General features: G+C 43.5%; 4 protein-coding genes, 1 non-coding gene and 2 pseudogenes across 17 annotated transcripts; 4 read left to right on the forward strand and 3 right to left on the reverse strand.

The window, feature by feature from the left end:
- Positions 1-19,468: 19,468 nt before the first annotated feature.
- Positions 19,469-20,360, forward strand: LOC112620117 (annotated as a pseudogene). Its single transcript, XR_003118476.1, has one exon. The product of XR_003118476.1 is annotated as a 60S ribosomal protein L7a pseudogene (transcript).
- A 12,692-nt stretch (positions 20,361-33,052) lies between these two features.
- On the reverse strand, positions 33,053-97,780 carry SH3BGR (SH3 domain binding glutamate rich protein). 6 transcript variants are annotated; one of them, XM_025378239.1, is made up of 8 exons: positions 91,064-91,369; positions 79,839-80,024; positions 69,831-69,911; positions 49,048-49,122; positions 47,691-47,783; positions 38,450-38,479; positions 36,087-36,222; positions 33,053-33,468 (listed from the first exon to the last, which is right to left on the reverse strand). In XM_025378239.1, exons 1-7 carry the CDS (start codon positions 91,295-91,297, stop codon positions 36,121-36,123), a joined length of 801 nt encoding a protein of 266 aa, XP_025234024.1. In that variant the 5' UTR covers positions 91,298-91,369; the 3' UTR covers positions 33,053-33,468; positions 36,087-36,120. The 6 variants fall into 6 exon arrangements, with proteins under 6 accessions (XP_025234024.1, XP_025234027.1, XP_025234028.1 ...); XM_025378242.1 differs by lacking the exons at positions 49,048-49,122; positions 91,064-91,369 and adding an exon at positions 97,759-97,780; XM_025378243.1 differs by lacking the exons at positions 49,048-49,122; positions 91,064-91,369 and adding an exon at positions 97,722-97,780.
- On the reverse strand, positions 59,607-60,622 carry LOC112620527 (annotated as a pseudogene).
- Positions 97,781-97,881: 101 nt separating the features above from the next.
- Positions 97,882-141,963, forward strand: LCA5L (LCA5L, lebercilin like). 2 transcript variants are annotated; one of them, XM_025378238.1, is made up of 12 exons: positions 97,882-97,926; positions 99,438-99,503; positions 104,146-104,287; positions 108,406-108,558; positions 116,709-116,788; positions 117,445-117,776; positions 123,814-124,328; positions 126,861-126,998; positions 135,938-136,022; positions 137,367-137,470; positions 137,643-137,760; positions 141,079-141,963. In XM_025378238.1, the coding sequence occupies exons 6-12, from the start codon at positions 117,455-117,457 to the stop codon at positions 141,807-141,809; spliced, it is 2,013 nt and encodes a 670-aa protein (XP_025234023.1). In that variant the 5' UTR covers positions 97,882-97,926; positions 99,438-99,503; positions 104,146-104,287; positions 108,406-108,558; positions 116,709-116,788; positions 117,445-117,454; the 3' UTR covers positions 141,810-141,963. The 2 variants fall into 2 exon arrangements, with proteins under 2 accessions (XP_025234023.1, XP_025234022.1); XM_025378237.1 differs by lacking the exons at positions 99,438-99,503; positions 104,146-104,287 and having other exon boundaries at positions 97,918-98,201.
- An 8,384-nt stretch (positions 141,964-150,347) lies between these two features.
- WRB (tryptophan rich basic protein) lies at positions 150,348-167,667 on the reverse strand. Of its 5 annotated transcripts, none has more exons than XM_025378245.1 (5): positions 167,453-167,667; positions 157,398-157,563; positions 156,108-156,175; positions 154,658-154,772; positions 150,348-151,276 (listed from the first exon to the last, which is right to left on the reverse strand). In XM_025378245.1, exons 1-5 carry the CDS (start codon positions 167,552-167,554, stop codon positions 151,203-151,205), a joined length of 525 nt encoding a protein of 174 aa, XP_025234030.1. In that variant the 5' UTR covers positions 167,555-167,667; the 3' UTR covers positions 150,348-151,202. The 5 variants fall into 5 exon arrangements, with proteins under 5 accessions (XP_025234030.1, XP_025234033.1, XP_025234034.1 ...); XM_025378248.1 differs by having other exon boundaries at positions 167,382-167,481; XM_025378249.1 differs by having other exon boundaries at positions 167,281-167,481.
- A 23,825-nt stretch (positions 167,668-191,492) lies between these two features.
- On the forward strand, positions 191,493-199,121 carry HMGN1 (high mobility group nucleosome binding domain 1). 2 transcript variants are annotated; one of them, XM_025380578.1, is made up of 6 exons: positions 191,493-191,678; positions 192,521-192,553; positions 192,648-192,677; positions 192,760-192,807; positions 195,874-196,002; positions 198,276-199,121. In XM_025380578.1, the coding sequence occupies exons 1-6, from the start codon at positions 191,616-191,618 to the stop codon at positions 198,321-198,323; spliced, it is 351 nt and encodes a 116-aa protein (XP_025236363.1). In that variant the 5' UTR covers positions 191,493-191,615; the 3' UTR covers positions 198,324-199,121. The 2 variants fall into 2 exon arrangements, with proteins under 2 accessions (XP_025236363.1, XP_025236364.1); XM_025380579.1 differs by lacking the exon at positions 191,493-191,678 and adding an exon at positions 192,111-192,200.
- LOC112621993 lies at positions 195,692-195,796 on the forward strand. Its single transcript, XR_003118902.1, has one exon. It is a non-coding gene; the product is annotated as a small nucleolar RNA U13 (small nucleolar RNA).
- Positions 199,122-233,907: the final 34,786 nt, after the last annotated feature.

The raw sequence follows: 233,907 nt of genomic DNA on the forward strand, positions 1-233,907 counted from the left end.
TTTTTTTTTGAGATGGAGTCTTGCTCTGTTGCCCAGGCTGGAGTGCAATGGCACTATCTCAGCTCACTGCAACATCCACCTCCCCGGTTCAAGTGATTCTCCTGCCTCAGCCTCCCCAGTAGCTGGGATTACAGGCACGCACCACCATGCCTGGCTAATTTTGTATTCTTAGCAGAGACGGGGCTTCACCATGTTGGCCGGGCTGGTCTCAAACTCCTGACCTCAGGTGATCTGCCCGCCTCGGCCTCCCAAAGTGCTGGGATTACAGGCGTTAGCCACCGCGCCCAGCCAGAAATGCCTCTTATTAAATATATGATTGCTCAAATCATATAGAGGCCTGACTTTAGTGGAAGCCTGAAATGAGATCCATTTTTGTGACTGAGATCCTAGCTGAATAACTTATAAGACAATCCACCAATCCAATTTCTGGACTGTGAAGCTCCTTGGGTAAGTTTCAGACCAGGGAATGTTGGGACTCAGAAAATGATACTCAAAACGAAGACTTTGGAAGCAAAAGTTTTCCTCTGACCTTCTCCTGCCCTCGTGTTATCCATCTCATTTTTCCCTGAGGCTAGGCATAAAAACCAGAACCTGTTTTCCCCAAAGCCAACAATAAACCAAAAAATATTGCTCTAACTTTTCCTCCACTTTTCTATGTAAAAACTAGCCATAAAGAAATTATCAAGGCTGGGCATGGTGACTCATGCCTATAATCCCAACACTTTAGGAGGCTGAGGCAGACAGATTACTTGAACTTAGGAGTTTGAAACCAGACTGGGCAATATGGTGAAACCCCATCTCATTTTGGGGTTTAAAATAAAAAACCCCAAAATATTTTATTTTTAAAAAATTTTTTAAAGAAATGACCAGATCTACCTTGTTTGATCGTATGTCATAAGGCTGCTGTTCCAGAGAGGGTCCTTCCCATACTCAGAAGGAAAAGATGTTGCTCAGAGAAGCCAAGAAGAATCTAGACAGACAGGCCTTGCTGGATATCCCCTCTCAGCCTATCAGCATTAGGTCTTACCCCTTTTGTCCAATCATATCTCTACACAGCTGTCCATACTTTGTTGAACCTAAGCACAAAAATGGACAGTTTCCTTCTTGGTTCTTCATTCTGAAGTCTCCTGTGTCACATAAAACTATGATCAAATGCATGTGTGTGCCTTTTCTATCAGTCAGCCTCTTGTCATGATTTTCAGGGAAACTTCAGAGGGTGAAGGGGAAGTTATTTCTCTTGGCCTCGACAATCCACAAAGGAAGCACTTCTATATGAAAATAATCACAATCTTTTAGCAAACTATATCCACCCTCTCTAAACATTTTTCTTTGGATCAATGTGTGATTAAAGGAGGAACCAAGTGGCTCAACGAACTGCCATAGTGAGGAGTGTGCATTTAATCTGGGGATTCCTGAAGCTCCTTTTCCTGCTCAATGTTTCCATCTCCTTTGTATTATTATTTTCCTCACATACACATGCACAAATATCTGTTCACAGCAGGTGCATATTTGCACACACTGCAAAGTCTATCTTTTCATCTTTACACCCTGGCAGTTTTAGAGTAAAAGTTGTTACTGCTTTTGTCCTTAAGCAGTGTATGTTCTTTCAATTAAAAAAATACGATCTTGGCCAGGCACAGTGGCTCACACCTGTAATCCCAGCACTTTGGGAGGCCAAGGTGGGCAAATCAGCTGAGGGCAGGAGTTTGAGACAGCCTGGCCAACATGATGAAACCCTGTCTCTACCAAAAAATAAAAATAAAAATTAGCCAGATGTGGTGGCAGGTGCCTGTAGTACCAGCTACTGGGGAGGTTGAGGTGGGAGAATCACTTGAACCCAAGAAGCAGAGGTTGCAGTGAACTGAGATGGCACCACTGCACTATAGCCTGGACAACAGAGCAAGACTCTGTCTCCAAAAAAAAAAAAAAAAAGATAAGAAAAGAAAAAGAAAAAATACAATCTTATGGAGAGAAAAAAAAAAGCTGTACAGAATAAGAATCACTATACTTGTCATTAAAGATTTTAAATCAAGGGTTTAAGCCCTAATATGGTTTGGCTGTGTCCCCACCCAAATCTCAACTTGAATTTTATCTCCCAGAATTCCCACACATTGTGGGAGGGACCCAGAGGGAGGTAGTTGAATCGTTGGGGCTGGTCTTTCACATGCTATTTTCATGTTCATGAGTAAGTCTCACGAGATCTGATAAGTTTATCAGGGGTTTCTGCTTTTGCTTCTTCCTCATTTTTCTTTTGCCACCACCATGTAAGAAGTGCCTTTCGTCTCCCACCATTATTCTGAGGCCTCCCCAGCCATGTGGAACTTTAAGTCCAATTAAACCTCTTTTTGTTCCCAGTTTCAGGTATGTCTTTATTAGCAGTGTTAAAATGAACTAATGCAGTAAATTGGTACCAGGAGTGGGGCGTTGCTGAACAGATACTTGAAATTGTGGAAGCAACTTTGGAACTGGGTAACAGTCAGAGATTGAAACAGTTTGGAGGGCTCAGAAGAAGACAGGAACATTTGGGAAAGTTTGGAACATCCTAGAGACTTGTTGAATGGCTTTGCCCCAAATGCTGATAGTGATATGGACAATAAGGTGGTCTCCAGGCTGTGGTGGTCTTAGATGGAGATGAGGAACTTGTTGGGAACTGGAGTAAAGGTGACTCTTATGTTTTAGCAAACAGACTGGCATGATTTTGCCCCTGCCCTAGAGATTTGTGGAACTTTAAACTTGAGAAAGATGATTGAGGGTATCTGGTGGAAGAAATTTCTAAGCAGCAAAGCATTCAAGAGGTGATTTGGGTACTGTTAAAGGCATTCAGTTTTATAAGGGAAGCAGAGCATAAAAGTTTAGAAAATTTGCAGTCTGATGATGCAATCGAAAAGAAAAATCCATTTTTTGAGGAAAAATTCAAGCTGGCTTCAGAAATTTGCATAAACAGCAAAGAGTCTAATGTTAATCCCCAAGACCATGGGGAAAATGTCTCCAGGCCATGTCAGAGACCTTCATGACAGCCCCTCCCATCACAGGCCCAGAGGCCCAGGGGGAAAAAGCAGTTTTGTGGGCTGGGCCCAGGGTCCCCGTGCTGTGTGCAGCCTAGGGATTTGGTGCCCTGTGTCCCAGCTGCTCCCGCTGTGGCTGAAAGGGGCCAATGTACAGCTCAGGCTGTGGCTTCAGAGGGTGAAAGCCCCAAGCCTTGGTAGCTTCCACATGGTGTTGAGCCTGCAGGTGCACAGAAGTCAAGAATTGAGGTTTGGGAACCTCCACCTAGATTTCAGAAGATGCATGGAAACACCTGGATGCTCAGGCAAATTTTGCTGTGGGTGCAGGGCCCTCATGGAGAACGTCTGCTAGAGCAGTGCAGAAGAGAAATGTGAGATCAGAGACCCCAGACAGAGTCCCTACTGGGGCACTGCCTAGTGGAGCTGTGATAAGAGGGCCACTGTCCTCCAGACCCTAGAATGGTAGATCCACTGGGAGCTTGCAGCATTCACCTGGAAAAGCCACAGACACCCAATGCCAGCCCATGAAAGCAACCAGGAGTGAGGCTATACCCTGCAAAGCCACAGGGGCAGAGCTGCCCAAGACCATAGGAACACACCTTTTGCATCAGTGTGACCTGGATGTGAGACCTGGAGTCAAAGGAGGTCATTTTGGAGTTTTAAAATTTGACTGCCCAGCTGGATTTCAGACTTGCATGGGCCCTATAACCCTGTTGTTTTGCTCAATTTCTCCCATTTGGAATTGCTGTATTTACCCAACGCCTGTATCCCCATCATATCTAGGAAGTAACTAGCTTGCTTTTGAATTTACAAGCTCATAGGCAGAAGGGACTTGTCTTGCCTCAGATGAAACTTTGGACTACAAACTTTCGGGTTAATGCTGAAATGAGTTAAGACTTTGGGGGACTGTTGGGAAGGCATGATTGGTTTTGAAATGTGAGAACATGAGATTTGAAGGGGCTATGGTCTTCCCGAATGATATGGTTTGGCTGTGTCCCCACCCAAATCTCACCTTCAATTGTATCTCCCAGAATTCCCACGTGTTGTGGGAGTGACCAAGGGGGAGGTAATTGAATCATGGGGGCTGGACTTTCTTGTGCTATTCTTGTGAAAGTGAATAAGTCTCACGAAATCTGATGAGTTTATCAGGGGTTTCCATTTTTGCTTCTTCCTCATTTTTCTCTTGCCACCGCCATGTAAGAAGTGTCTTTCACCTCCCACCATGATTCTGAGCCCTTATGGCCTCTACAGTCATGTGGAACTGTAAGTCCAATTAAACCTCTTTTGGTTCCCAGTTTGGGAACAAAGATCTTGTCCCCAAGATGCTTGCTGTTTCTTCTGCCCAGAAAAGCTGCATTTCTTTCTGTTCAACTAATTTTATATGCAAGGTACATAGTAGCCATCTCCATCCTTCCTACTGTATAGTCAAAGGAAGTTGAGACCCGAGGTTCAAAACTCAAGCCTCGCCGGGCACAGTGGCTCAAGCCTGTAATCCCAGCACTTTGGGAGGCTGAGACGGGTGAATCACAAAGTCAGGAGATGGAGACCATCCTGGCTAACATGGTGAAACCCCGTCTCTACTAAAAAATACAAAAAACTAGCCGGGCGAGGTGGTGGGCGCCTGTAGTCCCAGCTACTCGAGAGGCTGAGGCAGGAGAATGGCATAAACCTGGGAGGTGGAGCTTGCAGTCAGCTGAGATCCGGCAACTGCACTCTAGCCTGGGCGACAGAGCGAGACTCCGTCTCAAAAAAAAAAAAAAAAAAAAAAAAAAAAAAAAAAACCTCAAGCCTTAAGTTTGTTTCTTCACCTTTACAAGTTGTTTTTTCTGTCATTTAAAATAAACCGCTCCTTTGGGAAAGAAGTTCTCCATTCAAAAAAAGAAGACAGGCATGGAGCTGAAATCAACTCATGCAAAATAAAGTCACTTTAAAGCAAAAGAAGAAGCTCTTTTGGAATTAACAGCTACAGCTTCCAATATCTGAAGAAAGTAACACTCAGCATTGAATGCATCTATAAAAATCCCCCTGAAATGTGTAACACAGCCTGCATGCAGGGAGCACTTGGAGCAAGGTCTTCACTCCCATCGTCTCTGTGATCTTGTTGCAGTAGGTAGTCGGGCAGACATGAACAGGGCAGGAGAGGGCCCTACCACACCAGGAATGCCAGGCAACCATGAGTTTATGGCCAGGCTGTTGTTAAGCACTAAAATAATGATTGGTCACGGCTGGCTCTAGGGAAAGGCAGTCTCCCAATAGAAAGAAAAAACCTGAAACTGGTGATCAGCAGCTTCTGGAGAAGATCTCAGGAGTTGGATGAGTGGGCTCAAGCATGCACACTAGGAGGCAAAATGGCGGAGTTAAGTGGTACATGATCTTCCTCTAGGAACACTTGGCTGGTAAGGGAAGAATGCCTCAAGTGAGCATGCATACAACTCCAGTAAACACTGCACATGCAGCCCCTCCCAAATGCTGGCAGGTCACAGCACAGGCGGATAGCCCACCCCAAGGGAAGAACCAGGAAACAGGAGAAGCAAGACCCCAGAAGCAAGCCAGTGTGTGAAACCCCAAGTCAAAAGTCAAACAGTGCTCTTGTCTCTCCCACTTGGCCCTCTTCCAAGGATACCTCACTTCCTTTCATTATTCCCCTGAAAATTTTTCATAAACTTTCACTCCTACTCTAAGACTTGCCTTGGTCTCTTCCCTCTGCCTTATGCCCTTCTGTCAAATTCTTTCTTCTCAGGAAGTAAGAATTGAGTTTGCTGCAGACCCGTAGGATTCACTGCTGCTAACAATCTCTAATAATTATGAAGTCGATATTATCATATCCATTTTACAGATGAGAAAACTGAGGCATTACCGAAGTTGTATGATTTGCCATCACTTGTCAAAGATCACCATGCTAAGAAGTAACAGAGCCAGAAATCAAAATTGAAGCTTGTCAGACCCTAAAATCCATGCTCATAATTGCTACACTATAATGTTTGCCAGTGCTTTGGCATGACCAGTGTAGGAGACCACAATCTGTCCCCCCAAAATATGCCTTTTGGGCATAAGGATTATTTTGAGAAACTGCTGACACAGAAGAAGCTCTGAGAACACAGAGGCAGTTACCCTTTTGTAAAGGAAATTTATTTCTGTAAAGGAGCCCTCCATTTATGAGGGTTTCTCCCTCTCTGTACCAGAAAGATAAGGATGACTCAAATCTGCATAACAAACCTTACCCTTTTTGACTGCTTTTCCTGGTTACCTCCCCACACCTGCCAACAACACCCTTCTTTCTTTGTGACAGCTGAAGACGGTATTAAATATTTAAGCCTGAATTCAAAGCCTCCTCTCTAAGACTGACTCATCTCTCTGGGTATCTATCACATACACCTGAGGCATGCATGTTAATAAACTTCCGTTTGTCTTTCTCTTTTTAATCTGTCTTGTTACAGGAGTCCATCCCAACTAATAACTGCGAAGACCAGAGGGAAACTAAAACTTTCCTCCTCTACACCACAGAAACTCGGAAATAGGCTTTAACCAAATTGTTTGTGCTTAAAGTATATGAAGGAATCAGAAAGATCAGAATCAAAACAAAAAAACAATAGCGTTTGTCATACAATGGTCTCCTTATACACGAGGGATATGTTCCAAAATACCCAGTGGATACTTGAAACCTTGGATAGTACTGAACCCTGTATATTCTGTTTTCTCCTATCCATACATACCTATGATAAAGCTTAATTTATAAGTTAGGCACAAGAGATTAGCAACAATTACTCATAATAAAATAAAGCAATTATAACAATATACCGCAATAAAAGTTATGTGAATGCAGTCTCTCTCTCTCTCTCTCTCTCTCTCAAAATATCTTTTTTTTTTTTAAGAGAGACAGAGTCTTGCTCTGTTGCCCAGGCTGGAGTGCAGTCCTGCGATCATAGTTCACTGAAGCTTTGACTTCCTGAGCTCCAGTGATCATCCCGCCTCGGTTTTCTGAGTAGCTGGGAGTACAAGAATGCATCATCACAACCAGCTAATTTTTTTAAATTTCTTTTTTGTAGAGAAGTCTCACTATGTTGCCCTGCTGGTCTCAAACTCCTGTACTCAAGCAATCCTCCCACCTCAGCCTCCCAACGTGCTGGGATTGCAGGCATGAGCCATTGTGCCCACCCTCAAAATATCTTACTGCGCTACACTCACCCATTTTCAAATCTCCATTTATTGCAGGTAACAGAAACCGTGGAAAGTGAAACCACAAATAAGGGGGGACTACTCTAATGAAGAGTGAGATAAGAATAATGAAAAGTGAGAGTGAAGCTGCCTTTGCAAAATGATGACTGAGACAGTGAACGAGATCTAACTTAACCGACTCCATCTTGCTTCTAACCTCCAAGCTGTCCTTGTTCATTCCCGGGCATAGGCTGAACTAACTTTGGGAGAAACTTAGTTTACAGTTTACAGTTTAAACAAAGATGGTAACAGCCCTTTCCCAAAGCGGACCTCCTTCTTGCCTGGGGACTAGATCCCCTTTGTAGGACCAACATTAGCCACAAAATTAGAAATTACAGTTTAGGAGTCATGCAGCTGGAGGCTCCAAGATTCTGACCCTCCCTAAACTGCTCTAAGATCAGCGCTTGAGAGATTTTGCAGACCCTGCACTTGATGGATCAACTGGCTCCACCCAGATCAATAAACTGGCTCACCTCATCCTGTGGCTACCACTCAGGAACTGACTCAGTGCAAGAAGACAGCTCCGACTCTCTATGACTTCATCCCTTACCAATCAGCATTCCCGGTTCACTGGCTTCCCCCCACCCACCAAGTTATCCTTAAAAATTCTGCTGCCCGAATGATCGGGGAGACTGATTTGAGTAATAATAAAGCTCTGGTCTCCCGCGCAGCGGCTCTGCGTGAATTATCCTTTCTCTATTGCAATTCCCCTGTCTTGATGAATCAGCTGTCTAGGCAGCGGGCAAGGTGAACCCCTTGGGTGGTTACAAATTAAGAATGTGATTGGCCTGATGCCTGTACGTTTCTGTTTTGAAAATAACTTTTAGACAAGAGGTCAATAGCCAACTATTTAATAATTTGGTGTCATGGGACCAAGCAGTGAGAATGGACGGTGGCCAGGGCATTGGCACAGGGTCCAGAGGCCCTCTGTAGAGATGGGTGCCAACCCTTTCATTGCTGGAGCATAAGATGTTGGAGAGGACAGAGCTCCAGGGGAGGAAACAGGGCAGCCTGCTGTTTACCTACAGACACAAAAGCATTTCAATATTGTGGGAATCACTGTGGACAAACCACAGCATCCCAGCTGTGCGTCGACCCCATTTCCAGTCCACCCTGCCATATCTATGGTGTTGGGCACCACACAGCACTCTGTTCGCAACTCTCTTCTACAGGCCTCCCCACCTGGAGGAGATGAATTGATAGGAAATTGTAAAGAATGCTAAGCCCCTCAAAAGTTCCTTTTCAACAAGAGTCCCACCGCTCAAGAAAAGGCCTCCAGAAAAGTCCATAGATTTTGTGGAAGTGTTGCTTATTGTGAGTCAACAACACATAAAAAGCTAGATAATTCGTCTCAATTTCCACAGGTGACAATTCATTAGTGGTTTACCAGCAAAAGGTTGATAACATGGAAAATTGAGGTGAATCTTTAAAAATTCAGCTGATAATGCTCTTTTTTTTTTTTTTTTTTTTTTTTTTTGAGACGTAGTCTCGCTCTGTTGCCCAGCCTGAAGTGCAGTGAGGTGATCTTGGCTCACTGCAACCTCTGTCTCTTGGATTCAAGCGATTCTCCCGCCTCAGCCTCCTGAGTAGCTGGGATTACAGGCGTCCACCACCATGCCCAGCTGAACGCTCTTACTTTTAATAGCAAACGATACGACAGAATGGACAGTGTCCCAGAGTTAAAGACTTGACTCCTGAACTTCCTTGTAGCAGGACCTGACCTACCTCCATGGCCAGAAAGGCTCTGCTGAGCCCACAGAGGCTCTCAAGAGAATTTAAGGACTCTCCCACATGTTAAACCAACTTATCTGCTTGAACAGGCAGCCAAAAATACTACTAAGAAATAAACTTGGCCTTTGGAGTCCAACAGAGGGTTTGAATCCTAGCTCTATAACTTATTAGCTGTGTGCTCCTAGGCAGGCTACTCAACTTTTCCAAGCCTCTAACTCTCCAGTTAGAAATAAAATTCGGGGCTGGGCACGGTAACTCATGCCTGTAATTCCAGCACTTTGAGATGCTAAGGCAGGAAGATTGCTTGACTCCAGGAGTTTGAGAACAGCCTGGTCTCAAACACAGTAAGACCCCCATCTCTGTAAAAATAAAAACATTAGCCAGGCATGGTGGTGCACACCTGTAGTCCCAGTTACTTGGGAGGCTGAGGTGGGAGGATTGCTTGAGCCCAGGAGGCTGATGCTGCTGTGAACCATGATCACGCCACTGCACTTCAGCCTGCCCAACACAGTGAGACGCTATCCCAAAGAAAAAACAGAGAGAAAGAAAGTTCTGTAAAAATAACACGTTTTATGGTTGTTGAAAAAACTAAATATGACAATATATGAAAAATCCTTTAAAAAGTAGCTGGCAATTAGTAAACATTTACTAAATATTCCTTCCCTTTCCTTACCAAGAAATTCATTTAGCACTTGGCTTAATGCAGTGCGCTCTGGATCACAAAAATGAAAGGGACATGGATTCTATTTTCAGAAACCTATCATCTCAATTTCTACTTGGCATTTACTGAGGAGAAATAAAAACATTCATACTCAGAAAGACTTATCCACAAATGTCTGTGGCAGCTTTATTCAGAATACCCCAAAACTGCCAATGACTCAAATGTCTAGTGTGAGTAAACAAACTGGCAATGCCACACTCAGCAAGAAGGAACAAACTTATGTATATAAAAAATACAAATAAAAAATTAAAATTTAAATTTAAAAATTAAATAAATTCATTACATTAATTAAAAATAAATAAAATTAAAATAACAAAAAATTTAAAATGTAAACTTTTTTTTAAAACTTAAAAATAAATAAATAACATAAAAATAAATTTAAAAGAAGGAACAAACTACTGATATTAATGACAATACAGGTGAGTCTCAAACACATGTGGAGGGAGAGAACCCAGGCACAAAAAGAGGAAATAGCTGTTGTACTCATTTCTATGCAGTTCTAGGAAAGGAAAATCTAATCCATAATGTCAGAAAACAGCCGCGGTTGCCTGGGCTCATGTGGAAGGGAGGGATTAGCTGCACAGGAGAAGAGAGCTTTACAGCATGAGAGGAATGATCTGTGTCTTGACAGGGGCGTTGGTTACACACACTTCTCAGAACTCATCAAACCGTACACTCAAAAGGGGTGCATATCGCTGGATGAATTAAACCTCAATAAAATTTATTTCCTAAAAATCCTACAATCTAGCACAGGGCTTTCAACCTGAGCTCTGAATTTAGTCCCCTGGGGGTTCAAGGTCTCTGTAACTACAGTCAGAGCAGCTCTCTTTCCCTCTGATTTTTTAGGCTAGGGACCCATTGGAACAGAATCCTATGGCTTTAAAAAATTAAAAACTAGACCGGGTGCGGTGGTTCATGCCTGTAATCCCAGCACTTTGGGAGGCTGAGGCGGGCAGGTCACCTGAGGTCAGGAGTTCGAAACCAGCCTGGCCAACATGGTGAAACGCCATCTCTACTAAAAATAAAAAATTAGCCGGACGTGGTGTCACACGCCTGTAGTCCCAGCTACTTGGGAGACTGAGGCAAGAGAACTGCTTGAACCCGGGAGGTGGAGGTTGCAGTGAGCCAAGATCAGGCCACTGCACTCCAGCCTGGGCGACAGAGTGAGACTCTGTCTCATTAAAAAAAAAAAAAAAAAAAAAAAATTAAAAACTACTGGACTGAAGAAGAGCGCTGACTTACATGAAAATGATTTGTATCACGAGAAAGGTTAGTTAAAATGCTCTGAGAGGTCAAGTATGGAGTAGTAAATACTTTCGGATGGAAATAGTGAGTAAAGCTTAATGACAGACATGACCTCAAGCTGGGTCTTAACCTACAGGTAAGATTCAGGCATGTGGACATAGTTGGACGAATAAGCAAAGACTTGGATAGCATGGATAAGAACATGCTACGTGTACATGAAGTTCTGATGATTGTATAGAAAAATAATGGCAAAATACATTACAATGATATTAATGGCTATTTCTGGGCACAGAGATTATAAATGATTTTATGTTTATTTTTTACTTGTCTATATCTTCTTTTAAAAAATGTGAACGTAGGTTGCTTTTGTAACAAAAAAAAAGTTTTTAAGACAGTGCCAAGGCACAATGGCTGAAAGGCTGAAAGATTGGATATTGGTATCAAGAGGAAAATCGTTTTGGAATCAAGATGAGTTAAATCTTTGACTTCTTTTTTCTTTTTCTTTTTTTTTTTTTTTGGAGACAGAGTCTTGCTCTGTCACCCAGGCTAGAGTGCAGTGGCGCGATCTCAGCTCACTGCAGCCTCTGCCTCCCGGGTTCAAGTGATTCCCCTGCCTCAACCCCCCAAGTAGCTAGGATTACAGGCACGCGCCACCACAACCAGCTAACTGTTGTATTTTAGTAGAGATGAGTACCTGCAGGACATCCACGTGGAGACATCCTATAGGTGCTTTGAATTCTGGGTGTAGTCAGTACATTTTGGGGTACTTTCTCAGCCTGTGCCCTGAAAACTACCCCCAGCACTCGCACACAAATGGGTCTTCTAAGCCTTGTTTGGTCTTTATGATCATATCTCCAGAACCCTCTACGTCTTGCAAAACTAAAACTCTATACACATTAAACGATAATGACCACTTGCAACAACCATTCCACTCGCTGTCTCCATTTGATGACTCATACAACATACTGTATGATTCCACTTACCATATAGCACTCATCCTGTTGTAACTGGCTTATTTCATTGAGCATGTTCTCAAGGTTCATTCATATTGTAGCATGTGACAGCATTTCCTTTCTTTTGAATGCTTGAATAAGAGTCCGTTGTATGGGCATTCCACATTGTGTTCATCCATTCATCCGTAGACGGACATCTGCGTTGGTTTCACCTTTTGGCTATTGTGAATAACGTTGCTAAGAACATGGGCATACAAAAACCTCTTCAGGACCCTGCTTTCCATTCTTTTGGGCATATACCCAGAAGTGGAATTGCTGGATCCTATGATAATTCTATTTTTATTTTTTTGAGGAATCTCCTCACCACTCCCCATAGCAGCTGCACCATTTAACATTCTCAGTAACAGTTCTCCACTTCCTCACCAACATTTGTTATGTCCTGGGATTTTTATAGTAGCCATTCTAAATGATGTGCAGAGGTTAGCATCCTTTTTGAAAGGTGGCTTGAGGGAGGCCCCAACCTTTGCAACCAATAACCTAGCTAACACAGGACTCGAGAATCATCCGGACTTATAGAAAACCATAAACATGAAAGAAATTGCCAAAGAAGAAAGAATCATTGAGAAGAATAAAGAGTTATGGACTGGTCCTGCAGAGATTTTCCTATTTCAATGGTGAAAAGTGAACGGAAAGGCAGAGATGGAGGGAGAGGTAGGAAAGGAAAGAATCACAGAAACCAAGCATGTCAGTGTCCCGGGACGTCCTAACAAAGCACCACAGATGGATGGCTGAAGACAAAAGAAATTTACTCTCTGACAGTTTTAGAGGCCAGAAGACTGAAACCAAAGGAGTCAGCAGGGCCACGCCCCCTCCGAGGCTCTGCTGAGAATCCTCCTTGCCTCTTCCTGGCTTCTGCTGGCGGCTGCCAATCCTTCCCGCCCCGTGTTTTGCAGCCTCATTCCTCTGATCTCAGACTGTATCGTCACAGGACGTTCTTCACATGGCGTTTCCTCTCATTAGAAGGTCACCAGTCATTGGTGAGGGCCAACCCCACTCCAATGTCAGCTCATCTTTTTTTTTTTTTCTTTTTGAGATGCAGTCTCGTTCAGTCGTGCAGGGTGGGATGCAATGGCGCAACCTTGGCTCACTGCAACCTCCGACTCCCGGGTTCCAGCGATTCTCCTGCCTCAGCCTCCTGAGTAGCTGGGATTACAGGTGTGTACCACCAGACCCGGTTAATTTTTGTATTTTTAGTAGAAAATACGAACTTTCACCATGTTGGTCAGGCTGGTCTCAAACTCCTGACATCGTGATCTGCCCACCTCGGCCTTCCAAAGTGCTGGGATTACAGGCGTGAGCCACAATGCCCAGCCGTGTCAGCTCATCTTAACTTGATTATGTCTGCAAAGACTGAGCATGGGCCACAGTCCACGGAGACACGAAGGAGAATGTGTGGCACCTGCAGTCCTTTAAAATCGTTCATTAGATCTCCCATGTCTAAGTTTTCACACAGAACCACAGTAACACCAAACTATTCACCAGTTTGGCCAAATCCTTCATGAAGGAGGGTTTCTGTGAAAACTCTTTCCTAATTACAGGCATTAAATCTTCATGCTATAAAAACAGATGGTTTCAGCCAGGCATGGTGGCTCACACCTATACTCCTAGCACTTCAGGAGGCGAGCAGATTACTAGAGCTCAGGAGTTCGAGACCACCCTGAGTAACATAGTGAGACCTCATCTCATTTATTTTTAAAATTTTTAAAAAGGGCTTGACACAGTGGCTCACATCTGTAATTCCAGCACTTTGGGAGGCTGAGGTGGGCAGATCACATGAGGCCAGGAGTTTGAGACCAGCCTGGCCAGCATGGTGAAACCCTGTCTCTACTAAAAATACAAAAATTAGCTGGGCGTGGTGGCACATGCCTGTAATCCCAACTACTCAGGAGGCTGAGGCAGGAGAATCGCTTGAATCTGGGAGGCTGAGGTTGCAGTGAGCCAAAATCACACCACTGCACTCCAACCTGGGCAACAGAGCAAGACCCTGTCTCAAAAAAAAAATTAATTAAATTGAATTTTTTAAAACAAGATTATTTCAACGGACTATCGCTTTATCTCCACAAAGCAATTCTGTGTGGATGGCAAGTTTCCTAGTGACAGTGGTAAAGAATGTTATCAGTACACTAAACACCAGCAGTTTCCAGATCCTACATAGACTGAATCAGAGAACGCTCTGCAGATGAACCGTGAAGAAAGAAAAAAGGAAAAGAAAACAACAGCAAATAAGAGACTACTCAATCGGCAAACGCATGCACACGTCACTGGCATCCCATCACAGTCTCTCCTTTCCGCTAGGGTCATACAAATCCGGACGCCAGATGCTCATTTTCTCCCCATGAGATACCATCCTTGGAGAAAGACAGTGAGTGGCCAACTCTCTGGCCCTGTTGTCCCTGCCTCCCAGAGACACAGAGCCTCCTGGAAGCTGCAGCTGGCCCCTCTAAGCCTTCAGTCTCTCCACCTCCTCCAGGGAGTCAGCACTCCTGAAGCTCAGTGGACACTCAACACACCTCTTCCATTCTCATCAGGTGGTAGGGGCTGCTCTCCTGGCCACAGGGAAGCCAGTTTCTCTTGTGAACTTTCAATCACTTTGAAAGCACTTCTGAGCCTCTTTTCTGAGTCGGCCACACTTGGGGTCCTCTCTATGAAAAACAACAAAGTGAATATGAAGGGTAGTTTTGTCCCCGCTTCTTTTAAGGACTTGGGCTCCAAGGGGTTGGCCTGAGACTCAAGACTGGAGGTTCCATTGGTGACAACCCTAAGTGAGGTCTGAGTGCTCAGAAGCCTGGAGAGCCTACCTGGCACTGTCCCCTTCCCCTACCAAGAGAGGGCTTTCAGTCCAGCCACACTTCCTCCTGCCATAAAAGCACCAGTGGACACCATGAGGCCATCAGCCAGTGCTGAGCTGGAGAGCGACTCTTGCCTGGGGGCCTCTGGGCTGCAGACACTCACCTCAGGGAGGCTGGTTCTGCCTCAGGGCACTGGCAGGAGAAATGCCACCACCATTCAATGCCCAGGATCCTCACAGCCCTCACCTGCAGAGGGGTTTCTATTGCATCCACTTCACCCAAAGACCCCTCTAGCTTGCTGGCACTCTGCTCTTGCCCTCTGGTGAACACCATAGCCTGTAAAGTCTGTGCCAAGAGCCCCCGGTTTTTGTTAGTCAGGGACAGTGGGAGCACTGTGTCCCTCTCTCCACCACTATCAACCTTCCAAGGGGCCACTTCACTCAGTTTCACAGAACTGAAAGTGCTGGTACGTTTCTGACTTTCCTGGGACACCTTGGCTCAGCCAGAGAGGATAGGGGCACTGGTTTTGTGTCACTTGATCTTGAAGGCATCATTCTCTTTGCAGGACATGGGCTCATTACCTCCATTGCCAACCTCCTGGTGTCTCTCCTCTGCTCTCAAGCTTCCATCTGCTGCCCGGAGGATGCATGGCTGCCGCCTCCACCTGAGAGGGGCCCGGGGACAGAGGCCAGGCACGCAGGCGGCCAGGCTCCAGCTCCTCACCTCAGCTCTCAGACTTATGTCCACCTCTTCCCAACTAAACCCAGGTCCTCCAGCACCCACATTCTTGGCTGTTGCTCAACCCTCATTTCCAGGCTGTTTGCACAGAAGGCTGAATTCTCCAGTCTGGGGTCAGCACAGTTTTCATGCTGCTATTCCGCCTCACTTTCCTCATTGCTGCAGCTGCTACTACTGCTGCTTTCTTTGTCTTCCTTCTTTGTCTTCTTGAAGCTCCTTGTTAAAACTTACTCATTAACTTAATAAGTCCAGGCACAATGGCTGACTAGTGTCAGGAGAAACCACCCAAATCGTTGTTTGCTGCTGCACAGATGTGCGGGTGCCTTCTTTACCACCTCCCACTTGGGCCCAGGGTGGACTCCATGCCCATAGACACCCACACAGGGCTGACTTCCGCCTGCTTTTGTCATCGGTGCCTGATTTATGGACAAGGAAGTCCTTGGAAAAGCACTGTTGCCAGCTGGGCTGAGGGACCTGTGACCTTTCAGGTTGCAGGCACTTCACCTCTGTTTGTGGTCACCAGAAGGGAATGCCATGTGCACTGGAGCTTCAGAGGCAGCAGGGTCCGAACATTTCGGAGTCAGGAACACACTAGACTCTCCCAACTTTGCACCAGGAAGGAGCTGTGAGTTTTGGGGTTCTTTGGGGAAACTGGTTTGTGTTTGCTGATCTCTGTACTGGTGCCCTGGGCAAGAGCCAGAAGGGTGGAGTTCGCTGTGCTTTGTAAGGTAAACGAATCCAAGGTCATCGGTTTCTTTGTCTTCTTCTGATCCCCCCCCAGATCTTGTTTCCAGAGCTCCATTCTCCCACCCATGCTTCCAGTGAGAGCCTGCAGCCCCAGGGCGGTGGAGGACGTGCTTGGCAGACTCTGTGGTTGCAGAGCTGTGCTCTTATCAGACCGACTCATGTTTAAGTCATTGCTATCCGTACCTATATCCGGCATCTGTGATTCTGATTTCACTGGGATGGAAACCAAACAAAATACAGTCTTGTTCATTTACTTCGTTGAACTTTTCTTAGTCCGAATCCCAGTTTCAAACTTTTTGAGTTTGGTTTGAGTTTCATGGGCACCCTCGCCCTGTGGGTTTGGGGAAGAAACTTGGCTTTCTGCGTGTCTGTGCGGGCTGCCCCTCACGTCAGGCTGCTGTCCTCTCATGACACAGCTGTCTCTTTGGTCAGGGAAGTCACCATTTTCTCTATTTCTGGGAAGCTGGCCCCATGGCCACCAGGGGCTAGGATCAGCCGAGGCTGGGCCTCTCTTGTTCCCTGACATGGTATCGGGCTCTGTGAATTCCAAATGGCACCATCAGCATGTTTCCATGAGCTGGCTCTTGGGCAGTGACAGGACTATAGTTATAAGATTCATCACCAAACTTTGTGTCCTCACAGAAACCCTGGGGTTGAGCTGGTTTGATACGTCGCATCCTTGGGTCATCAAAGGGAATGTACTGAATGAAGCTGTTGTGGGCCGTGGCAGATTGGAGGTGTGGAGGGAGCCCTGGGGTAAGACGGCGTTTGCAGTGCCCAGTTCCAAGGGGACCACAAGGAAGCCGACCACCAGTCCGGCCTTCTCAGTTGGAGGCTGCTGCTGACCGTGAATGCCACATTCGAGTGAGCACTGTGTCTTCCGACACAGGGGTTTGGGGTGTGCTGGGGGGTGACCTGTATGATGGTGGAGGTACCTACTGGAGGCTCCAATCCAAAGTTGGACACGCAGAGCTCATGCCTGGGGACATATGGATCCACTGCTGGCTGTCCTGATTGTCACCACTTTCTACTCCCTGTGGGATTGGTGGTGCAAGCCATCAGATGGGGGCTTGAGGGGTCTCCCAAACTTAGGCTGGGGAAAAGAGGCCAAGGAGCCACCCTGAGAAGGGTGTGAATTTCAAATTTGGTGCATAATTGGGAGAATATTGTGGCATTTTAGGTAAATGTCTGTCATTTAATGGAACGGAAATTTCTGTGCAACTCAGGCTCCGGGTCGGAGGGTTACAGGGGGTGGGAGAGGGGCGAGTTCTAGGCAATAATTGGGATTTCTCTTTGTTTTGAGAATTCGACACATTCTCCTTGAATGAACAGTAACAGATTTTGAAATAATTTCTCCCTATCACCATCAGACACCTGCCACCTGAATTTCCCTGGCTGGTTGCAGCTTTCAAGGCAGATGTTCAGCCACTTGGCAGGACCCAACATTCTCAACTCTTCTTCCCAAGTTACCTTCTTATTTATCCATTTATTTGAGACCGAGTCTCTCTCTGTTGCCCAGGCTGGAGTGTAGTGGCATGATTTCAGCTCAAACCCCTGCCTTCTGAGTTCAAGCGAGCCTCCTGCCTCAGTCTCCCAAGTAGCTGGGATTACAGGCTCCGACCACCACACCCGACTAATTTTTGTATTTTTAGTAGAGATGGGGTTTCACCATGTTGGCCAGGCTGGTCTCGAACTCCTGACCTCAAGTGATCCACCCCCTCAGCCTCCCAAAATGTTGGGATTACAGGAGTGAGCCACTGCACCCGGCCCCAAGTTGTCTTCTTCATCACATCCTCTGTCCTTCCTCTGACTTCCTGCAGACCCTGCCTCATGTGGACAGGCGGACTGTTGGCTTGGGTCATTCCTCCAGGTCTTCTCGGACCCTCGGACCCAGCAGGCTGCTGACTTCCCACGCTCCTCTTCTCCAGTTGGCTTGGTCATTAACAGTCTGGAGTTGGTTGATTATGAAGCCCTGCCTCAGAGGTTCTAGAAGCAGAAGTGCTCTGGGGATCCCCATGGCCTCTCACTGTGGTGCAGCAACTTTCAGAGTCACTCCCACGTCCTTTCCTGGCAGATGTCTCATGATGTGCAAAGGCCGTGGGGCCATCCTCATACCTATTCAGCAGGCCACAGACCACTCGCATCCTTCTCTTTGCTGGCTGGCACCCCTCAGGGTTATCCCTGCATGGTGCTGGGAGGTCTCTCAACAGTTTGTACCCATGAGCGATGAGGAGGTCTTCGGCACTGTACATGGTGCCCAGCCTCACTGAAGCTCCACCACTGGAATACTGGCAGAGGCAGGACCCAGCTCCCCTGGGCTGCTGGTGTTAGCAAATGCATGGACTTCAGCATCCCTCAAGGCAGCAGGCTGGGGGAGCTTTGAAAAAGACTCTAGTTCATGGGGCCTACCCAGAATCTGACTGAAGAGCCATAAACTGACCGAAGAGCCCTTGAGCCTTAAGTGAACGTTGGCGGAAGCCTGGCAGTCCTCCTCGTGGGCCTGTGGCAGTAGCGGCCATGGGACTGAGGCTCCTCTACCTGTTGAAAGGGGAGGGAAGAATGGGAGAGACTGTGTCTAATGATTTGAGTGCCAGCTTGGCTACAGTACAATAGAATACCAGGCAGACTTCTAGTGCAATTGGCATACTGAAGAATTCATCAGAGTTTTTTAATAGCAGAACTGATCAAGCAGAAGAAGGAATTAGTGAGCTTGAAGACAGGCTATTTGCAAATACACAGTCAGGTTTTTTTCCAAGATGGCAGATCAGAGGCAGTATTAGTGTGTCTCTCATATTTGGAAGGAAAGAATAGTGTGTAGAGATTCACAATGAATTTTTTTTTCCAAGAACCAAAGCAGGAACTTAACAAGAAAACCGAAAGAATCCACAGACCCTTTGAAAGAAGTGGCAGGCGGCAGCCTACTCCATGAGACAAGTGAAAAACTGTTTAAGTCCCCAGAGTGTGAGGAGGGGAGAGTCTGCCTCCAGAGCACACATACCCACCAGGGAATCTGAAAATCCAGGCCATGGGAGAAGGTCTTAACTCTATCCAGAGCTGGAACAGATTCAGGGAGTGACATGAAATATAAAAGTGGGAGCAGCAGCAGGAAGTGCCTTGCAGACATTCCCAGTCTCCAGCATGAACTGGGGGAAGCCATTCCTGATTATGTCTCACAGGGGCCCTCAGAGAAATCAGCCAACGAACTCAGGGAGGAGTCACAACTTAAAAGAAGCTTTCAACTGAATTAAGAAGTTTTCGTCTCTCTCCTCCCGCCGCCCAAGATGCCGAAAGGAAAGAAGGCCAAGGGAAAGAAGGTGGCTCCGGCCCCTGCTGTCGTGAAAAAGCAGGAGGCCAAGAAAGTGGTGAATCCCCTGTTTGAGAAAAGACCTAAGAATTTTGGCATTGGACAGGACATCCAGCCCGAAAGAGACCTCACCCGCTTTGTGAAATGGCCTCGCTATATCAGGTTGCAGCGGCAGAGAGCCATCCTCTATAAGCGGCTGAAAGTGCCTCCTGCTATTAACCAGTTCACCCAGGCCCTGGACCGCCAAACAGCTACTCAGCTGCTTAAGCTGGCCCACAAGTACAGACCAGAAACAAAGCAAGAGAAGAAGCAGAGGCTGTTGGCCCGGGCCGAGAAGAAAGCTGCTGGCAAAGGGGATGTCCCCACTAAGAGACCACCTGTCCTTTGAGCAGGAGTTAACACCGTCACCACCTTGGTGGAGAACAAGAAGGCTCAGCTGGTGGTGATTGCACATGACGTGGATCCCATCAAGCTGGTTGTCTTCTTGCCTGCCCTGTGTCGTAAAATGGGGGTCCCTTACTGCATTATCAAGGGGAAGGCCAGACTGGGCCGTCTAGTCCACAGGAAGACCTGCACCACTGTCGCCTTCACACAGGTGAACTCGGAAGACAAAGGCGCTTTGGCTAAGCTGGTGGAAGCTATCAGGACCAATTACAATGACAGATACGATGAGATCCGCCGTCACTGGGGCGGCAATGTCCTGGGTCCCAAGTCTGTGGCTCGTATCGCCAAGCTCGAAAAGGCAAAGGCTAAAGAACTTGCCACTAAGCTGGGTTAAACGTACACTGTTGAGTTTTCTGTACATAAAAATAATTAAAATACAAATTTTCCTTCAAAAAAAAAAAAAAAGAAGTTTTCAACTGAATTTTATAATATAATCTCAAGTGGGGACAAACTCCCTTGACCAGAACCTAGGGAGGGGTGAATGGGAAGTGCTCTACGGACACTACCCTCAGGAGCTGCCCACAGCCTTGTGGGCAGATGGGGAACAGCATGACCCGAAAGCCAAGATTGCTATCTGCACAGGGAAGCTGATGGCCTGGGGCAGTTCTAAGTTCTGTGCACAGACTGCCTGGATCTAAATCCAGCACTGTCAGCAGAGTACTGCAGGAGTGAGATCAGCCTTCCCAACTGCATGGGAGCTGCGAGAGACTTACTGCTACCTACTTTTCCCCACTCCCTTTGCAAACTCTCCTGTGCAGCAGAGGTAGTTATACTCCCCTCCGGAACATTACCCAAGCTGCATGAAAAGAATTTCCCCAACCCTCGCAGGAGCTGCCACTAGCCCTGCTCAAGGAGAGTCAGAGTGCAGACCTGCCTAACCCTGCCCCCACCTGGTTGTACCCCTCCACCCACCCTAGTAGCTTTACACAAAGGACATAAATTCTGGGGAGCTTTATAGCCCCACCCATTGCCTGAGAAACCGGAATACTTCCCCGGGGCAACTTAGGGCAAGCTCAAACCCCACTGTTCCTACCACAGCTAGTGCTCCTTTGCAATCACCACCTCCTGGACAGAGGCCAACCGACACAGTCCATTGTAGCACTGCTAAGTAGAATAACACTGTGCCCAAGAAGGAGAAAACAGTCATGTGACCTCAGCTATCACCACTGCATACAACACCCTGGCTAACCAGAAGTCCTGAGTCTATCCACATGACAAGTTCACTACAATTATAACCAGCATTCAAGAAAGCCAACACACTAAGCCTATCTACAACCAAGGAATCTCACAGAGCCCATGTTACTCCCCCACCACCTCCATCAGAGCTGGTGCTGGGATCTACAGATGGGAGACTTGAAGACAGGTCACATTACTGGATCCCTGGTAGACATTTCCTAACACCAGCCTGGAATCTGGAAGCCCCACTGGGTGTCTAGACCCAGGAGAGCAATGACAATCACTAGAGTATGGCTCTCAGGAATTCCCATTCTTAGGGAAGGGGAGGAATACAACATCAAGAGGAAGAACACCCAGTGGGACGAAAGAATCTAAACAGCAGGTCTTAAGTCCCAGATCTATCCAATAATGGGAAGTTTCTTACAGCAGAGATACCATTGCATTACTAGGGACAGTAGGAAAAGTCTGCCCCAGTAGGCAGGCAGCCTGTCTGTACATGAAGGGGCTTGGAAAAGGGGTTCTTGTTCTTCTCTGGTACACCATTGCAGACACAGCTGCGACCTCTCTCATGGGTATACAGCATGGATGCACCTATGGTCAGCCTTCTGGTACAATTCAGGGTGACTGCTCCCACAGGAGGAGCACTCCTCAGATTTAGGCTTGCACGGGAGGCAGCCCTCTCTACTTGGAACATCAACATTCCTACAGATGAAAAGAAGTGCTTGTCTGATCTGAAGAGCCAGAACACTGGGATAGGAATGAAACTGGGAGGTAAATAGTTTTCCTGCTGGCCTGGCAGGGGAGCTGAGGTAGCTCCCACGCTTTACCCTGATAAAACCTTAGCACATCTAATTGAGAGCTCCCCCAGACACCTTCATCAAGGCTGGAACCTGCGCCCACCATTGGGTATTACAGCTACCTACCTGTTTTAGCTACAACTGGTGCCTACCCAAGGATACCTGCCCTACTAGCCTGAAGCCTAAATCACCAGCTCAGTAAATAAAATGCTGGGGGAAAATCAAATAAATTTTAAAAATGTTCACAGTGGAAGAATGAGATAAGCTTCAAGAGATCCTTGCCATTCCAACCATGCAGGAGATACACACCAAGTACATAAATACTACAACCAACATCTGGGAAAGCCAGCACAAAAAGACTCTCCATAACTAAAGAACTCATACAGAGTCTTCCCCCCTAAAATCACCAAGAATCAAATTAGGCTATAATAAACTACAAACATTAAAGTCAGATCCTTAAGGGAAAAAAAATAAAGAAAAAAATACAGTCAAATAAAAAATAAATTCAAGAACAATTTGAAAAAATAGTCTACCCAAATGAGAAGGAATCAGAGAATTAATTCTGATAATATGACAGAACAAGTTTCAATAACACCCCAAAAGATCGCACCCCAGAAGGTCACACTAACTCCCCAGCAATGGATTCAAGCCAATCTAAAACATTTGAAATCGCAGACACAGAATTCAGAAGACTGATGATTAAGCTACCCAAGGAGATACCAGAGAAAGGTGAAAAACAAAATAAAGACTTCTTAAAAATTCAGGATATAAATGAAAAATTTTCCAGAGAGATGGGTATCATAAAGAAAAACCAATTAGAACGCCTGGAAATTAAAGACACACTTAGGGAAATACAAATTGCAGTGAAAAGTTTTAAGAATAGACTAGAACAAGTAGAAGAAAGAATTTCAGAGCTTGAAGACACGGCTTTTGAATTAACCCAATTAGAATCAAAATAAATGAACAAAATCTCCAAGAAATATAGGGTTATGTAAAATGGCCATACCTAAGTATAATTGGTGATTCTGAGGGAGAAGAAAAGTCTAAAAGTTTTGGAAACTTATTTGAGGGAATAATTAAGGAAAATTTCCCTGGCCTTGCTAGAGATCTAGATATCCAAATAGAAAAAGCTCAAAGAATTCCTGGTAAATTCATTGCAAAAAGATCATCACCAAGGCACATGATCATCAGGCTATCTAAAGTCAGTATAAAGGAATGAATTCTAAGAGCTGTGAGATAAAAGCATCAGGTAACCTATAAAGAAAAACCTGTCAGACTAACAGCAGATATCTCAGCAGAAACCTTTCAAGCCAGAAGGGACTCAGGTCCTATCTTCCGCCTCCTTAAACGAAGTAATTTTCTGCCAATAATTTTGTATCCCGCAAAACTAAGCTCCATAAATGAAGGACAGATAGTCTTCTTCAGACAAATAATGAGGGCATCTGCCACTACCAAACCAGCACTACAAGAAATGTTAAAAGGAGTTCTAAATCTTGAAACAAAAGCTTGATACACACCAAAACAGAACCTTCTTAAAGCATAAATCTCACATGACCTACAAAATAATAACACAGTGAAATAAAACTAAGTATCTAGGTAACAACTAATATGATGAATAGAACAGGATCTCACATCTCAATATTAACATTGAATGTAAATGGCCTAACTGCTCCATTTAAAAGATACAGAATAGAAGAATGGATTAAAAAAATGTAAACACCAATCAAATATCTGCTGTCTTCAAGAGACTCACCTAACACGTAAGGACTCACATAACTCAAAGTAAAGGGGTGGAAAAAGATATTCCACACAAATGGAAACAAGAAGCAGACAGGAGTACCTTTTCTTATACCAGACAAAATAGACTTTAAAGCAATAACAGGAAGAAGAAGAAGAAAGAAGAAGAAGGAGGAGGAGGAGGAGGAGACGGAGAAGAAGGAGAAATTATAAAAGGATTAATCCAACAAGAAGATATTACAATCCTAATTTTACATGTACCTAACACTAAAGCTCCCAGATTTATAAAACAGTTACTACTAGGCCTGAAAAATAAGATAGACAGCTACATAATAACATTGGGGGACTTCAATACTCCACTGACAGCACTAGACAGATTATCAAGACAGAAAGTCAACAAAGAAACAATGGACTTAAACTATACCTTAGAATAAATTAAGCTAACAGGTATTCACAAAGCATTCTTCCCAAAAACTGCAGAATATACATTTTCTCCTCAGCACACAGAACATTCTCCAACACAGACCATATGATAGGCCATAAAACTGTCTCAATAAAATTAAGAAAATCCAAATCATATCAAGTATCTTCTCAGACCACAGTAGAATAAAACTGGACATCAACTCCAAAAGGAATACTCAAAACTGTACAAATATGTGGAAATTAAATAATCTGCTCTTGAATACTTTGCAGGTTAGCAATGAAATCAAGATGGAAATGTAAAAATTCTTTGAAATGAATGATAATAGTGACACAATTGATCAAAACTTCTGGGATACAGCAAAAGCAGTGCTATGAGGAAAGTTCATAGCATTAAATGCCTACATCAAAAAAGTCTGAAAGAGCACCAGCTGACAATCTAATGTCACACCTCTAGGAACTAGATAAACAAGAACAAACTAAACTTAAACCCACCAGAAGAAAATAAATAACAAAGATTAGAGTAGAACTAAATGAAATTAAAACAAAAAAATACAAACAAATAAAACAAAAAGCTGGTTCTTTGAAACGATAAAATTGATAGACCATTAGCAAGATCAACCTAGAAAAGAAAAGAGAAGGTCCAAATAAGCTCAATTAGAAATGAAACTGGGATATTAAAACTGATGCCACAGAAATACAAAAGATCACTTAAGGTTACTATGAAAAACCTTTACAAGCATAAACTAGAAAATCTAGAGGAAATTGATAAATTCCTGGAAACAAATAACCCTCCTAGGTTAGATCAGGAAGAAACAGAAATCCTGAACAGACCAATAACAAGCAGCGAGATTAAATCAGTAATTTTTAAAAACTGCCAACAACAACAAAGTCCAGGACCAGAAGGATTCACAGCTGAATTCTACCAGATATTCAAAGAAGAATTGGTACCAATCCTCCTGAAACTATTCCAAAAGATAGAAAAAAGGGAATCCTCCCTAAATCACTCGATGAACCCAGTATCACCCTAATGCCAAAATCAGGAAAGGATGTAACAAATAAAGAAAACTACAGACCAATATCCCTGATGAACATAGATACAAAAATCCTCAACAAAATACTAGCCAACAAAATCCAACAGTACAACAGAAACTTAATACATCATGATCAACTAGGTTTCAGCCGAGGGATGCAGGGATGGTTTAACATACCTAAGTCAATAAATGTGATACACCACATAAACAGAATTAAAAACAGAAACCACATGACCATCTCTACAAAGGAAGAAAAAGCATTTAATAAAATCCAGTATCCCTTTCTGACTAAAAAAAAAAAAACCCTCAATAAAATAGGAACAGAGGGACTTACCTCAAAGTAATACAAGCCATATATGACAAACCCACAGCCAACATTATACTGAATGAGGAAAAGCTGAAAGCATTTTCTCTGAGTACTAGAATAAGACAAGGATGCCCATTTTCATCACTTCTATTTAACACAGTACTGGAAGTCTTAGAGCAATCAGACAAGAGAAAGAAATAAAGGGCATCCAAATAGGAAAGAGGAAGTCAAATTGTCACTGTTCACTGATGATATGATCATATACCTCGAAAACCCTAAAGACACATCCAAAAGCTCCTAGATCTGATCAACAAATTCAGTTACAAAGTCTCAGGTTACAAAATTAATGTACATAAATCAGTAGCACTGCTAAACACCAATGACCAAGCTGATAATCAAATCAAGAACTCAATCCCCTTTACAACAGCTGCAAAAAAAAAAAAAGTCCTAGGAATATACTTAACCATGGAGATGAAACATCTCTACAAGGAAAACTGCAAAACACTGCTGAAAGCAAGCACAGATAACACAAACAAATGAAAATACACCCCATGCTCACTGATGGGAAAAAAATCAATATTGTGAAAATGACCATATTGCCCAAAGCAATCCATAGATTCAACGCAATTCCCAACAAAACATCATCATCATTCTTCAGAGAACTAGAAAAAGGCAATCCTAAAATGTATACGGAACCAAAAGGAGACCACATAGCCAAAGCAATATTAAGCAAAAAGAACACAGCTGGAGGCATCACGTTACCTGACTTTAAATTATTCTACAAGGCTATAGTTAACAAAACACACGGTACTGGTATAAAAATAGGCACATAGATCAATAGAATAGAATAGGAAACCCAGAAATAAAGCCAAATACTTACAGCCAACTGATCTTTGACAAAACATACAAAAACATAAATCGGGGAAAGGATATGCTATTCAATAAATGGTGCTGGTATGCCAATGCAGAAGAACGAAACTGGATCCTCGTCTTTCACATGATACAAAAATCAACTCCAGGTGGATTAATGACTTAAATCTAAGACCTGACACCATGAAAATTCTAGAAGAAAAATTCTTGGCTTAAGCCAAGAATTCATGACTGAGATCACAAAAGTAAATGTAACAAAAATAAAAATAAATAAATGGGACTTAACTAAACTAAAAAGCTTCTACACCAGAAAAGAAATAATCCACAGAGTAAACAGACAACCCACAGAGTGGGAGAAAATATTTGCAAACTAAGCATCTGACAAAGGACTAGTATCTAGAATCTATAAGGAACTCAAACAAATCAGCAAGAAAAAAATAATCCCATCAAAAAGTGGGAAAGGACATGAATAGACATTTCTCAAAAGAAGACAAACAGCCAACAAACATACAAAAAAAAAGCTCAACATCATGAATGCAGGGAAATGCGAGTTAAAACCACAACGAGATACTACATTACTCCTGCCAGAATGGCCATAATTAAAAAGTCAAAAAACAATAGATGTTGGTATAGATACGGTGAAAAGGGAACACTTTTACACCGCTGGTAGGAATGTAAAATAGTGCAACCATTATGGAAAACTGAATGGAAATCTTAAAAGAATCTCCAGACTACATACCTAGAACTGCCATTTGACCCAGCAATCCCACTACTGGGTATCTACCCAAAGGAAAAGAAGTCATTGTATGAAATGGATACATGCCCATGCATGTTTAGAGCAGCAGAATTCACAACTGCAAAGATATAGAACTAACCTAAGTGCCCATCAACCAACAAATGGATAAAGAAAATGTGCCATATATACAACCATGAATACTACTTATCCATAAAAAGGAACGAAATAATGTCATTTGCAGCAAACTTGGATGGAGCTGGAGGCCATTATTCTAAGTGAAGTAATTCAGGCATCAAAAACCAAATATCATGTGTCCTCACTTATAAGTGAGAGGTAAGCTGTGGGGACACAAAGGCATAACAATGATACAATGAAATTTAAGGGATTGGGGGGATGTTTGGGAGGCGGTTGAGGGATAAAAGCCTACATATTGGGTACAGTATACACTGCTTGGGTGACAGGTGCATTAGAATCTCAGAAATCACCACTAACCAACTTATCTATGTAACCAAAAACTACCTGTACCCCAAAAATTATTGAAACAAAAAGTGCATCAAAAATAAGAAAATACACAGAGAAGAAAAAAGAATAAAAAACAATGAAGCAATCTTATAGGATCTAGAAAGTAGCCTGAAGGGGTAAATCTAAGAGTTATTAGCCTTCAAGAGGAGGCAGAGAAAAAGGTAGGGATAGAAAGTTTTTTCAAAGGGAAGATAACAGAGTTTGCCATACCTAGAGAAAGATACCAATATCCAAGTAGAAGACAGTCATAGAACACCAAACATTTAACCCAAAGAAGACCACCTCAAGGTATTTATAGTCAAATTCCCACAGGTCAAGGATAAAGAAAAGATCCTAAAAGCAGCAAGATAAAAGAAACAAATAATATACAATGGACCTCCAACAGACTTTTCAGTGGAAACCTTACAGGCCAGGAGAAAGTGGCATGGCATATTTAAAGTGCTGAAGGGAAAATCCTTACCCTAGAATAGTATACCCAGTGGAAATATCCTCAAACATGAAGGAGAAATAAAGACTTTCCCAAAGAAACAAAATGCATGCTTGTACCAAAATATCTCATATAACCCATAAACATATACACCTATGTACCCCCAAAAATTTTAATTTAAAATTAAAATTAACTTTTTAAAAAGCAGGGACTACAGAGAAACCTGACCTGCTACAAAACAAACTAAACTTCATGTCATGGGATTAAGATGCACTCATTAATAATATCATCCTCAACTAAGAGGCAGAAGGAGTTGTTCTCGCAGCTAAAAATACCACGTGGGGCTGGTTGCAACTCTGGCACATCACTGCGCGGCAGTTGATAGCTCAGAATTAAATGAGTTCTTGGTGTGTCCTTCAGCATTAGCGGACAAGATATACCCAAGGACAACCAGGCTGGAAAAGGCAGGTGGCAGTTTTAGCTTTTTCTCTCTGCAACCTGAAACTTCGGATCTGAGGCCAGTGACCAATTTCTAGAACCCTGTGGGTTGACAGTGACCCAGTTCCCTCTGTAACTGGCGCTGGTGGTGGCAGCCACACCTAGCCGCCCAAAGAACTGGAAGATGAAGGTAATGGAATTGACTTCTGATGGTGCAACTAAGAAAACAAAACAGGTGGATCATAAGTGAGAAGTGCAAGGCACCTTGCTCCAGGGCCCGAACGGCATGGAATCTGAAGACAGAATGCGGGGACCAAAGCCGGGCACAGGAGGTGCTCCAGGGCCAAGGTGCACACTGTCCATGGCCAGCCAGGCACCGTAGGGCAACCATACGGTGGTCCAGGATCGAGAGGAAAGGGCTTGTTGAGAAGGCTGTTCGTGGCTTTGGAGTGGGACAAAGGTACATCTCAGCTCCGGCTCAGCCATTGCCAAAGTACTGAATTGAACGTCCCCGTGCCTCAGTTTCCTCCTTGCCAGATAAAGATGGTATCCACCTCATCGGGTTACTGTAGCAACACACGAAGCCTTTAACACAGAACCCGGCTCATAGCAGGCACTCCGTCAGTGTTAGTGAATAAAAATAATAGGAAAGCCCTCACCCTGATTGTAATCCTAGGCTGTGAGCTTGATTCATGGAAGTCTGCCTGAGAGGAGGTTTCTCTCACCTCCCCTGACAAGATCCGGGTGCTAAATCTACAGAATGCTGGACTGGAACCAGGACCCCCACCAGTTAAGCCCCCACCCCATGCCCCCTCTATGCTACTCACACCTGCCCACCTGAGTCCCTCCCCAACTGGAATCTTCCACACTTGAGTACATTTCCGCATCTTTGAACAATCTCCTGACTTCTGGTTTGGAAAACAGCCAGATGCACTGATACATTTTAAGGATTTCCCAACTCTGTTTTTCTATTTCCAAGAAAGTCCTTCGAAAACAAAGCAGTGAAAAAGCCAAGTAACCTAGACAACTGTGAAAGGAATGCCTTTGTTAGGATCGTGAATATGTTTCCAAATATTTGGACATATGTTCTATTCGGACTAAAAGTCTTGTGACAGAAAAGGATAATCAGCCCCTTCAATAATCAGGGTTCTGTTTTTACTTCTTTGATAAAATTAACCCCCCCAGAGGTTAAAAGAAGATCCTGTATCTTTATCAAAATTGTCAATATGCAATCAGTTGTTGACTAAATTTAGGCTCCTTTTGTATAATGCAAGGATGTGCATTCGAACAATAAATGCACATTTCGCCCAAAATAAAGTTACCTTGGATATAAGATTTATAAATGATACACTAATTAATTTACCAATTAATTATAAGTAGGGTTTTTGTCTGTTTTCCTCCATCTGGTTGACAAATACCTCTTCCCACCTTCTGATGTCAACTAGCAGTACCCTGACTCGGGCTCACAGCCAGGGGACCTCGGGGGCAGCGACGCCATAGCAAGAAGCTTGTCTTTCATCGCCACCTAATGGCCATTTTCTGTTATTACAAAGTACCAAACCACTTCACACCTACTTGCTGTGCTTGCACAGGTGTAACAGTTAAGTGAGGTGGGTGGGGGGTTTGTTTTGTTTTGTTGTTTCTTTTTGAGAAAGGGTCTTGCTCTGTCACTCAGGCTGGAGTGCAGTGGCATGATCAATGGGCTGGGCTGGAGTGCTGGGCTCAAGCAATCCTCCCACTTTGGCCTCCCGAGTAGCTGGAACTACAGGCACATGCCACCATGCCTGGCTAATTTTTGTATTTTTTGTAGAGATGGGGTCTTGCTATGTTGCCCAGGTTGGTCTTGAACTCCTGGGCTCAAGCAATCCACCCACCTCGACCTTCCAAAGTGCTGCAATTACAGGCATGAGTCACCGCACCCGGCCCAGGTAAACACGTTTTTAAAGAAAACATTTCTAGGTTGGGCACGGTAGCTCACGCCTGTGATCCCAGTACTTTGGGAGGCTGCGGTGGACAGATCGCCTGAGGTCAGGATTTCAAGACCAGCCTGGCCAACACGGTGAAACCCCGTCTCTATTAAAAATACAAAAATTGGCCGGGAATGGTGGCAGGCGCCTGCAGTTCTAGCTACTCAGGAGGCCGAGGCAGGAGAATGGCGTGAACTCGGGAGGCGGAGCTTGCAATGAGCCGAGATTGCACCATTGGATTCCAACCTGGGTGACAGAGCGGGACTCCGTCTCAAATAAATAAATAAATAATAAAAATTAGTCAAGCAAGGTAGTGCATGCCTATAGTCCCAGATACTCCGGTGGCTGAGGCAGGAAAATCACTTGAACCTGGGAGACGGAGGTTGCAGTGAGAGCACCACTGCACTCCACCCAGGCGACAGAGACACTGTCTCAAAAACAAACAAACAAAAATTGTAAGTATTTCCAAAGAATCTTTGCAGGAAATACAGTTCATTCTCTTCCTATACCTTTCACATTTCATTGAGAAAACTAAGAACTCAAAAACAACCACAAACCAAAGGAAGATTTCCATCCAAAGAAACGAGAGGGAGCTCACAAGGGGAAAGTGAGGAAGGGAGAGTGTATTGTTCAGTGACTGGAAAAAATACTCAAATTTTTGTGTAGTTGCCTAATTTAAAAAAAAAGAAAAAAAGAAACAATTCCTTTGCATGTTCAGATCTCCTTTATACTATTAAACCAAGCCTTTGAACTTCAATTCACTTCAGATCAACATGCAATTATTCCATTTCTCTGGTCTCTTTTGGTTTTTTTCCAAAATGATTTTTCCTTATTCACTTGGGGTTTCCTTTTGAGTTACTCTTTTTTACAGATTCACAATACTGCTTCGTTTCTAGAAGCTTCCTATATTGAAAAGCATTCAGATTTTTTCATATTTTGATACCACACAGTCCATATTTGGAATTCTCACTGTGCCACTGGATTGCTAACCATGGAAGGTTGAAGGGACAGCTGAAGCCAAAACTAGAAGAGGACTGATACCATCCATAGGGTACTATTGATCTAAGTGATTTTTGCATTTCAGTGATACTTTAAAGAAAATCAAACAGGAGCAAATACAAATACCCTTCTAAAATGTTAATGTTTTTGACTACAGGAAAACAATATAAGAAAAAAAAAATTCAATTTAAATAAGTGGTCTGGGTTTTTATCTTTGCTTATTGTCAGCATAGGTATTTATTTTCATTTTTTAAATATGAGAAATAGCAAGGTGGGCAGATCTCTTGAGGACAGGAGTTCCAGACCAGCCTGGTGAATATGGTGAAACCCTGTCTCTACTAAAAATACAAAAATTAGCTGGGCGTGGTAGCATGTGCCTGTAATTACAGCTACTCAGGAGGCTGAGGCAGGAGAATTGCTTGAACCTGTGAGGCGGAGGTTGCAGTGAGCCGAGATCCTGCCACTGTACTCCAGACTGGGCAGCAAAACAGACTCCATTTCAAAAAAAAAAAAAAGAGAGAGAGGAGGAAAATTGGCACCTAGCTAAATCTATCTCCCTCCTACTCTGCCATGAAAGACAGAAAAGTCAGCCCTGAGCAAGAAGGTGGTTAAGGTCTACTTGTATAGGGGGTTGTTGTAAAAATTATGCAAACTTTTCAGATAGGATAATTTAATGCAATGAAATTAAAAATAGAAATAAATTTTCAATTATATGAATTTCCATTTTACTGTGGTCTTTTACCTTAAGCAAAGGGAGAAATGTTTTTAACGCAGACTACTTCAATGATTGGAAACAAAATAACCTAATTCTATTCAAAATGCCTTTTGTTACTAGGGTAACAAGAAAAGAGCCGTTTCCCAGAGTTCATGAAAGCCATGAGACTTCTGCAACTGCAGAATACACTCTGAAATAACACCAACAGACTCTGCTACAAAATTAGGAGGCAGACTCCAAAGGGGAAAGTTTATGGCCACTCCAAGTTGAATTGCCGTAATTAACATGAAATAGGAAAAGAGTACAGCAAGGAGAGGAGCCCCTCTGACAATACGGAGCAGTGTTTGCTGCAAAAACCCAAGGAATCGCATATAGGCAGGGAGGTAGCAGGGTGAATATCAACAAAATCTTACAAGGAAGAAAAAATATCTACAGTAAACTAAGGCAGGGCAGGTGAGTGGAAATGCTATCAAACTTACCTGGTGTACAAGTCTTTGGAGCTGGATCAGCTGTAGGTGAACACACACTCCTGGCCATCAGGAAGCAAAATTACAGGACCCGGCTCCACAGCCATGGCTACAAATCAATCAACAGCAGGAGACACAGAAGCAGCCACTCCCTTCAGCTCAGAAATGTGTAAAGGGTACTGGGTTGCAAATTTCTGTCCTTACCATTATCCCTCCTTACCATCATCCCCACACAAGTGGATGATAGAGTTACAGTTAGATAACGCTTCAAAGATGATGTGCACAGCGTGTAATAAAAAAATACGACATAATGAGACAATCAGTGCAATTTGAAAACACGGACCAAATAATCACTGCAATAAAAGACATCGATCCCAACGCAGACAGAAAAGTGCTGCTGAAGATTTAGACTTGGCAACACACAGACAGAGTTCAGGCATATGCAAGCAGGGACTATAAATAATGAAATGATGCTCCCTGGGACAAGATATTTTTCTATTAATCTTTATTTATATGATGGTTCTCTGGAAAGCATTTCATTTTCAAACCTATTTCTGAGATAAGTAGCATAAGGCGCATCTGAAGAAATACTATCGCTGTATCACAGAGAACTTCCACGCCTTGAAATTTTTTTCAGAGTATTATTAATAAGATGGTCTAGCTATGCAGAGCAAAAAAGAAAAAAAATCTTCAAAAGCTAAGACTGTTAGGCACATGAAGGTATGCATAAACTGTCTTCACATTTAATTTCGTATGATTCGGGAGATACATCCATGTACATCTAACCAGGACAGGCAGCACAAGTCCTCAGTGAACCCCGGGTGTGCCAGCTTCAAGCCAAAGTATTCCGTTGAGTTTGGTTTGTGGAGAGACATTTGAAATGTTGCTTCATAGCTTCCATTTTCTAAAAGAAAAGGCAAATATTAGGGAAAGACTGTTAGAGAAAGACACAGAATGTTTACCACAATCTTCATCACTTAACACACAATAAAGGAAAGTGTTGTCTTTTATTCTATAAACCACTAGTCATCATTTGCTCCCCACTGAAAGGAAATTCCTCTCACAGAAAACCAAGCTAGATTTATATCCTTTCTCTGCACAGACACATATCAAACACCATAAGGAAGTCAACATCTCCAATTTTAATTTCCCACTGTGTTTTCACGGAAAATAGGTTGAACTGACAGGTTGGTCCTAGAGGGGGAGCTCTAAATGGTTCATGGCTACACCAGAGGAAGGTATTAAGTGGCCACCTTTTGGGAGGTAGAAACCAGTCTCATATTGGACATTATTTGCCCTGGGACTCAAACATCAATTTAGATTCTAGGTCAGATGTGATGGCTCACGCCTGTAATTCCAACACTTTGGGAGGCCAAGGTGGGCAGATCACTTGAGCCTAAGAGTTCGAGACCAGCCTGGGCAACATGGCGAAATCCCATCTCTACAAAAAATACAAAAATTAGCCAGGCACAGTGGTGCGTGCCTGTAATCCTAGCTACTCAAGAGGCTGAGGTGGGAGGATCACCTGAGACCAGGGAGGTCAAAGCTGCAGTGAGCCATGATCTTACCACTGCACTCCAGCCTGAGTGACAGAGTGTGACCCTGTCCAAAAAAAAAACCGATTGACTCCAACTCCAACTATGGGAAATGAGAATTCTTTCATAGATCCATTCATTGCCTTGTTCTGTCTAAAATAGTCTTTTCAAATAAAATGCATGGATAATCTATGAGTTATGGATGGGTTTGTTTTTGGAAGCCAAATAGTTTGCAGAATACCTGACTGCATCATCATGTCGCATTTTAAAGGTTATTGACTCCCTTCGGGAGTCCGTGGCTGGGATTTAGGGTGCTGCCTGGTTTACTCCTTCACTGTCAGGCATTTTGACCTCACAACAGACTATTAGGGACTGGATTCCAAACTAGAACCCATCAGAGAAACAGGCAGAATGTGCTAGCCACAACTGTAACTTGCCTTTTTTCCTTTCTTTTTTGGAAATGGCCTATAAAGAAGCCATCTGTCTACATTAAAGATTCTCTCTCGGCTGTGCCATTTCACATCCAATATTTCTTTATAATTATCACATTAAAACTGCACAATTTTTAAAGAACTTTCCAAGTTGAGTGAACAGACATGGATTTAAACAGGACCAACGAGTCTGTTACTGTGAGTTTTGCTTTGTTTTGTTTTGTTTCTGGTATGATAATAAATATCATATTTTCATTTTCTACCATTCTTCAGGTAGAATATCTTAAGCTTGCCAGTTTTCTTTTTTTAAAAATGAGTCCCAACCCACTCCTTGGAAATGGAATTGTAACCAAGTGGCAAGCAGAGGGCCTTAAAGTAGAAGTCTGTGGGTCCAAAGCATGAGAGAAACTCCCTGGAGAGACACCAAATCGTGGGCTAGATTCACTTTCTCATTCAAGCAAATGAATGACAAAACCTTTATGGTCCAATAACAAACTGTGATGGCCACTCTCACTAGCTCCAAGATGCTCTACAAATAGATTAAGTGTTTTTTATATTAGCTTTTTATTTATAAGTCTATTAAGCAGGGACATCCCTACTATTCAAATTGAACCCCCAGATTAACTAGACACAGAGCACTGATTGGTGTGTTTACAAACCTTGAGCTAGACACAGTGCTGATTGGTGCATTTACAATCCTCTAGCTGGACATAAAAGTTCTCCAAGTCCTCCCCAGATTAACTAGACATAGAGCACTGATGGGTGTGTTCACAAACCTTGAGCTAGACATAGGGTGCTGAACGGTGTATTTACAATCCTTTAGCTAGACATAAAGGTTCTCCAAGTCCCCCACCCGACTCAGGAGCCCAGCTGACTTCACCTAGTGGATCCCACACCAGGGGCCAAAGGCGGAGCTGCCTGCCAGTCCCACGCTGTGCACTGCAGTCCTCAGCCCTTGGGCAGCTGATGGGACCCGGCGCCACGGAGTGGGGGGCGGCGCTCGTCCCGGAGGCTTGGGCTGCGCAGGAACCCACGGCGGAGGCGGGAGCGGGGGCGGGCGCGGGGGCAGCTCGGGCATGGCTGGCTGCAGGTCCCGAGCCCTGCCCCGTGGGGAGGAAGCTAAGGACCCGCGAGAATTCCAGCACAGTGCCGGCTGGCACGGGTGCTAAATCCCCCACTGCCCGGGGCAGCGGTACAGGCTGGCCACTCCGAGTGCGGCAGCCCGCCAAGCCCACACCCACCAGGAACTCGCGCTGGTCCGCGAGCGCCGCGCGCAGCCCGGGTTCCCACCCGCCCTTGCCTCTCCCTCCACACCTCCAGGCAAGCAAAAGGGAGCCGGCTCTGGCCTCAGCCAGCCCAGAGAGGGGCTCCCACAGTGCAGTGGCAGGCTGAAGGGCTCCTAAAGCGCTGCCAGAGTGGACTCCGAGGCCGAGGCAGCGCCGAGAGTGAGGGCTGCTAGCACGTTGTCACCTCTCACTATTACTAAGCAAAATGTGCTGCAGATAGCATACAATACGGTAACTAGCAGCTTTTCCACCCCAGAATCCTGTAGCTACCTGGAGAGGTGGAAGAAATGAAGCATGAAAAGGCCTAGGAATCTTCCTCTTCTCCAGGCTCCTCTTCTCCTTCTGCAGCTTCCTCCTCCTCCTCCTCGGCTTCCCCTTCCGCACCCTCCGTAGTTGTTAACTCCATCTTATTTTCACAAAAATTACGTTAGTATTAAGGAGCGTAAGGGCCAAGGATACAGTGAGAAAAAGACTGTAAAAGGCTGGACTAGAGGTCAGAGCCTCCCACACCCCACCACACAACACACAAATACACATACCACACATGCCACACAAACACATGCCACACACATACCCCATACACATACCACCCAAACACACACCACAGAAACACACATGACACAGCACACNACCCCATACACATACCACCCAAACACACACCACAGAAACACACATGACACAGCACACACACCCCCACACACACCACCCACACATCCACACACACCACATACATACCACACACGCACACACCAGACCACACACACCACACACATCACATACCACACACAAATACACGTATATGTCACACATACACCACACATACATCCCCTCCACACCACACATATACACCAAACCACACACCAAACACACCACACACCATATATACACCACACACAAATACACATATATCACACATACACCACACCACACATACATACACACACAAAAAAAAACTCCTTCTAAACACAGACTCCTCAATTTGGAATGGTGCTTTAGAATGATACGCTAATTCTAACAGGTTTTATAATCTCTCCTAAGCGTACAGTCTCCACTCATATTAACAAACCATTCTCAGCAAATAACCTTTACGAATTCAGAAGGTGTATATATATAGTTAGAAGAATAAAATACAAAAAGAATCAGCAAATCGAATTTTGTCAGAAAGGATAAGCTGTTAAATTATATTTAACAGCTGTTGGTTATATTTTCTTGTAACAAGCTAATTTCTTCAAGCAAAATTTATCAGCAACCTACATATATAATCTGGAATTTCTTCCAAATTAACAGCATGTTTTTTATCTTATTTTTAAAAATCTATTTTGAAGCTGGCCTAGCAAGAGAGAAACAAAAGAAATAATTATTGGAAAGATATAAATAATGAGAAATCATGGCGTAGAATATACTAGAAACAATCTTTGGGTCTAAGAAGAGGGGTTGGTTTGATATATTAACATTTAAAATAATGAAGCAGATCTATACTTAATACCTCCCCAAATACAGGCACATTCCATGAAAAAAAGGAGACTACAAGAGTATTCATCAAAAATTGATGGTGTGTGTGTGTGTGTGTGTGTGTGTGTGTGTGTGTGTGTGTAGCTAGAGTGGTTATGTGTGGGTAATGAGGGTTAAAAGCTATGTTCATTTTCCTCTTCTATCTGCATTTTTTAAATTTTCTATAAAGATCATGAATTTTGTCATTTCAAAAGTTAACAAAAGTTACTTTGGGGGCATTTCTTTTGACATTTGGGACTCTCTTTAATGTTGATGACCTTGTGCTGAAATATCTAGACAATACATGTAACTTAGTAAATTATTCTCCCTACCCTTGTGTTCACAATTTTAAATTAATTCTCTAGCATTTTAAAGTGATTAATCCAGGCCCAGTGCGGTGACTCACGCCTGTAATTCCAGCACTTTGGGAGGCCGAGGCAGGTGGATCACTTGGGGTCAGGAGTTCAAGACCAGCCTGGCCAACATGGTGAAACCCCATCTCTACTAAAATTACAAAAATTAGCCAGGTGTGGTGGCGCGTGCCTGTAATTCCACCTACTCAGAAGGCTGAGACAGGTGAATCACTTGAACCCAGGAGGCGGAGGTAGGAGTGAGCTGAGATCACACCACTGCACTCCAGCCTGGACGACAGAGTGAGACCCTGTCTCAAAAAAACAAAAACAAACAAAACACAACAACAAGAAAATAAAGTGATTAATGCAAAGATGTTCAAAAACATCAACATAAGTAGGAATCCCTCCCTCAATGAAAACACCACTAACCACCATGCAGGATTCCTAAACCCAGTGCATTCAACAGCGTGGAAAAGGACGAGGAGCAGGCATCTCCAGCCAGTGCCCTGGCCTGGCCTGACGTCAGTGAGAAACCACAGAAGATACCTTCACCCAAGGGGGCTCAGAACAGGGTCAAGAGCCGAGCCCTGTTTCTCTCTCCACCTTCCTCAGACAAACTGATCTCCAACTTACTTTCCTTCTCAGCAGGTTAAAGGAGGATTTTCTGGGTGTGTGGGTTGCATCACTCTCTTATGTCATTAAGAACGTGCCTAAAGCTGCAATCCTCCCACCTAAAAGATGTTTTTATTAAGCAGATTAAGCACAGCTGTTGAAGATGGTCAACTGTACCTCTTCTGTGGCTGTCTCTCCTTCTTCTTCCTTATATCCATAAATCAAAATTAAAGAAAAAAACATAATTCAAGTAAGCTTAAAGTCAAATCTGAAAATCAAGCAAACTATAATAAAAAACAAGCTAATCAAAATGAACAACATATTAGTTTATCCATAAAATAAGTAAATAGCAAAGATATGATAGCTGGGTGATCCCTACTTCTTTCATACCTTATATTTCAAGCTCTTAAAATAATTGTGAGATTAAAGACAGTTTCCCATCACTTGAACTCTTGAGAAAATGTAATTAATTATTAATGCTGCTAGTAATACATTTAATTCTATTTCTAAAGCATACCAAAGATTTATAGCGCTATCTAGCGAAATTCAGACCATATGCAAGTAATTTAAAAATTTGAACAAAAATGTCTTTTCTGACTTTATGCCCTTATAACTATGTCTTTCAGTTTTGAACAAATTAATAAAAGTAGGTCAAAAACTTTTCCTCTATGAGAACAAAATGATAACATTTCTGAATCACATAGTATTTTAAATACTGATTTCTGGGTAAAGAAAGAAACTTGCAAGGTAAGAGTGGGTGGGGTCACCCAAGGCTCCAATAGTCTCTATTGTGCAAAGCAACAGCCCACTGGAATTTCTGTTTCCCCCAGACCAAAGCAAGAGAACCAGGTTACGGTTCCTAAAAATGCCTCTAAGAAGAAAACAAAAGCTTTTCCATCCCTTCCCAGAATGGTCCCATAAACCTCCCTGGAGCCAGAGTGCCACAATTGCTTTAATTAAAGAGAGAGATAAGGTTCTTAAGAGCAGTCCCTAAAAATTCCTAATGCCTTTCAACTCAGGCAGTGAGCTCAGGGAATCATCGACAGGGGGCACTGAAAGAGATCTTGCAGTCACATACATTCTCTACCCAGCACCATGTTTATACAGATGAGGACACTGAGGCCGCACAGGGAAGTCATTTGCCAAAGTCAAAGGTCACAGGACAAGAAGTCAACACAATCAGGACTCACTGCAAGTCTACTGATTCCTAATGAAGTGTCCTTCTTACACTACCAGGCAGCTTCTCAAGATTAATAATGGAAAAATCAAAATCACAGAAGGTGGCAGAGTGCAATAGCTCATGCCTGTAATCCCAGCTCTTCGGAAGGCCGAGATGGGAGGATAACTTGAAGCCAGGAGTTCAAGACCAGCCTGGGCAACATAGCAAGACCCTCCTCACCCCATCTCTATAAAACATGTTAAAAATTAGCCAGGCATCCAGAGGCAGAGGCGGGAGGATCACTTGAGCCCAGGAGTTTGAGGCTGCTGTGAGCTATGATTGTGCCACTGCACTCCAGCCTGGGTGACAAAATAAGACCCTGTTCATAAAATAAAATTTTTAAAATCACAGAAGGTAGGCCAGGCACAGTGGCTCGTGCCTGTAATCCCAGCACTTTGGGAAGCCGAGGCAGGCGGATCACCTGAGATCTGGAGTTTGAGACCAGCCTGACCAACATGGAGAAACCCCATCTCTACTAAAAATACAAAATTAGCTGGGCATGGTGGCGCATGCCTATAATCTCAGCTACTCGCGAGGCTGAGGCAGGAGAATCGCCTGAACCCAGGAGGCAGAGGTTGGGGTGAGTCAAGATTGCACCACTGCACTCTAGCCTGAGCAACAAGAGCAAAACTCTGTCTAAAATAAATACATAAATATCACAGAAGGCAAGTTATAGAGGATCTAACACACTCCCACATCTCCTGGCCCAACCTCATGTTTTTAGCCATATCCAGAATAATACCTTCATAGTTCTGAGACGGGCACTGAACCTGAAAGCCTGACAGTGCCACCCAGGTCTGAGTCAGTCCAAGAGGACTTTTTCAGCACTGGGAATCTTCAAACTAACCTTTACGTTAAACGCCACTGGTGACACCCCAAGTTTTGGTGCTCAAATAATGTGCAGAAGAGTCTGGCAGTTGCTGCAAAATCCAGGTGTTGCTTTCACAGTGGTGTGTTGATTGTGCCTCTTTAATCCTGCCTAATCCTGCCCATGTCTCGCCCCTCCTCTGCCATGACTGCCATCTTTGCTCAGTGGGTTGCTGAAGGAAGATCCTAAAGAGTGATTATCACCTCCTCTTTTCTTTCTCATCTCCAATCTGTGCTCCAGACTGCAGCCAGAGAGATCGTTCCAAAAAGCACCCAACCTTACTGTGCTACCCTCATCTTTAGAAACTTCCATCTCCTCAAGATACTCTACCCTCCTGATATGGTTTGGCTGTGTCTCCACCTAAATCTCACCTTGAATTGCAATAATCCCCACGTGTCAAGGGTGGGGCCAGGTAGAGGTAACTGAATCATGGCGGCGGTTCCCCCATACTGTTCTTGTGGTAGTAAGTCTCACAAGACCTGATGGTTTTGTAAATGGGAGTTCCCCTGCACAAGCCCTCTTGTTTGCCACCACGTAAGACATGGCTTTGTTTCTCCTTAGCCTTCTGCCATGATTGTGAGGCCTCCCCAGCCATGTGGAACTGTGAGTCCATTAAACCTCTTTCCTTTATAAATTACCCAGTCTTGGGTATTTCTTTATTAGCAGCGTGAGAACAGACTAATACACCTCCTTAGAAGAGTGAAAAGGCTGTTTGGCTCTGCGTACCCCTCTGGCCTCATCCCTTACCACTCTACTTCAGCCATCCTGAGTCACATGCAATTTTCTCACATTGGCCACACCTTCCAGGATATGCTCAAAACATTTCCAAGGAGACTTTCCTAACCCACAAGGTTAAGGACTTTCTCACTTGTTCCCATAATCATCATTTACTTACCTGTCTCCCTCACTAGTCTACGTGTTTGGGGGCATACCCTGTGTCTTATTCATTTTTGGATCTCTGGGAACTGTCTGGCCCCTCCAGGCCACTGTCTGGAACCAACAGGCAAGCTCAATAAATATGTTAGGGATTGGATAGAGGAACACATGAAATCTATTAGTAACTCTTTAGATCTCAAAGAACTTTAATTTTCTTCTTCACATAGGATCAGAATAAAATTCATTATATGTACCATAGAATTATTGATTATGTAGAGTTTTACATTCTTCTGAATCCAATTATTTTTATTAATTATATTCAGCTGAAACAAATGAATTAACCAGATACACACTATTAAAAATAAGGTCAACCCGAGTTAATGGGTGCAGCACACCAACATGGCACATGTATACAGATGTAACAGGCCTGCACGTTGTACACATGTACCATAGAACTTAAAGTATAATAAAAAATATATAAATAAAATAAAGTCAACCATAGAGCTGGCCTGGACGGCAGTAAGAAGTCTTACAGGAATGTAAGTCTCAACTTTTATAGTTAGCTAGCAACCACCATGGAGGAACCTAGCACTCTTTTTTTTTTTTTTGAGATGAAGTTTTGCTCTCATTGACCAGAATGGAGTACAGTGGCACCATCTCAGCTCACTGCAACCTCTGCCTCCTGGGTTCAAGCGACTCTCCTGCCTCAGCCTCCCGAGTAGCTGGGATTACAAGTACCCGCCACCAAGCCTGGCTAATTTTTTGTATTTTTAGTAGAGACAGGGTTTCACCGTGTTGGCCACGCTGGTTTCAAACTCCTGACCTTCAGCTGATTCACCCGCTTCGGCCTCCAAAAGTGGTGAGAATACAGGTGTGAGACACCAGATCTGGCCCCTAGCATTCTTTATCAATATTTGAATTGACCTTAATATCTTAAAAGATATGTTAAGCAGGGAAAGTGACTGCTCAGAGAATGCATAAAAATACTTAGCCTCAAAAGGATAAGTAAGCTTGGAAGAACTTTGGATATTATCATCACAAGCTCCCCCAGAACATAAGCTCTGTGGGAGCGGTGACTCTGTCATTTTCATTGCTCCCTCCACAGTCCCTGGAATCCTGCCTGGCATGTGGCAGCACTCAATCTGTCCATAAAGTGTTGAATGGCTGCATTTATGTAATGCTACTCCAGCTCAGCTTCAAATCCCCCATAGAATGAGGTGGGATATATTAGTTTTAAAAATAATGGCTGGGTGTGGTGGCATATGCCTGTGAACCCAACACTTTAGGAGGCCAAGGAGGGAGGATCACTTGAGGCCAGGAGTTTGACACCAGCCTGGTCAACAAAGCAAGACCCCATCTCTACAAAAAATGTAAAAATTAGCTGGGTGGGGTGGCCTGTGCCTATAGTCCCAGCTACTCGGGAGGCTGACGTGGAAGAATCACTCGAGCCCAGTATGATTATGCCACTGCACTCCAGCCTGGGTGACAGAATGAGACTTTGTCTCTAAAAAAATAAATAAATAAAAATAATAATAAGCTTCCAACCTTGGTTTACAGAATTATAAAATACTGGAATTAGGCAGATCCTTAAAAGTCATCTTTGTAAAACTGAATTGACTTTCATGGTTGGCAAGTAATTATATGCACAAAAGCATTTTTTAAGATAATTATAATCACCCAGTCAATTAAGCCAGGCTCTCACATAATCATCATTTGAGGAAGCACACACCTTAAAGTAATTTCACCTTGTTTTTCAGAGAAAGCCAGAAGAGAGAAACCTCACAACTGGGAAGTCTTAGAACCTTCCACAGCAGCTATTTTTGTTGGAAACTTGGCCAGAAAAGCAGACTGCAGAGGTGGCGAGTGGCCAGAACTAAGGACAGGTGTCAGTGGTGGTGAGTGCCAGGCAACGTTCAGTGGGAACAGGTGGCAGGCGTGGGAGATAGTGAAGGGCTAGCCCAGCATGTCCTGCAAGGGAAGCCAGCCTCAGAGCGGCTGGAAATGAGAGGACAGAGGGAGAGTCCTCTCAAGCTTCAGGCACCCCAGGAACCCAGCCTGAGACCCGTGACTCCTCCCACAAACCTACATCAATGTTTGTCCCTTCAAACTTTGCTCAAGACTGCTATTGGAGGATGCCAAGAGGGGTGGTTACAGACCATAATCATATTGTCTGTCAAGCAAGGGCCTCATGACTTTCAGATCGGATGACGGGACTGACAAAGCACACCATTTTAAATAATTGTACGTTGATCAAAAAAAGAAACTAAACCTGCACAAGGTACAATGTTTCCAGCATTTTCTAAAGCTCTCGTGATGTCCCAGTCTGCAATTTGTTTCTTACAGAATGCCCAGAAGGTGAGCTGACCTTCTGTTTTCCTCCTTTACTCCTGAGGCGATGGTTCCTTAGCCCCTCACCCTCCCTGGGTCATCAGGCCAGGCCCTATGAGGTGCCCTATTTCTTCAAGTTACACTAAGATCTTCCTAGGCATGAAGTCATGGTCTTTTCAGTGTTCACCCTTCTGACCTCCCAAGTCCTCCTGCCTCAATCCATTATCAAGGAGAGAATTTACATCTTGGCATCTTGTGTTTAAGAACCCTGGAGGTTGAGGAGGTGGTCAGGGGAAGTCCACATTATTAAAGAAGATAATAGTTTTTGTTTACATTTCTGTTGTTTTTTTAAATCAATGTCAAACATTAGGTAAATATTCCTCTCCATTAAATGGAATTGTATGAGTGCCTACAAGTGTGTGTCGAGTGTGCATGTTTCATAGCAGAGATCAGATGAGCCTGTCCCTGACTCTGCCACTTGCCTCGTTTATCACTCAGCTGAACATTGCCAGGTTCCGGAGAAAGGTTTTTTGCTTGTTCTGTGTTTTTACTGCACACATTACAATTGTTTTCAACACATAAATGAAGACAGGTTTTTTAAAAAAAAAAAAAAAAGGTAAAAACTTGATATGGTTTGTCATCTAGTTAACAGAAATGCACCAATGCATCGCATTTCTGGTTTCATTATTGTATTAAGGCTAGATGAGATGTCACCATTTGGGGAAGTTGGGTGAAGGGCACACAAGACTCTATTATTTTTGAAACTTCCTGTGAGTCTATAGTTTTATCAGAATAAAATGTTTAAAACTATTTCTATTCCTTCTCCTAATAAGCATGGCTGAAAGCCAGGATATGAATTGTGACTTGCTCTTTCTGCTCCACAAAGCTGAGGGGGTGGAGGGGTCAGAGTAAGAGTTATTTTCTCTTTCCACACACCACCTATTTGTTCTGGCTTTCCACCCCCAAGGAAGAAAGTACAGGCCCTGGTTTTCACAACCCTAGGCTAATGGGGTGATAAAGCTAGGCGGTACCTGAAGACAAAACAAAACAAAAAAAGAGCTTGGAATTGGCAAGATGGAGGTGGCCAGACTGAGGAGGAAAAAAGGATTTTCCAGGAGGGGTACTGCCCAGGCCCTGCTCACACACAGAAACAGAGCCGGGGACCACTGGCACATTTAAGTAACACAAGGCACTCTGCACAGGCAGCAGCGTCCGTGGTCAGAAGGCCAGCCACTGTGAAAAGCTAGTCTGTGTCCAGCCAGAGCAGAGGGTCTGGCCCGTGCCAAGGGACAGACAGCAGAAACACCACCATAGACAAATATCCAGCACCCAATCCCTGCCCAGTCACCATTAACGACCCCGGATGGCTGTGAGACCCTCAGGAGGACAAAAACACCCCACCCAGCTGGAAGCTCCTGCCAGCCATGAGGTGGGCACACGGAGCTGATAGAGGACTGTAAGGAAATAAAGGAAGCTGATATTCCTTGCCCGGGAGTCTTAGGAACCAAGCGTGGGCCCACGAATATTCTAAACTTTATATCCACTGCAGCGTGTTGGTTAAGGAGGGAAGCCCAGGGAAGCACCTCTGTTTTATCCACAGTGAGCCAAGAGGAGCAAAAAGAAATCGCCTCAAGATGGTTTCAACAGAGCTAGGCATTTTAAAGCCTTGGATTTACCGGAGGTGTCATACCTACATGAAACTACTAGGATGTGTCTCATACTTTCAATGTTCAAAACACACACAGCTCTCCCTTGTCTTTCCGATTCCCTATCAGCCTGTCTATGACTGGGGTGCCCTGGGAGGAGAGATGCCCTTACAAAAAGACCGTGATGTCCTCCCATCTCAGCTTTTTTTTTTTTTTTTCCTTTTTGAGACAGGGTCTGACTCTATTGCCCAGACTGGAGTACAGTGGCACGATCTCAGCTCACTACAACTGCTGCCTCCCGGGTTCAAGTGATCCTCCCATCACAGCTTCCCAAATAGCTAAGATTACAGGCATGCGCCATCACACCAGGCTAATTTTTGTATTTTTAGTAGAGACGGGGTTTTACCATGTTGGCCAGGCTGGTCTCAGACTCTTGACCTCAAGTGATCTGCCCGCCTCTGCCTTCCAAAGTGCAGGGATTATAGGCGTGAGCCACGTGCCTGGCCCCATCGCAGCTTTTAACAACAAACCAAAGACCGTCAAAACAAGCCAGCAAGTTCTTGAAGCACAACATGCAAAGCATTCTAAATATCTAAGCGGTGTTTGTCTCCTTCTTAAATTTTAAAGTTCAGCCTATTTTCATATATACTCATAAGGGTTAATCATGTTTTTACAACATTTCTCATCTGTTTACTGACAATCACAGAGGGTTTTTCTAATTTAATTGAATTAAAGTAAATCAAAGAGCATGTGTTGGTTTTCAAACCGGAAAAAGTCAGAACCTGTCTTTCTGTAGGATAAATAGTATTAAAGAGTTGAAAAGTGAATTTGATAATATGATGTTAGCAATATATTCATCTAAAATAAAAATATCTTTCACTTGCGGTCATTTCTTCACCATGGCCCACACAAAAATAACAAAAAAAAGGTTTTTTTAATTCCTATCAGGATTCACAAGGTTATAACTGACTTTGTCAAAGGCTCACAATTTTAACAAGTAGTAGCAAAGAGAACGTAAAAGCTGGGTGATTCATCACTTCATAGAACTAACCCAGCCCAGCGGCTGAGAAGCTGAAGCAATGCCCACCCTGGCTGCAGGGGGCAGGATCTGATTATAAACATGCTACCTCCCTGCTGGTCTCACGGGAGAAAGGGGCTAGGGTGTAATGCTTTTCATCCTTGTCTCTATGTCTTAAAAGAAGCAAACTCAACTTCAAAGTATTCATCAATATGACTGTAAGGGTGCATTAGGCAACTCATGAAAAGTTCAAATCGTGAAACAGATTTTTTTTTTAATTACAAGATAATGAAATTGTCACTATATTTAATTTTTAAAGTATTGTTTCTGAATTACATAGGCTGACATGAAACACCATCTAACTTCTAGGTCAAGATTGAAGATTTTGTCTTTCTTTAAAACAAAAACTTCAGAGTTGTAATATCAACTTTTGAAATAGCAGTCTACTTCAAATATAAGTCTAAATATCGGGAATTTCCTTCCCTAGCCCCTCCGAATTTAAATTCTTTAAGGTAAAGACAAATCGATGCCCAGCCCCACACCCCTTTTTCCATAGTGTGGGTGTGGGTTTCAGCCCCTTTCTAGCCACATTTTATCTGGTGAATGAGGGTCCAGCTCTCATAAAAGCTCCCACACCTCTCCCAGAATAAATAAATTAGCAAACCATCAGGGTTTGAAAATAGTCTTTGCTACAACTGACCCAGTGGAGAAGGCCTCTGAGATTCTCCTCCAAAGAGGCCCAGACCAATGCCTGCACCCCATTCCCAGCCCCACCAGGCCCCTTCCTTGGCACCTGGCTTCCCAGCATGTTTTCAGAACTCCTTGAAGAAGTAGCCCATCCCATCCCCCATTATCTCAGCTTGGCACTCACAGAAGCACAGTGTTCCCCAACATTGCCCACTCCTTATCCTGCTGCTCCTGCATGGGAACCCCTTTAGAATTAATCATGTGACTTCACCAGGATCTGCTATTTCCCTGATTGAACTTAACTGAGTATCAGTTTCCCTCCCCAAGGAGTCCTTTTGATCCTCAAGTTCCTGTTGTCTTACCCCAGATATACTGAACCCCCTTAGCTCTGTTTCCCCACTGGGCAGGGCTCCTGGGTGGGTGTAAGCTAGGAGTCTGTCATTAATGATGACTAAGCAGAAAGGGCCCTTGTTTATAAAGAGCATGCACCTAACCCAGCCATAACAACACCACAACAAATTCTACAAGCCTTGTCTAACCAGCTCCCTCCAGGCCCAGGTTCAGGCTCCTTCGTCTTCCCTTTAGCCCTCTCTGCACCAGGACCCCAGTGCTTAACACATCAGTAGAAATTACCTGCTTCCTCCCCAGCTAAACTCGCAGCTACTCACTCTCTTTCTGATTGCTTGTGCCCAGAGTCAAGTTGTACAAGCCCTATAAAAGTCTCTATTGAACAGCAGAGAATCCAGTCAAACTGATGTGAAAAAGTGAACACTCACATTCTTCTCCTGGGCTTCAGGGAGGTTGCCCGCATCTTCATTGCCCTCTTTTTGTGCCTCAGTTTCTCCACCTTCTTCAGCCTTCTCTGATCCCTGGTCATAAAGGAAACCCAGGATATGAGCTCCAAAAAACAAACAACAACAACAACAACAAAAACCAGGCCACATATGCTGTGGCTTTCTTATTTAGACACACAGTATATAAATGAAGCAAACATAGACTGCCCACTCATTAGGTCACTTAGCAACCAGAGCATAGGATCTCCAAACCCCAAAATGCCGACTGGGATGAGTCAAAGATACAACCTATGTGCGTTGCAGGGTAACAAACTGCCTAAGTGAGGAGTTTCAATTCACCCACTTCAGGCTGATGAGGAGAGATTCAAAGAATTCTATCTTCACACAGTGTTTTCTATTGCTTGTATGGAGGGAGGCTTATAATTTTATAGATTAAAAATTAAGAAGATAGATAAGGTAGAAAGATAAAGTAGACAGGTAAACATACATAGATGGATAAATGGATGGATGCATGGACAGATGGATGGGTGGATGGATGGATGGATGGATGGATGGATGGGTAATGTACAGAGACAGATAGATAAACAGACAGACGGAGGAATGGATGTATGGACAAACATGGGTAGGTAGGCAGGCAGGCATACAGACACAGATAGATAGATAGATAGATAGATAGATAGATAGATAGATAGATAGATAGATATAAAAATAGATAGATAGATATAAAAATAGATAGATAGATAGATAGATAGATAGATAGATAAATAGATAAATAGATAGATGGATGGATGGATGATAATAAGGTTAGGCTTTGTGTCCCCACTCAAATCTCATCTTGAATTATAATCCCCATAATGGTAATAATCCCCACATGTCAAGAGAGAGACCAGATGGAAGTAATTGAATCATGGGGCGGTTTCCCCCATACTGTCCTCATGATCGTGAGTAAGTTCTCACGAGATCTGATGGTTCCATAAGGGGTTCTTCCCTCTTTGTTCAGCACTTCTCCTTCCTGCTGCCTTGTGAAGAAGGTGCCTTGCTTCCCCTTCACCTTCTGCCATGATGGTAAGTTTCCTGAGGCTTCCCCAGCCATGCTGATCTGTGAGTCAATTAAACCTCTTTCCTTTATAAACTACCCAGTCTTGGGCAGTTCTTTATGGCAGTATGAAAACAGACTAATATGGATGGATAGATACAGACAATAGATGATTGATTAGATAGATGGATAGATAATAGACTGATGGGTGGATGGATAGAGAGAGAGAGAGAGATATTAGGACGAAGTAGACATTCTGAGGAAGCTAGCATGGGGACGATGGCTCGAGACACCAGCGCTTACCTCTGTGGTGCTCGGTGCCTCTCCCACTACATCGCCATTGGGAAGGGACGATGCTTCCTCGGGTGATTTTGTCACCTGCATTATGTAAAGTGAGAGTGTTTGAGAATTTTCTTAAGGACAACAGCTTGCATTTCAATGTCTTAACTATTCAAACTATATTTGTCTTCATCCTTAATCTTATCTTCACTAAGTAGGTAGGGCAGTCATTACCACCCACACTTCAGAGACAGGAAAATAAAGGCAGAAAATGTCACACTGTGGGTTAGGGGAAGGACTAAGTCTACACCTCATCCCTGATGCTCTTTCAACTTACAAAATGGGTTCCAGCCTTTTAAAATATCAGGTTGTTTTTATTACAGAGGCACTGCAAGTTCGTGGGTGCAAATTAAGCCACACACACACCCTCCAATCCCACCCTCCTGTGATAATCAGTATTAAAAATGTGATAGGGTACCTCTGCATCCTAATACATAAGGCTATTTTAGGGGGGAATTGATTGTCATTTTTCTTTTATTTTTGTGATTTTGAAACAGAAATGGGAACACAGTTTGCATGACTTCATTTTTAGCTCAATGTACCATGGACATTTGTCCAACTTAATTCATATGATCGATCCTATTGAATCATTATTTTTAACATCTGCTTCATATTAAATATATAATAATTTATTCATACATTCTCCAGTCAGTGGGTGTTCTGAATGTTTGTATGTTTCTTCCACTACAAATAACACTATACTAAACTGAATAAAATGGTGAGGTTATTCTTACTAGTTTTCAAAAAGGTGGCAGCAATTCATATCCCCACAGTGATACATAAATGTCTCCTTCTCCTTTATCCTCATAACCAGCGAAGATGATTGTTATTTCTAATGTTTACCAATATGTTGAGGAGAAAATAGAATTTCATTTTTTGTTTCATTTATACATTTATCATTATTGGAAATAAGGGCATATTTTTAATAAATTTTTAGCTATTTCTATTTCCTCTTCAAATAATTATCTTTATATGTTTTGCCCATTTTATTTGATTTTTTTCTTTCTGTAGACATTGCAGTGAATGCATTGCTCATTTTTACTTCAGTTGTTTGTTCTTTACTATCAATTTTTAGAGTATCTTTCTATATTAAAAATTTTAACCCTTTGTCATGTTACAAATGTTTTTCTCCAGTCTATAGTTTTTACAGATTTTGTTGTATTTTTTTTTAGTTTTTAGTCTTTTTATGGGCAAATTTATCTAACTTTTATTCTCTAAAATATCCTTCTATTACTTTATATTGTTATTAATATCTAGAGCTTTAATCCATCTGGAATTTAATTTAGTATATGATGTAAAGTCAATGTCTACATTTGTTTTCTGCCAGATAGATGGGAAATTTTGCCTATATTATATATAAACCATCATTTCCCATTAAATCCAGATTATATATTTGTCATTTATTATAATATATACATAAATTTATGTTTCTACACTATCCTACATATAAATACTGATACAATGAAAATAAAAATTAAAATATTTTATATAAACGTATATAAATAAAAATATATTTCTCAGATATACATATAAATATATACTGCTTTTATCATTGTAGCTTATAGGACATATTTTAATATTTGGAAAGTCAAGTTGTTACACAAAGTCTGTTTCAAAATTTTCTTGGCTCCTCTCAGACAATTATTATTCCAAAGACATTTTAAGATAATGTTTCTTTAGTTCCAAAAATTAAAAAATAGGATTTTGCTTGAAATAGCACTAAACATTAATTAATTTGGAAAATGTTCATTCCTTGTTGTTAAGTCATTCTATTCAGGGACATTGAAGGTTTATTTCTTCAGTATTTGTTAGTGTCCTTCAGAATAAAATTAAATTATGTTCTTCATAGAGGACCTGTATGTCTCTTGATAAATGTGTTCCTAAACATTTTACAGATTTTTATCACTACCATGAATGGGATATTTTTCCTTCTTACATTTTAACTTACTACTTATAATTATTAATGTAAACAAAACCTACAAATTTTTGTATATTCTTCTTTCATCAAGAAACTTAATAAACCATCTTACCAATTCTAATGCATTTCACTAGAGTTTTAAAGATTTTTAGGCATGTGATTATATCATATGCAAATAAAGATAATTTTTTTTTTTCTTTGAGACGGAGTCCCGCTCTGTCGCCCAGGCTGGAGTGCAGTGGCCGGACCTCAGCTCACTGCAAGCTCCGCCTCCCGGGTTTACGCCATTCTCCTGCCTCAGCCTCCCAAGTAGCTGGGACTACAGGTGCCCGCCACCTCGCCTGGCTAGTTTTTTGTATTTTTTAGTAGAGACGGGGTTTCACCATGTTAGCCAGGATGGTCTCGATCTCCTGACCTCGTGATCCGCCCGTCTCGGCCTCCCAAAGTGCTGGGATTACAGGCTTGAGCCACCGCGCCTGGCCAAGATAATTTTTAAATTTTATCTATGTCTTGTATACATAAGACTTATTACATTATTACAATAACTACAGCTCCTAAAACAATGTTTAGTAATATGGTGATAATAGGTATGCCTATCTTGCTTCTCATTTTAATAGAAATGCTTCAGTATTGCATGGTTCATTATATTTATAATTACCTCTGATAAATGTATTTTATATTTTAAGTTGTTTCCTTCTACTTATATTTTAATCGATTCTTAACTAGAAATATCTGATAAATTATATCAAATATCTTCTTGGCACTTATAGGTGCAATCATATGGTTTTTCTCCATTAATCACTTCATGTAATGAATTATGGCAACTGAATACATTCTGTTTGATGATGAATTATCTTTAATTCACTTCTGAATATATTTTGCTAGTATTTTATTTAGACTTTTGAGAAGGGGCATGGTGGCTTACATCTGTAATCCCAACACTTTGGAGGCCTAGGTGGGAGGATCACTTGAGGCCAAGAGTTCAAGACCAACCAGGGCAACATAGCAAGATCCTTTCTCTACAAAAAAAAAATTTATTAGCAAGGCATGGTGATGTATGCCCATAGTACCAGCTACTTGGGAGGCTAAGACAAGAGGATTGCTTGAGCCCAGGAGTCTGAGGTTGCAGTGAGCCATGATTATGCCACTGCACTCCCAACTGGGTGACAGAGCAAGATCCTTACTCAAAAAAAAAAACAAAAAAAAACAACCAGAGACTTTTACCCTCTGATTCACAACTGAGATTGATCTTAGTACAACTGAAAGTATCCTAAGTAATAGGATAGCTGCTACTAGAAACATAGAGTTTGCTGTTTGGGTCCAACAAAGTAAATGCCTGCTGAAACAAACACAATAGACAATGTTTTTCAGGAAAATGTAAAAATACAGAATCTCCACAACACAAGACTCACTATGTTCAAGATACCATCCAAAATACTTAACATACAAGGAACCAGGAAAATGTTACTCATTCTCAGGAGAAAAAACAACCAGTGAAGACCAACACAGAAAAGATGTGGATGCTGGAATTTGCAGACAAGGTTTTTAAAGCAGCTATTAAAACTATGCTTAAAGATGTAAAGGCAAACATGCTTGTAATGAATGAAACAACTGACATTCTCAATAGAAAAATAGAAATTATAAAAATCAAACAAGTGTAACATTTCAGAATTGAAAAATACAATATATGAAATAAAGAATTTACTAGACTGGATGTAGAATGAAAATGACAAAGACAAAAATAAGCGAACTTAAATCAGTAGAAATTATCCAATATGAAGATCAAAGAAAAACAAGACTGAAAAATATTTTAAGCTTTAGGGAAATGTGGAATAACAACAAAAGATTTAACATATATGTAGAGTGCCAGAAGGGGAAATGAAAACAAATGGAGCAGACATAATATTTGAAAATATAATGGTTGAAAATTTTCTATATTTGGTAAATGATACAGATTCAAGACTCTCAGAAAACCCCAATAATAATAAGTACACCAAAGAAATCATAGGTAGGCATATCATAATCAAATGGCTGAAGACCAAAGATAAAATGAAAATCTTAAAAGCACCCAGAGAAAAATGATACACTACCTACAGGAAACAAGATTTCAAATTATTTTCATGTCTCATCAGAAACTATGGAGATCAGAAGACAGAAGGGAAAAAAACAGATCCAAGGTGTTGAAAGGAAAAAAAAAAAAAACCTGTCAACTAAGAATTTTATATCCAGTGAAATATCATTCAAGAATGAAAGCAAAGTAAAGACACTTCGGACAAAAGAAAACTAAAGAACTTATTGCCAGCAGACCTGCACTACGAAACAATGCTAAATGACTAAAGGAAGTTCTTTGGGCTGAAAGAAAATGGCACCAGATGGAAACTTCACTCTTCAAAAGGCATCAGAAATTTAAAAGTCTGGGTAAGCACAAAAGATTATCCCCTACTAAAAAAAAAAAAAAGAAAAAGAAGGAGACTGTTCAATGGGAACATTACATAGTAGAGTTAATGGTATATGGAAACGTGATACACAGGATAGTATAGCATAAAGTATGGGAAACAGTCAATGGATGCATATGATGGCAATATTTCTGCATATTACCTGAAAGTGTTATAACATTAAGTCTAAGTAGACTGTGAGATATTAAGAATATATATAAGCCGGGCGCGGTGGCTCAAGCCTGTAATCCCAGCACTTTGGGAGGCCGAGACGGGCGGATCACGAGGTCAGGAGATCGAGACCATCCTGGCTAACACGGTGAAACCCCGTCTCTACTAAAAAATACAAAAAACTAGCCAGGCGAGGTGGCGGGCGCCTGTAGTCCCAGCTACTTGGGAGGCTGAGGCAGGAGAATGGCGTAAACCCGGGAGGTGGAGCTTGCAGTGAGCAGAGATCCGGCCACTGCACTCCAGCCTGGGCGACAGAGTGAGACTCCGTCTCAAAAAAAAAAAAAAAAAAAAGAATATATATTAAACACCTAGAAAACCCTAAAGACTTCTCCAAAAAGCTCTTAGAACTAATAAAAGAATTCAGCAAAGTTCCCAGATATGAAATTAATGTACACAAATCAGTAGCTCTCCTATACACCAACAGTGACCAAGTGAGAATCAAATCAAGATCTCAACTACTTTTACAATAGCTGCAAAAAAATAAAATACTTAGGAATATACCTAACCAAGGAGGTGAAAGACCTCTACAAGGAAAATTACAAAACTGCTGAAAGAAATCATCGATGACACAAACAAATGGAAATACATCCCATGCTCACAAATGGGTAGAATCAATATTATGAAAATGACCATACTGCCAAATGCAAGCTATAAATTCAATGCAGTTCCCATCAAAATACCACCATCATTCTTCACAGACCTAGAAAAAACAATCCTAAAGTTCACATGGAACCATAAAAGAGCCCACATAGCCAAAGCAAGACTAAGCAAAAAGAACAAATGTGGAGGCATCATGTTACCTGATTTCAAACTACAGTATAAGGCCACAGTCACCAAAACAGCATGGTACTGGTATAAAAATAGGCACACAGACCAATGAAACAGAATAGAGAACCCAGAAATAAACCCAAATACTTACAGCCAATTATTTTTGACAAAGCAAACAAAAACATAAAGTGAGGAAAGGACACCCTATTCAACAAATGGTGCTGGGATAACTGGCAGGCCACATGTAGGAGAAATGAAACTGGATCCTCATCTCTCACCTTATACAAATATCAACTCAAGATGAATCATAGACTTAAATCTAAGACCTGAAACTATAAAAATTCTAGAAGATAACATCAGAAAAACCCTTGTAAACATTGACTTGGGCAAGGATTTCATGACCAAGAACCCAAAAGCAAATGCAATAAAAACAAAGATAAATAGCTGGGACTTAATTAAACTAAAGAGCTTTTGCACAGCAAAAGGAACAGTCAGCATAGTAAACAGACAACCCACAGAATGGGAGAAAATATTAACAATCTATACATCTGACAAAGGACCAATATCCAGTATCTACAATGAACTCAAACAAATTACCAAGAAAAAAAAATCCCATCAATAAGTGGGCTAAGGACATGAATAGACAATTCTCAAAAGAAGATGTACAAATGGCCAACAAGCATATGCAAAAATGCTCAACATCACTAATGATCAGGGAACACCTCCACCCTTATTTAGACCTGCAGGTGCTGCCCCATGACCCCAACCAAAGCCCATGCAAACCAAAACCACAATGTGATACCACCTTACTCCTGCAAGAATGGCCATAATCAAAAATCCAAAAATAATAGATGTTGGTGTAGATGCAGTGAACAGGGAACACTTCTACACTGCTGGTGGGAATGTAAACTAGTACAGCCACTTTGGAAAACAGTATGGCTATTTCTTAAAGAACTAAAAGTAGAACTACCATTTGATCCAGAAATGTCACTACTGGGTACCTACCCAGAGGAAAAGAAGTCATTATACAAAAAAGATATTTGCGCACACATTTATAGCAGCACAATGAGCAATTGCCAAAATATGGAAGCAACCCAAATGCCCACCAATGAGTGGATAAAGAAACTGTGGTATACAAACATACATATATATACATATATATATATATATATATATATATATATATATATATATATATGAGATACACACACACACACACACACAAACAATGGAAACTACTCAGCCATAAAAAGGAATGAATTAATGGCATTCGCAGCAACCTGGATGGAATTGAAGACTATTATTCTAAGTGAAGTAACTCAGAAATGGAAAATCAAACATTGTATGTTCTCACTCATAAGTGGGAGTTAACTATGAGGACACAAAGGCATAAGAATGACATAATGGACTTGGGGGACTCAGAGGCAAAGGGTGGGAAGGGGGTGAGGAATAAAAGACTACAAATAGGGTACAGTGTACACTGCTTGGGTGACAGATGCACCAAAATCTCACAAATTAGTGGGACTAAAGAACTTACTTGTGTAACCAAATACCACCTGTCCCCCAAAAACCTATGGAAATAAAAATTTTTTTTAATATTTACATATTTATAGTGACTAGAGCAACCACTACCAAATAATGCCAAGAGGCACAGTTAAAAATACAATAGATAAGTTAAAAAGGAAGTCTAAAATATATTCATATACCCAAAAGAAAGCAAAAAAGTATAAAACAGAGGAATGAAAATGGGAGACCAGCTCCAGTCTGTGCCTCCAAGATGACAAATAAAAGAAGGAACAAAGGTCATACCAAAAAGGGCCACGGCCACGTGTAGCCTATTTGCTGCATGAACTATACCTGATGTGTGCCCAAGAAAAAGGCCATTAAGAAATTGTCATTTGAAACATAGTAGAGGCCACAGCAGTCAGGGGCACTTCTAGGCAAGCTTCTTCAACGCCTGTGTGCTTCCCAAGCTGGATATGAAACTACATTACTTTGTGAGTTGTGCAGTTTATAATATTAAAACAAAGTAGTGAGGAATCAGTCTCGTGAAGCTTGCAAGGACCGAACACCTCCACCCCTATTTAGACCTGCGGGTGCTGCCCCATGACCCTGACCAAAGCCCATGTAAGGAGCTGAGGCCTTAAAGACTGAAGAAAAACTATTCTCTGGAGAAAAATAAAGTGGAAATTGTAATTTTAAATAATAAAAATTGAAACGGGGCTGGACGTGGTGGCTCATGCCTGTAATCCCAACATTTTGGGAGGACGAGGTGGGTGGATCACTTGAGGTCAGGAGTTCGAGACCAGTCTGGCCAACACGGTGAAACCTCGTCTCTACTAAAAATACAAAAACAGCCTCATGTGGTGGCACCCGCCTGTAGTCCCAACTATTTGGGAGGCTGAGACAGGAGAATCGCTTGAACTTGGGAGACGGAGGTTGCAGTGAGCAAAGATTGCTCCGTCTCTAAAAATAAAAATAAAAAATAAAATAAATATGAAGACCAATAGAAAAAACAATGAAATAGTAAATATAAACACAATTATGTGAATGATTAATTGTTAATGAACTAAATACTCCAATTTATAACAGAGATTATCAAGATGAATTAAAATGCTCAAGACCAGCTGGGTACAGTGGCTCATGCCTATAATTCCAGCACTCTCGGAGGCCAAAGAGGGAGGATCACTACAGCCCAGGAGTTTGAGACCAGCCTGGGCAACCAGTGGGACCCTCTCTCTATAAAAAACTTAAAAATCAGCTGAGGGCCGGGCGCGGTGGCTCAAGCCTGTAATCCCGGCACTTTGGGAGGCCGAGACGGGCGGATCACAAAGTCAGGAGATCGAGACCATCCTGGCTAACACGGCGAAACCCCGTCTCTACTAAAAAACACAAAAAATTAGCCGGGCGAGGTGGCGGCGCCTGTGGTCCCAGCTACTCGGGAGGCTGAGGCAGGAGAATAGCGTGAACCCGGGAGGCGGAGCTTGCAGTGAGCTGAGATCTGGCCACTGCACTCCAGCTTGGGCGACAGAGCGAGACTCCGTCTCAAAAAAAAAATAAATAAAAAAAATAAAAAAAAATTAAAAAAAATAAAAATCAGCTGAGGATAGCAGTGCATGCCTATAGTCCCAGCTACTCAGATGGCTGAGGCAGGGGGATCACTTGAGCCTGGGAGGGAAGTCGAGCTGCAGTGAGCTATGATCATGCACCGCACTCCAGACAGTGTGAGACTGTCTCAAAAAAAAAAAAAAAAAAATGCACAAAACCCAATCAGATCCTGTTTCCAAAAGACATTATAGAAGCAAAGACATAGGAAGTTGAAAGGAAATTGATGGAAAAAATATCCCAGGCAAACCATAAGCAAAAGAAATCTAGAGTAGTTTTATTGTCATATAATACAGATATAAAGACAAAGGGTATTATCAGAAATTGTAAAAGACAGCTGATAATTACAAAAGAGTCAATCCATCAGGAAGCTATAACAATCATAAATACGAATGTGCCTAATAACATAAGAGTTTTAAAATACAAGAAGAATAAATTGACAGGATTAAAGGGAGGAACAGAAAATGCACAATCATAGTCAGAGATATTTTCAACTGTAGAACAGCTGTGCAAAAATCCAAACTGATAGTCTCTTTTCTTCTAGGAAATTTTAGCCTTTTCAAATTTATTAGAACAACTGATATAGTTAGTTCAATTGCTTCTGCTATATTAATTCATGACAGCCTGTCTTCTCTCTTATGCTTTTTTCCTTTCCTTACTCTTGCTGGCTAAAGTTTCTCTTCATTCTGTTTTCCTCAGCTCTGCCCCCCAGCCTCGTTAATATAAATGTTCTGAAATGCTTCTCTATTTCACTACTGTTTAGTTTCCTATTCATGATAGTCATCATTAAACATAATTCTCTATTAACATTCACAATTACACAATACATGGGTTCCCATCAAGATGGTTCACCTGCAACTGAGACGCGCCCTTTGGAACACTTAGACTTATTTCCCTTCTTTTCGCCATATCCCTCATCCATGAACACTATCCTTGTAATGGATATTTTCACATATCTCCTTTCTCACATAGCCCCATCCACAGTGATGAACTCACTAGTGATACCAGAACTCCTAGATTTTTCCAGGATAGTTTACAATTCTTGATTTCACTATTAGTCAATGTTTTCCTTTACAGAAGTGGCTCTCGACATTGATAAAACATTAAGTTCACCTGGGAGTTCCCTGCCTGAAGCTTCTGTCTTAATTGATCTCAAATGTATCCCTGCCATACTATTTTTAATGGCAAAAACTGCAATTACTTTTGCACCACCCTAATAGCTTTAACGGCTCCCCAGAGACTTCTAATGGGCAGCCAGGTGGAGGCTGACTGCCAATATCTAAACCTCTCTCTGTCCCTCTGGAGTAAGAACAGCTCCCTCGGACCTCCTGTGCCTCCCCACCCAACTCAGTGCTCACTGCCCTGCCCTGTTGACCGCTGTGTTGACTGCTGTGTTGACCACTGCCAGGTTTAAGGGCAGGATGGAAGTGGGCTCTGCCTTTCAAGCTTCAAGCCCATGCCCAGGCCCTTCCTGTAACTGGAACACACCACTGGGGCTGTGCAGGGCCCACAGAGCCACTCCCATCTCTGACAGGCATTTGGACCTTGATTTCCTTCTTCAAACCAAACGTTTTTGCTTTCTAACCTTTCAGGGATTCTCCCATAGTTTCTGATCCTCAGGCAGCACGCTTTCTGGTTTTCCTGCAGTCATAAGATAAGGGGGTGGGGAAGCTCTGCAGCAGCATCTCCAACTGGAAGACCCTGTGGCATCTCCTGAATGATTAGCTCTCTTCTATCTGGTCTGTCTTTGTTTCTGGAACTCCTTTCGTGCACATATCGGGTCTCCAGCATCTGACTTGCAGACTTCTGCCTTTCACTCACAATTTCTATTTCTTTGTGTTTTATTTTATGTTTGATGCCTTCTTCCCTCTGGTCTTCTTGAATGGAGGCCTGAACAGTGCTCTCTGTTGCTCATCTTGTAGTTTTTGTTTGTTTGTTTGAGGGTTTTGGGTTGGGGGGAACAGAGAACAAGTTTATTGGTGAATGCTCATGGCAACCATCATCCAAGAGAGACAAGATGGGGAGGGTGCTGTGACCAGAAAGCCTTCGGGGCTAGATACGCAGTGTCACACAGGGCAAAGGACAGGGCTCAGGGGATGCTGGGAATGTGCCCAGCCACTCAGCATCACACAGACGAGCTCTTCAGGGTTGACAACCATTGCTGTCCTCATGCCCAGCCGCCAGCATCTCTACTTCTTCCTCTGTCATCTTCCCACCCAGTGTGACAAGGACTTGCCAGATTTCAGCGCCCATGATGGTGCCATTCCTTTCCTTGTCAAACACCCAAAGGCCTTCCACATAATCTTAAGACTAGACACCCTAGTCCTTGTTCCTGGCCACAGTCTGAAGCATGAGCAGGAAGTGCCCAAAGTCTAGCACCTTCACGTTCATCTCATCACTCCTGAGGTTCCCCCAGGAACTGGAACACCTCGGCATGGGTGGGGCTCTGGCCCAAGACCCTTGTCATGTCCCCACACTGGCTGTAAGGACCTTGCCATCACCTGTTCAGTCAAACAGCTGGAAGGCATTCTTGAACTCTGCGGTCTGGTTCTCTATGAAGTTACATATCAGACTACTCAGCTCTGCTCAGCTACAGGCCAGAATGTGTCACCTTCCATGAAGAATGACTGCTCAGAGGCCTGTTGTAAAGGATTATATGGTAGAAACTTTGGGGTACAGGTTCTGATGGTATTGCTTAAAGAACTGAGGCCATACCAGTGGGCTTAGTCAAAATTTCCAGAACTTTAGTTGAGAAGCAGATGGGTTCATGAGACTACTAGCCCAAGATCCAGCGGAATGAGGATTAATTACATAGGACTAAATGAATTGGTGAGGTATGATACCCTTTCCTGCAGTAAGGATCCATCTTGTAGTTTCAAATTAGAAAATTCCAGAACATCTTTTGAATGAATTTTGTGCTCCAAATTCATATCTTTTATGCTTCTCAACAAATGTTCCCCCAAATCTCCTTCCGCTTCTTCCTTTTGTGCTCCTTCAAGTGAAGTCGTCTGTCATCTGTCCAGTTTGGCCTTCCTCCTTCAGGTCACTGGGAAATGCCACACTTACTTAAATATTTTGCCATTACTCAAAATTGCTTTCAATAGGAACTCACTAGTGATACCGGAAAATGAGTCTCACAACTTTTCATCACAAGTCACTTTTGGCCAAAAGTTACATGATCCAGATATATTATCCCTGCCTTATTCATTAGACTGAAATGTGTTCTACAAGAAAATCCATTTTCCAATAGAAGATGTTACCATGACTCCAATAGAGGGATTTTAAACCTCTTTTGAGCCATGTTGGTCTGGCTGTTGGAATGTTAGAACTTCCTAATGTGGTTCTCATGAGAAGGACAGCCCTCGTTGGGATGTATAAGCTTTGGCACTGAGGAGTTACATGCCAACAGCAATCTGTAAAGGTAACACTTTAACACTGCTATGACAGCCAGGCATGATGGCTCACACCTGTAATCCCAGCACTTCGGGAGGCTGGGGTGGGAGGATTGCTTGAGCCCAGGAGTTCAAGTCCAGTGTGGGCAACATGGTGAAACTCTGTCTTTACAAAAAATACAAAAATTAGCCAGGCATGGTGGTGCATATCTGCGGTCCCAGTTACCAGTGAAGTTGTGGTGGGAGGATCGCTTGGGTCCAAGAGGTCAAGGCTGCAGTGAGCCGTGATCAGGCCACTGCACTCCAGCCTGGGAGACAGAGCAAGACCCTGCCTCAAAAAACAGAAACAAAAAAATATTGTTATGGCTGTGTATATCTCTGTCAATTAAGGGGAAATCTAATTGCCTATATAACTGGATATCTTTCATTGGTATAATAATAATCCCCTGAATAAATTAATATACTAAAAGACATTGATTGCTGGACGTGGTGGTTCACATCTGTAATCCTAGCACTTTGGGAAGCCAAGGCAGGCAGATTCTCCGAGGTCAGGAGTTCAAGACCAGCCTGGCCAACATGCTGAAACCCCATCTCTACTAAAAAAATACAAAAATTGGCTGGGCGTGGTGGTGCACACCTGTAATCCCAGCTACTTTGGAGGCTGAGGCAGGAAAGTGCTTGAACCTGGGAGGCAGAAGTTGCAGTGAGCCAAGATTGTGCCACTGCACTCCAGCCTGGGCAAGAGAGCAAGACTCCATCTCAAAAATAAAAAATAAAAATAAAAAGACATTGATTATACTGTTGTTTTGCCTGGTATCAGACAACAGGGGCTTAAGTTATGAACCATAACTTCAGTTGTTTTAAATGTTAACTTGATCCTTCTTTAATCTGAATCAAGCATGTTTTACAACAGTGTTTCTCAATTGGGAATTCCCGTCACCTACTCATAAAGTTTTATTAATAAATAGATGTTAGGACCTACTCCAGACCTACTACATCTCGTTTCTTGATATTCTTATCACATGCTTGGTATATTCAGAGTATATTATGTCTCTGAATAATTACATCAAGATTTTTGCTATGCCCATTTATTGTTGTAAATTAGATATAATGTTTTTTGTATTCTTTGAAATAGGCCTAATGATTATGTTTGTAAGTAATTTGGGGGGTTGAATTTATAGTTTTGTTTTGCATGTCACAGAAAACAACAAATTTTCTCATCAAATATAGTATTCTTGTTATGACTTTCTAGTCTTTCACTTTTGAAAATTATAAGCAACAAACAAATGACACCCATTTTAAGTTTTTTGTCATCTACAGATATTTTTGTTAGCATGTTTTGCTTTGATACTTCCCTGAAGTTATTTGTAATGAGCTACAAGCAAAAATGCTTCATCTTTCATGAAGAATGACTGCTCGGAGCCCCGTGGTAAAGGGTTATATGTTAAATACATTTGGGTTCACGTTTCTGATGGCATTGTGTAAAGAACTTTGAGACCATATCCAAAGACTTAGTCAAATTTTCCAGAACTTGTGTTGAGAAGCAGATGGGTTCATTAGATGACTAACCCAAGATCCACAAGATCCAGTGGAATAGGAATTAATTACATAGGATTAAATGAATTGGTGAGGGATGATAGTAGTTTTTGTCTAGAATACTGTTGATATTATTTTAATGTCTTATTTTCCTTATATATGAGGAAGCCCTTTTTGCTTTCTCTTAAGTTTTTCATACATGATAATAATGTTGTAGATTACTAAAATGAATCACTTGTAAATGACCTCTTATTCTGCCTGCCTGACCCCTCCGGAGTTCAAAAATTCTTATTGAATCAGAATACATACATAGTTTTTGGCAATATAGTTATTTGCATAACTTCAATAAGAATCTGTCTTCCTTCTTGCCAGGGCATAATTGAAAACATTGGTTATGTAACCTAGGTCCTGCCTGCCATGTCCTATTAAGAATGATGTTCATTTAATCAGATACGACCACATGCTTTTAAAGAACTAAGGTTGACTTTATGGAACCAATGCTTACTTACAAAGCCCTCTTGGGAAAACTGGCCTAGTCCTTGGCCTCGAACAGCCTGCCTAAGACAAGAAAAATATTCTAAAAGCAATGATGCTGCATATGATGATATGTTTTATGAGCATGCATTTTCTACATAACTGTTAAGAGTACCTATTTTTAGCTTGAGTGAGATTAATTTTCCTTGCTGACACCTTTCCACAATCTTGTTTACTACAACATGACACTGTGATAAGTAATGTTTCCATAAATCAGATGTCTGTCTTTTCAAATGATACTGGAAGTACTCTGTCCCTATGCACAGTATAAACAGCTATAAACCCAAGCAATACGGACAGCACCAAAGGCTCTAGCACAAACTGTGCTGCTAATTAGTGGGGTGTCTTTCTACAAGTCACTTAAGCTCCTTGGGCTTCATGTTGCTCCTCTCAGAAGAGAAGCATCTGGACTGGACAGCCTCTTAGGTATCTCTAGGCCAGGTTTCATAATCCCACGGCCATCCCTTTCTTCCACATGAGAGTTTTATATAACATGACAGTACCTGAGCACAAATCAGGGTAGGATCTAAAAACTGAGATTAGATATTAAAATAAAAATGAGATAAGATAAAACACAGCAGAGGCTGAAATAGATTTATGTGTATTAGGATAAATATACCTCAAAATATGTTTTTTAAAAAAATAAAATAAAAAGCAAGTTACAACAAACAAACCTGTCCCATTTACATTCAATTTGAAGAATAGTGCTGAATATCTCTGGAGTGTTTCATTGACTTTGGTACCCCAGTTAATTATCGCCTCGAATTTCAGAGGTGAACACCTACTATGAGTTATGGGCTCTGATGATGTAAATATGAAAGATATGGTCCCAGGTTCTGCATCTTATCTCTAGTAATCTGTATGTTGCTGTCTGAGTCAGAGGCTTTGTGAAATGTCAATCACTCCACATTGACCTTTTCCCATCATTCTCATTGCCAAGAAAAAAGGCCAGACACAGAAGGCCCTTTACAATATCATTCCTACTAACTTTTCTTGCCTCAGCTCTTATCTTTACCCACTTCCATACCCTGGGTTCTATTGAAACCTCTGAATCTATCCAAAGTATGACTTCACTGAACGAAACATACTCTCATAAATTTCACTGCCTTAGTATATACATCCATTTTCCCATAGTGTCTTGACTATCTTTTTCCACTTACTGAGCTCCTACTAAATCTTCCAATACCAAGTGAGATATCAACTCTTTTCAGAGACTTAATCTAAGGCCTGAGATTGGTGGACCATCTCCATATTCACATAGACAGTTATTATCTACTTATAGAATGCTTACATCTAACTATTCCTCTAGACCATAAAGTCCCTTCAATCAACCAGCCCAGTGTCTGGCCCAGTATGTGCTCAAATAAATTCTCTTGAAAGAATAAATTATAAAATAAATACCCCTAAGAGGTAGGTGGTCATATTTCTCTCTTCATTTTATAGCTGGGAAAACATTAAAAATTCAGGGTCAGCAGGTAAAAAGCATGTAAGGTTTTCTAACTGAATCATATGCTCTTTTCCACTGGGTTCCTCTTCATTTCATGCTGAATGAGAGAGATTATGGATGGAAAGAAATACCAGGACTACAAAAGCCTCAATGAGAAGAGAGGTGAACTCTGAGACTTTTCAGGAGAAATGTAAGAGAAGAGGTCTAGGAAGTGGGCTGCCCCTAGACATGAATGGCAAGTCATTATCTCAGAGAGAGAAAAATGGCAATATCTATGTTGATCGACTTCCAAATGTTTATTTTATTTTATTTTTGTTGCTGAAAATATGAGATTGATCCCGGACACTTTGCATACTGGCAAATAAGTTCATCTGCTCTAACTTTTCCACATAATTTTCTAAAGTCTGTTTTTTTTCCCCTGTAAAACTTAAAGTAGCTTTAGACAGAGTAACTTTGGACAAGGCCATTTGCCATTTGTATGTCCTTCTGCCTTGAAACAAGTTTTATTTGAGTTGTGTTCTTCTCCATTTAGAGCAATCCTTCTCAAGTTTTGACTAGGACATTTTGACTAATAAGAGCTTTCAACTAATAAGAGCACAGGCAATACAACATTGCCATATGCTTAGCTCCAAATATTGCTCCAGGCCGGGCGCAGTGGCTCATGCCTGTAATCCCAGCACTTTGGGAGGCCAAGGTGGGAAGATCACCTAAGGTCAGGAGTTCAAGACCAGCCTGGCCAACATGGTGAAACCTTGTCTCTACTAAAAATACAAAAATTAGCCCAGTGTGGTGGTGGGCACCTGTAACCCCAGCTACTCCAGAGGCTGAGGCACGAGAATTGCTTGAACCCGGGAGGCGGAGGTTGCAGTGAGCCAAGATTGTGCCACTGCATTCCAGCCCGGGCAACAGAGCGAGACTCTGTCTCAAAAAAAAACAAAAAAATTGCTCCAGCTCTTCCTTATGAAAATTTTAAAGACACAGAAAAGTTTTTAAAGATGAACTACACAGATTGAACACTTGCTAACATTTTTCATGTGTCTTGTGAAACTGCACCCTTAAATATTCTAGTATTGTCTTCTAAAAGCAAGGGCCATTCTCTTACATGACTCCAGTATTTTTATCACATCTAAGGAAACTAACAAGAACTCCCTGATGTCATGTAATATCCAATTTCTTTCCAAATTTCCCGAGTTGCCTGCAGTAAATATTTTACAATTACTTTCTTTAGACTTGAATCTCTTAAAAAGTATTAATTGCATCTGATTCTCATATTTCTTCAGTCTATTTTAGTCTAGAACAATTCCACTTCTTTTTATTTATTTATCTTTCATGACACTGAATGTTTTAGGAGTCTGGGTCAGTTATCTTGAAGACCGTTCCAAATTTTTGTTTTGTCTGATTCTTTCTTTGTGATATTATTTAACTTGTTCCTCTTCCTCTGTGTTTTTTATAAACTAGAACTTGGAGCTGGAGACTGGTTGGGATGCAGGTGAAAGGCTTTAGCAAGAACACTTGACTGGTGAGACTATGGACTTCATGTCTGCAACAGGCAGCATATGACATCAGTGAGTCCCATTAGTAGTGACAGTGGTTTGGCTACTTTGTTACGGTTGTGACCAATAGATCTCTTTATTATAAAGATCAGTTTCCCCCTTGAATTTAGCAAATAATGTTTGGCGGGGCCAATACTTTAGCACAAGAAATTTATCTGATTCCCCCAAGAAATAAATTCACCTAATGCCTTTTACCCAGTTTTATTATCCATTCATTAGCTATGCTGTAATCAATTATTACATTGGCTTTGGCAAATGGGTTATTTTTCTAATTCTATCATTTATTTGATATTTGATCTACAAAAAAAAAGTTTACTCTCAACAACCAGGGATGAATTATAGATTCTTGTTTAAAAGGCAGCAAAAAAAAGTTTAGATCTTCTCTTTTAATTATTAATTTTAGAGTAAAATATTGGGGTGATAGTTACCTCCATATGTGACAAATGAGTTTTTTTAATTTTAACAGATTTAAGGGTAGATAGATTTTCTATAAATGTAGCCCTAAACACAAGGGAGTGAAGAGGATATTGGGTTAATAATCAGAAAATGTTGAAATCAAATTCTAGTTCTACAGATGATGAGCCTTGTGACCTGGAGCAATCTACTTGAACTTTTCAGCCTCTTTATTCACTTATCCATATATTTTCTTTGACATCTATTAAATGCTATTATATGAGTTACTTTTTTTAACGGCTGGAATTCCATTGGGAGCCTCACAGTATCTGTTAAGTCGCTAGCCCTCTAGGAGTTTGTTCCTTTTTGTTTGTTTTTGAGAACAGGGTCTCACTATGTTGCCCAGGCAGGTCACAAACACCTGGGCTCAAAATATCCTCCTGCCTCTGCCTTCCTAAGTACTAGGATTACAGGCATGAACCACAATGCCTGGCCTAAGAGGTTGTTCTTGTTGCTTCTGCTACTACTATTGTTGTTTAAAAATATTAATAAAATGCCCATGGTGTATTTGAAAAAAGCAAATTTCATAAAATATAACAATTAGGCATTGAAAATATACCACAAAAAGATGTCTTGCTTGTCGAAAGAGAGATACCAAATTCATGAATGCGGGGCAGAATCAGGAATGGGGAAAGGAATAAAGTGGCCTTACAATTTCCCTGCACTATTTGAGTTTCTTAACTAAAGCAAATATGATATCACATTCATTCTGGAGAAGCATATACATGAATATTATGTATTGTCTCCAGTGTAGTGGTTGTTAAATAGAAGTAAGCATAAGGGACTTTTTGCAAATGTAGATCCCTGGGCCTCTCCCCTGGTGATTTAGGGTCAGTAAGTCTAGAGTAAAACTCAGGCATCTGAATTTTTTTAAATTGTCGAGAGATTCTGATGCAAAGCAGCAACTGTAGAAGTATTGGAAATCGATTAAACAAAAGATACACAAATGGTCATCACAGCATTATTCATGATAGCCAAAACGTGGAAACAACCCAAATAACCATCCACTGGTGAACAGATTCATAAAATGTGGTCCATCCATTCATGCCATGGATAGTAGTCTGCCCTAACAAAGAAAGAAGTGCTGACACCTGGTACAACACAGACAAGCCTTGACAACATGATGCCAAATGAAAGAAGTCAGTCACAAAGGACCCTGTAGTGTATGGTTCCATTGGCATTAAATGCTCAGACGAGGCAAGTATATAGAGAACGAAAGCATTTTAGTGTTTTCCTAGGGGAGAAACTTTGCAATATAGCAAGACACTGTCTCTAAAAAATAAATAAATGAATAAAAATTTTTTTAAATGTATGGCACATCAACTTGATGGAATGTTATACAAAATATTTAGATGACATTATGATACCATAATAGCATAAACATGTTTATGACACAATAATAAGTAAAAATTTTAAACATAGGAATAATAAAATCAATTATGATACATCAGTGTGATAGAGTATCAGACAAAAGTTTTAAATGATCATCATGAAGGCTATAGCCACATGAAAAAAAATATTCTAATGCTATAAAAAAAAGAATAAAAAGATATCACAAAGGGAAGAAATAAGGAAAACATGATTCCTGGAATTTGTGGTGAACAGACAGAAAATACGTTTTTCTACTACCCTCTCCCCCTTCTGTTTATTGGGACTCTTGGTGAAGACAGTAACTCTGTCAAGAATTTGACCTACAAAAGGTTAAAGAAAAAGTCATTTCAAAGCTTTGCCACATTATTATTGACCAAGGATAGAAAATTCCCTTTTGTTTAGATAACCCCCTAGTGGGCCTTTGTAAAAACTAGACTCTCCCCTCCTACCACCCACAGGTCTGGGGTCTGGAAGAAGGGGATTGAGAAGCCGTAGGAATATGGGAGATGTCTACTGAAAGAGAACTTGGATTAAGAAGAGAGATTGAGCTTGGATTAAGAAGAGAGATTGAGCTTGGGTAAAGAAGAGAGATGGGGGAACTTTCCAGAACATAGGGAGAAGAGAGGAAGCTAGGGAATCGGCAGCATGCAGGGACTCAAGGAACTCTGCCCCAATTTCCAGTAGTGGGGAGGAGTAGGACACTGTTTAAAACAATGATGTCTGCCATGTTCTCTTTCACTCTGTGGGAAAATTCCCCCAAAATAATTGTCTATGCATAGTTCCTCGTTCTCACTACCAGCCCTACGTAGACCACTCTGTCTAGACCACATGCTTCTGCCTCCACCTTTCCTCAGAAACTACTTCTGTCATAGCCTCTAATGACCTCCATGTCGTCAAAGCCAGTGGTCACCTTTATGGCCTCACCTGATGCAATCTCTCAGCCACATTTTCACAACTTACATCACCCTCTTCTGTAAAGAGCGGAGCTCCTCCTGGGCATCTGTGACACCACATGCTCCTGGTCTCCTTCTGCCTTCCCCACTCTCCATCTTAGCCTCCTCAACTGGTTTCTCATCTTCCAGGTAACTTTAAACTTGAAGCACCACCTCCGCCCCCACTCTGGTCTCCTTCCTGTCAACTCTCTCATTACTTTGTTTCATCCACTTTTCACAACTTCAGCTCCATCTACACACTCACAGATTCCACGTGTGTGTCTCCAACCAGATTTTGCAGAGACACAGATCAGCATACAATTGCCTACCTCACTTCTTCACTCAGCTGTCTCAAACTTAATTTCTCTTGTCAATATGGTCCTCTCTCAGAGCAGATTTTTACACCCACTGGTTAGAAGTCATCATGGAATCCATCCCTATCCACATTCAATCCATCAGCAAGTCTTAGCAAGTCTCATGAATTAAACATGCACGCAAGTCAAATTCACAGTTCCTGCTTTATTAGCATAATTCTCTATTTAATTATACATAATCAAAGATGAGACATCACTGGAAGAAAAAAACCTGATAAAACCTACCTTGTTCTTGAATCGAGATCTTACCTGTTCCATTTTTACAAGACCAAAATGCAGTTTGGTTCATTTAAATAGAAATAATATAAGGGCATATATCATTATGAAATTAACTCATATAAAGCTATATGAGAAATCAATTCAAAACAAAATAATTGTATAAACACAACCTGGGAGCTCAAATGTTTACATATTTAATGAATGCACTTAAGTTTATTCAAAGTAATGATACTGCCTAACTTAGGTATTATAAAATTTACCATAACAAGGTGAAAACATAGCATAAATATGAAAAGCATAATTTTGGAACTTTTTTTAGTAAAAACTGCATTCTCTCTATGCATAGGACTTCATCAGAATAAGAAGTGTATTAAAATTATGTTAATTTAAAAATCATTTATTAAACAGTCTTGGATGCAGATTTCTACCTTCATTTAGTATTACCTGTTTTGAACCCAATAGAGTTTGTTCAAACTTACCTTTGAGTCTGGAGGAGGAGCCAAACCAAGGAAGGAATAAATAATATTCTCTTCTTTTGCAGAGAAGAAAGAGTCAAAATCCTTGAAGCAAAGAAAAAGAAAGTTTAAAACTACTGCACACTTGTGAGCCAGTTTATTTATGGAAACTGATCTTTTTATTTATTAGTTCTTAAGTGGGAAGCTCACACAAAAAGTCATCCCAGTTTGCTTTGTCAAAGATGACTAACCTCCAGAGTTAAGAAATCTAAGCATGAACTTTACATTTGTTTTTATACACTTTCATTGTGCCTGTATACCACAGCAAGAGCGCACACACACACACACACACACACACACACACCCCTACCCATGTCCGGGAATTGCTGACAGGGCCCAAATATACACAGTAAATGGCTTTTCCAAGTTTCACACCACCACCTGGTTTACTTATAATCTGGCCCTAAGCATTTGGTCCCTGATCAGCTGAGACTGAGAAGATACAGGCTGTCTATACTGTGATTAAAGTATCCCTAAGGGCCCAGATGCATCTCAGGCCCTCCCAACATGAACAGGCACAAGACCATCGGGGGCATAGAGGGCGACTGTTTTGGCAAAATGGGAACAACTGGAGTGATCAGAAACTTGGTAGTGGATTGAAATCTGATGCTCAATGAAGCTCCCACCCCATCCAGATCCTACCAGGGCCAGTCCTTCACCAGGCAGGTCCAGCCCTACACCACCTTCCCAGTAACATAGCTGTCAATAGCTTAGAAGAGTTTCAGTCTTTATAATAAAAACATAAACAATATTCCCCCAGGCTACTTTACTACTGCCAATCTTTGTCATCAAGGCCTTGATGCAATTTCAACAGTGTTGCAAAAAGGCTCACAAAGTCACAGGCGTTTGTCTCATTTAACAGGGCAACACACAAAACAACTTAGTTGTTCTTTGCCTACCCTACTCTTAGTGTATGTTAAAAAGCTTAAAACCAGGCCGGGCGCGGTGGCTCAAGCCTGTAATCCCAGCACTTTGGGAGGCCGAGAAGGGCGGATCACGAGGTCAGGAGATCGAGACCATCCTGGCTAACACGGTGAAACCCCGTCTCTATTCAGAAATACAAAAAACTAGCCGGGCGAGGTGGCGGGCGCCTGTAGTCCCAGCTACTCGGGAGGCTGAGGCCGGAGAATGGCGTGAACCCGGGAGGCGGAGCTTGCAGTGAGCTGAGATCCGGCCACTGCACTCCAGCCTGGGCGACAGAGCGAGACTCCGTCTCAAAAAAAAAAAAAAAAAAAAGCTTAAAACCAGCCAGGTGTGGTGGCTCATGCCTCTAATCTCAGCACTTCGGGAGGCCAAGATGGGAGGATCCCTTGAACCCACGAGTTCAAGACTAGCCTGGGCAACATGGTGAGACCCTGTGGGCATGGTGGCACACACCTGTGGTCCCAGCTACTTGGGAGGCTGAGGTGGGAGGATCACTTGAGCCTGGCAGATCAAGGCTGCAGTGGGCTGTGATTGTGCCATTACACTCTAGCCTGGGAAACAGAGCAATGCCCTGTCTCACAAAAAAAAAAAAAAAAAAAAAAAAAGAAGTTTAAAACTAAATACAGGTCACAGCTATTGAGAAAAAAAGTATTATGTATTCCTGCGTGTTACTCTTTTTTTTTTTTTTTTTTTGAGAGAGAGAGAGAAAGTCTCGCTCTGTCTCCCAGGCTGGAGTGCAGTGGCACAATCTCTGCTCACTGCAACCTCCGCCTTCCAGGTTCAAGCAATTCTCCTGCATCAGCCTCCTGACTACCTGGGATTACAGACACGCGCCACCATGCCCAGCTAATTTTTGTATTTTTAGTAGAGACAGGGTTTCACTATGTTGGTCAGGCTGGTCTCAAACTCCTGACCCCAGATGATCCACCCACCTCGGCCTCCTAAAGTGCTGGGACTACAGGTATGAGCCACTTATTCAAAGTGTTACTCTTATTCAAAGCTTTATTGTTTTCCTATCCATTGCCTCAAGTCTCTCAGTGATTAATTTTATTCTTTTATACTGAATACATGTTTGGAAGCTGCCTCAAATCTTGGTTGAAAGGAATATAACAACATGAGTAAGTGCAGGAACTCTGGTATCAGAAATTCTGATTGATTCCCAGAGTACACGCTTACCAATCATTGTTAAAAGATTACATGAGATACTGCGTTAATAGTAGTAGTAGTAGTATTAAGTTGGTGAAATGTAATAAAGTAAATCTATGCTATTTCCCAAAAATGCCATATATAAAGTTCTGAAAGCTTCTTTAGTTAGCCAACTCTAGATTTCAAGGCAAGAAAGATTTTCTTATAGTTGAGTGAATTAGTCTTTTGCTTCAATTTAAGACCAAATACCTTCTTCAGAATTTCAGAAGGCTGAAGAACAATTCATCATTATCTTTCACTTGATGCTACCAAATATATGTAGAAAATAATGAACATAAAACAGGTTTTCAACTCCCAGTTCTGCTGGGGTTATTATGGCAGATTAGAGGCCCTGAAAAGCTGTCTCAAAAAAAAATTTTTTAACCCAATTAAGAAAAAACTAAAAGTATAAATACACTGCTGAGCTGGCAGAAAAGACTCCGGCCAGTGAGAGCGTGAATCCTGAGAGTAAGCACGCACCAAAGCCACCATGCGTGCTGAGAGTTTCTGACACACACACGACACCTTTATCATCACGTTGACACTGAAGAGGAAAAAGGAGGAAGGAGATAAAGCCCAGAGCCTCGTCAAGGTGGGGAGTTTCATAAGCACACACACCAGAACTCCAGAGGGTTCTGCCTTCAAAGCAAATGTGAATGAGAAATAACCCTGCCAGGCAGAACGGAATGGAAGGAAACTTCCCTGATTCAACTTTGCTTCTGGGTGGAGGGGAAAATATTCTCCTCTGAGAATTTATAACCACAAGTAGCATTCACGAGAGGTTGCAGTTCAAATTCCCATGCTATGTGTGATCCTAAAAAATCTTAAAAGGAAATCTGAGTTTAAGATGTGTCTAAGTTTGATGCAGAAATAAACTCCAGGCCTCAAAGAGTATCCACCGCTGTGATTTGAATGTATCCGCCAGAAAGCATGTGTTGGAAACTTAATCCCCAGTGCAACAGTGTTGGGAGGTGGGGCCTACGGGGAGCTGTTGAGGCCATAAGGGGGCCATCCTCATGAACTGATTGAAGACGTTTATAAAAAGGCTTGAAGCTCGGAGTTGTATCTCTCCCTTTCTCTTGCTACTGTGATGCCTTCAGCCATGTTTGACGCAGCCAGAAAGCCCTCATCAAATGCTGTCCCTCGATCTTGGACTTTCCACCTCCAGAGCCATGAGCCAAATAAACTTCTATTGTTTATAAACTACCCAGTCTGTGGTATTCTGTTATAGCAGCACAAACAGACTAAGATAGCCACAAACAAAGTTTTTAAAAATGAGCAGTTTGAAGTCAAAAGTTATAATATAAATAAGGGAATAAAAAGAAAATATGAGTGAGAGCAAGAAGAAATAACAGAAGGTGGAATTAAAAATCAGAATCAGATATGGGAATTATCAGGCAAAGAATACAAAACAGCTATATTTAATATATTTAGTGAAATAAAAGAAAAACTTGAAGACAGAATAAATACCTAGAGCGAACAATCAAGCAAATTTAGAAAGGAACCAAAAAGAACTCCCGAAAATAAAAAGACATAATAGCGGAATTGTAAAACCCAATATGCGGATTAGACAAAAACACCTGAAGAGTAAATTAGCTAACTGGAAGATGCAATCAAATCATCCAGGCTGGGTGTGGTGGCCCATGCCTATAATCCCAGCACTGTAAGAGGCAGAGAAGGGAAGATTGTTTGAGCCCAGGAGTTCAAGACCAGCCTGGGCAACATGGTGAGACTCTGTCTCTATTTAAATAAATAAATAAATAAACAAACAAACAAATAATCTAGAGAGGAAAAAAGAGATGAAAAATGTGGAGGAAATATTACTGTATGAAAACAGTGTGAGAAGTTCTAACAAATGTCTTATAGGAGCTCTTGAAGAAGCAAATAGAGATAATACGGGAAAACCTAAACTCAAGCATATAATTGCTAAACATTTTCTTTTTTTAATGTTTTGAGACAAGGTCTCACTATGCTGCCCAAGCTGGTCTCGAACACCTGGGCTCAAGCAATTCTCCCACCTCAGCCTCCCAAAGTGCTAGGTTTATAGGCATGCACCATCTTGCCTGGCCAGTTACTAACAATTTTCTAGACTTATTGAAAGATAACAACCCTTAGTCTCAGGAAGCCCAGTAAATAATTCTAAACTAGATAAATAAAAATAACTCTAAACCTAGACACATCGTAGAGAAATATTATTAAAAGCAACCAGAAAGAGAGGAAGAAGAGGAGGAAGAGGAAGAAGAAAAGAAGAAAGGATGGACAGAAGAAGAAAGGTAGGAAAAGAAAAAGGAAAAAAGAAAGTTTCCCAATAAAAGAATAGTGATGAGACTGACAGCTGACTTCTCAATAGCAACATAGAGGCCAGGTGAAAGTAAAATAATAATTTCAATGTGTTTAGAAAAAAATAATAATCAGCCCAGAATTCCAGACTCAGTAAAACTATTTTTTCAAGCATGAAGGTGAAAGAAAGACAGTCATCTGGAAAATATTTTTTTTGTTTGTTTGTTTTTGAGACGGAGTCTTGCACTGTCGCCCAGGCTGGAGTGCAGTGGCGCAATCTCGGCTCACTGCAAGCTCCACCTCCTGGGTTCACGCCATTCTCCTACCCCAGCCTCCCAAGTAGCTGGGATTACAGGTGCCCGCCACCCCACCTGGCTAATTTTTTGTATTTTTAGTAGAGACAGGGTTTCACCGTGTTAGCCAGGATGGTCTCGATCTCCTGACCTTGTGATCCGCCCACTTCGGCCTCCCAAAGTGCTGGGATTACAAGTGTGAGCCACCGCGCCCAGTGAAAATATCATTTTTTAAACAAACAAAACCTTAGAGAAGTTACCGCCAAGAGACCTTCACTTAAAGAAACTTATAGGATGTATTCAGGAAGAAGAAAATAATTCCAGATGGAATATCTGAGGTTCAAGAAGATAAAATTAATAGTAAATATGTGGGTAAATCTAAATCTGAACAAACATTGACTGTACAACCAATAAAGAGAAATGCCTAATTTGTGGAGCAGGATGAGAGGCCAACTGAAATACTGAAAAACCAAACACATGTAAACAGAGAGAGTGATTAGGGTTAAAGTGTCTAAAGGCCCTTTTTAATGTTTGGGACAGACCGAGTGCGGTAGTTCACATCTGTAACCTCAGCACTTTGGGAGGCCAAGGTGGGCAGATCATCTGAGTTCAGGAGTTCAAGACCAGCCTGGCCAACATGATGAAACCCCATCTCTGCCAAAAATACAAAAAAATTAGGAGGACACGGTGGTGCGTGCCTGTAATCCCAGCTACTCGGGAGGCTGAGGCAGGAGAATTGCTTGAACCTGGGAGGTGGAGTCTGCAGTGAGCCAAGACTGCACCACTGCACTCCAGCCTGGGTGACAGAGTGAGAATCTGTCTTTCAAAAAAAAAAAAAGTTTGGGACAAAAGTAAGGATACTGATTATCTTTAAGTATGTATGTTAAAATAGCTAAGTTAACCACTAAAGGGATAGATTATTTGAATTGAGTAAAGGGCAAAATAAAATTAGAAAAAAGAGACTTTAGTAAGTAAAATTACATCAAGAAAGGATTTTTAAAAATTGCAAAACTGAGAAAAATTAAAAGCATATAACAAAGTAGAAGAAACTCCAAATATACTCATAATTTCAATGCGTGGGTCAAAAAAGAAAGGTATAAATGTTTTAACATTTATACTTAACGATAAAGAAAATACTGCAGGCCGGGCGTGGTGGCTCACGCCTGTAATCCCTGCACTTTGGGAGGCCAAGGCCAGCGGATCACCTGAGGTCAGGAGTTCAAGACCAACCTGGCCAACATGATGACAGCCTGTCTCTACTAAAAATACAAAAAATTAACCGGGCATGGTGGCGCCTGTAATCCCAGCTACGCGGGAGGCCTGAGACAGAAGAATCACTTGAACTCGGGAGGCAGAGGTTGTAGTGAACTGAGATCAGGCCACTGTACTCCAGCCTGGGCAACAAGAGCAAAACTCCACCTCAAAATATAATAATAAATAAATAAAGTAAAAACAAAACAAAACAAAAAAAAACAAAAGATATCAAAATACATGGAATGAACTGACAGTACTCAGGGAGAAATGTCTAGCCTTAAATATTTACATTAGAGAAGAAAAAAAGGTTAAAAGTGAGCTAAGCATCTAACTGAGGGGAGAAAAAAAAACAAAGTGTATAGAAGCAAAAAATGATAAAGGCAAGAGCAGAAATTTTAAAAATAAGAGAAAATTTAGCTATAAAGATATAAATATAGAGAGATCAGAAAGAATCAATAAGCCAAAAGACCAAAAACAAACAAACAAAAACTATGAGCAACATAAATTTAAAAAAAAAAAAATCACAGAAGACACAATAGAAACGTTAGGAATGAAGAGAGGACATAACTACCTGTTTTAAATAGGTCTTAAGAATACCTTATTTAAAACTTTGGGGGATGTTGATAATGGGGGAGGCTCTGCATGTGTGGGAACAGGGGGTATATAGGAAATTTCTGTACCTGCCTCTTAATTTTGAAAAAAAATGTTATACTAGACTTTAAAACTTAAAAACAAGCTCAAGGCTGCCATGGACCATGAAGGCAACACTGCACTCCAGCCTGGGCAACAGACAAAGACCCTGATTCTAAAAAACAAACAAACAAACAAACTAGCCGTCTTAGAATTTATGGAAACAGAATTATGAAAACCAACTTATGAAAAAGTAGAAATCTAAATAGTCCATTCCTTAAGGAAACTGAAATATTTCCCGCAGAGAAGAGCCCAAGCCTAGCGAGCTTCCCAGATGAATGAGAGGCTCTCTAGAAGAAAATTCTATTTCTTTGGGAATAGGGGATTGCAATGGGAACACATGTGTCATAGTAAACTATGTGCATATTCAGGGAGGTAAAAGAAGACACAGGTTTTTAAATGAAAAATAACGTCTGGACATAGTGACTCACACCAGTAATCCCAACACGTTGGGGGGTCAAGGCAGGAGGACTGCTTGAGCCCAGGAATTCAAGACCAGCCTCAGCAACATAGGGAGATGCCATCTCTACAAAAAATACAAAATTTAGCTAGGTGTGGTGCCACACACCTATAGTCCCAGCTATTCAGGAGGCTGAGACAGGAGGATTGATCAAGTCCAGGAGGTTGAGGCTGCAGAGAGCCATGATCATGCCACTGCATTCCAGCCTGAGTGACAGAGCAAGACCCTTTCTTTCCAATGACTATCACTGGTGCAGAGGGCAAGGGATGTGATCAGGGAGAAGCACACAGAGAGCTTCCACATTTCTGGTAATAGTATCCTGTCCTTCTTAAACTGGATGGTGCATACAGTGGTCATTCATTGTATCATTCCTGTTTAAATTATGTATTTCTTATCATATACAGCATATTTCAAAATAAATTTTAGGAACATAACATAGTTTGTTCAGTAACATCGATATGTTGAGAAGCCCTCTCCCCACCCTAATTAGGTTTGCATCCTGTGTTTCCTTACAGCCCTGAGTGCCCGGAGACACTCGTTCCTCTGCTAAACGGGCACCTCTGTACTGAATGATCCGGGTCCTCTTTGGTTGTGTTCAGTCAGGCCCAGGCTATCTTGGTCCCAGGCAGGCACTCTGGCCCTTACCTGGGCTAAAATGCACAGATGCCAACTTGTCATCAACAGATGCGTCTGCTCTTTCCAGTTCACATTCCTCTGTCAGGCGGGGAGCCTGGCCTCAACTGTGCCTGGCTTCCAGTGTGGTGTCTCCTTTCTCAGTCTAACAGTTGTCTACCCTGGCTCTCAGGATAATATCTTCATTTGCTCTGCGTAGAGTAGCAGAAGTTCAAACTGGCAGAGGCAGGAAGGCACTGAGGACTACCCTTGACACCCAGTCCCCTCACTGCCCACTGAAATCTACTGCTTTTCTCTGGGGTCTCCTTCCACCTGTTGCCATCATCAGGCATGGCATAGGGTTGACCAAGAATCTTCAGAAGCCAAGGAGACCACTTAAATAATAGTTATATACATTTTAATCATGTAGAAAGGACACTATCTAGACTGATGTTATTTTAAGCCTGCATATCCTTCAGAACTTTTGAGTCTCCTTTTAAAATCTTAGCACACAATAAAAATAATGATTTTTACTTACTTTCTGGAAACAAAGCCCTGTTCTTCATGAATGTACTTTTGTAAGTGTGTCCATAGACCACAGAAAAGCAAATTAAGCAAAGCTTCTCGTAAGATAAACTACAAATACCTCTCTGAAGGTAGAAATGAAAAGAATAGGCCAGACGCGGTGGCTCACGCCTGTAATGCCAATACTTTGGGAGGCTGAGGAGGGCGGATCATGAGGTCAGGAGATCGAGATCATCCTGGCTAACGCGGTGAAACCCCGTCTCTACTAAAAATACAAAAAATAAGCCAGGCGTGGTGGCGGGTGCCTGTAGTCCCAGCTACTTGGGAGGCTGAGGCAGGAGAATGGCATGAACCCAGGAGGTGGAGCTTGTAGTGAGCCAGGATCATGCCACTGCACTCCAGCCTGGGTGACAGAGCAAGACTCTGTCTCAGAAAAAAAAAAGAAAAGAAAAGAAAAGAAAAAATTTCTTTCCAACAACTTGATTTATTAAGTACGATCTATAAACTCCGGGAAAAAAAAGAAGTGATCTTAAGGTGAAATGAACTATCAAATGTATAAAACAAAATTGTTGTTATAACCATAATGCCCAGAACAGTTTTCAAACTAATTAAAGTTACACAAATTCATCTTGTATCTATAGTAAGACTTTATTTCTACAAGTCAATTTTATAAAAGTGAAAACTTGCTGGGCACAGTGGCTCACACTGTGTAGTCCCAGCACTTTTGGAGGCCAAGGCAGGAGGATCACTTGAGGCCAGGAGTTCCAGAGCAGCCTGGGCAAAATAGGGAGACCGTCTCTACAAAAAACTTAAAAATTAGCTGGGTGGAGTACTGCACTCCTGCAGTCCCAGCTACTCAGGAGGCTGAGGCGAGAGGATCACTTGAGCCCAGGAGAAAGAGGCTACAGTGAGCTATGATTGCACCACTACACTCCAGCCTGGTCGACAGAGAAAACTTACCATGTTCCTGTGCAGATACACGTGTGTGCACACTGCAACGCTGAACAGAATTCCTAGCTAAATGTATAATATTTTTGAACACGTGACCTCAATTCTTCAAAATAAAAGAAAGAACCTGAAATAATCCCCAAAACTTCTGAATCATCATGATATTGTTTCTGTCCTTTTCTAAATCTTTTTTTTTTTTTTTTTTTTTTTTGAGACGGAGTCTGGCTCTGTCGCCCGGGCTGGAGTGCAGTGGCCGGATCTCAGCTCACCGCAAGCTCCGCCTCCCGGGTTCACGCCATTCTCCGGCCTCAGCCTCCCGAGTAGCTGGGACTACAGATGCCCGCCACCTCGCCCGGCTAGTTTTTTGTATTTCTTAATAGAGACGGGGTTTCACCATGTTAGCCAGGATGGTCTCGATCTCCTGACCTCGTGATCCGCCCGTCTCGGCCTCCCAAAGTGCTGGGATTACAGGCTTGAGCCACCGCGCCCGGCCTTCTAAATCTTAAATATTGATTATTCATAATGGATCTACCATCCAGCTATTGGATGGTAGAAACAGATCATGACCTGACAGTTGTGAACAATTTCAAATGCTGACTCAAAATTAATCTGGTTTAGAAAATTTCTTTTTTTTTTTTTTTGAGACAGAGTCTCGCACTGTCGCCCAGGCTGGAGTGCAGTGGCCGGATCTCAGCTCACTGCAAGCTCCGCCTCCCGGGTTTATGCCATTCTCCTGCCTCAGCCTGAAAATTTCTAATAAACACACACACAGCAGGATTTTTAATAGAAGCACGTACTCACCCCACAGTACTGCTCCTCATTGAAGATCTGGGGAGGCAAAGGAATCCCATTTTGAGGTTTTTTCTCTCCAGGAACATTCTCTCTCATCCACCTCCTATTGTCTTCATCTCCAGCAATATCTAATTCCTTAAAGTCGATTTTATTCGCTTCCAAAAAACCCACTACTTCTTGCTGTTTCTTCCTAATCTGGTCAAGAGTAGAGAAATATTATTAGGCTGTTTATGAAAAATATTTTGTTTACATGTACAAAAATTAAATCCTTCCTCTAGTTACACTATACAACACAAATAACTTTATTAAGTATTCAAACAAGGAAAATAATAGAATCACACCTCTTTGTTATAAAGGGTCAACAAAATGACTATTTAATTTCTGAAATTTTAGTATCATCAATGTTTAAATTATTATATAATCAGGCTGGGTGCGATGGCTCACACCTATAATCCCAGCACTTTGGGAGGCCGAGGCAGGTGGATCGCCTGAGGTCAGAGGTTCAACACCAGCTTGGCCAACATGGTGAAACCTCGTCTCTACTAAAAATACAAAAATTAGCCAAGCATGGTGGCACACGCCTGTAATCCCAGCTACTTGAGAGGCTGAGGCAGGAGAATCACTTGAGCCTGGGAGGTGGAGGTTGCAGTGAGTTGAGATCATGCCACTGCAATCTAGCCTGGGTGACAGAGCAAGATTCCGTCTCAAAAAATATATTAATTAATTAATTATTGTGTAATCAACTGTTAAAACTAAATTTGGGCTTTAGAAGACTCCGTAGGAGTCCTAGGTAATGAACTGCAACCTAGCTTAGTACGTAAACAAACTGAAAACCTAACTAGAAATTAGCCTTTGTAACCAGAGCTGAGTTTCAGTTAATGACAGCAGACAAGCTTTAGCCAATCACAGAAGGTCAACTGTTAAACCACTTTCAAATAAGGCAAACACTGAGTTAGAACCAACCTAGCTATCTGTACCTCACGTCCTTTTTCTGAATGTCATCTCCTTTTCTCTGGCAATAAATATAACCTGCACGTGTAGTGGGGCAGAGCTTTGTGAACCATTTTTTGGCCTGGACTGCTGCCAGATTCTGGAATCACAGAAGCCAATTAAGATCTACAAACGGCCGGGCACAGTGGCTCACACCTATAATGCCAGCACTTTGGGAGGCCGAGGCAGACAGATCACCTGAGGTCAGGAGTTCAAGACCAGCCTGACCAACATGCAAAAACCCCATCTCTACTAAAAACACAAAATTAGCCAGGCGTGGTGGCACATGCCTTGTAATCCCAGTTACTACAGGGAGCCTGAGGCAGGAGAATCCCTTGAATCCAGGAGGCAGAGGTTGCAGTGAGCCAAGATTTTGCTATTGCGCTCCAGCCTGGGCAACAAGAGCAAAACTCTGTCGGAAAAAAAAAAATCTACAAAACTAGATGAGTTGTAATGTTGTCTTTTAACATGACCTAATTGGAGTAGAGACTCTCTCGTATCTTTTTTGCAGTCTTCAAAATACTTTTAATTTTTTGCAAAGCTTTAATGGCCAAAAAGTAAGTAAGAATTAGGAAGACAAGGGATTGGGAAAAGGGAAAGAAGAGAAAAAAGAGGCCAGACAATGTGGCTCATGCCTATAATCCCAGGAATTTGGGAGGCTGAGACAGAAGGATTGCTTGAGCCCAGGAGTTTGAGGTTACAGTGTGCTGATTGTCCCACTGCACTCCAGCTTGGGTGACAAAGCAGGACCCTGTCTCTTAAAAATAAAATAAAAATTTTGTTTAAAAAAGAAGAGAAGGCCGGGTGCGGTGGCTCACACCTGTAACCCCAGCACTTTGGGAGTCCGAGGCGGGCAGATCACGAGGTCAGGAGTTCGAGAACAGCCTGACCAACATGGTGAAATCCTGACTCTACTAAAAATACAAAAATTACCTGGGCGTGGTGGTGTGCACCTGTAACCTCTGCTACTCGGGAGGCTGAGGCAGGAGAATCGCTTGAACCTGGGAGGTAGAGGTTGCAGTAAGCCCTGCACTCCAGCCTGGGGGCCAGAGTGAGACTCTGTCTCAAAAAAAATTTTTTTTTATTTACTTTTTAAAAAATAAAACAAAAGAATAAAATAAAAAATATACTTTACTATGAAATTCAAATATCAAGTATACCCACACTAAAATGCATTTCACTCAGTTATGAAAATAAGAGTATTAGTCACATTGAACTAAAAGTAGCTTTAGAAATATTACAGGAGATTAAAAAGCTCACACAGAGATTACTGGAGGGGAAGGGCACAAGCTAGGGCTAGAAAAAGCTGGAGGATGTTTCTCCCAGCACATAAAAAAGCCACACAGCGAAACAACCCTTTTCTCCCACAGATGCCTCCTTTCCTGCTCACACCTGGCTCCTCTCTGAGAGCAGTGTAGTCACACCTAAGGGAACACGGTTGAATATCCTTTCTCTACCTGTGTAATGTGTAATGACCGTATCTGCCAGTAGCCATTTCGTACCAACGTGGCCATCCCTCAAGCTTAGAACTCCTTCCCCATAAACAATTACAAAAGCAATTACAATTTTCTCTCTTCAAAGAATTCACTCCTGGAAATGTGTGATGTCATCTTTTATAAACACTGGCAAATAAGTTACAGCAGACTCTGTGGACCCCATTTTAATAACCACAGGGAGAAACTGACAGAAAGTGTAATCAGGCCAGGTGCGGTGGCTCATAACTGTAATCCCAGCACTTTGGGAGGCTGAAAGCAGAAGAATCGCTTGAGCCCAGGAGGTCAAGACCAGCCTGGGCAAACAAATTTTTGTCGAGAGACCACATCTCTACAAAAAATTTAAAAATTAGACAGGGGTGGTGCATGCCTGTAATCCCAGCTACTCAAGAGGTGGGAAGATCACTTGAGCCTGGGAGGTGGAGGCTGTAATGCTATGATCACACCACTGCACTCCAGCCTTGTTAATAGAACAAGACCCTGTCAGAAAGATAAAGAAAGAAAGAAAGAAAAAGGCCCAGGCGTGGCGGTGCATGCTTGTAATCCCAGCACTTTGGGAGGCTGAGGTGGATGGATCACGAGGTGAAGAGATTGAGACTATCCTGGCCAACATGGTGAAACCCCATCTCTACTAAAAACACAAAAATTAGCTGGGCATGGTGGCACGTGCCTGTAGTCCAAGCTACTTGGGAGGCTGAGGCAGGAGAATTGCTTGAACCCGGGAGGTGGAGGTTGCAGTGAGCAGATATTGTGCCACTGCACTCCAGCCTGGAGACAGAGACTTCGTCTCAAAAAAAAAAAAAAGAAAAAGAAAAAAAAAGGAGGAAGGAAGGAAGGGAGGAAGGGAGGGAGGGAGGGAAGGAGGAGAAAGAAAGGGTAATCAGATAAATAATCAATCAACAGTTATTTATTGAATTTCTACTTTGCACAATACATTGTGCCAAGTCCTTCATGTGAATAGATTCTTAAACTGCTTGTTTGGGTGAAAAAAAAAAGTACAGAACTAATTGGTGCAATATAGATACAGAATACACTCAGGATAATGAGGCAAAAGTATGGCCATTTATTAAGAGTAAGATTAAAACGTGGCCGGGTGCAGTGGCTCAGGCCTGTAATCCTAGAACTTTGGGAAGCTGAGGTGGGCAGATCATCTGAGGCCAGGAGTTCGAGACCAGCCTGGCCAACATGGTGAAACCCCATCTTTACTAAAAATACAAAAATGAGCCAGGCATGGTGGCGCATGTCTGTAATCCCAGCTACTTGGGAGGCTGAGGCAGGGGGATCACTTGAACCCAGGAGGCAGAGGTTGCAGTGAGCCCAGATCATGCCATTGCACTCCAGCCTGGGTGACAGAGTGAGACTCCGTCTCAAAAAAAAAGAAAAAAAAATGACAGATTTAGGCCAGGCACAGTGGCTCATACCTGTAATCCCAGCATTTTGGGAGGCCGAGGTAGGTGGATCACCCGAGGTCAGGAGTTTGAAACCAGCCTGGCCAACATGGCGAAACCCTGTCTCTATTAAAAATACAAAAATTAGCTGGGTGTGGTGGCACTTATCTGTAATCCCAGCTACTCAGGAGGCTGAGGCAGGAGAATCGCTTGGACCCGGGAGGCAGAGGTTGCAGTGAGCCAATATTGCGCCACTGCACTCCAGCCTGGGTAACAGAGCAAGACCCCGTCTCAAATTTAAAAATAAAAATAATAAATAATAAATAATAAATAAATAAAACTTTAAATATTTTCTTTGACATGAAAATATCTAATATCTCAATTTTTTAAAGGCTTCTCATCTCATATAAAAACAACTCATAAAAATGTTTTACAGAGCACAAGGGCCCCTTGTCATTTTCATGTGCCTTGTTTACAAGAAGGACTACACTTTGAGGGTTTTTTTTTTTAAATTATTATTATTATACTTTAAGTTCTAGGGTACATGTGCATAACGTGCAGGTTTGTTACATATGTATACTTGTGCCATGTTGGTGTGCTGCACCCATCAACTCGTCAACTTTGAGGGTTTCAAACAAATGCTGTAAAAGGTGCATGCCTGTCCCAAATCTAATATCTGGATGCAAACCCTCTTTGAACTAAACTCAACTCCTTTCTTAGAGATATGTGAACCAAAATATCTATTTTATTCACTTTTGCCAAATTTAATGACTCACGTATAGGGTGTTAGGGTGTTTCTTTGGGGATTTTGTTTCTTGTGTTTTGTTTTGTTTTGTTTGAGACAGGGTCTCCCTCTGTTGCCCAGGCTGGAGCACAGTGGCACGATCTTGGCTCACTGCAGCCTCAACTTCCCCAGGGTCAAGTGATTCTCCCATCTCAGCCTCCTGAATAGCTGGGACTACAGACACACACCACCATGTCTGGCTAATTTTTGGTATTTTTTGGTAGAGATGGAGTTTCACCATGTTGCCCAGGCTGGTCTCAAAATCCTGGGCTCAAGTGATCCACCTGCCTCGGCCTCCTAAAGTGCTGGGATTACAGGCAAGACCCAAGACCCACGTTGCCCAGCTGGGTGTTTCATAATATAAGGAAAGGTAAGACAAATCTGGATACTTAAGCCCTAGAACCAAATCACCTCCAAGACCAAATTACATAACTATATAATATATAATAATCTTATATACAGTAAGATTTATATATGTAACTGTATTATAATCTTACATATAAGATTTATATGTGTAACTATATTATAATAATCTTATATATAAGACTTTTTATATAACTATAATATCTAATAATCATATATAAGATTTTATATATAACTATATAAGATTTTTATATAATTTATATGATATAATATAACATACATAATTTATATGATTTATATATAATTTGGTCTTGATGATTTGATTATATATGGTATATATAGTATATCATATGAATTAATATCAAGTAGTTTTTAACTTTTTAAAATTTTATATTTACTATGTTAATTTTTAAAACAAAATTGACATAAAGTCAATATATATATATATATATATATATTTTTTTTTTTTTTTTTTTGTGAGACGGAGTCTCGCTCTGTCGCCCGGGCTGGAGTGCAGTGGCCGGATCTCAGCTCACTGCAAGCTCCGCCTCCCGGGTTTACGCCATTCTCCTGCCTCAGCCTCCCAAGTAACTGGGACTATAGGCGCCCGCCATCTCGCCCGGCTAGTTTTTTTTTGTATTTTTTAGTAGAGACGGGGTTTCACCGTGTTCGCCAGGATGGTCTCGATCTTCTGACCTCGTGATCCACCCGTCTCGGCCTCCCAAAGTGCTGGGATTACAGGCTTGAGCCACCGCGCCCGGCCAAGTCAATATATATTATAAAAGTTTATATAAATAAGGATACAAATCACATATAAACATATAAATGGTAAACACACATTTAATTTAATTAACACTTACCATCCATATAAAAAAGAGAATGGAACTAAAAACATTAGATCAGTAAATTAAAGGCTCTGCTCACCACAATACAACACTGACTGAATCTGTAAGACTCAGGACAACAAAGGTATCGCAGTTTGGGGCAAGCATGGACGAATAAATACAGATAGACAGAAAGGTGTGGAATGATGGAATTTCTCTTAAACTTCTGGCAAATGGACTCCGGTAATTCCCCAGGATCACGCCTATGAGAACCAAAGGAGGCGGCGAGTGCTCCCCACCAAAGTGCCCTCCTTCAACAGCTGTACTGTGGATGCCTGGCCTCCGCGCCTCCGCATGGAAACTGCTCCAAATTCCACAGCTTCACGGCTGAATTTTCAACATTACAAAATCCCATCAGACCTGATGACAGGTTGCTGGACTAAATCATCATTTTAATTAACCACATTCTCTACACATATTTTCCAACCTGTCCATAACTATTCATGCCATTTTATAAAGCACTTATTCCCTTAGATCTTTTCAGAGATCACTTTGCTGTTTCAAAGAGTTGAGATGCCTTCATTTTAGGCAGTTTTACTTTTAATTAACTATTCAGAAGGCAATTCCTTTATTCGGTTGAAACCCCTGTCTGCTTTTTCTCCAAAGCCTTCTAAGATACCCTCTTGCGAGCCTGAATTGGCCTGGGAAGCAGCTGGCCCAGGTCCAAGCCACCTCACCAACATTATTTCCATTCTACCAACCATGCCTCAGGGCATGGGAAAAAAGCTCTATTTTATTCCGCCAAGTTTGGAATAGATGAAAAACATTTCCAAAAGTCTTGACTTATGTTTCTTCTATTAGAAAGGCAAAAAGAGACGGAGACAATGGGAGGGGAAGATGATGTTACGATTAAGCCTCACGAGACAGGCAATTGCATCCAGGTCCACTGCGGGACTGTTGGACACATGGCATTGTGTTAAGTGCTGTTTCTCAGCCCTCTTCCCCAAAAAAAGAGAAAAAGAAGAAGAAAAATGAAATCTGTTTGCCCCCTGTGATCCCCCAAACACCAGTCATTTAAACAGGGCCCAACGCGTTGCTCATCAGGTTATTCGGGGCACTTGAGCTCTGCCTGGGCTGAGAGCCTGCAGAAAAGGGTCTTAGGATCCAGGCCAGAGAAGGGAAGAGGGGAGTGAACACATGAGCTAACCTGGATGGCACTGTCGTCTTGCTGTACCCTTATGTCCTGGCTCTAGCATGGGGCCCCTCTCCTCCAAAGTCCTCCCCGTCACGGGGTCCCTGATCAAGAAGCTCCTCTGGGCCTGCAAAGCGCAGCTCCTCACAGCACCTGCTGAGCTGACTCAGGGACACAGCATCAGCTCTTGGAAGAGTCCTTCCCTTTACGGCCCAGAGGGAGGGCTGTGCACAGCACCGCATCAGTTCCCATCATGGACACACTCCTACTCTTCACCTTTCCCCCTTTGCCCCTTCTCCACCCTCCAGGGTGCCATGGCCCATGCTGGCCCCCCAGGCTGCACTGTCTGTCCTGGGTAGGATCTGGGGGTACTTGGGGTGTGTGTCATTGTTTGAAGCCTTTGGGACCTCAGTGAACACTCAGAGAGCTCCATTTTCCTATCCTGTTACATTTACTTATAAGAAAGTACTGTTCTCTGTCCTAAAGTCACCCAGACACTGTTAGCTACTAGACTGTGTCGGAGTGATCTGACAGCAGCGCCTCTTCATGCTACTCACTTGGCATCTCTCGTTTATTGTCTTGTACAGTTAGGAGACTTTCCAACTGAGATCACTGTACTGTAGTATAAAGCACACTGGATTTGAGTCAGAGACGACCTGTGTTTCCATCCTAGCTTGGAAGGCTGCTTTCTTTTTTTTTTTTTTTTTTTTTTTTTTTTTTTGAGACGGAGTCTCGCTCTGTCGCCCAGGCTGGAGTGCAGTGGCCTCCTCTCAGCTCACTGCAAGCTCCGCCTCCCAGGTTCACGCCATTCTCCGGCCTCAGCCTCCCGAGTAGCTGGGGCTACAGGCGCCCGCCACCTCGCCCGGCTATTTTTTTGTATTTCTTAGTAGAGACGGGGTTTCACCGTGTTAGCCAGGATGGTCTCGATCTCCTGACCTCGTGATCCACCCGTCTCGGCCTCCCAAAGTGCTGGGATTACAGGCTTGAGCCACCGCGCCCGGCCGAAGGCTGCTTTCTGAGCAAGGGCTCTGATCTCCAATTTCTTCATCTGCAAACTGGATGTAACAGTGCGTTCCTCATGGGGTTTTGGTGGGAACGAAGATGATGATGCATGGAAAAGCATTCTGTATCTCAGGCTGAAAACCTACACTGTCAGGCACCATACAGCACACCACCATCCCAGTGCACTGTCACACCGGCCATCCAGATAGGTATTTGGATGGCTATTTTATAACAGTGCTGAGGCTCCAATAAATGAATGAATTTTCCAGGAATGACATTCAGACTGATCTAATTCAAGAGTCATATTTTTCCCACGATATTTACACTGTCAATCAAGACGGAGAAAGGACTGAGAAGCCCAAGAGCCACCATGAGGGTCTGTCCTTAAAGATCAGTTCCGGCCGGGCGCGGTGGCTCAAGCCTGTAATCCCAGCACTTTGGGAGGCCGAGACGGGCGGATCACGAGGTCAGGAGATCGAGACCATCCTGGCTAACATGGTGAAACCCCGTCTCTACTAAAAAATACAAAAAACTAGCCGGGCGCGGTGGCGGGCGCTTGTAGTCCCAGCTACTCGGGAAGGCTGAGGCAGGAGAATGGCGTAAACCCGGGAGGCGGAGCTTGCAGTGAGCTGAGATCCGGCCACTGCACTCCAGCCTGGGCTACAGAGCGAGACTCCGTCTCAAAAAAAAAAAAAAATAAAAATAAAGATCAGTTCCAGGGGCTGTGCATCTTGGAGACAGCAGGGACTGTCCTGTCTCCCTTTGTCCCCCCTGCCACACTGTGGCCTTCTGGAAGAAAGGAGGGTCCTGGGAGAAGTCCCACGCCCTCTCCTGCTCGCCAGGGTCTCTTTACGCAAATCTGTCCAGAACGTGGTCAAATGTGCGACAGCTCTTTAGAGTCAACTATTAAAATTGAGATGTAATACACAGCTGCATGTATTTAATTCCTCAAAAGGAGATTACAATTTGCTTTTCCTTTCTCATTTATTTCATTCAACCAACAGAAGTCAGAATGCCCTTACTGATGAGGTGTCAGGCAAGAATCCATTTTTCAAATGTACAGGCTGAAGAAATAAGTAGGAAAGGCTTGGCAGACTGACTGCCACACAGTAGCATGGGCACAAGAAGCCACTCTGGGGTTTTCCTGCCAAGAAGCTTTTGAGTGAAATTTCTCTACCCATGAAAAATCATTAGCACTGACACCGTGGGGATAATCAATTCTCATTCTTATGGCTAAGGCAGAAATTCTCCCACGAATGTGCTTCTGGAAAATTCTTCTCACACATACTGATCATAGACCCCGATCTACTAAATAATATTAGCTAATAATTACAGTAACTAATAATTATAACTGAAATCCTAATTAATATTAACAGTAACTAATAATAAAAGTAACAATTATAGTAGCAACTAATATTAACTAATAGTAGCTAGTAAGTATAAATAACATTCACTAATCATTAGAACATTTCCTGAGTGCTGATAAACACTTGACACCATGCGGGGCACCGAAGCACGTCATTTCATCAGTCCTCATGACAACACTATGAGGTAGGCACTATTCTTATCCTCATTTTACAGACAAGGAAATTGAGGCTTAACAAGGTGAAATAACTTTCCCAAGGTCACACAGTTACACATGGCACTGAAACACTTGCTTAGGAAACCAAAATTAACTTGGCTTTTCCAAGACCCTGGGATGAACGTTGCGTCTCCAGGTCATCCGAAGCTAACTAAATTATGAGCCCAAACTTCAAGAACACAAGACATCAAATAAACCTAAAAAATCCACTAACTTATGTATTGTCTTCTGAAGAATATGTAGACCAGGTCTACAGACTACATAGAGGACTGGCAGGCAAGAGGTAAAGTTTTCAGCAATGAGCATCAACAACATATTTAAAGCCCACCAAAGCCATTTTCCTCCCAAAAAATATTTTTTATCCAAATAGCCAAAAAATGTACTTCTTCTAGATCAATTGAAAGTTTCAGCAGTCATCAATAGCCACAAAGGATTTTACAGAGTTTCACATTTGGAGTGGGTCCTCATCTTTTTCGGTTAACTTGTTCTAGAGATCACTAAAACAATCGCTGATCAGTTGTGCTTCGCAGAAGGCACAGCCAAGATATTTTCTCTTGTTTTCTTCTCACCCTCTCCGGAAACCTCTTGAACTTTTGGGGCTGGGAGTGGTGGCACTCAGCGGCTGCCTTTGGGGCTGTCACCCCAGCCAATGGCTTACTCTGGGTACCATCTCTGGCAGAGTGGCTGCTGAAATCCGAGCAGAAACCTGAGATCCTCCAGAAACTAGATATAAAAGGAAACAGCCGCCTTGCTCGTCTCTAACTCTTGGGTTTAATAAAACTGTTTTTTCTCTCCACAGCCTAACTGCTGCTAAAATGCTGGCCGAAATATCAGTCCCAGACAGACAGACACTATGTGTTCAACCCTAAAATCAAAGTCTTACCCATTTCCAAAGAGAAAAGTGTCACTTCATCACCCCTATTTCTTATGGCAGGTCTAGCCTGCACAGAATGAAGGCCAGAATTGAAGAGGTGGATGGTCTCAAGAAAATTAGACAAAGCACTGTTACGGAGGTCGGCGTTTAGCTCTTATTTTGGGGCCGTCTGAATGCCTGGAGTGTTTATAACTGTGGCCTGAGAGACGTTTGCTCTGGTCACTGTGACATCACTTTCCTCAAACAATATATTACACATGCTAACTTTACACTTTCAGTATGGTTACATCATTACATGGCATATACAAGTGATTACACCCCGGAGTCATTTTAGCAATCTGGTTCATCATCCGCTCCAAACAGTGTTACACAAAGTGTCGTTTATTTGCAATTTTAAATTAGTTTAAGCCCTGCAGAATGAATGGCAGAAACACACACAAAAAAGTCCCTGATTCTATGATATTCACAAGGCAACACAACACAAATCACATGTTAAAAGCTCTAGCGTCAAGCACGCCTCCTTCCTTGAATCCCTTTTCACACCCAACCATCCAGATTACACCGTTTCCATGCTTTTTCTACACTATGAAATCAAATGCAGAAAGCAAAGGGCGCACATACTTATTGCAGAGCCATAGCTGACTACACGCGAAAAAGAAACTGAAGGCCAACGTTGGCCATACTTCCAACCCTGAGTTATTCAGAAAAGAGTATAGGAAGAAAGAGTCCACCAGACACCTACCGCTATGGACCCAGAAGATGTAGCAACAAACACTTTGATAACCATTTCGACAGTTGGAAAGAGGACTCCCCCCAACACACCCCTGTTAGGGAATGCGCTGCTAGACAAATCCTGACAGTGACACGGGAGAGCAAGTGCCAGGTCGGGGCTGGCGGCAGCCCCAGGCTCCACTGAGCTCCGGCCCTCCCGCTCCAACTTAAGAGGCTCTGTCTCTCCAAGGAGCAGCAGAGGCATCTTGGGCTCCCCCCTCCATTGGCCCAGGAATATTTTGGGATCTGTCAGGAAAATATTTGATTGGCTGATAAAAGCAGCCACTGGACCATTTCCCTATCACTTTAAATGCCTGACAACAGTCCGTAAAAGGCCAGGCTGTGCTGTGCACCAATCGGAGACCTGTGCAGAGATGCCTTGGGGCAAAGGGAGGTGGAGCCCCGTTAAGAGAACAGCAGGAGGCGAAAGAAGTGAGGGAGGAGCTCTTGGGAACTGGAAAAGCCCAGAAAACACCACCTCAGTCTAGGAGGCGGCTGAGTTTACGGGGCTTTTGGCAAACAAATAAACTGGAAGGGTCAGAATAGCCACAGAGGCCTTTAAGTCAAGAGCAACGTCTTTGTTTTCTTTTTTCCTGGCAGATTAAAAAAAAATTTTTTTTATGTAAACTGTCATACAATAGAAATCCCTTTAGGAGTGGCGTGTTTCCAGTGTGCTCTCTTTCCCACCTGTTTCTCCTAAAGAACAGAAACGGACCAGCCATGGGCCATCTAAAGTTTCACTGACATCCAGGGAGGCAGGGAAACAGCTACTGGCTTGTCAATACTCACGACTGCAACAAGCCAATTGTCTCATTATTTTATTTACTTGTCACTGACTTGAAGTTTATTAACTGTTTTAAAGTCCTTGGGGGAAAAAAACTAAATAATCTGTTTATAATAGGCTCTTTGTTTATATAGGTACTTTGTGTTTATACATATATATACATAAACACACACACATATGTATTATATAAACATACACACTATATATTTATTTTTATATGTGTGTGTGTGTGTTTTTTTATACATTTTAATAGGAACTCTGAATTGTGTTAAAAGAGAAGGGCCAGGGGCGGTGTCTCACGCCTGTAATCCCAACACCTTGGGAGGTCAAGGCAGGAAGATTGCTTGAACCCAGAAGTTCAAGACCAGTCTGGGTAACATAGTGAAGTGCAACTTTACCAACAACAACAACAACAAAAAGAAACCCAGCCAGGCGTGTTGGCAGGCGCCTGTATCTGTATTTCCAGCGACTTGGAAGGCTGAGGTGGAAGGATCGCTGAGCCCTGTAGCCAGGAGTTTGAGGCTGCAGTGAGCTACGATCGCACCCACTGCACTCATCTGGGTGACAGAACAAGATCTCATCTCTAAAACAAAACCAAATCAAACAAACAAATTAAAGGAATACAAAATCTAGCAAAGAAGCCCAAATGCTAGCTACGCAAATTCTTCTGGTAGGTTTCAAAATCAAGATCAAGGGCATTAGGGACAAAGGATTAGTTTTTCAAGAAGCACTTGGGGGATATTTAGCTCTCTTAGCTAACTGAGTCTCTTACTGTCTCTCTCTCTGTCTGTTCTCCGGCTCCCTTTTTAAAATCCCCTGCTGCTCATCATGGGTTGGGTGGCACCGACATTCTGAGCAGAGAGGAATCTCCCAGGCTTCTGTACTCCCTCTTCATCTGAGTCCCAGAGCCCCAGAGGTATGTTTCCCCCGGCCTCAGGTAGGTGACTGCAATGAGAAAAGACATTCCAGTCCCCGGAATATCCCAGTTCCCAGAATATAACTTAAATGCCTCTCCATCACAATGAATGATTGAGGTGACCACCAAAATTTAACTTTTGGCTTCAACATGCAAAGTTAGCCGCTCCAAAAATAAAGTCCTTAATGAAGATGATTAATGGTTCCTCAAATTTAAGTCAGTAGAATTATAAATTTTATTTTAAAGCACACCAAGGATTACAGATCAGTTTAATTTTTCTTTTCTGCATTTTCAAAATTTCTACAGCATGTATTATTTTTTCATACAATTATATATTTTCACACCTTAAAGTCTGCCACATAAGCATGCCATATTTCTCCAAATATTCTTGAAGAAAGTGGGGGCATATTTTCTAATGACTTTGTAAGTTAGTAACATAAACTATAGCTAGATTATCATATGCTCTACAGAATACGCATCTCTTGATCATATCAGGTGAAAACTGCCCTCAATAATGACACCTCCTCCATCTGCAAACCCTGGGGAGAAATTAATTTCCTACTGAAATAACAGCTAACAATTTGTAGGTGTTGTCCACGTGCCAGACCTGCTCTAGGTGCTTTGCATAAACCACTCCCTTAACCTGTACAAGAACCCTAAAACTGTGTTCCATTATTATGCCCATTCACCATGAGGACACAGAACTAGAGATGACGGAAACAGGAAATGGCATATCCAAGACTTCAGCCCCACCCATTTCTCTCCACACCGTAAGAGAAGCTCCTGAGATGCTACCCTCAAATTCCTGGCGCTCCCTTTTCACTATGAATTTAAGTTTATTCTTTTCAAAATGACCATAAACATGTACAAATTAAAAATCTGAAAACTCCAGCTGAAAGATTCCTTCTAATTTATTTTTACACTAATGACACAAATGAGCTTCACCATAATTAACAGGAATACCGAACATTCCCAATGCATCTTAAAATAAAGCTCAAGGAACCCCTGACTTACAAAATCCACTTCAGAAAGAAGCTGTATAATTTAGTGAAGATGCAGGCAGCCAACCATTCAACATCTCCAGTGCTTGCTGTTTGCGTCTGTTCACAAAGACCAGGAGATCCACTGAGGAAGGAAAGGAGACTTTATTTTTAGAGGGAAATACAACCTGCAGATTGGGGAATGCAGCTTACAGGAAAAACCAAAAATGCACACGCTGTAGAAGGGAGGAAGGAGCTGGTATCTGTGTCTTACAGAGTCAGCCTTACATACATACTGAGCAAGGTTGCAGAGGATCTACTAATATTTATGAGGAAATGCAGGCATCTGTGCAGTGGGTAAACGTGTATGTATCATACATTCCATGCTCACTTTGGGGTGGAGTACTAGCATTAAAATGAGATGGAATTTGGCTCTTTACATCAACGGGTGAACTATAGGGCACAAAGACATTTTACGTGCAATTTCTGTAAGCTGGCGGAAACTGGCTTGAGGTCTGCAGCTGTTTATCAATAAAGAATGTTTATAAGACCAGTCCTTTGTCCAACTGGAGTGGTAGTAGGACCGCAAGGCATTGGCGGGGGTGTGTAGTGAGGGAGGGAATGTTTCCATCGGCTGGCATTAGACAGTCTATCGGGGTCAGCTGGAAATTTTCCAGCTGAAGTTGTGTTGGCTATGCTTTTTCGAAGCTGGTTTGTACTTACTTAATAGCAGTTAATAATGCAAAAATACATAACTAACCCCTTATCCTTCTGGCTGTGACAGTCTGGGGTTTTTTTTGTTTGCTTGTTTTTTGTTTTTTGTTTTTGAGATGGAGTCTCACACTGTCACCAGGCTTGAGTACAGTGGCTTGATCTCGGCTCACTGCAACCTCCACTTCCCAGATTCAAGTGATTCTCCTGCCTCAGCCTCCCGAGGAGGACATTCTGTTTTTGGTGCATCTCATTTTAGGAACCAGGAGTTCATTTTGTCTGTCTGTTGGAGTAGATTTTAACAAGTCAAATAACATCACTTTTTGTGGTTTTTTTTTGTTTTTTTTTTTGTTTGAGATGGAATCTCGCTCTGTCGCCCAGGCTGGGGTGCAGTGGCCGGATCTCAGCTCACTGCAAGCTCTGCCTCCTGGGTTTACACCATTCTCCTGCCTCAGCCTCCCGAGTAGCTGGGACTACAGGCGCCCGCCACCTTGCCCAGCTAGTTTTTTTGTATTTTTTAGGAGAGACGGGGTTTCACCGTATTAGCCAGGATGGTCTCAATCTCCTGACCTCGTGATCCGCCCATCTCGGCCTCCCAAAGTGCTGGGATTACAGGCTTGAGCCGCCGCGCCCGGCCATAACAGCACTTTTTGATTTGACTAATTTTGATTTAAAGACATGAGGTACTGGCTACAAACTTCATAGGGACCCCCAGATGATCTCATGATAAATGACACCAGACGATATGTTTTGATTTATATAACTTTACAGACAACTTAAAATGACAAATAAAGACAAATGTTTATTATGTAGAATGATGGGAATGATCACCACAATAACTGTAGTGGGTTGAATACTGTTCCCCAAAATTCATGTTCACCCAAACCTCAGCATGTAAACTTATTTGGAAATAGGGTCTTTACAGATGTAATCATTTGGGGGGCCTTGTGAGTAAATCATCCCGGATTTAGGGTAGGCCCTAAGTCCAATGACTGGTTGTCCTTCTAAGAAGAGAAAGACAGGGAGACACAGCAGAAAACCCTGTGAAGATGGAAATAGAAACTGGAGTGGTGCTGCCACAAGTCAAGGAATAGCAGGAGCCCCCAGAAGCTGGAAGAGTCCAAGAATTCTCCCTGAGAGCCTTCAGAGGAAACATGGACTTTCAGATAATTTGGTTTCATACTTGTGACCTTCAGAAATGTGAGACGATAAAGTTCTACTGTTCTAAGCCCCTAAGTTCATGGTAATCTGTTACAGCATCCCTAGGAACCTAATACAGACAAATAAAGGCTATGCTTATTATGTGGCATGATGGAGATGGCCACCAGAATAGCAAAGGCCATGGCTCTTCTCCTTCCATTGTATACACAGAAAAGAACAACCCCCTTCAAAAGCAAAAGCAAAGGCTGGGCACAATGGCTTACGCCTGAAATCCCAACACTTTGGGAGGCCAAGGTGGGCAGATCACTTAAGGTCAGGAGTTCAAGGCCAGCCTGGACAACATCGCAAAACCCCATCTCTACTAAAAATACAAAAAGAATTAGCCAGGTGTTGTGACTCACACCTGTAATCCCAGCTACTCAGGAGGCTGATGCAGGAGAATCGCCTGAACCCAGGAAATGGGAAACAGAGGTTGTGGTGAGCTGAGATGGCAGCACTGCACTCCAGCCTGGGCAACAGAGTGATATGTCTCAAAAAAAAAACAAAGACTATTCAATTGTAACAGAAAGATTCAAGGGCAGATTTGCAGAGTGACCTTATCATGTCTACATACTGGGAAAAGCTGGTAGAAAAGAGGAGGAACCCATTCTAAGGAACCTCTACCTTTCAGTTCCTCCAGTCTTGAGCTCCAGGGTTAGATGTTCCCTCAACGGCAAACCTCTGCTCTTGTTACTGTCATGGGACCACCACCAGCCACCAAGCATCAGCCCATCTTTCCATAATGTCAAGTCTAGGGTGACATTTGTCTAATGTTTGCCTACCTGGAGATGTTGCCCCAATCATCACCACCAGCAGAAACAACCGGCACCCATCTTATATGGGTAATTCCTTACCGAAGGAGTTCTAGAAATGCACGGCACACCAAAACGCAGGGTAGGTCATGCATTTCTAGAGGAAGAAATGGCGATATGGAGAGAAAGCTTGTCCTAACCCACTTCTACCAAAGCAGGATTAAAGTCAATTTGAAAAAAAACACCGTTTCTCCTTTTATATAAAAACCAAATGCAGAAACTATAAAAAGAAATCTAATAAGCTTGACTCTTAAAATGCACTGTAAACAAAATTAAAGGTAACTGACAGAGGAAGTATTTGCAACGTATATCGCAAGCCAAGTTTTCAAGCATCAAAAGTTCTTACAAAACCAATTTTTACAAAGATGAATGCCAAGTTTTAAAATGAACAAAAGACAGGAAAACGCAAATCACACAATAAGGACAAATGGCACGAAAGATACAGGAAAAAGTCTATTCTTCCTACTAACAAGGAAGTGAATACAATCAAAGATGTCAATTTTTGACAATAAAATGGGCCAAAAAAAAATTGTAAGAAAAAGAATTTCCAATGCGGGCCAAGGATTGGAACGTTTGCTGGAAGGCAGTTTCCCTCTACCTTTAGAAAGCCTCAAAGGGAATGTATGTTTTGGCCCTGCAACCTCACATGTAGGAATTTATCCTAAGGAAACAGTCGGGGTGACGTCAAAGATTCATCTGCAAGGATATTCAACACGGCTTTGATACACGAAAAAAAGTAAATAAATAAAAGGAAACAATGTAAGTCTTCCTAAATGATGCCAAAGTCCTATGCTGTCATTAAAAAGCACCTATAACTCCATCATCTAGGTGATTTTGACTTTTGCTTTGGACATTTTGCCTGTACATTTCTAAATTCTCTATGCCAAATAATGCATTGTTTTGTCATCAGATTTTGTTTTACAAAAACAAACCAAAACAAAAAAACCGTCTTTATGACACGGGGTTAATAGGGAAACTGTGCTTCCCAGGCATTGACCAGGCGTCTACACCAGCTGCCTAGCAGCCTACCGGTAGGCGTCTACACCCGCCTACTGACTCAAGCCACCTAAGGCTGGCAGAGCCTTAAGAGGGCGCCAGAGCGCCAGAACGCGTGAAGCACGACAAGCTCCCTCGCTCCCGGTGCGGCCACGGGGGCAGGCAGGGTCCTGGGCGCTGAACAGGGACGGCAGGAGCCTCGTTTACAGACGTCTACACAAGCAACTCACTTCCCCGAACCGAAAAAAAACGCGAGGCCACACTGACCTCTAGGCCAAACACGCCCCTCCCGGCCGCGGCGTCCGCTCCCCGAGTGCGCATGCGCGCGCCCAGCCCCCTCAGGCCTGCGCTTCCCAGCAGGCCTCGCGCACGGGTTTCCATGGCGACGGTCCGCCGCTGCGGCCTTGCAGCAGTCGCAGGAACCGCGCGGAACAGGTAACGGCCCAACTGCCGCCATCGTCCGCCGCAGCCGGTTGCCCTGTTACTGCCCCAACGCTGGTCCCGTCCGGACCCGCCTGCTACGCTCTTTCTAGGCTTCCGGTATCGCCGGTCACTCCGTCCTCGCCCCTGCCTGCCTCGCTGGCGCCCGGCCGTTTCCTCCTCGCAGCGCAGTCTGGCAAGGAACAGCTACTCCGGCTGGGCAGTGGCCGGGCGCCCCGGCGACACACGTACTCTCAGGCCTGCTGGGCAGGGGGGACGCCTGGGCCGAGGTGACCGAGCGCGCCCGGGGCCGCGCCTGGGTCCGGCAAGGGGGCAGAGGCCGATCTCACCGCCGCCCCACCGAGGGACTTTTGGGTTTTTCTATCTGAATCTTCTATCTGACCTCCGATTTTGCCTTTGCTTACTTGCTGTTTTGCTTGGGATTCGTTTTTCTTTAAAACCTGAGCGCTGGCATCTCCCTATGTCGCAGGAATCTAAATCTTTTGAAATGTCTTCTCTGTGTATGTCCCCCACTCGCCCAGTCTCGGGACTCTTTATCCACACCCTTTCCTCAGCGTGTTAACATCCCGTTGCCACACTGAAGCCAACGGTTAAGTTTCTTCAGAGCCCAGTTTTTTTCACGGCTGAATGTGAGCTTGAGCCTTTTTGCTCAATCCCTAGATGAACTCATCCAGTCTCCTGTACTCAGAGCCTATCTGAATGCCAGTGAGCCCCAAGTGTGCATTCCCAGCCCTCGCCCCTCCCCTGAACACCAGACCCCTGCATTCAGCTGCCTGCCACATCCCTACTTGGATGTCTACGGCATCTCAAACGTAGCTTATCCAAAATAGCTCTCAATAATTCCCCAAGCCAAGCCTGTCCTCCCACAATCTTAACCCGTCATAGTTGCTGGGAATTCCATCCTCCAGTTGCCCGAGCCTTGTATCCTGCTTGAGTCCTGTTTTTCTCTTCCTCACCTTCAGTCTGTCAGCACTGCCTTCAAAATGCACCCGAATAGATTCACAATTCTACCATTTCTCTCAACCCCCACTGTCACCACCTTGGTCCAGGCCCCCATCATCTGGTGCCTGGATTACTTTACTTGCTTCCTAATTGGTTTCCCTGAGTCTGCCCCTCCCCCACTTGAGCATGACAGCCTTAATGCTATTTCCCGTTCTCTGTTATTTCGTATGAATAAGTTTTATAAAGGATTATGTAAATTACAATTTCCTTATATAAATTACAATTTCCGTAGTTAAAAGTGCAATAGTTTCAGTATGTATTTTGCACATTGCAACTTTTAAACCGGGTAAACAAGTCTACATAAGCATCATGCTAACAAGCTGACAATGTAAACATGCCCCTTAGCTGTGTTAGGTATAAATATCACAGTGCCCCTGGAACAGAACTATGGCCAGAGCTTTACAAGGGACTGTCCTGAAGAACAAAAGAATCCAGAGCCTTCTTCCCAGTGCAAAGACAGGAATCATGTAGGAGTTTAAGCTCTTCCTTTTTTTATTTTTTAGAGAAGCACCAAAAGAGGCAAACTGAGATGCAGACAAATGATCATCCGTATGCTGATCATTTTGATAGTAAGTACCTGGGTGCTGATATGGCGATCAATGTGACAGGTCCCTGCCCTCAAGGAGCTAAGGTCCTTACATACCTGTACCCTTGCCAATCTCTCTCTTTTTTTCATTTTTTTGAGATATTATCTCACTCTGTCGGCCAGGCTGAAGTGCAGTGGCATCATCTCGGCTCACTTCATCCTCCATCTCCCGGGCTCAAGCAATTCTCCTGCCTCGGCCTCCTGAGTAGCTGGGATTAAAGGTGTGCACCACCACACCCAGCTAATTTTTGTATTTTTAGTAGAGATGGGGTTTCACCATGTTGGCCAAGCTGGTCTCAAACTCCTGACCTCAGGTAATCCGCCCGCCTCAGCCTTCCAAAGTGCTGGGATTACAGGCATGAGCCACCACGCCTGGCCCTACCCTTGCCACTCTCTTAAACCCTATCTTTTCTCTTTTGCCATCAGGTAAAACCCCAATTAACCAAAGTAACAGAGTAGGATTGCCACAGTTAGCTGAGGGTCTATAGGAGATTGCATTTCATAAATGACCACTTTACTCAGATTTGATCTCCCACCACACCCTTGTGCTATCACTTCATAGAGAAACTTGAAGCTGTCACATGGGAATCTCCTCATACTTCAGCTGCCAAAACTGCAAGCCTTACTTATATCTGTTCCTACCTTCCTTCCTCCTCCTAACCAAAGCCACTCCCTCTCTGTGCTTTGGATCCCATCCCTTTCCACTCGCCAAAAACTACACTGTCAGGTATGCATTCCCTCTCCCATATGATCACCTATTCCATCTCAGCTGGCTCTGCCATGGTTTTGAAGCATGTTGAAGTTTCCCATCACAAAAGAGAAAAAAAGAATCTCCTATGACCCCACATTCCCCTTCAGTTTCCAGTTATTGTCCAATCCCTTATCCCTTTCGACAGGCAAACTTTAAAGAACTGCCTTATTCAATACCTCTATTATTTGTCTCTCACTCCTCAGCCAGCCTGGCTTCCCTCTTCATCTCTGCTAAAACAAAAACCGGGAATGAGACATTTCCAGGCCTCGTCTTGCTCAGTCTCTCAGCAGCATTTGAAACTGCTGCCCCCATTTCACTCTACAAACACTGTCTGCCCTTGGCTTCTGTGACCACCCCTGTCTCTCCTGCTTTTCCTGCTGCCATTCTGGCTCACCCTCCTCTCCCAGGCTCCTTAATATTGGAGATCCTCAAAGCTCGGCCTCTGTTCCCATTTTGTTCTCCATTGCACCCCTTCATCTAGCACAGGGCACAGATTCACACGCACAGCTTTAAGTTCCAGCTGTGTGCTCTTGACTCCCACCTTTCTCCAACTTGACCTTTTCTCAGCTAGACTCGTACATTCAGCTAGCTGCGTGACAGTGTTTCTCAATATCATTCAGTCTCCTCCAATTCAACATGCACAAGACCAAACAACCCCACTTCCCAACCCCAACTGGGACCTCTTCCATTGTACCTAGGATTCCTCCTTGACCCTTACCCCACACCCCAACACCCAGTGAATCCTTAAGCCCAGGTGAGGTTTTCTCCTGGGCATCTGTCACATCTCTTCATTGTCATGGATGCCTAAGTCCAAACTACCACCTTCATTCAGCCTGCTGCAGTCCTGTACCAGCTGGTCTCCCCACATCTCTGGCTTTTCTCGATTCTTCACCACCCTGCAGCCAGAGTAACCTCTTCAGAAGGCAGAGCTGATTATGCCATCCCTCCCCACCTCCCTCTTTTGCTTACCGCCAGCTTCCCATTGCCCTTGGATTAATGATCCACATCATAGGCACGCCTTCCCAAGGACCTACAGCTGCTCACCCCCGCCTGCTTCTCAAGACTCATCTGAAACCGCTGGCCTTCCTCACTGGGCTTCAGCCACATAGGCCTCCTCCACCCACCAGGCCTTGGCATTCTTTTCTGTCTGCATTGTTTTTCCTTCCTCCCTCTCATCCTCTCTTGCCTAGCTAGTTCCCACTGACCCTTCCTATCTCAACTCAGACATCACTTCTACAGGGATAACTTCCCCGATCGCTGTCAGGATCAGTTTCATCTTCACAGAGTTGTATCTCCTTCCTTGAAGACACTCGGGACAGTCACTGTTATGATTAGTTCATTACTGACATAAGTCCCACAAAAACAGAAACATTTGCTGTTTGTGTTCATCATTGTATCTCCACACCCCACATAGTGCCTGACACATAGTAAGCACGCAAATGGGTGCTGAAAGAATGAATGAAATGAACATTCTAATGTGTAAGAGATACTAAGTGCCCTGTGTTTTAGAACAATTCTATTAAAATAGAATGAAACTCCTAGTAAAAAATAATCAGGCAAACACTGAAAATTAAAAAGAATGTTGTGGCAGGGTAGCTAAAAACGGGTACTTGGGTAAGATTTGTAGCCCTTTACTCAGTGTGGTACATTGCATTTGCCACCACTTGGTGGAAGTAGAGAGGCATGGGTTCTTACCCTGAAGGTGACTGGGATGTCAGTCTGCTAGTGAATTCAAACATTTGTTCTAAAATATATAAAGTTGTTAAATTACCAAAACCTGCATAGCATAGCTAGTCTGTAACCATCCAGACTTTGAACATGGCACATTTTCATGTTATCAAATAAACTTGAAATTTCTGATATATATAGGTATATTTCATTTATGAAATTTAGTGCTAGATGTCACTGAGAAATCAGCCAATTTCTTGCCTTAGACGTTTGAGGCCTACTAGCTAGTTGTATTGGCAGAACTGGGAACATACCTTTTTTCTTCCAGAGTATACTGCCTCTCAATCAGTGTTTTGTTCGTCTGTTTTTTCGGTTTTGAAACTGGGTCCCACTCTGTCCCTCAGGCTGGAATGTGGTTGTGCGATCACAGCTCACTCCATCACTGCAGCCTTGACTTCCTGGGCTCAGCCTCCTGAGTAGCTGAGACTGTCACACTGGCTAATTCTTTTTTTAGGAATGGGGTCTCACCATGTTGCCCAGGCTGGTCTCAAACTCCTGGGCCCAAGTGATCCACCTGCCTCAGCCTCCCAAAGTGCTGGGATTACAGGTGTGAGCCACCACACCAGGCCAATCAGTGTTAAGAATCATAACCTCCCTTTGTCAATGTTTAGAGTGACTTGCATAATTTCTTTTTTTTTTTTTTTTTTTTGAGATGGAGTCTCGCTCTGTCACCCAGGCTGGAGTGCAATGGCCGGATCTCAGCTCACCGCCTCCCGGGTTTACGCCATTCTCCTGCCTCAGCCTCCCAAGTAGCTGGGACTACAGGCGCCCGCCAACTCGCCTGGCTAGTTTTTTGTATTTTTTAGTAGAGATGGGGTTTTACTGTGTTAGCCAGGATGGTCTCGATCTCCTGACCTCGTGATCCACCCGTCTCGGCCTCCCAAAGTGCTGGGATTACAGGCTTGAGCCACCGCGCCCGGCCCTTGCATAATTTCTGAAGCAAAAAATTGGGACACATAATCTTAAAGTGTTTGAAATAATGTTCTTGAAAACCATAAGATATTGATTATCCTAGCTATATAATACCACATTTATAAGCCTAGGGAAGAGCTTTTCTATTCATTTAATATTTTTGTCAAAGAGTTTAGAGTTCAGGCTTTTCATTCAGTAAGAAGACCTGAACTTGGGTCTGGCTGATGTTTTTTCTATCCAGACAGGCTGTGCTTGTGGCAGGAAGGCCACAGAAATGGTGCTGTCATCTTCACAAGTGCCCATGGTCACTAGTGAATGTCACCTGTCCCACCCTAGTGACATGAACCTTGACTACCTGTTCAAGCACGGATCTGCCAGGTTTCTCCACAGCCACCTGTTTTCCCTTTGCATTCGATTCGTACTTTGGAAAGAGATACTCTGACATGGTAAATCCCATTTTGTTTTGTGTTTTTAAGACAGGGTCTCACTCTTGTCCAGGCTAGAGTGCAGTGCTGGCATGATCACAACTCACTGCAGCCTCAACCTCCCAAGTAGCTGAGACCATGGGTGTGCGCCACCATACCCAGCTAATTTGGCTTTCTTTATAGAGATAGCATCTCCCTATGTTGCCCAGGCTGATGTATCCTCCTTATTGGTATTGATGCTCAAATTCCCCTATCTTTGACTAATGGGAGCTTCTTAAAGCTGGCTCCTGTGCCCTTTTGATACACACCAGCCTTTCTTCTCTTTGCCTGCCTCAGGCTTAGGATCATCCGTTTCTCCAAGGAACCCTGATTCATTATAGCAGAGAATGGTATTTGGTGGAGAATGGTACACAGTGTACTCATTGTTTCTGGGGTGTCATTGATTCTAGGCCCTCTCAGAGAGCAGAGTTAGGGGAAAAATACACACACACACACATAGACATACATATGCATATACACATACACATACATTTATAGATACATGTGCACATAGATCTGTAACTGTATATACCTCCTTGTGTGTGTGTGTGTGTGTGTATTTGAACCTAGTGTTTCGCATTCTAATCCAACATTTCAGGGTTCTTTCCAGCCTTTCTTCTTTCAGACAGTAAGAAATTTGACCCCATGATTCTAAATATATTATGTCCTCAGTTAACTTGTTAGCTCTAATTAATTTCCTAATTTTGCCAGCTACCTGACGCCTCTTTGTCACTCCTTCCCCTTACAACTACTTCACTATGCTTTCTCAGCCTTCAGCCATGCTTCCGCCACTGCCTCTACAGGAAAGCCACCTCCTTTTTGAAAAAAAATTTGCACGGAGTGCTTATGAGAGGGTCTGCTGTTTTCTCCAGCTCATTTTTCCAAAGCAAACAATCCCACCAGCTCTCTCAGGTTGGTCATCTTTTTCCTAGATATAGTCCAAAGCAAGGTAAAGCAAGCTGGTTTCTGGAACCATTAAGATATTTCCCCAAAACATTTGAACTCACCAACTCACCATCTTCTCTGACTTCTTGAAATTTGTAACAGTGCATTTCATTTGCATGTAATAGCCTGCTTTTAGTCTCATTTTAATTTGTGATGTTTTTCAAGGTATCTGTGTTAGTTCTGTATTGCTGCTACAACAAATTACCACAAACTCAGTGGCTTAAATTTATTTTCTTACAGCTCTGGAGGTCAGAAGTCTGAAATGAGTCTTAAGGGGCTAAAGTTAGGATGTCAGCAGGACTGATTCCTTCTAGAGGATCCAAGGGAGGATCCATTCCCTTCCCTTTTCTAACTTCTAGAAAAGCCTGTATTCTGTGGTATATGACCCCTTCTTCCATCTTGAAAGCCAGCAGCATAGCATCTTCTCCCTCTGACTCTGCTTCTCTCATAACAGAGCCTTCTCACTCTGACCCCTCCTGTGTCCTTCTTAGACAGGCCCATGTGATTACATTAGGTCCACATGGATAATCTGGGATAATTCAGGATAATCTTCCCACCTCAAGACCTGAAATTGATCACATCTGCAAAGTCCCTTTTGCCATATATAGTAACACACACAGGTTCTAGGGATTAGGACATGGACATCCTTAGGGGACCATTATTCAGCCTACCACTGTACCAAAGGAAAGTCTTAAATCTTAAAAATGAGAATTTAACTTTTTTATGGAAGGTAATGAGCAACATGTAGACATTGATTGGAAAATGAACATATCTTGGAGAGCTTTACATACCTACACATACAGAGATATGCTTTATTTTTTATATTAGGCATTATCAGTATTATTATTCATCACAGTTATAATAACAATATGTTTTATCTAATTCTTTAATTTTTGCCATTCTGGTAGATGAAAAATGGAATCTAGTTGTTTTAATTTGCATTTCATTATGAGTAAGCTTGAACATCTTTTTATGTAACTCTTGGTTTTCTGTGTTTCTGTAATGTGCTTATTCTGTAATGTGTTCATATCTTTTGCCCATTTTACTAATGGATTATTTTAAGAGGTCTCTGTAAATTAAGGAAATTAGGTCTTTGTCATATGTGTTGAAAATCTTTTTTCCAGTTTGTAAGATGCCTTTGCACTTTATTATTTTTTTAATTATAAGGAAATTTTTAAATTTTTGTGCAGTTATTTTTATCAGTTGTTTCCTTTATGGTTCAGGGCTTTATGTTTTTCCACACTCTGTGTTTTCTTTTAATAATTTTTTAAACATTTATATTTTGAATCCATCTAACCATCATTTTAGTGTAAGAAATGCAATAAGAATGTGCTTTTGTTTTGATTTCCGGGTAGATTCTGGCCTACCTCTCATCATTTACTGAAGTGCACTTTCTCTACCTTTATCTTACACTAGGCTGCCATATGTATTTGTTTGTGTTTCTGTTTCTGAACTCTTTATTCCAGTATATTGTTCTGTCAAAGCATTAGTATCAGGCTATTTTAGTGACTATAGCTTTATATCTCAGTGTCTGATCAAAGTAGTCCCTTCTCATCATTTTTGTTCATATTTCTTTGTATTCTTTCATATTTATTTCTCTATATGAATTTTGTATCATTTGGTCAAATTTCACAAAATTACTCAGCATTTCACTGAGAATGCATTGATCATGTAGATTAAATTAGGGAGAATTTACAGCTTTATAATGTGTCCTTTTGATATAAGAACAAAATATGTCTTTCACTTAAATATTTTATTTCAGTAGTTTTAAAGTTTCCTTCATATTATTCATAATAGATGTTTTAAATATTTGGACTGATATAGTAAGTGGGATATTTTTCATCTATTTCCTAAGTCATTTTATTTTGCATATAGAAAAGATTATTTTTAGGGCCAGGCACACCTATAATTCCAGCACTTTGGGAGGCCAAAATGGGCAGATTTCTTGAGCCCAGGAGTTTGAGACTAGGGCCTGGGCAACATGGCAAAATCCCATCTCTACAAAAAATTGGCCAGGCATAGTGGCATGTGCTTATAATCCCAGTACCTGGGAGACTGAGGTGGGAGGATCACCTGAACCCAGGAGGTTGAGGCTGCAGTGAGCTGTGATCGTGCTACTCCAGTCTGGGCGATGGAATGAGACCCTGTCTCAAAAAAAAGATTAATTTTATAGCCATGTTGTAACCTATAGTGTCAATTTAATTCTCTTGATAGTGTTTTATTAGTACATAATCATTTCATTTCCACATAATAACTTGCCTCTTCTTTTCCAATATTTAGACCTAGTACCTCCAGAACAATATTAATGAACAAAGTGACAGTAGGCATTTCTTATCTTAATTCTTACATCAGTGTAAATTAATGTCACCATTAAAGTTTAAAGCTGTTTTTTTTGTTTGAGATAGGTATTTATCACATTGGGAAAGCTTTCATTTAGAGCTTTTCAGATTGGGTTAGCAGTAATGAGAAGTTTTATCAGGAGTCATGGAATGAAAAGAGGAATTAAAGAAGCACAGAGGCATCCTGAACATTAATTTATGTGATCAATATTTATTGGACACCTAATATTCTCAGGAACTCCTCTAGGCACTGAGGATATAGCAGTAGACAAAGGAGCCAGAATGCATGCCACTGGGAAGCATACAGTTAGTGGGGAAGTATTTTACTTAGCTACAAACAGGCTAAGTAAAATAGGTGTTATAAAATAAATTTTAAAAAGTAAAATAGATAATATGTGCTAAAGAGAAAAAATGAAATGGGGAAGGCAATAGGAAATGAGAGTGGATAAGAAAAGAAGGAAAATTTGCATGTTAAGTAAGTTTTTTTTCCCCAAGAGGCAGGACTGGTTAAGAATATAATTGCCGGCCAGGCTCTGTAGCCCAGATCACGCCTATAATCCCAGCACTTTGGAAGGCCAAGGCAGGTGGATCACTTGAGTCTTGGAGTTCTAGACCAGCCTGGGCAACATAATAAAATCCCATATCTGCAAAAATACAAAAATTAGTTGGGCATGGTGACACATGCCTGTAGTCCCAGCTACTTGGAAAGCTGAGGCAGGAGGATCACCTGAGCCCAGGAGGTTGAGACTGCAGTGAGCTGAGCTGAGATAACACCACTGCACTCCAGCCTGGATGACAGAGACTCCATCTCAAAAAACATGTATATAATTACCTACCCATAGAATAATTTCGGCCAGAAACACAGATGTAATTATTTGAATTAAATTATCCTTATGAATTAATTATAACTTCACTATGGAATTTTTTTCATTATATGCGTGTAACAAAATAAATATTTACTTTTAAGAATTAGGATTTTCTAGTTGTATTATTAACCAAGAATCTGATAATTCATGAAAGTGTGGAACCAGAATACATTTTAGTATATAATACTAAATCAGTCACTATCTGTGCTTCTAAAGTACAATCCAGTGCTTACAAGTAGTTACCAAGAGGGTTGTCTTTTTGTTATTTTTATTGTTGACAGGAAAGAAACACATAATTCAAAAACTTTAATTATTTACGTTCAACTCTGTACTGGAAAGAAAGAGCAGGCAGGTGAGCCACAAGATCTTTTGTTCTGTCAAAAACTTGAAAAGGCACTGCTGTGTATGGCTCCTTCAAATCTTATTTCAACATCACTGTTTAATAATCACATCCAAGAACTTCCCAATCAATTGCCAACAGGTGATTCACTTTCATAGAGAAAAAGCCACCTATGGCTGGGTACAGTGGCTCAAGCCTGTAATCCCAGCACTTTGGGAGGCCAAAGTGGGTAGATCACTTGAGGTCAGGAGTTTGAGACCAACCTGGCCAACATGGTGAAACCCTGTCTGTACCAAAAATACAAAAAAATTAGCCAGGCATGGTGGCAGGCGCCTGTAATCCCAGCTACTCAGGAGGCTGAGGCAGGAGAATTGCTTGAACCTGGGAGGCGGAGGTTGCAGTAAGCTGAGACCACACCAATCTATAACACAAGGGAATATATATATATAAATATATATATATATAAACTGCTTCAAAATCTTATTTTATAAATGTTTATTTGTGAGATTATAACATTTTCCTTTTGTAATATCATTTTAGGTTTTTTAAAATATATTCTTTCTTTAAAAAGAGACCAAAACCTGTCAAAAAATACTACCGTGGAAAGCTCATAAATACTACAGTGTGAAGAACCCTGTGCTTATCTTCAGTTAATCGTCAGACATCTTAGGGAAGTTTGATAAAGAACACCAGGTATGCAGTAATCCCTTTCAAACATTTTAGCGTGTTTTATTTTCCATCTGCCTTGTTGCAAAAGCAGGAGTAAAGACACCTGACTGTTGTATTCAGAATGATTCAGACGTATACCTTGATCTTCAGCATTCTTATTTCTAATTCACTAATTAGATAAGCACAATATAGAAGTTCACTGTTCTTATAAGCAGCCATCCCTTTTACCATAGTGCATTCCAGGAAAATGTAACCTCAACCAGATCAGATTTTTTTCCATTAGAACAGTGTTTATAATTACTCATTGTGTTCCTGAGTCATAACAGCAAAGAAACAACTATAAACTCTATAATGATAGAGACATAATAAAATTATGCTTCATGTGCAGTAAAATAGGCACCATTATACTGTAAACTGTTAAAAATATAAATGCTGCCAAACTAAATCTGAACTATACTGTAAATTTGATACAACAAAAACTAGTATAACTATAGTAGGTATTATATAATTACTAACTTTGCCTATTTTAAGATCCTTCAAGGCAAAAGCTTACCTTCTTCATCACCCCAGTCCTTGGAAGACACTAAATAGATGTTCTTTGACTGAACATATTAATTAATTAAGAACATCAGTGGCCGGACATGGTGGGTCATGTCTGTAATCCTAGCACTTTGAGAGGCTGATGTGGGAAGATTGCTTGAGCCCAGGAGTTCAAGACCAGCCTGGGCAACATAGTTGCCCAGCTACTTGCCAGGCCAAGGTGGAGGACTGCTTGAGCCTGGGAGGTCAAGCCTGCAGTAAGCTGTGATCACCCCACTGCACTTCAGCCTAGGCAACAGAGCAAGACCCTGTCTCAAAAGAAAGAACATTAGGTGGTTGGTTTAAGGCCTGGATTTTTCAAAAATGCACCACATAATCAGAAATTTGTATGTGGAAACTACATTTTGTACTGATAACAGTAGAGAAATGTAGTGTATGTATATTAATATGAAGATTTCTGAAACAGTTTAATCAACTTAAAAGTTACAGGCCTGATACTAGTCATCAGTCAGTTTTTAACAGGTCAGTGAGAAAACTGATATTTAACAGACTGAATATATGATCCCACTTAACCTGCATTCAGGGCACATTCATTGCCCACTATTGTAACAGCCAAGAATCAAACTTGGTTTTACTTTTGTTTACACTGCTGATCGTATCTCTCAGACTCCATTTCCTGAAAAAGAATAGAACTCACACAGTGCCAGGTGAACCCAAACATACCTGTATTCAGGTCATATAGGTAGAAACTTTAGGATGATTGTGGAATCCTGGGAATTCCAGAATGCTAGAAATATCCAGTCTCTTTGGCAGGTATAGTTTATGTACAAGCAATTCTTTTGGAAATTTACCTGCCCTGCCAGGGCAGGAGAATTGCTTGAGCCCAGAAGTTCAAGACGAGCCTGGGCAATGTGGCAAAACTCCATCTCTACAAAAAATACAAAACTTAGCCGGCATGGTAGTGAACACCTGTAGTCCCAGCTACTCCAGAGGCTGAGGTGGGAGGATCACCTGAGCCCAAGAAGTTGAGGCTGCCGTGAGCTGTGATCACACCACTACACTGCACTCTAGCCTGGGCAACAGAGTGAAACCCTGCCTCAAAAAGAAAAAAACAAAAAAAAAACATATCTCTCTCTATGTATTTTATATATATGATGTGTATATATACACATATATATACATGTGTATAAACACATGTATGTATGTGTGTATCTGTATATATATGAAATACTTAGGCATAAATCTAACAAAAGTTGTAAAAAAGTTCTGCACTGAAAACAGCAGAGCACTGCTGAAATTAAAGAAGACCTAATAAATGGGAGGCATACCTTATTCCTGGGTTAGAATTCTCCATTTTGACAAAGTGTCAGTTCTCCCTAAATTTATATGTAGATTCAACACAGTTCCAGTCTCAATCCTATTAGGCTTTTTTTTTTTTTTTTTTTTTTTAAGGAATTGACAAACTAACTCTAAAATTTACAGAGAAATTCAAAGGAACTAAAATAGCCAAAACAACTTTGGAATGAAACAACAGAGATGGCAAACTAATACTACCTGATTTCAAGATTAGTTATAAAGCTACAGTAACCCTGTAATCGCAGCACTTTGGGAGGCCAAGGTGGGCAGATTGCTTGAGCTGAGGAGTTCAGGACTAGCCTGGGCAACATGGTGAAACTCTGCCTCTGCAGAAAAAAAAAAAAAAAAAGCTGGGTGTGGTGGCACGAACCTGTAGTCCAGCTATGCGGGAGGCTGAGTTGGAGGTTGCAGTGAGCCAAGATCATGCCACTGCACTCCAGCCTGGGCAACAGAAGGAGACCCTGTCTCAACAAAAAAAAAAAAAAAAAAAAAAAAAAAAAGCTACAGTAACCAAAACAATGTGATATTGGTATAAAGATAGAGAAACAGGTCACTAGAACAGTATAGAGAGCACAGAAATAGATCAACATATGGATATCTGGGTTTTTACAGAGATGCAAAGGCAATTGAGTGGGAAAAGGAGAGTCTTTCCAACAAATGGTGCTGGAGCAATTGGATGTCCAAATACCAAAAAATGAATTTTGACCCATAATGAGTAACTCAAAATGGATTATAGACTTAAAGTAAAACTTCTAGAAGAAAGCAAGGAGGATATCTTTGTGACCTCAGGTCATGCAAAAATTTCTTAGATATAACACCAAAAGGCCGGGCGCGGTGGCTCAAGCCTGTAATCCCAGCACTTTGGGAGGCCGAGATGGGCGGATCACGAGGTCAGGAGATCGAGACCATCCTGGCTAACATGGTGAAACCCCGTCTCTACTAAAAAAGATACAAAAAACTAGCCGGGCGAGGTGGCGGGCACCTGTAGTCCCAGCTACTCAGGAGGCTGAGGCAGGAGAATGGCGTAAACCCAGGAGGCGGAGCTTGCAGTGAGCTGAGATCCGGCCACTGCACTCTAGCCTGGGCCACAGAGCGAGACTCCATCTCAAAAAAAAAAAAACAAAAAACAAACAACAAACAAAAAAAAAACACCAAAAGGATCATACTTTTTTTTTTTGAAACAGTTTCTCCTTACCCAGGCTGGAGTGCAATGGCGCGATCTCAGCTCACTGCAATGTCCACCTCCCGGGTTCAAGCAATTCTCCTGCCTCAGCCTCCCGAGTAGCTGGGATTACAGGCACCCGCCACCACGTCCAGCTAATTTTCGTATTTTTTAGTAGAGACGGAGTTTCACCATGTTGGCCAGGCTGGTCACGAGCTCCTGACCTCAGGCAATCCGCCCGCCTTCGCCTCCCAAAGTGCTGGGATTACAGGCATGAGCCACCGCACCCAGCCAGGATCATTCTTTTTTTTTTTTTTTTTTTTTTTTGAGACGGAGTCTCGCGCTGTCGCCCAGGCTGGAGTGCAGTGGCGCGATCTCGGCTCACTGCAAGCTCCGCCTCCTGGGTTCACGCCATTCTCCTGCCTCAGCCTCCTGAGTAGCTGGGACTACAAGCGCCCGCCACCGCGCCCGGCTAATTTTTTGTATTTTTAGTAGAGACGGGGTTTCACTGTGGTCTCGAGGTGGCTCACGCCTGTACTCCCAGCACTTTGGGAGGCCGAGGCGGGCGGATCACAAGGTCAGGAGATCGAGACCACAGGATCATTCTTAAAAGAACAAATTGATAATTGGGCTTCACCAAAATTTTTAAAAAACATTTTTAAGAGAATGACAAATCACAGATGAGGAGAAAATGTTTGCAAAGCATGTATCTGATAAAGGACTTATATCCAGAATATTCACAGCAGTTTTACTTTTAATAGCCCAAAACTGGAAATAGCTGAAATGTCTGTGAACAGATGAATAAACAAATTATGGTTTATACATGCAATTGGAAACTACTCAGCAACTTAAAAAAAACAAACGAACTATCGATATGGATGCACGTAGTAACATGGATGAATCTCATAATAATGCTAAGTGAAAGAAGCAAACCAAATAAAAATACATACTGGATTATTCCATTTATATAAAACTCTACCAAATGCAAAATAGTTGATAGTGACAAAAAAACAGTGTTTGCCTGGGTTGGGAGTGAGGCGCAGGGAAGGATGAGAGGAATTACAATGGGATGCTGGGAGGCTTTGGGAGATTATGTGGATGTGTTCACTGTCTTGATTGTGGTGATAGTTTCATGGAGATACACATTTCTAATCTTATCAAATGGTACTCTTATTAATTTTATTTGAAACCTCAGTAAAAGAGGGTTAAAAATAAAGAATTGTAGGCCGGGCACGGTGGCCTGTAATCCCAGCACTTTGGGAGGCCAAGGCGGGCGGATCACGAGGTCAGGAGATCAAGACCATCCTGGCTAACACAGTGAAACCCAGTCTCTACTAAAAATACCAAAAAAAAAAAATCAGGCGTGGTGGCAGGCGCCTGTAGTCCCAGCTACTTGGGAAGCTGAGGCAGGAGAATCGCTTGACCCGGGAGGTGGAGGTTGCAGTGAACCAAGATTGTGCCACTGCACTCCAGCCTGGGCGACAGAGCGAGACTCCATCTCAAAAAAAAATTGTATCCCAAAGGCTTAGGAATCAGTTGTGTTAAATATATATGCTCAGTAAGCCAAATAAATTGACATATTTGATACATTTTTTTAAATCTTCATTTTAAAATGTTAGTGAATCAGGTACAAAATTCATATACATGTTGATATCAGCTGATCTCAGTTTTTCTTATGCCCTCTTTTTGTCAAAGACTATGCCATTAATATTAAGAACAATTGTCTATTTGTTGTAGCAAAAAGCATACTGAGTTTACCTAAAAGCTGATTTTAGTGACACTGACATTAATAAGCAGTGATAAACACTGGGTCAGTCAGTCCATACACTGATCTTACCAAGTTGTAAATACATTCTTTCAAAAGAATATAGCATCTAAATATACTCTACAAAGCATTTATGACAACTTTTAAATTTAGTAAGCTCCCAAAAATTCAGTGTCTTAGGATATGGATTGAAATTATGATTTTTGATTTTCAGATATTTTTGCCTGTTTAATTATAAGACAAATCGGTGAACATAGCAATTAATCTGAAGTTGCTTATAGCTTTTTTTACATGAGACAGATTAGGTTATAGTAGTGATCAGTAGTAGAATTGATCGCAGCCTCATACTGTGTGTTTTAGAAATTTGACAAAAGCAAGTTGACAGTACATCCACTAGAAAATTCATGGCACGCCGGGCGTGCTGGCTCACGCCTGTAATCCCAGGACTTTGGGAGGCCGAGGCAGGCGGAGCACAAGGTCAAGAAATCAAGACCATCCTGGCCAACATGGTGAAACCCTGTCTCTATTAAAAATACAAAAATTAGCTGGGTGTGGTGGTGCGCACCTGTAGTCCCAGCTACTTGGGAGGCTGAGGCTGGAGAATCGCTTGAACCGGGGAAGCAGAGGTTGCAGTGAACCAAGATCAGGCCACTGCACTCCAGCCTGTCGTCAGAGCGAGATTCCATCTCAAAAAATAAAATAAAAGGCCGGGCGCGGTGGCTCAAGCCTGTAATCCCAGCACTTTGGGAGGCCGAGACGGGCGGATCACGAGGTCAGAAGATCGAGACCATCCTGGCGAACACGGTGAAACCCCGTCTCTACTAAAAAATACAAAAAAAAAAACTAGCCGGGCGAGGTGGCGGGCGCCTGTAGTCCCAGTTACTTGGGAGGCTGAGGCAGGAGAAAGGCGTAAACCCGGGAGGCGGAGCTTGCAGTGAGCTGAGATCCGGCCACTGCACTCCAGCCCGGGCGACAGAGCAAGACTCCGTCTCAAAAAAAATAAATAAATAAAATAAAATAAAATAAAATAAAATAAATAAAATTGGTAGCAGTCATTTTCTACTCATCTATTCCACCAAAATAATAATAATAATAATTGTCTTTGTAGTAAGACTACCCTTTACCCATCCTGAGGAAACTAGATCCCTAACGTTAGGCTAGGCAAATTATTGAGCAGGAAAGATTATGGATAATTTTGCTAATAAGGGATCTTCTCACTGAAATATTGAAAGATTTTTGATTTTTCAAGCATTTTTAAGAAGCTACAATTACTCCTAGCTATAAAGATCCTGCAAAATACAGAAGTCCGCTGGAGCCAGTAGGTAATGGAATGACTCAGCATCCACAGAGGCTTATGACTCACACATCCATGTGGGGAGGGCGGTAACCCCTTCCAATCCACCACCTTTCTCACAGCTAAGTCTAGAAAGCCCTCATTAGGGGACATTGTAACCTGGTAGAATTGTTTTAGGAGCGAAGTTGTTTATAGTCTTGTTTATTCTTATGTGACTCTATAGGATTTCCATTTAAGAAAAATTTTTTTTTTACCTGTTACATCAATTTTTATTACACTAAGAGACTAAGATGGCTAGTCTTCTGCTTTATCAACGTGGGATAATCGAAGCTCACTTTAGTCTTCTGTGAGAGGCTTGCATTTTTTAAAGAAAAAAGGATAAGTCAGGAGAGGGACAATTGCAAATGTCATTTTTCAGGGATTTTCATTGGTTTACAGAAATAACAGTGATTGGCGATTAGATTGCTGTTTGAACCACAGGGTATGAGCTGTGGTGTTCAGCATCTGGCATTGTTAGGTTAATTTATAGCTATTGGTGGTGTCAGTCAGAGCCCAGGGAGCAAGCAGCTTAGAAATGATTACTTAACTCAGCTGGGGGGATAGGGGGACATGACTGCTGTCTCATTCCAATGCCTCTTTGGGCCTGATCATTTAAAGGGGGTTGCATTCCTCAGATAAGCTTCTTTTCTTTCTCAACCCTAGGGGATTGGTGGTGTCACTCACATTTTACAGATGGACAAGAGCACTTAAGTGACAGGCAGACCCAAGTTCAAACCCAAACCTGTCTGCCTTCAAATTGTCCATCACCTTCTACTCCGTCACACTCCCTCCCACGACTGTAGCTTGACAATTTGTGAATGTAACATGAAAAACACTCTTGAATTAAGCCTTTATTCAAAATTGCCTGCATAAGACCACTTGTTGAAGGAATGTTCTAAAGGAAGAAGGAGGGAATTTTTATAGAGCTTTAGCAGAAGTCAGCTGAAGTCTAGCTTGAGTCAGAAACAACTGGCCAAAACAAAAAACAAAAAAAAACAAATTATTCTTGCCAATTAGCAACCATTGTTTGAGCCATTTGGATTTATCAAGATAGGTGAGGAAGAAATTAGGGACTGAGGTCATGAGCCAGAGGGCAGGGAGGAACAGCTCCTGGGGACAAGGAGGGGCAAGGCTGTGAGAGCTACACTGGAGCATTTGTAGTCCTTCAGGATCCCCTACACCAACATCTGGGATTCTTCTTTTTTTTTTTTTGAGACAGAGTCGGCCCTGTCACCCAGGCTGGAATGCAGTGGCGCAATCACAGCTCACTGCAACCTCTGCCTCCTGGACTCAAGCAATCCAACCTCAGCCTCCCAAGTAGCTGGGACTACAGGTGTGCACCACCATGCCCCGCTAATTTTTGTATTTGTTTTGTAGAGACAGGGTTTCGCCATGTGGCCCAGGCTGGTCCTGAACTTCTGAGTTCAAGCTATCCACCCACCTCAGCCTCCCAAAGTGCTGGTATTTCAGATGTGAGCCACAATACCAGGCCTGGATTCTTCTTAATCTAGATGTAAAGGTTCACAAAGAAGGATCTGCTTCTGCCCACCACTACACAGCAGAATGTGTCTGAAAAGAGAAATTCTTTGCCTTAGGATTGTGTAATGCTCCCACCAATGTGTTGTTGCAGTCATGATGCTTAATGAAAAAAGCACTGCCCCTGGAGCTGGAAAACACGGACAGTCTCTGAACTTTTAACCTGTCTGAACCTATTCCCTCTAGGTGGCTGAAATGAGGTGATGTGAAGCAGTTTGTACAAAGTAAGAGCACTAGTTAGATATTAAGTATAATGCTAATATTAATTATTACTAAGATCATTTGGACTAAGATTTCTTGTAGTGGGGAGATTGTGGACTGCCTGATATATTTCATCAGAAGAGAAGGCTAGAGTTAAGCAGATGCATCAGAAAGCCGAAACACTTCAGAAAAAACCCTCTCAGTAGAGAAAGTGATATTAGATTCCTGTTGCAAAAGATCTAATGCCAGCTAAATTCTCTTTTGCTTTCTTGATAAAACAGGAGAATTGAGAATTAAATGGAAAGGTAATCCTTTTAAAGACCTCAGAAGATGGATCTGTTTGTTTCAATCTGCTTTTGAGGTAGGCTGCTATAAAAGAGATACTTGTGGTGTTACTGTGCCTTAGTGCAGTAGCATAATAAAGAAATGCAGAACCATCTGCTTTGTAACTAATGTTAATTTTATTAAGGGTATAAATTTGGGGTCTTTCTTGTATTTGACTTTCTATTCCTTCCATTTTAAATTCTCACTTTAGACAACGAAAAGGGCTTATTGAAAGTATTCAAAGTTTGTGTCCATGGCTGAGCATGGTGGCTCATGCCTGTATCCCACCACTTTATGAGACCGAGGTGGGAGGATCACTTGAGCCCAGGAGTTCAAGACCAGCCTGGGCAACATAGTGAGACTCCCATTTCTACCAAAAAATAATAAGTCAGCCAGGCGTGACAGCACACACTTGTAGTCACAGCTACTCCAGAGGCTGAGCTGAGAGGATCGCTTGAGCCCAGGAGGTCAAGGCTGCAGAAAGTCATGGTCACGCCACTGCACTCCAACCTAGGCAACAGAGTGAGACCCTGTCTTTAAAAAGGAAAAAAATATATATATGTGTGTGTGTGTGTGTGTATAGATATATATATATATATATATATATATATATATAAAAGCATAGGTTCATTTTAATGTCAATAAATATGAATTCAAAAATAATTTTATTAGGTTTTACTTTTCTTTTATTAGGTTGTTTGCTATGTCTTTGGCTGATCTAACAAAAACCAATATAGATGAGCAGTTCTCCAGCGTGGCATTAGAAAACAATAGGAGATCTGCAGAATGCAAAGGAAGCCCAGGCACAGGCGATTTTTCACGGAACAGTAACACTTCCGCTAAGAGTGTTGATTATAGCAGGTCTCAGTGCTCCTGTGGAAGTTTAAGTTCTCAGTATGATTATTCAGAAGACTTTCTCTGTGATTGTTCAGAAAAGGCCATTAATAGAAATTATTTAAAGCAGCCTGTGGTTAAAGAAAAGGAGAAGAAAAAGTACAATGTTTCTAAAATCTCCCAATCTAAAGGTAAGGAGTAAAATTTCCCAAGCAAGACCAAATTTCTGATCATAATGATGTTATTTTCCTGCACTAGTGTTTGAAGTGGTTCATACTCAGTTTTATTGTTTTCCCATATTGTAAATGTGTATTATAGGTGAACTTTTCTAGAAGAAATTAGGAAATAGAGAAATTAAGAATAATTATAAAATAACAGAAAGGCTTCAAATGTAAAGCCTAGCCCCTGCATAGCTTACCCTACTGGAGCCTACTAGTGAGGTTAGTTCCGTTTTTAGTTAACAGGTGGCCTTGTTACAGAGTACCACAATACTTGGATTTCACTGGCTTCTTGCCTTTCATCTCAGCTGAAGAATCAGTGTTTGAATCGCCAGTGAAATGTAAATACCTGTCTCAACACCCCAAGAGGATGGTCTCCAAGTCCGGTGAGGCATATTAGCAAAGACCATCTTTTGAAATGGAGATGGTTCAAAAGGCTGTTAATAATGTCATTTCTTTGCAGATTTTACCAATTCTATTAGGTCCCAGCTGTCCAAATTGGAATTCGCTTGTGCTATCTTTGATCTCCTTTCTTCCTCCTTCCCTGCCCAGACTGTAATTCCTTCCTCTCATTTTAGGCAATCTTGAGCTCATAAGTATTCCTCATATAGAAATAGCTGGAGCTCTTGTCCACATTGACAATCAGAGCACTTCAGTCAACAGGTGGACGATAAAGGGCCTGCTGTTTGGGGGGCACATCTGCCACTGTCATGTCCACACTGCATCTTGCGTCCCCAGCCTGCTGTTACCAGCTGTGTCCAGGACCCTCTGTGCCACTTCTGGAACACCCAGAATCTTCAGTTCCCCTGCTATAGGGCAGGGATTCTTTATCTAAGACACATGGCTGTGAACCCCATGAAATTCTATGCATTTTTTTGTGTCTATGTGTGTTCGTAAACTTTTCTAGAAGGGCCTGTGCCTTTCACCAGAGTCTCAAAAGGTTAAATGTTACTTTTCTAGAGAGGTGGGGGTCCTACCTCCACTGGCAAGGCCCGAGGCAGGAAATGAAAAGTCCGCTCCTTCTGTCATGCCTGGACTCCATCAAAAATGAACATCATGGTTAGATCCTACACATACAGAATTCCTTATCCGCATTTGAAATTTACAAATCTCCAAAACCCAACATCTTTCATATCCTTGGCATCAAAGTTGATTTGGCAACAAAAACCTTATTTGAACTAACATGAAGCAGATCTTTACTTAGTTCACTTAGTGTGAAGAATCATTATATTTCACTGCAAAAGTATAGTTTCATTAAAGGGTGGTGTTCCGGGCCCCATGAGAGAAATGTGGAAAATACCATATATGCACTCACCTTTAAAACCCCCCAAATTCTGCAACATACCAGTTCCAAGGGTTTACAATAAGAGATCTTGAATCTATATACTACATTTTATATTGATCGTAAGCTTTTGTGGGATCATGCAAGAGGGCAGTTAGCATTTATAAAACTTTCTACAAGAGAGAAACTGCATTTCAAGTTCTAAGTACCTTATAATTTAGCTTTTTAAAGCTGATTCCTCACTTATTTATTCAACAAATGCTTATTGAGTTCTTTGTGCAAGATGCCTGTTTATAAATTGAGAACAACCTAAATTAATTCAGTTACTTCACAGGAGACCAGAATCCTAAATTCCATTATCCAGAAGAGTAAAAGGCTTGCTCTTACTTGGGTGTCCTTTTGTATATTAATACTCTGAAATTATTTTAAATAAATCTTGCATGCATCTTTAACTCAGATTTTTATGTCCCAGGAAACCCTTGCCCAGCGTATGATGAACGTAAAATACTATTTGCAACCTCAAGCTTTGTCACAGAACAATAAAGTATTTCCTCGTCTTTTTCTTTTATTCCCCAGTTCATGTTTTGCCAGTGTTTGCAGCAGCAAGTAATTTCTTCCACCCTGGTGTCATATAATTCTAACCCAAAGCGAAGAGTCTGAATGTTTTAGCCAGTACAGCCCCTTCTCAAGCAAATGTTCAATTAAAAGTAGCTCTCTGACCCTCAGGGCAGGTAATGCTGAATGAGGAACCACCAACAGAGATTCAGAATTCACCAAAGAACAGTAACATCAGAGATTATTTTCAATTCCCATCTTAGAAAATTGATGAAAGCAAATTTTATGGCAGAAAGACATTTCATGGAGAAAATTACGAATATGAAATGAGGACTTCAATTTAATAGAATTTTTGCTTTGGTCAAACATTGGAAATTTACTTAACTCATTGTAAATAGCAAGCAATATAGTCATATAATTTGCTTTTCAAAGATTATCCTTCTTTTCTAGAAAATGTCTTTTCAGAACTCTTTCAGTTACATATCCTGTTAAAATTGCTTCCTTGACAGATTTTCTTTGTCAATACAATGCCAAAAACATGTCATGGTCATTCAAGATATTAGTATGCAAAAAAAAGTTAATTTACCACATCCAAATGCTTGGAACACCTTTTGCCCTGTTGTCCTTGGTCAGGTATAGGTGGACAACCTAAGGCAGTGTTGAAGAGACACCTTCTCTAGCAGGCTAACCATGGAAACTACCGAGAACAGGAAGGGGAAAGGCTCCTCCTTTGAACCTCTTCTTCACCCTGGTTCGTGGAGAAAATGAGTTCATCTTTTTTAGGGTAAAATATAGTGCGGACCCTCCAGTCCGTATGTCAGAAGCAGAGCTGGAGTGAAGGTGTGGAGGAGCACAGGGATAGAATGGGACAATGAGACCAAAGGGGACAATGACAGGAGAGGGAACTAGGATGAGGCCAGGCGGAAGAGGAGGAGGAAACAGCATGGACTAAGGAGGACAAGAGAGCTTCTACAGTAAGGGTTTGAGGAGGAGGTGAGCCTGGGGAGACAGGCTGGGAAGGAAGACAGGCCTGTTTGTGGGTGAAGTGAGCATGGGGACATTCTTAGAACTGTTCAGAAGAGCATACATCATTATACATAATGTGCAGATGCCGTTTTGGCAACTATGGACTTAAATTTATGTTTGTGGTGAATTAAGTTAACTTGAGTGAATGTTTTAATTCAGTGGTTTAAAACTTAGTTGTCTTAAGAATAGTCATTCAGCTAAATCTGCTTCTATTATTTGTGAAATGGGATTGAAATTATAAATTATACTATTCTTATGTGTGGGTTAGGATAATGAGATATAAAATCGTTAAGGAATACACCCTATTCCAATTTTCCATAGCCTTTATAGTTACACAAGTATGTGTGATGGATACAGCATGAATTTGTTACATACCCCTCAAATGCAAGTGGTATACTTACCTTTCTGAAGCCAACAAACCTGGCTTGTCCTCCCCACCCACTCACTAGGGTAGACAGGAAATTCAATCTCAGACACGTTTGGGGAATGAGGGAATATGAGGGGGCAGGGATGTGGAAAGGGCCTTACACAAATAATATTGGGGGAGGAGCCTCTGCCTTTCATTTTTACCGCTTATGTGTTCCTTGTCCAAGCCACGTGATCTTTAAAAGGCCAGCCCCTCCCCTTTCCATAGCATCCATGCCCTCTGTGCACTTCTTGACTCCTAGGGCCTTGGCCAGAGCTCCTGTGGCCATGGCGTTTAGTCCCTCGGCACCCTCTCATGCCTCTGTCCTCCCATCACTTGAGCATGGCATAAGGGGAATATAAGCCTCCAGTGCCCGTGGATCCCATCATCCATCCTTCTCATCTCAGTGAAATCCCTATCTCCTCCAGGGTCAGAGCACCTAAGAGCTAGAAGACATTACAAGTTGGGGGTCAGGTTCAGTCATGCTGGCCATAGTGTAGAACATGTCAGTCTTTGCCCACCCCTATTTTAAACCAGCCTGATCCATATGGCCTGGGTCTAGAGCTTCCCTAGCCAGTGCCCAGAGTATTAAAGTGTACGGCCTCAACAAAACCACAGACATCTCTTCGCAGGCCTTCTAGTAGATGTCCTAGAGGCTGGCCTGCTCTGCTTCCCATTTAGTGTGCTCAGAAGCCTATTCTAAAATACTCAATATTCAGCCATAGCCCCTACTAAACTGTGGGAAAATAAATACACTTGAAGGCATAATTGCAAAGATAGGCCACCAGTTACTGATGTGATACTGTGTTGTATAATCTATGAGTTCTTTCATAGTTATGATTCAAATGCTTTATCTCCAGAAAGCATGCTTTGGCTCTCTTAGTTCATTGTTTCTATCACAGGTAGAATTGCCTGTTCCCACCCAACACAGACAGTGGGCTCTGTCTCACCACTTCCTAGCTGTGTGCTCATTGACAAGGGACATCCCCAAGCTTCAGTGTGTTTATCTTTAAAATGGGATAATAGTACAGTGATTTACACATGTATTTAATATACTCAAATTCAATTATGTAAGCTTGGTGCTAAGTGTGATGTTTTTTAGAGACTTTTGCTTAAGACAGACCCCTGGGCCGGGCACGGTGGCTCACGCCTGTAATCCTAGCACTTTGGGAGGCCGAGGCGGGCAGATCACGAGGTCAGGAGATCGAGACCATCCTGGCTAACATAGTGAAACCCCGTCTCTACTAAAAATACAAAAAAATTAGCCCTGCGCGGTGGCGGGCGTCTGTAGTCCCAGCTACTCGGGAGGCTGAGGCAGAATGGTGTGAACCTGGGAGGCGGAGCTTGCAGTGAGCCGAGATCGTGCCACTGCACTCCAGCCTGGGCGACAGAGCGAGACTCCGTCTCAAAAAAAAAAAAAAGGTAGACTCCTGAACACATGCCAATTACTTCATTTGGTGCCCAGCCAAAGTAACAGGAAAAATTGACTGTGTTGGATTTATTCAGAGATGGAAAATCAGTATCCGTAAAAATAGATAGACTCTCATATAATTTGATGACCTTTTGAGGGTCATTTTGAATATGTAAGTTCTTTACATTGGGCTCTCATGTTACACTCTAATTACCCTTAACATGTTGTTGAAATGATTACATCAGATAATCTACAGAAAGCATTTAGTTTAATGCCTGACATATGATAAGCACTTAGTCAGCTATTATCATGGGGTTAGTTGGTTGGTTGGTTGGTTTTTGAGACAGAGTCTCACTTTGTCACCCAGGCTGGAATGCAGTAGTGCAATCATAGCTCACAGCAACCTCGAACTCCTGAGCTCAAGGGATCCTCCCACCAAGGCTTCGCGAGGAGCTAGGACTATAGGCATGTGCCACCAAGTTAGGCTACTTTTTAAAATTTTGTAGAGGCCAGGCACAGTGGCTCATGCCTGTAATCCCAGCACTTTGGGAGGCCGAGGAGGGTGGATCACTTGAGGGTCAGGAGTTCGAGATCAGCCTGGCCAACATGGTGAAACTCCATCTCTACGAAAAATACAAAAATTACCTGGGCGTGGTGGCAGATGCCTGTAATCCCAGCTACTCGAGAGGCTGAGGCAGGAGAATTGCTTGAACTCCGGATGCAGAGGTTGCAGTGAGCCAAGGTTGCACCACTTCACTCCAGCCTAGGCAACAGAGGGAGACTCTGTCCCAAAAAAAAATAAAATAAACATAAAAAATTGTGTTTTTTTTAGAGACGGGATCTGACTCTGTTGATCAGGCTGGTCTCAAACTCCTGTCCTCAAGCAGTCCTCCTACTGCAGCCTCCCGAAGTGCAGAGATTACAGACATGAGCCTCTGCACCTGGCCTATTATCACAGTTTTTAGTCTAGCTGTTATAATAGAAATCTAAGTACAGATTTTAGAGTCAAAGAAGACCTGGTTTTCAATCCATTCTGTGTCACTTTGTAGCTATGTAACCTTGGACAAATGATGTAAAATCTCCAGCTATAACATATATTACAACTGACCTTGAATAATTGTATTAAATGAGATATTTATATGTAAACCACCTAGCCTAAAGCATGGATATTGATTAAATATTAGTTTTTTTCCCCTTCTAATTACACTTATGCTTGTGTGTATGTGTGTGGTGTGTGTGCAGGGGGGCGTGGGAGGGCGATTATGCATATGTGCATATTTGCATATCTGTATATATTACTAGTAATAAACTGGATTATCTGCTTACACAGGCCTGAAGGAAATCTCAGTTGAAAAAAAGCACACCTGGAATGCATCACTCTTTAATTCTCAAATCCATATGATTGCCCAAAGAAGAGATGCTATGGCTCATCGAATACTCTCAGCAAGGCTTCATAAAATTAAAGGACTAAAAAATGAATTAGCTGATATGCATCATAAATTGGAAGCCATCCTTACAGAAAACCAATTTTTGAAACAACTTCAGCTTAGGCATTTGAAAGCTATAGGAAAATATGAGAATTCACAAAATAATCTACCTCAAATTATGGCTAAACATCAGAATGAAGTAAAAAATTTAAGGCAACTACTTAGGAAATCCCAGGAAAAGGAAAGGACGGTATCTAGGAAACTTAGAGAAACTGACAGCCAGTTACTGAAGACTAAAGATACCCTGCAGGCACTGCAGAAACTCTCTGAAGACAAAAACCTTGCAGAAAGGGAAGAACTCACTCATAAATTATCTATTATCACAACAAAAATGGAGGCAAATGACAAAAAAATACAGGTCTGTATTTCAGGAGCCCAGACAGTTTAAGATTTCGAAGTGAATAGAGAGAGGGTGTGAATTAATCATGGATGCGCCCCCTCTGTAACAAAGTGTTACTAACTGCTTTGCTTGTCGTGCTACACTAAATAATTATTGTCTAATAGAGGGCAGGGTTTGAAGGAAAAACAGAAGCAGCTCAAACTAGAAATGTTCATCCGTTGCAGTGCGCAAGAGTTCACTCTGTGGCTAGGCTGGTTTATGTGGAAATGACCATTGCACAAGAGTTCACTCTGTGGCTGGGCTGGTTTATCTGGACACGACCATTCTCTAAGAGAGTACAGCTACAGTGCTAAGGGACTTTTTCCCTGTGCTTTAAAGATTGCATTGTGTTACGTGAAACCTCTTTGAAGTCAACCCTCTACCTTAATCTGTTGATTAAAAGGCTACTTCCCTAAAAACCTACTCAGTGCATCCGTTCAGTACCTTTTGCATTCTCCCTCACCATTTTGGCCAGGCATTACCACACAAACATTTGTAGTTATTTTCAAAATAGCAGTTTTTCCCAGATAATGTTCCTGGTAGTAGGGAAGGAAAAGGAATTAAAATAATTAAAGAGATGACTGGATTAATTTTCCTCAATGGTACATGGTTGTCAAAACCCTGGGGATTGGCCGGGCGCGGTGGCTCAAGCCTGTAATCCCAGCACTTTGGGAGGCCGAGACGGGCGGATCACGAGGTCAGGAGATCGAGACCATCCTGGCTAACACGGTGAAACCCCGTCTCTACTAAAAAAAATACAAAAAACTAGCCGGGCGATGTGGCGGGCGCCTGTAGTCCCAGCTACTCGGGAGGCTGAGGCAGGAGAATGGCGTGAACCCGGGAGGCGGAGCTTGCAGTGAGCTGAGATCCGGCCACTGCACTCCAGCCTGGGCGACAGAGCGAGACTCCGTCTCAAAAAAAAAAAAAAAAAAAAAAGCCTGGGGATTACATTATAAGAGATGACTTGGGAGAAGGAATTGATATCATATTAAGAATTCTCCTGCATGTCTTAACATTAGATAGTTTGAGTCTGTTTGGACATAAACAGACTCAAACTATCTAATGTTAATTTAGGGTTAATTAATTTAGGGTTTAATTAATTAATTTAGGGTTTAATTATTTAATATTTGATGCTGAAACACAAGTATTTTCTATGATCTTGAAGTAAGTAAATATCTGGTTCATTTCCTCCACGTTTTTATCTCAATTATTTCTTCTGTTGTTAAAATTCTCTATTTTCCAAAAAATTTTTTTCACATGAAATTGATATGTGATCTACAGAAAATAATGAGCAACGTCATTTTTCACTCTTGTATACCAAAGTGATATTATTTGGCCTTTTAGGTAATATTGTATTCACCTTAGCATATGTCTGTCATGCAAAAGCAAATCTATTTATATATATATATATCTAAATAGTTCATGTTTTTATATCCATACATAAAACCAAAACAAATTCCATAACTATTTTCTTTGATACAAAAAGCACTTATCAAGTATGAGAAATTTCTGTTTGGTTGTAGGCATTTAGTGGAGGAAAACTGTTTTGTGAACCAAAACATGTGACTTCTGTAACATGAATGTTTTAGGGAGTGGTATTTTTAGTGATTCTTTCCCCCTTTTAGCTTTCCATGTCTTCCACTTTTCCTGTCTGGGAAAGTACTGCTGTTATAATGGAGGAGGTCCTACTTTATGTTAAAACAAAAACAAATGGTCCTTTTGGTAAGCCTTCTGTCAAGTCCGGATCTAACAGTTCTCAATAAAACAGTTCTCATTCCCGAGAGCAGATGAATATGTTTTGGATGGCTATTGAGTTAAATCAGTCATTTCATTGCCTTATAGTCCATCAGTGTGGATGGATGTGGTGGTTTGAGTCCCTTTTATAACATTCAGTTTCTGTTGTCTGGGAATGACCATCCATGATGTCTACTGATTTCCAGGATCTGGTCAGAATTGTTAAATCGGGTGGGTCACAGTGGCTCACGCCTGTAATCCCAGCACTCTCGGAGGCCAAGGCGGACAGATCACCTGAGGCCAGGAGTTCAAGACCAGCCTGGCCAACACAGCAAAACCCCTTCTCTACTAAAAATACAAAAATTATCTGGGTGTGGTGGCGTGCACCTGTAAACCCAGCTACCCGGGAGGCTGAGGCAAGAGAATCACTTGAACCCAGGAGGTGGAGGTTGCAATGAGCTGAGATCGCACCACTACATTCCAGCCTGGGCAACAGAGTGAGAGTCCAACTCAAAAACAAAAAAGAATTTTTAAATCAAATTTTAGAGTATGTAAAAAACAGGCTCAAAACGTGTGATATTTGTTCTCTAGAGCTGGGATCTGGGATTTGGGGGCTTTCGGTTATACTTCATTCTAATATATGTCCCCTATATAAGCCAGTCACTAAAATTGTATTGAAAATGTGCACTTTTTATAAATGTAGTTAGTTCCATGATAATTGAAGTTGTTAATATACTAACTTGGTTGCAGAATAGTTAAAATATATACTGTTTTCAGAGCTTGGAAAAACAACTGAGGTTGAACAGCAGAGCCTTTAGTCGGCAGCTGGCTATTGAGACTCGGAAGACTTTAGCAGCTCAAACAGCTACCAAGACTCTGCAGGTGGAAGTAAAACACCTTCAACAAAAACTTAAGGTATTTCTTTTAAAACAAAATGTAAGAATGAAATTCTGTTTCCTGAAACATATGAACTATTTATGCCCATTATATATTTAAGTGATTTTTTATTTTATATCTATATATACAAAAGTCCCCTCTCCCCTTTGCAGGGGGCCTGGGCCCCCATCCACAGTTCTGTTTATCTTTCTTTTTTTTTTTTTTTTTTTTTTTGAGATAGAGTCTTGCTCTGTTGCCCAGGCTGGAGTGCAGTGGCATGATCTCGGCTCACTGCAGCCTCTGCCTCCCAGGTTCAAGTGATTCTCTTATCAACCTCCTGAGTAGCTGGGACTACAGGCATGCGACACCACGCTTGGCTAATTTTTGTTATTTTTAGTAGAGATGGGCTTTTGCTATGTTGGCCAGGCTGGTCTTGAACTCCTGGGCTCAAGTGATCCACCTGCCTTGGCCTCCCATAGTGCTGGGGTTACAGGTGTGAGCCACTGCACCTGGCCTAAATTATGTAACTTCATTAATATCTTTCTCAGATATTTTCCCTACAATTATATGAACAGAGGATCTGCAATTATTAGAATGAGTTACAGCTTGGTGAATGTGTACTGTGATTAGAAAAATATAAAGTCTATTCATTAACAAGGCTTCTTGTTATCTTGTTACCATTCTTATTTCATCACGTTAATATAGCATTTGTTAACATTTTAATGTAACTCAAAATTAATGTTTAAAAACATGTAATATTTAAGATAAATTTTAATGACTCATAAATTTATCTTAGTTTTACTTACAAATGTGTTTGAAAAACTGTCTTTTAAAAATATGTATACTGCTTTAAAAATAAGAATTTTTTAAAATATTTTGTCAGGCTTTTTGCTATCTTTCTGCCTTCAAGATTGGTAAAATGTCCAACAATTTAGATAAGATGCTTAAGAAACACTCAGTTTCAAGCCTCAACTAATAAATCTTAAGTTTGATTCTTTAAGACAAGGATCTTTAACTTTTTTTATTTTTAAGGAAGGCAAAAATGAGCTCCTTTAGGCCTCTTTTACAAGGGCACTAATCCCATTCACTAGGATTCTGCCCTTGTGACCTAATCACCTCCCAAAAGACCCAGGTCATAAAAGTATCACTGTGGGGGCTAGGATATTAACATAAGAAATTTAGCACCATATCAATAATTTCCCTTTTTTTTTTTTTTTTTTTTTGAGACAGGGTCTTGCTGTGTTGCCCAGACTAGAATGCGGTGGCACCATCTTGGCTCACTGCAGCCTCAAACTCCTGGGCTAAAGCGATCTTCCCACCTCAGCCTCCCAAGTAGCTAGGATCACAGGTACATGCCACCATACCCAGCTAATTTTTAAAATTTTTGTAGAGACGAGGTCTCACTGTGTTGTCCAGGCTGGTCTCAAACTCCTGGGCTCAAGCAGTCCTCCTGCCTTGGCCTCCCAAAGTGTTACGATTACAGGTGTGAGCCACTACACCCAGCCTGATCTTTAACTATTTTATGACAAGTAGGCAATTTAGATTCCCCAGGAACCTTGAGATCACTGAGAGACAGGAGAAGAATACTGGGGGGTGAGGAGTTTGGATGGAGCTGGACGAGTTGGATAATTCATCTGATGAATTATGTTGGTATCATTGAGAACTGGGATTTGGAGGATGGAAGAAAGAAAATTATCCCTTTGTAAAGAAGAAAAAAGAGTTCTTTTCCTTTTTTCTATGGAGTTCCAGGAAACTTCAAAAAGAATACACAGAACATAGACATGGCTATTGCAGCTAGCTGAGAAATCTAACAGAAGAGACTTCAAGATCCCCAGGTCACAGCAAACACACACCCATATGGAGACACAATTGGGGAATTTTAAAATAAATTTTGTGCTTCCTCATGCAGACATATGAATATGAATAATATGCAGCCATTAAAAAAACCATTTCTTGCCAGGCGCAGTGGCTCACACCTGTAATCCCAGCACTTTGGGAGGCTGAGGCGGGCAGATCACCTGTGGTTGGGAATTCGAGACCAGCCTGACCAATATGGCGAAACCCCAGCTCTACTAAAAATATAAAAATTAGCTTGGCATGGTGATGTGTGCCTGTAATCCCATTACTCGGGAGGCTGAGGCAGGAGAATTGCTTGAACCTGGGAGGCAGAGGCTGCAGTGAGCCGAGATTGTGCCACTGCACTCCACCCTGGGTGACAGAGTAAGACTCCATCTCAAAAAAATAAAAAATAAAAATAATCATTTTTAACAGAGAAATGCTTAATACTTAAAGAAATGCTTAATGAAAAGATAGAAAATTCTATATACAGTAAGATCCAAATTTATTTTTAAAAAGAAAATTAAATGTACCTCCACACAATGGATATCTATATATCTGTAAATAGCAATGAAGAATCTTGATGCACTACTATGGAATAATCTCTAGGATACATTGGTAAGTGAAGAAAGGGAGGCAGACGAAACTGTAATATCCTTGATATGGTTTGGCTGTGTCCCCACCCAAATCTCACCTTGAATTGTAGCTCCCAGAATTCCCACATGTCATGGGAGGGATGGGTAGGAGGTAATTAGATCATAGGGGCAGGTCTTTCCCGTGCTGTTCTGGTGATAGTGAATCAGTCTCACGAGATCTGATGGTTTTATAAAAAGAAGCTCCCCCACCAGGCGGTGGCTTACACCTGTAATCCCAGCACCGTGGGAGGCCGAGACGGGCGGATCACAAGGTCAGGAGATCGAGACCATCTGGCAAACACAGTGAAACTCTGTCTCTACTAAAAAATACAAAAAATTAGCTGGGCATGGTGGCACGCACCTATAGTCCCAGCTACTTGGGAGGCTGAGGCAGGAGAATGGTGTGAACCCGGGAGGCGGAGCTTGCAGTGAGCAGAGATCGCGCCACCGCACTCCAGCCTGGGCGGCAGAGCGAGACTCTGTCTTAAAAAATATATAAAAAATAAATAAATAAAAAGAAGCTCCCCTGCACAAGTCCTCTGTTGCCCACTGCCATGTAAGAAGTCCCTTTGCTCTTCCTTTGTCTTCAACCATGATTGTGAGGCCTCCCCAGCCATGTGGATCTGTGAGTCCATTAAACCTCTGTCCTTTATAAATTACCTAGTCTCAGTTATGTCTTTATCAGCAGCCTGAAAACGGACTAATACAAACCTACTTAAGATAAAGGAAGCAACAGAAATATATCCACTTATTTGCCAACATTTAAAAAAGAAACCAATAATAGGATAACAGCAGAAAAAAAGAGAATAGAGTAGAAGGGACAGCTCTAGAACCTAGATTTCTTTGTGGAACCATGTAAATCTTTCCGTAAGTATGAAGCAGAATTAAATGTAAAAAAAAATTAAAAAGCAGCTGGGCACGGCAGCTCATGCCTGTAATCCCAGCACTTTGGGAGGCCGAGGTGGGCGGATCACCTGAGGTCAGGAGTTCAAGATCAACCTGGCCAACATGGTGAAACCCCATCTCTACAAAAATACAAAAATAAAAAAATTAGCCAGGTGTGATGGTGCATTCCTGTAATCCCAGCTACTCGGGAAGCTGGGGCAGGAGAAACGCTTGAACCCGGGAGGCGGAGGTTGCAGTGAGCTGAGATCATGCCATTGCACTCCAGCCTGGGTGACAGAGCGAGACTCTCTCAAAAATAAATTAAATTAAATTAAATTAAATTAAATTAAATTAAATTAAAATATAAAATAAATAATAAAATAAAATAAAATATCCCTAAATATCCAAAGTAAAATGCAGATGAACCCAAATGTGTATACAGTTAGCCCTTTGTAACCGCAGGATGCAGAACCTGTGGACAGGGAACGCTGACTATATCCTATTGGTGGCACAAAGCCACAGAAGGAAGTCATTCCAAGTGACTCAAAACACATAATGTCATTGCATATGGCCAGTGAGATACACTGTAAGGACACAAATAACTTTACAAAAAATCTGACACTGTTTAGTAATGATATTGTTGGTAATGATGGTGACGTTGTTGTTTTGAGAATGTTGTGTATATCTTATGGGCTACAGCTCCTGATAGATTATGGTGGTGTCATTGAGAACTGGGATTTGGGGGATGGACAAAAAAAAAGTACAGAAGAGAGAGTCAAATAAAAATCCTATAGTCCTGATTTTGATCTGAAGTGAAAGTATGCAATATTCTCAGAGTAACCAGGAGCAATGAATACCCCCAGCACCCAGGTTATGGTCTGTAAGTTCCATATCCCACTAAAACAAACCAAGGCTCCCTAAAAAATTCTAGGTCTGGTACAGGAAATACATTAGATGGGCCTGGAACGTATTGTCATACAAAAGCAAGGAAGCTATGAAGGACCATTAGGGTAGTATCAAAAGGACTCAGGCCCATCTAGAATAGGTTCCTACTGGCCAAAGATGGGGAAATTTGAGGATCAATGAAGATAACTGCCTGGGTTAAAACTTATCAAATGAACCCACAGTTCATAATGAGACTTAAAAAACTAAACGCCTCAGTGATGAGTCACTTGTGGAGGATGCTAGGGAACAGCATGCTATTTTGAAGACTGGTCAGTAGAGGACAAGAAGCAAACATTTTTACCTTTCCTGTATGAACGACTCCTCAGAGTAACCAAATCATTTGTGAGAGGATAAGATCCTGCTTATAAAAGCATTCCACTCAATAATGAAGAAGGAATGACAAGATTAGAATATCACTATTTTGGAAACTCCTAATGAATTAATGGCTCTAATCAATGATCATCAATGGCTCCTAGTATCACAAAAGAGATACGCGCTTCCTGACAGAGGTACACACCACCACCTACTCATGCCAAAGAACCGAACCTAAACCTGGTTACACACTGGGCTCTACCTACCAATTGAAAAGCAGAGGGGAGAACATGCTCAGGATGGGATGCAGTCAGCAGTGTGAGAATGTGGGAAACTACATTACAGATACCCCCATTTCTACGATTAAGTAGCAAAGCAGAAAAAATAACAGGTGAGAGTGAGAACCTATAGATTAAAAGACAGTAAGAGATATATTAATCAGTCACAGTGTTTTGAACCTTGTTTAGATTCTAATTCAAATCTTTTAAAAATGATAGAAAATGGGGAAAATGTTAAACAAACTGGATATTTGGTTATGTGAAGGAATTATTGATTGGGGGAAGTGGAATGAAGACACTGCAGTTAGGTTTTAAAAGGGATACCCTTGTTTGCTACAGATACTGAAATAAGTTATTAGAGGGCTAGATTTGCTTCAAATAAGCCAGGGCTGGGGAGTGGGGCCAGAGAGAGTGGGAAACAGGATATGAGCTGTTCATTAGTGAAGCCGGGGCATGGGCTCATGGAGGTTGACTGTACTATTCTACTTTTTTAATATATATATATATATTTTTTTTTTAATTTGTATAATAAAGTTTCAAAGGGAAAAATGTTTTTGAGATTACATATTTTGTGCATTTTTAAAAGAGTAGAAATGGCTAGATCAAGAAGGTGGCCCGAACACATGCTTTTTGTCCCTCCCTGCCAAAGCCCCATAGAAATGACAGAAAATGTATTTTTAAAATAACGCTCCAAGCCAGGCATGGTGGCTTACACTATTTTTTGGGAAGTTGAGGCAGAAGGATCTTTTGAGCCCAAGAAGTCAAGACCAGCCAAGGCAACAGAACAAAGCCTGTCTCTACAAAAAAATTTAGAAATTATCTGGGCATGATGGCACACACCTGTAATCCCAGCTACTCCAGAGGCTGAGGCAGGAGGATCTCTTGAGCCCAGGAGTTGGAGGCTTTAGTGATGGCACCACTGCACTCCAGCCTGGGCAACAGAGAGACTCTTGTCTCTAAAAATAAATAAAATAATCCAGAATCTCAGAAAGGATACCAAAACTACCAGATCTAACAAAGAATTTCTGGAAGATAAAAAAGGGGGTTTTCTTTTTTTTTAGATTAAGGAAACCAAACATAGACAATCACAAACTAAAATATGTACAGATACACACACACACACACACACACAGAGAGAGAGAGAGACAGAGACAGAGACAGAGAGAGAGAGAACCGGACAGATGCAATACTGCCTTTTATGACCTAGCCTTGGCAGTCACACAGCATCACTTCTGCAGTGACAAGGTGGTCCTAGGCAGTTCAAGCAGTGAACTCCACCTCTTGGTAGGGTGTCACAAGGTCCTTGAAGAGCATATGGGACTAGAAATCTTGTCGTGGGAATTCTAGGAAAATACAGTCTGCCACATTAACGAAAGTCATTGTTTGAGCTTGGAAGAGTCTGGTCCCAAAGGTCAAAAGTTCTGTTTCTTTATTTTGAAACTCATTTTCAAAGTCATCCCACACCGAGGTCTAGGCCCACTTCTGGAGTATGAGCCGAAGTAAGAAGAGGGATATCAGCCTTCCACAGCTCCCACATGAGGTACTGCCACCCGTCTTATACCCAGGCTACAGTCACACTCCTGCATTAAGACAGTGCTTTCTATCTAAGTTCTGCAAGCCATCAACGCTGACCTTAATATGATTCCACACCATGACCCAACTTCCCCTTTAACTCTTACTTGATACCCTCGCGCTTGCGGGGAGTCTCTGCGCTGAGTATTCCACGAGCATTCCATGAACATTCCCAGCCACGGACTGTCTTCTTGTTTGCCTTGACTGATTGAACCCAACTACACGAGTCTCCCGGGTTGTGTTCCAGCCTGCTGTGTTAGACTTCTGGCCCAGCTCTGTCGTGGTGCCCAACCTGAAGCTCCGCTCCAAGCCTCAAGGAGAACTATCCTCCAGGTTGCTTCCATTTGACCCCCGCCGCCCCTGTGGCGGCCCCTTGTTGTTCTGTTCTTGCTCTGCCTCATTCCTGCTCTCTGTTGCTGACCTCCAAGTGTCCAGACCAAATCAAAAGATAGAACTGAATTTTTCAGGTAACCAAAATTTGTCCCTGTAAATATGAAAATGTTTCTTAACCAGTATGGATGAAAAACCATTCTAAAATGTTTTACACAGTATCCTTCATCTGAAAGCTATTATCCAGAATATACCTGATCAACTTTTCATGGTGATGAACTGTCAGCATTTACTGTTCTTTTGGCTACGTGTTACCACAATAAGAAAAGGGAGATGAACTGTTAACATTTTTGCCTCCAGAAACTTAAATTCTAGAAAAGATTAATATTCTCGTGTTTTATCCCTTTGTGTACCTCTGATAATAAACTAATTTTATGATTCAAATGAGTAGAAAATCTACACTGTACAATTCAGGTACAAAAATATGTCATGTTCTTTATTTTCTGTAACTGAGCCATACTTCCTTATGAGTCCCAGTCCCACAAGTTAGGGATGAGGGTGGCAGTTGGACAAGGAGAAATGGATACAAGCTCATCACAGTCTCTTCTAACTCCAAACAGTCTTATGCTAGGTTGTCTCTTAGACTTGCAGACTTTTTGCTCATCCCTATCTTCTGTCTCAGTGGAGATGGCATCCTGGGCATGAGAGAAAACATATGTGTACTCTTGGTGGAGCGGAAAAGAGGCCTCTGGTCTGTGTTCTGCCCTCTGGCCCCTCTCTACACCTGCTTCTCCTGATGAGTGACTGGTCTTAAATTCCCAGGACCCTTTCTGATGTGTACTGAATGTGGCTGCTAAAACTCCTGGCCTCTTCTCCGTCTGGTCAAATAAATCCTGGTGATCTTCCCTTGCTGACTGTTGATGCAAATGCTCTGAGATGCATCCTCCATCTGATCTCTGGCTAGATTCTCTATCGCAAAGCCTGTGCTATGGGAGCACCTGGACCTGTAACCTTAAGGACTCCAGAGCAGGTGCAGCTCCCTCCACAGGTCCCACTGGTTGCACAGGGAAGGGAAGCACAGTCTCTGGCCTGGAGAGAGTATTTAGCCCTTTCTGACTTACCACTTGGGCAATACCACGTTACTTTAGCTCCATGATGAATGGGGCAGGGAGGTGCTTTTCAAGGGGCTTGCAATTTTCCTGGACCACACTGAGGCCTCTTGCACTGAGACTTTCCCAAACTGCAGAGATGTTACCCCCTGAATATCCCTTGGCCCATAGATTTGACCCTAAGGAGCACAAGGAGACGAGTGCTCTCTCTCTCTCTCTCCCTCCCTCCCTCCCCCCACCCCTCCCCACCCACCTCTGTGTGTGTATGTGCATGTGTGTGCACATGCACGTCTGTCACACTGACATCCCTGGCTTCCTTCCTCCTTACTTCATATATGCCCACCTCTCTTAACCATGGTTGTTACTAAAATTCAATGGTCGTGAGTCCAAAGCCTTTCTTGCCTCCTGGTGTACATATGAGAAGGGGCATTTGATATTTAATAAAAACCTTTTTTTGTTCCTCAACAAGTTAAGGTTTCAAAACATCTGTTTTGCCAAGACTCAAAAAAGTCAATATTGAAATTTAAAATGGAACAATGATACCCTTATTCTAGGCTTTCCCCCCACTGCCCTTGTCTAGATGTAGCCCTGTCTCATAGACCTTTCTACTAGATGGCAGAAATGTTCACCTGTGCCATCCAATACTGTAGTCACTAGTCACACGCAGCTGCTGACCACTTAGTGGAAATACAATAGTATGGCTGACGACCTAAATTTTAATTTAATTTCATTTAAATGAAATCACAACATATAGCTAGTGGCTACTGTAGGGCACAGTACAGAAGAATATTTCATAAACTTCAAGGCCCACAGGACAGAAGGAAAACAGTGGACAAGCTTACCCGCAAGGCTCTTCAAAAATACTGTCCCAATTACAATAATGTGTCACTTTGTTTAAAAAGCTAGTACTTTTTGATGTCAGGGATGGTATAGGATGATATGGCCTATTTCTTTTTCTTCTAAGATCTATAGATTTTATTCAAAGAATATTGAGCTCATTTAAATTGTTTTTAAAAGAAATCAGGGTTGACAAAAGCAAACATTTATAGAAAAATTGGTTTTGTGGTTCTTTTTAGGAAAAGGATCGTGAGCTTGAAATTAAAAACATCTATAGTCATCGAATACTTAAAAATTTACACGACACAGAGGACTATCCAAAAGGTATGTTTTAATTACTTTTGCTCAAAATCTATTTTTAAGTATCTAGTCAGATTGTCCTAATTTATGTAGCCAAAATAATGGATACTTTCAAAAATCACTTCATTAGGCATTAAAATACATTTTGTGATTCTAGAAGAATAATGAGACTGAGATGATGAGATGGCTAGAAAGGAAGAGAAATGCTTTCCTGTTCTCCCACCCTCAGCACAGCCCTTTATGTCCTTTCTTCAGGTGGAGCAAGAGGATAACTTCAGCCTGAAGCAAAATGTCTGCCAAAAAGGGAACTTTCTAAGTGTATCTGTTAGCCAGTGTATGGCTTTTCAAAATGAACTTTATTGGGGTATACTTTACCTCAGTAAAATGCATCCATTTTAAGTGTGTACGCAGCTCAGTGGGTTTTGACAGATGCTTTTACCGATGGAGCCACCACCCTAGTCAAGATATGGAATATTTCCACCTCCCCAGGAAGCTTCCTCGGGTGCCTGCAGTCAGTAGCCCCCTACCTCACCTGGCAACCACTGACTTTCCTTTGGTCACAATAGCTTAGTTTGTCTGTTCTAGAACTTCGCGTAAGTAGACTCCCACAGCATGAACTCTTTTGTATCTGGCTTCTTTTGTTCAGCATAATGTTTTTGAGATTCGTCTCTACTGATGCCACTATCATTAGTGTATACCTCTCATTGGTGAAGAGTCTTCTTTCCTTCAAGACCACATGCACTTCCCCCCAAGATCTCCCAGCAACAGATTCGACTCAGAAGTAGCATAGGAATACTCAGCCCTGTTTTATTAGAAGTAACTACATGTTTACTTCCAGATGCAACAAGCTCAAATTTCCTTGCCTGCCTTTGTTTGCTTCTGGCTTATAATCTAGAATAATAGAGATGATGAATCAACCAAGGGGGTGTTTAAAAGATATAATTTCCTTCACTTTTCAGGGCAAGTGCAGTCTAGACTTAGTGGTCATGTGCTTTAGCACAGACAGTCTAACCACTGATAATCAAGAGCTCTGCTACAGGATGGCTCAGTGGCCTGGCCTCTCACAACTACACGTCTGCCTTGTTGAATCCCATCCACAAAGGACAGCCTTGTCCTCCAACAGCAACACTGTCTTATCCTAACACCTACTTGTTTTGTACTCTAACACTGTGGGGCCCAAAGTAAGACAAAGCAAGGGCCCTGAAGGGAAAAACAGGAAACTTAGCAAATGCTATATATATATAGAATATTTAGAAAATACTTAGTCTACTTTATTATTACATTGCATTAATATTATTTTATATTTAAAATCAATATTGCATCCAAATGTAAAATATGTTTCTTACATATAATCTACCTGTTCTATAGTTTCTTCAACAAAATCAGTCCAAGCAGACAGAAAAAGTTTGCCATTCACAAGTATGAGACACCAGGGAACCCAAAAATCAGATGTTGCACCTTTGACAACTAAGGTACAGCAAACTTGGAATCTTACAGTATCTAATTAAACATGTCTTAACAAAAATAAATTAGGCTATAGTCACTTGTTCTATGTGAAAAGTATTTGTAATCGTTAGACTAAAATGCAATTTAAAGTTATCTAGACCCCCCAAAATGTGTTTTTGCTGCTTTTCTAAATCATAGGGTAAAAAGGCAACAGGAAACATGGATCGTAAAGAAAAATCAACTGAAATAAATCGTGAAATTCCTCACTGTGTCAATAAACTACCAAAGCAAGAGGATTCTAAGACAAAATATGAAGGTAATTTTAACAACTTTTTAAAGTCTGTCTTACTGGATTTTTTTATTGTGAATTACTATATGTGTATATAAAGCACACGTAAAACAGCTGGGCATGGTGGCTCAGGCCTGTAATCCCAGCACTTTGGGAGGCCGAGGTGGGCGGATCACCTGAGGTCAAGAGTTTGAGACCAGCCTGGCCAACATGGTGAAACCCTGTCTCTACTAAAAATGCAAAAATTAACTGGACATGGTGGTGTGCACCTGTAATCCCAACTACTCAGGAGGCTGAGGCAGGAAAATCACTTGGACCCAGGAGGCAGAGGTTGCAGTGAGCTGAGATCATGCCACTGCACTCCAACCTGGGTGACAGAGTGAGACTCCGTCTCAAAAAAAAAAAAAAAAAACACATCATAAAACAGTTTCCAGAATTATAATAAAAGGAACACCTGTGTACCCAGTACCCTGCTTAAAAAACAGTACATGAGTGCTCCCTGGAACACCCATGGGCCCTTCACAATCGTATCCCCTCACCCTGCCCACCAGAAACAACCACCATCTTGGGTTTTAGGCCAGTCATTCCCTTGCTTTCCCTCACAGCTCCCTGTCTATATATAGCTATATTCGTCTGCTTGGGCTGCCATAAGAAAATACCATAGACTGCTGGCTTAAACAACATTTATTTATTTTCTCATGGTTCTGGAGGCTGGGAAGTCCAAGATCAAGGTTCTAGCCCTTTGGCTTCTGGCTGGGGCTCTCTTCCTGGCTTTAGATGCCTCACTTCTCACTATGTCTTCATGTGGCCTTTCCTTAGTGCTTGCACAAGGAGGGTCAGGGAGAGAGCACCAGTGCTCCACTGTTTCTTTTTATAAGGATACTAATTCCATCATGAAGGCCCCAACCTTGTGATCTCATTTAACCTTAATTACTTCCTTAAAGACCCAGTCTCCAAATATAGCCATACTGGGGAGTTAGGGCTTCAACATATGAAATTTGGGAGGGAAGAACACAAACATTCATTTCATAATAGTATCCTTAAATAATATATTCAGCTTTGGAAAACCGAGTAGCAAATTATTCAAATCCAGCTGAGCAAAGGGCAATATTGCCACTTTTGAATAAAGACTTCCAGGAAAAGGACTCCAGCTTCAGCTCCCCTGGATGTACAAGGGCCCAGTCAGTGGGTGAGGTCATGAATCATCCTGGGATCTGGCAGGGCTTTTCTGGGCAGGCCCCAGAGAGCTAGGGCCGAGAGAACGGGCAGCTCAAAATTTCTTATTCTAAGATCACCAAAGCTTACCTCCAGCTCTTGGGAGTAGGTGGAAACAAACTGCTTCTGTGGGGTGCAAGGAGAGTCCTCAGCTGGCCCAGGCTGCAGGGCTTGATAGAGAGTACACCACTTCATCAGCCATGGGCAAGACAGGCCAAGGCCCTGGCTCACCTGGTGTTTGGTACCTGGTGGTCTAATGGAGCGGGGATCCCAGTCTGTCTCCTCATCTCTGGTGTGCAGCTAGCATCCTGGGATTGCCCTTCATCATTTCCTGCAGGTTCCTGTCACTCCCCTTCTCTACTGGATCTTCTCTTTCCTAAGCCAAGTCCTCCTCTTTCATGGTAAATTACATCATGTTTTAAAGAGCACAACCTTCACAAGCTTCTTGTAAATGGGTGGGGGTAAGGTAAATTTGTATACCTCTCATCTGGAAGTGTCATTATTCTGCCCTTACACTTGATTCATAATTGCCTAGATAGGAAACTCTAAGTTGGGGGTCATTTTCCTTTGGAAGTTTGAAGATGTGGCTCATTGTTTCATGTTACATCACCACTCATGGGAGATCTGGGTGCAGTCCCGCAAGGCTGGGCAAGAGCAACTTCTGAGGAAAGAACATGCATGATGAATGAGTCCCAGAGTTTACTCAGGGCTGCAAATCAGACGTGTTCCGTAGGCAGCATGGAGAGCCCTTGTTGAACACATTGGGCATTCAGAAGAGGACCAAGAAGGGCCTCACCTTAGTTGTGAGGCCAAATAATGTTTAAATAACACAGTAGTTTGACAGAACTCACCCATAAAGCCACTCTGTCTGTTGCAGTTTGGTGGAAACTGATCATCAGTTGCAATTGCACTGTGGTCACTGGTGTGTTTAAGTTTTCCGCTTATTTTTCAGTCCATTGTCCTAATTCATATTGTCCTAGAAAGTGTATCCATTCATTTGACAAATACTTTGTGTGCATACACTATGTGTCAGACACTGTTCTAGGCATTAGGGAGACAGCAGGAAGCAAATGCAAAACCCTGCCCTCATGTGCTTATATTCTAGTATGAGAACACCTTTCCCCACCGGTTCACATGGATCCAGCTCATCGTCTATAATAACTGCCTGGAATTCCACAGACTGCACATGCCATACCTTATTTAACCATGATTCCTTCGGCAGATGTTTGGGAGGTTTTAGTGTTACTAAACCATGCTGCAGTGAACATCGTTGCACTTATCTTTGTCTGTTTTTTGTAGGTTTGTTCTAAGAAGAAGTTGTTGGGTCTAAGAGTATATTCACTGAAAATGTTGATTGATACTGCCAAATTGCCATCCAAAAACGCTGTGCCAATAACACACCCACCAGTGGGGACCAAACATTCCCGTTGCCCCATCTTCTCAACAGCTCTAGAAATTATTTGCCGATTGGATGGATGAAAAATGTTCTCATTGGTTTGTTTTGTTTTGTTTTGTTTTGTAACAGCTCTGCTCTGTTGCCCAAGCTGGCATGCAGTGGCACAATCACGGCTCACTGCAGTCTTGTCCTCCTGGGTTGAAGTGATCCTCCCACCTTAGCCTCCTGAGTAGCCAGGACTACCGGCATGCACCACCACGCCCAGCTAATTTTTGTATTTTTTGTAGAGATGGGGTTTCGCTATGTTGCCCAGGCTGGTCTCAGACTCTTGGGCTCAAGCAATCCTCCTGCTTCAGCCTCCCAAAGTGCTGGAATTACAGGTGTGAGCCACTGCACTCAGCCATCACTGTTTTAACTGGCACTACATCCAGTTAGTAATGTTGAACGTCTATTAATAACCTTATTGGCAAATTTTATTTCTTCCTCAATGAATGTCATTTTTCTTTTGGTTTCATAATTCCCATTTGCTTGGGAAATTCTAAGAAACTATAACATAACACATTTGTTAATATCACCCTTCTCTGTAACCTATTGTCTATGCATCTATTTTCTTACCTTTTCTGTCATTTCAATGTGCTTGTGAGGTGGTGCAAATAAGTGTCCTAGACATGCCATCCTGAAATAGAGATCCATTCATTTTAAACAGCACTAAATTGCCTATTTTTCTAATACAGATTTATCAAGGGAAGAGAAACATTTGGAAGTGCAAGTACTGCTGGAGAATACTGGAAGACAAAAAGACAAAAAAGAAGACCAAGAAAAGAAAACCATTTTTGTGAAAGAAGAGCAAGAATTACCACCAAAAATAATTGAAGTTATTCATCCTGAAAGAGAAAGCACTCAAGAAGATGTTCTAGTAAGAGAAAAGTTTAAAAGAAGCATGCAGAGAAATGGCATGGATGACACACCTGACAAATGCACTGCTCCCTACACGAAAGGCCCCCTCAGACAAAGAAGGCATTACTCATTCACAGAAGCAACTGAAAATCTGCATCATGGGCTTCCTGCTTCAGGTGGGCCAGCCAATGCTGGCAACACGAAGTACAGTCATAGTACAAGCAAGCATCTCAGTAACAGAGAGGAAATGGAGCTAGAGCATTCTGACAGTGGGTATGAGCCCTCATTTGGCAAGTCTTCCAGAATAAAAGCGAAGGATACAACTTTCAGAGATAAGAAAAGCAGTCTCATGGAAGAACTCTTTGGATCAGGCTACGTGTTGAAAACTGACCAATCAAGTCCTGGTGTTGCAAAAGGCTCAGAGGAGCCTTTGCAAAGTAAGGAGTCACATCCCCTGCCTCCCAGTCAGGCCTCCGCCAGCAATGCTTTCGGAGACTCTAAAGTAACTGTGGTAAATTCTATTAAGCCATCGTCACCTACAGAAGGAAAAAGAAAAATAATTATTTAAATATAATCAATATCCTAATGCATTCTGGTTTGATATAATGCTACTTATGTGCCTTGCATCTTATTTTTGAAATGTGTGAGAGAGGGAGTGTATGTGTGTGTGTCTTTTAGTACTTAATTGACTTTCAATAATTAAATTTTTGTTTTATTGCTAATCTAGTAAAAAATCTATTTTATATTAGCCAATGATAACACTTCAAATTAACATCTTTACAACTGAAACATCCATTATCTTCTGGGAGACTGGTTTACTATATGGTTTTAGTATTCTGTGGGACTCCATAGCTAGTAACTCTAAGTTAGTCACTCAAAACATATGCATCTCATACACAACAAAATTTATCAGCAATAGAGTTGAATTGTAACTTAAAAACATGGAAGCAGGCCAGATGCAGTGGTTCACGTCTGTAATGCCAGCATTTTGGGAGGCCAAGGCGGGAGGATCACTTGAGTCCAGGAGTTTAAGACCAGCCTGGGCAACATGACACAACCCCGTCTCTACAAAAATTAAAAGAATTAGCCAGGTGTGGTGGTGTGTGCCTGTAGTCCCAGGTACTTGGGAGGCTGAGGTCAAAGAATCACTTGAGCCCAGGTCAAGGCTTCAGTGAGATATGATCGTGCCACTGCACTCCAGCTTGGGCAATCAGAGTAAGGCTGTGTCTCAAAAAATAAAAACAAAATGTAGCAGCAGCTTTGAAAGGGAACAATATGATCAAAAGACTCTTTTTACTAAAACAAAAAAACATTGGCTGGGTGCCGTGGCTCACACCAGTAATCCCAACACTTTGGGAGGCCGAGGTAGGTGGATCACCTGAGGTCAGGAGTTTGAGACCAGCCTGGCCAACATGGTGAAACCCTGTCTCTACTAAAAACACAAAAAATTAGCCGGGTGTGGTAGCACATGCCTGTAATGGCAGCTTCCCAGGCGGCTGAGGCAGAAGAATCACTGGAACCCGAGAGGCAGAGGATGTAGTGAGCCAAAATAACACCCACCACTGCACCCTAGCCTGGGTGACAGAGCAAGACTCTACCTCAAAGAAAAAAAAAAAATACAGATATGTATCTGTATGATGTATCTGTATATATATGTGTGTGTGTGTATATGTGTGTGTGTATATATATATATAGTGATTACCAAGCTTAGTTTTATGGAATTTTTTTTTTTTTTTTTTTTTGAGACAGAGTCTTGCTGTGTCACCCAGGCTGGAGTGTAGTGATAACAATCTTGGCTCACTGCAACCTCCACCCCCCGGGGTTCAAGTGATTCTCGTGTCTCAGCCTCCTGAGTGGCTGGGATTACAGGCGTGCACCACCACACCCAGCTAATTTTTGTATTTTTATGAGAGACCAAAAATGGTTTTGCCAGGTTAGCCAGGCTGGTCTTGAACTCCTGACCTCAGGTGATCCACCTACCTCAGCCTCCCAAAGTGCTGGGAATGACAGGTGTGAGCCACCATGCCCAGCCATGACAATCATTTTTGAGTTTCTCTTATTCAGCTAACCTGGGTATCCAATGTCCTGCCTTTGTGGGTGATGCTTTCCTTGTGTACACCTGAGATCCAGTATCATTTATTGAGATTTGTTGCATACCTCTACGTTGACCATTTTTCTGTTAATCTTGTTCTAAAAACTGTAAGAGTGCCATGGCCCTGCTGGTGTTTATTCAAGATAGCTGCTCAGTCCTAACTAACACATTTACTAAACTTAGGATATTTTAAATTAGGACTATAAAAAGGAGGCTATACTCCCAGCCCCATTTTATTTAGCTTACCTTCATTTAGTTATAAGGGGGAGTTGTTTATAATCTAGACCATACTATTTCCTTTCCAATGACGTTTATGGGTTGGTGTGTAATATTAACTGCAATGGCAGCTACCCAGGAGGTTGAGGCAGGAGAATCACTTGAACCTGGGAGGTGGAGGTTGCAGTGAGCCAGGATCATGCCACGGCACTCCAGCCTGGGTGACAGAGCAAGACCCTGTCTCAAAAGATATAAAAATAAATATATAGCCAGGCGCGGTAGCCCACACCTGTAATCCCAGCACTTTGGGAGCCTGAGGCAGGCAGATCACCTGAGGTCGGGAATTCAAGACCAGCCTGACTAACATGGTGAAACCCTGTCTCTACTAAAAATACAAAAATTAGCCATGCGTGGTGGCCAGCACCTGTAGTCCCAGCTGCATGGGAGGCTGAGGCAGGAGAATTGCTTGAACCTGGGAGGTGAAGGTTGCAGTGAGCCGAGATCGCACCACTGCACTCCAGCCTGGGCAACATTGTGAGACTCCATCTCAAAAAATAATAAGAATAAAAATAGTAGACCAGGCGCGGTGGCTCACGCCTGTAATCCCAGCACTTTGGGAGGCCGAGGCGGGTGGATCATGAGGTCAGATCAAGACCACCCTGGCGAACACGGTGAAACCCGTCTCTACTAAAAAATAACAAAAAGTCAGCTGGGCGTGGTGGCGGGCACCTGTAGTCCCAGCTACTCGGGAGGTTGAGGCAGGAGAATGGTGTGAACCTGGTAGGCAGAGTTTGAAGTGAGCCTAGATCACTACAATTGGCATATGCTTTGATCTTTTATAAAAAGCAAGGTGCAATAAGATACAAAAGAAGAGGACAGAATGGGTAAGGGGAGGGAGGGAGGGAGAGCTCTCACACGCTCCTAAGGGGAAATACGCAAATGCAGTGAGATGACATAGTGGCCTAAATTCTGGAGGAATGTATTAAAAGGACTCCTGGAAATGGTATGCTGAGTAACATGACAATGTCTACTCCAGCTTCATAGCAGATAGAGGATCTTCCAAGGGATCTTTTCGTATGCCCACCCACAATAAAAGCACAAATAATATTATATCATAGAAATATTATGATTTAATATCATAATATTAAATCATAGCTATATTTAGAAGTGTAGAGAACTAATTTAATAAAAACAGAATCTAAGCCTGTTGTTGTCTAGTCATCTTAATTATATGCATAAAAAAGTTAGAGGGTCACAGATTAACATGCTAACTTTTTATCTCTGAGGTATGAGATTAGGGCCAATTTTTAATTTATTTTTAGTGTTTTCTACTTTGGCTTTCTTTTGCATGTTTGCTATAATGAACATAACTCTACGATCATGGAAAAAAAGATGTTTAAAAACAAATCTATTTCCTGAGCTCTGAGAGAGAAGGTACTGCAACACTCTTGCCGGAACAAAAGCTAAAAATGCCGTACTAACGATAGAAAACGTTTCTAAATCGGCTGGTCAGCTGGTAAACACTCAACGAAATTAGGCACCCGAGGAGATAAGTAAGCAAAGCACTAAAGTAAGCTTCTGCCTAAAGGGCATTTGCCGAAATTAGAGAACTGAGCATCACAGACTCCTCCTGAGGACAAAACCCAGGCAGCCCAAGTTAGGGGGTCCCTTTTCCATACAATGCTGGGACCTCCCTGGGGTCTCCAGCTCAGTGAACTAAAAAATTGTAAGTAAAGAACTCAGATTCTTTACAGGTGGCTCAAGCCTGTAATCCCAACACTTTGGGAGGCTGAGGCAGGCAGATCACTTGAGGCCAGGAGTTCGAGACCAACCTGGCCAACATAGTGAAACCCCGTCTCTTACTAAAAATACAAGTATGAGCCAGGCGTGGTGCTGCATGCCTGTAATCCCAGGTACTCAGGAGGCTGAGGCAGGAAAATCGCATAAACCCAGGAGGCGGGGGTTGCTGTGAGCCGAGATCACGCCACTGCATTCCAGCCTGGGCAACAGAGCAAGATTCCATCTCAAATTAATTAAAAGAAAAGCTAGCACGGAAGACATGCAACTCTTCTTTCACTTGAACGTTTAGAAGCCACCATTATTATTGAAATTAGGGGCCAATGTTGCCCTACTTTCAACATTTTTGTGTCTTAAGGAATAGGGAGCCCTGGGGAGCGGGGAGAGACGGGAATGGCCAAGTCAGTGGAGCAGTCAGAACCCACACATTTATACATTAAATCTGCTGCCTCGTACGGGTGTAATTGTTGATGCCCCAAAACAATTACCATAGTAACATCAAAGATCACTGGTCACAGACCACCATAACATATAATAATGAAAAAATATGAAATGTCGTGAGAACCCCCAAAACGTGACACAGAGACACAAAGTGGGCACATGCTGTGGATAAACGGCGCTGACAGACTTGGTCGATGCAGGGTGGCCACAAACCCTCAATTTGTGAAAAAGATAGTGTCTACGGAGCACAGTAAAGTGAAGCACAAAACAACAGCCATGTCCGTGTGCTGAAGAGCATACGAAACCAAACAACGTATTTTTACAGATTCAAATATGTGATACGACCATGACGAATAGGAAATGATAAAATTCAGAGCAATGGTGTTACCTTTGCTCAGTTGGGATCGCAAAGGTTCTTCTAAAACTTGGGTGAAAGATACAAAGATTTGTATTTTCATTCTTTAAAATTTACATATTTTAAATATTTTATACCTCTCAATATTTAATAAAAACTATTTTTTAAAAAGATTCAGGAACAATGGCTGGGCACAGTGGCTCACACCTATAATCACAGCACTCTGGGAAGCTGAGGCAGAAGATCACTTGAGGACAGGAGTTTGAAACCAGCCTGGACAACATAGCAAGACCCCATCTCTAAAAAAATTTTAAAATGAGCCCACAGTTGTGGTACACACCTGTTGTCCCAGCTGCACAGCAGGCTGAGGCAGGAGGATCACTTGAGTCCAGGAGTTCGAGACCAGCCTGGGTAACACAGTCAGACCCCGCTCTCTAAAAAATGAGAAACAGCCAGGCATGGTGACGCATGCCTGTAATCCCAGCTATTCAGGAGGCCAAGGCTGGAGGATCGCTTGAGCCCAGAAGCACGAGGTTGTAGTGAGCTATGATCACGCCACTGCACTCCAGCCTGGGTGACAGAATGAGACCCTGTCTCTTAAAAAAAAAAAATACAGGAAAAGAATTTGGCCAATATAAAGGAATGACTGCCCTACCCTTTAGAGTCCAATATCTTTACCCACAATATTGGCCAAAAGTACACAATATTCATGCAATTTAAGACTGAATTCACTGGTAAGAGTCAGCACTCTGAGTGTCGACAGATTTATACACATTAGATCCCAAAGGCGCATGCAGGAAAGCCAAACCACACAAGAACCCTGGGCCCAGAGACAGAATGAGCTGCCTGGCCTGGGATTCCAGTGGTGTTCAAACCAATCACGTGTGGCTTTGAATCTGTGACATCACCAAAGTGCTCTATACTGCAGGCCTTATAAGACAGCAGCACTTAGAAAATTCTCCTGACAGTTGTTAATTGCTAACATTTCAACTGCAAAGAAAACAGACTCCATACATGGCTCTAGTGGAAAACCATTATGTGATTCTGAGTTAAATACTCCTGGGTACTGACTGAAGGCATGCTGGAGGAGTACAGAAAAGCTCAGGGATAATCCCAGGCCCTAAAGGCGCTTGCAGCATCACTGAAATAACCTTTTATCACACACACGAAAAAGGATCTACAACATTAGAAACAAAACCGCAACAGCAGATACCACCAATCAGTCATACAGCTACTACTTTAAATGCTCACATGATGGATAGGAAAGAAAAATCACTACCATAAGGGGGTCAGAGAAAGCTTTATTAAGTCTAAAGCTCTGGTTCCAGGGGGGCCGTCAGCACATACGTACACACACACACACACACACACACACACTCTCTCTCCCACAAAGCACTGTGTAAGAAAAACTATGGAAGGTCAGAGAGCCCGCCAGGTCAGGGGAAAGTAAACCAGTTTGCCTAGCATTCCAGCCCCTATGGCGGCAACAGGAGCACATAAAACCTGTAAAAAATGATTATGGGCTGGGCTTGGTGGCTAATGTCTGTAATCCCAGCACTTGAGCCCAAGAGTTTGAGACCAGCATGGGGAACATAATGAGACCCTGTCTCTATTTAAAAAAAAAAAAAAGGCCGGGCGCGGTGGCTCAAGCCTGTAATCCCAGCACTTTGGGAGGCCGAGACGGGCGGATCACGAGGTCAGGAGATCGAGACCATCCTGGCTAACACGGTGAAACCCCGTCTCTACTAAAAAAATACAAAAAACTAGCCGGGCGAGGTGGCGGGCGCCTGTAGTCCCAGCTACTCGGGAGGCTGAGGCAGGAGAATGGCGTGAACCCGGGAGGCGGAGCTTGCAGTGAGCTGAGATCCGGCCACCGCACTCCAGCCTGGGTGACAGAGCGAGACTCCGCCTCAAAAAAAAAAAAAAAAAAAGATTATGGATTTATATATTAAAAACTTTCCCTGATTTACCATAAATTTATGACCAAAAAAAATTGTTATGAAGAGAGCTTTAGATTTTTTTTTTTTTTTTTTTTGAGACAGAGTCTCGCTCTGTCACCCAGGCTGGAGTGCAGTGGTGTGATCTTGGCTCACTGCAACCTCCACCTCCTGGGTTCAAGCGATTCTCCTGCCTCAGCCTCCTGAGTAGCTGGGATTACAGGCGTGCGCCACCACGCCTGGCTAATTTTTGTATTTTTAGTAGAGACGGGGTTTCACCATATTGGTCAGGCTGGTCTTGAACTCCTGACCTCGTGATCCGCCCACCTCAGCTTCCCAAAGTGCTGGGATTACAGGTGTGAGGCACCGCGACCAGTGCTTTAGACGTATTTTAAATCAAAGAGATACCTGTTTTCACATAAAATTATAAAATAGATCCAGTATTTTTAAAATAAAAACAAAAACCTGCTGGGCACCGTGGCTCAGGCCTGTAATCCCAACTTTGGGGGGTTATGGCAGGTGAATCACCTGAGGTCAGGAGTTAGAGACCAGCCTGGCCAACATGGTGAAACCCTGTCTCTATTAAACATACAAAAAATAGTCAGGCATCATGGTGCAAGCCTATAGTCCCAGCTACTCAGGAGGCTGAGGCAGAAGAATCACTTGAACCCAGGAGGCGGAGGCTGCAGTGAGCCAAGATCGCACCACTGCATTCTGGCCTGGGCAACAGAGCAAAACCCCATCTCAAAAAATAAATAAAAATAAATTTAAAACAAAATAAAACCTATCATTAGCTTTCAACATTATACACACATATCTAGAAAAAAGCAAAAGCACAGATGCTAACGCCAGCCACCCTAGTGCTATGGAGTCACAGGTTTTTCTTCCTTGCTGCTTTTCTGTACTTCCCAAGTTAGATTTTTTTTTAAAAGCAGTAAATAGGTACTACTTTTATCTTTTTGGGTATTACTTTTATAACTTTAAAACATTTATCTTAAAAGCACATATATTAATATTCATAAATGCATGGAATATCACTGGCAGTGTCGTAAGAAACTGGTAACAGAGGAAAACTTTGGGAAATTGGGTGACAAGAGTCATAAGATGCACATTTACTGCAGCCCTTTCTCTATCTTCTGAATTCAGCACCATGTTCATCATCTGTTGAAATAAATTGTAGGCAGGACACGGAGGCTCATACCTGTAATCCCAGCACTTTGGGAGGCTGAGGCGGGTGGATCACTGGAGGTCAGGAGTTCGAGACCAACCTGGCCAACATGGTGAAATCCTGTGTCTACTAAAAATACAAAATTAACTGAGTGTGGTGGCGCACACCTGTAATCCCAGCTACTCGGGAGGCTGAGGCAGGGAATCACTTGAACCCAGGAGGCAGGGTTAGTGAGCTGAGATCACACCACTGCACTCCAGCCTGGGAGACCAAAAAAAGGTGTATAATTTCTAAAAAGACACAATAAAGTGAAACATAAAGGACATTTACCTCCCCTATTTCATCATCACAAACTAGTCACGTATGGGGAAAGTTAACAGCTGTGAACTAGAAATTTTTACCTCTAGCCTCAGTGAGATTTGTCAAAATTCTTCTAACAACTGAATGAGACTGTCCTTAAGAGATAAGGGTCTCATCAGGGGCACTGTATGCGAACAAGTGATCCCCACAGTTCCCTGGGCACGCTCTACATGGCCGGCGCACTGCTGACTGTTCGCCATCATTTCTGCCTGCAGCTCACTGAAACGCGAGTTAGGCACGTGCCCCCTTGGTGCTACATCTGGTTTGAGGGACTAGTCCCTGCAGCTTCCGTGTGCTGCTCTCATCTCCTCCTCAGTTGGCTTCTCATTCTTTGTGGGAAAAATGTATCCCGTGTGGTGATGGACACTGGAAGCTGGTGTCCAGGTCCTCCTGGAGGCTGCGGCTGTGTTCCCTGCTCTCTGTCCTTTCTTAAAGCTAAGTAGACTTCGTGCTGGGTAAGCCTGCAGTGCATGTGTGTTTGAGTAAGTGGAACCCAAAAGCCGCTCTGGTGGTCTTCAGCATGACAATAAACGAAAGGACCACAGCACTTTGTCTTTTCATAGTCCAATCAGCTAAAAGAACGACAAGCTACTTATTAGATTAGGAAACAAAAGAATACAAATACGAACTTGCAGAAACGAGTGGGAGAATTCAGCTTTACTGTGATAGGGTTACTCACTTAACAGCCGCTTGTCAGTTGCGGGTGGCTCACAGCAAACAAGTAGCTGTAAGGCAGGAAGTTACACAAGCACTTGCAAAGATTTTAATTAGAAAAAAGTGTTTGAAGAAACATTTAGCAGAATTAGATTTTGTGGGCCACACAGGTTATTGGTTCCGATTAATTTAATCAGGCCTTATAAGGTTTGTTTTCTGTGTTCCATTCTAAAGAGCATAAATATTAAATGCTTATAAAATACACTTCATTCAAAATGCCTTAAATACAAAACACAATTTGAGCACAAAACAATGCATTATGGTCTTGTGGATACATTTACAAAACACTGTAATGAAAAATTAACAGCCTCAAGTAAGTAGATAATACTACACAATGCTTCCTCAACAAATGACATTTTAAACCAAGGAAGAAAAAGCACCAGTAATGCCAATTAGTGTTGTTCTTTTAGTTGTATTGAATGTGATTAAAGAAGAACTTTTTGAATTCTTAGTAGTGGTATTAAAATTAAGTTACTTTCTAAACTGGATTAAAAACAGCACTAAGTCTTCAAAGAACTTAAAGTTGTTAGAAAATTTTGACTTTCCAGCTGGCAATATGACCAAAATACACAAGAGGGCAAATCACAAGTGACGGCACGGAGATGTCCCTAAACATTTCACATTTCGTACAGATCTAGGACGGTGTTCACTGTACACACGTGTCATAAACTGGACTTTCTTGACTCAATGACAGGTGTAGAATATCATGATTCTTACAAGAATCTCTCATAAAGTCCAAGAACAAACATATTCAACAACAACAAAAAAATCGAAACTGTGCACATTTGTTTCTTAAAAAACAAAACAGTGTAAATCAGATTTTTAACCTAATAAGAGAAAATCCATTTTTAAAAGTTTCATAGCTGTATCCATCTTCCTATTCAGCTGAATGGATGAAGCACAATAGCCACAACTTTGTTACAGACTAAAATCCAACAGGTAATTCCAACACCACCTGAAAACAAAGAAATTCACCATGAGAGAGCGCCCCAGCAGTGCTGCCCACATCTGTCTCTGCTGTCCTTAACTCACAGCAAAGACAGTATTTCCACTCTTTTTGAGCAGTGCTAGGCTGAGGCGAAGTTTATGTTTCATAGGTTCAAATTTGTCACTTTCTTTCTTTATTTTTTTTTTTTTGAGACACAGTCTCGCTCTCTCCCTCAGGCTGGAGTGCCATGGTGCGATCTCAGCTCACTACACCTCTGCCTCCCGGGCTCAAGTGATTCTCCTGCCTCAGCCACCCGAGTAGCTGGGATTACAGGTGTGCGCCACCACACTCGGTTAATTTTGTGTTTTTAGTAGAGACAGGGTTTCACCATGTGGGTCAGGCTGGTCTCAAACTCCTGACCTCAGATGATCCGCCCGCCTCCCAAAGTGCTGGGATTACAGGCATGAGCCACCGTGCCCAGCCCGAATTTGTCACTTTCTACAGAGTCACAGGGCTGCATTCTTTACTAAGCAGGAATCGCAGTGAACAGTGGACCCTGGGCTGAACTTCCCTTTCCTGCCAGAGAGATGTGCGTTAGTGAGCTGAGATCCGGCCACTGCACTCCAGCCTGGGCGACAGACCTAGACTCCGTCTCAAAAAAAAAAAAAAAAAAGAGAGAGATGTGCGTTACTACTTATGATATTAATAGATTCCAAAACCAAACCTGTAAGATTAACTTTTCCTTTCTCAGAAAGCATTATAAACAAAGCAATGTCTACCTATGCCTTTCTTGCCCCACCAATAATGGAGAGGCACACATATCCCCCTGTCCAGGAGGACAGGCTGCAAGAGTAGCCCATGGCCCTGCTGGAGGCATGGAAGGGTGGCTGGATGCTTCTCTGGCCCGCAGCGCAGAGCTCCTGGCCTAGGCCCAGCTGTGTCAAACAAAGGAGAGGGGAAGGAAAGGGTGGAGAACGGGACAGGAGTGGTAGCTAAATTGGGAGTCTTTGAAACAGACATTCCCAGCCAGGCACAGTGGCTCACGCCTGTAATCCCAGCACTTTGGGAGGATAAGGCGGGTGAATCACCTGAGGTCAGGAGTTCAAGACCAGCGTGGCCAACATGGTGAAACCTTGTCTCTACTAAAACTACAAAAATTAGTCAGGCGTGGTGGTGGGCACCTGTAATCCCAGCTACCGGGGAGGCTGAGGCAGGAGAACCACTTGAAACCTGGGAGGCGGAGGTTGCAGTGAGCCGAGATCACGCCACTGCACTCCAGCCTGGGCAACAGAGTGAGACTCTGTCTTAAAAAAAAAAAAAAAAGAAATAGTCATTCCTTTTGATACAGTATTCACCTCTAGCATAACCACAAATCACAACCAAAGACCAGCAAGGATGTGTGCTGCAGCATTATCTTTAACAGCAAAAAATCAGGACCCAAATAAATATCCTTCCTCAGGAAAATTTGCAGATGACATATCTAAATGAAGAACAGCTACTGCAAATTCCTTAATGAAGAAATGTGCCGGGCAAGGTGACTCACGCCTATAATCCCCGCACTCTGAGAAGCTGAGCAGGGAGGATTGCTTGATGCCAGGAGTTTGGGACCAACCTAAGCAACAAAGCAAGACCCCATCTCTATAAAAAACTTTTTTTTTAATTAGCTGGGCATGGTGGTGTGCAACTGTGACCCTAACTACTCAGGAGACTAAGGTGGGAGGATCACTTGAGCCAAGGAGTTCGAGGCTGTAGTGAGCTAGGAGGGTGCCACTGCCAACCTGGGCGACACAGCAAGACCCTGCCTCAAAAAAAAAAAGAAAAGAAAAGAAAAGAAATTTACTGATATGGTGCTATGGTCTGCATGTTTGTATCCCCCTAAAATTCATCTGTTAATATGTTACCCCCTACAGTGATGGCATTAAGAGTTGGGGCCTTCTGGGAGGTGATTAAGTCACAAAGGCAGAGTCCTTGTGAATGGGATTAGTGCACTTACAAAAGAGGCCTAAGGGAGCTCGTCCTTCCACCATGCAAGGACACAGTGAGAAGACATTATCCATGAACAGGAAAATGGGCCATCATCAGACATCAAATCTGCCGGCACCTCGATCTTGGACTCCCCAGCCTCCGGGACAGTGAAAAATACATTTCTGTTGTTTATGAGCTACCCAGTTTATAGTATTTCACTTAGCCCTAAAAAACTAAGACGTGGGAATAGGCTTACACTATAAAGTAAAAAGGAGGTACAAAATGTTATGTGCCAGGTGACCTTAACTATATCAAAATAAATGGGAAAAAAAAGACAAAGAAAAATATATCACAGCATTAAAAGCTAATAGGAATCTTATTTTTTATTTATTTTATTTTATTTTATTTTGTTTTGAGACAGAGTCTCACTCTGTCACCCAGGTTGGGGTACAGTGGCATGATCTCAGCTCACTGCAACCTCCCCCTCTCGGATTCAAGTGATTCACACACCTCAGCCTCCCAAGTAGCTGGGATTATAGGCACGCACCACCACGCCCAGCTAATTTTTTGTATTTTAGTAGAGACAGGGTTTCACCATGTTGCCCAGGCTGGTCTCAAACCCCTGGCTCAGGCAATCCGCCCACCTTGGCCTCCCAAAGTGCTAGGATTACAGGTGTAAGCCAGTGAACCCAGCTGGGGTTTGTAATTAATCACTATATTTCTAATCATTCTATAGTGACATGTACTACTTTCAATATCCAAAAAAATTATCTTCAAAAATAAAAGAACGTGGTCGGGCACAGTGGTTCATGCCTGTAATCTCAGTACTTTGGGAGGCCAAAGCGTGAGGATCACTTAAGGTCAGGAGTTTGAGACCAGCCTGGCCAACATGGTGAAACCTTGTTTCTACTAAAAAATATGAAAATTAGCTGGGCATGGTGGTGCACACCTGTAATTTCAGCTAGATGGGAGGCTGAGACATAAGAATTGCTTGAACCTGGGAGGCAGAGGTAGCAGCGAGCCAAGATCGCACCACTGTACTCCAGCCTGGGTGACGGAGTAAGACTCTGTCTCAAAAAATAAAAAATAAAAGAATAGCCAAGAGCATCAAGTGCTACAGAGAGGCCAACCACAATGGGGACTGAAAAGAGACAGAACTGTGGACCTACAGCTAGTGTTTCAATGGGGTATCAGACTTGACGCACTGGGCATGGGTCCCGGAAACAGACCTAGGACTGAATTCTAGCTTTGCTCCTTAACATTTTGGTGACACTAGACAAGTGAAGTAACTTTTCTAGACCTCAGTTTCTTCATGGCAAGCCTCACCAAACCTGCTCACTAAATGGACAGTGAGGAGGATGTCAGGCTAACTTAATCTTCTACCACACACCTCTACACAAGCCTATCCATACTCTTCCACTATATCTTCCAGAAAATTCTTACCTGCTACTCTAGTAGGAAAGGCTACCAGGCGGTCTAGAGGGGTTATCCATTTACTCGGCACAACAGCCACAGGGACAGAATAATACTTCCAAATGAGTGAGATCATCAGCGCAGCCTGGAAAGACACCTGTGGTGAGTGGCACAGCCTGCCGGTCACACGACCCACCGCACAGAAGGGAGCACAGGGAAATGCGAAAACAAACCCAGGAAAACTCTCCAGACTGAGCACCTCAAGCCTAGGAACCCAGTCCCCACAGACAACAGATGAGCACACACGGCCACTAATGTCCCCTGGTGAAACCCTGAATTAGAAAGTCTAATTAAAGACGAGCTCAGCAGCATGTCCGGAACACTGCCAACAAGTAGGCGAGCCTTCCTCTGTGAACTGGCATTTCCCTGTTTTAGGATAAATACAATCTACACATAATTTGAATTAGCTGATCAACTAACCAAAGTCTCCCATAACACGGGTGTGCTTTTCTCACTGAGTATCTGCTTTGGGTAGTCAGACTGTACACTAAACACACCTTATTAGTGATGAAAGCCATCCTTGAAAAAACAGGGAATTCTCCCAAGTGCACCAGTGTTAGCAAGGCACACAGAGGTGAGCCCTGTGTAAGTTTCAATGGTGGGGGATGCTTTATTTCCCTCCATCCCCCTGCAGCATTCCTTCGACTGTCATCTGTCCCCTTCCTGGCTTGAATAGGCCACTCAGAAGAGGAGACATGAAAGAGGGTTGCTGGCCTAACTCCTTTATCTGCAGGAAATTTACCTCTTAGCAAATGGCAGTGCCTCAGGATCAATTTCCTTAAATCTACCCACCCCAAACTAAGCTTTTTGCAGGGTGAGCTTGAATGCTTTGCCTTGGTACTAGATCACACAGTACTGCAACTCGGATATTTACGGCAGCTGCTAAAGGTGTCTGGGTAGCACAACTGTACTCTCGGGGCAGAGCAGAGCCCAGCAACAGCTCCAGGAGAGGCTCCGTGGGTTAAGCCCCAGGCAGGAAGGCTAGAAGCCAATTTCAGTGAGAAAAGCTGGTTCTCTACCTGGAGGGTGGAGAGTGCCCATGAAGTATACCAGGTAACAAGTAAGAGCCAAATTACTGAAGATCTCAGAAAAAACCAACGTCTTCTATAAGCTTCTCACTTCATCCCACCTGGCCGTTCAAACCACAAGGGGATGAAGGCGTGGTGGAAGCTCTCCGAGAACTTCCTTCACAGTTCATCTGCCAAAAAGTCCCAAACTGTAACAACTCTCCTCAAGAGAAAGGCTTCCTTTTAGTCTGACTTACAGACCGAGAGTGTTTAGAGCTCCGTGTGGGCAGGGCCACACGACACGATAGCTGAAGGTGGAACAGCCCAAACTCCCAGCCCTGGATCTACAGGCAACGCTCTGGAGTTCAGGGCCACCAACTCCACTGACCCGGCTGGCGCTCTAGCACACTTACCTGCAATACGTAGAAAGCGACACTTATCACCCATTTTATCTTGGCTAATTGAGCTGTCCGAGCTTTCACTGAAAGGAAAAACAGGATAAACAATTATGTCAGTCCTAAAAAATTAACAACATATTCAAATACACAGAAATGTTATTTTCCCGTATAATACACTTTCTGATTATAAATGGAACAATCACTCAACATATTCAACATAATTAGAAAATGTAAAATAGAATTTTTAAGTCACCCACCATCTCATTATGCCATTATTTAAAATAGAATCCTATTCAGATTGAGATTTGAATAGCTTTAATTTTGAAAACTCTTTTTTTTGAAAACTCTTTTTTTTTTTTTTTTGTTTTGAGGCGGAGTCTCGCTCTGTTGCCCAGGCTGGACTGCAGTGGCCAGATCTCAGCTCACTGCAAGCTCCGTCTCCCGGGTTTATGCCATTCTCCCGCCTCAGCCTCCCGAGTAGTCGGGACTACAGGCGCCCACCACCTCGCCTGGCTAGTTTTTTTGTATTTTTCAGCAGAGATTGGGTTTCACTGTGTTAGCCAGGATGGTCTTGATCTCCTGACCTCGTGATCCGCCCGTCTCGGCCTCCCAAAGTGCTGGGATTACAGGCTTGAGCCACTGCACCGGCCTTTGAAAACTCTTAAAATGACTCATGAAATCAAAGATTCTTTGTATAATAGAATTACCACTTACCAACAGGACTAAATTTTCCTCCCTATTTCCCAGTCTGCACAGTACACGAACCCCTGGTGGGAATCCAGCTTGTCCTGGGCCTGGACAGGCCCCCTTTGTCTGTTTTCCTAGCCACAGAGACAGCTCTCTGACTGTGCACACACTGTGCACAGGGTTCCTCAGCACACAGGCTGCCCTGAGAAAGCGCTCTTCATCACAGGAGACTGTACCCGGGAGGTGACACTCGGAAGAGGACACTGCTGGGCATTTTTCTAGAGAGTGGAACAAAAGCCTCTGACAATCCACTGTGAGACTTTTTTTCTGGGCTTCTCTCAGAAAAGTGATGAATTTAAAAATGAAAACCTACAATAAAGAGTTGGCTCTGAGGAAAATCTGAGAGGATTCTTATATGTTTCTGTGATTAGAAAGCAAAGGTTCACCAACAAATAAGAAGAAAGTAATTATTACTGAGTTTCCTCCAGATAACTTAAAAAGTTTCCATCAATATTCAAAACATCCAAGAAGCAAAGTATGTATTCTACTAATCTTTACATACAGACTTCTCTATAAATCAGCTCTCACGAAGCCTTCAGGCTGCAAGGGACGCAGTACCGTGGGTTTTGAGCTTATCCGTCATCTTGTTGATCTTTCTTTCCAGCCTGGCGTATCTGGCAAACTCGTCCATCATATTGACCGTGGAGAGCTCCTGCTTCATGTCCTGGATCTCCGCTCTCATCTGTGACTCCTGCTCCGCGTCCTTCTGTAGCACCCTGGACATCTGGCAGGGCGGACAGCGGGGATCAGCATCTTCCAACACGGGCCACAGGAGGATCCCCCAATCTCCCCCTACTTTCTGTCTATGCCCTGACCACTCTGTGACCCAGCCAATTGTGTGTTTCCCTGCAGGCTTGAACCCAAACTGGGGCCGTGAACGTTCTCAGGACTAATAAAGAGTGAAGGCTGTTGCTGGAGAACACTGGAAGATTCATCCTGCTGAGAAACACCTACAAACTAGCCCCGCCATGACAAAGTCCTCAAACTCCCATATACACTCCAAACCCCAGCCCCCCGGTGGCAGACAGCCCTAGGTAAACGTCCCTTTCTCTCACTGGCTGTCCCAGGACTGCCGCAGCTCTTGTAAGTTCCCTTCGTGAATGCTGTGGACTCATCACCCTGGCGTTTAGTGCTTCTTTCTTTGGAATCCAAACTGGCCCCATCTCCAGGCAGTCTGGAGCAGCCCCTTGAGGGAACTCCCCTGCCACTGCCTTTGAGGCGACTCCAGCATGGGTTTGACCAGGCAGAATCAGTACACCCTGCTCCAACATCCTACTCCTGCCTCTGCCAACTGGCCAAGCTGCCTACTACCTACACAGCCAGCCTCTGCTGCCTTTTTCAGCTCTCTATAACTACCACCAAAAAAAAAAAAAAAAACCTCATATTCAAATTGCTATTCAAACTATATTTTTCCTTTTGCGGAGATGCCCATGAATTGCTCCAATACAAATTTTTGTCTCTTTCACTATAACTGAAATTGCAATTATGAAATGAAAACCAGTTTCATCACCAGAGCTGTTATTCCAGCGACAGGGAACGTGGGTCCTCTCCCCTGCCTGAAGAATTCAGTCCTAGATTAGACGGGGCAGAGCAAGGTGCAGGTGCAGGGCAACAGCGGTGAGGCGGGGCCAGGGCAGTGTCAGTGCCCAAGTTCAGTGCAGAGGGCCTTCCCACAGAATGGCACCCTGGCAAGAGGCATCAGGGCCAGGCATGGTGATACAGGGGTCCCCAAGAAAGGGCAGCCTGACACAGGAGTCAGGGTCTGTAGGGTGAGGGGGACAGACATACAAGACAAGAAGGAAACCTGCCCGTGTCAGAGCCCAGGTGGGGCGAGGCATGCATTCACATGGGTATCAGTTGGTGGTGGACACCAGAGATTAATTACAAAAGGGTGATCACAGAAATAAACATATTGAGGATAACGTAAGCCAGTCTTCTCACTTTCAGCAAAGACACTTAGAAAAATGCCTCAGCCTGGCGTGGTGGCTCGGCCTGCAACCCTAATACTCTGGAGGACGGAGTGGAAGGATCTCTTGTGTACAGGAGTTCAAGGCTGCAGTGAGCTCAGATCATGCCATTGGACTCCAGCCTGAACAACAGAGTGAGACCTTGTCTCAAAAAAAAAAAGAGAGAGAAAAAAGAAAAAAGGCCGGATGCAGTAGCTCATGCCTATAATCCTAGTACTTTGGGAGGCCAAGGCAAGTGAATCGCTTGAGCCCAGGAGTTTGAGACCAGTCTTGGCAACACGGTGAAACTCTGTCTCTACAAAAAAATATGAAAAATTAGCCAGTTTCATAACCTGGTGAAGGAAGGTAGGGAAGGAGGGAGGAAGGGAGGAAGGGAAGAAGGAAGGCAGGCAGGCAGGAAGGTAGGCAGGAAGGCAGGCGTCTCCAAGAGAAGCAGAATGAATCTTGTGGTGTTGGCTTAGAATTGGAGATCTGTGGTTTCCACAGACAGGCAGAGAAATACAGACATAAACAAAGAGGCACCCTCCCCAGGTTGGCCTGGCTGGTCCCTGTGAGCAGAGGGGCCCCGCATGACCTGGGGGCCCGCCTGCGTCGCCCCCTGCAGGCCCCGGTTCCCGGCACCAGCCCCAGTAGTCTACTCTCCAGGGAACGGCCCCGGGCCACGGCACCGGGAGGGGAGGAGTGGCTGGAGCGCAAGGGAGGAGTCGGCAGTGGCCGCCAGGTGGCGCCCGCAGATCTGCCGGGAAGGCCTAGTCCGGGGACTGCGCGGGTGCCCCAAGACCAGATCCCTTACAGGCGCCTCGGCCACCTGCCCCAAGGGATCAGCGAACATCCCCAAATCCCAGTCCCACACCAGCGGATGAGATACAATGAGAACACAGCACTGCCTCTCAGATATCCCTGCCAAGTATCAGACATGCCAGTGGACGTCCATTCTATGAAATCACTGGCCTCTGATACTCACAAATGACAGCCATGAAAGTCAAGGGAAAACCGGGAAACTCCTCCAGACAGAAGGAGGCTAGAGGCTGGGAAATACAACGCATGATTCCGAACTGGGTCCTTTCCCTGTTAAGGACGTTACCGCAACACGTGGGGAACCTGAATGGGGCCTGAGGATCAGATCGTGGTAAAGTACTTGATGCCTGCATTAGATCTCGGCTCACTACAACCTCAACTTCCTGGGCTCAAGCCATACTCCCACCTGAGCCTCCTGAGTATCTGCGACCACAGTCGAGCACCACTGCGCTCGGCTAATTTATTTTTAGTTTTAGTAGACACGCAGTTTCACTATGTTGCCAGTGAGCTCCTGAGTTCAAGCAATCCGTCCGCCTCGGCCTCCCAAAGTGCTGGGGTTAAAGGCGTGAGCCACTGCGCCTGGCCCCCAAGAATCTATTGAATACCAAAGTACCTGGGAATGAGGGGGTTCAGACTGACAACTCCAAATGGTTCAGGAAACAGAATCAGCTCTCGGTATTGACTGTATGCGTAACTTTTCTGCACATTTGTGTTTGTTTCGAAATTTTTAAAACAGACTAATAAAGATGAAATGTTATAGTGTATCTAAAGTGTGCCTGACACACAGTAAGCACACAATAAATGAGATTCCCTCTCCCCCTCCCAGCTCACAGGTCTCCTCTGCCTGCCGCACAGTAGGGACAACTCTCCAGTTAGAGCTGGGAAGCCAAGTCCGGCCAGTCACCTGAGAGGGAGTACACAAAACAATTAACTCAGGAATGGGAGGTGAGTGAAGGCAGAAGAGTGAACTTGAGGAAAACTGAAGGCAGCTTTGTAAGGTTAACAAAAACAACTGGTGCTTGAAAAAAAAATTACATCTATTACATGTATAAGCACAATAAAAATTGTCTGAGCCAGGCGCGGTGGTTAACCCTGTAATCCCAGCACCTTGGGAGACTGAGGCAGGAAGATCGTTTGAGCCCAGGAGTTCGAGACCAGGCGGGGCAACATGGCAAGGCCCAATCTCTACAAAAAAAAATTAAAAATTAGCCAGGCGTGGTGGCGCAGCTGTGGGTGCCTGTGCCCCCAGCTACTTGGGAGGCTGAGGCGGGGAGGGAGGGATCGCTGGAGCCCGAAAGGTTGAGGCTGCTGTGAGTTATGATGGCACCACCACACTACAGCCCGGGCAACAGAGTGAGACCCTGTCTCTAAAATAAAAATGTTTTAAAGCATAAATTTGCAAATATGCATCAATGTTAATCCAAGACCCACATATAAGTGTTAAAATGTTCTAGAATTATGCAGTATAAGATTTAATAAGATATGAATCTAAATGTAATAATGCAAATATTAATTTTTAGAACAAAAGTAAATAACTGATGCCATGACAACGTGCACAGCCCGTGCTCGCGCCTGCCAGCAGTAGAGCAGGCAAACCCAGGAACCACCAACTCAGGTCACCCTGAGTCCCTGAACACAGAGGACAGAGTCCTCCAACTCAGGAAGCTCCAGACCCTGAACAGCCCCAGATGCCACTCTCGGCCAGGACCCGCCGGCCAGGGCCGAGAAACCAGCAGCTCTCCAGGCCGCCAGCTCCAGTCCTTGGCTGCGGCCCCCACGAGAGTCCCACTGGAGGCCCTGCCCGCACATGCGCACTTCACCAGCGCGCTTCTGCGTCATAGGACTCTGGGGCAGGTCCTGTGAAGCGCAGCGTCGTCCCCCTAAACTAATACTTGAGGACCATCTCCAAGCCTGGTCCACGGCAGGGACTCACTAAGCAACGGCTGAGGAAAAGGGTGTGGGGGCGCGAGGGGGGGCGGTGCTCTAAGAAGATGACCACAGAGGCAAACCCTGCAACATTCTCCTCTGGCTTCAGTCCCCTAGAGGGAAAAGGAGGTGCCCACTCTTTACAGCAGAAACTGAAAGATAATTTAGAAAATGTTGAATCTGAAAGGGCAATCGGCCGGTGAGCCCAGAAGGCAACCCGCGCAGCGTCCTTTATCTGCAAAGCTAGGGTTGCAAGGAAGGGCCTCCTGGCGCCTGCGCAGTGCGTGTGGCTCCTGTGGCCCCTCAGCCCACACCCGTCCTGGGGCGCCTGCGCAGTGCGTGCAGCTCGCAGGGACCCTGAGCCAGTGCCGGTCCTGGGACGCCTGCGCAGTGCATGCGGTTTGCATAGACTGAGCCTGCGCCACTCCTGGAGCACCTGCGCAGTGCGTGCGGTTTGCATGGACTCTTGAGCCCGTGCCAGTACTGGGGCACCTGCGCAGTGCGTGCGGCTTGCATGGACTCTGACCCTGCGCCACTCCTGGGACGCCTGCACAGTCGTGTCGTTCGCATAGACCCACAGCCCGCGCCAGTCCTGGGGTACCTACACAGTGCACCTCCCCTGCACCTGCAGAGCTGCAGAGCCGGCGCTCATCAAAGGCGTCTTTGTTGCCCTCCTATAGCTGAATAAAGTCCCGGACCACCTACTGAATGAACTATGCGTCTGTGACCAGCTTGAAGAGGAGGTAGAGATCCCCGGGAAAATTCCAACCACGCCAACGCCAGAGACTTGGTGTCCTTACCAGGCATCCCACCCCCACCACAGCGGGCAGCTGAGATCGCCTCCCAGGACCTTACTAGTCTTAACTGGCCCAAGGACTTCTGATACTTCAGACCTCCTAAGGCCTCACGTGGGGCAGGGAGCTGGGGGCGCGGCGGGGGGAGGGGGGAACCAGTGCAGCCTAGACTGAGTGATGAGATCAGGGCGCTGCCTCCCCAACTTCTGCTTCAGAAACATCCCAAGGGGGGTTATGATTTAAGTACCTGAGCGTGGCCCCATCCCAGAGGGCACTGTTTTCCCAATTCGACTTTCTGCTGCTTGTCATGAGTCTTTCCCACTTGAATCCTCAAATCAGAGGCTGTGATGAAGTAGCCTCTGATGATGGTGAAGGAGCAGCATTTGACCCTACTCAAGACCAGCGCGTTCCTTACAGCTTCTCACAGACCGTCACCACAAACCCAGTGACCAGGCCAAACATCTCTATTACCAATTACAGGGTGGGTGTACTCTGCTGGGATAATAATTATGTTATCCTTCTGAACCTGGCTAACAACAAATGTTACAATCAAAGGGAAATGGGTTTAAGAAAGCTAACTGGGTTGAGGTTAGAGAGGCCATAAGGTTGTTATAGGAGGCAGCACAAGAGTGGACACAGGTCCTGAGTCACAGAGCAAGACCCGGCCTCTAAAAACAATTTTTTTTATTTCAGAGGCAGGGGGGTGGGAGGGAGACGATCAGGAAAATTAATTAATGAGTGCTAGGCTTAATAACTGGGTGACGAAATAATCTCTACAACAAACTCCCATGACACAAGTTTACCTATATAACAAACCTGCACACGTATCCCTGAACTTAAAAGTTAAAAAAAAAAAAAAAAAAAAAATTGTCGGCCAGGTGTGGTGGCTCAGGGCTGTAATCCCAGCACTTTGAGAGGCTGAGGCAGGTGGATCACCTGAGGTCAGGAGTTCAAGATCAGCCTGGTCAACATAGTGAAACCCCCTCTCTGCTAAAAAAAAAAACACAAAAATTAGCTGGGCGTGGTGGCGCATGCATGTAATCCCAGCTACTTGGGAGGCTAAAACAGGAGAATCCCTTGAACCCAGAAGGCAGAGGTTGCAGTGAGCCGAGACAGCGCCATTGCACTCCGGCTTGGGCAACAGAGCGAAACTCTTGTCTCAAAAAAAAAAAAATTGTCTAATAACAACCAAAAGGAACTAACTCAACAACAAAAAACAACTGAATTTTAAAAGGGGGCAAAAGATTTGACTAGACATGTCTCCAAAGATAAACAGACGGCCATAAGCATCTGAAAAGATACTCAACATCACTAATTATTAGGAAAATGCAAATCAAAACTAAATGAGATACCACCTTCTGTCCATTAGGATAATTAGTATTTTTTTTAAAAAAAGGCTGGGTGTGGTGGCTCAGGCCTGTAACACCAGCACTTTGGGAGACCGACCAAGGTGGGTGGATCACCTGAGGTCAGGAGTTCGAGACCGGCCTGGCCAACATGGCAAAACCCCGTCTCTACTAAAAAATTAGCCCGGCATGGTGGCATGCACCTGTAATCCCAGCTACTTGGAAGGCTGAGACAGAAGAATTGCTTGAACCCAGGAGGCGGAGGTGAGCCAAGATTGAGCCACTGCACTCCAGCCTGGGTGACAGAGAGAGACTCCCTCTCAAAAAAATAAAAATAAGCTGGGTACGGTGGCTCAGGCCTGTAATCCCAGCACTTTGGGGGGCCAAAGCGGGTGGATCACTGGAGGTCAGGAGTTCAAGACCAGCCTGGCCAACATGGTGAACCCTCATCTCTACTAAAAATACAAAAATTAGCCAGGCATGGTGGCGGGCACCTATAATCCCAGCTACTTGGGAAGCTGAGGCAGGAGAATCTCTTGAACCCGAGGGGCAGAGGTTGCACTGAGCCGAGATTGCACCATTGCACTCCAGCCTGGGTGACAAGAGCAAGACTCCATCTCAAAAAAATAAATAAAATAAAAATAATAAATAAAAATAAAAATAATAGGCCGGGCGCAGTGGCTCAAGCCTGTAATCCCAGCACTTTGGGAGGCCGAGACGGGTGGATCACGAGGTCAGGAGATCGAGACCATCCTGGTGAACACGGTGAAACCCCGTCTCTACTAAAACTACAAAAAACTAGCCGGGCGAGGTGGCGGGCGCCTGTAGTCCCACCTACTCGGGAGGCTGAGGCAGGAGAATGGCATGAACCCGGGAGGCGGAGCTTGCAGTGAGCTGAGATCCGGCCACTGCACTCCAGCCTGGGCGACAGAGCGAGACTCCGTCTCAAAAATAAAAAAATAAAAATAATAATAATAATAATAAATAAATAAGAAAACAAAATACGTGTTGAAGGATGTGGAGCAACTGGAACCCTTCTGCATTGCTGGTGGGAATGTCGAATGGTGTGGCTGCTATGGAAAACAGCATGGTGGTTTCTCAAAAACATTCAACATAGAATTACCATAGATCCAGGAATTCCACTTCTGGGTATATGTCCAGAAAAACTGAAAGCAGAGACTCAAAGAGGTATCTGTAAACATTTTAGCATTATCTACAATAGTCAAAAGGTAGAAACAACCCAAGTGTCCATAGACAGATGGATGAATAAACAAAATGTGGCCTATACATATAATGGGATACTATTCAGCCTTAAAAGGGAAGGAAATCCCAACTCATGCTACAACATGGATGAACCTTAAGGATATTATGCTGAGTGAAAAGCAGCCAGTCACAAAAGGAAAAATACTGTCTGATTCCACTTATATGACATAGGTCCCAAGAGTAGTCAAATTCACAGAGACAGAAAGTACAATGGAGGTTGCCAGGGAGAGGCAGGAATGGAGAGTTGTTTAACGGGTGCGAGAGTTTCAGTCAGAGGAGATAAAAAGGTTGTGATATGGGGCCGGGCATGGTGGCACATGCCTGTAATACTAGCACTTTGGGAGGCCAAGGAGGGCAGATGACTTGAGGTCAGGAGTTTGAGACTAGCCTGGGCAACATAGTGAGACCCCATCTCTACTAAAAATACAAAAATTAGCCAGGCATGGTGGCAGGTGCCTGTAATCACACCTACTTGGGAGGCTGAGGCAGGCGAATCGCTTGAACCTGGAAGGCCGAGGCTGCAGTGAGCCAAGATCAGGCCACTGCACTCCAGCATAGGCAACAGACTGAGACTCTGTTCCAAAAAAGAAAAAAGAAAAAGTTCTGGGAGCGGGGCCAGGTGCAGTGGTTCACACCGGTAATCCCAGCACTTTGGGAGGCGAAGGTGGGCGGATGGCTTGAGGTCTGGAGTTTGAGACCAGCCTGGCCAACATGGCAAAGCTCTGTCTCTACAAAAAATACAAAAAAATAGCTGGGCATGGTGGTGCATGCCTGTGGTCCCAGCTACTTGGGAGGCTGAGGTGGGAGGATCCCTTGAATCTGAGAGGCAGAGGTTGCAATGAGCTGAGATTGTGCCACTGCACAGAGCCAGACCCTGTCTTTTTTTTTTTTTTTTTTTTTGAGACTGAGTCTGGCTCTGTCGCCCAGGCTGGAGTGCGGTGGCCGGATCTCGGCTCACTGCAAGCTCCGCCTCCCGGGTTCACGCCATTCTCCTGCCTCAGCCTCCCGAGTAGCTGGGACCACAGGCGCCCGCCACTTCGCCCGGCTAGTTTTTTGTATTTTTTAGTAGAGACGGGGTTTCACCGTGTCAGCCAGGATGGTCTCGATCTCCTGACCTCGTGATCCGCCCGTCTCGGCCTCCCAAAGTGCTGGGATTACAGGCTTGAGCCACTAGACCCTGTCTTAAAAAAATAGTAATAAAGTTCTGGGATAACGGTTGCACAAAAATGTGAATGTACTTAATGCCACTGAACTGTACACCTAAAAATGATAAAGATGATAAATTTCATATTATGTAGATTTTACAATTAAAAATAAGAAGATGAGCATGGGCCAGCTCATCAGGAGTCTTTTATGCAATGCTAAGGACCTGAGACATCATCTTAAAAAGACTGGATAGCATCAGGAAAGATTCTGAAGGAGACTCAGGGGTTAAAAGAGAATTCCCTGTATCTCCAGGACAATGCAGACAGTAGGACAACGGAGAGAGTAAGAATAGAGTTTTGCACAAAACAGACACTCAGTGAATACTGGTGGAATAAAATATACTCCACTATTACCAATTTATCTTAGGAGAGAAAAGCAAGAACTGTTTTCCAAGACAATGCTACAACGCATGCGCCCAATCTTTGAGGTCTCCGTCTGTGCCCAACAGCTCCTCATTCCTGCTGTGGGCATACAGAGGGCGCTCATTCCCGGGGACAGTTCCTAAAGTACCCCCACCTCCCATGACCACACCCCACCACGCCCTGTTCAATTTGCCACCAAATCCCTATCCCTATCCCTGCTCCAACAGGCAATCAAATCTCCACCTCCAGTCACTAGGGGGATGACTTAGCGCCACTACTAAATTCTCTGAGCCAGACTCCTCCGGGAGGTAAAGGAGGATGGGATAATACTCGCCTCTCCCAGCAGCCGTGACAGGGAGGTAATGTACTCACTACCTGGCAGAAAGAGTGCTCCCCAAGCTGGTTGCTCCCTTGGATATTGAAGGCATCACGCTGTACTGAGATTCTCTCTGCACCTGTCTCCCACCCTACCCATCCCAAGAATGTGCGCTCCTGGACGCTAGGATCCATCTTTCCGGGACCTGGAACAGCTGACTTCGCCCGCCAGGCCTCTGGGAAAACCCTGGGAGAGGGCTGTTCAAATGCCTCTAGGGACCAGAATTAACGGAAACGGGTGAGGCTGGCAGCGGGGCACCAGGAACTCCCAATGTGAGGTTCGCCGCCGCCACCCACAGCGAGAAGATTCCTGCCCCGTGAAAGCGTGGCCCAGGGTTGCCGGATGTTTCTCCCCGCACCACCCTAGAACCCAGAAAGTCTGATTCTGGGGTAAAGCGTCGCACCTTTTAGACGCTACCAACTATCTCAAAAAAGCTTACAGACCAACCAAGACGCTACTACGGGCTGAATCTGGCCTTCAGTCGCCCAGTTGAGACCCCTGTACCTACTCCCAGACCCGCCAGGGGACTGGGGCGGCATCCCCACCGGCCCTTGCGAGGCCAGGCAGCCACTTACGAAGGATGAGAAGGACGGGAGGAGGATCCTAAGAACATTGCACCCAAACACGAAGCTGAGCACCAGCAACCACGCCCAGTGGTCGGCCGCGGCTGAGCTCATCCCGGATACTCCTGGCTGTGGTGGGTCCGCTACGGCAGCTCCATGGGGACCACGCCAGCAGAGGCGACTGCGCCTGCGCGGGTGAAGCCCAGCGCGCCTGCGCACTGCGTCGCCCTCGCAGGAGGCGGGGCCGTTTTTACCACCCGCTCCAGTTGGAGCGGTTATGTTCCAGGTTCCTCCTGGGCCTTCGGGGATTCCGTAGCCTTCTCGCACCCGCCCCCACTCCTACTGAACCAGTTTTTCTGATGTCCGTGTTTCTTTTTCTCCTTCTTTTTAAAATTGAAAACCTTACAGTACCAAATTCTGGTTTCCAGTGCTAACGACTCCCTGCTTTTGTCATAATTAGTACTTTCTTTAACTTTTAATTCTAGATAAGTTTAAGGTAAACTCTTCCATAAATAAAAAACTACCGTAATTATAGTAGCAGGTAGCTGTCGTGTTCCAAGCAGTTATGTGGAAAATGCCTTACGTTTTCGTTCCAGAGCTAAACACTGTAGTAAGTCTAACCAATTTACACAATTGCATACCTGTAAAAATAAGTTTATTAGACTGCACTGTTCACAATCATTAGTAATAGTTAATAAAGTAACCTGAATCTAGGTGAAGATCAGGTTTTGCCGCAAAAGAATCCCAAATCAAATGTATGCATAGTGGGCAAGGCGCGGTGGCTCACGCCAGTAATTCCAGCACTTTGGGAGGCCGAGGCGGGCGGGTCACGAGGTCAAGAGATCGAAACCAGCCTGACCAACATGGTGAAACCCCGTCTCTATGATACAAAAATTAGCTGGGCGTGGTGGCGCGCGCCTGTAGTCCCAGCTACTCGGAAGGCTGAGGCAGGAGAATCGCTTGAACCCGGGAGGCGGAGGTTGCAGTGAGCCAAGATCTTGCCACTAGCACTCCAGCTCCGGCGACAGAGCGGGACTCCGTCTCAAAAAAAAAAAAGTATGCATAGTGGATAAAACAAGACATGTTCAGCTGTCTCTTCTGCCACGCTGCCATGGCTGGTTTCTGAGGACTAATTCCTAATCAAAATGATGCAAGATTGCGGGTACAGTGGCTCATGCCTGTAATCCCAGCACTTTGGGAGATCCAAGCAAGGTGATCACGGGCCCAGGAGTTTGAAACCGGTCTAGGTAACATAGTGCGACCCCATCTTTACAGTAAAATATAAAAATTAGCCAGGCATTGTGGCACGTGCCTGTGGCCCCAGCTATTAGGGAGGCTGAGATGAGAGGATCGCCTGAGCCCAGGAGGTCGAGGCTGCAGTGAGCTGTGATCACACCACTGTGCTCCAGCCTGGGCGACAGAGTACAACTCTGGTTCATTATTATGAACCAATTAAAATAATTATGCGGCTGGGTGCAGTGACTCAAGCCTGTAATCCCAGCACTTTGGGAGGCCAAGGCAGGTGGATCACCTAAGGTCAGGAGTTTGACACCAGCCTGACCAACATGGCAAAACCCTGTCTCTACTAAAAATACAAAAATTAGCTGGGTGTGGTGGCGGGCGCCTGTAGTCCCAGCTACTCAGGAGGCCAAGGCAGGAGAATCGCTTTAACCTGGGAGGCGGAGGTTGGCTGAGATCATGCCACTGCACTCCAGCCTGGGCGACAAGAGTGAAACTCTGTCTTAAAAAAAAAAAAAAAAAATTATGCAAGAGGCTGTGGTTCTACAAATTTCTTTTTTCTTTTTTTTTTTTTTTTGAGACGGAGTCTCGCTCTGTTGCCCAGGCTGGAGTGCAGTGGCCGGATCTCAGCTCATTGCAAGCTCCGCCTCCTGGGTTTACGCCATTCTCCTGCTTCAGCCTCCACCTTGCCCGGCTAGTTTTTTGTATTTTTTTTAGTAGAGATGGGGTTTCACCGTGTTAGCCAGGATGGTCTCGATCTCCTGACCTCGTGATCAGCCCGTCTCAGCCTCCCAAAGTGCTGGGATTACAGGCTTGAGCCACCGCACCCGGCCAGTTCTACAAATTTCTGTTCAAGAAAACATGTGAAACAAAGCTATTCTGTAGGGGTTGAGTGAATCCTTTCCCTGAAAGGACTTCTTGGTTAGTAAGAGACTTCTGAACTGACCAAAACAAAGAGCAGGAGCCTGGCTCTCCTCCATGGCCTTCCCTTCCACCTGGATGGACCACGCAGCATGGCAGCCCGGCTCCTGGCTCCTCTCTCACTGGAGATTGAGATGGATTTAGAAGGAGAAACTGCCTCTTGAAAAGTGATGACAGGCCAAGCACAGTGGTTCACGCCTGTAATCCCAGCATTTTGGGAGGCCAAGGTGGGTAGATCACCTGAGGTCAAGAGTTCGAAACCAGCCTGACCAACATAGTGAAAACCCACCTCTCCTAAAAATACAAAAATTAGTTGGGCGTGGTGGCACATGGCGCATGCCTGTAATCCCAGCTACTCAAGAGGCTGAGGCAGGAGAATCACTTGAACCCGGGAGGCGGAGGTTGCAGTGAGCCCGCATCACGCCATTGCACTCCAGCCTGGGCAACAGAGAGACTCCATCTCAAAAACAAACAAGAAAAACAAAAGTGATGCCAGCCCCGACCCCACTAGACCCCTTTCATCGGCCCCTAGTCTCTGCCTCTGGCTAAAGAGAGGCTCACCACTACACCCCACTGCCACATATCTTCAGGAAAAGGATTACCTAATTCCTGGACAGTCGAGAATGCCTAACCAAACAACAAAAACCCTGGAGCGTGTCCTCAGCTTTGCAGCAGTGATGGGAGAGGAGCAGCAGCACCCGGGCTTCACAGGCAGCCCAGTTTGAAGAACTCAACCCTCTCCTGTTGCTTCCTGTGAGAAGCACTTCACAAAAGCACCAACAATGGAAGGCTGAGACCTTCTTCCAACACATGGAAAGCACTGTGAGAGCCAGGGTGTTTCAGCATGAGTCAGTCTACATCTAGTACAGGTTAAGATAATAAACAAAGCTCATAACAAGAAGACAACTGTTCATTTCTCAATGTTGCTGTAACATATTACCATGAGCTTGGTGACTTAAGATAACCCAACTTTATGATCTCACAGTTCTGAGAGAAAGATTCCTGAAATGGGTCTTATTGGGCTAAAAATAAAAGCAAAGCTGTATTCCTTCTGGTAGCTCCACGGGAGGATTCATTTCTTTGCTTTTTCCAGCTTCTAGAGGCTGCCTGCGTTCCTGGTCTTGGGTCCCTCCTCCTTGTCAAATCCAGCAGGCACAGTTCTCTGACTCCTGCTTCCATTATCACATCTTCCCTGGCTCTCCTGCTTCCCTCTTTCACTCTAGAAGAATCTTTGTGATTACATTGGATCCATGTGGCTACACCAAAATAATCTATCCATTTAAAATTGTTAATTACATCTGCAAAGTCCATTTGCCACAAAAAGTAACATATTCATATGTGCTGGGGATTAGGTCGTGGCCATGGTGGGGGGACGTTATTCTGCCTACTGTAAATACCATAATCATTTGTGAAAATGAACCAAGATGGCAGCAAGAGAAACTCCACAGAGAAGCCTATTGTTAGTTTATTAATGAACATGGTGTTGGTTGCCAGAGGAAAACCATAAGCTTCCAAGCACCGCTGGAGAAATAACATCAGTTGCTTCCAACTAATCAGTGTTAGATGAATCCAGGCACATGCCCCACCTCAGCCTGACCTGAGAATAGGGTAAATGGGACATATGTCAGAGGCTCAGGAGTCCCTAAAAAATTTTCAAATAGAGTTTCTTTTTAAAATGTCTGAACACCTTTTATTGCACATAAAATCTACCTTAAAGTGGACAAGATGGGAACCAAACATTGAAATCTGTGAGTTGAATAAATCCAGTGAAGAGTGTTGGTTTCAGCCAGAAATCAGTATAAATCATGAAAATAAGTGGATTTTAAATTCCTGGTCAAGGCTGGGCACAGTAGCTCATGCCTGTAATCCCAATAGTTCGAGAAGGTTTTGAACCCAGGAGTTCCAAACCACACTGAGCAACATAGCAAGACTTCGTCTCTACAATCAATCAGTCAATCAATTCCTGGTCAATGTGACATGGGTATTCAACTCTTAAACCCCAACAGAAATGATGACCTAGAAATAGGTGCCGGCTGGGGGTGGTGGCTCACACCTATAATCCCAGCACTTTGGGAGGCCGAGGTGGGTGGATCACCTGAGGTTGGTAGCTCGAGACCAGCCTGGCCGACATGGCAAAACCCCGTCTCTACTAAAAATACAAAAATTAGCCAGGCATGGTAGTGCGCACCTGTAATCCCAGCTACTTGGGAGGCTGAGGCAGGAGAATCGCTTGAACCCAGGAGGTGGAGGTTGCAGGGAGCCAAGGTGGCACCATTGCACTCCAGCCTGGTGACAGAGTAAGACTCCATCTCAAAAAAAGAAAAGAAGAAGAAGACTAATAACTAAAAATAGGTGTTGTTCCACTGTGAGCTGCATAGAGCAGGTGTATGCAAACCTAGCCCCAAAGGCCAAAGGAGCTAAGAAGCTGAAGAAAGAAGTTGACAAAACTAAGTTTCTCAAAAATAAATATTTAATAGAGAAACAAACAGAAGTAGCTCATACCTCAGGCAGCCATAGTAGGTTTCTGAGCCTGCACTTCAGAATGTATTGTGTTGTTTTGTGTGTTGTGTTTTGTTTTGTTTAGGGACTGAATCTCACTCTGTTACTGTGTCACCCAGACTGGAATGCAGTGGCATGATCATAGCTCACTGCAGCCTCCAACTCCTGGGCTCAAGGGATCCTCCTGCCTTAGCCTCCCAAGTAGCTGGGACTACAAGTGCAGGCCATCACGCCCAGCTAAGGGGGGTGTGTGTGTGTGTGCATTAATCAATTTTTACACTGCTCTAAAGAACTACCTGAGACTGGGTAATTTATAACAGAAAGAGGTTTAATTGACTCACAGTTCCACATGGCTGGGGAGGTCTCAGGAAACTTACAATCATGGCAGAAGGCCAAGGAGAAGCAAATATCTTCTTCACGAGGTGGCGAGGTGGGGGCAGGTACCACCACCATCACAAAAGATCTCACAAGATCTCTCTCAGATCTCATGAGAACTCCCTCGCTATCATGAGAACAGCATGGAGGAAACCGCCCTCATGATCCAATCACCTCCCACCAGGTCCCTCCCTCAATAAATGGGGATCACAATTCGAGATGATATTTGGATGGGCACACAGAGCCAAACCTTATCAATATGTGTGTGTAGATGGGGTCTCACTATGTTGCGCAGGCTGGTCTCGAACTCCTGAGCTCAAGCAGTCCTCCTGCCTCATCCCCACAAGTAGCAGGGATTACAGGTGCACCCTATCACACCTGGCTAATTTATTTTTATTTTTACTTTTTGTAGAGTTGGATTCTCACTATGTCATCCAGGCCAGTCTCTAACTTCTGGCCTAAAGCAGTCCTCCCACCTCAGCCTCCCGAAGTGATGGGACTGCAGGTATATGCCACCATGCCTGGCCAGAAGGTATTCTTTATATACAAGCTTTTAGGGCAAAATATGTGCCAACAATGAATGAAGAATTGGTGTCTGTTGGAATATTGCATTTTAGTATACCTGAATTGTTAAGCCTTTGTGTGTGTATATAGCTAATCTGAAGAAAAATAGAATGTAATAGGAACTATCTTGCTATGTTTAGTTTTTGGTTGTTGCTGTTTGCTAGAGACAGGGTCTCAATTTGTCACTCAGGCTGTAGTGCAGTAGCGTGACTGTAGTTTACTGCAGCCTCGAACTCCTAGATTCATGCAATCCTCCCACCTCAGCCTCCCAAGTGGCTAGGACTACAGGTGTGCAGCACCACACCTGGCTAATTTTAATGAGGTTTTTAAAAGTGTTTATAAAAGATAATATTTAAGGTGATGGATATCTAAAAAAACCAGCTTTGATCTTTAACACTATATGAATCTATCAAATGATCAAATGGATCCCCAAAATGTGTACATCTATTATGTATCAATAAAAAAGATTCCAGGCCAGGTGGGGTGGCTCAGGCCTGCAACCCAAGCACTCTGGGAGGCCAAGGCAGGAGGACTGCTTGAGGCCAGAAGCTGGAGACCACCCTGGGCAACACAGCAAGACCCCCATCTCTACAATATAAAAGAATAAAATAAAAAGAGTCCAAGAAATAAGTTAAATTATATATGTGGAAGGGTTCCCTGAAAGAACAAGAATTTACATCTTTAAATAAAGTAAAATGTTAAAAAATGGAAGTGTAGGCTGGGTGCGGTGGCTCATGCCTGTAATCCCAGCACTTTGGGAGGCCAAGGCTGGCGGATCACGAGGTCAGGAGTTCGAGACCAGACTGGCCAACATGGTGAAACCCCGTCTCTACTAAAAATACAAAAATTAGCCGGGCATGGTGGTGGGCGCCTGTAATCCCAGCTGCTTGGGAGGCTGAGACAGAAGAATTGCTTGAAACCAGAAGGCAGAGGTTGAAGTGAGCCAAGATCGCGCCACTGCACTCCAGCCTGGTCAACAAGAGTGAAACTCTGTCTCAAGAAAAAAAAAAAAAAAAAAAGGAAGTTTAAAAACAAGCATTTCTGCAACATTTTAAAATACAAATATTAAATTATCCTAAATGGCAGCACTATTTATATTGCTAGATGGTGGTGTGCAACATTGAATTGTTTGCTTTCAAATGACTAATTGTATCTTCTATGAATTTCACCTCAATTTGAAAAATATTGCTAAAACCAGATAACCTTTATTTATTTTTTATTTTTTGAGATGAAATCTTGCTTTGTTGCCCAGGCTGGAGTGCAGTGGCACAATCTTGGCTCACTGCAACTTTTGCTTCCCAGGTTCAAGTAATTCTCTGGCCTCAACCTCCCAAGTAGCTGGGATTACAGGCATGCACCACCACGCCTGGCTAATTTTTGTATGTTTAGTAGAGACAGGTTTCACTGTGTTGGTCAGGCTGGTCTCAAACTCCTGACCTCAGGTGATCTGCCTGTCTCAGCCTCCCAAAGTGCTGAGATTACAGGGATGAGCCACTGCGCCCAACCCAGATAACCTTAATATTTTATTTATTTTATTTTATTTTATTTTTTTAATGGAATCTCTCTCTGTTGCCCAGGCTGGAATGCAGCGGCCTAATCTCAGCTCACTGTAACCTCCACCTCCCAGGTTCAAGCAATTCCCCTGCTCCAGCCTCCCGAGTAGCTGGGATTACAGGTGTGCACCACTATACCCATTAATTTTCGTATTTTTAGTAGAGATAGGGTTTTGCCATGTTGGCCAGGCTGGTCTCAAACTCCTGACCTCAAGTCATCCACCCACCTCAGCCTCCCAAACTGTTGGGATTACAGGCATGAGCCACCACACCTGGCCCCAGATAACCTTTAAAATGTTTTTATTTTAGTCCTTATTTTACACCAAGCCCTTCTCATAGGTAAAGTTCAATAAGTTAAAAATTAATCTTCTTATTGTTATTAGTACAGCCAACTTTATTTAGATCATAAATTTTCACAGGCTTAGTACTATGCCCAGAAATGTATCTCTAAATAAACTTTCATTTGCATTTTAAATTTGTTTTTATTTTATGTCACGTCACCTCTGTTTTAAAAATAATTAAAATATTAAAAGTTTTTATTAGGCCGGGCGCGGTGGCTCACGCCTGTAATCCCAGCACTTTGGGAGGCCGAGGCAGGCGGATCACGAGGTCAGGAGATCGAGACCATCCTGGCTAACACGGTGAAACCCTGTCTCTACTAAAAATGCAAAAAATTAGCCGGGCGAGGCGGCGGGCGCCTGTAGTCCCAGCTACTCGGGAGGCTGAGGCGGGAGAATGGCGTGAACCTGGGAGGCGGAGCTTGCAGTGAGCCGAGATCGCGCCACTGCACTCCAGCCTGGGCGACTAAGCGAGACTCTGTCTCAAAAAAAAAATAAAAATAAAAAAAATAAAAGTTTTTATTTTAAAATAGTTTCAAACTTGTAGAAAAGTTGTGGCCGGGCACAGTGGCTCCACCCTGTAATCCCAGCACCTTGGAGGGGTAAGCCAGGAGAATCACTTGAGTGCAGGAGTTCGAGATCAGGCTGAGCACCATAGAGACAGAGACCCTGTCTCTAAAAAATATTCTTTTTTCTTAATTAGCCAGGCATGGTGGTGCACGCATGTAGTCCCAGCTACTTGGGAGGCTGAGCTCAAGGCTGCAGTGAGTTGTGATTGCACCACTGCACTCCAGCCTGGGTGACAGACCAAGACTCTGTCCCAAAATGGAAAGAAAGAAAGAAAAGTTGCAAAAAATAAAAATGGTGTCAAGAACATTCAATGTAAGCAGAGCTGGTGGTTCACACCTATAATCCCAGCTCTTGGGAAGCTAAGGTGAGAGGATCGCTAGAGGCCAGGAGTTCAAGACCAGCCTAGGCAACACAGAGAGACCTTGTCTCAAAAAAAAAAAAAAAAAAAAAAAATCCATATCCTTAACTTAGATTAACCTAGTTCACTTTACTTCATTTGCTTCTTCATGTTCTTTCTCTCCCTCTGTTAAGCAGAATACTATACACCAGTGTCAGTCACTGAGAAAGAAACATCATGCACTGATTACCAATCCCAAGGGAGGACCCTAAACACCTCGTTAGTTTCTGCTAAGATTCCTGCATTTGCTAGGAGATTTTGCACAAACTTATCTGCCCGCCTGAGCATAAGTCCAGGGAGATAGAACACTTGCACAAGTCAGGCAAAGCAACTTTATTATACCCGGAAAGGCAGCAAAAGCCAACAGAAGCCTAGGATCCATGGTCAGCTGGTCCCCAAGCCTCAAGAAAGGTGCATAGGACAGAGGAAGTCTCATCTGCACGAGCTCCACTTCACACTGCAGCTGAGGGACTCAGAGAGCACTCCACCGCTCCACTCTGGGTTTTATACTCTGGCCAGGACTTGACTTAACTGATCACAAGTGTTGCAGGACATCCGTTCTCGGAGGAACGCGGAGAGAGCCCGGCTTGTTCCTCCTTATCTCAGGATGTTGCAATCTTGGTACATTCTGCCTGGCGAATTGCAAGCAAAAAGGGGGAGAGCTGGGTTGACCAAGGTTCTTTGGGGACTTGTTCTCTGTCTCTCTCTCCCTCTCTCATTCTTTTCTCTCTCTTTCTCACTCTCTCTGATTCTCTCTGTGTGTGGGTGTGTGTGTGTGTGGGTGTGTGTGACTAAGAATGTGCTCTGACATTTTTTTTTTGGAGACAGGGTCTTGCTCTGTCACCCAGGCTGGAGTACAGTGGCACAATCTTAGCTCACTACAACCTCCGTCTCCCAGGTTCAAGCGATTCTCCTGCCTCAGCCTCCAAGTAGCTGGGGTTACAGGCATGCACCACCACTCCTGCTATTAGAGACGGGGTTACACCATCTTGGTAAGGCTGGTCTCAAACTCCTGACCTCAGGTGATCCACCCACCTCAGCCTCCCAAAGTGCTGGGATTACTTACAGGTATGAGCTACTTCGCTTGGCCTCTTACATAATTTATCAACTTCCATAATGTTAACATTAATACAATACTTTAATCTGCTATTTGTGTTCCAATTTTGTCAATTGACTGCATAATTTCCTTTCTCCCCCAGTATAAGATCTAGGGTTGGCAGGGCATGGTGGCTCATGCCTGTAATCCCAGCACTTTGAGAGTTCAAGGCGGGTGGATCATCTGAGGTCAGGAGTTCAGGACCAGCCTGGCCAACATGGTGAAACCCCATCTCTATGAAAAATACAAAAATGAGCTGGGCACGGTAGTGGACACCTGTAATCCCAGCCACTTGGGAGGCTGAGGCAGGAGACTCGCTTGAACCCAGGAGGCGGAGTTTGCAGTGAGCCAGTATTAAGCCATTGCACTCCAGCCTAGGCAACAAGAGCGAAACTCCGTCTCAAAAAAACAAAAAGAGGCCGGGCACGGTGGCTCAAGCCTGTAATCCCAGCACTTTGGGAGGCCGAGACGGGCGGATCACGAGGTCAGGAGATCGAGACCATCCTGGCTAACACGGTGAAACCCCGTCTCTACTAAAAAATACAAAAAACTAGCCGGGCGAAGTGGTGGGTGCCTGTAGTCCCAGCTACTTGGGAGGCTGAGGCAGGAGAATGGCGTGAACCCGAGAGGAGGAGCTTGCAGTGAGCTGAGATCCGGCCACTGCACTCCAGCCTGGGTGACAGAGCAAGACTCCGTCTCTAACAAAAAAAAAAAAAAAAAAAAAGATCCAGGGTCAGGTATTTTATTTAAATTACATGTCTCCTTGGCCTCCTTTAATCTGAAACATTTCCATATATTTTCTTTGTTTTTTATTATGTTGACTTTTTTTTTTTTTTTGAGACGGAGTCTCGCTGTGTCGCCCAGGCTGGAGTGCAGTGGCGGGATCTCGGCTCACTGCAAGCTCCGCCTCCCGGGTTCACGCCATTCTCCCGCCTCAGCCTCCGAGTAGCTGGGACTACAGGCGCCCGCCACCACGCCCGGCTAGTTTTTTGTATTTTTAGTAGAGACGGGGTTTCACCATGTTAGCCAGGATGGTCTCGATCTCCTGACCTCGTGATCCACCCGCCTCGGCCTCCCAAAGTGCTGGGATTACAGGCTTGAGCCACCGCGCCCGGCCTATGTTGACATTTTTGAAGATACAATTCCCCTGCCTCTAAAAAAAAAAAAAACTTTATGAGCCAGAGCAGTGGATGTGCCTGCAGTCCCAGTACTTGAGAGGCTGCAGTGAGAGAATTACTAAAGCTGAGGAGTTGGTGACCAGCCTGGGCAACATAGTGAGACTCCACCCCTAAAAAAAGAAAAAAGTATTTCAAGAATACATACATAGTGAGACTCCACCCCTCAAAAAAAAAAAAAAAAAAAAGTATTTCAAGAAACCGTTCTGAAAAGTAGTACAGCATTGTTATAGACGGAGTCTCACTCCGTTGCCATGGTGGAGTGCAGTGGTGCGATCTCGGCTCACTGCAACCCCTGCCTCCCAGATTCAAGCGATTCTCCTGCCTCAGACTCTCAAGTGGATGGAACTACAGGTGCACACCACCATGCCCAGATAATTTTTGTATTTTTGTATTTTTAGTAGAGACAGGGTTTCACCATGTTGGCCAAGATGGTCTTGATCTCTTGACCTCGTGATCCACCTGCCTCAGCCTCAAAGTGCTGGGATTACAGGCGGGAGCCACCGTGCCAGGCCAATTATACCATTTTACATTCCTTCTGTCAGTGACTAACAGTGTACAATAGTTCCAGTTCCAGCCGGGTGCGGAACTCGGGTGCGGAACTGAAACCGCGTGTCTACTAAAAAGACAAAAAATTAGCTGGGCGTGGTGGCGGGCGCCTGCAGTCCCAGCTACTTGGGAGGCTGAGGCAGGAGAATGGCATGAATCTGGGAGGCAGCGGTTGCAGTGAGCTGCAATCACACTACTGCACTCCAGCCTGGGCAACAGAGTGAGACTCCGTCTCAAAAAAAAAAAAAAATGTATTTCAAGAAACTGCTAACCTGTTTTGCTAACCTGTTTTGCAAAGTAGTGTAGCATCGTTATGCCTTTTTTTTTTTTTTTTTTTTTTTTGAGACAGAGTCTCACTCTGTCACCAGCGTGGAGTGCAAAGGCATGATCTCGGCTCACTGAAACCTCTGCCTCCCAGGTTCAAGCGATTCTCCTGCCTCAGCCTCCCAAGTAACTAGGACTACAGGACCACCACACCCAGATAATTTTTGTATTTTTAGTAGAGATGGGTTTCACCATGTTGGCCAGGATGGTCTCGATCTCCTGACCTCGTGATCCACCCACCTCAGCCTCAAAGTGCTAGGATTACAGGCAGGAACCACCACACCTGGCCAGTTATACCATTTTATATTCCTTCCAGCAATGACTAACAGTGTACAAGAGTTCCAGTTCCGGCCGGGTGCAGTCGCTCACGCCTGTAATCCCAGCACTTTGGGAGGCCGAGGCAGGCAGATCACCTGAGATCAGGAGTTCAAGAGCAGCCCGGCCAACATGGTGAAACCCCATTTCTACTAAAAATACAAAAATTAGCCGGGCGGGTTGGTGGGCACCTGTAATCTCAGCTACCTGGGGAGACTGAAGTGAGAGAATCACTTGAACCCAGGAGGCAGAGGTTGCAGTGAGCCGAGATCACGCCACTGCACTCCAGCCTGGGAGAACGAGACTCTGTCTCAAAAACAAATGAACAAACAAAAACACAGGAATTCCAGTTCCGCCACATCCTCACCAATACTTGGTAGTGTCAGTGTTTTCAATCTAGCCGTTCTAATAAGGGGTGGTGGTATCTCATTACAGTTTTCTGCTATATTTGCATTTCCCTAATGACTACTAATATTGAACACATTTTCATATGCTTGTCATTCTTACATCTTTGATGAACTATCTGTTCAGATCTTTCTTGCCCCTTTCTTTACTGAGTTGTTCATTATCTATTATAATCTTGAGTTTATTCTGTGTACAAATCCTTTATCTGTAATATGTTTTGCAAACATTTTATCCCAGTCTGTGACTTGTCTTTTCATTCTCTTAAAACTGTCCTTTGAAAAGCGGAAGGTTGTTTTGTTTTGTTGTGTTTTTGAGACGGGGTCTTGCTCTGTCACCCTAGTTACAGTGCAGCAGCTCAATCACAACTCACTGCGACCTCTGCCTCCCAGGCTCAAGCAATCCTTCCACCTCTGCCTCCTAAGTAGCTGGGACTAGAGGTGCATGACACTACACCCAGCTGATTTTTAAATTTTTTGTAGAGACAAAGTCTCATTATGTTTCCCAGGCTAGTCAGAGACAGAAGATTTTAAGCTATGGTAAAAGAAAGTGGATCAGTGGCTACCTGGGGCTTCAGGAGTTATGGCCAGGATTGGCTGCAAATGGACAGGTGGGATCTTTTCCAGGTGATTTAAATGTTCCAAAACTGGATTGTAGTGATGGTTGCACAGCCCTGTACATTTACTAAGAATCCCCAAGGCAGGTGCATCGCTTGAGCCCAGCAGTTCAACACAGTCTAGGTAAGTAAATGGTGAAACCCCGTCTCTACAAAGAAATTTAAAATTATCCAGGCATGATGGCATACACCTGTAGTCCCAACTGGCTCAGGAGGCTAAAGCGAGAGAATTGCTTGAGGCTTCAGTCCAGGAGGTCGAGGCTGCAGTGAGCTATAGTCACACCACTGCACTCCAGCCTGGGCAACAGAGTGAGACCCTGCCTAGAGAAGTGAAGGGAAAGGGGAGGGGAAAGGGGAAAGGGAAGGGGAGGGGAAGGGAGGGGAAGGGAGGGGAAGGGAAGGGGGAGGGAAGGGGGAAGGGAGGGGGAAGGGATGGGAAAGGGGAGGGGAGGGAAGGGAAAAGGGAAGGGAAGGAGGGAGGGGGGAGGGAAAAGGGAAGGGAAGGGGAAAGAGAAGAGGGAAGGGGGAGGGGGAAGGAAAGAGGGAAGGGGGAGGGGAAGGGGGAAGGGAAGGGAAGGGGGAAAATATATTCCATTCTCAGAAAAAAATTAAATAATTCTCACCAGCAGCATATCCAATTGGGTAGAAAAACATTATTTTTTAAAATGAGGCTGGGCGTGGTGGCTCACACCTATAATCCCAGCACTTTGGGAGGCTGAGGTGGGCAGATTACTTGAGGCCAGGAGTTCAAGACCAGCCTGGACAACATGGTGAAACCCTGTCCCTACTAAAAATAAAAATAAACAGCAGGATGTGGTGGCACACGCCTGTAATCCCAGCTACTTAGGAGGCTGAGGCATGAGAATCTCTTGAATACATGAGGTGGAGGTTGCAGTGAGCCAAGATTGTGCCACTGCACTCCAGCCTGGGCCCTGTCTCAGAAAAAAATTAAATTAAATTAAATCTTTTTAAAAATGAGACTGAGTGTGTTGGCTCACACCTGTAATCCCAGCACTTTGGGAAGCCAAGGTGGGAAGATTCCTTGAGGTCAGGAGTTTGAGACTAGCCCAGCCAACATAGTGAGAACCTGCCTCTACAAAATAAATAAAATAAACTGAGGCCAGGTGCAGTGGCTCATGCCTGTAATCCCAGCACTTTGGGAAGCCAAAGCAGGCAGATCATCTGAGGTCAGGAGTTCGAGACCAGCCTGGCCAACATGGTAAAACCCTGTCCCCACTAAAAATACAAAAAGTGTCTGGGCGTGGTGGCAGGCACCTGTAAACCCAGCTACTTGGGAGGGTGAAGTGGGAGAATCACCTAAACCCGGGAGGTGGAGGTTATAGTGAGCAGAGATCATGCCACTGCACTCCAGCCTGGGGGACAGAGTGTGACTCTGTCTCAAAAAATAATAATAAATAAATAAGCTCAGTGGCCAAGGTTAGAGGCTCATATCTGTAATCCCAGCACTTTGGGAGGCCAAGATGAGAGGATTGCTTAAGCCTGGGGTTTGAGATCAGCCTAGGAACATAGAGAGACCTCATCTCTACAAAAAAAAAAAAAAAAATTATTTAGTGGGCATGGTGGTGCACACCTGTAGTCCCAGCTACTCTGAAGGGTGAAGTAGGAGGATTACTTGAGCCCCGGAGATGGAGCCTGCAGTGAGTGATGATCGCGCCACTGAACCCAAAAGGCGGAGGTTGCAGTGAGCCTGGGTGACAGAGTGAGACCCCATCTCAAAAAAAAAAAAAAAAAGATTCTGACATGCTACAACATGGATGAACCCTGGCGACATTATGCTAAGTGAAATAAACCAGTCACAAAAAACAAATATTGTAAGATTCCTCTTGTATGAGGCATCTAAAGTAGTCAAACTGAGAAACAGAAAGTAGAATAGTGGTTACCAGAGACTGGGGGGATGTGGATATGGGAAGTTGTTTAATGGGCAGAGTTTTGGAGATCTGTTGTACCATAGTACTTAACACTACTGAACTGCACACTTGACAATCGTTACGATGGTAAATGTTATGATATGTGTTTTTACAAGAATTACATTTTTCTTTAAAAAAAGATATTTTTAAAAAGATATTAAAGCCTTTTAGGTATCAGATACTTCACTCACTGCAGGGTAAAATATGATGATGAACCAAATATGCCCAGACCTTGTTCTCTTATGGCTTAACTAAACAAACAACTGTAAGTACTATAAATAATTATAAGCATGCAAAGCATTTTGAAGGGACACATAAGTTTATCTTGGTAACTGTCCACATCCTAGCTCCAAGTTGGATGATAGGTTTACAGATGCACATTATATTGTTTGTAAATAATATAAATAAAGGAAGGATATGCATAAAATAAAAATGGGGTGTGTGCATTATTTAAGACTTTTTCAAAAAAGTAGTCCAGGCGTGGTGGCTCATGCCTGTAATCCCAGCACTTTGGGAGGCTGAGGTGGGCAGATCACCTGAGGTCAAGAGTTCAAGACCAGCTTGACCAACATAGTGAAACCCTGTCTCTACTAAAAATACAAAAATTAGCCGGGCATGGTGGCAAGTGCCTGTAATCCCAGCTGCTCGGGAGGCTGAGCCAGGAGAATCGCTTGAACCCAGGAGGCAGGGGTTGCAGTGAGCTGAGATCGCACCACTGCACTCCAGCCTAAGTGGCAGGGCAAGACTCCATCTCAAACACAAAACAAAAAAGTAGTATGGAATGCTATTAAATACAGAAGGCCCTGATCTAATGTGGGGATTGAGCACGCAAGGGTTAATAAGGGATTTCATATACTTCATTATTTTCATCTCCCTCCCATGGAAAAATAGACTAGACTGATTAATAGGTCTGTGTTAGAAAATTTCCAGTGAAAAATGCAACCTGTGATCTCCGTGCCTCCCCTACAGCCCCACAAGTGACACACTGAAGAGACAATTCTCCCCTTTTCTTTAAGGTCGGCTCAGAGATGAGAGAGCACCCTGGAATGTTCCAAATTAAGTTTCACCAAACATTTCGAAAGTATTCAAAATAAACACACAAGTAAAATAGACTAACCTACGAGTCCAAGATTTCTCATTCCATTTAGAGCTATTAATGGAAAGAATAACTTCGCTGGCCCAGGCAACATAACAGGCACATTTTGATAATGAGAAAGTCCTTTTTGGATCAAACCTAAATTGATGGTACTTCACATATAGTTCAGGGTGTTGAGATGACCACATGGCAGAGTGCCACGGAAAAAGCATTTTGCAGCATGCAAATATGATCAATACAAGCAACAAGAGGAAGATGCAAAATCATGTGATATTAAAGGCCTTGGCTGAGCCCGGGAGCTCATGCCTGTAATCCCAGGGCTTTGGGAGGCCAAGGCACGAGGATCTCTTGAGCCCAGGAGTCTGAAATTACAGTGAGCTATGATCATACCACTGCATTTCCGCCTGAGTGTCAGAGTTAAGTCTCAAAAACAAAAAAAGAAAAATGTAAAGCATTTAGACGACATTTTTTTCTGCGTTTAGTTATTATCCTGGCCAACACTCCAAACCACAGATGTAGGGCAACATCTAATCAAACTTAAGGCAGCTTCCTCCTGCAGGCTTCAGAATGGAGCGCCCCTCAGGCCATGTCAGATACACATGTCTGTACCATTGCCTCTGCTTTTATAGCTCACAAGAGACAGGGAAACCTTTAGCTTGTTCATGTGATTTCAAGAGTCAGGCAGAGGCCGGGCGCGGTGGCTCATGCCTGTAATCCCAGCACTTTGGGAGGCCGAGGCGGGCGGATCACGAGGTCGGGAGATTGAGACCATCCTGGCTAACACGGTGAAACCCCATCTCTACTAAAAATACAAAAAATTAGCCGGGTGTGGTGGCGGGTGCCTGTAGTCCCAGCTACTCGGGAGGCTGAGGCAAGAGAATGGCGTAGACTGGAGAGGCGGAGCTTGCAGTGAGCCAAGATCACGCCACTGCACTCTAGCCTGGGCGAAAGAGCGAGACTCCGTCTCAAAAAAAAAAAAAAAAAAAAAAAAAGAGGCAGAACAAGTGCCCCTTAATATCTGAGTAGGTTTTGCAGGGAGGGGTTTCACTCAGGTCTTGAATATTAAATGGCTGCCCCTTAGAGGGTGTGATTATCCTCTGAAGCCACAAAAGCTGAGCTATATCGGAGAAAAGCAAGGGACCCTTCCTTTCCATATTTGGAAAACCGGGCTTCATTTGTGAGCAGGAGAGAATAATGTGACCAATTTATGGCTGGCTTAGTGTTCTTTTTAAAATAACAATCAGTACTGTGGACTACTAGAGGGATACATGCAATAACAGAAATCCAGTCATCGTATCTAATGACAATTAATTACACAGTCATGTATCCATAACGTTTGGAAACAGCCTAGAAACATATGCTGCATGGTGAGCTATATGTCTGTATTTGTGTTTGGGTGTCTCTGGCCAGCTCATCCATCATAGTGATGATAGACAAGCTGTGTCAAGCCCTGTGTTTTTGCTCTCATTTGCGTCTTTTGCTTCTCATCCTTCTGCAGCAGCCTGGATATCCAATAGAGTGATGAGTGCTGAGCACTCACACGTTCTGACCATCACCTCCCTTCCTACCTTCTCCTTGGTTCACAGGCTTGGGTCACATCTACCCTGTTTATCTTCTGTCTTCACCATGTGGACAAACCAGCTCAGATCCTGGGCTTCCAGGGAAACAGTGTGGTCCACTACAGCAGTGTAGGATCCAGAGCTCTTCCCATTTCTTCCCTTCCCTTCCACTCTCTACCATCAGCTTTTTTTCTGCCCTGCCACTCGCTGAAACTGCTTCATCAGGACAATGGGTGACATATCTAGTTGCCAGCTATAGGCATTTTACGTTCCCCATTTGACCCCTCCACATGCTAAGGTTTCAGCTCTCACCCGAACATCTCTTTTCTTTCAAATATTTCCTTCCTCCTAAGCTCCAGGCCTGTAGCTGCAACTGCCTGCTGGACCCGGATATTTCCCAAAACGTAAAGCATCAACACCAGACCTACCAGCTTCCTCTCAAACTCTCTGCGTCCCTGGCAGGACAAATGGCTCCCCATCCACACAACCTGGTAGATACTGCTGAATACCAGGCCACATCAACTCTTCTCATTGTCCTTCCTGACAGAGCCCTCATTTGTTCAAGTGTCTACTGTCTCCACTCCGGCCCAACTCCAGGGGTGGGCCTGATTTGGTCAAAAGGGTATCCGAGTCCCCCTCACTGTGACTAAATTCTAAATTCTAAGAAAAGTCCATTGACAGACACTCTGAGAAAATAGACATTATTTGTCTGGATGCTGTAATCTGGATATGATACCTAGAATTTCAATTTCTTTTTTTTTTTTTTTTTTTTTTGAGACGGAGTCTCGCTCTGTCGCCCGGGCTGGAGTGCAGTGGCCGGATCTCAGCTCACTGCAAGCTCCGCCTCCCGGGTTTATGCCATTCTCCTGCCTCAGCCTCCCAAGTAACTGGGACTACAGGCGCCCGCCATCTCGCCCGGCTAGTTTTTTGTATTTTTTAGTAGAGACGGGGTTTCACCGTGTTCGCCAGGATGGTCTCGATCTCCTGACCTCGTGATCCACCCGTCTCGGCCTCCCAAAGTGCTGGGATTACAGGCTTGAGCCACCGCGCCCGGCCATAGAATTTCAATTTCAGACAGAGAAAGAAGCCAACTTAGAAAGAGGCACAACAAAAGAGGAAAAAAAGAAACAGGCTGGACGCGGTGGCTCACACCTGTAATCCCAGCAATTTGGGAGGTGGGGCGGGTGGATCACCTGAGGTCAGGAGTTTGAGACCAGCCTGGCCAACATGGTGAAACCTTGTCTCTACTAAAAACACAAAAATTACCCGGGTGTGGTGGCAGCCGCCTGTAATCCCAGCTACTTGGGAGGCTGAGGCAGAAGAGTCGCTTGAATCCAGGAGGCAGAGGTTGCAGGGAGCCAAGATCGCGCCACTGCACCCCAGCCTGGGCGACAAAAGTGAAGCTCCATCTCAAAAAAGAAAAAAAGAAAAAAAAAAAAAGAACTTGGGACTGTGATAACCCATTAAGCTGCTAAGTCCACGACCCAGGGCAAGCCTATTATGAATCCCACATCCATCTTCTATTGTTGGAGATGCTCTCCTTTCTCGTGGTTGATGCTAATTTGGGTTTCTATTGCTCATGGCCAAAAGTCTCTGTGCTCTGTCTCACATCAGATTCACTGAAGAGTCCTGCCATTCCCCACCAATATATATCCCCACTTCACCACCACTACCACGGATCCCCATCCCTACAGCCAAGATCCTAGTCATTCATTGCCTAAACGACTTTAATATGTACCCCTGGTCTCCCCCATCCCAAGATAACCCGATCCTACATCTCAACCTCTCAGGCTAAACTCTGTGTTTTCTTCCTTCAAGGTGCTTACAACTATGTCAAAGTATCCTGTTTACTGGTTTATTGTCTGTCTTCTCATGCTAGAGCACAAGTCCTATGAGGACAGGCAGCTTGGCTCTTTTTTTTTTTTTTTTTTTTTTTTGAGACGGAATCTCGCTCTGTCGCCCAGGCTGGAGTGCAGTGGCCGGATCTCAGCTCACTGCAAGCTCTGCCTCCCGGGTTCACGCCATTCTCCTGGCTCAGCCTCCCAAGTAGCTGGGACTACAGGCGCCCGCCACCTTGCCTGGCTAGTTTTTTGTATTTTTTAGTAGAGACGGGGTTTCACCGTGTTAGCCAGGATGGTCTCGATCTCCTGACCTCGTGATCCACCCGCCTCCGCCTCCCAAAGTGCTGGGATTACAGGCGTGAGCCACCGCGCCCGGCCAAGCTTGGCTCTTTTTTGGGAGGGACAGGATCTCTCTCTGTCGCCCAGGCTGGAGTGCAGTGGCACAATCTCAGCTCACTGCAACCTCTGCCTTTCAGGTTCAAGTGATTCTCCAGCCTCAGTCACCTGAGTAGCTGTAATTACAAGCATGCACCACTATGCCCAGCTAATTTTTTTCTACTACTTTTTGTAGAGGCAGGGGTCTCCCTGTGTTGCTCAGATTGGTTGTGAACTCCTGGGCTCAAGCAATCCTCCTGCCTTGGCCTCCCAAAGTGCTAGGATTACAGGCAGGAGTCACTGCACCCTGCCAACTCTTTTTTTAAACCACTTTATTCAGGGATGATTAACATATCAAAACTGTACATATTGAACATAAACATTTGGATGAGATTCGGGATAAGTATACACTTGTGAAACCATTACCACCATCAAGGCCATAAACATACTTGTCCCCTCGCAGTTTCACTGCACCTGCTTTATGATGATTGCTGCTATTTTTGTGACAAAACACTTCACACATTAAGATCCACTCTCTTAGTAAACTTTTAGTATACAATACTTTTTTTAAAAGAGATAGGGGTCTCATTATGTGGCCCAGGCTGGTTTTCTCAAAGTCTTGAACTCAAGTAATCCTCCCTGCTTCAGCCTTTCTCTATTGCATATTCATGGTGTCCTTGTCAAAAATTAGTTGTCAGCTGGGCCCAGTGGCTCGCGCCTGTAATCCGAGAATTTTGGGAGGCCAAGGTGGGTGGATCACCTGAGATCGGGAGTTTGAGACCAGTCTGACCAATATGGTGAATCCCTGTCTCTACTAAAAATACAAAAATTAGCTGGGCCTGGTGGTGTGTGTCTGTAATCCCAGCTACTTGGGAGGCTGAGGCAGGAAAATTGCTTGAACCCAGGAGGCAGAGGTTGCAGTGAGCAGAGATAGCACCACTGCACTCCAGTCTGGCCGACTGAGTGAGAATCCCTCCATTAAAAAAAAAAAAAAAAATCATTTGTCCATGAGAGGCTGAGGCAGGACGATGGCTTAAGAACACCTCCTTACAAGATACAAGGTCAAGTGCAGTCTGTGGAACGTATGCAGAAAGGATGACAAGAGAAGTGGAAGAGCTAAATTTGTAAGTGAAAATTTCTGACTCTGACATGTTGAAAAAATACTTTATTATAGGCTGGACGCAATGGCTTCCCTGTAATCCCATCACTTTGGGAGGCCAAGGCAGGTGGATCACGAGGTCAGGAGATTGAGACCATCCTGGCTAACACAGTGAAACCCCCTCTCTACTAAAAATACAAAAAATTAGCCGGGCGTGGTGGCAGGCGCCTGTAGTCCCAGCTACTTCGGAGGCTGAGGCAGGAGAATGGTGTGAACCCGGGAGGCGGAGCTTGCAGTGAGCCGAGATCTCGCCACTGCACTCCAGCCTGGGTAAAGCAGCCAAACTCTGTAAAAAAAAAAAAAAAAAAAAAAAAACTTATATATACCCAGAAACGTAAACATAAGTGAACAGCTCAATTAGTATTCATGAAGTGAACATAGTACAACCAACATCCAGACCAAGAAACCGAGCATGAATAGCCAGCCCCCCAAATTTTTCCATTGCTCTCTCCTCCAGTCGCTAGTTCCCCACCTCAACCCCAACCAGGAAGCACTATCCTGTCTTCCAACAGACTGGATTCGTTTTGCCTGCTTTTGTACATTATATGAATAAAATCACACAGTGTACACACTTTTGGATTTGGTATCTTTCTCTCAACATTATGCTAGTGAAATTAATCCACATTGTTGTATGTAGTAGCATATGGGTCATTTTCATTGCTGACGGTCTTCCATTTATTCATCTATTCTTTTGTTGATTGGCATTTAGATTGCTCTGTTTGGGCTTATAACAAATTGTTCTGCTATAAATATTCTTTTTTTTTTTTTTTTTTTTTTTTTTGAGACGGAGTCTCGCTCTGTCACCCAGGCTGGAGTGCAGTGGCCGGATCTCTGCTCACTGCAAGCTCCGCCTCCCGGGTTTACGCCATTCTCCTGGCTCAGCCTCCCGAGTAGCTGGGACTACAGGCGCTCGCCACCTCGCCCGGCTAGTTTTTTGTACTTTTTAGTAGAGACGGGTTTTTTTTTTTTTTTTTTTTTTTTTGAGACGGAGTTTTGCTCTGTACAGCCCGGGCTGGAGTGCAGTGACCGGATCTCAGCTCACTGCAAGCTCCGCCTCCCGGGTTCACGCCATTCTCCTGCCTCAGCCTCCGGAGTAGCTGGGACTACAGGCGCCCGCCACCTCGCCCGGCTAGTTTTTTGTATTTTTAGTAGAGACGGGGTTTCACCGTGTTAGCCAGGATGGTCTCGATCTCCTGACCTCGTGATCCACCCGTCTCGGCCTCCCAAAGTGCTGGGATTACAGGCTTGAGCCACCGCGCCCGGCCGAGACGGGGTTTCACCGTGTTAGCCAGGATGGTCTCGATCTCCTGACCTTGTGATCCGCCCGTCTCGGCCTCCCAAAGTGCTAGGATTACAGGCTTGAGCCACCGCGCCCGGCTATAAATATTCTATTTCATGTCTTCTGGTGAAAATATATAAGCATTTTTGTTGTGTACCTTTCCAGCAGTGGAATGACTGAGTCCTGAAAGTAAGTGTCTGTTTAAGTTTAAAACATATCGCCAGCTGGAGATGGTGGCACACGCCTGTAGTCCCAACTACTTGGGAACCTGAGGCAGGATTGCTTGAATCCAGTTCTGGGCTACAATGGGTTGTGCTGATCAGATGTTTACACTGTGATTAGCACCACGATGGTGACCTTCCAGGGAGCAAAAGACCCGCAAGTTTACCTATGAAGGGGTGAACCGGCCCAGGTCAGAAACGGAACAGGTCAAAACTCCCACGCTGATGAGTAGTGGAATCACACCTGTGAATAGCACTGCACTCCAGCCTGGGCAACAGAGTGAAACCTTGTTTCTTTTTTAAAAAAAAAAAAAGGATACTGCCAAATAGTTTTTCATTTGAGTTCTGGCTGCTCCATTTGTTTGTGTTGGCAACTTAAAAAAACTAGGCCAAAGAAAACATCTGTGGACCATCAGTTGTCACCTCTGACCTAGCGCATCTTCGGTTCTTATGGGAGAAAGATCTTTATAAGGTAAGTCCAAAAGCATAGTGTTCCCTTGCTTAAGACCTTGCAGTATCCCTCAATCTTTGGATAGTGATCGAACTTCACGACCGGCTGCTCTTCTTTTTTTTCTACCTCTTTCCCCTGATCTTTACGTCCATTTTTCATATCTCCATCCCTGACACTTTAAAGGTCTTGGTGGGCTGCCACACTCTAGTAAGTCAGCATGCCTTGAAATATGCTGACCAACCTATGCCGATGGCTTCCCCTTTCTTTACTAGGCCAATTGAGTACTTTCTCTCCCCACTAAATTACTAGACCCAGTGCTTGGGATACAAACCTGGATTATCTCTACCCCAGGGACTTCACGGTGCCTGCCACAAGGCAAGTGCTCAGTGCATGCTTTTGCCACAAACTTGGGTACTCCCTGATGTTGTATTTTTTTAAGGTAATCCATGCAGGTAGGAAAGTGAAAAAAAACACTACACACGAGAAAGGGAAATTTTACCCTCAATCTCCCCAGTTCTCCCCAGAGGCAACCGCTGGTACCACTTCCTTGCGTATTCTTGCTGAGATATACATGGAATGTATAAGGATATATATTCCATCAATGCTATGGAGAAAATAAAACATTCCTCTGGGGGTCCGCGAGTGCTGGAGACGGTCGCGAACGGTTCGCAGGAGCTGCAATCTGAGAGCTGCCCTACTCTGAGCCCAAAAACGACCGTCGTGCACCTGCAGTCCTCAGGGAAATCTGAAGAAAGTTCCACAGCTTGGATTCCCAGCACTTTGGCAGGCCAAGGCGAGAGGGTGCTTGAGCCCAGGAGTTGGAGACCAGGCTGAGCAACATAGTGAAACCCCGCCTCTACAAAAAATACAAAAGTTAGCCGGGCATAGTGGTGCACTGTGGTCCCAGCTACTCGGCAGGCTGGGGTGGGAGGATCGCTGGAGCCGAAGAGGTCGAGGCTGCAGTGAACCGTGATTGCACCACTGCACTCCGGCCTGGATGACACAACGAGACCCTGTCTTAAATAAAAGAAAGGAAGGAAGGAAGTTACACAGAAAGGCCGCCTGCCGTAACTTCGCATCGGAGCCCCAGGTGTGCACCTGGGCGAGTGAAAGCGCAGCAAGCGTCCCGCGCCTGCGCACTGGCCCACGCCGAGCTCTCGTCGGCTCTCCTTCCCACGCCCTCCTCCAACGCCTGCGCACCAGGCCCTGTTTCACGCAGGCCTGCGAAGCTGGAGCCCCTGAATAGCCTTTCTTGCCGACTGAGGCGGGAGGAATTTGCTAGTTCCTGTATCCCTTGTCCTTCTCCCTTCCCAGTCTAAGATACCAACTATAAATGTTCGAACCCAATTCACCCCAGAGGGGAGGGGCCAGATGCCAGTGGCCTGAAGGCGCCCAGGTATCCAGAAGGATTGTGGGTGGGGACCTGCGGTCACGTGGCATGCTCCCGCCAATCACCGCGCAGACCGCACTTCGCAGCTCGGCTTCAAACAAACTACCGTGAGGTCGGAGCGCCACTGGGGCCCCGCCCCCTTCGCCTGGGCCTGGGGCCCCGCGAGACGGCGGGAAGGGGTGGGGGGCGCCCGGGAGGGGGCGGGGCGCAAGGTCGAGTGACGGCCTCTCTCACCTATTCCGGGCGCGGGCTGAGCCCCACAGCCAATGGGCGGGGGCGGGGGGCGGGGGGCGGCCCGGCCGGAGGGGAGGGGGAGCCCGCGGCAGGGGACGCGGGGGGAGGAGGAGGCGGGCTCCCAATCCGGTTCCATCCGGTTCTCCCACCGCCCCCGCTGTGGGTCTCAGCAGCTCGGGCGGCGGGAGGAGTGGCAGCGGCCAGGCAGCCCAGTTTCGCGAAGGCTCTCGGCGCGCCGCGGCCCGCAGGCACCCGGCACGCGCCTTCCCCGCCGCCAGGATGCCCAAGAGGAAGGTGAGCGGTGGCCGCGGCCCGCACACGCCCCCTGGAGCCGCCGTCTGCCGGGCCCCGCGAGGCCCAGGCCCCGCTGCACTCACGGTGGCGACGGGCCCGGGAGGCGCTTGGAGACCGGCGGGCGGGCAGGCGGGCGCTCGGCGGCCGCGGGGGCGGCTGTTCTGGAACGTGCGGCGGCCGGGGGAGCCAAGGGGGCGATTCGAACGGGGCGGCGGGAAGCCGTGACGTCACGCGGCCGGGCATTGTTCTCGGGGCCGTGCGGGCGCGCGAGTCCTGGGGCTGCGGCCCGCCTGCATTCGCCCGTCTTCTTGTCCCCGCAGGTCAGCTCCGCCGAAGGGGCCGCCAAGGAAGAGGTGAGTTCGGAGCCTTCTGCGGGGGGTGGTGGGTTTCCCGTGAGCCGCTGGCCTGCCTGCCTTTCTCGCTGACTCTCCTTTTTCTTTCTCCAAGCCCAAGAGGAGATCGGCGCGGTTGTCAGCTGTAAGTAAAGCCAGCCCCGTAACCGTTTGTTTTTCGCGGGTCGTCCCGGGTAAGGACGTTCAGTGCTACTTTTGCCTTTCAGAAACCTCCTGCCAAAGTGGAAGCGAAGCCGAAAAAGGCAGCAGCGAAGGTAGGCTTCGAAACGCGCATTGGGGTGCAGCGGGGCCTTAGGTACACTGCTCCTTAATGCGGGACTTTTCATTTTGATTAGCTATTTGAGCTTGCTTTATATTTTAATAACTATGGTAAATAACTTTTCTTCTGGTCGGGGTAAAATGTAATGGATATATTCGTCTTGGTTTATAGGACTATATCACACTAATGCTGCTGCAGATGTTAGGAGACTTGGGACGACAAAAAATATTAAATATTAGCAAGTCTGCAAAGGAAATTTATTCTTTGCGTTGCGTACATTGTGGCTGGTGGTTGGCCTTTAATTGCGTGCTTGTACTTCCTCTTTTGAGGATAAAAGATCCAAGTTAGGACTGAGGCAGGGAACGTGTAAGTTTTTATATATACAGTTTCCAAGCCAACTTGGGGAAATCTTAACCTTTTTACGGGGTGGGAATGGGGAGGTCAGAAGTTGTGATCTCTGAGAAAATAACCGCTACTACTCTAAAAGTGTTTTATTAGCAGTTATACAAAACTGTGATTTTGGCTGCTCCCTAATTCGTGATTGCATGATTCGAATTGCAGGTCTGTAGAATGAAGTTGGCTTTGGATATACGTGTGTTTGATAACTTTCAGAGTGGAAAAGCAGAACATGTGTAAAACGTGTATAAACTTTGTGTTTGGATCTAGCATTGAAACCACCATCTGTAAAGCTCTAATGTTCACGGGGTGATTAATTTCTATTCTAAACTTAGGTGAAAGTTTGCTGTTTGAAGTCTCAAAAAATTTTTTTGTTAATGCCTTCACCTCTTTCCTAAAAGTGTAGGTAGAAGTGTAGCACTGCACAATCATCAGAAGAGGCAAGATTAATTTCCTTGACATTGAGGAGTTCTTGGATAATTACTAAATTTGTCCTTGTTAAATAAAGGTATAAAACAAAGATGTTTTTTCTTTTTTAAATTTTGTACAGAGCTGAGTGCAAAAATCTTAACTATGTTTTCTTTAACAGAAAGTTCTGTTTTTGTGATCCTTTTAAAAATAAAGCTTCAAGGAAGGTATGAGAATAGTATTTTTCAAGTTGCAATCTCATTACCAGAAGACAATGTGGTAATTCTCTGTATACAGTTAGAACAGCACGGAAACTTGATGAAGGCCTAAAAAATTAGCTGACCTTGTTTGAAATGTTGGTGTGAGCGGTATATTATTACTTTTTTGATTCTGGGTTGTTGGGGTTTTTTTAAAACTAATTGGCTGAAATATCTGCCTGTTTCCCTCTTTACATTTTTCTTATTTCTTATTTATCTTTGTCCACCTTGAGATCTACTGTAAAGTAAATTTTTTAATGAAAACAGTTCCAAGTTGGACTCTCAGTGGGTTGGGACATCAGATGTAATTGAGAGGCTAACAGGTAAGTCTTCATGTCAGTGTTCGTTGAGGAACGAGCCAATGAGGTCAGCCTTCTCCAAGGAAAAAAGGGCAGAAGGGATTTGTTCATTTTTACATCTAGTTTCTGTAATACACCTTTGACTTCATAGTTGATCAGACTTTAAACAGAAGGTAAGCACTTGGTGTATTGATTTTCATACTACATAGTAGACATGTTTTCAAGGCGTATCTGTTACAGTGTGTCATTTCCCTAGAACTAAATGTTTTGAAGGTCCAAACATTTGGGAAACTTGATTAATTTTGTTTTATTTAGCTTATCAGCTGATAATGGTTACAGGTGGTATTTTTGTTTTATTTAGCTTATCAGCTGATAATGGTTGCAGGTGGTATATTTCAAATTCAGGGTATTACTGTGTATTCTATTTTAACTGTTTCCTAGTTTTGTATTTTTTGTATTGGAATGATTATGAAATTAATGAGAAATCTTTAGAAATCAGTACACAAGTGATTGTGAAACTTCGTGATAGCAATGTGTGTAGTAGCAGTTTTGTCTCAGATACAGTTGTTATTCGAAGGATGTTGAAGTATTAAAAGTCATTATGCTGTCTGTGGAATCCTACTGTTAGTACAGAACACCCTGCAGTGATTTTTGTCTGTGGAATCCTGCTGTTAGTACAGAACACCGTGCAGTGATTTTTGTCTGTGGAATCCTGCTGTTAGTACAGAACACCGTGCAGTGATTTTTCCACCCACGTTAGCATTGAAGTTGTGTGCTTGTCTTTATGGCCCTTTAACTCAAGTAATTGGTCAGTATCCTTATGGGTCTTTTATACCACCCGCTGGGGGCTAAACTAATTTAGCTGCTGTTGCATACTTACTAACAAGAAATAAATGTTAAGCTTTCTTCTCAGTATTGATGGATGGTATCCAAAAGTATTTTTATGTTTCTTTAACATGGCTTAAATTTTGAACTTAACGTGTCAAGTTAGTATGGTCATTTTAAATACCTGTACTTTTCAGATTCTTCAAACACCTATATGAAAATGATAAATTCAAAATTGATTCTTTTAATTCCTCATTATATGATATCAAGGGAGTAACTGTAGCAGGATAGTCAACCTGACCGTACGGCATGGTGCTTTTTTTCAGGTGAATGGTCTTAATGTGAGGGTTAAGGTCTTGTGAGGACAGTATTGTTCAAGTTCACAACAAATTTGGGGATGGGTGGGAATACAGTTGACGAGACTCCTCCGGTATTCGACTTCATTTGTCTTGTCATGTGGAACTGCAGAGAATAGTAGATGATGGCGACAGTGCTGAAGCATAGCTTGGGCTTTAGGATTTGTCATACGTCTAATGAGGCTTGACCTGCAAGTACTGTTAAAATCTCCTTAGCATACGCTGTTTTCCTGATTACTGGGGTGAACCCTAAGTTGTCGCATGTAATAGGTATATCAGCTGTTGTGTGATAGACATTAATGTGACAGCTATTATGGATACAGTCTATACAAAATGAGATCCTTTCATAAGCTTGAAAATTGGGTTTTCACACTAATGTGTGAGATGTCCCTCTCAAACCTTGCTATGAAGTCAGCACCATTGTTTACATTACTTGTCTGACATGAAGGGAGAAAAGTAAAAACAAAATGTAAATAAGGGGTAAAGTTTGTACTTAAAATATATTCTTATTCTATCATAGGATAAATCTTCAGACAAAAAAGTGCAAACAAAAGGGAAAAGGGGAGCAAAGGGAAAACAGGCCGAAGTGGCTAACCAAGAAACTAAAGAAGATTTACCTGCAGAAAACGGGGAAACGAAAACTGAGGAGGTCAGAAGCGTGTGTGTGTTTTCACTCTAAACAGTAGATACTACATTGTACGTTTTTTGTAGCAGATAACAGTATTCTTTATAATATTGAACAAAGTTTTGTACAGTATCCCAAAATGAGTGGACAAATGGTTTATGATTTATCCTATTGGAAAGTAAATACGTAAATGGCTTAAGAGCAAGAAATTTTAATATGCTCAATTTGAGATATAATTTAATCTTTGTTTTGTTTTGATATTCTGGATGTTGCTTTTAAATATATTTTCGAAAGTTTATTACCCTTACTTGCATTTTTCCTGGCATATTTTTCACACTTTCGTTTCTAATGAAAATGTTTTGTTTGTATTTTTCTTTTTTCTTTTTTTTTTTTGAGACGGAGTCTCGCTGTGTCGCCCAGGCTGGAGTGCGGTGGCGCGATCTCAGGTCACTGCAAGCTCCACCTCCCGGGTTCACGCCATTCTCCCGCCTCAGCCTCCGAGTAGCTGGGACTACAGGCGCCCGCCACCTCGCCCGGCTAGTTTTTTGTATTTTTAGTAGAGACGGGGTTTCACCATGTTAGCCAGGATGGTCTCGATCTCCTGACCTCGTGATCCACCCGCCTCGGCCTCCCAAAGTGCTGGGATTACAGGCTTGAGCCACCGCACCCGGCCGTGTATTTTTCTTAAAGGTCTAAATAATATACATAAAGCAAGTAAAAAGACTAGTGTCATTAGTCTTTATTTTTAGAGACAGTGTCTGTTACCCAGGCTGAATCTTTATTGTTTTAAGCTATGAGGAAAAGATGTTTTTTCTTATTAACCAAGCAGTGGGAGTAGAGAAGGAACAAAGAAATGTGTAACAGGTTTTGATTGATTTGTTGTGAACACCACTGTACTCCTCTAGCCTGGAAGCTGTTTCTTAAAAAATAACTGCAAGGTTCAGTTAAGCCAGGCCTCTTTATTTTATGTTTGTTATATTAACTAAGCTAGAAAAGATAAGTAATTTAGTATATTGATTTTTAAATTTTGATATTTAAATTTTGATACCACTTAAGAATTTGATAAATATCAAATTCTTTGATATTAAATTTGATGTTTATCAAATTCTTAAGTTATAAACTTATTCCTAAATTAAGAAATTTACAATCACAGTTTTTTTTTTTAACTTGTATTTCTTAATTCCCTTCTTTGTTTTTTCTTTTTTCTTTTTTGAGATGGAGTTTCGCTCTTGTTGCCCAAGCTGGAGTGCAGTGCTGGGACGGCTCACTGCAACCTCCGCCTCCCGGGTTCAAGTGATTCTCCTGCCTCAGCCTCCCGAGTAGCTGGGATTACAGGCATGCACCCCTATGCCCAACAAATTTTTTGTATTTTTAGTAGAAACGGGGTTTCACCATGTCAGCCAGGCTGATTTCAAACTCCTGACCTCAGGTGATCCGCCCACCTCGGCCTCCCAAAGTGCTGCCATTACAGGCGTGAGCCACTGCTCCTGACTTGTACTTCTTAATTCTAACCATACATCAAATATTGTGTGATAATAAGATAACATTGCTAATCTAGTTCTGATTTTAAAGGAAGAACTTGACCTTCTAGTACATATTATCAAATTACAGTTGGTTCTCTCTTGTTTATAGCTGTGTTCTATTAATATAAGGCTGTCACAAGTATGAAACCGTTTCACATAGGGGAAATACAGGATTGGGTTCCTACAAACCTCTGATCACAACATTTTCATCAACTGATAAATACGTGACTTTGTTACATGTGTATTTCTGTTCAGACATGCCTTAATTAATGTATGTTAAATTTACATGGAACTCACTACCAGTAGCACTGTAATTCGTACCTGAACAAAGCTGTCCAACACATACGTCCTCTGTGTGGCACATTACAGCCTTGAATTTAGCAACATTAGATAGCACTTGGACAAGATGCTAAGGGGCCATTTTAAACAGCAAAATCATCAGTAAAAAGCACAAAGATGTAAAATACGTGGCATTAAGTAGACCAGAAAAACAGTTGTTACGGCATCAGAGCTGACACAAGAAGACAGAGTGACCTCAGCTTGGAATGTACATGTGGTGCAACTCACATTTTTTTGCTGCTCGGTATATGAACATGACCATGGAAGTGCCGCAAGTATTGATTTGGGGTGGGGAGGTGGTTACAAAAGTTTTTTAACAAGAGTAGGTGACTTTACAAATAAAGATTATTGACTTTTGTAAAGACCTGATAGTTGCATATAAATAAAATGACAACGTTTTAAGTGCTAAAGATCTCAATTTCCTTTCTTTTGCAGAGTCCAGCCTCTGATGAAGCAGGAGAGAAAGAAGCCAAGTCTGATTAATACCATATACCATGTCTTACCAGTGGTCCCTGTCTCCCTTCTTGTACAATCCAGAGGAATATTTTTATCAACTATTTTGTAAATGCAAGTTTTTTAGTAGCTCTAGAAACATTTTTAAGAAGGAGGGAATCCCACCTCATCCCATTTTTTAAGTGTAAATGCTTTTTTTTAAGAGGTGAAATCATTTGCTGGTTGTTTATTTTTTGGTACAACCAGAAAATAGTGTGGGATATTGAATTACGGGAGGCTTTGACTGTCTCGGGTGCCAGCTTAACATTCCATAGATGGGGGGTTAGTTTTTATATCCTATAATACAGAGCATATTAAATGGCAATATGGAGTCAGTCCTGCATTTAATGTCTTGAACATTTTATTTTACTTCTATTCTCATGTTTTTTAGTAGAATTGTTTCCTAAAGAAAACCACTCCTTGATCATGGCGCTCCCTGTCGGAATCGTGTGCACTCTGTAACAGCTTTGGTTGTGGTAGTCCTGTTTTCCTGATAACTTTGTTGCTGTGCTGTGAAAGATTACAGATTTGAATACGTAGTGTACATGCTATTCAGTGTGAACTGGTGGGCCATACGTAACAGCTGACCAACATGTGAAGATACTGGTACTTGATAGCCTCTTAAGGAAAATTTGCTTCCAAATTTTAAGCTGGAAAGTCACTGGAATAACTTTAAAAAAGAATTACAATACATGGCTTTTTAGAATTTCGTTACATATGTTAAGAACTGTGTACAAATTGAAATGTCTGTACTGATCCTCAACCAATAAAATCTCAATTATGAAAATATTTTGGAGCACATAGATTAAATTCTGGTGTACATTTTATTTACGGAATTTCCACATTTGAGCCTGGCCAACATGGTGAAACCCTGTCCCTACTAAAAATACAAAAAAAGTAGCTGGGTGTGGTGGCTGGTGCTTGTAATCCCAGCTACTCAGGAGTCTGAGCCAGGAGAATCGCTTGAATCTGTGAGGTGGAGGTTGCAGCGCGTCCAGATTGCACCACTGCATTCCAGCCTGGGCAACAACAGAGTGAGACCCTATCTCAAAAAAAAAAATTCCCTATTTGATCTTACTTTTTGTTTTTTTAAGTGAAATTTTTAATTTTTGTTTAATACAGTCATGGGTCACTACTGACTGGATACAGTCTGAGAAACACATGGTTAGGCAGTTTTTGTGCGTGAACATCATAAAGAGTGTTTACGCAAACCTCAGTGGCATAGCCTATTACATATGTAGCGCTGAATGGTTTAACCTATTACTGCTAGGCAACAGACCTGTACAGCATGTTATGTGAATACTATAAGGAGTTGTAATTGGTAACTACTTGTTTATCTAAAGAGAAGGTACAGTATTACATAATACGGGACCATGATGTGGTTCATTTTTGGTTGATACATGAGACATAACTGCTTTAATACTTGCTATGTCCTTTGAAGTTGCTTGACTTGGTTTAAGGGAAAAACAATCCAATATCCTTTGAATCAAAGCAAATACATAATTCTTAGCTCTTCGTATGAGGTTAAAAAAAGTATCGAGTAGGCCGGGCATGATGGCTCACACCTGTAATCCCAGCACTTTGGGAGGCTGAGGTGGGTAGATCACCTGGGGTCAGGAGTTTGAGACCAGCCTGGCCAAGGTGAGACCCCATCTCTAATAAAAATTTAAAAATTAGCTGGGCTTAGTGGTGGGCACCTGTAATCCCAGCTACTCAGGAGGCTGAGGCAGAATTGCTTGAACCCAGGAGGTAGAGGTTGCAGTAAGCCGAGTTCACACCATTGCATTCCAGCCTGGGTGACAAGTGAAACTTGGTCTCAAAAAAAAAAAAAAAGCTGCAACTAAATCTACTATGGTATGTATTTTCCAGATTTGCTTTCATATACATTGTATTCTCATTTTGCCCTCTAACTATAGTCTTTAGAGGGGGTGTAGGGCAACTGTTGGCTTGGCAACAGTGAAAACGGCCAGAGAACAGCCCTTGCTGAGGTTATCACTAAAGAGGGGTCCTTGGAACAGAATTCAAACCTCTTTACACGTGGTGTGTTTTTTTGCCTATGGGCTGATTAGTAGGCAAGAATCCTTTAAAAACAAGCCCTGTGGGATCATAGATCTCTGCACGGACTGCCAGAGCAGAGTTTATAGGGAATAGTGAGGATACGGTAAAAGCAAATGCAAAGGTTGGTGACGTGGGATGAACTGACCGCAAAGAAGCTTTGATAACCCCTGGGGGATGGGGAAGGACTAGGAGCCACCTGAGCACTGTTGGTCGTTACATGATGGAGGCCTGAAAGGGTGATGAACAGATTTGCCTTTAATTCTGAAGTGTAGGTAGAATAGATGAGTTTTTAAGCCTTTTAACTATAGAACCCATCTGCCAGTGTTTAGTTAGTTGCAATCCCCAAACTTCCCACCCCTGAGAGTGGTCATAGATGTTTTCGAATCACAGATTTTTTCAATCGTTCTATACTCGTTGTAATGACACATTTAAAGAAATCACTAGTTTTTCTTACAAAATAAAACAGGTACAGGGTTTTGGCTTACAGATTAATACCAAAAACATTGTAGAAAAGCATAACGGAAGTACGTTAAGATCCTACCTTGGCCGGGCGCGGTGGCTCAAGCCTGTAATCCCAGTACTTTGGGAGGCCGAGACGGGCGGATCACGAGGTCAGGAGATCGAGACCATCCTGGCCTACACGGTGAAACCCCGTCTCTACTAAAAAATACAAAAAACTAGCCGGGCGAGGTAGCGGGCGCCTGTAGTCCCAGCTACTTGGGAGGCTGAGGCAGGAGAATGGTGTAAACCCGGGAGGCGGAGCTTGCAGTGAGCTGCGATCTGGTCACTGCACTCCAGCCTGGGCGACAGAGCGAGACTCCGTCTCAAAAAAAAAAAAGAAAAGATCCTACCTTGAACTACTCTGTTAGGCTTTTCTACGTTTTTTTGGAGCAAGCCTTGCCTTGTTAAATCTGACCAATTACTCGGGTGTTTGCTAGCCCTAACTGCACATTTTCCTTTTTTTTTTCATCTTACCCACAGGAAGGAACACCTTTTGTTGTTTTTTCTGAGATGGAGTCTCTCTGTCGCCCATGCTGGAGTGCGTGGTGTGATTTCAGCTCACTGCAACCTTTGCCTCCTAGGTTCAAGCAACTCTCTTGCCTCAGCCTCCTGAGTAGCTAAGATTACAGGCGTGCACCACCACACCCAGCTAATTTTTTTGCATTTTTATTAGAGACTGGGTTTCACCATGTTGGTCAGGCTGGTCTCAAACTCCTGACCTGATGATCTGCCCACCTCAGCCTCCCAAAGTGCTGGGATTAGCGGCATGAGCCACCGCACCTGGCCAGGACACATACGTTTACAATAAACCAACTTCAACTGTCAAAGGAAAAAAAGTTTTTTAACTAAGCCGCCCTGGGGGCTGGGTGTGGCAGTCACACCAGTGCTTTGGGAGGCCAAGGTAGGAGGATTGCTTGAGCCTGAGTTCAGAATCAGCCTGAGCAACAGCGAGACCCAGTCTCTACAAAAAATTTTAAAAATCAGCCGAGCATGGTGGTGCATGTCTGTAGTCCCAGCTACTCAGGAGGCTGAAGAAGGATGATCACAAGCCCAGGATTTCGAGGCTGCGGTGAGCTATCATTGTGCCACGGCACTCCAACCTGGGGTACAAAGATCTTGTCTCAAAAGCCACTTGAGGCATGTTTTCTGGGATCAGTACAGAAAGTTAGTTTCTTGCCCTTTAAACAGAGTCGACAATACTTTTGAGTGATGAGAATGGTTGACTGGCTGTACCAGTATCAGACATCTAAAAGTATAAGGAAGAGAACTTCTTATCAGACAGCAATTGGTTGATTAGAAAAACTAGTGAACGAGAACCCTGCATTCTCTTGGCTTCTCAGAGATTGAGCTTGACGTGCGTCAAATGTGGGTTAATCAGGATTTAAGGCACAGATCTTGGTACTTAGTACTTGGATTCTTGGTAATCATGGAGGCCCCCGGGGGAAGTTCTGTTCTGTTGTAGCAGTTTGGGAAATGTGTATAAAAGTCTTGCGGGGTTAGGGATGAGGTTAGGGGGATGGACAGAGGCAGGGATGACAAATAGATGTGTGTCATCATAGGGGAGCAACTAATACTCATTGGAAAAAAAACTCAGGAACTGCAGACAAGCTAAAATCACCCATATTCGCTTACTTAAACAACTATTTAAGTAGCTATTTAAAGATGCATTTTTCTCAGATCCTATTCTATGCTTACATGATTGTACAAAGTGGTATCGTACATCCTATTTTGTAGTCTTTATCATACTGTGACCTTTCTTCTATGTTAATGAATACACTTACACAGCGTTTGTAAGCACTGTGTAGTATTTTATTTCAAGAATATATGATTTGTCAGACATTTAGACTTTTTCGCGTTAACAAGCATTGTAAACTAAAAACTAATCTCTGCTAACCCACACAGATCAACCTAAAGATGTGTCTGCTTATCACAATCCCCGTTTGTTCCAGGAGTTTGCAACAGAAATACTTGGTTGAAACACCAAGTAATTTTGAGAATTAGAATTGAGAATTTCTAAACATTAGGCTTAAATAGATGATGGGAAGCAGCTCATCAATTGGTAACAACTGTTTTTATTTCAAGATTGTGAAAGCTAGGATTACATTTTTTTTTTTGAGATGAAGTCTCTCTCTTGTCCCCCAGGCTGGAATGTGATGGTGCGATCTCTGCTCACTGCAGCCTCTGCCTCCTGTGTTCAAGTGATTCTCCTGCTTCTGCCCCCTGAGTAGCTTGGATTACAGGCGCCTGCCACCACGCCTGGCTAGTTTTTTGTACTTTTAGTAGAGACGGGGTTTCACTACGTTGGCCAGGCTGGTCTCGAATTCCTGACCTCAGGTGATCCACCCGCCTCGGCCTCCCAGAGTGCTGGGATTCGAGGCGTGAGCCACCGCACCCGACCAGGATTACATTTTTTAAAACCTCAAAAAGTATAAAGTAATAAACCATTTAGGGGCCCTGCATGGTGCCTCACGCCTGAAATCCCAGCATTTTGGGAGGCCAAGGTGAGCAGATCACTTGAGCTTGAGGTCAGGAGTTTGAGACCAGCCGAGCCAACAAGCGTAAACCCCGTCTCTACTAAAATACAAAAATTCGCCTGTGGTGGGCGCCTGTAGTCTCAGCTACTCGGGAGGCTGTGAGACTGGAGAATCACTTGAACCCAGGAGGCAGAGGTTGCAGTGAGCCGAGATCTGCCACTGCACTCCAGCCTGGGTGAAAGAGCAAGACTTTGCCTCAAAAAACAAACAAACCATTTAATCCCAGAAGCTAAAAGCAATTATTTTAGACAGAGTGAATTTTCTTCACATGTTTGGTTTTTTCCTTAACTGCAAAAATTTTTTTAATACTTAATAGTTCATCGTGTGGCAAAACCATAATTTGGCCATTACACTTTTTTATAATTGCTCTGTTAGGGATACTACTGCTCATGCCAGCAGCACAGTATACTGAAGCCCCTGTACCAGGCAACCAGTCTCCGTGGCCATCAACGTTTTTGGAAGCAAATAAGAATGGATATTTTTAAAATAATACCTACAAATACAAAACTGAAAGGGAACAAAATGCATAAGAACAAATATTTAGGAGTAAAAGCTCATTTACCTTTGGAGTATTGGACATTTTCTCAGGATTGGATACAAATTCAATTTTAAAAGAAGCTACTATTAAGAAAAAAAAATCGGCAGGGCGCAGTGGCTCATGCCTGTAATCCTAGCACTTTGGGAGGCCAAAGCAGGCGGATCACTTGGGGTCAGGAGTTCGAAACTAGCCTGGCCAACATGGTGAAACCCTGTCTCTACTAAAAATACAAAAAAATTAGCCAGGTGTGGTGGCGGGTGCCTGTAATCCCAGCTACTCTGGAGGCTGAGGCAGGAGAATCGCTTGAACTTGGGAGGCGGAGGTTGCACTGAACCGTGCCACTGCACTGCAGTATGGGCGACAGAGTTAGACTCCATCTGGAAAAAAAAAAAAAAAGAAAAAAAAATCCAGCATAGCTAGTTCCACTTTAGAATTACACATTAGCATGGCTCACGCCTGTAATCCCAGCACTTTGGGAGGCCGAGGCGGGAGGATCACGAGGTCAGGAGATCGAGACCACCCTGGCTAACATGGTGAAACCCCGTCTCTACTAAAAATACAAAAAAATTAGCCGGGCGTGGTGGCGGGCGCCTGTAGTCCCGGCTACTCGGGAGGCTGAGGCAGGAGAGTGGCGTGAACCCGGGAGGTGGAGCTTGTAGTGAGCCGAGATCGTGCCACTGCACTCCAGCCTGGGCGACAGAGCAAGACTCTGTTTCAAAACAAAATAGAAAAAAAAAAAGAAAAAAGAATTACATATTAGCTTCCAGATGCTGATTCCACAAAAATCTTTTCCAGTGGAAAGAAGTAAGTAGATGTTTGAGATTTTTTTGAGGGCATGGAAATACAGTGCCACGGTTAGTGATGGAATTGAGGGGAAACAGCACGCAGCTACCAGACACTCGCTGCGGTGAACGCGGATCGTCATCAGGGCAGGGGACATCATCCGTAGCTCCATTCCACCACCTCTCGGTTGCAAATGAACGTGACCTCACAACAGAAGGAGCTAAGGATATAGGTAACGGGCTTAACTGAAGAGATGATAATACCTTACCCAGAGGGTCAGAGCAGATCAGATGCGGGGCCTGGCAGTGCACCATAAACGTTTGCTTCCCTTCCTGAGTGATTTTCAGAACCTATAATTATTAGATTCCTGCCCGCCCCCCACCCACCTGACAGCAATATATAGTGTTGAGGAAAGCCTTTGAAACTACACCTAATTTAACTTTAAACAGTGCATTCTAATGGGTAACTCGTACTCATAAAGTCTGGCTGTGCTATTTTGTTAGAGAGTGGCTTTTGTTAAGTCCTGCAGTGTTTCCTTACATCCTTAACTGTAAAGATTACTTTTGTGTTTTAGATTTAATCCATAACTGCAAATTGTTAAAAATTTATATATAATTTTATAGAGATTTTATCTCTGAAAAGCACTTAATGTGGTTACTCCTTAGAAAATTCTAATTTAAAAATGTATGAATACTAATAATACATTGAAGTTATGTATGAGAATTTTAAAATACACTAATCTGTTATGCATGATTCATAGAGAAAAAAGATCGACAGTCTTGCATGCTTGGCTGTTTTATATAAGGATGTGGTTGCATATTAAAACGTGCAAGATCGCCATTTCCACCCGTGCCCGTTTAGATTTTCAAAAGAAATATATTTAGGACAGCCTTAACGGTCATCACGTGATTTCTCACTTTCTGCTTCAGTTCTCCTTATTTCATCTATCTTTAAAGACAACATGAATGAAATAGTAAATTCAACAAACTTAACTGAGCTAATATGAATAAAGCAGTCTTGTAGACACCAGGATGGGCAGAGCCTATGTGCTTTGGTAGAGGAGTGCGCTGCTCTCGCACATTTTCAGGTCTCATAAAGGTAGCGTTTCAAATTGTTGAGGAAGAGACCACTCAAAAAAGTTTCAGGTCGGGAGTGGTGGCTCATGCCTGTAATTCCAGCACTTTGGGAGGTTGAGGCAGGCAGATCACCTGAGGTCAGGAGTTCGAGACCAGCCTGATCAACATGGTGAAACCCTATCTCTACTAAAAATACAAAAATTAGCCGGGCCTGGTGGTGTGCGCCTGTAATCCCAGCTACGGGGCAGGCTGAGGCAGGAGAATCGCTTGAATCTGGAAGGCAGAGGTTGCAGTGACCTGAGATCATGCCATTGCACTTCAGCCTGGGAAACAAGAGTGAAACTCTGTCTGGAAAACAAAATAAAATAAAATGTTTCAGTTCAATTGGATATATAAATTAGTTCTCTACTTCACACCACACACAGGAATAAATTTCAGACAGATGTAACAATCCAAATGTAGAAAAACTCTAAAAGCACCAGAGGAAGGTATAGGATAATAGTTGTTTTTTTTTGTTTGTTTGTTTCTTAGGATAATAGTTTTATGCTTATGAAGTGAAGAAGGCCTTCCTTCCTCTGCCAGATAATAAATTCAGAAGCCATAAAGAAAAGGTAGGAGTATTTGACCTCATAACAATTTAAACTTTTATATGGTTGGTTTGTTTTTTAGAGAATGGGGTCTCGGCCGGGCGCGGTGGCTCAAGCCTGTAATCCCAGCACTTTGGGAGGCTGAGACGGGTGGATCACGAGGTCAGGAGATCGAGACCATCCTGGCTAACACGGTCAAACCCCGTCTCTACTAAAAAATACAAAAAACTAGCCGGGCGTGGTGGCGGGTGCCTGTAGTCCCAGCTACTTGGGAGGCTGAGGCAGGAGAATGGCGTGAACCCGGGAGGCGGAGCTTGCAGTGAGCTGAGATCCGGCCATTGCACTCCAGCCTGGGCGGCAGAGCGAGACTCCGTCTCAAAAAAAACCCCAAAAAACCAAAAACAAAAAAAAAGAGAATGGGGTCTCACTGTCACCCAGACTTGAGTACAGTGGGGCAACCATATAGCTCAATACAGTCTCCAACCCCTGGGCTCAAGGGATCATTCTGCCTCAGCCTCTTTCGTCCCCAGTAGCTAAGACTAATGCTGCTCACCTGGCTTGATATGATTTTATGTAAACAAATACCTGGGAAATGTTAGACTGGGAGAAAATGTTTGTGACACATATAAGAAAGGGCTAGATGTCAAACTATAGAAAGAATTCCTATCATCGGCTGGGTGCTGTGGCTCATACCTGTAATCCCAACACTTTGGGAGGCCGAGGCGGGTGGATCACCTGAGGTCGGGAGTTCGAGACCAGTCTGACCAACATGGAGAAACCCTGTCTCTACTAAAAATACAAAAATTAGCTGGGCGTGGTGGCAGGCGCCTGTAATCCCAGCTACTCAGGAGGCTAAGGCAGGAGAATCGCTTGAACCCAGGAGGTGGAGATTGCAGTGAGCAGAAATCATGGCATTGCCCTCCAGCCTGGGCAACAAGAACAAAACTGTGTCTCAAAAAAAAAAAAAAAAGAATTCCTATTGTCAATATGAAAAAGAAAAATTCAATAGAAATATGACCATCAATATGAAAAAAATCTAATAGAAATATTAGCAAATAATATGAAAAGATAATTCACAAAAGAAATATAAATATAAATTCTAATATTTTTGGAGGCCAAGGCGAGAGGATTACTTGAGTCCAAGAGTTTGAGAACAGCCTGGACAACATAGTGAGACCCCCCATCTCTATATTTTGAAAAATTTAAATAAAATAAATATTCTTTTATTGTGGTAAAATATACGTAAAATAAATTGTACCATTTTGGCTGGGCATGGTGGCTCACACCTATAATCCCAGTACTTTGGGAGGCTGAGGCGGGAGGATCACACAAGACCAGGAGTTTGAGAGCACCATGGGTAACATGGCAAAACCCCATCTCTACTAAAAATACAACAAATTAGCCTGGTGTGGTGGCGGGCGCCTGTAATCCCAGCTACTTGGGAGGCTGAGGCAGGAGAATCGCTTGAACCTGGGAGGTAGAGGTTGTAGTGAGCCAAAATTGTGCCACTGCACTCCAGCCCGGGCGATAGTGCGAGACTCCGTGTTGAAAAAAAATTTTTTTTTTGAAACCAAGGGGAGAATAGTTCGAATAGTTCAGATTGGGAGTTTTGTGTGTGTGTGTGTGTGTGTGTGTGTGTGTGTGTGTGTGTGTGTGTTTTTCAGTTCAGAACTGAGCTAGAGAGCTTCCAAAACAACAACAAAAAATGTCAAGAGAATGAGGTTTCCCTCTGAAGGTCATCTGGGCACATTTCTCAGTGGGTGTGGTGGTCCTGAACAAAAGAAGTTTGGACCTTCTCTGGAATCATTTCAACCCCTTAGCTGGCCATGAATCAGAGTATAAGACACTGTAAAGAGCGGGAGCCCAACTCAGAACGCTGAATTGAGTTGTGGGTGACGTGAAGCTGCTTATTTTAGCAGCATCACTGTAAACAAAATGCAGGTTCAGTCACTTGCTGCTGGCAGAGGTCAGTTAACCAGAGTGAGGTCTGGTATAAAGACCAGCAGAGGCTTTTTTGGGTTTTTTGTTGTTGTTGTTGTTTGTTTTTGTTTGTTTTGTTTTGTTTTTGAGACAGAGTCTCGCTGTGCCACCCAGGCTGGAGTGCAGTGGTGCGATCTTGGCTCACTGCAACCTCCACTTCCCAGGTTCAAGCAATTCTCCTGTCTCAGCCTCCTGAGTAGCTGGAACTACAGGTGCGTGCCACCATGCCTGGCTAATTTTTGTATTTTTAGTAGAGACAGGGTTTCGCCATATTGGCCAGGCTGGTCTGGAACTCCTGACCTCAGGTGATCCGCCGCCTCAGCCTCCCAAAGTTTTAGGATTATAGGCGTGAGCCACCGCGCCCAGCTAGTAGAAGCTTTTAAAAAGGGACTTGGCACCGGGTGCAGTGGCTCATGGTGGTCTAGCTGGTGCCATTGTGGGCACAGCTAGGTTGTAAAGTAGCCATTGTCTCGAGAGGCTCTCAAGGTGGGAGAGAGTTCTGTTGCAGGCACATTTTACATTGTAAATTGACTGTTGTCTCTCAAGGCTATCTCCCAGTGGCAGAAAGTTCCAGCTCTGGAGCCTCTAAGTAAGCACACAGTTGGATAAGCTTGCCCTGTAGGGAGTGTCTGGTGAAGGGAAGGTCAAGGTTATAAATGCATTCCTAAAGACATAAGTAGGAAGTGGAGAACAGGGGAAAAGGAGGAAAGAGAAAAGAAAATAACATTTTAAAAATAACTCATTTTCTTTATCAGAAAAATAGGGGTACTCTGTTACATCGCTAATCTGTTGATAATTGGCAAGGTTTCTAAAAAGCATTTCTCAGTCAACTCTTGACGATCCATGCCTTTGCAGGCAAGAGGAACAGTATGTCACAAAAAAGTTTGTAATTAAACCGCAGTGTGGCCTCTGCGTTTGAATATGGACATCTCAGTGTCGGCTGAGTCGTAGCTCCTTTTGGATTAAAGGCTCTAGGAAAAGATCTTCAAGTTGCCAGAAAAATGTTCTAAAGGATGAATTGGGAAGCATTCAAGGAGATGGAGGCCACTAGAGAAGAATCTGTTGCAATCCCTTGATGTCCTGTGATCACTCTCTCTCCTTTACTCTTTCCTAAATCCCTCCAAGAAATTCCCTTTGTTTCACCAACAAAAAGCTCTGGGCCGGGCGCAGTGACTCACGCCTGTAATCCCAGCACTTTGGGAGGCCGAGGCAGGCAGATCACGAGGTCAGGAGTTCAAGACCAGCCTGGCCAACACAGTGAAACCCCGTCTGTACTAAAAATACAAAAATTAGCTGGGTGTGGTGGCGGACGCCTGTAATCCCAGCTACTCGGGAGGCTGAGGCAGGAGAATTCCCTGAACCCGGGAGGCAAAGGTTGCAGTGGGCCAAGATTGTGTCACTGCACTCCAGCCTGGGCGACAGAGCTAGACTCTGTCTCCACTCCAAAAAAAAAAAAAAAAAAGCTCTGAACTGGCTTCACATGGCTGAGGATGACGTGACGTGAGGCTTTTGATCTCCAAAGATTCTCTCTTTTTTCTTTTTCTTTTTCTTTTTGAGATAGTCTTGCTCTTGTCACCCAGATTGGAGTACAGTGGTGCAATCTCGGCTCACTGCAACCTCAGTCTCCCAAGTTCCAGTGATTCTCCTGCCTCAGCCTCTGGAGTAGCTGGGATTACAGGCATCTGCCACCACACCTGGCTAATTTTTTGTGTGTTTTTAATAGAGATGGGTTTCACCATGTTGGCCAGGCTGGTCTCAAACTCCTGAACTTAAGTGATTCATCCACTTCGGCCTCCCAAAGTGCAGGGATTATAGGTGCAAGCCACTGTGCCTGTCTCAAAAATCCTTTTTTAAATAGAGATGCCAGTTAGATTCTACAATTTATATTTTTACTATAGTGGCTTTGTTCTGTATATTTCTATCCAGCTACCCATTCTTCATCAATTCACCTTATCATTATCATTATTATTATTATTTTTATTATTATTTTGAGAAGGAGTCTCTCTCTGTTGCCCAGGCTGGAGTGCAGTGGCGCGATCTTGGCTCACTGCAACCTCCGCCTCCCGGGTTCAAGTGATTCTCTGCCTCAGCCTCCCGAGTAGCTGGGATTACAGGCACCAACCACCACATCTAGCTAATTTTCGTATTTTTAGCAGAGACGGGGTTTCACCATCTTGGCCAGGCTGGTCTTGAACTCTTGACCTCGTGATCCACCTGCCTTGGCCTCCCAAAGTGCTGGGATTACAGGAGTGAGCCACCGCACCCGACCCACCTTATTTTCCATTTATTTATTTATTTATTTTTGAGACGGAGTCTCGCTCTGTCAACCAGGCTGGAGTGCAATGGCGAGATCTTGGCTCACTGCAACTTCCACCTCCCAGGTTCTAGTAATCCTCCTGCCTCAACCTCCCAAGTAGCTGGAATTACAGGCACCTGCCACCATGCCTGACTAATGTTTGTATTTTTAGTAGAGATGAGGTTTCACCATATTGGTCAGGCTGGTCTTGAACTCCTGACCTCAGATGATCTACCTGCCTCAGCATCCCAAAGTGCTGGGATTATAAGTGTGAGCCACTGTGCCTGGCTTGTTTTTCATTTATTTTAAAGTAAATCGCAGGCACCAGTACACTTCCCCCTAATAATTCAGCATACACATTATTATTTAAAGTTCGATATTTGTTTATGGTTCTATTTTTTTTCCTTCAGAGGTAAAATTTGCATCTGATAAAATGTACAAATCTCAAGCTTCCTGTTTGATAAGAGGCACCTGTGGCCGGGTGTGGTCGCTCATGCCTGTAATCCTAGCACTTTGGGAGGCCAAGTTGAGCAGATTACTTGAGGTCAGCAGTTCCACACCAGCCTGGTCAACATGGCGAAACCCCATCTCTATTAAAAATACAAAAATTAGCCAGGTGTGGTGGGGCACACCTGTAATACCAGCTACTCGGGAGGCTGAGGCAGGAGAATCACTTGAACCTCTGCAGGAGGCGGAGGTTGCAGTGAGCTGTGATTGTGTCGCTATACTCCAGCCTGAGCAGGAGTGAGACTCTGTCTCAAAAAAAAAAAAAAAAAAAAAAAATGCACCTGCCTACCCAACACCTCATCAAGATAAATTGCCAGCACCCTCAGAAAGTCTCTCATGCCCCTGCCCACTCGATTCTTGCCCCCAACCCTTGTGTCTTCACTTTTTCCAGCATAGATTAGTCGTGCCTGTTCTAGTTGTGCCTGCATATAGATGGAATCATGCAGTGTGTACTCTTCTTCCACTCAGAAGAACGTTTGCTTGCATCAGTGGTTCATTCCTTTTCACTGGTGAATAGGCTACAACTTGTTTATCCGTTCTCCTATTGATGGATATCTCGGCTGGGCTGGTTTTTTGTTTGTTTGTTTGTTTCTTGTTGTTTTGTTTTGTTTTTTGGCTATTAGAAATAAAGCTGCAATGAACATTACATTCTGGTACAAAGAGGGGTTTTTTTGTGAATATATTTTTATCTATCTTGGATAAATATGGTACAATATTGAGCTCCTGAGTTTCCATAATTATGGACAAAATTGGACATGGTGTATTTCGATAGAAAGTTAAAAATTTGGCTACTATTAATAAAAACTCTTTGCTATAGCCAAAAAATACCAAGAAAGATGATCTTTTTCCAAGCAAGACCAGCATGAATGCATGAACACTGTGTTCCTATTATGGATCAGACACACTTGAGAACAGCCTGAGTTTAAACAGTGTGAGAATATACCTTCCTGACTAGATTGGAGGGACTTGTCTCCTCTTCCCACTTCTTCATCCTCAGAGCTTGGAACAACACTAGCACATAATAGACATTCAATAACCACTTGTTGAGTGAATTAAAGATCTGTGTACCAGTTACTCAGGCAGGCCTGGGAGAGACATAACCTAAATGACGTATTTGAGGAACACCTGCCCAAACGTGTTTTTACGTCTTCTGGGCCCTAGACAATGACTGAGGCATTGGGATCTTGATCTAAGCATTCCAGTTTTCAGAATCGACAGGGAAATTTGGCAGTACCTATTAAATTAAATGTGGTATTTCCTATATCCTGGCAATGCCATTCTTCAGTGTTTACCCTAAAGAAGTACAAGAGTACAAGGAGACAGAGACAAAGATGTTAATGGCAGAATTGTTTGTAATGATGGAAATTGAAAATAGTCAAATGTCTCTCAACTGGCATCAACAACTTCTGCTTCCTAGGCTCTTTCCATTCACTATATCTTTTTTTTTTTTTTTTTTTTTTTTTTTTTTGAGACGGGGTCTCGCTGTGTCTCCCAGGCTGGAGTCCAGTGGCGTGATCTCGGCTCACTGCAAGCTCCGCCTCCCGGGTTCACGCCATTCTCCCGCCTCAGCCTCCCAAGTAGCTGAGACTACAGGCGCCCACCACCACGCCCGGCTAGTTTTTTGTATTTTTAGTAGAGACGGGGTTTCACCATGTTAGCCAGGATAGTCTCGATCTCCTGACCTCGTGATCCACCCGCCTCGGCCTCCCAAAGTGCTGGGATTACAGGCTTGAGCCACCGCGCCCGGCCTCCATTCACTATATCTTTAATGCTTTGGGGACCCCTTGGAAAAAAAAAACATGAAAATAAAAACTTGTACTCTCATTCTCAAGTAAATTCTGCAAGAACTGTGAATGCTTTTCTTATAAATAAATCAAAAGGTTGTGACAAATGGAGCATATTATATATGTAAAATTCCAGGGAGCGATCTTGGTTTAAAAATCATGCCAGCGGCTGGGCATGGTGGCTCATGCCTATAATCCCAGCACTCTAGGAGACCGAGGTGGGCAGATCATTTGAGGTCGGGAGTTCAAGATCAGCCTGGCCAACATGGCGAAACCCCATCTCTACTAAAAGTACAAAAATTAACCAGGTGTGGTGGCGTGCACCTGTAATCCCAGCTGCTTGGGAGGCTGAGGCAGGAGAATCACTTGAACCTGGGAGGCAGAGGTTGCAGTGAGCTGAGATTGAGCCACTGCATTCCAGCCTGGGAAACAAAGCAAGACTCTGTCTCAAAAAAAAAAAAAAAAAAAAAAAAAACCATGCCAACTTGCTACTGGTTCAATTTCACTACTAGAAAAACAGCTGTCCTGGGAACATACTTGATGCAACTGAATCATACACTAGAAATTGTTAAAATGGTAAATGTCTATGTTGTGTATACTTAACCATAATAAAAAACAGGATCCGTTGCCTTGTCAATTAATCCCACCTAGAGCAAGGTGAGGTGGCTAGGTCATCTCTGCCTGAGGAAAAGCACGAGATATCTCCTACTTTATTTTATTTTATTTTATGTATGTATGTATGTATGTATTTTTTAAGAGACAGGCGCTTGCTCTGTAGCACAGGCTGGAGTGCAGGGGCGCAATCATAGCTCACTGCAGCCTTGAACTCCTGGCCTCAAGTCACCCTTCCGCCTCAGCCTCCTAAGGAGACTGGGATTAGAGGCACATGTTACCATGCCCGGCTAATTTTTAAAATGTTTTTGTAGAAACAGAGTTTTGGTAGGCTACCTAGACTGACCTCAAACTCTTGACCTCAAATGATGCTGCTGCCTCAGCCTCCCAAAATGCTGGGATTGCAGGCATGTACCATATACCCATCCCTCCCTCCCACCTTTCACGGCACTCTTGGTTGTGGGCAAAGCCCTCTTTCCGTTATCTCAGAAGCCTTCATACAGTATTCGTTGTTCATAATTGTAAAAACTGTAAAAAACAAAACAAAACACACCAAAAACCAAACAGCTAGAAACCACTCAGACATCCAACCACAAGAGAATGGATTAATACATTGCGGTCTCTGTGACCAATGGCATATTAAACTACTTCAAAATGAATGAATCACAGCCACGCCCAACAGGAATGAACCTTTGAAACAATTCTGTATTGAGTGAGAACATTTTGAGAAAAGATGCTTCCAACCCTTCCCCTGATCACGCTCTGTCCTTTGCTCCGTGCTGTGTCCCACGGGCTGAATCCAACAGACTGCTGCACTGGGGGCTTCCTGCAGCTGAGCTCCAGCCAGATTCTCCCAACAGGAGACACCAGCAGGGCCAAAGAGACCCTGGAGTATCTCTCCCCTGCTAGAGCTGTACTGGCAGTGGCTGCACAGCTGCGGCTCCCAGTGGACCTCCTCAGCCAGTGACATAGTGACCCAGCTCTCAGGGCACAGGTGCGCACCCTGGCTCCATCAGGCCTAGGGTGGTCACGGCTTTCCACAGCTGCTCATCCCTGGGAGCTTCAATTACGCCTGGTTGGTTTCCTTAACTTTGGCCACAACTTGTAGTTTCTTCAACACAATCTCTTCCTTGGAAGCATAAGAATGAACTTTCGTTTTCTGGCTGACACAATCTACATATGAATGATCCCCAGTGCAGTGGCACCATCATAGCTCTCTGCAGCCTCCTCCTCCCAGGCTCAAGTGATCCTCCTGTCTCAGCCTCCTGAGTAGCTGGTGCAGGTCACCAGCCTGGATACGTTTTTTTGTTTTGTTTTGTTTTGTTTTTAGTTTTTTTGTGTAGATAGGCTCTTGCTATGTTGTCCAGGTTGGTCTGCAAATCCTGGCCTCAAGCAGTCCTCCTGCCTTGCTCTCCCAAAGCACTGCAAATACAGGCTTGAGCCACTGCACCTGGCTGATTCCATTCTCACCAAACTCAAAACCAAGGAAGCTAAACAATATGTTATAAGGGAATGCTGCATATCTAGTAAAACTACTCATAAAAAGCAAAGCGAGATTCTGATATACATAAAGTTCAGGTCAGTGGAGACCTCTGGGGACCAGCTGGGGAGTGCTATAGAAAGGGCAGCTTCAGCCGGGCGCAGTGGCTCACGCCTGTAATCCCAGCACTTTGGGAGGCCGAGGTGGGCAGATCACCTGAGGTTGGGAGTTCAAGACCAGACTAGCCAACATGGTGAAACCCTGTCTCTACTAAAAATATGAAAATTAGCTGGGTGTGGTGGCACACGCCTATCATCCCAGCTACTCAGGAGGCTGAGGCATGAACATTGCTTGAACCTGGGAGGTGGAGGTTGCAGTGAGCCGAGATCGTGCCACTGCACTCTAGCCTGGGCGACAGAGCAAGACTCCATCTCAGAAAAAAAAAAGGAAAGGGCAGAAGGGCAGCTTCAACGATGTTGATGGTGTTCTAATTGTTACATCAGATGCTGGCTTCAAAGGAGTTTATTTTAATATTGAGTGTTTACCTTACATCAACATTACATATATTATTTTGGCCAGGATTCTCACACCTAGAATCCCAGCACTTTGGGAGGTGGAGGCTGGAGGATCACTTGAGGCCAGGAGTTTGAAACGAGGCTGGTCAATATAGCAAGACCCCTTCTCCTCAAAAGAAAAATTAATAAATTAAGCAGGTGTGGTGGCACACACTTGTAGCCCCAGCTGCACGGGAGGCTGAGGTGGGAGGATGGCATGAGCCCAGGAGTTTGAGGTTGCAAAGAGCTGTGATCGCACCACTGCATGCTAGCCTGTAAAAAAAATACATTACAAAATAAAGAATAAACAAAAACAAAATTAAAACATTAAAAATACATTACACACATGCTTTTATATGAATGAATTTTATTTTATTTTATTTTATTTTATTTTTTTGAGACGGAGTCTCGCTGTGTCGCCCAGGCTGGAGTGCAGTGGCCGGATCTCAGCTCATTGCAAGCTCCGCCTCCCGGGTTTTTACGCCATTCTCCTGCCTCAGCCTCCCGAGTAGCTGGGACTACAGGCGCCGGCCACCTCGCCCGGCTAGTTTTTTTTGTATTTTTTAGTAGAGACGGGGTTTCACCGTGTTAGCCAGGATGGTCTCGAACTCCTGACCTCGTGATCCGCCCGTCTCGGCCTCCCAAAGTGCTGGGATTACAGGCTTGAGCCACCGCGCCCGGCCTATGAATGAATTTTAAAAGTTAAAAAAGTATGAGGGGGGCCAGTCACTGTGGCTCATGCCTCTAATCCCAGCACTTTGGGAGGCCAAGGTGGATGGATCACCTGAGGTCAGGAGTTTGAGACCAGTTTGGCCAACATGGTGAAACCCCATCTCTATTAAAATTACAAAAATTAGTGGGGTATGGTGGCGGGCGCCTGTCATCCCAGCTCGGGAGGCTGAGGCAGGAGAATCGCTTGAATCCGGGAGGCGTAGGTTATAGTGAGCCAAGATGGGCGAAACTCTGTCTCAAAAAAAAAAAAAAAAAAAAAAAAGTCTCACAAGCAGAAGACTGAAATGAACCTCATAGCATAACACTAGGCAATAAGGCATTTGGTACAGCCCTGAGGCAGGAGAAAAGCCCTTAGGCAAATTTCTAGGTTATTTGATTCCCCAAAATGTCCAACTCATTGCTACTTTAAAGTCAGTTTACCGAAGCGTAATTTACATACAATAAAATTCTCTCTCTCTTTTTAAAAAAATTCTCTCTTTTTAGTAAACAGTTTGATGAGTTTTGACAAACACAGCGATGCCATCACAATCAAGATCTAGAGGATTTCAATTACCCCCAAAACATTATCTGACACCACTTTGTAGTCAGCCCCTCCCTCCACCCCAGCCCCTGGCCAGCACTGGCCTATTCTCTGTCGCTAGAGTTTTGCCTTTGTAAAAATGTCATGTATATGGAATGATTATGTGTGTAGCCTGCTGAGCCTGGCTTCTGGGACAGAGCATGATGCTTTTGAGAGTCATCCATGTTGCTGTGTGCACCATGGGTTCATTCTATTCCAGAGCAGCATTGCTTTACGTGGATGTACCACAATTTATTTATCCGTTCACAAGTTAAAGAACATTTTGATTGCTTCCAGTTGTTGATGATTTCAGGACTAAGACCCTTACAAATAAATATTCATATACGGGTTTTTGTTAAAAGATGAATTTTCATAGTTTCCCATTTAGGAGTGAACCATGGGTCCTGTTTCATGTAGGAAGTATGGGCCCACCAGTATGAGTGAAGTATAGGTGGATCCTAGGGTGTGTTGGTGGTTGCCGAGGCAACCCTCAGGCATGGTCACTTGCCAGAAGGACTCACAGAATTCAGAAAAGCTGTTAAACATAATTATGGTTTGTTACAGTGGATTATACAGACTAAAATCAGCACAGCGAAGAGGTTCATAGGGTGTTGGCTAGGAGAAACCAGGTGCAAGCTTCCTGTTGTCCTCTCCCAGCTGGCTCCCGTAGACAGCCCTTAATTCTCCCAGTATTGCCAACCAGGGAAGCTCACCTGAGCCTTGATGGCCTATATTTTTACTGGGAGTGTGTTATTCTGTTCTTGCATTACTATAAAGAAATAAAGAGGCCAGGTACAGTGGCCCATGCCTGTAATCCCAGCACTTTGGGAGGCTGAGGCGGGTGGATTACCTGAGGTTAGGAGTTCGAGACCAGCCTGGCCAACATGGTGAAACCCCATCTCTACTAAAAATACAAAAAAATTAGCCAGGTGTGGTGACGGGTGCCTGTAATCCCAGCTACTCGGGAGGATGAGGCAAGAGAATCGCTTGAACTGGGGAGGCAGAGGTTGCAGGGAGCCTAGATCACACCACTGTACTCTAGCTGGGCAACCGAGTGCAACTCTGTCTTAAAAAAAAAAGAAAAGAAAAGAAAGAGACTGGGTAATTTACAAAGAAAAGAGGTTTAATTGGCTCACGATTCTGCAGGCTGTACAGAAAGCATTATGCTGGCATCTGCTCGGCTTCTGGGAGGCCTCAAGAAACTTTCGATCATGGCGGAAGGTGAAGGGGAAGCATGCACATCTTACATGGCCAGAGCAGGAGCCAGAGGGACAGAGGGGAAGTGTTACCCACTTTCAAACAGCCATATCTCATAGAACCAGATCTGTCACAAGAACAGCACCAAAAAGATGGTGCTAAAGCAACAGTCCCCGATATTTTTGACACCAGGGACCTGTTTTATGAAAGACAATTTTTCCACAGATGGGGTTGGGGAGTGGTTGCGTGATGAAACTGTTCCGCCTCAGATCATCAGGCATCAGTTAGATTCTTATGAGTGAACAACCTAGATCCCTTGCACGCACAATTCACAACAGGGCTCGTGCTCCTATGAGAATCGAATGCCGCTGATCTGACAGGAGGCGGAGCTCAGGCGGCAATGCTGGCTCACCTGCTGCTCACCTCCTCCTGTGTGGCCTGGTTCCTAACAGGCCATGGACTGATACCGGTCTGTGGCCCAGGGGTTGGGGACCCCAGTGCTAAACCATTCATGAAGGATCCACCTCCTGTGATCCAATCACCTCCCACCACGCTCCACCGGCAACATTGGGGATTACAACTGAACATGAAATTTGGATGGGAGGCCGGGTGCGGTGGCTCATGCCTGTAATCCCAACACTGTGGGAGGTTGAGGCAGGTGGATCACCTGAGGTCAGGAGTTGACCAACCCCGTCTCTACTAAAATACAAAATTAGCCAGGCGTGGTGGTGCACGCATATAATCCCAGCTACTTGGGAGGCTGAGGCAGGAGAATTGGTTGAACCCAGGAGGTGGAAGTTGCAGTGAGCCAAGATCGCACCATTGCACTCCAGCCTGGGCAACAAGAGTGAAACTCCGTCTTAAAAAAAAAAAAAAAAAAAAAAAAAAGAAGAGATTTGGGTGGGGACACAGATCCAAACCATATTGGGGATTGGTCACTCAGGCCTGCAGCACCCATGGGACTGACCTTAGCTTCTCAGATCCCAGCCCCAGGAAGTTCCCAAGGACTCTCATCACGCAGGAGATGCCAAGGTCTCGGAGGTCACCTCCCAGAAGCTGGGCCAAGGGCCAGCCCTAAAGACTGGCAATATGCAAGATTTGAGCAACCCAGGCCTACAGAGTTAACCTTTTTGCCACATAACATGAGGGTGTGTTTAACTTTATGAGAAAATGCCAAACTGTTCTTCAAAGTGGCTCTACCATTTTGCATTCCCACTATCAATGTAGGAAAGTTCCAGTTGCTCTATACCCTTGCTATAATTAGTTTTTATTGTTGTTGTTTTACATTTCAGCCATACTAACATGAGTGTAGTGGTATCTATTGTGGTTTTAGTTTGTATTTTTCTAATGATGAATGCTGTTGAGATTTTTTTTTTTTTTTTTTTTGAGACAGATTCTCAGCTCCCTGCAACCTTCACCTCCTGGGTTCAAGCAATTCTCCTGCCTCAGCCTCTCAAGTAGCTGGGATTACTGGAGCCCACCACCACGCCTGGCTAATTTTGTGTTTTAGTAGAGATGGGGTTTCACCATGTTGATTAGGCTGGTCTCGAACTCCTGACCTTAGGTGACCCACCCACCTCAGCCTCCCAAAGTGCTGCAATTACAGGCGTGAGCCACCACACCCAGCCTATAGCTGCTGAGCATTTCTATGCATTGCTTTGTCATTCTTGGTGAAGTATCTATTCACTCTTGGCCATTTAAAAAATTGGTTGTTTGTTTACTTACCATTCTTCATGTATTTGAGACACAAGTCCTGCTAAGACATGTGTTTCTTGGGTTTTTTTTTTTTTTTTTTTTTTTTTTTTTTGTTGAGATGGAGTCTCACTCTGTCACCCAGGTTGGAGCGCAGTGGTGCAACCTTCGCTCACTGCAACCTCTGTACCCCGGGTTCAAGAGATTCCCCTGCCTTAGCTTCCCCAGTAGTTGGGATTACAGGTATGTGCCACTACGCCCGACTAATTTTTGTATTTTTAGTAGCGATGAGGTTTCACCATGTTGGCCAGGCTGGTCTCGAACTTCTGACCTCAGGTGATCCACCCACCTCAGCCTCCCAAAGTGCTGGGATTACACGCGTGAACCACCGCGCCGGCCGAGACATGTGTTTCATAAATATTTCTCAGTCTAAGGTTTGTCTTTTCATTTGCATAACTGTCTTTCAAAGAGCTTTACCTTTTCACTTTGAAGTTGGAGGCAGACAGACTTTAAGACAGCCTCCAGTGATCCCAGGATCCCGGCATTCTCGCGCTTGTGTAATTCCCTCTCCTTGAGAGTGGGCAGGGGTGTGACTTGCTTCTAACCATCAGAATACAGCAAAGGTGATGGGGATGTCACTTTGTGAGTATGTTACATATGATTGTAACTTTGTCTTGCTAGGAGACTTTATCCTCTTCTTGGCTTGTGTGGTTTGATAAAACATGTGGCAGTGTGAGAGGAAAAATGTTTAGAAACTGAGAACAGCCGGCCGAGTGTGGTTGCTCATGCCTGTAATCCCAGCACTTTGGGAGGCTGAGGTGGGTGGATCACCTGAGGTCAGGAGTTCAAGGCCAGCCTGGCCAACATGGCAAAACCCAGTCTTCACTAAAAATACAAAAATTAGCCGGGTGTGATGGCGGGTGCCTATAATCCCAGCTAATTGGGAGGCTGAGGCGGGAAGAATCACTTGAAGGAGGTTGCAGTGAGCCGAGATGGCGCTGTTGCATTCCAGGCTGGGTGACAGAGCAAGACTTTGTCTCAAAAAAAATAAATAAATAAAATAAAAAAGACACAAAACAGCTTCTAGCTAACAGCCAGCCAGGAACAGAGGCCCTCAGGCCAAAAGCCTTCAGGAACTGAATTCTGCTGAAGACCACGTGAGCCTGGCCTGGATTCTTCCTCAGTTGTGCATTCAGATAAAACTCTAGTCCTGGCCCACACTTTGAGCAGGCTTGAGAGAGATTCTGAGGCAGAGGACTCAGTTGAGCCATATCTGGACATCTGATCCACAGACACTGTGAGATAATAACTGTGTTTGTGTTTATTTTATTTTATTTTATTTTAATGTTAAAACAAGGTCTTTCTCTGTTGCCCAGGAAGGAGTTCAGTGTTGCAATCTTGGCTAACTGCAACCTTCACTTCCCAGGTTCAAGCAATCCTCCCACCTCAGTCTCCTGAGTAGCTGGGACTACAGGCATGTGCCACTATGCCCTGCTAATTTTGTGGGGGTGGGAATGGAGTCTTGCTCTGTCGCCCAGGTGGGAGTGCACTGGTGCAATCTTGGTTCACTGCAACCTTTGCCTCCAGGGTTCAAGTGATTCTCCTGCCTCAGCCTCCCGAGTAGTTGGGCTTACAGGTGTGCACCACCACATCCTGCTATTTTTTTTGTATTTTTAGTAGAGGTAAGGTTTCCCCATGTTGGCCAGGCTGGTCTCAAACTTCTGACCTCAAGTGATAAACCCACCTTGGCCTCCCAAAGTGCTGGGATTACAAGCCTGGCCCCTGCTAATTAAAAAAAAAAATGTTTTAGGCCGGGCGCGGTGGCTCAAGCCTGTAATCCCAGCACTTTGGGAGGCTGAGATGGGCGGATCACGAGGTCAGGAGATCGAGACCATCCTGGCTAACACAGTGAAACCCCGTCTCTACTAAAAATACTAAAACTTAGCAGGGCGAGGTGGCAGGCGCCTGTAGTCCCAGCTACTCGGGAGGCTGAGGCAGGAGAATGCTGTGAACCCGGGAGGCAGAGCTTGCAGTGAGCTGAGATCCAGCCACTGCACTCCAGCCTGGGTGACAGAGCGAGACTCCGTCTCAAAAAAAAAAAAAAAAAAAGTTTTTTTGTAGCGATGAGTTCTCACTATATTGCCCAGGCTAATCCTGAACTTCTGGGCTCAAGTGATCCACTTCCCTCAGCTTCCCAAAGCACCGGGATTACAGGCATGAGTCATCCTGCCAGGCCTCATTGTTCATTTTCTTGGGTGTGGTTATGTAATGTACTCATATATCACAATGTCTATATTCTTAGCAGATACATATAAAAGTATTTGAAGTGAAATGTCATGATATGTACAACTTAATTTCAAGTGGTTCAATAAAATAAAAAATATTATATTTGTACAGTTAGCCCTTGAATTACACGAAGATTGTGGGTGCTGACCCCCTAAATAGTTGAAAACAATCCATGTACAACTGTTGACTTCCTCAAAACTTAACTAATACAAATAGCCCACTATGGACCCAAAGCCTTATTGATAATGTAAACAGTCAATTAATATATTTTGCATATTATATATATTATACACTGTATTCTTACAATAAAGAAACATAGATAAAACGTTTTATTAAGAAAATCATAAGGGGCTAGGTGCGGTGGCTCACGCCTATAATCCTAGCATTTTGGGAGGCCGAGGCAGGCAGATTGCCTGAACTCAGGAGTTTGAGACCAGCCTGGACAACACAGTGAAACCCCGTCTCTACTAAAATACAAAAAAAAACCTAGCGGGTGTGGTGGCGTACACCTGTAGTCTCAGCTACTTGGGAGGCTGAGGCAGAAGAATTGCTTGAACCCGGGAGGTAGAGGTTGCAGAGAGCCGAGATGACGCCACTGCACACTCCAGCCTGGGTGATAGGGCAAGACTCCGTCTCCCAAAAAAAAAAAAAAAGACAATCATAAGGAAGAGAGAGAGAGAGAAAAAAAAATATGTATATGTATTTTAGTCTTACTCTGCTGCCTAGGCTGGAGTGCAGTGGCATGATCACAGCTCATTGCAGCCTCAACCTTCTCAGACTCAAGCAATCCGCCCACCTCCGCCTCCTGAGTAGCTGGTACTATAGGTGTCTGCCATGATGCCTGGCTAATTTTTTGGGTTTCGCCATGTTGTCCAGGCTAAGAGAAAATATACTTATTATTTATGAAGTGGAAGTGGATCATCATAAAGGTCTTCATCCTTGTCATCTTCGTGTCTTCACTGAGGAGGAGGAGGGACAGGAGGGGTTGGTCTTGCTGTCTTAGGGATGACAGAGGCAGAAGAAAAGCCACGTCTAATGGACCCACACAGTTCAAACTTGTGTTGATTAGGGGTCAACTCTCTGTGCGTGTGTGCGTGTGTGCATGTGTGTATGTATACACATACACATAAGCAAATGTGGCAAAAAGCTAACAGTCTGTGGACTACATGAAGGTTATATAATATTTCTTTGTACATTCTTTTAACTTTTCTATAGGTTTGAAAACGTTCCAAATGAAAAGTTAAGTGGGGGAAAAAGGCAAAACAACAACAACAAAAATAAAAAAGATCACTTGGTTAATCAAAACACTGTTGCCCGGGTGCAGTGGCTAACGCCTGTAATCCCAGCACTTTGGGAGGCCGAGGTGGGCAGATCACTTGAGGTCAGGAGTTTGAGACCAGCCTGGCCAACATGGTGAAACCCTGTCTCAACTAAAAATACAAAAACATAGCTGAGCATGGTGGCACACGCCTGTAATCCCAGCTACTCTGGAGGCTAAGGCAGGAGAATCACTTGAACCTTGGAGGCAGAGGTTGCGCCACTGCACTCCAGCCTAGGTGACAGAGTGAGACTCTGTCTCAAAAATAAAATAAAATAAAAATAAAATAAAATAAAAATAAAAACACCATGATGATAAAACCTGCTATGCTTGTGCTTTGATATTGCTAAACTCAGCATTGCATTTATTTGAAATCTTGAAATAAATATCTTTAAAAAGTTGATGCTTTTGCTGAGGTATCTAAATTTAGATTACAAGGTTGCCATGGAAACACATTTGCTTCTTGAATCAGACCTCGAAAAGGTAGAGCTTGTTTTGGCAGGGCATACCTTATCTACTGGCTAGCAGAAAATGTTCTCCCTATGCTAATCAAATTTGGCTTTTACAGAACGACTATTCAGAAGATGCATTTGCTATTTGCCTACCGGTTATGAGTTAGGACAGACATTACTGTTCTGGAAGGAAGGAGCAAGAAGAAGCCAAAAATATTGGATAATGAAGAAAACTATAAAGAGAGGATGAGATGCTTGTTTAGTTTTGGCAACACAGAAAGGATGTAATTCTTAAATATTTATTTACATGTGGAGGAGCAGTAGGTTGGAGAGGGACCATATGAATGGAGTCAAAAGAAATGGCTTGTGAAAAAGACAAAGGGTTTTATTGGAATGGGAAATTGTTTCAAAAATAATGTGTAAGCTGGTCTGGCATAGTGGCTCATGCCTATAATCTCAGCACTTTGGAAAGCCCAAGTGGGTGGATCACTTGAGGCCAGGAGTTCGAGACCAGCCAGACCAGCGAGACCAGCCTGACCGACATAGAAACCCTGTCTCTACTAAAAATACAAAAATTAACTGGGCTTGGTGGTGTGCACCTGTAGTCCCAGCTATTATAGGAGAATCGCTGGAATCTAGGAGAAGGAGGTTGCAGTGAGTTGAGATCGTGCCACTACACTCCAGCCTGGGTGACAAAGTGAGACTCTGTCTCAAAAAAATGTGTAAGTTTATTGTAGATGTTTTCAAGGACATAGAAAAGAACAAAGAAGAGGCCAAGCATGGTGGCTCATGCTTGTAATCCCAGCACTTTGGGAGGCTGAAGTGGGAGAATCACTTAAGCCTGGGAGTTGAAGACCAGGCTGGGCAACATAGAGAGACCTCATCATTACAAAAAACACAAAAATAAGAATCAGCTGGGCATAGTGGTACATACCTTTTTTTTTTTTTTAGCTACTCAGGAGGCTGAAGTGAGAGGATTGCTTGAGCCCAGGCTGCAGTGAGTCATCATAATTGCTGGGACTACAGGTGCACACCACCAAGCCCAGCTAATTTTTGTATTTTTAGTAGAGACAGGGTTTCTATGTTGGTCAGGCCGGTCTCGCTGGTCTGGCTGGTCTCGAACTCCTGGCCTCAAGTGATCCACCCACTTGGGCTTTCCAAAGTGCTGAGATTATAGGCATGAGCCACTATGCCAGACCAGCTTACACATTATTTTTGACGTCAAAACTGCCCCTGCACTCCTGCCGGGGCGACAGAGCGAGATCCTGTCTCAAATGAAAGAAAGGAAGGAAGGGAAGGGAAGGGAGGACAGAAAAAGGCACAAAGGAAAAACAAAACCACTCAACCTCCTATTGTCTATCCATGCTTCCAGGATTTTTTGTTTGTTTTGAGATGGAGTCTTGCTCTTGTCACCCAGGCTGGAGTGCAATGGTGTAATCTCAGCTCACTGCAACCTCTGCCTCCCAGGTTCAAACGATTCTCTTGCCTCAACCTCCCGAGTAGCTGGGACTACAGGCACCCACTACCACGCCCAGCTAATTTTTGTATTTTGAGTAGAGATGAGGTTTCACTCATCTCTGTTGGCCAGGCTGGTCTCGAACTCCTGACCTCAGGTGATCCTTCCATCTTGGCCTCTCAAAGTGCTGGGATTACAGGTGTGAGCCATTGCACCTGGCCTCTTCCAGGATGTTTTCTACAAGAGTATTAATATAATGATGATCATGATAATGAGCAAATGTTCATCATATACTCACTACGTGGCAGGTACTGTTTTAGGCAGTCCCCCAAATTTTCTCAGTTGATACAACAGTTCTGTGAGGTAACAACCACTGCTCTCCTCTTTTACTAACAACACAGTCATGGTGTCATGGTGTGAATGTAACTTGCCCATACGACAGGTATGAGGTGGAGCTCAGAGTCAAACCCATGCATCTGACCACACAGCAATTTTGTATAAAATATTCCTTTTTACAAAAATGGAGCCATACATGGAATTCTGTTCTGTAAGCTGCTTTAAAAAAAAAAAAACAAACAGTCAGTATATGAGATAAAATTTGAGTATTTGTCTTTAAGGTGTCAAGCTTTTTTCCTACAGAAATAGATAAAAGATTTATGATTTTATCACTACTATGGTTTTAAGGTTTGTCTCCTCCCAAACTCATGCTGAATTTTTTTTCTTTTTTTATTTTTTTGTAATGAAGTCTCGCTCTGTCGTCCAGGTTGGACTGCAGTGGCGCAATCCTGACTCATCGCAACCTCCACCTCCCGGGTTCAAGTGATTTTCCTTTCTCAGCCTCCTGAGTAGCTGGGATTACAGGCACCCACCACAATACCTGGCTAATTTTTGTATTTCTTAGTAGAGACAAGGTTTCACCATGTTGGTCAGGCTGGTCTTGAACTCCTGACCTCAAGTGATCTGCCTACCTTGGTCTCCCAAAATGCTGGGATTATAGGCATGAGCCACCGTGTGCAGCCTCATGCTGAAATTTAATTGCCATTGTAACAGTAGGTTACAATGGGAGGTGGGACCTCTAAGAGATGATTAGGTCATGAGGGCCCCGCCTTTATGGATGGATTAATGCTATTATCTCAGGAGTGGGTACTTTACAAAAAGATGAGTTCTTCCCCCTCTTGCTCTTTTTCTTGTTCTCAGTCTTCTACCATGAGATGATGCAGCAAGAAGGCCCTCACCAGATACTGGTCCCTCAGTCTCAGACTTCCCAGCCTTCAGAACTGTGAGAAATAAATTTCTGTTCATTATAAATTACTCAGTCTCAAGTATTCTGTCATAGCAGTATAAAACTGACTAAGACAATCACTAATCTTACTTAAATTTGCATGAAATAATTCTCTCTCTCTCCCTTTTGTGTGTGTGTGTGTGTGAGACAGGGCCTTGCTCTGTAGCCTAGGCTGGAGTGCAGTGGCATGATTATGGCTCATTGTAGTCTTGCCCTCCCAGGCTCGAGTGATCCTCCTGCATCAGCTTCCCAAGTAGCTGGGACTACAGTTGCACATCACCATGCCTGGCTAATTTTTTTTTTTTTTTTTTTTTTTTGGTAGAAACAGGGTCTCCCTATGTTGCACAGAGTCTCACTCTGTCACCCAGGTTGGAGTGCAGTGGTGTGATCTTGGCTCACTGCAACCTCTGCCTCCTGGGTTCAAGCAATTCTCCCACCTCAGCCTCCCAAGTAGCTGGGAATATAGGCACATGCCACCACATGTGGCTAATTTTTTTTTTTTTTCTCTGAGATGAAGTCTCACTCTTGTCCCCCAGGCTGGAGTGTAGTGGTGCGATCTCAGCTCACTGCAACCTCCACCTCCTGGGTTCAACAGATTCTCCTGCCTCAGCTTCCTGAGTAGCTGGGTTTACAGGCACCTGCCACCACGCCCAGCTAATTTTTGTATTTTTAGTAGAGACAGGGTTTCACCATGTTGGCCAGGCTGGTCTGGAACTCCTAACCTCAGGTGATCTGCCCACCTTGAACTCCTAAAGTGCTGAGATTACAGGCATGAGCCACCACATCTGGTCCACATATGGTTAATCTAAATTTTTTTTTTTTTTTTTTAAGATGGAGTTTCACTCTTGTTGACCAGGCTGGAGTGCAGTGGCACAATGTCGGCTCACTTCATCCTCTGCCTCCCAGGTTCAAGTGATTCTCCTGCCTCAGCCTCCCAAATAGCTGGGATTACAGACATGTGTCACCATATCTGGCTAACTTTATATTTTTAGTAGAGATGGGGTTTCACCATGTTGGCCAAGCTGGTCTCAAACTTTTGACCACAGGTGATCCACCCACCTTGGCCTCCCAAAGTACTGGGATTACAGGCGTAAGCCACTGTGCCCAGCCAGGTTTAAAATTTCTTTATGGAGACAAGTTCTCACTATGTTGCCCAGGCTGGTCTCAAATTCCTGGGCTCAAGTGATCCACTCACCTTGGACTCCCAAAGTGCTGGGATTACAGGCATGAGCCACTGCACCCAGCGAGGGTTTTTATCATAAAGGGATGCTGGATTTTATAGAATGCTTTTTCTGTATCTATTGAGATAATCATATGGTTTTTGTTTTTAATTCTGTTTAGGTCATGAATCACATTTGTTGACCTGTGTATGTTAAACCATCCCTGGAATGAAACTGACTTGATCATGGTGAATTATATTTTGGATGTGCTGTTGAATTCAGTTTGCTAGTATTTTGTTGAGGATTTTTCATCTATGGTCATCAAGGATATTGGTCTGCGGTTTTATTTTTTTTAAATGTCCTGTCCTGGCTTTAGTATCAGGATGATACTGGCTTCAAAAAATGAGTTAGGGAAGATTCACTCTTTCTTAGTGTTTTCGAATAGTTTCAGTAGGATGGGTACCAATTCTTCTGTGAAGGTCTGGTAGAATTTGGCTGTGAATCCATTGGCCCTGGGCTTGTTTTTTTGAAGTTTTAAAATTACTGATTCAATCTCACTGTTTGTTATTCATCTGTTCAGGATTTCTATTTCTTCCTGATTCAAGCTAGGAGGGTAGTATGTTTCCAGAAATTTGTCCATTTCCTCTAGGTTTTCTAGTTTGTCTGCATAGAAGTGTTCATAGTAGCCTTGAATGATCTTTTATATTTCTGTGCTGTTGGTTGTAATGTCTCCATTTTCACTTCCAATTGAGTTTATTTGAATCTTCTCCCTTCTTTTATTGATTAATCTAGCTAATAGTCTATCAATTTTATCTTTTTAAATCACTTTTTCAGGCCGGGCGTGATGGCTCACACCTGTAATCCCAGCACTTTGGGAGGCTGCGGCGGGTGGATCAGGAGGTCAAGAGATGGAGACCATCCTGGCCAACATGGTGAAACTTTGTCTCTACTAAACATACAAAAATTAGCTGGGTGTGGTGGCGGATGCCTGTAGTCCCAGCTACTCGGGAGGCTGAGGCAGGAGAATCACTTGAACCCGGGAGGCGGAGGTTGCAGTGAGCCAAGATTGTGCCAGTGCACTCCAGCCTGGTGACAGAGCAAGATTCTGTCTCAAAAAAAAAAAAAAAAAAAATCACTTTTTCTTTCATTGATCTTCTGTATTTTTTTGTTTCAATTTCATTTAGTTTTGCTTTTATCTTTGTTACTTATTTTCTTCTGCTAACTTTGGGTTTGGTTTGTTGTTGTTTCTCTAGTTCCTTGAAGTTTGACATTAGGTTATCAATTTGTGATCTTTCAGACTTTTTGATATAGGCATTTTGTGACATGTGCTTTTTCTCTATCCCAGAGGTTTGATAACTTGTATCACTATTATAATTCATTTTGAAGACTTTTCCATCTTGATTTCATTGTTAGACAAAAATCAGGAGCATATTGTTTCATTTCCATGTTTTTTGTATAGTTTTGAGGGTTTCTTCTGGAGTTGATTCCCAGTTTTATTACACTGTGGTCTGAGAAGATACTTGATATGATTTTGATTTTTTTTTTTTTTTTTTTTTGAGACAGTGTCTCGCTCTGTTGCCAGGCTGGAGTGCAGTGGCGTGATCTTGGCTCACTGCAAGCTCCGCCTCCCGGGTTCAGGTTCAAGCAATTCTCCTGCCTCAGCCTACTGAGTAGCTGGGACTACAGGCGTGCACCACCACACCCAGCTAATTTTTGTATTTTTTTAAGTAGAGACAGGGTTTCACCATGTTGGCCAGGATGGTCTTGATCTCTTCACCTCATGATCCCGCTCGCCTCAGCCTCCCAAAGTGCTGGGATTACAGGTGTGAGCCACCATGCCTGGCCATAATTTTGATTACTTATTTATTTATTTATTTATTTATTTATTTTGAGATGGAGTTTAGCTCTTGCCGCCCAGGCTGGAGTGCAATGGTGTGATCTCGGCTCACTGCAACCTCCACCTCCCAGGTTCAAGCGATTCTCCTGCCTCAGCCTCCTGAGTAGCTGGGATTACAGGCATCCGTCACCATGCCCAGCTAATTTTTGTATTTTTAGTAGAGATGGGGTTTCATCACATTGACCAGGCTTGTCTCGAAATCCCTGACCTCAGGTGATCCACCTGTCTTGGCCTCCCAAAGTGCTGGGATTACAGGTGTAAGCCACTGCGCCTGGCTGATTTTGATTTTTAAAAATTTATTGAGACTTGTTTTGTGGCCTATCATATGGTTTGTTTTGGAGAATGCTGCATGTGCTAATGAGAAGAATGTATATACTGTGGTTCTTGGGTAGAATGTTCTGTAAATATCTGTGTATCCATTTGTTCTACAATATGCAGTTTAACTCCAGTGTTTCTTTGTTGACTTTCTGTCTTGATAATCTCTCTAGTGCTGTCAGTGGACTGTTGAAGTTTCCTGCTATTATTGTGTTGTGGTCTATCTCTTTTCTTAGGTTTATTCGTAAATGTTTTATGAACCTGGGAGTTCCAGAGTTAGGTGCATATATATTCAGGATTGTAATACATTCTTGTTGGTTTGATTCTTTTATCATCATATAATGACCTTCTTTGTCTCTCTCTCTCTCTCTCTCTTTAAATAAAGTTTGTTTTACGTGATTTTGCTTTAATGTTTGTTTTATGTGATATAAGAATATCTGTTACTGCTCACTTTTGGTTTTCATTTGTGTGGAATACCGTTTTCCACCCCTTTACCTTGAGTCTATAAGAATCCTTATGTGTTAAGTGAATCTCATAAAGAAAGCAGATATTTGGTTTGTGATTTTCTTTTCTCTTCTGTCACCCAGGCTGGAGTATAGTGGCACAATCTTGGCTCACTGCAGCCTTGACCTCGAGCAATCCTCTCACATCAGCCTCTTGAGTAGCTGGGACTACAGGTGCACACCACCATGCCTGGCTAATTTTTGTATTTTTTGTAGAGAGGAGGTTTCACCATGTTACCCAGGCTGGTTTTGGACTTCTGAGCTCAAGCAATCTGCCCATCTTAGTCTCCCAAAGTGTTGGAATTACAGGCATGAGCCACTGCACCTGGCTAGTTCATGATTTTTTAATCCACTCCGCCAACATGTATCTTTTGAGTGGAGCATTTAGATGATGATGATGATGATGATGATGATTTTGTGAGATGGAGTCTAGTTCTGTTGCCCAGGCTGGAATGCAGTGGCACCATCTCAACTCACTGCAAGCTCCGCCTCCCGGGTTCACGCCATTCTCCTGCCTCAGCCTCCGGAGTAGCTGGGACTACAGGCACCCACCACCACGCCCAGCTAATTTTTTATATTTTTAGTAGAGATGTGGTTTCACTGTGTTAGCCAGGATGGTCTCGATCTCCTGACCTTGTGATCCGCCTGCCTCGGCCTCCCAAAATGCTGGGATTACAGGCGTGAGCCACCGTGCCCAGCCTAAGCATTTAGATTATTTACATTCAATGTTAATATTGAGATATGAGGTACTGTTCCAGTCATCATGTCAGTTGTTAACTACTTTGTTTTCTTCATTGTGTTATTGTTTTATAGTCCCTGCAAGGTTTTTTTTTTTGTTTTTTTTTTTTTAAGATGGAGTCTTACTCTGTCACCCACGCTGGAGTGCAGTGGTGCGACCTTGGCTCACTGCAACCTCTGTCTCCCAGGTTCAAGCGATTCTCCTGCCTCAGCCTCCTGAGTAGCTGGGACTACAGGCACATGCCACCAGGCCCGGCTAATTCTTTGTATTTTTAGTAGAGATGGGGTTTCACTGTGTTAGCCAGGATGGTCTCGATCTCCTGACCTTGTGATCCGCCCGCCTTGGCCTCCCAAAGTGCTGGGATTATAGGCACGAACCACGGTGCCCAGCCTCCCTGCAAGTTGTATGCTTTCAAGAGGTTCTATTCTGGTGCATATTGACTTTTGGTTTTTGAGATTTAGAACTCCTTCTAGCATTCCTTGTAGAACTGGTCTGGCAGTGACAAATTACCTCAGCATTTGCTTGTCTGAAAAAGATTTTATTTCTCCTTCATTTATGAAACTTAGTTTTGCTGCATACAAGATTCTTGGCTGATAGTTATTCTGTTTAAGGGGCTACAGAGAAGACCCTCAATTCCTTCTGGGTTGTAAGGTTTCTAATGGGAAGTCTGCTGTTAGTCTGATAGGTTTTCCTTTATAGGTTACCTGATGCTTTTGTCTCACTGCTCTTAGAATTATTTCCTTCACATTGACTTTATTTTTATTTATGTATTTATTTCTGAGACAGAGTTTTGCTCTTGTCACCTAGGCTGGAGTGCGATGGCACGATCTCAGCTCACTGCAACCTCTGCCTCGGGGGTTCGAGCAATTCTCCTGCGTCGGCCTCCTGAGTAGCTGGGATTATAGGCGCCTGCCACCACACCTGGCTAATTTTTTTGTGTGTTTTCAGTAGAGACGGGGTTTTGCCATGTTGGCCAGGCTGGTCTCGAAGAACTCCTGACCTCAGGTGATTCACCCACCTTAGCCTCCCAAAGTGCTGGGATTATAGGCATGGGCCACTGCGCCTGGCCTATTTTATATTATTATTTTTTTTTTAAAAGGAGTTTTACTCTAACTGCCCAGGCTGGAGTGTAGTGGCTTAATCTCAGCTCACTGCAACCTGCCTCCTGGGTTCAAGTGATTATCCTGCCTCACCCTCCTGAGTAGCTGGGACTACAACAAGTGTCTGCTACCACGCCTGGCTAATTTTGTGTGTGTGTGTGTGGGTGTGTGTGCGTGTGTTTGTTTTTTGTTTTGAGATAGAGTCTCGCTCTGTCACCCAGGCTGGAGTGCAGTGGCGTGATCTTGGCTCACTGCAACCTCTGCCTCCCGGGTTCAAGCAATTCCCTTTCTCAGCCTCCTGAGTAGCTGGGATTACAGGCATCTGCCATCATGCCCAGCTAATTTATTTTGTATTTTTAGTAGAGATGGGGTTTCACCAGGTTGGCCAGGCTGGTCTTGAACTCCTGACCTCATGATCCACCCGCCTTGGCCTCCCAAAGTGCTGGGATTAAAGGCATGAACCACCGCACCTGACTGATTTTTTGTTTTTAATAGAGACAGGGTTTCGCCATGTTGACCAGACTGGTCTCGAACTCCCAACCTCAGGTAGTCCACATGGCTTGGCTTACCAAGGTGCTGGAATTACAAACATGAGCCACCGTGCTTGACCCACATTGACTTTAGATAGCCTAATATCTATATGCCTTGGAGATATCTTTTTTCCAATGAATCTCCCATTCTCTGAGCTTTTTGTATTTGTATGTCTAAAACTCCAGCAAGTCAAGTGAAGTTTTCCTAAATTATTCCCTCAAATAAGTTTTCCAAACTTTTTCCTTTTTCTTCTCTCTCAGGAACAGCAATAATTGTTAGGTTTGGCCATTTTACATAGTCCCATATTTCTTGGAGACTGTGTTCATTCCTTTATTCTTTCTCTTTCTTCGAGACAGGGTCTCACTCTGTTGCCCTAGCTGGAGTGCAGTGGCACAATCATAGCTCACTGCAGCTTTGACCTCCTGGCCTCAGGTGATCCTCCCACCTCAGCCTCCTGCGTTGCTGGGATTACAAGTGTTGACAGGTGTTGCCATCATGCCCAGCTTATTTTTTGCATTTTTTGTAGAGATGTTGCCCAGGCTGGTCTTGAATTCCTGGGCTCAAGCAATCTGCCCACACTGGCCTTCCAAAGTGCTGGGATTACAGGCATGAGCCATCACTCCTGGCATGTGTTCATTTTTTTTTTTTTTAAATTTTCATTTTTTTTTTTTGTCTAATTGGCTTAATTTGATTGGGTTAAGCTTTTCTTCAAGCTCTGAAATTCTTTCTTCTTCATGGTCTATTCTATTATTAGAACTTTCCGGCCGGGCGCGGTGGCTCAAGCCTGTAATCCCAGCACTTTGGGAGGCCGAGGCGGGCGGATCACGAGGTCAGGAGATCGAGACCATCCTGGCTAACATGGTGAAACCCCGTCTCTACTAAAAATACAAAAAACTAGCCGGGCGTGGTGGCGGGCGCCTGTAGTCCCAGCTACTCGGAGGCTGAGGCAGGAGAATGGCCTGAACCTGGGAGGCGGAGCTTGCAGTGAGCCAAGATCGCGCCACTGCACTCCAGCCTGGGTGACACAGCGCGAGACTCCGTCTCAAAAAAAAAAAAAAAAAAAAAA

The sequence above is a fragment of the Theropithecus gelada genome, chromosome 3 (assembly GCF_003255815.1).
Source record: "Theropithecus gelada isolate Dixy chromosome 3, Tgel_1.0, whole genome shotgun sequence".
Classification (NCBI taxonomy): Eukaryota; Metazoa; Chordata; class Mammalia; order Primates; family Cercopithecidae; genus Theropithecus; species Theropithecus gelada.

Bases quoted from the DNA above. Each gene is read 5' to 3' on its own strand.
- SH3BGR (XM_025378239.1), bottom strand. From the start codon at position 91,297: ATGCCTCTGCTGCTCCTTGGAGAGACAGAGCCTCTTAAGTTGGAGCGG. The intron at 80,025-91,063 runs GTAGGTGTCTGG...ACTCTTGACCAG, and splicing joins CATCTTCTGGGTCCATAGCG to ATTAGGAAGAAACAGCAAGA. The intron at 38,480-47,690 runs GTGAGTGTTCAC...TATGGATATAAG, and splicing joins CTGAAGCCCAGGAGAAGAAT to GAAGAAGAAGGAGAGACAGC.
- LCA5L (XM_025378238.1), top strand. From the start codon at position 117,455: ATGTCTTTGGCTGATCTAACAAAAACCAATATAGATGAGCAGTTCTCC. The intron at 117,777-123,813 runs GTAAGGAGTAAA...CTGCTTACACAG, and splicing joins TAAAATCTCCCAATCTAAAG to GCCTGAAGGAAATCTCAGTT. The intron at 137,471-137,642 runs GTACAGCAAACT...TCTAAATCATAG, and splicing joins TTGCACCTTTGACAACTAAG to GGTAAAAAGGCAACAGGAAA.
- WRB (XM_025378245.1), bottom strand. From the start codon at position 167,554: ATGAGCTCAGCCGCGGCCGACCACTGGGCGTGGTTGCTGGTGCTCAGC. The intron at 154,773-156,107 runs GTAAGTGTGCTA...GTGTCTTTCCAG, and splicing joins TCGCTTTCTACGTATTGCAG to GCTGCGCTGATGATCTCACT. The intron at 151,277-154,657 runs GTAAGAATTTTC...CTTTGTTTTCAG, and splicing joins CTTTCCTACTAGAGTAGCAG to GTGGTGTTGGAATTACCTGT.
- HMGN1 (XM_025380578.1), top strand. From the start codon at position 191,616: ATGTTCGAACCCAATTCACCCCAGAGGGGAGGGGCCAGATGCCAGTGG. The intron at 192,554-192,647 runs GTGAGTTCGGAG...TCTTTCTCCAAG, and splicing joins AAGGGGCCGCCAAGGAAGAG to CCCAAGAGGAGATCGGCGCG. The intron at 196,003-198,275 runs GTCAGAAGCGTG...TTTCTTTTGCAG, and splicing joins GGGAAACGAAAACTGAGGAG to AGTCCAGCCTCTGATGAAGC.